The 288358-nt window shown below is 32.5% G+C and overlaps 1 protein-coding gene across 3 annotated transcripts; it reads left to right on the top strand.

Annotated features, from left to right (window-relative positions):
* The first annotated feature begins 57822 nt into the window (after positions 1–57822).
* On the top strand, positions 57823–236343 carry SAMSN1 (SAM domain, SH3 domain and nuclear localization signals 1). 3 transcript variants are annotated; one of them, XM_074300439.1, is made up of 11 exons: positions 57823–57883; positions 65005–65121; positions 115135–115261; positions 118830–119179; positions 212699–212770; positions 216038–216193; positions 217769–217898; positions 219887–220038; positions 223372–223578; positions 227422–227572; positions 234646–236343. In XM_074300439.1, the coding sequence occupies exons 1-11, from the start codon at positions 57860–57862 to the stop codon at positions 234843–234845; spliced, it is 1686 nt and encodes a 561-aa protein (XP_074156540.1). In that variant the 5' UTR covers positions 57823–57859; the 3' UTR covers positions 234846–236343. The 3 variants fall into 3 exon arrangements, with proteins under 3 accessions (XP_074156540.1, XP_074156539.1, XP_074156538.1); XM_074300438.1 differs by lacking the exons at positions 57823–57883; positions 65005–65121; positions 115135–115261; positions 118830–119179 and adding an exon at positions 167946–168066; XM_074300437.1 differs by lacking the exons at positions 57823–57883; positions 65005–65121; positions 115135–115261; positions 118830–119179 and adding an exon at positions 178279–178437.
* The last annotated feature ends 52015 nt before the right edge of the window (positions 236344–288358 follow it).

Raw genomic sequence — 288358 nt, 5'->3', positions numbered from 1 at the left:
ATATGGTCAAAACCATGAAACAACTCTCCCCTCTTTTATAATCTTCTTATCTGGAAAGAGGAAAATGGGAATAAAGAGAGAAAAAAAAAAACTGTAAAAAAAGTGGAAGAAGGGCAGAACACAATTAGCTATCAAAACTGCAGTTATTAATGGGGTGAACTCACACATAAACTGGAAAAGGACAGCAGAGTGAATTAGAAAGCATAATCTGCCGAGAAATGCAAAATTAAGACAACTCAGATACCACTACACACCTGTCAGATTGGCTAAGATGACAGGAACAAATAATGATGAATGTTGGAGGGGCTGTGGGAAAACTGGGATACTGATACATTGTTGGTGGAGTTGTGAAAGAATCCAACCATTCTGGAGAGCAATTTGGAATTATACCCCAAAAGTTATGAAACTGTGCATACCCTTTGATCCAGCAGTGCTACTACTGGGCTTATATCCCAAAGAAATATTAAAGAAGGGAAAGGGACCTGTATGTGCCAAAATATTTGTGGCAGCCCTTTTTGTAGTGGCTAGAAACTGGAAAGTGAATGGATACCCATCAATTGGAGAATGGTTGGGTAAATTATGGTATATGAACGTTATGGAATATTATTACTCTGTAAGAAATGAACAGCAGGATGAATACAGAGAGGCTTGGAGAAACTTACATGAACTGATGCTGAGTGAAATGAGCAGAACTAGGAGATCATTATACACTTCAACAACGATACTGTATGAGGATGTATTCTGATGGAAGTGGAAATCTTCAACATAGAGAAAATCTAATTTAGTTCCAGTTGATCAATGATGGACAGAATCAGCTACACCCAGAGAAGGAACACTGGGAAATGAGTGTAAACTGTTTGCACTATTGTCTTTCTTCCCAGGTTACTTTTACCTTCTGAATCCAATTCTTCCTGTGCAACAAGAAATTCGGTTCTGTACACATATATTGTATCTAGGATCTACTATAATACATTTAACATGTATGGGAGGGGATATGGGAAGGAGGGGAAAATTCAGAAAAGAAGTGAGTACAAGGGATAGTGTAAAAAACATTTCCCATTCATATGTACTGTCAAAAAATTATAATTATAAAATTAATAAAAAAATTTAAAAAAGAAAAAGAAAAAAAGCATAATCTGTGAGCATTATTTATAAGAAATATGTTTAGAAACAATTATTTATACAGAGTTCTAATGAGAGGATGGAGCAAAACATATTATGGTTTCAGTTAAACTAAAAATAAATGGTAGCAATCATTATTTCATGGTTGTGGTAATATATATTGTGGTAATATAGTAATGGTTGTGGAAGTAGTAGTAGTAGTAGTAGTAGTAGTAGTAGTAGTAGTAGTAGTAGTAGTAGTAGTAGTAGTGGCAATAGTAGTAATAGTAGTAGTAATAATTATGGTGGTACTAGTAGTAGTGGTAATAGCAGTAGTAGCAGTTGACATTTAATAGTGCCACATTTATATATATATATATGTAAGTTCCTTTCTTTTTAAAAATTTTCTTTGGGATACAGACCTAATAATGATATTGCTGGGTAAAAGGATATGTACATAGTTTTATTCCACATTGCTTTGGAGAATTATTGAATCAATTCACATCTCCCCTAACAGTACATCTATATTTCATCCATATCCCCTGTAATATTTATTATTTACCTTTCCTTTCATATGGCCCTAACTAGTAATTGTAGAATTATACTTCACAGTATGCTAAATGCTTCAAAATTATTATCTCCTTTGATCCTCACAACAACCCTGAGACATAATGCTAATATTTTCCCAATTTTATCGATCATAAAACTAAGATAGAGATTAAGTAACATAGCTAGCAAGTGGCAGAGGTGATATTTGAATGAAAGTAGTTCTGATTCCACTCCTGGCATTCTATCCACTATACCACCCAGAAAAGAAATAAGAAACAAAATTATATATACATATATATATATATATATATATATACATAGGTATCTAAGAGGATATATATATATATATATGTATATATACACATAGGTATCTAATAGGATATCAATTAATTTTCCCTTTCTGTAGAGTATGCTCTTAAAGGAAAAATTAATTGAATTGGAATATATACTAAAATTATAATGTAAGCTCTAACTATTCCCCTTTCAAACCTACATGAAACTAACCAAAAGATAAAAAAGAGAAAAATTAAGAAAATGAAAAGAACTTTAGAAAAACTATAGTGATAGACCTCTAGCAATTGCTGAAAAGAAATGGAAGGGAATCTAAATATTTCTGAGCATACATAATACACTTGCAAAAATTGAAACATTGAATATTGAAACAAAAAGACCTTACACAAATTTAGAAAAACAGAAATAATAATCATCACTCATTGATCATAATGGAACAAAGTTAAACACAAGAAATGCACCATTAAAAGGATTAAAAACAAATTCCAAATGGAATAACAAAGGTTTTAAAAATATGGGCTAAAGAACAAGTTATAGAAATAGTGAATAATTGCATCAGAGCAAATAATTCCAAACATGGAATAGCTGAAGCGGTTTTGAGGAAATTTTGAAGAATAGCACATATAATAAAAACAAAACTTGTCAACAAAACTGAAAGTATCCAACTAAATAACAAAGTAGAAAAATTGAAAATTAAAGAAGAGATTTATAATATTGAAAGAGAAAAAAGCACATTGAATTGATAAATAAAAATGGAAGCTTTTTTTAAAAAAAAGAAAATCTAAAATAAGAAAAAAGCTAATATAATGATTTAATAGTCAATCTGGCATTTTCTTTTTTTTTAATTAATATTTTATTTCCACAAATTATGTATAAAACACTTTTAAAATTCATTTAAAATTTTTGAGTTCCAAATTTTCTTTCTGTCCTTTATTCATCTTCTCCTTCAAAAGATATTGGTTATACATGTGCAGTCAAATAAAATATATTTCCACATCATTCATATTGTGAAAGAAAACAGACAAACCTGAAACAAAAGTAAAGAAGAAAAAAACAAAGTTTTAAAAAAGTATTTTTTCATCTGCATTCAGACTCTTTCATTAGAGATAGATAGCATTTTCATCGTAAGTCCTTAGGAATTATCTTGGATCATTTTGAGAATAGCTAAGTCATTCATAGTCATCATACAATATTTGCTATTAATGTGTACAATGTTCTCCTGATTCTGTTCATTTCACTTTGCATCACTTCACATAGATTTTTCCTGATTTTTCTGGGAGCATCCAGCTCATCATTTCTTATAGCATAAGATTACTCCATCACAATCATATGTGACAATCTGTTCAGCTGTTGTTTTAATGAGAATTTCCTCAATTTATAATTCTTTGTCACCACGAAAAGAACTTCTTTAAACATTTTTATACATATAAGTTCCTTTCCTTTTAAAAAAAATCTCTTTGGGATACAGACTTAATGTAAGGTTCTAGGCGGGTTTTCTGGAGGTCTCTGAGCAGCCTTCCTTTCAGCAGATTAATCACCATAACAGTAGTCAGGTGTTAAAGTCCAAATTCTTTATTGTCTCCTTGCCTGGGGCTGGGCAGCTTTCTAGAGACTTTCAGTCAAGCCTTGGTCTCAGTGCAGGAGGCCAGCTAGTTTTTTAAAGGCCTTCCAGAGTCTTGGTTTCAGTGGAGAAGCTAAATAGTACAGGCCTCCCACCAACGTGGTGTGAGATGAAGTGAATGAATCTGTCTCTCACTTCCCCAAGAGAGCCACCAGGAGCCTGACTGAAGATGGAATGAGTCTCTCTCTCTCTCTCTCTGAGAGTTTGAGCTACCTCCTCCAGTCCACTTGTCTGCTCTGGCTCTGAATCGCAGCTTATATGCTCTACACTGTATAAAGCAATCATTACATTACTAGGAAACCATGATTTGTTGTAAGATTGATTCAATCATACTGAATTTAGAGAACTATTAATCACCATGCTAAACTAAATAATCATTGTCTTCATCAATTCTAATGACTTAACACCTTGTAAAAATCCTTGTTTCAAGTTCAGAATTCTGGCCCATAATAACCTAATAATGATATTTCTGAGTAAAAGGATATGTACATAGTTTAATCTGAATTGCTATGGAGAATTATTGAATCAGTTCACAACTCCAGTACCAGTACATTAATATTTCATCCCTATCCCCTGTAATATTTATTATTTACCTTTCCTGTCATATGGTCCAAACTAATAGATGTAGAATTATACTTAACAATAATTTTAATTTGTATTTCTCTAAGCAATACTTCAGAACATTTTTCATATAACTATAAATCGCTGTCTGAAAATTGCCTGTTTATATCTTTGACTATTTATCAACTGGGAAATAGTTCTTTTTTTTTTTAAATTGATTTATTTTCTATATATTTGAGAAATTAGGCTTTTATCTGAAATTTTCTGTAAACTTTTTTTAGTTATAATTACTATGACTAACTATATTTACTATTATTCATCTTATTTTCTCCATGTTTATCCTATTTCCTTCTTTTACCTTGGACATTTCAAAAGTGTTTTGCTTCTGATTATTCCCTCCCTCAATCCTCTCTCTCTCTTTTATCAGTCCATGCCTTCTATTATCCTCTTCTCTTAACTTTCCTGGTAGAATTTTATATATACCCCACTGAGTCTGTTTGTTACTCCCTCTTTGAACCAATTCCAATGAGTGTAAGGTTCATATGTCCCTCCGCCCCACCTACTGTAAAGTCCCCTTCACTGTGAAAGCTTTTTTGTACTTTTTTTATGTAAGATAATTTACTCTACTCCTTTCTTTTCCTTTTTCTTTATGCATTCGTCTTTCTCATCCCTTAATTTTATTTTTATGTTGTCTAATCAAATTCAAATTACACCCATTATTTTTTTATGTGTACTACTTTTAGCTGCCCCAATAATGAGAATACTCTTAGCAGTTACATATATCATATTCTCCTATAGGAATATAAATAATTTAATCTTATTAAGTTCTTTATGGGTTCTCTTTAACTTTTTAAGTTTCTCTTGAATTTTGTATTTGAAACTCAAATTTTCTATCCAGTTCTGGTCTTTTCATCAAGAATGTGTAAAAGACCTCTATTTCATTGAATATTTGTTTTCTCCCTGAAGGATTATGCTTAGTTTTACTGTGTAGTGATATGCATTTTTGGAAGATCACTATGATAGTTAAATAGAAAATGCACTAGAATGGTTAGATATTTGAAGCAGGGGAGCCAACCGATGGTTATTGCAATATTCTGGGATAAGGTGATAAAAGCCTGCACCATATCACAGTTGTGCCAGAGGAGAGAAAGTTTTGCAATCACAGAACATATATAATGAATGAGGTGAGATAAAGTGATGCTTTTGGTGAATGGCCTCAATTTTGTTAATGAAATATGAGGCAAGGCTGCTGGCTGTGAACACTTGTAGAGGAGTGAAGCTTTTGATTTGGGGTTCCAGGTCAAAGAGAAGAGCTGAAGTGAAGTCAGAGGCATCATTCCTTATCCCACAATTAGAGATTCTTACACTAATAATTCTCATTTTAAAAAATGAACCAGCAAAGAAGGCAGAACTCAACTATAGATTGGATAAAAAAGAAAGACAGAAAAAGGAAAATTTCCTATATATATATTTTATAATTCCAGGACCTGCAGTCTTTTATTGTGGCTGCTGAAAAATCCTGTACAACTCTAATTATAACTCCAACATATTTGAATTGTCATTTTTTTATTGTTGTTTTTTTGTCTTTGATCTGGAGGTTTCGACATTTGGCAATAATGTTACTATGTATTTTCCAAAAAAAACACATCTCTTTAAGCTGGTGATCAGCGGATTTTTTTTTCTATTTCTACTTTCCCTTCATGTTCTATCACTTCAGGATAATTTTCTTGGATTATTTCTTGCATTATTGTGCCAAGGTTCATTTTTTGTCAAGGTTCACAGCTTTCAGGTAATCTAATTATTCTGATTTTTTTCAATGAAATAAATAAGTAAAAATAAAAAAAAACACAAAAAAATCCTAAACAAAAGCCTTATTAATTGGTTTAAAATATTGTACTTAAATAAAACCAATCCATAAGAATTGTATCTTTAGATATGGGGTTTAGCTAATTTTCCTAGTCCTGAAATTCAGTAGAAAGAACTAAAATGTTAGTAATAATACTATTGTTTTTAAATAATAGTTTTTATTTTTAAAATATATGCTAAGATAGTTTTCAACATTCACCTTTGCAAAACCTGTGTTCCAAATTTTTCTCCCTTTTTTCTCCCATTCCCTGTTATAGACAGCAAGTAATCCAATATGCTAAACATGAACAATTCTTCTATACATATTCCACATTTATCAAGCTGCACAAGAAAAAGTAGATAAAAAAAGAAAAAAAAAAACCCAGAAAGCAAGCAAACGGCAACAAAAAAGGTGAAAATACTATGTTGTGAACAACATTTAGTCTCCATAATCCTCTCTCTGGATGCATATGGCTCTCTCCATCACAAGTCTATTGAAATTGGCCTGAATCATCTCATTGTTGAAAGGAGTCACGTCTAGCAGAATAGAATATATCATCATATAATTTTGTTGTTGCTATGTATGATGTTCTCTTGGTTCTGCTCACTTAATTTAGTATAAGGCCTCTGAAGGCCTTTCTGAAATAATTGTTTCTTATAGAACAATAATATTCCACAAAATTCATATACCATAAATTCTTTAGTCATTCTCCAATTTATGGACATTTACTCAGTTTTCAGTTCCTAGCCATTACAAAAAAGATTGCTACATAGTCATCAAAACCATTTGGTACTGGCTAAGAAATAAAGTAGTTGATCAGGTTAGATTCACAGGACAAAATAGTCAATAACTTTAGCAATCTAGTATTTAACAAACCCAAAGACTCCAGCTTTTGGGATAAGAATTCACTATTTGACAAAAACTGCTGGGAAAACTGGAAACTAGCATGGCAGAAACTAGGCATTGACCCACACATAACACCACATACCAACATAAGGTCAAAGTGGTTTCATGATCTAGATAAAAAGAATGATGTTATAAACAAATTAGAAGAACATAGGATAGTTTACCTCTCAGATCTCTGGAAAAGGAAGAAATTTGTGAGCAAAGAAAACTAGAGATCATTATTAATCACAAAATAGATAATTTTGATTATATTAAGTTAAAAAGTTTTTGTACAAAGAAAACTAATGGAGATAAGATTAGAAGAGAAGCAATAAATTGGGAACACATTTTTACATTTAAAGGTTCTGATAAAAGCCTCATTTCTAAAATATATAATTGACTCAACTTTATAAGAATTCAAGCCATTCTCCAATTGATAAATGGTCAAAGGATATGAAGAGACAATTTTCAGATGAAGTTGAAATCATTTCTAGTCATATGACCAGATGCTCTAAATCACTATTGATCAGAGAAATGCAAATTAAGACAACTCTGAGATACCACTACACACCTGTCAGATTGTCTAACAAGAAAGGAAAAGGTAATGACGAATGCTGGAGGGGATACAAGAAAACTGGGACATGATGCATTGTTGGTAAAGTTGTGAAAGGATCCAGCAGTTCTGGAGGGCAATTTGGAATTATGCTCAAAAAGTTATCAAACTGTGCATATGCTTTGACCCAGCAGTGCTACTACTAGGCTTATATCCCAAGGAAATACTAAAGAAGGGAAAGGGACCCACATGTGCAAAAATGTTTGTAGCAACCCTTTTTGTAGTGGCTAGAAACTGGACATTGAATGGATGCCCATCATTTGAAGAACAGCTGGGTAAATTGTGGTATATGAATGTAAGAAATGACCAGCAGGATGATTTCAGAGAAGCCTGGAGAGACTTACATGAACTGATGCTAAGTGAAATGAGCAGAACCAGAAGATCATTATACACGGCAACAACAAGACAATTTGACAATCAATTCTGAAAGATGTCTCCCTTCAACAATGAAATGAATCAAACCAGTTCCAATTGTTCAGTGATGAAGAGAGTCATCTGCACCCAGAGAGAAGACTGTGGGAACTGAGTGTGGACCACAACATAGCATTCTCACTCTTTCTGTTGTTGTTTGTTTGCATTTTGTTTTCTTTTTCAGTTTTTTCTTCCTTCTTGATCCAATGTTTCTTGTGTGTCAAGATAATGGTATAAATATGTATACATATATTGGATTTAATATATATTTTAACATATTTAACATGTCTTGGACTACCTGCCATCTAGGGGAGAGAGTGGGGGGGAAGGAGGGGATAACTTGGAACAGAAATCTTTGCAAAGTCAATGTTGAAAAATTACTCATGCGTATATTTTGTAAATAAAAAGGTTTAATAAATAAAAAGAGAATACCATAATGTACCATTATCTATTTGTATTCATATTTGATACCTTCTGGGAGTTTAACAATTCCAAAATAATTCCAAAAAATGTGCAGTGCAATTAAAAAAAAAAAGAATTGCTACAAACGTTTTTACACAAGTGAGTTGTTTTCCTTTATAATGATCTTTTTGGGATACAGGCTCAAGTAAAGACACTGATAGATGAAAGGATATCCACAGTTTGATAACCTTTGTTGCCCTTACATTCTAATAGGGAAAGAAAACATATAAAAAGGAGCTGAAAAGCCAGGGACAAAGTGAAGGGGAAAAGACATTGTAATAGTGTTCAACAATTAAAAACAGAACCTGGATAGGTGGTTGAAAGAATTTTTCCAGAGTGAGAAGGTAAGAGGTAATGAAAGAACTTCCAGGGTAAGAAGATAGTTGATTAGCAGTGGCAAAGTCTGGAGATTAGAAAGCAGAGCCAAGAGAAGAATGAATTATGGATGGTTTGGAACTTTTCCTCAAAATGGAAATTGAAGTAAGGAGCTTCAGGATCTAGAAGAAACCTCAAGGATAAGAAGGCAGATGAAGAATGGTGGTCAGATTTGTGGAGGTAGAAGCAAACCTGGGAAAGAAACATGGAAAATTAACATCTTTATAAATGTCTTTTTGGGTAAATTAAATTTATTGATAATAAATAATGAAACAGAGAAAACAATGACCAAGAAAATTTTATACTCAAATAATCTTAAAATGTAAATACTTGCCTTCTATAATGTAATTTCCCTGAAAAATCTGCAACTCTGAGCAAATTATGTTGATAACAATTAGTAGACTTGATGGCTTTATTTAGTGCAAATTTGTTTGATTCAGCTGATATAGAGTTTCAATTATTTAAAATCCCAATGAGCTTGAATTAAATCAAAATATCTAGAGGACAAATCCATTTGCTGCCAACAGGTTGTTAACTTGAGCAATTGCCTGGCCTTTGTATTTCAGTAAATTGTTGTAATAATATATTCATCAGCTATAGAAATAAAAATTTTCCAGAAGTGCAATCAACTTTCTTGGAGCATTATCTATGCCAGTGGAACCAAATTAATTAATCTATTATCCTTATTCTATTCATTCCTTAAACCAGGTTTGGAAAATAGAGCAAATTAGCTGCTCACTTTTAGTCAAACAAATGAATCAATAAAAAATTATTGCATTCATGTTATACACAAAGCATGACTCCTTTATCAGTCAGTTGAAACATTTAATAAACATCTCCTAAGTACTGTGTACTGGGGGCACAAAGAAAGGCAGAAGTTAATGCTGGCCTTCAAAACCCTAAACTCATAATCTACAGGGAGAGACAGGCAAAGAGCTATATATAAACTAAATATAAGAGAAATAGGGGGGAAAGCAGAAGAAAGAAAAGAAAAGGAAGGAAGGAAGGAAGGAAGGAAGGAAGGAAGGAAGGAAGGAAGGAAGGAAGGAAGGAAGGAAGGAAGGAAGGAAGGAAGGAAGGAAGGAAGGAAGGAAGGAAGGAAGGAAGGAAGGAAGGAAGGAAGGAAGGAAGGAAGGAAGGAAGGAAGGAAGATTTAGGGAGAATTGGGAAAAGCTTTACGTAGAAAGCATCATTTTAATTGGGTCTTGAAGGACACCAGGGAAGTCAGGAGGATTAGGAAAGAACATTCCATGGAAAGGAGAAAGCCAGCAAAAATGTCCAAAGTCAGAAGATCTGGAGAGTACTGTTTGAGCTACAGCAAAGAAGTTGTTGTCACCGTTACAAGCAGCATGCAGGAAGGGGTGATATAAGAAGATTAGAAAGGTGAAAAGAGAGTAAATTATGAAAAGTTTAGAATGACAAATAGGATTTTATGTTGAACCTGAAGATAATAAGGAGTCACTGGATTTTATTAAATAGGGTAGTGACATGGTCAGTTCCAGCAGATAGGGGAAGAGGACAAAATTTAATGATGTATTAAATATCTTGTGAAAGGATTAGCTAATGCATTTGTGAAATGATGACTTCCTAACTTAGAAATTATTTTCATCTACCCTAGATTTCAGGATAGATTTTCTTTTAAACAAGTGTGTCAAATCACTTACATCAATATTGTCAAGGGCTACAAATGAGCAGGTGCAAAGTAACACGGCACGTGAGGCTAATTACCAATTGGACAATTCTCTATTGCCACATGTTTGGAGGATGACCCTCCCCAACTATTCTGTGCTGGCTCTATGACTGGGTGTGGACAAAGAAGGGGAAGTGAGATCAGTGGGTTGAGTAGGAGGAGATTGATGCATTCTTCTGGTGGTGGAGAGAGAAGAAGAAGGTGTGAGGATTGCTAGATCTAATCCCCTGACCAAGACCACAAAAGACCAAGAATAAAGGCTTTTGCTTATCCTGACTCCTGCTGATTCTAAGAGATCCAGGGTCACAATACAATATAATAGAAGTGCTCCCTTGTACAAATTATACTATCACAAATAATTTAGAACTAACTAAAGTAGCTTTGGTATATTTTTTGTAGTTTAAATTAAATACATTTCTTTGAAGAAACAGGTATAAGCAATATAACTTTTAAAAACATTACCATAAAAGAAATTGCTTAAGTATTATCAGATCAACATCCCAATCAAAGAATTTTATAAGTGGATTAGGTGATAGTTCATTTATTCCTATTTCTATAGATAAGGTAACAATAAAAGTTGAGTGATATGATAAAGCTTGTCCAACCTAATTAGTGTCAGAACTAGAAGTAGAAATCAGATTAAGGATTTCTGTCTCAGTATTTGTTAGGATTACCAGATGAGAACTTAGGTTGTCTGGACAGTGACAAGGTGAGAATTCAGGTTGTCTGGACAATTACGAGGTGATAACCCAGGTTGACTTGACAGTTCTCTGCCTCAGACCTTTGATTCGGGCCTTTAAAGGGAGTTTACACCTTAGGAATTCTAAGAGGAGCAAGTTCATTGGTGGAAGTATTTCCCCACGCCCGATTGAGTTCTCACCTGCCTATTCTCTGGGAGGATAAAAGAAGAGCAGCATTGGGTCTGAGAGAATTGACTCTGGGATAGAGTTTTGATGCCAGGCAGGCTGAAAGGAGACCAGTCTGATTTGAGAAAGGACAAGAGCTGGAGGAGATTCAGAGCTCCCAAGAAACCTTCGTACAGAGGAAAAGATTTTACAGATCTCTTCCCAGAGAAGGATTATAATTGAGCAGACAGACGCTCACAATTCAAGAACATTACAAATATTCCTGCTACTGGGTGGCAGGGATCATGTTTTTTCTTTAGAGTCCCCTTGGCTCATAGCTTTTACTCTTTGTTCTTTATTTCTCTAGTAGCAAGGAATGAAACAAAACTTATAAGAAAAGCAAAACCAGTTCTTGGATTGCTTCTACATCTGTGATGAATTTTTTTTTCTTCTATTTAGGATTTTAGTAAAATCACACTCTTCAACTACCACTACTATTCTGCTCTTCTCTCCATGTATTTAAAATTCAGGAAACTGAGGCATTATAGAGGCTCACTTTACTGCAGATCACACAACACATACATTCATGCAAAAATTTCAGGATTAAGGGACACATAAAATTTAGAATCCTTGGCAAGTTAAATGAATAGGTCAACTAGGCCATTGCAAATATACCCACACTTTGTTTCTATCTAGGTTGCTTTGACTCTTAACTTGAGCCAACACATTGCTCCTACTGATTTGATTTTCCTGACACTTTAGTTTATTGCCAACATTCCTGCTTAACCAGCCTAATCTTTCCTACTAATGTCCCATGATGTTAGGAGATGGTAGATAGATATCTCTTTTGCGCTTCTTCAGAGGGAATTTCTCTTTAATGCTTCCCTTTCTTTTCTGGAATAGGGTTCCCAAATAGTTTAATCCTATATTGAGTAGGTACATAGTAAATACACAAATATGTTAAATCAAAGCCCTCATACACTAGAACACTCTGTCACCAAATATTTGTGATTTCAGTTTTAAAGATATTAGGTTCTGTTTCTCTCGGGATAGAATACATTGAAAAGGAAGATAAAATTGCAATTACTTTCCAACTTGAAAAATCTGAACAAAAGTCTTTCAGCTAAAAAAGGGGGAGAGGGAAAACTTCCTAGATAGATAGATAAATAGATAATAACTGTAATGTTTTATGGATATTGAATAATTTGGGAAAGGTATCAAGAATAAAATTCAGAAGACACATTGAGAATTCTAATCAAGAGGAAAGGAGGGAGGTTTTTTTTAATTAATTTTATAATTATACATTTTTGACAGTATATATGCATGAGTAATTTTTTTATAACATTATCCCTTGTATTCATTTTTTCCAGATTTTCCCCTCCCTCCCTCTACTCCCTCCCCTAGATGACAGGCAAGCTCACACATTTTACATGTGTTACAGTATAACCTAGATATAATATATGTGTGTAAATCCAATTTTCTTGTTGCACGTTAAGTATTGGATTCCAAAGGTATAAGTAACCTGGGTAGATAGACAGTAGTGCTAATATTTTACATTCAATTCCCAGTGTTTCTTCTCTAGGTGTAGTTGTTTCTGTCCATCATTGATCAGCTGGAAGTGAGTTGGATCTTCTTTATATTGAAGATATCCACTTCCATCAGAATACATCTTCATACAGCATTGAAGTGTACAGAGATCTTCTGGTTCTATTCATTTCACTCAGCATCAGTTGATGTAAGTCTCTCCAAGCCTCTCTGTATTCCTCCTGCTGGTCATTTCTTACAGAGCAATAATATTCCATAACCTTCATATACCATAATTTACCCAACCATTCTCCAATTGATGAGCATCCATTCATTTTCCAGTTTCTAGCCACTATGAAAAGGGCTGCCACAAACATTTTGGCACATACAGGTCCCTTTCCCCTCTTTAGTATTTCTTTGGGATATAAGCCCAGTAGTAGCACTGCTGGATCAAAGGGTATGCACAACTGGATAACTTTTTGGGCATAGTTCCAGATTGCTCTCCAAAATGGCCGGATTCTTTCACAACTCCACCAACAATGTATTAGTGTCCCAGTTTAAGGAGGGAGTTTTCAAAAAGAATTGGGGAGCAAAGCCAACATGAAGTATGTGTGTGTGTGTGTGTGTGTGTGTGTGTGTGTGTGTGTGTATGTTAAAGAAAGAGAGAGAGGGGGGTGGGGAAGAGGGAAAGAGATAGGAAGAGGGACAGGGAAAAGAAGAGGGAAAGGGAGAATCAAAGTTCAACACTAAATGAACATATTTGAAGAGGTAAATTGACTTGAGATTTAAATTGTGGAAAATCAGAAAAGAATTCATGATTATAACTTCTCTACACATAGAATAAACTTATTAGAGTTGAAGAAATGTGATGTAAAAAAAGGACATCTTACTAGCCACCAGAAAAAGCATATTCTAGTTCTAGATCTATATAACTTATTATATGACAAGGAGCAGGTTGAGTACCTGGAAGTTATTTCCTAATTTATTATAAGAAAGCAACATGAAACTTAGAAAATATTTTTTTTTAAAAAATTGACAAAACATCCCTCCAAGTCCTCAAATATTAGAAAAATAAACCTTTGAAACAAGTATGTATTTTCTAGCAAATTCTCACATTGACTATTTCTAAGAAATGCTATGCTATGTCTCATTCTGCACCCTGAGCATATCACTCTCTATCAGAAGATGCTTTATCATTAGTCTTCTTGATTCATTGTTGGCCATTATAATATAAAAGAATTGTTATAACTTTCTTTTAAAATATATTTTTCACATGTAAGGGCTATTTCTAACATTAATTTTTTTTAAAAAATTTGAGTTCCAAATTTGTTTTCATTCTCCCTCTCCTGGCCTCTACTTGAGAAGGGAAGAAATTTAAAATAGGATATATATATGCAATCATGTAAAACACATTTTCATATACAAACTAAAAAAAAAAAAGAAAAAGAAAAATAAAGTAAAAAAGGCATAGTTGATTTGCATTTATAGGCTATTACTTCTTTCTCTAGAGGTTAGTAACATTTTTCATCAGAAGACTTTGAAATTGTTTTAGATTATAGTCATTCTGAGAATAGCTAAGTCATTCACAATTGATCATACAATATTGTTACTATTGTATGCAGTTCTCCTGAGTATGCTAGTTTCACTTTGAATTGGCTTTCCACAAGATTTTTCAAATCCTTCCAGGTTTTTCTGAAAAGCATCCTGAATATCATTTTTTATAGTATTGTGTGCAAAGAAGCTAGGATTATAACCAAGAATAACCCACTCAGTAAAAGGGGATTCTTCAAGATGGGGAAATATGGATTTTTAATAAAACAGAAGATATTCAAGTATTTTTGATGAAAAAAAAAGATGAATAAAAAATTGACTTTCAAATAAAAGAACTCAAAAGAAGCATAAAAAGGTAAGCAAAAAACAGAAATCATAAGGGATCCAATAAGGTTAAATGGTTTATGTTCTTACAGCAGAAAATGATTCTTGTAAATTTTAAATATTTTCTCATTACTAGGGAAGTTAGAAAAAGCATATGTAGTCATAGGACACAAGTGTGAGTTGACTATGATGGAATGATATACAATAAATAAAATATAAAATTATGATATGTGTATGATACTATCTTCGAGTTGTTTTTATTTTCATTTCTCTAATCAATTAGTAATTAAGAGTATTTTTTCTTATGACTATAGATAGATTTGATTTCTTGATGTGAAAATTGCCTATTCATATCCTTTGACCATTTATCAGTTGGGGAATGACTTGTATTCTTATAAATTTAAGTCAGTTCTTTAGATATTTGAGAAATGAGATCAGGAAACTTGCTGTAAAATATCACCTCTTCCCGGTTTCTATCTTCTGTCAGATCTTGGATATATTGATTTTGTTTGTGAAAAATCTTTTCAATATAATGTGGATACTATACTATTTGATAAATATATATATTTAATATTGCTATTATTTCATTGTCTATGATATATTTTAGAAAAATGCAATTTTCCCTCCTTTGCTCTTTTAATTAGGTCTATGTTTGCTTTTGTTTTGTCTGAGATCATGATTGCTAATCCTGTTTTTTTTTTTTAATTTTATCTGGGACATAATAGATTTTCCTTCAGCCTCTTAATTTTATGCTATCTTGGGCATGTATATTAAATATGATATCAATTAATTATTGGGCCTTTAAGCATGATATAATTTTCCTGGTTATCTCTTCTCATGTATATATTTCTTGTACTCTTATTTTAAATCATGATTGCTTTGATTGTTGATGCATAATATATTTTGTTCCAACCTCTCATTTTAGCTTTATGTGAATTTTTTTCATTTATGTTTGTTATTAAAAAAACAAGAAAATATCAATAATACATTACTGAATTCTGTTTTGTAATCCTTTCTTTTGTCTTCTGTAATTTTATAGTTGAGTATATACTATTTACAATTCTGCTTTTTAATTTTGCATTTTTTTCTATTCTAACCTCTTTCACTTTCTCCTTGCTTCTACTTTATTTTTTTTACCAATCAGAAACAAGTTATAAAGGAGAATACATATACATAACACTTATTATTTACAAATGAAATGGCTTTTTCTGCTCTGATATAACTCCCAATCTTTAGTCATTTTTTTTTTTTTTGGTGTGCATTATTGTGTGTATGTGTGTGTACATATAAAGACATATATTCACATATATACACAAGATAAATGAAGGCACATAAAGTAGCGATTGGGGGAAATCTTAAGTCTCTCGTAGGAGGTATCATTCCATTGTCAGAAATGCATGCTTCTATTTAATCAATTAATCAGGAAGCATTTATTAATTCCTTCTGTGTTCTAGGTGCTGCTAGGTGTTAGGGACACAAAGACAGAAAAATCCCCATCTCACCCCTCAAAGAGCTTATGTTTTTTGGTTTTTCTGCACTGATGTGACATTTATCAAGTTTTTCATGTGTACTTGCTCCCATGTCTTCCCATCCCATATATGTAGTTAGTAAAATAGTGGCCGTTAAAATTATTTTCAGGTAGTTCAATATCTTTTATTAAAACAAACAAAAAAACAAGATAATCAATGACTTATCCAGAATAACACAGGTAGTAAGAGTTAAGCATCTGAGGCTGTATTTGAATTCAAGTCCTCCTGACTCCAGAGTCTGTCTACTGTGCAATCTTGATGCCTTAATAACTTTTAAATAACCTGTTCTTGATCTTTTTAAAAGTTAATTTTATTTTGTAATTTCTCATGTGTTTTTCTCCTGCTCTTCCTTTTCCTGTTCTTCCTCCTCCTTCTTCTTTTCCTTCTTTTCCTTCTCCTCCTCCTCTTCCATCTCCCCTTTCTCCACCTCCTCCACCTCCTTTTTTACACTCTTTCTGTCTCCACTTCCTCCACCTCCTCCACCTCCAGGATCACTTTGGCATATTCTAAATTTGAGTACTGAGCCCTCCAAGACCAGAATCAATAAGAGGTAGAATAGATGTTTCCTTTAAAAGTCTCCCATAGAATGGAAGTCACTTTTACTCCACTGTCTAGGACAGCAATAAAATAAAAATTTCCAGTAAGATCATTGTCAGTGTCAGATTCAAGTTTTCTTTATTCTACCAATTATTTTTGCCATGTAGGCCATAACTTCTTTCATAATTCTGATTTATCTTTTAAACTACTCAGAAAGAGCATGTTATAGTTCTACATTGGCTTTGAATTTCACAGAATCCTATGTCTCATCAAATGTTGGATTTTTTCCCTTTGTTTTGAAGTGTTTATTCATAAATGCTTGAACTCATAAATCTGGAAGTTATATTTCCTTCTGCTGTTAATGTTTTCCCTATTGATTTATCTGCATATGTTCAAATTCTTTGAGTTTTTTTTTAATTCCTGAGATCTTTGATAATTTCCATTCCCCTTCAACCCCTTTATTCCCCTTGATTGCTTACTTTCTGATTTTCTTTCCTTTGATGATTGTTTCCTTAGGGGGATGAAGCTCAAATATTCTCATATTCCTGCAGTACTGGGCAAGTCAGTTTAACATCTGAAGTCTCTGTCACAAGTGACTTTTGGGCATATAGAATTGGCCCAAACTGGATGCTGATCACTTTCTTTCAGCCAATGAAATACCATACAATCTCACACAATCATTTTTTTGCAGTCCCCTCAGTTGCTCAGTTGCCTAACCTATCAATCCAAAATGTTAGTACTATTATAGCCGTTGGATGATTTCTGTTTTTTGAAGTTTGTGCCTCCGAGACTTTGTATTTTTGGCTTAAGTTTTGGCATATGCTCCTGGATGATTTGTAAAATGGGTTTCTCAGTAAAAATCTTATTGGGCATTCTTGTGCCAATTTATCATGTCATTTGTTGTATCTAATATCTCTTCAAGATTAGGAGGGTTCCATTTAAAATTCCTTCTTTCTGACTTTAACAAATTCATTACCTTAAAAGCATAGATATACTCTTTTCAATCATTTGTTATCCTCTATCTTAGAATTTATTAGCCCTAGTTCTACCAGATTTTAAGATTTGGCATCCATACAGAGGACAAAGTCATATAGCTTTTCATCTCTGTTCTAATACATAGATGTAACAAATATGGGATGTCTCAGCATTTCGCCATCCCCAAAGCATTTTTCCAGTTTTTGTAAAAAAAAAATTACTACAACATACATGGATTCCTGGCCATCAGAACTTCCAACTGGATAAAGACTTTTTTGCTGAAGCTCCTCATCAACTATTCCCTTTTCAGTAGCAAATGCCTGTTAGCCAGGAAGTAATACTAATATCTATTTAATAAAGGTTTCTCATGTGTTTTCCCTGTGTGACAAACCCCTCCTGAGAAAATATTCAAATTGAATCAGTAACATTTCTTTCCCATAACATACCTAATCTTATATTTGCTATCAGGTGAAGCTTTTCTCCAACTTCCTTTTCACATTCAGAAGAGATTTCATTGTATGATACAAAGGAATTCCAACTAGACTTGTTATTAGACTGTCCCCACAATGCCAAACTGACATCAATCACAGGAATTATCTTGCCTTATACCTCAAGAGATAAGAAGAGGCAAACCCATTGCCTGATGAATTATAATTTCATCATTATGATAGAATCAATGTTATCATGATTCCTTTCAACCTCAGATTCACTGATGATCCCAGCTTCCCTAATAGCCCAAGGTTCCTTCTTCTATGTAATCTGATAGGTTCCAGCTTCACTGATACAGCTTTTTGCTTAAGAGGCATAAAAAGTCTGAAAAAAACATGTGTAGTCTGAGCCTTTCAGACTTGGTGGGTAGCTGAGTTCTTCTGAATTATCTTCTTCTATTGATAAGGATCTAGATAGAGATAGGAAAGCAACATCCAGAGAAATTAAGTGCCACTCTATCTTGTTTCACATCATTACATATTCTTGCAATGTTAGAGTAAATTAAACTATGTTCATTGAATGCTCAGTGACTTGAAAATACTTCATTTTGTCCCCAAATGAACTAAGAGGGTGTTAAAATTTTGCCTACAGCCCAGTCAAAAGCCTTAGCAAGTTGTGACAAGATAAGATGGTTCTGTGATTCAAGTCATGTTAAATTAGGGGAAGAACTCTACAAATAGAAAACAGGTGAACTGAATTGATTGTGAAACACCATCTGACTCAAATTTTTCTCAACCCTTTTCTTTCTTCCCTTCCCCTCAGACCCAGTTGTCCTCTTTATGGGGTGTTATTCCATTCTGGCAGGTGGATTACTTCAGTGTGCACTGGCAAAGACTGTCTGGGGTGGTCAAAAAAACTACTAAGACCAGCATTCCTTGGTTGTTCTTCACTGTGATGCACAAATGAGGCTTCTGTAATAGTCAAAATTAAACTAAAATGAGTTAGTACATTCAGCAGCTAGAGACAGATTTATTACTATTAAGGGAAAATGTAATGAACACCAAGGTCAGCTCATGACACTAGTAACTAATTGCACAACTAAAGAGATCTTTCCTGATGTGGATGGGCCCTGAGGGGCTCTATATAGTAGGAATCCACTAGGTTCAGAGATAGGAGAGAGAGAAACTGAGACAGGGACTGTGAGACTATATACAGCAACAACAAGATTATGCAATGATCAATTCTAATGGACTTGGATCTTTTCAATAATGAGGTTATTCAAATCAGTTTCAATGGTCTTGTGATGGAGAGAGCCATCTATACTCAGAGAGGGGACTGTGGGAACTGAGTGTCTATCACACCATAGTATTTTCATATTTTTCTTGTTTGCTTGCATTTTGTTTTCTTTCTCATTTTGTTTCCTTTTTGATCCGAATTTTTCTTGTACAGTATGATAATTGGGGGAAATATATATATATATATATATATATATATAAAGAATTGCCGATGTTTAACATATATTGGATTACTTGCCATTTAGAGGAAGGTATGGGGGAAAAATTGAAACACAAGGTTTTGCAAGGGTGATTGTTGAAAACTATGCATATGTTTTGAAAATAAAAAGCTTTATAAAAATAATGAACCAATATAGTCATTATCTAACAGAAATACAAAAGAAACATAGGAACAGGCTCTCTAAATTCAGGGGTAAGTATCGGCTTTAACTAACATAAAATATTCTCAGTTTTTATTTAACTAACATAAAATATTCTCAGTTTCCATGATCAGACATCACCCTGCAATACATTTTTTCCTTTTTTTTTTCCAGGTAGGAAACATTGGAAATAGCAGGTGGATCATGGATAGAGCACTGGATCTAGAGTCAGGAAGACCTGAGTTTAAATCCAGCTTTTGACTATTTCTAGCTGTGTGACATGGCAAAATTACTTACCCTCTGGTTTCCTGACAGAAATGAATTCACATGATTCACTGGAGAAAGAAGTGGCAAACCCTCTAGCACTTTTGCCAAGAAAATATCATGTGGGGTTATGCAGGGTCGATCATGACTGAAACAACTAAACAACAAAAATAACCATTAGTCTTTTCAGTTATATGTTGCTATATATTAATAGTAATGAATTTTTTTCATTTTTTTCATCGAATTAACTTTAACAAAAGATAAAGACAAGGACAAAATCATATTCTTTTTCAAAATATCAGAGATATATTATTAATCATTTAGGTTTAAATAGCTTAGTTTTGATTATACCTTCACACTATCCTTCCTTCGTTCTGTATTTCTCATTTGCAAAGGGTCACAAGAATTTTTTTTTTATCTGCGAGGGAGCTTGGGATATGTAAGATGATATAAGATAATTGGAAATGCAAAGTATTTCCTGAATTCTGATGGTATTTGATGTTTGATTGATGAGCATTTCATTCCTCTTGCAATTTCATATTCTGCATATAGACAGAACTGTATATGTGAACTTGAAAAAGGTTGATCCTCATGATGGAAACCTTATGTTAACCTTCTGGAAATTGCCTGTCCTTTTAAAATAGAAAAATAACACACCCTAATATTCTAATGTGTTGAAAGGTTCTAAGGGTTTTAACTATGTGCCAATTATCCATTATATATTGTTTTACTATACATCAATTGGTCATGAAATGTTTACTGACAGATTCAAGGAATTTTTCTTCCAGTACTTTTGAACAAATCAGAAAACAAAAACAATTAAAAATTCAACTACCAGTTTTGTTTTTGATCAATAGGATTAACTTCCAAAAGAGAAGAATTTTTGTTTTCTTTTTCTCTGATTTTCAAACAGTATATGCTGTTTGATATGTGAGTGTATTCAGATAAAATGATTTCATATAGCATTCCACAAAACCCAGAGGGTCCATGTTGTAATGTAGAATCATGGTTCTGTCCCTTGTTTTAGTAGTTTAGGAAAATGAGGCCTCATGAGATTTAAATCCCTTCCCATCTAGACCTTTTTAGCATAGTAAAATAGAAGGAGGTATTTGTTATTAAAATGTTATAAAATTCAAGATATATAAATAATTACTCATCATATTTACATAATGAACATATGAGTTCAATTTTCAGGCTGCCTCCACCACACTTATTTTAATGTATTGTCATATCAAGGCATAGTAAGATTTTCTTGAAGGATATAAAAATAAGATACTACATGAGAAGTAACAATTTTATTATTTAAATTTAATATTTTGTTTTCCACAATCATATGTAAAAATAATTCTCTACATTTGTTTTTAAAAATGAATTCCAAATTCTCTCCTTTTCCCTTATTAAGAAATTAAACAATTTAATATATAGGTTATATATGTACAGTCCTAGAAAACATATTTCCATATTAGTGATGTTGTGAAAGAAAATACAGATCAACATGAAAAACAAAAAAATAAGATTTTTTTTTTTTTTTTACAAAAGTATACCTCAATTTATATTTAGACTCCATCAGTTCTTTCCCTGAGTATGGATAGCATTTTTCATCCATAAGTCCTTCAGAGTTGTTTTGGATCATTTTATTTCTGAGAATCACTAAGTCATTCACAGTTGAACATCTTATAATATTGCTGTCATTGTGTACAAATTTCTCCTGAAATTCTCCTGAAATTCTCATTTCACTTGAATCAGTTCAAGTAAATTTTTATAGGTTTTTCTGAAAGCTTAGCTCATCATTTCTTATAGCACAATAGTATCACATTACAATCATAAAACCTCTCCAACCATTCCCAGATTGATGTTTATCCCTTTAATGTCCACTTCTTTGTCACTAAAAAGGAGTTAGTATAAATATTTTTGTTTATGTATAGATTCTTTTAATTTTCTTCTTTTGAAATTTCTTTTGGGACCTAGAAGTGTTATTGTTAGGTCAAAATGTATGCAGGGTTTTATAGACCTTTGGGCATAATTTCCAATTATTTTCCAGAATGGTTGAATCGTTTCACAACTCTGTCAACAATGCATTAGTATGTCAATTTTCTGATATTCCTTCCAACATTTGTCATTTTTACTTTCTATCCTACTACTCTGTCCAATAGATGTGAGCTAGTAACTCAGAATTAACTTGCTTTTCTCTAATCAGCAGTGATTTAAAACATTTTGTCATATAACTATAGACAACTTTGATTACTTCATCTGAAAATTTACTGTTCATATTTTTTGATTATTTATCATTTGGGGAATGGCTCTTATTCTGATAAATTTGACCCATTTCTCTGTATATTTGAGAGATGAGACCTTTCTTTTCTTTTTTTTTTTCACTGTTATGACTGCTAACTGTATTTTCTTCCCCTCCCCCCTCCACTGTTGTATTCTTTCTCTCCTTTCCTAACTGCCCTCATAATGAGAAAGCTCATATGATTTACCAATATCATCTTCCCATGGAGCAATATAAATAGTTTAAACTTATGAAGTCCCTTGTGATTTCCCTTTCTGGTTTACCTTTTTATGATACTCTTGAACTTTGTGTTTGAAAGTCAAATTTTCTTTTAACCTATAATCTTTTCCTCAGGAATGCTTGAAAATCCTTACTTTCATTGAATATCCATTTTTCACTCTAAATGATCATATTCAGTTTTTCCAGTTATGTAACTTTTGGTTGTAATACTGGCTCCTTTGCCCTCCAGCATCTCAACTTCTAAGTCTTCTGTAGATGGCCAGAAGATAAGAATCCATTCCAGCTCTTGAATCTTACAGTAACTTAGCTCACCAAAACTCCCTTTTCTTATTGAAATAGTGGAGACTGCTTGTGATTATAATAAATTAAGAGACTGAAGCAAAATGCAAATACTAGTTTTTGGATTAAATACAAATCTTTGAACTTAGTAAAGGAAAACCAGTCCATAATAGAGTCTGAAGACATTTGGGAGAAAGGTACTTGAGACAATGGTATGATAACTTTACCCTGATGTGTATCTCAACTATTTGCATCTCTGTCTAATTAACCAAGAACCTGGCCTTAATCATTTACAACTCAGTAAATCTTGTTTGTTAGAGAAAACTGTAGGAACTTCAAAGAGTGTACTTTGTGTCAAGTCTATGAGCATTTGAGGTGTATATATATATATATATATGTATATGTATATATATATATATATATATATATATATATATATATATATATATATATATATATATATATATATATATATATATATATATATATATATATGTTTGTCTCTCTGATCAATAAACTTCAAAGATTTCATATGTGAGACTCTCTCTGCTGGTCCCAGTAAATTCCCACCCTTAATTCACTATAGGAGCTGGATTTCAACAGTCCTCTGTTTTTTTGTTTTTATTTTTATTTTATTTTTTTTTTTAACATAGAAGCTGCTAAATATTGTTTTATCCTATTATATTCCTGGGAGTTTTTGTTTTGGGATCTCTTTCAAGAGGTATTTAGAGGATTCTTTCAATTTCAATTTCTTTCAATTTCAAATGCAAGAGAGTCTTGTACATAGTGTCAGCAAATTTCAGACAAAGCAAAAACAAAAACAGATCCAATTTAAAGAGATAAGGAAGAAAAATACATCTTCTTATAATGATACCCTAGACAATGATGTCAAATCTGTATTAAACATATATATGCCAACTGGTATAACATGCAAATATTTTAAAAAGTTAAGTGAGTTATAAGTTTGTGACCAAACAAGATCATTTTGATTAGCTAAATTAAAGGTTTTCACAAACAAAACCAATGCAGCCATATTAGAAGGAAAGCTGAAAGCTGGAAAATAATTGTTAAAACAGGGAGGTCTGGTAGAAACCTCATTTCTCAAATATATAGAAAAATGATTCAGATTTATAAGAATGCAAGTCATTCTCCAATTGCTAGATTGTCAAAGGATATGAACAGGCAGTTTTCAGATAAAGAAATCAAAGATATCTATAGGCCTATGAAAAAGTACTCTAGATCACTTTTGATTAGAGTGAGGTACCAAACAACTATGAGGTATCACCTTATAAATATCAGATTGGTTAATATTACAAAAAAGGAAAATGAGAAATTTTGGAGAAGATGTACATTGTCAGTGGAATTATGATCTGATCCAGCCATTCTGGAGAGCAATTTAATGTCCAAAGGCAACCAAACAGTGTATACCCTTTGATCTAGTAATACCACTATTAGTTCTGTATTCCAGAAAAGGAGCTATATATGCAAAAATATTTATAGCAATTCTTTTGCGTGGTGACAAAATATTGGAAATTGAGGAGGTGCCCATCAATTGGGGAATGGCTAAACAAGTTGTGGTATTTTGTAATAATATTGTGCAATAAGAAATTATGAACAGTCAGGAAAAACCTGCAAACACTTGTAGAAATTGATGCAAAGTGAAATGTGTAGAACCATGAAAATGTTGTATGTAGTATCAGCAACTTTGTGTGATAATCAACTATAATTGATTCAGCTCTTCTCAGTAGCAAAACGATCCAAGATAAATACAAAGGACTTATGAAGGAAAGTGCAATCTACAGCCATTTACTGATGGACTCAATGCAAATTAAAACATACATTTTTTAAACTTTCTTTACTTTTGATGTTTTTTTTCTTTTAATATGTTTCTTCTTTCACAACTGTGATTAAAATGGAAATATTTTACATAATAGCACATGTTTAACCTATATCAAATTGCCTACTATTTTAGGAAGAGGAATGGGAAAGGAATGAGAAAGAAAAAATTGGAACTCAAAATCCTGTAAAATTGGAAACTAAAAAAAAATGTCTTGACCTATAGTTAGAGAAAAACAAAATATTATTAAAAAATAAAATGTCAGAAAAAAAAATATTTCAATATTTGCTATAACTACACTACAGTGATTTCCCAACTTAGAAAATCAGATGATTCAATAGATTGCATGAACATAGTGAAGCTGAACAACAAATCAAAACATTTCTTTTTTTTTAAATTAAAGCTTTATATTTATGTTTATTCAAAACATATGCATGGATAATTTTTCAACATTAACCCTTGCAAAACTTTGTTTCCAATACCTCCCTCTTCCCTCACCACTTCTCCTAGGTGGTAAATAACCCAATATATTGGGTTAAGCATGGTAGAAATAGATGTTAAATCCAATATATGCATGCACATTTATACAATGATCTTGCTGCACAAGAAAACTCAAATTAAAAAGGAAAAAAATGAGAAAGAAAATAAAATGCAAGCAAACAAAAACAAAAAGAGTGAAAATGCTATGTTGTGAACCACATTCAGTTCCCACAGTCCTCTGCTTGAGTGTGGATGGCTCTCTTCATCAAAAGATCATTGGAACTGGTCTGAATCATCTCATTGTTGAAGAGATTATCATATAATCTTGTTGTTGATGTATACAATGATCTGGTTCAGCTCATTTCATTTAGCATAAGTTTATGTAAGTTCTCTCCAGGCCTCTCTGAAATCATTCTGCTCATCATTTCTTAAAGAACAATAATATTCCATAACATTTATATACCATAACTTATTCAGACATTCTTCAACTGATGGGCAACCATTCAGTTTCCAGTTTCTTGACTCTACATAAAAGGCTGCCACAAACAATTTTGCACATGTGGGTCCCTTTCCCTCCTTTAAGAGCTCTTTAGGATATTAGTCCAGTAGAAACATTGCTGGATCAAAAGTTATGCAGAGTTTGATAACTTTTTGAGCATAATTCCAAAGTGCTTTCCAAAATGGCTGAATCCATTGATAATTCTACTAACATTGCATTAGTGTTCCAGTTTTCCTATATCCCCTCCAATATTTGTCATTTTCTTTTCCTGTTATCTTAGCCAATTTGAGAGGTGTGTAGTGGTATCTTAGAGTTGTCTTAATTTGCTTTTCTCTGATCAATAGTGATTTAGAGCACCTTTTCATATGTCTAGACATGGTTTTAATTTCTTCATCTGAAAATTGTCTGTCAATATCTTTTGACCATTTATCAATTAAAAAATGGCTTGAATTCTTATAAAGTTGAATCAATTCTCTATATATTTCAGAAATCAGGCCATTATCAGAACTCTTGAATGTAAAAATGTTTTCCCAGTTTATTGCTTCCCTTCTAATCTTGTCTGCATTAGTTTTGTTTGTACAAAAAGTTTTTTTTTAACTTAATATAATCAAAATTATCTATTTTGTGATCAATAATGATTTCCAGTTCTTCTGTGGTCATACATTTCTTCCTCCTCCACAAATCTGAGAGGTAATCTATTCTATGTCATTTTAATTTGCTTATAATATCACTCTTTACTTTTAAATCATGAACTTATTTCTACATTATCTTAGTATACAGTGTTAAGTGTGGGTCATTGCCTAGTTTCTGCCATACTAGGTTTCAATTTTCCCAGAAATTTTTTGTTAAATATTGAATTCTTATCCCAAAAGCTTGGATCTTTGGGTTTGTCAAACAGTAGATTATTTTAGTCATTGACTTTTTTGTCCTGTAAGCCTAATTTATTCCACTGATTGATTACTCTTTCTTAACCAGTACCAAATGGTTTTGATGACTATTGCGTTATAATATAGTTTTAGATCTGGCACAGCTAGGTTCCATTTGCTTTTTTTTTTTTTTTCATTAATTCCCTTGAAATTCTTGATCTTTGGTCTTCCAGATGAACATTGTTATTATTTTTTCTGGATCTGTAAAATAATTTCTTGGGAGTTTGATTGGTATGGCACTAAATAAATAGAATAATGTAGGTAGAATTGTCATTTTATCATATTTGCTCATCCTACCTAAGAGCATTTGATATTTTTCCAGTTGTTTAGATCTGATTTTATTTGTGTGTAAAGTCTTATGTATATGTGTTCATATAGTTCCTGACTTAGCTTTGTCAGGTGGACTCCCAAATATTTGATCAAATCACAACATTTCTAGGCACAGTATGATCTGGACATGGACAAATCTGGTGAAACAACATGGAAAATAGTATATGAGGCACCGAAAAAGGAAGAATACAATTGTTCCAAAATGCTACAACTAGAACTAGAAAAAAAACAAGAGAAAAAATTATAATATCACATGTTTGGCTAAGAATACTTCAAAGGGATAATTTCTCTCCTAGTTTTGTTAAAAGAAGGGGAACCAATAATCCAGGGGCCAAAGAATGCATATGGGGTAACTCTAAATTTAAAAATGCACATAATTAGACTCTTTCTTACTCTTGTACTTAGAACACGTTATTTATTTTTTGTTTTTTCATTTGTGATTGTATTAGAGCAGTAGGAAAAAGGAAATTATTACTCAAGTCAGGGATTAGAATGGAAAAAAGAAGTGAGAAGAGGAAATAAACATGGTTAATTTTTTGTCTTGCTGTTTTATTTTTTAAAGCAAATTAAAATTGAATTCAAATTACCAACAATTTTTTTAAGCAAAAGAAAGATATATTACATATGTGATCAAGATGCAGTGTTACAAAATTAACTTATATGCAAAAAAATGATATAAAATACATTATTGAGCATATGTATGACCAGAAAGGAGCTGGGCAATTATGTAGTGAGAATGAGTGACAACAGATGGATTATTTGAGTGGTAGATAAGGAAGCTATGTGGTATAGTGAATAGCACAAAGATTTGGACTTAAGAAGATCTGAATTGAAATCTTGATTTGACCACTTAACTAGCTGTTTGGCCCTGAATAAATCATCTAAACTCTCTATGATTTGGATTCTTCATATGTAAAATAGCAATAATAATAAAATATCCTATCTCATGGGATGTTTTGAGGATCACATAAGATATAATATAAAGAACTTAGTAAATTTTAAAGCACTTTATAATGCCAGGTATTGTTATTCATCATCATCACAGACACACCTAAGATATCAAAATAAAAGAGAGTAAAAGTGAGTTAATTTCTTAGTAAAAATTTTATGAGAAAATTTGGACCAACATTTAAAAGGTCTTACATAGTTTGTATAAGTACATGTAGTATCCCATCTTATGAAATTAACTAAACTCAATTTGAAAATTTTTAAAGAGGAGCAGCTAGGTGGTGCAGTGGATAGAGCACCAGCCTTGAATTCAGGAGGACCCAAGTTCAAATCTGGTCTCAGACACTTAACACTTCCTTGCTGTGTGACCCTGGGCAAGTCACTTAACCCCAACCTCAGGGGGGGAAAAAAAAATTAAAGCACCTTCCACATGCAAAATAATGTTTTTTCCTTCAAGTTATCACAGTTAAATGAAAGGAACAGGATGAGTACATTTTTGGGGTGGAAAAATTACAATTCTTCTTCACATTTAGAGCAACTTCAATGATGTAGTCTGCAGACCTTTTCATTTTTCTAAGTCTGAGGAAGTTTGAGTATATTTTCCTTTCATTTATTTCCATCATGGCTTTGAATTCCTTTCTGCTCTCACTCATCAAGGATTCTTTTTATGCTTATCCTTAACTGCATGTGGTTGCCTGTAAGAAAATGTATATAACATAAGATCATAGCTTGAGATAATTTGGAGGGAGCTTTAGAGAGTATCAGGAATAAGCCTTTCATTTTGCAGATAAATAGGGCTTTCTTCAAATCTGTGACACCCACAACTCTTTTCTTGTGTCTCTTAAAAAACTTTTCACCTACTTGTTTTGTGTATCTACATCTGTGTCTCCTCTGTCTCCCTTCTACCTCCTGTTGGGTCAATATTTCTTTTTTTAAAGCCTAGTCTAAGGCCTATTCTTTCTTTTTCATTCCTCAAGAATCTGTTGGATATTTTTTTCTAACTGCTATGCAAGTTTGAAGCTAGCATCTTGAGTAACTTGATTGAATTGGGAACAAAAAAATCCCATTATTGGATTCTGGTATGGGAAATTCATTCCTTATAGAATATCTTGGTGGGGGGGAGTTTGTCAAACACATGCATGCATATGTCTCTATATAATATATGGGTATTATAATACATGGGTATTGTCTCTTAAGAGACAATGCTAAAATACAGATTAATTGAAAATTTCCAAAATTATTATTTTAGGTCATTGGACTTATATAAGAAGACAAAGTTTCTTTGAGGTCATGTCCTTCCCTGAAAAAAAAAAGCTATCACAATTTGATGGATATTTAATTTATTATCTTTAAATAAAATTCTTATCCTCTAAAGTGTAATTGGTGAATATTTTCTAGAATGTTTCCTTAATTTGTTTCAGAAATATCTGGAAAACACTCACTACAATTTCATTTATGACTGGTAATAAGCAGTTCATTTGACAGAACATTGCAAAAATACTGCTGAAAGATGTAATTTGACTAGTAAATTAATGGTTTCTGGTGGCTTTAATGTTAACATAATATTTGGAGGGATGACTCACCAGGGGTGCAATATTGTGGTTCACAAGATACATGAGAGAAAGACACTTAATGAGTTTTGGCTTCACTGGACATATTGTGTATAATTCTGTTCAAACTGTTACAGGCTGCTTGCCAAGTGATGTAAAAGAAATTGCTTAAAACATTAGGAGTAAAGGTGGTTCAGTTGCCTGCTGCGTACCCTTGTGATTAGTTTGTCAACAGTAAGAAAAGTTTTGTGTAAAGACAGTAAATAATTATTTTATGTCAGTTCATTGCAATAGCGTACTCATGATGAAAGAAATTATTAGTGAATAATTTTTGATCATTGTAAATAGTTTTTAGTAGGTAAAGATTATTCTTGATATTCATTATTTATGCTCTTTCATATTTTGATAAAGCTGATCAAGGAACACAAATTAATATAATCTGAAAAATGAGATAAATAAAGGTTTTTTATGCAGCTCTTTTGAGAGGTGGTTCTGGGAGTTTGTAATCTTTCAATTTGTCTAAAATGATATGATCTAAAAAGAAGTGTGTTAACTATTCTCCTGGCCTGTGTTCTGGTCTGTGAGTGATCACAAACACTCATTTCTGGAGCTCTGACTAGGGTCCCAATTCTGCTGTTCTGGTAGGCATATGGAATTCTAATTTCCTTTTGGCCAGTTATCCAATCTCTTAACTGTCTATGAGCTGAAAGCACTGGAAGCCACTGCTGCTATAGATGATTCATTAACTCCCAACACTTGTTACAGGTTTGCAGATGCATGGTTTGTGCTGGTCTGTTCTACTCTGAACCCAAGACAGACCTTTCCTGAACCTTCTAAATTGTCTTGGGCTGGAAAATTGTTTCATCCTCTTATTTTGTGGGTTCTGCTTCTGTAGAATTTGTTGTTTAAGGTTATTCAAAAGGAAATTTGGGAAAGCTCAAGCAAATTGGTACATTTGCTCCATCATCTTTGCTTTCTGCTCACTGCCTTGTGCTCTTAAAAATATGTTATTATTTTCGTCTTTTCTTATATTTATAATTATTTTGCCCTATTACATGATTCAGTTTTGATAAAGGTACAATGAGGTGCTAAGAAATGTTCTTCATTGTTACTGTTTATTCATTCAATAAGCACTTATTAAGAGTCTATTATGTGCCAAGCACTCTGCTAAGTACTGGGAATATAAAAACAGCCTTCAAGAAGGTCACACTCTAACAGGGAAGACCACAAACAAATTGTGGAACAGAAGTTGGGAAATATTTTCTGTAAAAGATGGGATTTTAATTGGGACTTAAAGGAATCCAAGAAAGTCAATAGGTTGAGATAAGAAGAATTGCATTCTAGGCCTGTAGGATAGTAAAAAAAAAAAAATGCCTAGAATTAAGAGATAGAGTACCTTGATAACAGAATAATATTGAGACTGGGGTCATTAAGACAGTATAGCATGATATGAATTGGTAGGAAGGAGCTAGGTTTTGAAAGGCTTTGAATATCAAACAGAGGATTTTTTTTTTTTTATCCTAGAGGCTACAAATAGCCAATGACAGCATTTGTAAAGATAGGAGTAACATTGTTAGACCTGCATTTTAGGAAAATCACTTTTACTGGTGAGGGGAGGATGGTTTGGAATAGAGAAAGACTTGAGTCAGGTAGGTCCACCAGCCTGTTTTTGTAACAGTTCAGAATTAAAGTAATAAGGACCTGTACCAGAGTGGTGGCAATGTCAGGGAAAAGAAGGCATATTTAAGAGATATTGCAAAAATGAAATCAATAGGCTCTGATAACAGATTGAATATGTGGGGTAGGAGAATAATGAAAAAAATGTGCATAATACATAAATTGTAGACCAGAGGTACTGGAAGCATGGCATTGCCTTTTATAAGTAATAAGGGAGTCAAGAGAGGGAGAAAGATAATGAGTTTCATTTTGAAAATATTAAGTATCTGAAAAGTAATCATAGATCTGAGATTGGTCAGCAGAGAGGTAGGGAAAAGGTAAGTATATTTGAAAATCATTAGCATAGACATGGTATTACATCCATTAGAGCTGATGAGGTCAATAAGTAAAGTGTAAAGAAGGAGAAGAGCATCCAGGAGAACCTGTAGGACACTTTATATTAGAGTAAATGGTCTGGGAGAGGATCCAGCAGAGCAGATGGAGAAAGATCAGTCACCTAGAGAGGAAGAGAACCAAGAGAAAGTGGGATTTTAAAAAGTTAAAGAGAAGGGAGGAGCAAGGAAGGGAAGATGATTAATAGTGTCAACAGCTGATGAAACATTAAAATGCTATTTGAGAAAAGGCTTTTGGATTTGACAAGGGATCACTGATGACTTTGGAGTTGTTTCAGCAGAATGATAATGTTGACCTCTGGATTATGAACCCTTTAAGAAGAGAATGAGAAAAAAGAAGAAGCACTTATTGTAGATGGCCTTTTCAAGGAGTTTAGCCATAAAGAGTAGAAGAGATATGGGGCAGATATGTTTGTAGACAATAAATAATGAGTCAGTACTTAGAGTTTTAAACATAAGTGATTGAGTGGGGATTACATAGATGGCAATCTGTTGGAGGAGACAAGCTGTAATGGGATCATTTTGACTGAGTAGAAAAGTTAATCTTGATAAGGTGTAAGATCATTTCCTTATGTGGGACGGGAGGAGATAATGGTAGAAGACATATGAATAACTTACATTATGAGAAAGAAGGAAAAAGAAGAAACTCATGAAAAATGGCCTCAATTTTTTTTTTGTAAAATTATGAGGCAAGGTTTTCAGATGAGACAGTGAGGGAAGGGGAAGCACTATTTCATACATGAGGTCTTTCCTTGAACCTAACAATTCTTAATTCTCTCTCACATACATATACACACAAACTTTTGTATTTATCTATTTTTTTTGTACTTATGAATATTACCTCCCCTTGTAAATATTACTTCCTTTAGTGCTTGGCAAACAATACATATTTAATAAATATTTCTTTATTGAGTAAGGAGAAAGAACTTATGTGATCTGAAGTAATAATATTATAAAGATAAACAGTTTTGGATGCTTTTATCAAATGATTAAAGAATGAAATAAGCAGAACAATTTATACTGTTACAACACTGAAAAAATAAACAATTTTGAAAGTAAAAAAGAACTAATACCAATGAAATTATCCTTCATGATTCCAGAGGATTAGTCATGAAACATAGTATTCATTGCAAAGAAATGATAGACTTAGAATGTAATGTTCTGGTTAGCTTTTTGGAGATCTTTGGACCAGCCGTCCTTTCAGCAGAGTAATCGCCATAAGAATAGCCAGGGATAAACTCCAAATTACTTATTATCTCTTTTACAATCTGTTTCCTTTACTTGGGGCCTGGCTAGCTTTCTGAAGGCTCTTCAGACAGGCCTTGATCATGTCTCTCTCTCTCTCCTCTCTCTCTCTCCTTGGCTTCTTATATACTCTATTATAATTACATCATGGTAGGTGTTAATCTTGTAGCATAGGTATCAATCTTGTTGAACTAAGTACATGTAAAAGTAAATAATCATTGTCTTATCAATTCCTCCAAGTTAACACCTTGTTTCAAGTATGCCTCTCCAGAGTTCTGGCTCTCAACAATAGAATACAGAATAAAGCATTTGTATATGTGTAGGTTCCAAGCCAAGCTTTTAATAAAATGCAAGCATTTTATTAAACATTATATGTTATTTAGCCCATGTGTTAGGCAAAGTACTAATGATACAAAGTGAAAACAAAACAATCCCTATATGGTGGTGTGACTTTAGTTTGGCCCAACTCTGTTACAAAAAAAAGATGTATACAAAGAAAATTACAGTATCTTTTTTTCCTAGTGGGCATTAGAGTGGTAGACTAAACTGATACTCTGGTCTGCTTTGGTTCTAGCTTATTCCTTTAGAACTCTTCAAAGAAAAGAGAATCTTAATCAAGGGTCATTACAATTATTTAAAATATTTTGATAATGATATTTCAATATTATTGATTTTCTTTGTAGTTCAAGATATTTCATTTTGGGTATTTAAAAATATTCTGAGAAGGGCTGTATAATTAGATGCTGAAAGAATTAAAAAATGTTAAGAACCTCTAACCAAAGAATTCCAACATTACTCTCACCAAAAGAAATACAAGCTAGAAGTAGCTAGTGATTTTTGTGAGTTTTGATCATAAAGCAACAACAGGATCAAAATTTATCTGATGATAAGCTAGTAGACTAAAACCAAGGGTTTACATACCCCTAAAACTAATTTATTGCAGTCTACTTATAAATAAATTAATGTAGTTCAGAAGACTACTATGTGATTTTCTCTACATGGTAAGTATATTTTAACATGTCCTAAATCAAAGACTTGAGAAGATCACAAATCATATCTGACCATAAACTTTAAGTTGGGCTAAAGTCTTTCAGTGATCAAATCATAACATCCTTAAAAACAAGAAATAACATTCTATCTGTGCCTTATTCTAACTTTGAACTTTTCTTTTCAAAGATAAAAGAAAGATTAGTATACTGACTTGCTCAAACTTCCAGGAACTTCAGAAAATATGTTATTCATTTGTGAATATAGAATTATAACAGGAATCTGGTGATTCTTAATGGAAATTACTTGGACAATCCTTTATACTTATTGAAATTTTATGTTACTGTTAAACATATACTGGATTATTTGCCATTTAGGGGAGGGGATAGGAGGAAGGAGGGAAGATTTGAAACACAACCTTTTGCAAGGATCAGAGTTGAAAAATTATCCATGCATATTTTTAAAAGTAAAAAGATTTAATAAAAAAAAACTTTTATGTCATAATATTAACTTTTGGCATATTTGTTTTCTGCAAATAGTATATACTTAAATCTTTATAAAAAAAAAACCCCTGGCAAAGAATAGAAATTGTATAGAAAGGAATTAATTTTTATTAGCCTCTGATATTATAGATCATAAAATACAACTTACCCAAAGAAAAAGATCAAGGATTAAAAGAAAGCATAGTATTAATTTTCTTTGCTTCTGGAAACAAGGGCATTTTGCATTTTCCTTCTTAAAAGGAACCCCAAAATGTGTTTTAAAATAATAGCAATGTTTTTCAAAGAATGCATTCTTTTATTAGGGAGAACCATTGATCATAGATTTGCGTTACAGTTGGCTCAATACATTTTTTAAATTGGCATGCATTGGAGCACTTAAAATTTATATCTTCATCTGCTCCCTTCATTTAGTAGGTCAAATCATCATTACATTTCATTGATATGGTGGGTTTTAATTTATTTAACATTTTAATCTTTCATCACTTTTTCATGTAAGAGGATTTAGAGTATATTCAGGATTTGTATAAATCTTTGTGCAATAAATTTATTCTTTTAACAGTTTTATTCTTTAATCAGAAATTCATTTAAATGGATTCCACTATATATTACATCCACTTCCCATGCAGCTTTAGGTCAGGCTATAATTGATGCAAAAGAAATGAGTTATTAAAAGTGATAAGAAATATCTGAAATTGGAAAGAATTCAAAAAGTGTGCCATTGTGAGGTAATTATACTCCTCATATAAGGTAGGGAAGATAAAATAATTAAACTTGTTGATCCAAATCCTTGAACACTTTAATTCTTGACAAAATTAAATGCATCTGGCCACATATTTGTCTTTAAAACAAAATTAATTATTCAGGGCCCCAACACAGTCCCTATCATGGTTCTGCAGAGATACATGCCCTCTAAAGAAGTCTACAATCCTCAAACAACTTCATTAAATGACACCAAGTGGCAAACATTAAAATGATAAATATAGTAGTTAGTAGAAAAAACACAGAACATGGTATGTCATGTCATGTTTCATGGAGCAAATAAAAATCCATAGGAATTGGTGATATAAAGGAGTAAGGAGAATTTCCTTATTCAGTAAAAAGGGGCAAAGATACTTGTTTCTTTGTGTACATTTTTGAAGTAGTATATAACTCTGAGAAAATTCCCTTTCTGTGAAAAAGAACTGATGCTTTTTCAATCTCAGTCATGCAAGAGAAGTGAAGAACTCCATAAATATTCCTAAGGTGTTTCTAGGTTTGGGATTAAAAAGTTTTTTTTTTTTTAAGAAACACAAAGTGGAAAATGTAGAGGCTAATAACATCTAATCTAAGAAATTTTAATTGAATAAGATGACAATTTTAACATACTAATTGCATTCTATTATTTCAAGAGGCAAAGAAATGAAGATATTTATTCTCCAATTCTACAAAAAGAGACAATAGCTGAATTAAGAAGTGATTTTTTTCATGCTATTGTGTTCATATAATCTTAAGCAATCCTTTCCCTTTCCACATATGATTAGGGAGAAAATTGACTCATAGACTCAATCATACTTTTTTTTTAAATATAGAAAAGATAAGACAGCCTAGGTAATTATTCCACTCTCCCTAAAATAAATAAATTTATCAAGTGAAGACACATCTCAATTGTTCACTGGATACGGACAGAACCAGAACAGCTCCCTAGTTGTAAAAAAAAATCTATTTAGACTTGTCAAAAGCCTTGGCTGTGACTTTTGGTGCCCATGTGGAGCCACTGAGTAAGCTGGAATCAGAGATGTAAATCTCTGGTGATGAAGAGGAGAGAGAAAGTCACTTCTGAGAAGGACTCTTTGGGAGAAGAGGTGAGTACTTTGACTTTGGCAAAGATTTCCTCCCATATCCCTCAATAAGAGAAGACTATTGAGCTTCAATGGATCAGGATTGAATGGATCTCAAAGGAGAGATTACCAAAAAAAAATGGCTATAGAATAAATATCTGGGAACAAGGAGTATTCTAATTTCCTTACCATAATAAGTGAGTCTGAGGATATGAGTTAAAGTCCGAGCAGCGTTTCCAAATCACAAAATGGTGATCAAGAAAATTTTGTCATTAGGAGAGAGCTAGGTCTCATTGAAGGAAAAGATGAAAGGAGTGAGATAAAAAGTTTTAAGATCAAAGCAAACTTTTAACTATGAAGAAAGACCTTCCAGAAAGTACAGTGAGTAGGTTTTGATTTAAGTGTTGTGAGAGTAGTGGTTTAGGGGATGGGAGCAAGGGAGAAGGCAGTGAGTAATAGAGAACAGAGTTTATATGTAAATCAGGAATACAGAATCACTAGGATGGGAAATATGCTAATCATTAAAGAATAAATTGAGATATATCACCATTATTTCTTGGTGGCTTAAGTAGTAAAGATATTTTAACCATGACCAGGTCTGAGACCTTCCTTGAAACCCCCACTTTGGACAGTAGCATCCAGGTATAATCATACCAGGGAACCTCCAATAGATCCACTAAAATTCTTCAGTTACTATTTGGTGTGTGTGAGAGTAGATTACTGAGAGAGTAAGCATCTTGAGCTTTGGTATCTGTGTAGGACTTAGGATAACCCTCAATAATAGTGAGTAGGGACAAAAAGAAACTTAGAGTTTCTCAAGACAACTTAGAAAGTTAGCATTAAACAAAAATTAGTCCTGGAAAGATTAAAGCTATTTTCTTTCCAGAGGTATAGATCACTATATTAGCTCCCTGTATAATAACCCTGTATAGCTGGTATAAAGATAGATGAACATGGTTGCATATAGGACATCAAGGGAGCTAAATAAAGTTGTACTGCTAAATTTCTGAGGTTTTTCCTGATCTCATCACTCAGGTGAATGATATGGAACTTTCATCATCAATAATGTCCCAATTTTAATTCCTATGGCTGAGTCTAGACAAGAGCAGTTAATTCTTTTGAAGAAGTCCAGCATACCTTTATCCTTTCCCCAGAATTACCAGATCTCTTCTTCATACTGCTATAGATTAGTAGTCAGATATCTCAAAGAAGCAACATTTTCTGAGTGCCTTGATGAGAAATGTTGACATCAGTAGACAAGGCCATGGGGGCAGAGTTCCTAGATTTTATAATGACATAGATAAAGGTAGGAAGTCAACCTTTAAAAATATAGTAATTTTCTTTGGGGGAGAAGTGAAACCAAGAGGGCAGAGTGATAGAAAAAAAATTCAAAGAACTCTTAAGGAACCTTTTCTAACAGATCTAGTAATTGTACTGGATTGAATCTAGGAGTGAATGATCCTACATGGCACAACTCATAGTTTCACTGAGCTATTCTGTCACTGTGAGTTTTCTGTCATAAAATATGCCCAGTTTAGCATAGACAAACAGAAAGAGACAGAGCTGCATGCAGCTATGATATATATTTAGATCACGATGTTTTAGACCTATTTCTTCACCATCGGTTCTATTTAGCTTCTGCTTTCTTGTCTCTCATGTGCATTTATAAAGAAATATTTTAATGGTCTGTGGTTATTTTGGAGTTGTTATATTTAGTTGCTGCATTTGAATACTTTTTAAAAATTTCTATTGAGGATGATGTCTGAGAAGCATATAATCTCTTTAGCTTTGGTTTTCTTTCTATGATCGTTTTGAACACGTCCTTATTGAATGTCCATCTTTTTTGACTTATATTTGGATTAATATTTGCTTTCTAGGTCACCTTGAATTGCATCTTGAGTCTTGTTGGTTTTTATAACACATTATTTTGTTACCTCCTGTGCTTTTCTGTGGATAGAAAAAGTTATATGTTATTCAGATTTCCTTCTTCTGGATCATAATGGAGGAGTTTGAATAGTTCAGTGAAACTATGAGTTGTGCCATGTAGGATCATTCAAGATGGGTAAGTCATAGTGAGGAATTCTGACAATAGATGATCCATTGGGGAAAGAAATAGATAACCACTCTAAAAAGCTATAACACCAGAAGATGATTATTCTTCTCAAGTCAATAGGTATCCAACATACTATTGGGGCAGAGTTAAGGGCAACTCTAAGAAGGTTCAATACTAATACAGTGATAAGTCAAAGGCAAAAGGAAGTTTGGTTGTGAATGTCTGGCAATGGAAGGAAATTCCACTGTAGTAAAAGATCAATATTACATAGGAACCTGTAATATAAGATCCATGAACCAAGGTAAGTTTGAAATGGTCAAACAAGAGATGTTTGAGTAAACATTTGGATGTAAGTACATTTAAATAGGTGAATTTAATCCAGGTGAACATTACATTTACTACTGTGGTTAAGAATACTTGAGAAGAAATAGATTATCCACAATCATTAACAAAAGAGTGAAAAAAGCAGTACTGGGCTATAATAATAAAAACAATAAAATGATATTTGTTTGAAACCCAGGCAAACCAGTCAAATCAAAGTAATACAACTCTATGCTCCAACCACTTATACAAAAGAGGCCAAAGTTAATCAATTCTATGAAAACTTACAACATCTTATAGAAATAGCAGTCTCCAAAAATGTTACATTCATCATTTGGGACTAGAATGCTAAAGTAAGACATTAAAAGATAACTGGATAACAATTTGGCCTTGGGTATAAGAATAAGTCATTCTCCAATTGATAAATGGTCAAATGAGAAGAGCAATTTTCAGATGAAGAAATTAGAGCCATATATGAAAAAATGCTCTAAATTGCTATTGATTAGAGAAATGCAAATTAAAACAACTCTGAGGTGCCACCTCACACCTCTCAGATTGACTAAGATGACAGGAAAAAGTAATCATAAATGTTGGAGGGGATGTAGGAAAACTGGTACATTATTGGTAGAGTTGTGAACTGATATAACCATTCTGGAGAGCTATTTGGAACTATGCCCAAAGGGTTATAAAACTGCATACCCAGTGTCACTATTGAGTCTGTATCTTAAGGAAATTATAAAGAGATTTCCATGAGGGAAAAGGACTCAAATGTGCAAGAAAATTTGTAGCAGTTCTTTTTGTGATAGCAAAGAATTGGAAAATGAGTAGATGCTCATCAACTGGGGAATGTCTCAATAAGTTGTGGTATATGAAGAGAATGGAATATTATTGTTCTATAAAAAAGACTATCATATCAGACTTTTGGAGAATGAAATCAAGGAGGCCTTAGAAAGCATTACTAATAATAAGGCTATTGGAGGTGAAAGAATTCCAGTTGAACTATTTAAAATCCTAAAAGATGATGTTTTGGAAGTGCTGCATATGTCAGCAAATTTGGAAAACTCAAAAATAACTAATGTATTTGAAAAGATCAATTTATAAGCCAATCCTAAAAAAAAGGGCAATGTCAAAGAATTTTCAGATTATCAATCGTCTTCATTTCATTTACCCACAAGGTTATTCTTAAGATTTTTAAAGCTAAACTTCAGTATCTGAACAGAAAATTATCAGAAGAGCTAGAGACTAAATTGCCAACATTAACTGGATTATGGAAAATTCAAGGGAGTTAAAACAAACAAACATTTACTTCTGCTTCATTGGGTATTCTAAAGTCTTTGGCTGTGTGGATCCCAATATATGTGGCAAGTCCTCAAAAAGATAGGAGGACCAGATTATTTTACTTGTCTCCTAAGGAACCTGTATATTGATTAAGAAACAATACTTAGGACTAACATGAAACAACTGATTAGTTTAGTTTGGAAAAGGAAAGTGACAAGGCTATATATTGTCATTATTTATTTAACTAATTTGCATATAATATAGTGGGAAATGTGAGGCTAGATGAATCAAAAGTCAGAATTAAGGTTGCTGGTAGAAATATCAACAATCTCAGATGTGCAGATAATTGCATTCTACTAGCAGAAAATAAATAATTAAGAAGCCTTTTGATTATTTTTTAACAGGAAAGTGTAAAAGCTGGCTTGAAGCTTAATAAAAAAAATAAACCAAACCAAAATAAAGTCCTAAGATCTTGACAACTCTTCCAATCACTTCTGGTAAATAGAGGGGGAAGAAGTGGAAGCAATGTCTAATTTTATATTCTTGGGCTCAAAGTTCAAAGTAGATGGCAACTTCAGTCATCAAATTAAGACAATTGCTCCTTGGAAGGAAAATTTTGGCAAATCTGAATAGCATACTGAAAAACAAAGAGGTTATGTAGCTGACAAAGGATTGTGTAGTTAAAGCTATGGTTTTTCTAGTAACAATGTATAATTATGAGAGTTGGACTATAAGGAAAGCTGAGCAGTGATAAAGAAGACATTTGAGAAAAATTTGGCCAGCATATCAGTCAATACAAGAAATTGATTCAAATTGTTCATTGAAAAGTCAAAAACTGAATGGGAAGACAGATCTCCCTGATGCTCCCTGAAGATTGAAGACAAAAGGAAAAGGAGATGGCAGAAGATAAAATGGATAGGTAGTGTTATGGAAGCAATGAACATGATTATAGACAAGAGACAGAGAAAGTTAGAAGATAGAAAGACCTGGTGTGGCTATGGTCTATCAATCATGAAGAATTTAGAAATTCCAGAAGGCAAAGAGGGTGAGTTTACAACAAAGAATAACATACTCACCAAAAACTGAGTCATTTTTGCTAATTATACCTATCTGTGGAAAAAATGAATTTTTAATGAAATAGCTTCCAAGAATCCTGATGAAAAAATCAGAGCTCTGTGATGATACAGATATTTATTTAGAATCTATATTTGCATCTAGGGCTATGAGGTATGATTAGTATACTGGTTTTTCTATGTTTTTTTAATTATTAAAGATTAAAAGGAAGGATTCTGGGAAGATGGCCAGAAAATTCCAAGTTCTCCAGATTTCCCCCACAAATAGAACAAAATTGCTCTTCAGGGGAAACATAGCAGTGAGAAACAAGTAAGACTAGGACAGAACAGAGTGAAAAAGAACTCCAGGATGATGACCTGTGTTTAGTTGGCGTGAAATGCAAACACTCTCAGGCTAGCTCCATAGAAACAGCAAGCAGGGAACTCTTGGAGGAAGCATTAGCCCCAACCTTTCATGTCCTGAACAGCCTGAAGAGTCAGAGGGGTCTGAATTCCAAAAGACTGAGGGAAGTTTGGCTGATAAGGAATGCCTGGCTCAGCTATGCTGCTGAGACTCTGCCTTAGGAGTGAAGAAAATAGCACACACTGTTAGTGCAAAAGCAGTTGGGCAGTGAAGCTGTTGGCTGCTGGTACTTCTAGGAGACTGAAGTTCTTGGTTTGGAGTTCTAAGTCAGAGGGGAGAACTGAAGGGAAGCTATAGGCACTATCTCACAAACCTAGAATTAAAGGTGGGAATATTAATAAGGTCTCATTTTTTAAAAATGAGCAGGCAAAGGAGAAAGAATCCAATAATGGGATATTACTATGGGAGTAGGGAAGGCTAAGGTTCATCTTCAAAGGAGGACATAGAAATTAAAAAAAAAACACCTCTCTTATTCCAAAGAGTAATATTAAATGTCTACCTGCCCAGAAAAAAAATTTATAGAACTCAAAAAAGACTTTAAAAACAAAATTAGATTGAGAAAAAAAAAACTAACTAAATAAGAACCATCCAAAGAAAACAAAAAGATTATTAAAAGAAAGCCAACCAACTAGAACAGAAGATCCAGAGTCTTAAGGAAGAAAATAAATCCTTGAAAATGAGAATTGGGCAAGGGGATGTTAGTAAAGCTTGAGTGACCAAGAAATGACAAAATAAAATATAAAGAATGATGAAATAAAAGATAATGTGAATCATTTTATTATAAAAACAACAGATACAGAGAACAGACCAATAAGAGAAAACATAAGAATAATTGGACTACTAAAAACTGTGACAAAGAAAGAAGCTTGATAGAATAATACAAGAAATAATTTTTTAAAATTGTCTTAAAGTAATAGAACAAAAGAAGAAAGTGGAAATAGTAAAAAAATAAAATAAAAAACATCACTTGCCACCTCAAAGAGACTGTAAGGAAAACACATGGGAACATCATTACTAAAATTTTGAGCCCCCAGATCAAAGAGAAAATTTTATAAAAAACAAACAAAAAAAAATCAAATATGCTGAAGTTACATCAGGAATTGTATACAATTTATCAACAACTATAACAGAAGACATATGTCCTGGAATATTACATATTAATGACAAAAAGTCTTGGCCTGTGGGCAAAATATTATATTCAGGAAAATTAAACATAATATTTAATGAAAAAATGGATATTCAATGAACTCTTAGATTTTAAGAATTTTGTCTCAACCAAAACTGAACTTAATAGAAAATTTAACATAGAAGAGCCAACATCAAAACTAATATCAAGAGATCCAATAAGAACAAACTGTTTATGTTTTATATGTGGAAATGTAAACCATTTGCCTAAGATTGATATCAGTAATTGGGTAGCACAAAAGAAATAGTGGGGCACAGTTGAATATGATCTGATCTAACTTTAAAAAGCAAAATCCTCTAGAAAAAGGTAAAAATAATAATTATGCTTTATGAATGAGGTGCAGAGGAAGAACTGACACCAAGGCAATAGATGGAAAAGGAGGGCTGGTAATTCTGAAAACTTATTCACATTGGGAATGGGTTAAATAGGGAACAATACCTGTATAGTTCCCTACACACACACACACACACACACACACACACACACACACACACACACACACACACATAAACACACACACTATATACACACACATATAGCATAAAGGATATATCACCCTCCAAAATGTATAAAGAAATAAGGGAGGGGAACAGGATAAAGTGGTATATAGAAGGGTGTGTAGATATACAGTGGGACATAATAAATTAACGGGAAAGTGATAAAGAGGAAAGGAAATGGCATGAGGAGAAGATGATGAAGGGATCTGTAGGAAGGAAGGGGTTAAATAATATCAAGCTAAGTTAAAGAGTAGCACTAAAGAATCAACAGGCATAGGGAATGAGGCATAAACAATAACAATAATCAGGAGTTGAATTTATTAAAAATGCAAAAGTAGGGCTAGTAATCATTGATCTCAAAGTCAAACTCAAGATTCATTCAAGAGAGAAATCTACATTATATGTCAATTATAATAATATTGTTTTAAATGGATGTCTTTGTATGTATAAATGCATATGTATGTGTATATGTGTGTGTTTACATGTGCAAGTATGCATGTAGATGTATGTATGTGTGGATATATGTGTATATATTTACATGTATGTGAATGTATGTATACACATATACATATGTACTTGCTTAACTTGGGGAAGGTGGGAGTTTTGAAAAGAGAAAACAAGAATAAAGGAAAAAGTGCACAGCAGAGAACATAAGAATAATTTACAAAGAAGCAAAGAAAAGATGGACTCTCATAAATATGATATCTTCTGTAATTATATGTGCTTTTTTGAAGTGGAAATTTGCTGTTATATATTTTGAATCCTCACTGATGTTCACTTGGACATCTGATAATGTTTTGTATTGTTTTGCTTTTCCTTTAACTGTATTTCTTTTTCTATTTTTTAAATTGTATATTTAGTTTTAAATAATTTTTAAATGAAGAGAATAAGACAATAAGGAAGGGAAAAATTACTTAAATAAAGATTTAAGGTTCTTTTTTTTAAGTGAGTACTTCCTCAAATCCACTTAACTTCTCTTTACTATGTCTAGAATGTAGTCATTTCTCTCAAGATTTAACCTAAATATATCTTTAGCTGACCATGACTTCTCTCATTTAAATTCAGCAACTTTCAATCTATTTCAGAATTTGTGGGGTTTTTATTTCCTGGAGTCACCTAGACAATTCTCTGCAGACCGTGAAAGACTATAAATTTGAACATACAAATATTAAGAAAATAATTTCCTAAAATTAACAGCTTCCTTTTGTAGTTTTGAGAACTTCCTTATTTTTGCTTTTCTGTATCACATTAGAAAGTAGAATATAAGGGTTTTGAATCCAGAGATGTACTAAGCCAAAGGCTGTGTCACAGGACAGATTTTTTTTCTTTTTTCCTTGAAATCAGAAACTGTGATATTTATTCACCTTTGTAAATAGAGATAAATCATTAGATAATGTACACTTACACCTACATATTTATACAAACAATTCTCTTGAATCACAAATGGAACTTTTTTTTTGTATTGGAAAAATAAAATAGTAGAAAACTTTTCAATATTCAATTTTATTTAGGTGCCCACTTATTACCAAAGAAGTAGGTAAACCTTTCTTACTTCATCATGTTTGAGAGTATAAAGAACATATTAGTGCTCAAAACATAGCAGCATAGGATGTTTAATTAATTGTACTTCCTAGTGAACAAACATATTTTGTCATTACAATTCTGGTAGCTTTCCTTTAAGTAAAATCATTCTATTTTCATATCCTTCTGGAAAACAAATATATGAAGACAAAATAAATGGAGAAAAATGTTTTGAAATAATTTTTTAAAATTTTAGAAAAGTTTCAATTTTATACTTGGATAAATAATTCTGACTTTATACATGTTTTTCTGTTTCCAGATATGATAAAACTATCTTTTCTTGAAAGTTTACTAAATTTTCTCTTGAACTTGATTGGCTCAGGGGGTTACAACTTCCTGGTGGCCTGTATTCTGCTGATCTAAAGGCATTAAAGACCCACTCTCATAAAGTTCTTTAAATTTGGTTGATATTCCAGGATCCAGCATCACTATATTCTACCCTGCTGATCAGATACATTTTCTTATATAGACAAGGGAATTTGCAACTGTCTAAACCAAGTGAATCCATATTCTTGTTGAATATTTTTTGTTAATGTTTTGCCTAAATAAAGTCCATTTGTTCATTGTTAAATGACCTATGAGTGGCTTAATTCTTTCTAACAGTATGCCAAAGTATATAAGATCCAGATTGAATTAGGCCTATCTGTAATACAGATGTATTTGTTGTTTTGTGCATGCAGTGCTTTTTTATGTCTTATATGTGGAATATTTCCTTTCCTTGCCTGAACAATTTGGAATTTATGGCTCCATTCAAAAATCAATTCTGGCATTATCTCCCACTCTAAGCCATTTCTATTTATTCTAACATAAGCGTCTTCAAGACAGAGACTATTTGGTTTTTATCTTTCAATCACAAGTGTTTGGCAGTCTTGTATATAATAGGGTAGCAATAAATACTTGTATAATTTAATTAAATTAAATATTATTAAATTAGAGCATATTAATTTCCCAAACTTTTAAACAAGATTATTCTTTGCTCCCTTAAATTTGGTTCTGTTAAAGTTAGACTTCTTATACCTAATTGAAATAAAAGATGGAATGATTAAGTTTTCCTTGATAATCATTCATAAGACAAAATCCATTGTAACATTTGTGCATAAGAATAAAATAAACTACTAGCATATTGTAAATTGCCTAATACCAAGATCTAAATTGTCAATACTTTGATATCTTGTAGCTCTTAGCTGTTTCATTCAAAAGAAAGGGAAAGAAAGAAAAGGGAGGAAGGAAGGAAGAAAAAATAAAAGGATAAAAGCAAGGAAAGAAAGAAAAAAGAAAAGAGAAAGGAAATGATACTTTGCAAGTTTAGAAACTTCTATCCCTTCTCATAGATGATTTATATGACCTTTATTTGAAGTAATTGGAATAGTGATTTACAAGGCCTTTGGGAATTAATTGTTTACCTTTGATGTCACAACATCTTCCCTCCAACATCTAAAAGCCATGGATAATATATTTATTTCAAAATATGAATTGATTTTAGTCCTAGAATTTAATTTCTTTTTTTTTAAATTTTTTTTATTATATATATATATATATATTTTATAATATTATCCCTTGTATTCATTTTTCCAAATTACCCCCCCTCCCTCTATTCCCTCCCCCCGACGACAGGCAATACCATACATTTTACATGTGTTACAATATAGTCTAGGTACAATACATGTGTGTGAATATCATTTTCTTGTTGCACAATAAACATTAGAATCCGAAGGTACATGCAACCTGGGCAGACAGATATTAGTGCTAACAATTTACATTCCCCTCCCAGTGTTTCTTCTCTGGGTGTAGCTACCTCTGTCCATCATTGATCAACTGGAAGTGAGTTGGATCTTCTTTATGTTGAAGATTTCCACTTCCATCAGAATACATCCTCATACAGTATTGTTGTTGAAGTGTACAGTGATCTTCTGGTTCTGCTCATTTCACTCAGCATCAGTTGATTTAAGTCTCTCCAGGCCTCTCTATATTCCTCCTGCTGGTCATTTCTTACCGAGCAATAATATTCCATAACCTTCATATACCACAATTTACCCAACCATTCTCCAACTGATGGACATCCATTCATCTTCCAGTTTCTAGCTACAACAAATAGAGCTGCCACAAACATTTTGGCACATATATGTTTCTTTCCGCTCTTTAGTATTTCTTTGGGATATAATCCCAGTAGTAGCACTGCTGGGTCAAAGGGTATGCACAGTTTGATAACTTTTTGGGCATAATTCCAGATTGCTCTCCAGAATGGCTGGATTCTTTCGCAACTCCACCAGCAATGTATTAGTTAGTGTCCCAATTTCCCCACATCCCCTCCAACATTTGTCATTATTTGTTCCTGTCATCTTAGCCAATCTGACAGGTGTGTAGTGGTATCTCAGAGTGGTCTTAATTTGCATTTCTCTGATCAGTAGTGATTTGGAACACTCTTTCATGTGAGTGGATATAGTTTCAATTTCTTCCTCTGAGAATTGTCTGTTCATATCCTTTGACCATTTATCAATTGGAGAATGGTTCGGTTTCTTATAAATTATGGTCAGTTCTCTATATATTTTGGAAATGAGACCTTTGTCAGAACCTTTGTTTTTAAAAATATTTTCCCAATTTGTTACTTCCCTTCTAATCTTGTTTGCATTAGTATTATTTGTACAGAAACTTTTTAGTTTGATGTAATCAAAATCTTCTATTTTGTGATCAATAATGATCTCTAGTTCTCCTCTGGTCATAAATTCCTTCCTCCTCCACAAGTCTGAGAGGTAGATTATCCTCTGTTCCTCTAATCTATTTATTATCTCCCTCTTTATGCCTAAATCATGGACCCATTTTGATCTTATCTTGGTATATGGTGTTAAGTGTGGATCCATATCTAATTTCTGCCATACTAATTTCCAGTTTTCCCAACAGTTTTTTCCGAATAATGAATTTTTATCCCTAATGTTGGAATCTTTGGGTTTGTCAAAGATTAGATTGCTATAGATGTACCCTTTTTTGTCCTTTGTATCTAATCTGTTCCACTGATCTACTGGTCTATTTCTTAGCCAATACCAAATGGTTTTGGTGACTGCTGCTATATAATATAGCTTTAGATCAGGTACACTTAGACCACCTTCCTCTGAGTTTTTTTTCATTAGTTCCCTTGCAAAGAATTTAATTTCTTGATAAACTTGAGTTGAGGAGAATCAGACTTTACTGAAGGTTTTTGGTTTTTCATTATAATTTTTTGTAGTACTACAAGACTATTTTTCTAGGAGTAGGCTTTTTCAAAGTCATAGAAAACTACTATGTTTCTTCAGTAAAAAGTGATTCATGTTATTTTTGAGAGGTAGTCTAAACAAGGACATCATACACGAACCTTTGTTAATACACCAAAGACACTTGTATCTAAGATTGATGGTGTAATAGTAATTGTCATATTTTCATATAATATTCTTTACAGTCCCCTTTTTTCAAAGACTATTGTCTTTGGGGCAGACTTTTCAATACAACTCTTTGATGCTTTATAGTCTATTATCTTTGTGTGTCTCACTCTGTCTCTCTTTCTGCCTCACTTTGTCTCTGTCTCTCTCTCTAAGTTTCACCCCCTCCCTCTCTCTCTGTCTCTCTCTGGATATAAATAAATAAACACACACACATATACCCTAATACACATACCCACCCATGTATATATGTATATACACATATGTATACACACATATGCATATATATAGACATATATGTGTGGGTGGATGTGTATGTGTATTAAGGTAACCACATATATATGTATAAATATGTGGATGAGTGCATATGCATAAGTATAATATATGTTTATGTACATACATATTATACTTAAATGGTCTATTTTAATAATTTTAATTTTTTCCTAATTAAAATACCCTTCGAACACTTTCATTTATATGAAAGTTTTTTGGACATTTCAATAAGCTTTCTAAAGGTTGTTATATGCTGAATAACTACAGGCAAGGGATTTAATTTTTTTTTCACTTACATAGCCTTTCCAGTTTCTTTTTTTTAATTGCTTCTGTAATCTTAGCTTACCTCTCCTGTTTTTTGTTTGTTTGTTTGTTTGTTTGTTTGTTTTTTGTTTTTTTTCTGAACCACCACTGTATCCAGCATGTTTTGCCCCAACCTCAATTCTTTATTCCAATTACTTGGCAAGCTTATTCTTCTTGAATGTTTTCCAACATTCACTTTTGCTTGTGTGTATATATGCAGTTATAACAGTGTAGTTCTTTCCATTGTATATATTGTTTTCTTGGCTCTCCTTACATCTTGATATATTAGCTTAAGTACTTTGTATTCTTTTGCATTGTTCTCTGTATTCCTCACACAGGTTATTCTTAAAGCTTAGAGATATTTCATAACTTTGATTTGCCACCATTTGTTCAGTGATTTCCCAATCAAGGGTCATGCACTTTATTTCTAATTCTTTGCTATCATAAAAATAATGTTGCTATAAATATTTTTCTATAAATAAGGGATTTTTCTTATCAAGGAGTTCCTTAGAGGCAATGGAATTGTTGAAACAAAGTGTATTGACGTTTTAGACATTTTGTATAATTCCAAGTTCTACAAAGTAGTTATAATGATTCATAGTTCTATCAACAATGCATAAGTGTGCTTATTTTTTCACAACCATTGCAAAATGCATTCCATCTATTGCTCTCTTCACTACTTTTTTAATGCATATGGTAAAACCACAGGGTTGTTTTAACTTGAATTTGTTTTATTATTAGTGGTTTGGAAATTCTTTCATTTAGTTGTTAATAGTTTGCAATTCCTCTTTTGAAAATTATTTATTCATATCCTCTGACCACTTATTATGTGTTTGTAGGGATATAATTTCCCCCTGAGGAATCTTTTAAACTATCTCAAAATTTTAATATGCTTTTGTCATTATAATTATTATTTTTTTCTATGATTTTTCTTTGATACACTTATTATTTGGGATTTAATTTTAAAATTAATATTTTTTCCTACATCTTTTAAATATGTTACTGAACTGATTACTATCTTTACCGTGTTATAATTTGTAAGGGATGTGGTTACCATTACTGCCTTTGTAATGTGGTCAGTTTTTGTAATAGGTGAAATACTACAGAGTCCAAGGAATGTTCTCCTTCCTATCTAGATGAACAAACATATTTCTTTGATTTAGTGAGAGAAGCCATAATTAAACAATTATTAATTTATTTGTTCCCTATAACTAATAATGTGCATTTCCCCAATTCTTTTTTTTTGATTCACCCAAATAATGAATAATGTTTAACTTATGAATGCTGCCCTAAATTTTTTTATTTGAGTAACTTCTTATGACAGCTAGGTGGCATGGAGGAAGGCTCATCTTGAATTCAAAACTGGCTTCATTCTTGCTTGGGCAAATCACTTAACCCCCTTTCCTCCAGTTTCCTTATCTGTAAAGTGAGCTGAGGAAAGAAATGGCAGACCACTCCGGTATCTTTGCCAAGAAAATCTCAGAATCAGTCACAACCAGACATGATTGAAATGGTTGAACAACAGCAAATTATGTCAGCCCAGCTCTTTGTAGATAGCTTCCATCTTGGTATCTACCCTGATGTTTGGCAGTAATTGTTTCTTGCTTCACTCTTAATTGATTTCTCACTGCAATTATGTGATTCCAACTTCAAGAACTCTAAGTAGTGAATACTGACCTGTTAGGATTACTAGGTGAGAACTCAGGTTGTCTGGACAATTACAAGGTGAGAACTCAGGTTGACTTGATAGTTCTCTGGCTCAGACCTGTAAAGGGAGTTTACACCTTAGGAATCCTAGAAGGAGCAAGCTCATTGGTTAAAGTGGTTCTTCCCAGAAGCCCTTGCATTATCCCACACCCATTCTCTGGGAGGATAAAAGAGGACACCACTCCAGAGATAAGAGAAGTCTCTGCATTACATCAGGCCTGACGGGGCTCTCTGCAGGAAGGGAAGTCACTTCTCTGGACAAGAGTTAACGGCAGCTGCCTGGAGACAACGGTTCCCTACAGGAAGAAGAATCTGTCTGAGAGATTTGAGTAGACACAGCAGATCTCTTCCCAGAGAGTGATCCAGCAGCTTCTGGAGATGACAGCTCGTTACACTGACCCTTTTGGATTCCCCCAAATTCTACTACAGTGTAGAACAGTGTATTGATTTAGTTTTTCATATTTTATTTTATTTCTTCTGGTTTTGTTGTAATTTCATTTTGCTATTTTGTTGATTTGTCATTCTATCTTCTATTTTTATGTCAAGTTTATAAAGGTGTGCTAGGATAAACCTTTCACTGATTCTTCTTTCCTCCCCTTCACAACATGGTGAGACTTTTCCTGAAAGGCAAGGCTGTCTGGAGTGCTTATACTCAGCTTCCCTCCACAGGTTTCTGTTCATCTAGGAGCTTTAAAAAGTCCCAGACATAGGTGCTCTGGGCCTCTGAAATTTGGTGTGTGCCTGAATCCATGCAAGTTGTCATTCCTTACTGGTGAGTTGGAGGAGGGGCAGTCTCCAGAGTAGCTAAGTAACCATGTAACCTTGCTGCATATTTTTACTGTTAGAGCAAAGTTAATGAACTCCATTATTAAATATTCACCAATTTAAGACTCCCTCAATTTACCCCAATATCAAACCTGACCTAAAAGGATGCTGGAATTAGAGCTTTACCTACAACATTTGACATAGTATTGGCAATTAAGCATGAGATGAAATGCCATTTTGGCTCACATCATGGTTGAGTTGAGGGACTAACTGCACATAAAAAGGAAAGTGACTTAATCAGATGGCAGCACTTTGCCTGGCTCCCTGTCATCAGAACCTTCCTGATGACATAAGCTGAGTCCTCTTTGTGGTGTCTGCAGCAGTTTCCCATTCAGACAGATAGATTAGTTTGATGAGTGCTAGAGTTGGTAAAGTTGTTTTAAAAACAAAAGAGCCAAGACTAACATTTCCTGTTTTGCAGAAGTTGGACAGATAACATAAAAATAAAAAATACAAAAAGCAAACCAAAAAACCCTTCTAGGCAGGAATATTCAGTAATACAAACAGATAGATCAATTTTCAGAGACTGAGCAATAAAAGCAAAGAAGGAAACTTAACAAAGTTGGTCTCTGCAGAAATGAAAAGATCTTTCCTAATGGGAAAGGAAATCAAAAGGCTCCAACTAGGGGCCCATTCAATGGCTTTAACTCAGACATTCTGGTTCCTGCTAGGATAGGATCCATGAAACTGGAGAAGGAGGATAGATATGGGTTAGATACTGGGGAACTCCTAAGAGGTAAGAAAATTCCCATGGTTAAAGGAGCAGATTACTGACAACTCCACGAAGGGTAGCATAATTATAAGAGAAGTTCAGAGAGAAACCTGAGTTTCTCTGAGGAAGGGATTTTGAATGTGGCATGGAACATAGGATTAAGAAAGTAATTGATGGCTGGGTCTTTGGAGTACTAGTAAAACTATGTAGGGAAATGAACAACCTATACATCAAGACTTTTTTAGCTTTACCCCAGCCTGCAGTATATCCCAAAGACTCTTTTCCTTTCAAATCATTCAGAGGAGGTTACAGAGGATGGTTCATAGAGGGAAGGGAAACTGTATTCTCAGGATCTGTACAGTTCCTTTCAACAACTTGTAGACATGTTATTGTGAACAGAGTTGAATAGAAATTTGTTGAGTTATCTAAACTATTCTGTGTAGTTAACAGCATCCAATATTGGATCACCAATGGGTAAAAGATACATTTTTTTCTGGTGATAGAAGTGAAAGAAGTTGGAATACTTTATTATACACAATTCTGTTTCAACTATCTTGTGCTACCAATGAGGAAGTCAGAAGAAGTAAATGTAGCTACATTTACTTGTAGAACTTGTAGTGGACTACAAAGAGGTAAAAAAAAAAAAAGTCATCATTATTACCTATGTGGCTATTTCTATTTTGTTGATGTTGCAGACCATGCAGAACAGGTTCAGAGTGAGTGGTATGGTATTAGCAACTTTGCAAATGTTTCCCCCCCCCTTTTTTTCCTTATTTCTGTGTCTGAGTAATGAGGAACAGTTTGCATTCACATGTGAGGGAGTCCAGAATGTCTTCACTGTCCTTCCGTAGGACTATCTAAACTTTATATTGCTGCATTATGGTGGTCAGATAATTGAAAGAGATCTTCTTTCCTGGTGGCATGGATGTCCACTACTATTTGATGACATAATGTTGAATGGATTTGATGAGGCCATTGTAATAGAGTTCCTAGATTAGGTGTTAATAGACTCAAAAGAGTAGGGAGGGAGGATCAACTATAAAAAATATCTAGGATCCAGCCTTTTCAACCAATTAAGGAATTCAATTGGCTAGAAAAATCCAGGTACAGTCCAGAATAAAATACTAACACTTGCAATCCAAAGAGTTCCCTAAGAAGGAAGCCCAAACTCTTCAGATTTTAGAGAACACACATTTCTTACCTGGGAATTCTGGTAATCTCTTTTGCTGAATCACTAACAATCTGTCTTTTAAGTGGAACCCCAAACAGAATACAGTCCTAAAAAATGTAAAGTAGGTTATCTATCAGTATCTCCCTTTGGGCCCCATGAAGACTATTTTTGGAGGTTTCTGTTCATAAAGAGCAAATTGAATTGGGTCTTTGGCAGGCTCCAAGAAGTGACCAGAAAAAGTCATTGCTGACCATCTAAAGCTCTAAGTACCACAGAGTAGTAGTAACTTATACAACTTTTGAAAAGGAGTTGCTTACTTAGAGGGAGTCATTTGCTACTGAACTGATGACACAGGGTCCTACAATCAACCTTTGTCCAAAGCTGCTATTATCGCGTAGAGGCTACAAAATGGTATCTCTGAATAGAATACAGAAAGCTTCTATGGCTAAATTCAAATGATACATTAGATTCATGCTTGTAAACAACTGTTAGATTCTTTTTTCTGTTGTTTACAACATAAACATGTACAAAACATATGAACAAGAAACTTTAAAAATGACATTTACAAAGGGTAAATATGAAAGTTTGGAGTGGAATTTATTAATCTTCAGCTGGTGCAAAAAAGACAGAAGGGGGCAATTACGATCTCAGAAAAAGTCATGGCTTAAATAGATTTAGTTAAAAGAAATCATGTTTTGATAAAAGGTACCATAGACAATGAAGCAATATTAATACTTAGCCTATATGCACCAAATACTAAATTTTAAAAAAATTAAGTAAATTACAAGGGATAAAGAGATTATAATATAATATAATATTATAATAATATAATAAAGTATTATAATAAGAGACTTTAATTTTCCCCATTTGAAACTAGAAAAGTGTAACTAGCAACAAGAAAGAAGTTAAGAAAGTAAATAGAATTTTAAATAAACTATACATGATACATATCTGAATGGAAATAGCAAGCAATACACCTTTTTCTCAGCAGTTAATGGTACCTTTGCAAAAGCTGACCATATATTAATATGAACAATTTTTATAGTTAAAGGCAGAAAAATTACAAGTATATTTTTCAGATCATAATGCAATGAAACATTTAATAAAAACCAAGGAAACAGAGATTAAAAAATAAATGGAGATTAAGCAATCTAATCTTAAAGAATGAATAATTGAAACATTAATTATTTAATTAAAGAGAATATTGAAACAACATATCAAAACATATGGGATGCAGCAAAAGCAATGATTAGAGGAAAATTTATATCTCTAAAAGCTTATGTTGACAAAATGAAGAAAGAACATACTAATGAATTTGGTATGAAATTAAAAAATTAGAAAAAAACTACTAAAACACTAAACTGGGGAAGAGGAAGGTAAGAAAAATATAGAAAATCCTAAAACTTAAATTTGAGATTAATAGAATTGAGAGTAAAAATAATTAACAAATAAAACTAGGAATTTTTTTTATGAAAAAAGAGATAAACAATTGGTTGACATGATTTTTAAAATAGTATTAAAATCCACTAGCATTAGAAATGAAAATCATGAATATATCACCAATGATGATGAAATTAAAACAATGATTAGGAGTTAGTTTGCCTAATTATATGGAAGCATATTTACCAATTGAAGTGAAATGAAAAAAATTTATAAAAATATGAATTGCCGGGGCAGCTAGGTGGCGCAGTGGATAGAGCACCAGCCTTGAATTCAGGAGGACGCGAGTTCAAATCTGGTCTCAGACACTTAACACTTCCTAGCTGTGTGACCCTGGGCAAGACACTTAACCCCAGCCTAAAAATTTAAAAAAAAAAAAAAAATTAAAAAAAAAATATGAATTGCCTAGATTAGTAGAAGAAGAAATAGTCGCCTTATTTTAGAAAAATAAATTGAACAGGCCCTATATGAACTTCCAAAAAAAAAAAAGAAACACCAAGGCCAGATGGTTTTACAAGTGAATTCTATCAAACATTTAAAAATCACCAAATTCCAGTATTAAATAAATTATTTGGAATAATAGTTAAAGAAATTGCAAGCAAATATGATACAGATACCTAAATCAAAAAGAATAAAAATAAAAATGTTAATGAACATGGATGCAAAAATCCTAAATAAAATACTAGCTAAAAGTGTATAAAAATTTATTACCACGATTATACATTATGATCAAGTAGGACTTGTGTCAGTAATGCAGGAATAGTTCAACATAAGAAAAACTATTAACATAAGTGATTAACTCAATAATAAAAGTTTTTGAAAATATAATTATACCAATAGATGCAGAAAAAGATTTTTAATAAAGTTAAACACTCATTTCTGTCAAAAACACTTGAAATATATTGGCATAAATGGGTGCTTCCTTAAATTGATAATAAAAAGCATTTATTAAACACATTAGCAAACATTATTTGTGATGGTGGTGCACTAGAAGTCTTCTCAGAAAGATTAGATATACAATAAGAGTGCTCATTATCAAAAATATTATTCAATATCATAATGGAAATTTTATCATTCAAATAAAAAGAAAAAAATTGAAGGAATCAAAATGATATGATAAAACTATTTCTTTTTGCAGTATGATTATATTGTTGGGAAATCTCAAAGACACAATTAAAATGTTAGTTGAAACAATAATTTTAATAAAATATCAGATTATGAAGTAAATTTATCTAAATCATCAACATCCCTATATGTCACAAGAAACAAAAAACAAACAAAAAAAAAAACGCTGCAAGAAGAGATAGTAAAAAAAATACTCCACTTAAAATAGTTCTAGACAATATAAAACATCTGGTAATATAGATGTCAAAAAATAAACCCAGGGAATATATAATTAAAATTGCTAAAACAACTTCTTATACAACTAGCATTAGATTTAAATAATTGGAGAAATACTAATTGTGCAGGCCAAGTATAATAAAAGTGACAATTTTACCATGTATATATCCAATGCCATTCCAATTAATTCACCAAAAATTTCTTTTACTGAATTAGAAAAACAACAATAAAATTTATTTGGAAAAAAATAAAAAATTCAAAGGAAGTAGTGTAAGTGCAAAATGTACCAAACTTTAAAATGTATTATAAGGTAGTGTTTGTCAAAACTAACTATTAACTATGAATTCTAAAGACAGATCAGTGGAGTAGAATAGACATTCAATTTACAGTAGCAAATAAACATAATAATTTTATATTTGACAAACATAAAACATAAGTTTTTATGATAAGAATTCATTATTTAGCAAAAAATTGCTGGGAAAATTGGAAAGCAGTATGATTGAATTTGGGCATGGCCAATAAATCATACTGTTTACCAAGATAAGGGATATGAACATATGATTTAGATATTAAAAAGAGGTTTTACAAGAAAATTAGGAGAATATGAAATAATTACTTATTAGACTAATGAAAAGGTGAATAATGTAAGAATAAAATAGAGATGGAGAGCAAAGTTGGGTGTAAAATGAATACTTTCAAGTACATTAAATTTAAAAGATTTTATATAAGGAAAACAAATGTAGCCAAGATCAGAAGGAAAGCAGAAAATTTGGGAAAGAGAAATTTATATATTGTTTGTCAGATAAAGATCTTAAATCTTTAATTAAATTAAATCTTAAATTAAAATATAGAAAGAACTTCGTCAAATCTATAAGAATATGAACCATTACCCAGTTGTTAAATCGTTAAAGAATAACAGGCAGTACTTCAGTGAAGAAATCAAAACAGTTTATAATGATATTAAATGCTTTAAATTATTATTGATTAGAGAAATTAAAACAACCTTGAAATATCATTTTACACCTTCCAAATTGGTCAAAATGATAGAAGGGGACCATGACAAATGTTGGAGAGGATATAGAAAAACTGGGACACTAATTTATTGTTCAACCATTTTGGAGAGCAATCTGGAATTATATCCTAAGAGTTTTAAAACTACATTTAATTAAACTAAACTAAAACTAAATTATATCCTTTGATCCAGAAATAACACTACTTGATCTATTTCCAAAGGAAAGGGGATAAAGGGAAAATACCTATGTATTCTAAAATGTTTACAATAATTCTTTGTGATGGCAAAGAACTGGAAACTGCAAGGATGTACATCTATTGGGGAATGACTGAAGAAGTCGTGGTATATAATTGTGATGGAATACTATTATGCTATAAGAAATAATGATCTCAATGGTTTTAGAAAAACATGGAAAGACTTGTACAAAATAATAAAGAGAACAATGAGCAGAAATAAGAGGACATTGAATACAGTAACATCATTATTATTATAAGAATGACTTTAAACAAATAAGTTATTTTATTACGAATACCTAAATTAAGTGTTAAGGACATATGAAGAAAGATGCTATTTGCATCCAGAGGAAAAAAATTGATAAATAGAAATATGTTTAGAATAATTTTACATATGTCTGGGTTCACTGTTAATCAAGGGATTTGGATATATAACATGCCGTTCTAGGACAAGACCATTTGATGCCCCTCATTAAGAACAAGATATCTATTACTGACCAAGAAGTCTCTCAACCTACATATGACAACTGTAACATAAAGGAAGAAAATCTGATCAAAACATTCTCCAAATTATTTGGGGATTTGTTCCTAAAGTTCACTCATAAGTTAGTTGGTTATAAATTATAATATGATTGAGCTTCAAGGTCAGCCTACACAACCCTATTCAATCATAGTACTATACAAACTAATCACCATTTTTAAGTGGTTGGAGGTGGAGTGTAGGATTTTAGTTTGCAGTGTTAGTACCAGAAAAACATCTTCTTCCTTCTATGCCCATCCTGCATCAGCAGCTGTGGACAGAGGCTTCATCAGGGTGAGGAAAGGGATAATCCTGAGCTTGTGCTATAAAAGCTCTTTCTCATTTGATAATGAGCTCTGAATCCTTTGGATTATTACAAGGATTTTATTTTACAGTAATCTCTTAAGAAAAGTCAACAAATAACTGGGAGGCTAAGAGGAAGCCACACTGAGCAAATTGTATTCTTTAGAGAACAAGTTTGAGAGAATCCAGTATCTTGAAATGAATCTCTTTTGTTTTTCACTGGTAAGTTTTCTCACTTATACTATTCATGTTTGTTTATTTTTTTTTCCAGTTTCAATTATGGGAAAGGTCTAGTTTCTCATTAGTGAAATTATACATATTAAAGATACCTCAGGAAATTATCTATCAAAAAGATATTTTTAGTATAGGGCTTAAACAAAAATCTATTTACATATAAATAATAGCATATGTATGTACACTCAATGGCAATATTTACTGAATTGTTACAGTGGAAATATTTCGGGATGCAGTGTGCTACTCTTTAAAGAAGGCTCAATTTGGAGTCATGCTGGCTCCGGTATTTGCCATATCATGACCTTTAAACAACAGTTTAACCTTTTGTGGCTTCAATCTCTTCATTTATAAAGTGAGGGGTTAAATTAATAATTTCTAAAAGTACCTTTGAACTCTAGATAAATAATTTATATTTTCTGTGAGAACATGATAATATCCCTTGTTTATTTTAAATATATTAATGTTTTATATATTATATTATTCTATTTTATATTTAATATATCTATGTACACATATATTTATTATATTTATATAAATATATATATATATATTTTATTATTAAAATTATAAACAGTTTGCTTGTTTCATGTAAAATTTAGAGAGGAAATTACTTTAAAAATGTTATGGCTTATTTTTTTGACCATTCCAGTATCTTTGCCAAGAAAACCCCAAATGGATTTAATTATTGAGATTGTCCTATCATACCATGCTGTCACTTGCTTTCAGTCTCACCCTACCAAATGGCTGAATCTCTACTGCTTACAAATATAATCATGTCTCTCCCTTTCTCAAAATCCTCACTTGATCTATTCCGTACTCATCAGTTTCTGACACATATCTCTTCTTCTCTTTCTTGTCAAACTCTTTGAGAAAATTGTCCATAATCACTCTTTTTTATTTAGTCCTTTTTCTTTTTCTTCCATTCTCTTATTTTTATAAAAACAATCAAATTAATTTTATTTTCAGATCTGCATTCTCTTCCTCTATCTCTCCTCAGTTTATCCCATTTAAAAAAGCAAAACCAAAAGAAAATAACCCCCCCATTACAAGTAGTATAATAAAACAAAATAAATCCCTGCCTTTCCCTTGTCCAAAATGTATCAGTCTTTTCTCTGAGATTATCACTTTTCTGTCAGTCATGTCATCATGTTTTCACATATTAGTCCTTTAGGATTGTAGTGCCCATTGTGCTGATCAGAATTATTCATTCAGAATTATATGTCTTGATGATATTGTTTTCAATTGTTCTCTAAGTTCCATTCAATTATCTCTGTATCAATTCATACAAAATTTCTTAGGTTTCTTTGAATGCATTCCCTTTAGTATTCCTTATGACATATAGTACTCCATCATTTTCATATCCAATAACTTGTTTTACCATTCCCCAGTTGGCACCCTTTCAGTTTCCAACTCTTTGCAACTACAAACAGAGATGATATATAGATCTCTCTCTCTCTCTCTCTCTCTCTCTCTCTCTCTCTCTCTCTCTCTCTCTCTGTATATATATATATATATATATATATGTATATATATATTTATATGTACATGTGTTTGTGTATAAATATGTATCATATCATATGAACCCTTTCCTTTTTCTTTTATCTTTGGTGGCAATAGTGGTATCATTGGTATTCACAGTTTGACTATTTCTTGAGCAGAGTTCTAAATTGCTTTCCAGAATGGTTAGATCAATTCACAATTCCAATAATAGTGCAATATCTCTTTTCCCACAGCCCCTCCAGCATTTGTCATTTTCCATTTTTTGTCAACTTTGCCAATCTGATAAGTGTAAAGTAGAACTTTAGAATTACTTTAATTAGAATTTCTCTAATTATTACTCATTCTCTTAACTCTATCGTCTGGCTACAAACTTTATCATTCAGCTGAAACTGCTGTCTTCAAAATTATCAATGATTTCTTATTCACTAAATCTAATGGCCTTTTAATAATCTTCATCCTTCTTGATCTCTCTATACACTACATCTAGGCTCTCTAAGTTTTTGAAAAACTTCTCCTTTCTGGTCTTCTACCTGTTTGATCATTTTTCAGTTTTCATTACTGGATCTTCATTTAAATTGTTTCCTCCTCCCACAAGACTCTCCTGACTTCTCTTTCCCTCTATACTATTTCCTGTGGTGATTTCATAAATTCCCATGGATTCAATTATCCTTTCTGTATTGATTATTATATATACTTATGTATACATCTTATCTAGCTTTAACCTAACCTAACCTAGCTACTAATATTTAGTTTCTCATCTGTAATCATGTACTATAGTAGACTCCTTGCTATTCTTCTCACAAAACATTCCATACAATTTCACTAATTATTTCCTATCCCTAAAATAATTTTATTTCTCATCTCTACTTCCTGGCTTCTCTGGTTTCCTTTAAGTGCCAACTAAAATCCCACCTTTTACAAGAAGAATTCCTTGATCTACTTCAATTCTTGTGTCTTTTCTTTAATGATTATCTCTTTTTTATTAGTTTAATAGTTTTTATTTACTAGATATATGCATGAGTAATTTTACAACATTGACAATTGCCAAACTTTTTGTTCTAATTTTTTCCCTCCTTTCCCCCCAGATGGCAGGTTGCCCAATACATGTTAAATATGTTAAAGTATAAATTAAATACAATATATGTATACATGTCCAAACAGTTGTTTTGATGTACAAAAAGAATCAGACTTTGAAATAGTGCACAATTATCCTGTGAAGGAAATCCAAAATGTAGGCGGACAAAAATAGAGGGATTGGGAATTCTATGTAGTGGTTCAGAATTCTTTCACTGGGTGTAGCTGGTTCAATTCATTATTGTTCTATTGGAACTGATTTGGTTCATCTCATTGTTGAAAATGTCCACATCAATCAGAATTGATCTTGATGATTATCTCTTACTTCTCCTAAATATATCTTGTTTCTATATATTTCTTTGCATGTCTCCTCCATTAAACTGCAAGTTCTTTGAGATAGGGCCTGTCTTTTCCTGTCTTTGTATTTCAAGTGCTTGGTGTAGTGTCTTTAACTTAGTAAAGGTTAATAAAAGTTTAATTGAATAAGTAGCATTGATTTGAAAATTCATAACCTCTTCTTGTATTTGACAATCTTTTTTTTTCTAACTCTGCCATGCCCCTTCTATTTTATAGTCTTCCTTACTTATTCATAAATGGTTAAAATTTGATTATAGCCACCTTTTGCAATATTTTCTCATTCTAAATCTATGGTTCCCAATTGGATCTTATTTGAGGGTTATGGCAAGGTATTGTCAAAAGTCATTACATTTTTTCAGTGTAAGAAAAATTGTAAATAATAAGTGAATATTTCTGCAGAGAATCATTAAAATAGAATTCCTTCCCTCCACTGTAACAGTTCTTTCATCCTTGTGTCTTTTCAAGAGATCATTTACTCTATGCTTTCCTGCTCAATATAATTTCTAAAAATATCATCCAATCATAATCAACTTGACCCCAAGCCTTCTTTCTGTGTTTCATCTTAGTTTGTAACTATTTTGGTAATGTTAACCCTAAGAATTACAAATAATATTTTTTCCATATGAGAAGCAATTATTTTATCCTTATTAATTTTTTCTTATATTTCTTCTGATTCTCTAGATCAAAATTTTCTGTTCAGTTTTTGTCTTTTCCTCAAAAATACCTGAATGTTCTTTAATCCATTTTCCCCTTGCAGCATTACACTCAGCTTTGTTGAGTAGGTTACTTTTGGTTTCAAACTCTTCTTCTTTGTTTTTTTGGAATCTCATAACCCATGATCTTTGATCTTTTAATATAAAAGCCATAAAATATTGTGTTAAGATGTTTTTATTTCCACAATATCTCTGCTTGCTTGCAATATTTTCTCCTTGACCTGAGTATTTTAAAGCTTAGCCATCGTACTCCTGTGAGTATTTATTTTAGGATCTCTTTTTAAAAAATGGATGGATTTTTTTTTCAATTTTCAATTTTATCTTTTGGTTTTAAAAATCAGGGCAATTTTCCGTAATTATTTCTTTCTAGACTCTTTTAAAAATCATAACTTTCAAGTAGTTGTCTCTTTTTGGTTTGTTTTCCAGGTCAGTTGTTTTGCAATGAGTATTTCACTTGCTCTTCTTTTTTTTAATATTCAATATTATTTTATTATTTGTTGATATCTTATATAGCTAGCTACTAGCTTCCTCTTGTCTAAATTTTAAGGATTTACTTCTTCTATAAGATCTTTTGGATCTTTTTTTCCTAATTGATTAACTTAAAAGTTGTTTTTTATGATTTTCTTTTGTTACTTTTATTTTTTCCTAATTTTTTTTTTTATCAACCGCTCTTATTTGCTTTTAAAAATATTTTAAAAAACTATTCCAAGAATTCTTTGGGGGCTTGTAATCATTTTACATTTCTTTCTGTGAATTTTTGCAAGCAGTTGTTTTGATTTCATTGTTTTCTGAATTTGAATCCTGACCACTGTATCATTGTAGTTACTATCTCTGGTTAGGTTCTTTCTTTGTTAGGTCTATTTTTTGATTATTAATTTTATGTTAGGGTTGTACTCTCCAAAGTGTAGGGGATAATATCTCAGGTTTCAGGTTTTTCATGCTATTGCTTTCTAAGCTTTATCATGGGAATCATATGTTTGGATTTTTCAGAATGTTCTGTAATCTAAGGCAAGGTGTGCCTACTTTTTCTTTGGCTCATACATTGGCCAATAGGTATACTCAGGTATTCCATTCTGTCCCTAAACCACAATCAAGGACCCCCGATCTGCTGCCACTTCAAACATTCTTGCCCCATCCAGTCCCTACAAACTTCAGCTTATCCTTCTGTCCTGAATTTGAAATCAATGATTTCTCCCTTCTATGAGTCACAATAACCAGGTCCCTATTTCTGTCATTGCACTCAATGGTGTGTGCTAACTCTCCTTGCCCACAGCCACAGTCTGAGATTTTGTTTGGTCAACATGATTGACCTCTGGTCTAGTACCAGCAGAGGGCCATTCCATTCCCTCTTCAGTCTTCCTTGATTAGACAGCCTACCCTCATATTGCCTGTGAGGCAAAAGTTCCCAAAGGTCCTTAAGGGGCTTGTGGCTTATCTGCCTCAGAAAGACAATCACCCGAGAAACCCAGTGCTTTCCTAATATCTTCCCAAGTTTTCTTAGGATGGATGATTGCTTTACCCAACTTTTAATTTTGCTATTGCCCTATAATTTAAGAAGTTACTTTAAGTCATGTATGTATATCTGAGTCTGAGGGGAAGAGAAAAGAGTAATGGGGAACACATCATTTCCTATCTTATTCTGCTTTCTTTTTTTATTAATCATTTCTCATTAGGACTTTAAATTGTTTTTATTGCCTCCTCACTCTGATGCATCCTTCACACAGCTGGCAGGATGATTTTCCTAAAGCTTCAGACTGACCATGTCACTTTCCCTATTCAATAAATTCCAGTAACTATTAGTTTTAAGGTAAAATATTAAGACCTCAGTTTGCTATGTGACTTCCTCTACAACCTGTCTTCAATCTATCTTTACAGTCTTATTTCCTATTACTTCCTTTCTCTCTCCTTATAGTTCAGTTAAACTAGTCTTTGAACTATTGTTTATACAAGGCAATATATTTCCTATCTTTCTACTTTTAAATTATTTGTCCCGTGTCTGAAATAAAATCCCTATTCTCTTTTAATGAAGTTGCTTCCATAGAAGTTTAATGTAACCTGAGATGATATCTAAGGGAATTTATGCTCAGCCCTTTTAAGGACAACTAGATGGTAGAGTAGATAGAACTCTAGGCCGGGAATTAGGAAGATTTACTTTCTTAAGTTTAAATCTGGCCTCAAATCCTTGCTGGGCATGTAATGCTGGCCAAGTCACTTAACTGTTTGCCTTAGTTTTCTCACTTGTAAAATGAGCTGGAGAAAGAAATGCCAAACTACTCCATCAAATGAGGTCATGAAGAGTTGGACACAATTGAAAAATGACTCAACAAGATTTTTAAAAGTTATCTGAACCTACTAGAATCCCTATTTAGTTTCAAGAAGAAGCTAGGTGGTGTGATGGATAATGCATTGCATATGAAATCAGGAAGAACTGAGATCAAATAAAGCTTCAGACACTAACAAGTTGTTTGACTCTGGGCATGTCACTTAATCTCTATCAGAGTTTTTTCATCTGTAAAATGGGGTTAATGAAAGCACTTCCCTCCCAAAGTAGTTGTGAGGTCCAAATGAGGTAATAATTATAAAGCACAGTGCCTGGCTTTAGGATTATATAAATGTTATCAATAAATTAATTCAAGACTCAATTTGAATTCTCCTTTCTACATAAGGTTTTTTCATCTCCATATAGTTGTTGGTACTTCTTTCTCAAAAATCACTATATATCTTATTGTATATACTATAGACACATATCTATTGTATAAAATGAAAGAATAAAAATTTCTTTGAGAGTAGGAAGAATTAACTTTTATCCTTGTATCTCTAGAATACAATGTACATAGTGGGTGCTTAATTAATACTTGAGATTGATTGATGTCTATCAATGCATAGACATGCATAGAATTTGGTTTGGATGGCAGGGCAACCTATAAACACTAACACTACTGACATCTTCTCTACAGAAAAGGGGAAAATTGACTTCTCTACAGTCAATGGTAATACTTGTCTCACGGTGTGACAATAAACTCAGGCATGGGAAGCTTAAATTCTGTAAACCATATGCTGTAATATTATGCATCATTCTCTGGCAATAATGTGGATAGGTTTATTCCGATGATTTTATGTTATACTAACTTGATGTAATATATAATTTTTCAGGAGACATTAATTTTGCTCTGTTGAACTCATATGAATATTGAATTTAATATGACTCTTTAATCAAATAAAGTTTTCCTTCAGAGCACTGGAATTTACACTTTTGATGGGGCTCATTCTTCCATGAAAATGAAAAATTCACTCATATTATATCTTAGAATAGGTAAGGAAAGTAGTTCATAGGATTGTGCTGATTGTAACTTGGAATTTAGAAAGTATACATCATGTCTGTGAACAATATAAATGTAATATGATCTATAAGTAGGATGATGAATTAATAAAATCCTTTATTCTTTGTGAATATTTTTGTTTTAGGAAGGCTCTATGGACAGTTTGTATGAACCAGTGCCAGAGCAACAAAATAATAAAGAAAATGACTACTCACTTACTAATACTTATATAAAAAGCAGAGAGCCAAAAAGATCTTCACTGGTAAGTCAAGCCATGACCTTATTTGCCCACTGTTCATTAAGTACCCACATTAATTTATTTTTCTGAAAGTTAAGATTTGACTTTGGAATGAAAGACCTTCCTTCTGTTTTTGATATTTAGAGATTTAGAACAGGAAAAACAAACAAATAAACAACAACAACAACAAAAATTTTGTGATAATTTAGTCTAGTTTTTTTTTTTTTCTGGTGAGTAAATTGAATCTCAGATAGGTAAAGAACTTTCCCAAAGTAAGTGACAGAATATTATTTCATTCCAAATTGATCCCTCCTTCCACTATGCCACAATTCCTCTAATAATGGTGCATTGTGCTTTAATTCTCAAATTAGTTGAGGCTGAAAAGGAAAGATAAGGACTTAAGTAACAGGGTTACTCACTCTTCCTCCACTCCTCTTTTGAACTTCCACTTGAAAATTTTTTCTTGTCTCTTTTGTGGGAGATACTTTATGTTGTCCCATCTCTCCTTTTCCCTTTCACCCAGTACATTCTTCCCTTATCCTTTAATTTTATTTTTTAGATATTATCCCTTCATATTCAGCTCACAAATGTGTCTCTCAACATAGATACATTCCTCAAGATATATTCTTAGTTATTTTCTGTTACTTGCTCTTTCTAGATTGGCTTAGAAATTCCCTTATTTACCCCATATTGGTTTGTTTCTTAAAATAATTCTTATTTTTCCTTCTCTTTGGAATGCTCTACTTTTGTGTCTTCAGAAATTTATCCTTGAAAGTTTCCCAAAAGATAATGATAAATGTTGGAGGTGTTGTGGGAAAACTGGAACACTAATACATTGCTGGTGGAGTTGTGAACTTATCCAACTATTCTGGAGACTAATTTAGAATTATTCCTAAAGAGCTATCCAACTGTACATGTACCAGTGTCTCCACTGGACCTTTATCCTAAAAAAGAGAAAAGGACCACATGTGAAAAATGTTTGTAGCAGCCCTTTTTGTATTGGGAAGGAACTGGAAACTGATTATGGGCATAATGGGAATGGCTGAATAAGCTATGGTATATGTTCTATATTATTCTATAAGCAAGGATCAGCAGGATGATTTCAGAAAACCTGGAGAGATTTGCATGGACTGATGCTTAGTGAAGTGAGTAGAACCAAAAGAACATTGTACACAGCAACAAGATTATGTGATGATCAATTCTGATGGATTTGGCTCTTTTCAGTAATGATGTGCTTCAGGCTATTTCTAATAGACATGATGGAGAAAGCCATATGCATCTAGAAAGAGGACTATCAGGAGTGAATGTGGATCACAACATAGTATTTTCACCTTTTTTATTGTGATTTGTTTGCTTTATGTTTTCTTTCTCATTTTTTATTTTTTGATCTAATTTATCTTGGGCAGCATGATAATTGTGGAAATATGTATAGAAGAATTACACTTTAACATATATTGCATTATTTGCTGTCTAGGAGAAGGGGTAGGATGAAGGAAGGAAGAAAAAATTTGGAATACAAGGTTTTGCAAGGGTGAATGCTTTAAAACTATCTTTGCATATATTTTGAAAATAAAAAGCTAATTTTTTTAAAGAAAGCTTCCTCTCCCTCCTGGGTTAACTTATCTTGTAGAATATTAGTTCTTATTATCATACCAATGATTTCATTTGAATCTCTGAGATTTCCTTATCAAAATTTCAGGTTTGTGCAACACATTTTCCTGTACTTTTGTAAGAAACTAAGAGGGAACTATTGGCCTGTGATAGAAAAAAATATCCTAATACTTGTCCTCCCTGTGCAAGTTAAATTCCTTCCCACTCTGCATCCTCCCCCCTTTAAAAAGTATTGAAACTGTCCTTGTGCTTTGATTAGCTCGGGTGACTAAGTCGAGGGCATTAGCATTTTTTTAGTGATTTGAATCTTAAACAATATAACCTGAGTTTTTAGACCACAAACATTAGTTTGAATAGTATGAAAAAGACTAATTATGCTCAACATCTGTTTTCCTACTTTCCTACTAAATAGCCTTCTTTTGTGTTACCTATTAAAAAAAGATTAAACATATCTCATCTCATCTCATTCCAGTTTAAACTAAAATTACCAGCAGACTGGCCAGAATCATGTCCAGCCCTTTACATACTCCAAGAACAAATTACTGCCTACGGAAGAAACCAGATCATAGGATCATACACTGAAAGATGAAAGACACCTTTAAGTTCCAGTATGATAACTTTCTTTTTGGTCATGCTACCTTTTAAAATATGATAATATCAATAATAAAAGACAAGAAGTTGTTAGCCATTCTTTTTTGGCAGAGAAAAAGAGAGAGGATTTCTGGTGAATAGGTAGACAATTGAATTCTACAACTACTCTTCCATCATTTCTCTGTTCCAGTTCTGAACTACTATATCCTGAATGATTCTTCTATAGTATTCTCTCTGTCTAGTCATATGATGATAAAATTCCTTTCGGTTCTCCCCCAATTAATCTTTGTTGAAATGCTTTACACCATGTTTTTCCTCTTTGATTTCTGAATTTCTATGAATGAATGTGTTTCCTTTATATACAATGGTAACTGACCCCACACTTCTTTTATTTATCTTGGGTTTTTTTTTTTAATAAAGAATACCAATTCAGTATCATATTCAATATGTAGTTTAATCCAACCATGTCTCAGTGCTAACCATGAAATCAAATTTGTCTGGTTTTTTTTTTTTGTTTGTTTGTTTTTTTGTTTTGTTTTGTTTTTTGACTTTTTCTCCTGTGTACCTTTGGGTAACTTAAGTACTATTCTTAATGACATTAGAGGTACTCCCCATGATATCTAATACTGTGGCTATATATAGATTAGTATTTTTCTCCCACCTCAATGCTCTTAGTAAAACCCCATTGGCTTCATTTTCAAGAAACTAAAGACATTCTTATTTAGTTTTATTGGGTTAAGACAAAGAATTTGTTACCCTTTTTTTTTGTAAGCCATGACCCAGATATACAAATCCTATTTGTCAGATAACATTTTACATAGTGCTCAAATGAATTGTTTAAAATAGATACATCATGAATATTGAATGATTAAATGAATAAATTTCATACTACAAGTGATCTAAAAAATCATCTCTTCTTACCTGGCTTTCATCATGGAATGGGTGATTGTTTCAGTCAAACTGAGACCTGTTTAAAAAAAACCTTAGCTTAAAAAAGTCAAAGTTTCTCACTACAGCCAGAGTCCTCTCTAGTCATCCTGATCAATATCTGGTCACAGGACCTAGTTGACTCCAGAGGAGAAAGTGAGACTGATTTTGCACTGCCCACCCTCACTCAAAATCATGATTTAATTTCAATTTTCTTGATTATTTTTCTTTGTTATATTTTCATCTTTATGTACATTTTTGAAAATCTAGTCAAAAGTTATTTGTCACCACCATTTTTTATCTAAAATCACTGATTTTATTAAGCTAAATAGGAAAGTAGACAGAATTTCTTTTTGACATACATTTCAAGATTTTAATCTATATAAATTGCATTTTATATTAATTAATGTTTAGTGCATCACATGTAAATAATAATGAATAAGTAAATCTATAATGGTCATTCTTGTACATTTTCATGTATAGTATCCTTTTTATTTAATAGTTTAAACATATAAGCTAATATTTTATTCACAATTCAAAACTCCCTATTTATGAAAAGCATTATTAAAATCAATTAAATTTTTAAAAGATACCATCCATTAATGAAATACGATAGCAAATTAAAATATATTTTCAAAGAAAAGTAATACTTTCTTTTCTAATAGATATAGCCCTCTACTAATGAGATCAAGGTCACAGGTTCAATGTCCTTAAGAGCTGATGTCAGCTTGATTTGTTTTCGTGAACCCAGGCTACAGCCTTAATATGAAGCATTCATACTAAAATGCAAAAATAACTGATCATTAGCACTGAGGAAGAGAATGTGGATGAATCAATAAATATTTATAAAACCTACTAGAGAAAGAAAATATCTCAAAATATTCCTGATTCAGAGGGTTTCTTCATATACAGATATTTTCTAAGCACCTGCTAAGTCTCCTTGGAAGATTACAGACTTTCTCTTAAATCTGTAGTCAGGTATCAAACAGCTAAGGAAGAATAGATAACAGAATGTCATGGAGCACCATTTCTAAAGAATAGATTATAAGTACTCTAGGAATTCTAAGAGAAGTTTTTATAGGGACCATAAAAACAAATATGTAATAACCATATTGATTTGTGATATTTGAAAAGTAGAGGAGTATTCTAAGGTTGGCATAGCAAACACTCTGTTAAACTTTATCTTCATGTCAGTGAAATTGTGTTCTGGCTTTGTTAGGGCATCAGTGATGAAGGTATTAGTAAAATAGTTATTGAAGGAAGAAAATTAGGTTAACAATAATACTTGATCATCTACATCTTCATCAAGATACAAGCTTTTTAGTTAAATTATTTAATCAATACTTCACACTTAATATCTTAAAATTATTAATCTGATCAAATACTTTGTTAAATTAACAACTGTAGTTTCTTTCTCCTCATGAGGTCTGCATGGTTTCATGTTCAAGATAATTGAAACCTGAAATTTATTTTTGCCAAAATGAAGTGACAGGTCAAATTTTACACACACACACACACACACACACACACACACACACACACACACACACCCCATATATATGTATACACACATTACATATATACACACATACTACATTCACACATACATCACATATATTTGAGGAATAGGCAGTAGTTACTCTCATATTCTCACATGCATAACTTTCACCATTGTACATAACTCAGTTGGGATCTCCCTAGAGTGAATAATTTCAGCTGTAGAAGAAATGTTTGGCAGTGGGAAATTGAGGGTGGTGGATAAGGACTTCCTCAATGGTACACATGATCCATGTGTTTCTTTCTACAGCTATAGCCATTGCTCCACCTTAAAGGGTTTAAAAAAATACACCATAATCCGCAAAGGTTGAATCAATGATTTAAAGGTAACTCCTAATTATCAAATAATATCACAATTTTTGACACATCTTATAGTTGCTCTAATAGTACTATAACCAATAGTACCCACTGGTAAAATCTCTCAGCAAGGTTAGTTCTGAATTTTGTGGCTAAGAAGCCATTTTGATTGGTGCAAAATAACTACCAAGTGATGAAATGAGTATCCTGTGCTTAGCAGTTTAGTCAATTTATTCAGTTCTTTATGTACACATTCCTATTTGATCTTCATGATAAAAAAAAAAAACAAAACATTTTTTTTCCTTCTGGTATTTACCCCCAACAAATTTAAGCAGAGTAAGATTATCTTTATATCTTTCTATACACACACACACACACACACACACACACACACACACACACACACACACACACAGAGGAATATTGCAGCTAGAGAAAACAAGGTGTAGGGGCAACTCACTCAAACTAGTCAGGGGACCTGAATTCATATCCTGTATCTGAAAAATACAAGCTATTTGATTTTTGAAAAATCAACTAACCTTTCAGTTGCTTAAGTTTTTTTTTGCTGCTGCAAAATACAAAGATTTATTACTGTTCTTTTTGGGTCTGTAATGTCCTTATGTAATCCAAAAAACAAAACTACCAAAGAACTGTGGGCAAGGTCAGATCATTTAGAGAGGAACAACTAGTATAAGATGGCTTCTGACGATTTTTTAATCAAGACTGTACTTTGTTAGGTTTGAAATGTTGGTATCAAATTCTTTACTGAAAAAAAATTACGTTAAAATGCCACCTTTGACTTTTATGGCATTTGTGAGACAGAGTAAGGATGGTAGGTGTCAAAGGATTTCCCTGGGGATGACTGACTGCCAAATGTTGACATTTTCTCCTTAACTTCCTTATTCCTGTAATGAGAATGATCATCTTATCCATGCTCAAAAACTCAGATCCCATCATTGCATTGCCTCTAATGTACCTAATTATTTTCAAATACCCTCTCTCATCTTCATGCTTGAAGTAGGTTGCCTCCCTTATCCTACTTCTCTACTATCCCATCTCTATCTATACAAAACTCAGTTCAGCAGACACTTTCCTATGGAACCTCATTTCATTCCCACAGATAGAAACCTTGACTCTATCCTGTCATTGTTTAACTCTTCTATAAACTCCATCATTTTAAACTTGAATCGCTCTATATTTCTTTATATACATTTTGCTTTCTGCTAAATTGTAAGATCATTCAGCATAGAAACTGGTTTCACCTGAGCAATTTCAATCAATTACCAAGCATTTCAGTGCCTACTATGATCTGAATGCTATGTAAACACTATATAATATTATATACATATATGTATATTATATAAAATATATATTTGTACATATGAATTAATGTAATTTGATTATTGGAGATTGCTTTTTATTCTATTCTAATCATATGTGGTTCTCTTAGTAGCAAGTTCTTATAATCTCAAAAATATAACTGGGTTTAAAAGTATTGCCATCCTATTACCATGAGGAAAGCAAGCCTTTGTACCAGTTATGTTCACTTTCTGTTTCAGAATAAAAACTCTATAGAGTTCCATAAGCAATACAAATCATGTGACATAAAAGTGCATGAAAATCATTGCATAATGGGTCATAAAATCCAAAAATTAAGGCACTATTTCTGATTATCACATAATAGAGATTCAAAATATCTGTTGGGTGGATGAAGGAATAGAGGAATGAATAATACAGTAATGAATAGATTTAGGCAGCATGTTAAATGAAAAGAACATTGGCTTGGAAGACAGAAGATTTGGGTTCAGGACCTAAGTCTACTACTAACTAGCTATATTACTATGGCCATCATTTTCCTTTTAAAACTATAATTTTTCTCATCTGTAAAATAAAGATTGAAATAGATAATCACTAATGTTACTTCCAGCTATATGATTCTGTTAAATAATGGGTGAGAATTTCTTAATTTATTTCTTTTTAAACATTTTTTCCTAATTTATTTCATATATCATTATAATCACATTAATCACTTATAAATTATAATCACTAATCACTAATACAATAGTTTATTGTATGGTCAGTCCAGGAATATTTTTGTAATATTTTATTGGATAAAATAAATATGTATTCTCTCAAAAAGGTTATAGGAAACAAAATACTATTTTCAAACAAAAAAAATTAAAAAGAAATTCAAGCTATTTTAAGATATCTTACCTTCCACCACATTTTCTCTTTATTAATGATTATTTGTCTTATTCTCTGATTGATTTCACTTCACTAACCCTACTCTTCATATTTGAAGTCTCCCTATCTTATTTGTTTATACTCAGGATGCAGAATTAAGGCTTCTCATGAATCATTTCGAAGTCTGAAACTTTTCAACAGCAAGATTATTTACTGAAACTGTTTCACTAAATATGGCTATTAACAAAAAAGTAAGGGTTGAAGGAGCAGGATGCATCTCCTTTATCAATCTCTCCTAAGATTCCAAATTGAGTTGGGATGCTTAGATGAAGAAATAATACCTATAGGAACATAATTACCAATCTTCTAATAATTAGCATTATTCCAAATTGGAAGGAATTATTTCCCCTTTACTAGAAGTGTTTAAACAGAGATTGAACCCTATCTTCATTATTTTTTAGATAAGGAACATGATTTGGAATTGAATGAGACCATCTCTGAGTTTCCTTCCAACATTAGATTCCAACATTTCCATTAGTCAGACTAGATAAACTCCAAATAACATACTATATACCACCTGCTTTGATTTTTTAATTTAAAAGAAAATCCTCTTTAGTTTAGTAATGTGAAAAGCTTGTGGATTTAGACTTTTAATATTATAATCTTAATGAAAACTCATCCACATGATAGAATGAAGTAACAGACAACATCTGGCATCTAGAATTTTTTCCTTTGTGAAATAGGTTTTTCTTTCTTAAATTTCTATTTATCATAGTCTTTTACAGTACTCTATTTAAAGTCTTATGTAAATACTGGTTTCTTCAAATTACCCTTATTCACTTTTTTCAATATCATAGGGTTTATACTTTATTATTATTTATCACAATATAACAATTTTTAAACATCCTTAAAGCTCTTTCAAAATAATCTTTAGGAAAAAATAAAGCAAAATATGTAATAGCCATAATGTCTGGTTAGTGTTAAATGTTGTTTCATTGCTATGTGGTTTTAACAATAATCAACATAACTGGGACCCATTTGGCATATCAGAACAAATTCACCCTAGAGGTTCCAGTTCATAATAATACCTATGGTTCTTTTTTTTTTTCTTTCTATTTTTCAATTTTTTTCTGAGATCAATTATTACTAGCACTACTTTTTTTTCTAATAAATTCATTCCTGATCCTTACTTTTGTGAATGTATATATCTCTTATTTCATATTCTTGCTAACTTTTCTACTTTAGTTCAATTCCTTAACTTGTCTTGCTATTACTTAATTACTCCCTCCACTCATGAACCCCTCCTTTATCTTTTTCCCCTCCCCATCTTTTTCCTTCCTCTTTATTTCTTAATCTACGCACATTGCCCATGGCTTCTACTCCCTCATCCTATTCTCTCCCCACTTAACTCTTTATAAATTTTGGCGGGTGCTACACCCTTTACCAATAAATTCTTTCTGGTCAGACAGCCAGGTAGAAGAGGCTTTTATTAACATCAATGCTTTCTGAAGATAAATTCCAGTCTTCTCTACTCCTATAGTAAGTTGTTATGCTTTGGTTCTTTCTCCTTTTTACTTTTTAAAAAATTAGAATTTATTAGTGTAACCCACCTTAATCTTGTGATGTAGGGGATGATACTTCTAGCTTCATTTCAGTTCTCCCCTCTGGCAGGGAAGCCAAAAGCAAGAACTTCATCATCCTGCAAGTGCTTGCAGCCAGCAGCTTCCCTGCTCCACTGCTTCTGCACTCACAAGCTTTTCTACTTTCTTCTCCTCCAGGACCCCACCTTAGTAACACCTGGGCCTGCCATTCCTTAATAGTCCACTGACTCCCTAGGCTGTCCAGGAGGTGAAAGTTCCTGTGATTGGGACTGAGGCTACCTTTGAATCCAACTACCCCAGAAATCCACATTTGCTGTGTCTATGGAGTTAGCTTGGAGGTGGTTATATATCACACCCAATTAAATCTTGGTCTTGGGGGCTTCAGGTTTTCTTGGCTTATACCAAGAGGACCCCCATTCTGTCCCAATCTTATTTGTTTGTCACCAGTCTAATGTTTTCCCAGATGTTTAATTTTGTTTTGTTTGTGGGAGAAATCTATAAAACTTGGAATTTTCTGATTTATTCTTCCATCTTCCCAGAATCCTCCCTCCCATATGGTTCATTTTTGACCCCAAGCAGGTGTCTTCTAGCAAGTCCAGAAATTGACTGAATGGTGCCTGAAAGGAGTATACTTTCTTCTCAACAGTGCATTGAGCCTATACAAAAATTGACCATATAATAGGACATAAAGACCTCAAAATTAAATGCAAGACGGCAGAAATAGTACATGCTTTCTTTTCAGATCATGATACAATAAAGACTACATTCAACAAAAAGTTAGAGGTAAATAGACCAAAAAGTAATTGGAAACTAAATAATCTCATCTTAAAGAATGATTGGGTGAAACAGCAAATTATAGACACAATTAATAATTTCACCCAAGATAATGACAATGATGAAACATAATATCAAAATTTGTGGAATGCAGCCAAAGTAGTAATAAGGGGAAATTTTATATCTTTAGAGGCTTACTTGAATAAAATAGAGAAAGAGAAGATTAATAAATTATTATTGCAACTTAAAAAGCTAGAAAGAGACCAAATTAAAAACCCCCAATTAAACACTAAACTTGAAATTCTAAAATTAAAAGGAGAAATTAATAATAGTGAAAGTTAAAAAGCTAAATAAAACTAAGAGTTGGTTTTATGAAAAAACCAATGAAATAGATAAAATCTATCTGGTAGATATGATTAGAAAAAAGAAAGAAGAAAATCAAATTATTAGTCTTAAAAATGAAAAAGGGAGAACTTTCCACCAATAAAGAGGAAATTAGAGCAATAATAAGGAATTACTTTGCCCAACTTTATGCCAATAAATTTGATAACCTAAGTGAAATGGATGACTAGCTCCAAAAATATAGGCTTGCCAGATTAACAGAGGAGGAAGTAAATTGCTTAAATAGTCCCATACAATATATGTATATGTGTGTATATATATATATATATATATATATATATATATATATATATATATATATATATATATATATATATATATATATATAACAAGCTATTAATCAATTCCCTAAAAAAAAAAATCCCCAGGACCATATGGATTTACATGTGATTTCTACCAAAATTTTAAAGAACAATTAATCCCAATGCTATATAAACTATTTGAAAAAATAGGAAATGAAGGAGTCCTACCAAATTCCTTTTATGACACAGACAACCTAAACCAGGTAGGTTGAAAGCAGAGAAGTAAAATTACAGACCAACCTCCCTAATGAATATTAATGCTAAAATTTCAAATAAAATATTAGCAAAAAGACTACAGAAAATAATCCCCAGGATAATACATCATGACCAAGTAGGATTTATACCAGGAATGCAGGACTGGTTCAATAGTAGGAAAACTATTAGTATAATTGACCATATCAATAACCAAATTAACAAAAACCATATGATAATCTCAATAGATGCAGAAAAAGCATTTGATAAAATCCAACATCCATTCCTATTAAAAAACACTTGAGAGTATAGGAATAAATGGACTTTTCTGTAAAATAATCAGTAGCATCTATTTAAAATCATCAATAAGCATCATATGTAATGGGGATAAACTGGAACCATTTTCAATAAGATCAGGAATGAAGCAAGGTTGCCTACTATCTCATTACTATTCAATATTATATTAGAAATGCTAGCTTTGGCAATAAGAATTGAGAAAGAGATTAAAGGATTTAGAGTAGGTAATGAGGAAACCAAATTATCACTCTTTGCTGATGATATGATGGTATACTTAGAGAACCCCAGATATTCTACTAAAAAAGCTATTAGAAGTAATTTCAGAAGTTGTTCAATCTCTTTCTCCATTAAAAGCCTCAACTCCCCTGCAAATTTTCATGCTAAAAAGATACCAAATATTGGATAAATTTTATTTAAAACCAATAACAAAATTTGCAGAATGGATTTATATCTAATCCATTTCAATGTTAACAAAATTATCATCATTTAAGAGAGTATCATGCCACTCTTTAATATGATGCTGTTTTACCTATAAGATCCCCATGACTTATAAAACCAGCTAAAAGATAAGTCAAATTTGCTTCTTAGTTTAAATGATATCCTTCAGCATAGATCTTTTGAAAATATAAGATGTGTAACTAGAGTTTTCTCTTGTGACAAGATAGATGTACTGTCTCTTTTCCTACAAGGAATGAGTATAATTTTCTTCTTTTGTCTGTATGCTAGTTTTCTAATCTTGATATCATTTTAAAGGGTAGGGTTGGTGTAGAAATATTGCTGGAACTCTGGGTATTACTGCTCCCTCCAATTTTAATGACCAGTACAATATTCTAAAAAGAGGATATGTGAGCAATAAGTAATTGCTGCCTTTTTGGTATTTTCAGACAAAGAAATATTTGTATCCTTTCCCTTTCTAGATTAGAGGGCAAATTTTAATTCACAATTTTTTTTATTCTTTAAGGATTATTTATGTTTTACATTTGATTAATTATTATTTTAATATCTTAGATGATATAATATTGATTGGTGTTGCTTTTTAAAAAATTGACGAGTGGAGAATTTGAGGAGGTATAGGCTACTGGAAAACTAATTCCAATGCTCTGATTTGAAAATTTCTTGCTTTAACAGAAAGCACTTGTTTAAAACAAGAGTTAACTGATTCAGAAATGCCACATTTGTTATGCCAAATTCATATTTAAGTTCTTTGTATATGATTATGAAGTAGAGAGAGTAGAAACTTTCTTTTTTGGAGGACAGAGACAAAGTTGATGATGAATGCCCTTTGTCCCTTTTCAAGAGAAGGTATCATTACTGGGAAGTGATGAGATTATTCAAAGAAGACTTTAACTCCAAGTCTTTGGCTCTTATCAATAGCTTCAGCATGAAGCAATGGAAAGAAAGTGAATTTAGAATCAGACGACCTATATTTATATTTCACTTATGGTATTTCCTCCTTTTGTAACTTTAGGCAAATTCCTTTACCTCTCTGGTTCTTCATTTTCTTATGGATACAATGAGAGAGTTAAATTCTATGAATATTAATGTACCTTCTAGTTCTATATCTATAATCATAAAGAAGCAAGATAGTTTTAGGGAATGATAGAATGATGGAGAGTAATTTGTCATTCCTATGTACATTTCTCTATAAAAAGAATCTGCAAAGGTCCTGTCATCTCTTCAATTATAATCCTTCTCTGGGAGGAGGTTTCTTTTCTGTACAATGTTTTTCTCAGTGTGCATGTTTCTTGGGAGGTTTCTAGAGCCTCCAGCCAGCCTCTTCTTCTTCCTGAACCCTGGCTCTGAATCTCCTCCAGCTTCTTGTCCTTCCTCAGTCCAGGCTCTCTCCTTCCAGACTGCCGTCTAAACTCAATCTTCCAGTCTAGACTGCTTCCTTGGCCAACTACATTCCTCTTTTATGCTCCCAGAGAATGGGCCTGTGAGAACTCAAGGGCTTGTGGAAAAATACTTCAACCAATAAACTTGCTCCTCTTAAAGGTGCAAACTCCTTTAAACATGTAAACACCCCCTCTCCCCCTCAAGTCCAAAGGTGCAAACTCCTTTCAAAGGCCTAACCAAAGGTGTGAATTCTGAGCTAGAGAATTGTTTAGACAACCTGAGTAATCACCTTATAATCCTAACAAGAATCCCCATACATAGTACTAAGAAGTAGTCAATTCTCATATTTTTTTTCTTGAGACAATTGAGGTTAATTGAATTGCCCAGGGTCACACAACTAGAAAGTATTATGTGTCTGAGGTCAGATTTGAACTCAGGTCCTCCTGACTTCAGAGCTGATGCTCTATCCATTGTGCCATTTAGCTGCCCCTAAAAATATTTCTTAAACAATATTTTTGAGTTTTACTTATCACCTACCATTTTACTAATAGCTGATAGAAAAGAAGAGCATATATTCAAAAGCATTATCACTACAGCATCACACTTATGAAATATATATTGAACCTTAACATGATTTTTGGAATGGAGGGTTAAGCCAGTAATTGTAGTGCTCATACAAAGTATATAGTGTAACATGGCACTTCTCAAGGCATCTAAAGAGGAGGGAGAGATTAAGGAATGTCAAGAGTGGGTATAGGGATGATAGAGGTGAGAGGAAATAAAATGCTTTCCCTGAAATTCACTTTGCTCCATAAAGATTCTGAAGACTTGATATAACATTAACATCTTCACAAAAAGAAAAAAAAAGTTTATAGTGAATGTGCTGACAGTAACAATTTGAAACTGAGTAGTATGACTAGTACTGCCATCATTATAGTCTAACATAAAGACTATCTTATGGAAACTTTATTCTCAGCATTTATTTTTGTATCCTGTTTTTGTTTGTTCTTCTTTGGCAGCATTCAGTTGATGGCTCAAACCATTTGTAGCATATTGAAAAGGATATAAAATATGCAGTAATACAGACTCTGGGCTAATATATTTTCAAAAATGTTTCATGCCTCATTTCTCACATAAATTCTTAGGTTGCATTTAGCCTTCAAAGAGTCATTCATATTCATGATACAAAAGAGAGATAACATTTATTACTTTCAGTGTGGATGATATTAAGTACTGTCAAGCTTTCCCACTAGAGATTGCATCAAGCTCCAATTCCAGCCCCTTTCAGGAAATTGTGACTAGAGGAGTTCATTTAAACAAAAACCAGAAGTATTTTTTGTTTAATTAATGAATCTTTGAAGTACCCTTATCTTTCCTTTTACTCTTCTCTCTTTTTTCACATAAGGAGTCATAGTTTTATAAGTGGATACTTTGTCCAAAAGAACATGGATTTCATCATTTATACTTCCCAATATACTTTGGGATTTGGAGGCTAGATTTTTTTTTCTTTTCCACTAATTGGTCTTTAATTTTTTTTTAATTTACAAAACATATGCATGGGTAATTTTTCAACACTGACTCTTGCAAAACCTTCTGTTCCAATTTTTCTCCTTTTCCCCCTCACCCCCTCCCCTAGATGGCAGGTAGTTCAACACATGTTAAATATATTAAAGTATATGTTAAATACAATGTATGTGTACATATTTATACAATTATCTTGCTGCATGAGAAAAATCAGATCTAGAAAGAAAAAAACCTGAGAAGGAAAACAAAAAATGCAATAAAACAATAACAGAAATACTGGAACTGTTATGTTGTAGTCTACACTCATTTCCCATAGTTCTCTCTCTGGGTATAGCTGATTCTCTTCATTACTGAACAATTGGAACTAGTTTAAATCATCTCATTGTTGAAGAGGGCCCTATCCTACAGAGTTGATCATCTTATAATACTGTTGTTGTCATGTACAATGATCTCTTGGTTCTGCTCATTTCACTTAGCATGGGTTCATGTAAGTCTCTCCAAGCTTCTCTAAACTAATCCTGCTGCTCATTTCTTACAGAACAATAATATTCCATAACATTCATATACCATAATTTATTCAGCCATTCTCCAATTGATGGTCATTCATTCAATTTTCAGTTTCTAGCCACTACAAAAAGGGCTGCCATAAACATTTTTGCACATACAGGTCCCTTTCCCTTCTTTAATATATCTTTGGGATATAAGCCTGGTAGAAACACTGCTGGATCAAAGAGTATGCACAATTTGATAATTTTTTGAGCATAGTTTCAAGTTGCTCTCCAGAATGGTTGGATTCATTCACAATTCCAGCAATAATGTATCAGTGTCACAGTTTTGCCATATCCCCTCCAATATTCATCATTATCTTTTCCTGTCATTTTAGCCAATCTGACAGGTGTGTAGTGGTATCTCAGAGTTGTCTTAATTTGCATTTATCTGATCAATAATGATTTGGAACATCTTTTCATATGACTAGAAATAGTTTCAATTTCTTCATGTGAGAATTGTCTATTCATATCCTTTGACCATTTATTAGTTGGAGAATGGCTTGATTTCTTATAAATTGAATCAATTCTCTATATATTTTGGAAACAAGGCCTTATCTTTGCATGTAAAAATGTTTTCCCATTTATTGCTTCCCTTCTAATCTTTTTTGCATTGGTTTTGTTTGTACAAAAACTTTTAAACTTAATATAAGCAAAATTTTCTATTTTATGATCGATAATGATTTATAGTTCTTCTTTGGTTATAAATTCCTTCCTCTTTCACAGGTCTGAGAGGTAAACTATCTTATATTCTTCTAATTTATTTATAATCTTATTCTTTGTGTCTAGATCATGAACTCATTTTGATCTTATCTTGGTATATGGTGTTAAGTGTGGGTCAATGCCTACTTTCTGCCATACTAGTTTCCAATTTTCCCAGCAGTTTTTGTCAAACAATGAATTCTTATCCCAAAAGCTGGGGTCTTTGGGTTTGTCACACACTTGATTATTAAAGTTGTTGACTATTTTGTCCTGTGAACTTAACCTATTCCAGTGATCAACTAGTCTATTTCTTAGCCAGTATCAAATGGTTTTAATAACCACTGCTTTATAATATAGTTTTAGATCTGGTACAGCTAGGTCTCCTTCATTTGATTTTTTTTTTCATTAGTTCCCTTGAAATTCTTGATCTTTTGTTCTTCCAGATGGATTTTGTTTTTTTCTCAGTCAATAAAATGGTTTCTTGGGAGTTTAATTGGTATAGCATTAAATAAATAGATTAGTTTAGATAATATTGTCATCATTATTATGTTTCATCTATCCAAGAGCAAAATATTTTTCCAATTGTTTAGATCTGACTTTATTTGTGTGGAAAGTGTTTTGTAGTTTTGCTCATATAGTTCCTGACTTTCCCTTGTCAGATAGATTCCCAAATATTTTATACTATCGACAATTATTTTAAATGGAATTTCTCATTGTATATCTTGATGTTGGATTTTTGTTAGTGATGTATAAGAATGCTGATGATTTATGTGGATTTATTTTGTATCCTACAACTTTGCTAAAGTTGTGAATTATTTCTAATAACTTTATAGTAGATTCTCTGGTGTTCTCTTAAGTATATATAGCATCATATCATCCTCAAAGAGTGATAATTTGGTTTTCTCATTACCTATTCTAATTCCTTTAATCTCTTTTTCATCTCTTATTGCCAAAGCTAGCATTTCTAATACAATTTGAATGGTAATGATGATAGTGGCAACCTTGTTTCACTCCTAATCTTATTGGGAATGGTTCCAATTTATGCCCATTACATATGATGCTTACTGATGGTTTTAAATAGATGCTAGTGACTATTTTAAGGAAAACTCCATTTATTCCTATACTCTCTATTATTTTTAATAGGACTTTTCCATTAATTTATTCTATCATTTTAAAAACTGGGACAAGTAATTGTTTTTCTCATGTAAATTTCATTTATGATTTCTTGAAGTATAGCTCTGGTAAATCAGGCTTTGATTAAAAAAAAACTCTTTGACTGTACTTTTAAACTCAAGGTTTAAAGTGTGCTCCAGTGCTCAGTGACTAGCCTGGTCCCAGTCCCAGTCCCAGTCCAAGCCTTACTTGCTCAGTGTTTTTGCTTTGTTTGTGTTATACTCTTTCAGAGTGAGTATAAATGCCAATTGTTTCTGTTCTGGACAGAAACTCTGAGGGACTTCTACCTTACTGCACACCCTATATATCCAAACCAGGTGATATTTTTGTGATGTCAAACCAGGGTATCTTTTGCCTCAATTTTTACCTAGCCTTTGATCACTTAATGTGTGTTGTCTTGGATAAATTGAGAGCTGGGAAAGATCTTAAATTTAAAAGATCAGGGTCTCACACTATATCTGAGGCTATCTTCTGTCATTCTAAACCTGTATCTTGCTACTGGACTCCAATGACATTGGAGGAGAAAGTGAGGTTGAAGACTTTGCACAGCTCACTTAAATCCAATTCACTTGCAAATCAAGACATCACCCTCTTGAAGTCATTGGTACTCTTCAAGAACAATGAATGAAAATAGCAACAATTTCTCCCTTCCTTTTCTCTAAGAATAATTTTGAACTGCTCTACCTTATCCTAGACCAAACTGAGTCTATGGAAATTTTACTTTTATCTCATTGTGAATATGGGACCTGTGACACCCATTTCATAAACACTGTCATTAACAGCATCTATTAGCTAGACAGTCACAAAATGGCCAGATTAGATTGTCAGTAGTAAAGTCCTAAAATACCTTCAGTGCATCAACCTTGAAGCATATCCTGGAAAGGATATGGGTGGCAAGAGCAATCAAAGCATCATGATCCAAGTAATGAGAATTTGATGATGCAAAGTGAGTTTATTTCACCTGATAGAGATCGGAGTGGAGAGAGGGAATAGCAGAAACATTTTCAAAATACACTGAACAAAAGTAGAATAAATTTTTCAAAGACTAGCCAACAATAGTGGCAGACAGAACAATTTAGCAGGTGGTAATCATAAAGTGACCTGTCATTTCTGAAAAAAATAGATAAATAGACATTGAATATATTTTTAAAAAGCACAATCAGGAGTTCTGGCTTCAACAAATGATAGCTGCACTCACAAAATATGTGGTTGTTTTATTGTATGCTATAAAAAATATCAAGAACACTTTGCCCTGGTATTTGGCTTCCAACTTTTCAAAGCACTTTCACATATAGTGTCTCATTGTCTCTCTCTATAATAAACATGTAAAATGAGTCAGGTACAATGTGATTTCCATTTTATAGTTAAGGTAACTGAGATTTTGAAAAAATGAATTATGATCTTGAGTTCTTATAACTAATTTGTGGTAATAGGAACAGAATTGATTTTTAACTAATGTTTTGTGTTTATTTTTGTGCTTGTTTGTTTTTTACTTATTTTATTCATTTTGAATATCTACAGTGGTATAAGAACTGGTATATAGGAAGATGTATTTGTTCTTGGTAAGTGAAGCCATCACTATCCTACTACCACCTTAACCAACCTCTCTTTGCTGACAGCTCAAGACCTAGCCTATGAAATTTGGTAATAACAGTGCTTCTAACATCAAACCCCAATGATCTTATCATCCAGATAAGTAACACTTATTAAGATGCAACCTGATAACTGCTCCTTCGGGTCCTATTGGCACATGAATATCCAGAAAAGAAAATTCTTGTACCAAAGTTCTTACCTTTGTCAAATGACACAACATTAATAAGTGATATGATTTATCAGTGTAAATTACCTTAAAAAGGTATTGCCATTTGATTTTTCCATGCATTTTTAAGATAATGGGACATTTCCATATGAATCACAAATAAAACCTAAGAGTGTTATCTCTTCCTGCCATTAGAATGTGTTTTATGAGAGCAAAGCCTATCTTACTTTTCTACTTGTATTTTTAACATTTTGCATAGAATGAGCACATAGTAAACACTTTATGATTTTTTTCATTCATATATTCTTGTTTTTTTGTTAATACTTATGCATTTGGTATTCTCTTCGTTGCCTGTTGCACTATCTTTGAGTGCATTTTTTGGGGGGGAAGGGGAATAAAGACTAGTATATTTTCCATAGTTTAGTGAAGGATTTCAAATCACTTTATAATATTATAAGAATATTTTCCATTTCAAAATGTAAGTAGGCATACTGAAAGATCTGGGAAAAGATGAGTTGAGTATTATCTTGAATATGTATCCCCTGATTAGTTTGGCAGAAAGGTTACTAAACTTAGTGTAGTTAGTTGTATAACTAGGCAAATAACTTAATTTTTCTGAGTCTCAGATTACACTGTAAAATGTAAATCCAACATACCTCAGTTTGGTTCATTAACCTATCTCTTACTTACTCTTTCATAACCTAATTTAACCTTTCCACTCTGTTCTTTCCTCTTTTGTCACTTTCATTGTCATCTACTTGTATAGGCTGTGTTGACTCTGAACCTATATCACCAAATATCATTGTCAGATATAGGACAGCTATTTATTTTCTCTACTAAATAATCTTGGAAATGGATAAAAAGTAACTCTTGAATAAATATGAGAACCTCAAAATATTCCATTACCTTCATTTCTGGAAGGTTAAAAATTATGTTATATTATAGAAAAAATATTTCAGTGACCTCTGATATTTACTATATTAGTAAATTATAAGATCTAGAGCTTCTAATCCTACCTCCAAGCCTCCTGTTTCCCTCCTATGGTTTTAGTAGTTTTCTTTTGTCAGGGAAAAGTGTTGTCATGAAAACATCCTTTTTTTATTCAGCTAGTGCTCAGATCCCAAACTCAATAGTTATTGACCCAGGAGATCACCACTGAGGTTGGAAATGACCATTGTTCAAATCTCTTAGTACCTAACATATTCTGAGAAAAGGAAATGAAAAGGAAGACATATGTGCAAGAAACTATAATACCTAAGTACTTTCCATCTTAAACTGTGTGTGAATCCATGCTTCCCATAGCCATGTGTTTCTTTTTATTTTCTTTTTAATTTATGGAATAAAACAAGAATTTCCATAATGTAGTGTATTTAAAAAATGATTGTGAGGAAGTTTCTGGGAAAATAGCAGAGTATGTCAGTAAATTTCAAGTTCTCTAAATATCTCCCACTAACAGAACAGATTTGTGCCTCTGGGCAAACATAGATAGGTTAAAAATCAAGAAGACAAGGCAGAACAGGGGTTCTCCTAGGACAACCCAAGAAAATCCAAAGACCCTAAGCCAGATAATTAACCAATGTGAGGTGCAAACACCTCCATAGAACATAGCTCCAGAGAAACAACAAGTGGGGATGCTTGGGGCTACCTTTTTGGCTGGAACCTCAGCAGGAACCACAGAAACTTTCACCTTCTGGACTGCATGAGGAGCTGGGGGTCTGAGTCCAGGAAGATGGAGGGACCCTTGGCTGATTAGAAACACCAGGCCCAGTTGTGCTGTAGAGATATAGCCCTAGGTGAGAAAGAACCAGGACATCCAGTGAGTGCAGAAACAATGGATCAGGGACACTGCTGGTTATGGGCATGTGCAGGAGGGGGGAGCTTTTGGTTTAGGGTTCCAGACCACAGGGGATAATTGAAGTGAAGCTATAGGCCCATCCCCCAATCCCATAATTTGATATGATTACTTACAGCATGGTTTCTTGAAGCCAAACCTTATCAATTCATTCAGGAGCTAGAACATTGTATTTAGTAGTCAGGAAGCCATGTAGCATAGTGGATAAAGTCATGGGTCTGAAATTAGAAAGACAGTTTAATGTGGCCTCAGTCACTTACTGCTGGCATAACCTCTATTTGTGAACCAGCAAAGAAGAAAGAACCCAACCACAGAAAGTTACTATGGGAATAGAGAAGGGGGGGCGGTTCATCTTCAAAGGAGGAAAATGAAATGTTAAAAAAAAAAAAAAAAAAAAAAGCTTCTTCTATCCCAAAGAGTAACATTAAACAGCTACCTTCCCAGAGAGAATGTATAGAAGAACTCAAAAAGGAATTTAAAAATCAAATGAAGAACATTGAAGAGAAACTGGGAAAAACCCATCCAAGAAAAAGAAGAAGATTATGGGGAAAAAAAGCTATTCAACTGGAAAAGGAGATAAAGTCTTTTTTTTTTTTTTTTTTTTTTTATATTTTTTATTATTATTATTATTTTTATATATATATATATATATATATTTTATAATATTATCCCTTGTATTCATTTTTCCAATTTACCCCCCCTCCCTCTATTCCCTCCCCCCGACGACAGGCAATACCATACATTTTACATGTGTTACAATATAGTCTAGGTACAATACATGTGTGCGAATATCACTTTCTTGTTGCACAATAAACATTAGAATCCGAAGGTACATGCAACCTGGGCAGACAGATATTAGTGCTAACAATTTTCATTCCCCTCCCAGTGTTTCTTCTCTGGGTGCAGCTACCTCTGTCCATCATTGATCAACTGGAAGTGAGTTGGATCTTCTTTATGTTGAAGATTTCCACTTCCATCAGAATACATCCTCATACAGTATTGTTGTTGAAGTGTACAGTGATCTTCTGGTTCTGCTCATTTCACTCAGCATCAGTTGATTTAAGTCTCTCCAGGCCTCTCTATATTCCTCCTGCTGGTCATTTCTTACCGAGCAATAATATTCCATAACCTTCATATACCACAATTTACCCAACCATTCTCCAACTGATGGACATCCATTCATCCTCCAGTTTCTAGCTACAACAAAAAGAGCTGCCACAAACATTTTGGCACATATATGTCTCTTTCCGCTCTTTAGTATTTCTTTGGGATATAATCCCAGTAGTAGCGCTGCTGGGTCAAAGGGTATGCACAGTTTGATAACTTTTTGGGCATAATTCCAAATTGCTCTCCAGAATGGCTGGATTCTTTCACAACTCCACCAGCAATGTATTAGTGTCCCAGTTTCCCCACATCCCCTCCAACATTTGTCATTATTTGTTCCTGTCATCTTAGCCAATCTGACAGGTGTGTAGTGGTATCTCAGAGTGGTCTTAATTTGCATTTCTCTGATCAGTAGTGATTTGGAACACTCTTTCATGTGAGTGGATATAGTTTCAATTTCTTCCTCTGAGAATTGTCTGTTCATATCCTTTGACCATTTATCAATTGGAGAATGGTTCGGTTTCTTATAAATTATGGTCAGTTCTCTATATATTTTGGAAATGAGACCTTTGTCAGAACCTTTGTTTTTAAAAATATTTTCCCAATTTGTTACTTCCCTTCTAATCTTGTTTGCATTAGTATTATTTGTACAGAAACTTTTTAGTTTGATGTAATCAAAATCTTCTATTTTGTGATCAATAATGATCTCTAGTTCTCCTCTGGTCATAAATTCCTTCCTCCTCCACAAGTCTGAGAGGTAGATTATCCTCTGTTCCTCTAATCTATTTATTATCTCCCTCTTTATGCCTAAATCATGTACCCATTTTGATCTTATCTTGGTATATGGTGTTAAGTGTGGATCCATATCTAATTTCTGCCATACTAATTTCCAGTTTTCCCAACAGTTTTTTCCGAATAATGAATTTTTATCCCTAATGTTGGAATCTTTGGGTTTGTCAAAGATTAGATTGCTATAGATGTACCCTTTTTTGTCCTTTGTATCTAATCTGTTCCACTGATCTACCGGTCTATTTCGTAGCCAATACCAAATGGTTTTGGTGACTGCTGCTATATAATATAGCTTTAGATCAGGTACACTTAGACCACCTTCCTCTGAGTTTTTTTTCATTAGTTCCCTTGCAATTCTTGACCTTTTATTCTTCCATATGAATTTTGTTGTTATTTTTTCTAGGTCATTAAAATAGTTTCTTGGGAGTCTGATTGGTATAGCACTAAATAAATAGATTAGTTTGGGGAGTATTGTCATCTTTATTATATTCGCTCGGCCTATCCAAGAGCACTGAATGTCTTTCCAATTATTTAAATCTGATTTTATTTTTGTGGCAAGTGTTTTGTAATTTTTCTCATATAATTCCTGACTTTTCTTTGGTAGATGGATTCCCAAATATTTTATACTATCAACATTTGTTTGGAATGGAATTTCTCTTTGTATCTCTTGCTGTTGCATTTTGTTAGTGATATATAAAAATGCCGAGGATTTATGTGGATTTATTTTGTATCCTGCCACTTTGCTGAAATTTTGAATTATTTCTAGTAGTTTTTTAGCAGAGTCTTTGGGGTTCTCTAAGTATACCATCATGTCATCTGCAAAAAGTGATAGTTTAATTTCCTCATTTCCTACTCTAATTCCTTGAATCTCTTTCTCGGCTCTTATTGCCGAGGCTAGCGTTTCTAGTACTATATTGAATAGTAATGGTGATAGTGGGCAACCTTGTTTCACTCCTGATCTTACTGGGAAAGGTTGCAGTTTATTTCTATTGCATATTATGCTTACTGACGGTCTTAAATATATACTCCTGATTATTCTAAGGAATAATCCATTTATTCCTATACTCTCAAGAGTTTTTAGTAGGAATGGATGTTGGATTTTGTCAAATGCTTTTTCTGCATCTATTGAGATGATCATATGGTTCTTATTAATTTGATTATTAATATGGTCAATTATATTAATAGTTTTCCTAATATTAAACCAGCCCTGCATTCCTGGAATAAATCCTACTTGATCATAGTGTATTATCTTGGAGATGATTTTCTGAAGTCTTTTTGCTAATATCTTATTTAAGATTTTAGCATCAATATTCATTAAGGAGATTGGTCTATAATTTTCTTTCTCAGTTTTCGATCTACCAGGTTTAGGTATCAGTACCATGTCTGTGTCATAAAAGGAGTTTGGTAGGACTCCTTCATCCCCTATTTTTTCAAATAATTTATATAACATTGGGGCTAATTGTTCTTTAAATGTTTGGTAGAATTCACATGTGAATCCATCTGGCCCTGGGGATTTTTTCCTGGGGAGTTGATTAATAGCTTGTTCTATTTCTTTTTCTGAAATGGGACTATTTAAGCAATTTATCTCCTCCTCTGTTAATCTAGGGAGCCTATATTTTTGGAGAAAGTCATCCATTTCACTTAAGTTATCAAATTTATTGGCATAAAGTTGGGCAAAGTAACTCCTTATTATTTCTCTAATTTCCTCTTCATTGGTGGAAAGATCCCCCTTTTCATTTGTAAGACTATCAATTTGATTTTCCTCTTTCTTTTTTTTGATCAAATTTACCAAAGGTTTATCTATTTTATTGGCTTTTTCATAAAACCAACTCTTGGTTTTATTTATTAATTCAATAGTTTTTTTACTTTCAATTTTATTGATTTCTCCTTTTAATTTTTGTATTTCGAGTTTAATTTTTGGTTGGGGGTTTATAATTTGGTCTTTTTCTAGCCTTTTAAGTTGTAAGCCCAATTCGTTAATCTTCTCTTTCTCAATTTTCTTCAAATAAGCCTCTAAAGATATAAAATTTCCCCTTATTACTGCTTTAGCTGCATCCCAAAGATTTTGATATGATGTCTCATCATTATCATTATCTTGGGTGAAATTGTTAATTGTTTCTATAATTTGCTCTTTCACCCAGTCATTCTTTAAGATGAGATTATTCAGTTTCCAATTACTTTTTGGTCTATTTACCCCTAACTTTTTACTGAATGTAGCTTTTATTGCATTGTGATCTGAGAAGAAGGCATTTATTATTTCTGCCTTCCTACATTTAATTTTGAGATCTTTATGTCCTAATATATGGTCAATTTTTGTATAGGATCCATGAACTGCTGAGAAGAAAGTATATTCCTTCCTATTGCCATTCAGTTTTCTCCAAAGGTCTATCATACCTAGTTTTTCTAATGTTCTATTTACTTTTTTAATTTCTTTCTTGTTTGTTTTGTGGTTTGATTTGTCTAAATCTGAGAGTGCTAGGTTGAGATCTCCCACTATTATAGTTTTACTGTCTATTTCTTCTTGCAGTTCTCTTAACTTTTCCTTTAGAAAGTTAGATGCTATACCACTTGGTGCATATATGTTTAGTATTGATATGGCTTCATTATTTATGCTACCTTTCAGCAGGATATAGTTTCCTTCCTTATCTTTTTTAACGAGATCTACTTCTGCTTTTGCTTGATCTGAGATAAGGATAGCTACCCCTGCTTTTTTGGCTTTACCTGAAGCATAATAAGCTCTGTTCCAACCTTTTACCTTTACTCTGTATGTATCTCCCTGCTTTAAGTGTGTTTCCTGTAGACAACATATTGTAGGGTTCTGCTTTTTGATCCAATCTGCTATCCGTCTCCGTTTGATGGGATCGTTCATCCCATTTACATTTACAGTTAAAATTACTAATTCTGTATTTCCTGCCATCGTATTATCCCCAGATTATACTTTTTTCCCTTGACCCCCCTGATCCCCCTCCCCGATATTTAATTTACAAACCCCCCTTGTGACGCGCAACCCTCCCTCTTTTTTTTTTTTTTTTTTTTTAGGATCCCTCCCCCCTCCCTCCAAGTCCCTTCACTTATTCTCCTTTTCCTTTCCCCTTTTCCTCTCCCCCCTTTTAATGAGGTGAGAGAAAATTCTCTGAAAAACAAATATGTTAATTATTTACTCTTTGAGCCTCTTCTGATGAGAGTAAGATTCACACAATGATTCTCCCCCTCACTAAGTTCCCTCAGATATGGTGTATTTTCTATGTCTCTTCCTGGGATGTAGTTTCCCTCTTTTTATCACTCCTTCCCCTTTTTCTGAACCGACCTCCTTCCCTTTACCACACCCCCCTTTTTTTCTTTTATATCAGTAAAATCAAATTATCCTTGAGTATTTTTTATATACCCACAACAAAGTTACAGTTCTCAAGGGTTCTGTGTACCTTTTTCTGTTTCTCTTCAGTCTTGTGGATGTAGATCAAATTTTTTGTTTAAGTCTGGTTTTTTTCTTAGAAACATATAGAATTCCTCTGTTTCATTGAATGACCATCTTCTTCCATGGAAAAAGATGCTAAACTTAGCTGGGTAGTTCATTCTTGGTTGCAGTCCTTGATCTTTTGCCTTACGGAATATCAGGTTCCAGGCCCTTCTATCTTTTAATGTGGAGGCAAGGAGATAAAGTCTTAAAAACAAAAAATAACTTTTTGAAAATTAGAATTGGGCAAAGGGAAACCAGGGAAGCTTTAAGAGACCAAGAAATAACATAACAGAATGTAAAAATTAAAAAAAAAAAAAAAAGAACAGAAGGTGAAACATCTTATCAGAAAAATAATAGACCTGGAGAGCAAACCAAAAAGAGAAAATATAAGAATAACTGGACTTTCAGAAAGCTATGACCAAAAACAGAACCTTGACACAATAATACAAAAAATAATCCAAGAAAATTGTCCTGGAATGATAAAACAGGAGGGTAAAGAAGAAATAGAAAAAGGCCACAGATCACCATCTCAAAGAGATCCTTTGTGGAAAACACATAGGAATATTATTGCCAAATTTTCAAACTCCCAGATCAAAGAGAAAAATTTGCAAAAAACAGGAAAATTGTAACTGGAGTTACAGTTAGAATTGTACCGGACTTATCAGCAGTCACAATAAAAGATCAAAGTTCCTGAAATCATATCTACCAGCAATCAAAAGAACTAGGCATAAGGCCAAAACTATCATATCCAGCAAAATTATCCATAATATTGACTATAAAAAGGGCATTCAAGAAACTTGCAAATTTTCAGAACTTTCTTTCAACCAAACCCAAATTCAATAGGAAATTAAACATATAAAAGCCAATATTGCCCATCAATTGGAGAATGGTTGGGTAAATTATGGTATATGAATGTTATGGAATATTATTGTTCTGTAAGAAATGACCAGCAAGAAGAATACAGAGAGATTTTGAGAGACTTATATGAACTGATGCTGAGTGAAATGGGCAGAAGCAGAAGATCATTATACACTTCAACAACAATACTGTATGAGGATGTATTCTGATGGAAGTGAATATCTTCAACAAAGAGAAGATCTAATTCAGATCCAATTGATCAATGATGGACAGAATCAGCTACTCCCAGAGAAGGAACACTGGGAAATGAGTGTAAACTGTTTGCACTTTTGTTTTTCTTCCCAGATTATTTTTACCTTCTGAATCCAATTCTTCCTGTGCAACAAAAAATTCAGTTCTGCACACATATATTGTATCTGGGATATACTATAACATATTTAACATGTATGGGAATGCCTGCCATCTAGGGAAGGGGGTGGAGGAAAGGAGGGGAAAATTCGGAACAGAAGGCAGTGCAAGGGATAATGTTGTAAAAAATTACCCATGCATATGTATTGTCAAAAAAAGTTATAATTATAAAATTAATTTTAAAAAAGAAAAAAAAAAGCCAATATCAAAGATCAAGTTCAAGGAATTAATTGTTTATGTTTTTATATGCAAATGTATACCATATGTTTAATATTGACATCAGTGATTGGGTAGCTCAAAAGAAAGATTTATACAAATGAGGTGCAGAAGAAGAATAGATAGAGAGGCATAAGAAGGGGGAGGAGGGCTTGTAGTTCTGAAAATCTACTCACATCAGGAATGGGTTAAATAGGCAACACTAGATATATACTTTGAAGAGTATGGCACTTTCCAAAATCTATAAAGAAATAAGGGGGAAAGTTTAGGGAGAAGGAGAAACAAAGAGTGGGGGGGGGGGAAAGACAAAGCAGGGATCCATGGGTAGGGGGAGATTAAGTAAGGGAAATTAAGGAACAGAATTAAAGTAGAAGAATTAGCAGGAATAAGAAAGAAAAAATTATATATATATATATATGTGTGTGTGTGTGTGTGTGTGTGTGTGTGTGTGTGTGTGCATGTGTGTAATTATTACAAGGATCAAAAATTGAATTTATTAGAAAAAAGTACAGTTAGTAATCACTGATCTTAGACAGTTATATTTAAAGATTCAATCGAGAGAAATTTACATTATATGTCAGCTTTACTAATATTATGTTAGATGCATGATTACATATGGGTAAATATGCATATATATATATATATATATATATATATGTGTGTGTCTGTGTGTGTGTGTGTCTGAGCCTATGGGATATGTGTATGTCGCTCTATGTTTGTGTGTGTATATATAGGGATTTGTGGATTGATATGAATGTACATATATGTGTGCGTGTATATGTGTATGCATATACATGTGTGTATGTATATACATGTGTGTATGTATTTATCTATTAAATATATCTGTGCTTAACTATAACCTGCTTGAGGGAAGTGAAAGTGAAGATGAAAGGGAAAAAAAAAAGAATAAAATTTTAAAAGTACACAGCAGAGAACAAAAGACCAACAAGGAAGGAAAGAAAAGATGGACACTCATGAATATAATTTCCTTTACTATTATATGTCCTTTCTTAAACTGGAAATTTATTGTTATACATTTTGAAACCTCCCTGATGTTCTGCTTGGTGAATGACAATGTTTTATTTTGTTTTATATTATTTTATTTTCCTTTTCAAACTTTTTTTTCTATCCTGTTTTTTTTAAAATAAGCATAAAATTAAATATATATGCATATATATATATATATATATATATATATATATATATATATATATATATATATACTTGCTATTCCTTTCAAATATATAACAAGATTATGTAGGGCAGGTGGGAAAGGAGGGAAAAAAAAAGAAATTTACATGACAATCTTTAACCTTTAGGCACAAATAGGTATACATATGTAAAATTACATTACATATATTTCTATTTTTCAATTCTTTCTCTAGTTAAAAATAATGTTTTTTCTTCATATGCCATTTATAGTTTTTTGGAGCATTTATGATAGATATAAATAGTTTATTCACTCAAAGTCATTCTTTAAACAATATTGGTGTACAATCCACAGTGTTCTTTTGGTTCTGTTCATTTTGCTCTTCATTATTTCATGCATTTACTCATGTTTTTCTAAATTCATTGAAGTCATCATTTGTTATGATATAGTAGTATTCCATCACAATCATATACTACAATTTATTCAGCCATTCTTCAATTGATTGGTATCACTGTAATTTCCAGTTATTTGTCACCACAAAGAGAACTGTTGGAAACATTTTAGAGTATATAGGCTTTTTTTCATTTTTTGGTAAATATTTTTGGAAATAGACCTAGTGATGATATTGCTGAGTTAAAAGTACATTGTTTAATAACTCTTCAGGCTTAATTGCATATTACTCTCTCAAATGTTTGGATCTGTTCACAATTCTATCAATTTTTCCATATCCCCTCTAACATTTGTCATTTTCATTTTCTATCATTTTAGTCAGTCTAATAGGTGTAAGATGATATCTCAAGGTTACTTTAATTTGCATTTTTCTAATCAATAATGACAGTGCATTTTTATGTGACTGTAAATTGTTTTGATTTCTTAATTGGAAAACTGTTCATATTCCTTGACCGTTTATGGAGAATGACTCATATTCTTATAGATTTGATAAGATTCTTTATCTATTTTAGATATGAGACCTTTTTCTTGTAAACTGCTTATAAAATTTCCCCCCTCCTATTTTCTGCTTTCCTTCTGATTTTAGCTACATTTGTTTTACTTATACAAAAGCTTTATAATTTAATGTAATTGAAGATATACATTTTATAACTAACTTTGCTCTTTTCCTCCCTTAAGTCACATTTAGGTGACTTAACCACATTATCCCAAAAATATTTTAGTTCCCTATGGTGCCACACTCACTGGGTATGTCCTCACTTCTCCCCACAGCCTCAGCTCAAAATCACATCTGGTGCTAATCACCAGCCTTGGATTCTTGAAACAGCATGTGTCCTTTTTCCCTCATTCAGCTGCCTACTGTTCTATAGATAGAAATTTCTGAGGTGAAAGTTTGTGAGGTGAAAGTTCTTGAGGCCATTAATGTTGTGGAACTTGAGGTGAACGCCTAAACCTCAGTCCTTGGAGTGTCTCCAAGATCTTCTCAAATTGTCCAATGAACATATCTGCTTTTATTTTTGCTGCTATATATTCATTTCATTTTTTTCATTTTGAATTTTTTTATTTTAATAGTTTTTATTTACCAGATATATGCATTGTTAATTTTACAACATTGACAATTGCCAAACCTTTTGTTCTAATTTTTATATTCATTTCATAGCAATTTTCTCTCTATAGAAGAAATCTGTAGAGTCTCAAAATTTCTGACCTACTCAACCATCTTCTCAGACTGCCTTCAATCCAATATTTCTTTCCATGTGCCTTTCTGCCTAAAAATGGGGAAAAGTCTCTTCCCCTTTTTCTTGATAGAAGTGTAATAAAAAAAGAAAAGGCCTGTGACAATGGGGGAATGGCACAAAGAGAAAAGAACTGAAGACCATGGAGAGAAGTTCATTCCACAAGAGCCCATCCTCCCTCACTCTCAGTTGCCAATGAGAGGAATTTATTGCATCTTCTTAATAAGACTAGTATTGACTTCCCTTCGCAAGAAATCAAGGTTCCTGGGAGGTACACCACTCTAATCAAATTCTGTACACTTTATTCTCTGTAAATGGATTGGAGGACCCAACAAATCATTCTGGGGCTTTCCCAATCACACCTGCTTCAGCTGAAAACTGAAGGATTGAGGAATTAAGTTACTTGTTCAAAGACTATTGTATATCTATGTATGTAGGCCTCTTGACATAAAATAAAAGCCAAGGGAGGACATTGCTAAAAATATTTTTATTTTATTTAATATTTTTCAATGTAGAACATTTATTATGATTTATAAAATGTTCACCATCATAGCAACTGTGAAAAGCTTATTTCATACATTAAAATTTTTAAAATAGTATTTAGTCATTTTAAACATTGAAAAATTGAGATTTACATAAGCATTTTTGTACATTACTAACAAAGTTCAGCAGCAATAGATACAAAGAGAAATTCCATTTAAAATAGCCGAGTGAATATAATAAAAATGGCAGTACTACCTAAATTAATCTACTTATTGCCATACCAATCAAATGCCCAAGAAATTATATTATAGATCTAGAAAAAATAATAACAAAGTTCATCTAGAGGAACAAAAAATTTCAAGGGAATTAATGAAAAAATGAAAATGAAGGTAGCCTAGTTGTGCCAAACCTAAAACTATATTATAAAACAGTGGTCGTCAAAATCATTTAGTACTGATGAAGAAATAGACTAGTTGATCAGTGGAATAGGTTAAGTTCAAAGAACAAAATAGTCAATAACTATAGAAAAATCTAGTGTTTGACAAACCCAAAAGACCCTAGCTTTTGGGATAAGAACACATTATTTGACAAAAAATGCTGGGAAAATTGGAAACTAGAGTGACAGAAACTAGGCATTGACCCACACCTAACACCATATACCAAGATAATGTCGAAATGGGTTCATGATCTAGACATAAAGAATGATATTATTAAAAAAAATAGAGCATAGGATAGTTTACCTCTCATATCTGTAGAGGAGGAAAAGATTTGGGACCACAGAAGAAATGGAGATCATTATTGATCACAAAATAGATAATTCTGATTATATTAAATTAAACATTTGTACATTTATGGTTTTGAGAAAGTCCTCATTTCTATAATATGTGGAGAATTGACTCAAATTTATAAGAATTCAAGCCACTCTCTAATTAATAAATGGTCAAAGGATATGAACAGACAATTTTCAGATGAAGAAATTGAAACCAATTCCAGTCATATGAAATGGTGCTCTAAATCACTATTGATCAAAGAAATGCAAAGTAAGACAACTCTGAGATACCACTACATACCTCTCAGATTGGCTAAGATGACAGGAAAAGATAATGACAAATTTGGGAGGGGATGTGAGAAAACTGAGATACTTGTTGGTGCAATTGTGAATGGATCCAACCATTCTGGAGAACAATTTGGAATTATTCCCAAGGAGGTATCAAACTGTGCATACACTTTGTTCCAGCAGTGTTTCTACTAGGCTTATATCCCAAAGAGATCTTAAAGAAGGGAAAGGGACCCACATGTGCAAAAATGTTTCTGGCAGCCTTTTTTACAGTCACAAGAGGAAACAGAATGGTTGCCCATCAGTTGGAGAATGGCTGAATAAGTTATGGTAAATGAATGTTACAGAATATTATTGTTCTATAAGAAACAATCAGCAGGATGATTTTAGAGAAGCCTGGAGAAACTTATATGAACCAGTGTTAAATGAAATGAGCAGAACCAGGAGATTATTGTATATGGCAACAGCAGGTATATACAATGACCAATTCTGATGCACAGGGCTCTTTTCACCAATGAGATGATTTAGACCCATTCCAATGATCTTGTGATGAAGAGAATCATCTACACCCACAGAGAGGACTGTAGTTTGATTTGATTTTTGTTGTACAGTAAGATAATTGTATAAATATGTATGCATATATTGGATTTAACATATATTTCTATCATGTTTAACATAAAAAAAGAAAACTTGAGATCTAACTGACCAAAATCAGTAGTAACAAATATAAGTAGTAAATATCAGTTCAGTTAAAAAAAAGTATTCTAACTCCAAATTCTGCTCTCTTTTCACTAAATCATACATTGCTTTTTGCCAGAAGGGAGGATCATTATGTTTCTTTTCCCTATCTCTGTGTACCAGTCATTCAATGAAGGTCATATAGTGAAGTTCTGATAATCTAAAGGGGATGTATGATAAAAAAAAAAAACTTATCGTTTATTCATATAGCAAACAAAATAACCACTTTTTAGTTGGAAAAGAATTCGTCCTATTTGGTAGTAGTAATAATAGCAATATCAAATCCTTTAATTTTATGGATTAAAAAATCCAAAGAGTTAAGAGATCAATAAAGGAATTAGAGATTTTAATACATGGAAGTAAGTTTGACCTCAAGGCCCAATAACTATTCAAAATAAGGTTCATATGCCTAGAATATGTCAATGGAAATACATAATATTTTATTCAAAAAACACATACATTTAAATTAATGGTTAATTAGTGGTATTTGTTAATCTTGAACATATTTTCAATAAATGTAGGAAACTAGCTTTCCCAATCACATTTTTTATTTCCTCTCTTTATAAAATTTATTTATAACAATATAGTTTGCCACAAGGAAGGAGTTTCTTTTGATATCCTCCATCTCTGTAGTTTTCCTAATTTTTTTAGTGTTTCATGGAGCATAGATAAAGAATATACACCTTTTTCCCTTACTCCATGGAGAAATATGTCTTAGATCTGGCTACTTTTTCAATTGATAACATAAATTCCTTTCCTCAACATTCCTTTTGAGTTTTCTTACCTGCCTCTTAAAACTCCAGGAAGAGTATTTCTGCTTTTGTGAAAGACATATTCAAAATGGAAGTTATACTTTTAAACATTGAATCCTACCTAAAGGGCATAACCAACTTGGGTATATTTCTAGCAAAATGATAATAATTAATAAATTATCTAACCATTATACAGGAAAAAAATGACCCAAAGACTATCAGATCAGAAAAGGAGATAGGCCTATCAAGAATGAGAGATGAAACAAATGGACAAATTATATGCTCTCCTGGTATCTCCAGGTCTATAAAATGATGTCAAATTTAAATTAAAAACAGATCTCTGTAGGATACATGCTGATTTAGAAATCCACAAATTTTAGCACTATTTATAGTGTATTTTATGTTTATTTATTTTGTTAAACATTTCTTAATTACATTTTAATGTGGTTTGCCAGCATTCAAGAGTGTGATGGGCCTTGAGTTTAATATCTTTGTTCTAGACAAATCTTCCTCCTGTGGAATATTTATGGGAGGACAGAAAAGAATCTCACAAAGTGAAGGGCTCTGAATTAGCTGCAAACTGTACTTTTAAAGGGCATACCTAGATCATTGTGTTCATAGGAATTTTAAAATAGTAGAGAAGTTTTGAGTGTTATAGTTTTATAGCAATATAAAGCATTTTATCTTAAATTAAGAATTTTCTTCAACAGGTTATTTCTAATGTGTTCAATTTCAGAAATATAATTTTTTAAAAAGAGGATTTTCATAGCTTCTTTCCACCCCTCGTCAAAACATTGTGGAATAAAAGTTTGTAATCTTCCTCTAATTTAAGGAAGCCTTTTTAATTATTTTGAATATGAATAAAACCTTTGTACTAGAATTCATTTCACTTCTTTTCTTCTTGATCACCTACCTAGATAGATAGGGGTGTTTCCTATCTAGGATGTTTCCTCAGGATGTTTCCTCACTTCTGGTGGAAAGTTTATGTATTGCCAGGCAGGATAAAAATTTGACACAAACTTATTGAATAATAATATGTATAGTAGTCCAGCCAACAGGCAAAAATTGAATGTCCTAGTTTTTATTGCTGTACTGGAGAATGATCTCTGGAATAATATGAACTTAGTTATATCACTTCATTATATGTTTCTTTCTCTGAACTGTTATTCAAATCTTTAGACTCTGTGATATTATTTACTTTGGATAATGTCCTTTATTTGAATTAAAGTTGTCCAAAGTCATCTAGAAATGATTAATATGATATCAACATAGAGGATCCTGTGATAGTTTTCTTTTCTAAACCAACTTTTGTCTGAGAATGTTGTCTATTTCACATTGTTCCTCTGCTTGTTGAAAAATCACTGTTATTTATAATCTTTTGGCTTTTTATTTTCCCTCAGCTTTCAGTAACTAAGCAACTCTTACCTGTGGTGCCAAGAAAATGTAGCATATGCAGAGGCCACATACTGATAAATTATTTTTGATGTGTTAAACCAGGTTAAGAGCAACCAACAAGTTTTGAACCAATTGGTGAGTTAGGGTGATTGTGTACCCCAAACATGTGAAGAGTTCCACCAAAAATGAGTTAATGAGAATAATTTGTTCCAAAGATATGAAGGTGGCTGAAACAGACACTGCAGGGCACTTAGATCTTGGTCAGACATCAAAGACACCAAAATCTTTCAGTGTGTCCCTGGCTCATCACCAGTCATTTTAATTTTTTTTTCTGCTATTGGACTTCCATGACTCAGGAAGAAAGAATGAGACTGATGACTTTGTGTAATCTGCCTCCCTTAAATACAATTCAGGCATGAATCAAGATGTTACCATGGTGTTACTGATCATAAAAGATAGATGAACAACACTATGGGAGAATCCCAACAAATAAAGAAATATAATCTATCAACGGAATTCACATATTTTCATGACTATTACTGCCACCAATTCCTCATCTTTTACACTTCCCCACCCTTCCCTCACCAATACAAATATTCATTTTAAAAAATATGGAGTTTGACAAAATGAATCAGCATATTAGTCTACTACTCTGTTTCAAGCATTAGAAGGTATATTTCATCTTCAAATTTTTTTGAATTAACAATTGGTTGCTGCTTTGATAAAATTTTGCTGTTCTTTTGGGGTGGAGTGAAAGGAATACTATTTTTATTGCGGTTATTGTTTAAATTGTTCAGCTTCTAATTGAATTGTGAATCAGCTGATAAATGTTTCCATATTTATCTAAACCCTAGAAAGCACTCATTTCGTAAATAGGAATTTAAATGCAGGAATCTGGATTTCTATTATGTAGAATTTGATTTTCTTTTAAAGTACATATTGCATTTAATATGTAACTCACACAGCTGTCCTGTTGTCTGTTTTTTTTTTTCTTCTTATCCTTCAATCTGTTTTTTTTCCCTCTATTTTTAAAATTTCAGAATCTTGTCCCTAACCACCCTCATTGTTTTTCCCATTGGAAAGAAAAGAAAAGCAATACATTTATAATAAATATTCTTGGTCAAAGAATATGTCCAAAATATGTTTCATTATGAATCTTGAGTATGCCATTTCACTATTAGTAGTATAATAGCTTTCTTCTTCATTGGTTCTATGTTCATTGGTCCTTATGGTGCTTGCATAGATAAGAGTTCTCAAGTCTTTCAAAGCTGTTTTATTTTAGGTTGTTTTATTGTATAATTTGTTCACTTTACTATGCTTAATTCATGCTATTATATATTAATATATCAATTCATATATTTTCCATGGTTCTTCAAAAATATGTTTCATCACTTCTTAAAGCACAATAATAATTCATATTCATATACTATAATCTATTATATTTGCTCATCAATGGTTACTTTCTTAATTTCTAGTTCTTTGTCACTATAAAAATAAATACTATTTTTTTAATGTTAGTTTTTTCTTGTTGAGTTTTTTGGGGTGTGTGTGATTTTTGTGGTTATAGTTTCAAACCTTAGAAAATTGCTAAATCAATTCATACTTACAGCAACATTGCATTTATGTGTCTTTTTCCCTGGGATGGCTACAATGATTGTTGTATGTCTTTGTGCCATCTTTACCTTTCCAGCAGGTATGAGATGAAAACTTAGAGGTTCTTTAATTTTCAAGGCTTTAATTACACCCCCTCCATGGATCTTTTCCTTATTCTCTGTCCTCACCTTTTACTCCCATCTTTCCCCTCCCCTCCCTCTTTATCTCATATCCATCAATCTACAAACCTTATCCCATTCCCATTGATTTACATTCCCTTCTATACTCCCCTTTACTATATATCTACTACCTCTTAAAGACTTATTTTAGGAGACATTTATTTTATATATATATATATATATATATATATATATACATATATATATATATGTATATATATATATGTGTGTGTGTGTGTGTGTGTGTGTGTGTGTGTGTGTGTGTGTGTGTGTATCCCTCTCTTTATCCCATTCCCAATGTGAGTAGGATTCTGGAGTTATCAGTCCTCCTTTTCTAACTCCTCTTGTGCCAGTTCTTGCTCTTACATTTCATTCATATAATTTAATTACTCCTTTTTGCCTTTTCCTACAATTTTGCTTTTTAGAATCACATCATATTCAGCTCTGTTCCCACTTATTAATGACAACTTTAGACATATAGTTTACATTTCCAGACGTAAAGCATAAGCAATTTGTCCTTTAAAATTAATTTTTGATGTTTATTTTATGTTTCTCTTGGATCTTGTATGTCAAATTTTCTATTAAGTTCAAATATTTTTGCAACAAAATTGTGCAAGTCTGACAATACATTGAATATCATTTTCCCCCATTCTGGTCTGGAAAAGCAGACCAAGAATTCTATCCTCCTGTAAGTGCTTGCAGCCAGAAGCATCCTTGCCCCATTGCTGCTGCACTCACTGGTAGTATGCAGACTTTCCCCCTCCCCCAACAAGATCACATCAATACAGTTGAGCCTGGCATTTTTTTATCAGCAGAGGTTTCTTCAATCTTTCTCATTCCTCACACTGTCCATGAGGTTAAAGTAGTTGTGTCTGGGACCAAGGCTACTTTCCCAACCAGCCAGGCCCAAGGCGTGGCTCTTGTCAAGTGGGACTAGTCTGGAGCCCTTAGCATGGGCCAATCTCCATCCTGGAATCTTTCTTCAGATCTTCTCCAATTGTCCTAGGAGGACCACTGTATTTGTTTTAACCATTCAACATTCACTATGAGGTACAATTTTATTTTGTTGGGCGGGGGGAAATCTAAAGAGCTTGGGATTTTCTGATTTACTCTGCCATCTTCCCAGAATCCTCTACCGACCTCTCTATTTATTAACAAGTACTAAATAATTATGGTGTCTAATTCTTTGTAGTATAATTTGTGATCTGGAACTATGAAGTATCCTCTTCCCTAATTTTTCCCATTATTTCCCTCAAAAATCTTGACTTTTTTGTTCTTCCATATAAATTTCCTTGTTATTTTTTATTTTAGTAATTTGATTTGTCTTTCACCAAATAAGTAATGTATTATCATTTTATCATATTGATTTGACTTTCTCAATATTTTCCCATTTATTTAGATTGGTATTTTTTGAGTAGTTTATAACTTTATTCTTGTAGATGATTTGAAAGAGAAACTCTCAAATATTTTATATTCCGTAGATATTTTTAATGAAATTTATCTTTATATCTTTTTTTCTGGATTTTTTTCATATACATATATGCATACATACACACAAACATATAAATATACATATATAGAAATGTTAAGGGATCATTTGGATTTATTTTATATACTATAACTCTATTGAAGTTACTCTTTCAATTAATTTTTAGTTGACTCCTAGGGTTTACTAATTGCATAATCATATCATAAATATGTAATTGTAAAAAGTGAAAAGTTTGTTTCCTTTTTGGCATATGCTTATTTCCTCAAATTTTTGTTGCTATAGCTATCATTTCTAGCAATATACTAATTCTTTGGTTTGATTGTTATGACATCACTATATTAGAGTCAAAGTACAGTGTGTCTGAATCTGACTGCTCAGACCAATATCAGCTCAGAAGCTTTTACCATAGGCTGCTCAGTCCACATGAACATTTAGAGTTATGTCTTTAAATATTTGCATCTCAAATCTCTTTTAAACTACTGAACTTCTTCTTCATTTATAGAGCACAGTTCCTTCTTTGATGTGAGTAGGCCCTGACAGGCAGTTCTTTGCCAGGATTTCCCATATCACATAATCAATTTCAAAGTTTATCAGAGAGATCTTGAGATTATCATCTTCTGAAGATGAACCCCAGTCTTCCCTATTCCCTTAGTGAGTTTCTATGGTTGGATTCTTTCTTCTTTGGTGGTTCATTTTTTTTTTTTTTTTTTTTTTTTTTTGTTAAATGAGATGTATTAATGTAAGCACCTCTAATCATGGGGGGAGTGGGCCTCTAGCTTCACTTCAGCTCTGCCTCTGACTTGCAATCTCAAATCAAAAAGTTCCATCCTCCTGAAAGTACCCACAGCCAGCAGGTCCCTATCTCACTATTTCTACTCTTACTTACCAGGTGTGCTGGTTTCTTCTCTCCCAGGACTGTATATCTGCAGCATAGCTAGGATTCCTAATCAGTTGAAGTTCCCTCATTTTCCCAGACCCAAACCCCCAACTGCATACACAATCTGGGAAGCAAAAGTATCTGTGGTTCCTGCTGAAGCTCTAGACAAACCCAGCTAGTCTTAATGAGGTGTTTGCACTTCATACTATTTAATCCGTGGCTTGGGGTCTTTCTTTGGATCTTCTGGGGTTGTTTCAGTAGAAACTTTGTAATGCCTCAGGTCTTTCTGATTTTTCATCAATCTTTGTTCACTCTGAAGCACACATTTGTTCTGTTTGTGAAGGAAATCTGGAGGACTTGAAATTTAATTACCTATTATTACACCATCTTCCCAGAATTCTCCCCAAATAATTATTAATTAAGAATTGGAAGGAAATCTAGCCCAATCTCTTCATTTGACAGATTAAAAAAATAGAGAACTTTGCAAAAGAGATTAATAGGATTAACCAAGTCTACCTAAGTAGTATGTACCAGAGCTGGGATCTGATTTTTTTCTCATTTAAAAAATCTTTTCCCTCACGTAATAGAGCACTGGTTCCAATTAGAAAAAAAATAAATGGGAAATAATTCTTCATCATCCAGATCAACTATTGTCATCTTTAAAAAAATATGTTTTTTTTCACAATATTGGAATAGCTAGAGATAAAAAATTTTCTTTGAAGCCAGGAAACTCTAGTTCAAGAACTTAACCTCTTGATGGACTAGATAAATCTCTAAATCTCTAAGTTAGAGAGAAGATGTGAAACTTGTGCTGGTAGGGGGAATTTTCCCATCTGGGGGATTCCATATAGAATAATATATCATAGTTTATTTATTTGATACTATCAGCATTATCATCCCCCCCTCCAAATATCCAAAGGATATTTGAAACTCTTGTATGCATTGACATAAAAACTAAAAAACTTGTGCTGGACTACTTTTACTTTGTTGTTGATGTTATTTTGTTTTATGTTTCCTAGGTAGAAATAGTATGTATGTAGTGAGGGTGAGACATGATAGACTGAACATTTTTATAGTTACTACTATATGACCCAGAGATATAACTAAGACAAGACAACTGGAGAATTACCCTACAGTCAAAATTTAGAGAGTATTTATAACACTTGTATTTTTTTTTTACTTGTGAAACAACTGAATTCAATAGAATTGCCTAATTTAAAATAGGTAAATTTGGAGATTACCAAATGACTTGCTTCACCTATAGACTGTTACATTTTTACAGGGCATCTTCCTCTTCCACTTATAATATTGTGCTTTAATATGGCCTGAAGTCTCTGCCTACTCTTTTCCCTCCACACATGACTTAGTTTTAGTATTTTAATTTTACAGAGTTTTTTTTGCCACTTGCCTTGGGTACATTTTATAAACTTTTCCCTGGGCATGAAAAATATAAGTTGAGGCTTTTTTCCCCAGGGATTCTTTATGCTTTAGTTGAAAGTCTTTATATATTTCCTAATAGGACCTGCTTTTCTGATATAACTTTTGAGACATCTCCATAACACAAGGAAAAAATCAGAATAGCACTTCAATGAAGAAACATTTTTATACTTAGACTAAAATTTCATTTTTCTCTAGCATAATTATTTATTGGGTCTACCATTTTCCCAAAATGAAAGAGAATGATCAAGATTATGTTAATTTGCCACCTCCCTCATACTAGTATTATAGTTCTTTACAATCTATTCCATTATTCATAAAGGCAGCCTCTTTATCTTATTCAATTAATAGTCATTAACTTCTTGTGAAATAATTAACATTTCAAAGTGCCCTAAAATTTTTGGTGCAATTTTAAGTAGCTAGAGATTAAAACTACTTAGAAGTAAACCTTTAAAATTTTAGCATCAAAAGTATTAAAACTAACATTAAGATATTTGGTGAGGGTAAAGCCAAGATAGCAGAGTAAAGACTGGGATTAGCCTGAGCTATCCCAAATTTTCCTCTAAACAGCTTTAAAACAACACCTCAAAAATGAATTCTGGATCATCAGATAACAAAAGGATAGATTGAAATAATTTTCCAGCCCAAGATAATTTTAAAGTTTGATAGGAAATGTCTGTCAAACTACAATGAGAGGGGACCATGAGTCAGTTCAGACCATACCCTGGCAAACCTTGGTGGTAACTGAATTTGTAATAGTAGCTTCTGGAGTTCTCAACACCCAGATGATAAGCAGGTTGGGCAACTGGTCTTTAGGAGATTATAGGGCCCTTTGCTGGCATGGGTTGCAGTTATTTTTTGCATTGCAGATGGCAGCCACATGAGAAAAAGGAACAATAATACTCTAGAGTATATAACTGCAAGGGAGCAAGGATTCTGGTCATAGCTTCTGGGCAGAAAAGAATGCTTGTTATCACTCTTAGACCAGAGAATACTCATTGCAGCCTATCTATGTAATAAATACACCTTTCCTTAGATCAGACCACATTGGAAGAACTAAAAACTTATATAATCCTAGACCTTGTTCACCACAAAAAAAACAAAAACAAAACAAAACAAAAAAACAAACAAACAAACAACAACAACAAAAAAAACCCCTGAATCTTGGGACAGTTCTCCCTTCATTCTGGGAGTAGAGCCCAACAAGGTTGGCAAAATGAGAAAATAACAAGAAGAATCTGACCATAAAAAGATACTGTGGTAACAGGGAAGATCAAAACACAAACTCTAAATAAGATGGGAAAGTCAAAGCAACTACATACAAAGCATCAAAGAAAATCTGAATTGGTCTCAGGTCCCCAAAATATTTCTTAAAGAGCTTAAAAAGGAGTTAAAATCAAATCACAAAGGCAGAGGGGAAAATGGGAAAAAACGAGAGTAATTTATGGAGGTTATAAAAAAACAATGACATTGTAAAAGAGGCACAAAGATATTGGAGAAAAATAACACCTTAAAAAAAGAATAGACTAAATGGTAAAAGGAGATACAAAAATTCATCAAAGAGAAGAATGCATTAAAAAGCAAAATAGGTCAAATGGAATAAGAGGTAGAAAAGTCAACTGAAGAAAATAATTCCTTAAAAATGAGAATTGGGTGTAATGTTCAGGCTAGCTTTCTGGAGATTCTTCACATGGGCCTTGGTCTCAGCAGGATAGACATCACGAGAATGATCAAGAATAGAGTTTAGATTCTTTATTCTGGGCCAGCCTTGATCTTAGTGCAGGAGGCATGAGGGCCACCAAGAGGCTGGTCAAAGATATGATGTCTATTTTTCAGTCCTTCTTAGCCATTATATATCTTATTGTAATTACATTATAGTATACTGAATATGTGTGAACTAGAGGACCATTACAACACCATGTTAAGTACAAATATATATGTGAACTAGAGAACAATTTTTTCATCAACTCCACTGAGTTAACACTTTGTTTCAAGTATACTTGTCCAGAGTTTTCTGGCTCTACAATTGGGTAAATGGAAGCTAATACTCCATGGGACAATAAAAAATGATAAAATTAAAAGACAAAAAAAGAAGACATGTGATATATCTCATTGGAAAAATAAGTAACCTGGAAAGTAGATTAAGGAAAGATATTTTTAAAGTATTTGACTACTTGAAAGCCATAGTTAAAAAAAAGATCCTAGACATCATATTTCAAAAATTATAAGGAATATAAATATAAAGGAAAACTGCTCCAATAACCTCCTGAAAGAGACCCTAAGATTAAAACTCTCAAGAATATTCTCCCAGATCAAAGAGAAAATATTGTGAACAATCAAAAAGAAATAATTCAAATATGGAGCCAAAGCAGGATAACACAAAATTTAGCAACTACTATATTAAAGAGCTGGAAAGCTTGGGATATAATATTCTCGAGGGCAAAAAAAACTAGGATTATAAGAAAGAATCATTTATCTGCAAAACTGAGCAAATCTTCCATGGAAAAAATGGACAATAAGTGAAAAGAGGACTTTCAAGTATACCTGATGAAAAGACCTGAGCTGAACAGAATATATTTTTTTCAAATACAAGACTCAAAAGAAGCATCAAGAAGTAAACAGGAAAGAGAAATAATAAGAGATTCAATATGGTTAAACTATTTGCATTCCTACATGAGGAAAATGATACTTATAACTCCTAAGAAAATTATAATTTCTAGAGAAGTTAGATGGAGTATACATAGATAGACTACAGTGGATATGAGTTTACTCTGATGAAATAATTAAATTAAATGGTGAGAAAAAAAGGATGCATTAAGAAAAGTGGGAAGGGAGAAGTAGAATGGAGTAAATTATCTCACATAAAAGCAGTACAAAAGAACTTTTATAGTGTAGGTGAGGGTGGACACTTGAACCTTAATCTGATCAGAACTGGCTCAAAGAGGGAGTAACATATACTTTTTCTTGGTTATAAATCTATCTTAACCTATAGGAAAGTTGGTGTGGAAGAAGATAAGATAATGGGGGTTAAGGTGAATTGAATGTGGAACCAGATAAATCTGAATTTATGACCTGTTTCTGTCATAATCGTTGTGTGACCATAGGAAAATCACTCAACCTCTCAGGCAGTTAAGTCTATAAGTTTCAGATGAGGTTTCAATCTGCATTGGAAGAGTTTTTCATCTATGAATTATTTAATGGAATCACAGACTATTTATCTCTTTATCCTTTCCCAGAATAATCTATCCCATTCATTTTTGCAGCATTATTAAAAATGTAAACATTGTCTTCTATTGATATGACTAGGTAACTATACCATCTTTCTCTTTTCTTAACATTAACTGAATAATGTTTTGTAAATCAAACTTCAAAATTGTATTTGTCATCATTTGGCCATTTTAAAGTCACACTGGGAAAATTCATAGATACATTCTTTTTTTTTTTATTATTATTATATATATATTTTATAATATTATCCCTTGTATTCATTTTTCCAAATTGCCCCCCCTCCCTCTATTCCCTCCCCCCGACGACAGGCAATACCATACATTTTACATGTGTTACAATATAGTCTAAGTACAATACATGTGTGTGAATATCATTTTCTTGTTGCACAATAAACATTAGAATCCGAAGGTACATGCAACCTGGGCAGACAGATATTAGTGCTAACAATTTACATTCGCTTCCCAGTGTTCCTTCTCTGGGTATAGTTATTTCTGTCCATCATTGATCAACTGGAAGTGAGTTGGATCTTCTTTATGTTGAAGATTTCCACTTCCATCAGAATACATCCTCATACAGTATTGTTGTTGAAGAGTACAGCGATCTTCTGGTTCTGCTCATTTCACTCAGCATCAGTTGACCTAAGTCTCTCCAGGCCTCTCTGTATTCCTCCTGCTGGTCATTTCTTACAGAGCAATAATATTCCATAACCTTCATATACCACAATTTACCCAACCATTCTCCAACTGATGGACATCCATTCATCTTCCAGTTTCTAGCTACAACAAAAAGAGCTGCCACAAACATTTTGGCAAATATATGTCTCTTTCCGCTCTTTAGTATTTCTTTGGGATATAATCCCAGTAGTAGCGCTGCTGGGTCAAAGGGTATGCACAGTTTGATAACTTTTTGGGCATAATTCCAGATTGCTCTCCAGAATGGCTGGATTCTTTCACAACTCCACCAGCAATGTATCAGTGTCCCAATTTCCCCACATCCCCTCCAACATTTGTCATTATTTGTTCCTGTCATCTTAGTCAATCTGACAGGTGTGTAGTGGTATCTCAGAGTGGTCTTAATTTGCATTTCTCTGATCAGTAGTGATTTGGAACACTCTTTCATGTGAGTGGATATAGTTTCAATTTCTTCCTCTGAGAATTGTCTGTTCATATCCTTTGACCATTTATCAATTGGAGAATGGTTCGGTTTCTTATAAATTATGGTCAGTTCTCTATATATTTTGGAAATGAGACCTTTGTCAGAACCTTTGTTTTTAAAAATATTTTCCCAATTTGTTACTTCCCTTCTAATCTTGTTTGCATTAGTATTATTTGTACAGAAACTTTTTAGTTTGATGTAATCAAAATCTTCTATTTTGTGATCAATAATGATCTCTAGTTCTCCTCTGGTCATAAATTCCTTCCTCCTCCACAAGTCTGAGAGGTAGATTATCCTCTGTTCTTCTAATCTATTTATTATCTCCCTCTTTATGCCTAAATCATGGACCCATTTTGATCTTATCTTGGTATATGGTGTTAAGTGTGGATCCATATCTAATTTCTGCCATACTAATTTCCAGTTTTCCCAACAGTTTTTTCCGAATAATGAATTTTTATCCCTAATGTTGGAATCTTTGGGTTTGTCAAAGATTAGATTGCTATAGATGTACCCTTTTTTGTCCTTTGTATCTAATCTGTTCCACTGATCTACCGGTCTATTTCTTAGCCAATACCAAATGGTTTTGGTGACTGCTGCTATATAATATAGCTTTAGATCAGGTACACTTAGACCACCTTCCTCTGAGTTTTTTTTCATTAGTTCCCTTGCAATTCTTGACCTTTTATTCTTCCATATGAATTTTGTTGTTATTTTTTCTAGGTCATTAAAATAGTTTCTTGGGAGTCTGATTGGTATAGCACTAAATAAATAGATTAGTTTGGGGAGTATTGTCATCTTTATTATATTCGCTCGGCCTATCCAAGAGCACTGAATGTCTTTCCAATTATTTAAATCTGATTTTATTTTTGTGGCAAGTGTTTTGTAATTTTTCTCATATAATTCCTGACTTTTCTTTGGTAGATGGATTCCCAAATATTTTATACTATCAACATTTGTTTGGAATGGAATTTCTCTTTGTATCTCTTGCTGTTGCATTTTGTTAGTGATATATAAAAATGCCGAGGATTTATGTGGATTTATTTTGTATCCTGCCACTTTGCTGAAATTTTGAATTATTTCTAGTAGCTTTTTAGCAGAGTCTTTGGGGTTCTCTAAGTATACCATCATGTCATCTGCAAAAAGTGATAGTTTAATTTCCTCATTTCCTACTCCAATTCCTTGAATCTCTTTCTCGGCTCTTATTGCCGAGGCTAGCGTTTCTAGTACTATATTGAATAGTAATGGTGATAGTGGGCAACCTTGTTTCACTCCTGATCTTACTGGGAAAGGTTGCAGTTTATTTCTATTGCATATTATGCTTACTGACGGTCTTAAATATATACTCCTGATTATTCTAAGGAATAATCCATTTATTCCTATACTCTCAAGAGTTTTTAGTAGGAATGGATGTTGGATTTTGTCAAATGCTTTTTCTGCATCTATTGAGATGATCATATGGTTCTTATTAATTTGATTATTAATATGGTCAATTATATTAATAGTTTTCCTAATATTAAACCAGCCCTGCATTTCTGGAATAAATCCTACTTGATCATAGTGTATTATCTTGGAGATGATTTTCTGAAGTCTTTTTGCTAATATCTTATTTAAGATTTTAGCATCAATATTCATTAAGGAGATTGGTCTATAATTTTCTTTCTCAGTTTTCGATCTACCAGGTTTAGGTATCAGTACCATGTCTGTGTCATAAAAGGAGTTTGGTAGGACTCCTTCATCCCCTATTTTTTCAAATAATTTATATAACATTGGGGCTAATTGTTCTTTAAATGTTTGGTAGAATTCACATGTGAATCCATCTGGCCCTGGGGATTTTTTCCTGGGGAGTTGATTAATAGCTTGTTCTATTTCTTTTTCTGAAATGGGACTATTTAAGCAATTTATCTCCTCCTCTGTTAATCTAGGGAGCCTATATTTTTGGAGAAAGTCATCCATTTCACTTAAGTTATCAAATTTATTGGCATAAAGTTGGGCAAAGTAACTCCTTATTATTTCTCTAATTTCCTCTTCATTGGTGGAAAGATCCCCCTTTTCATTTGTAAGACTATCAATTTGATTTTCCTCTTTCTTTTTTTTGATCAAATTTACCAAAGGTTTATCTATTTTATTGGCTTTTTCATAAAACCAACTCTTGGTTTTATTTATTAATTCAATAGTTTTTTTACTTTCAATTTTATTGATTTCTCCTTTTAATTTTTGTATTTCGAGTTTAATTTTTGGTTGGGGGTTTATAATTTGGTCTTTTTCTAGCCTTTTAAGTTGTAAGCCCAATTCGTTAATCTTCTCTTTCTCAATTTTCTTCAAATAAGCCTCTAAAGATATAAAATTTCCCCTTATTACCGCTTTAGCTGCATCCCAAAGATTTTGATATGATGTCTCATCATTATCATTATCTTGGGTGAAATTGTTAATTGTTTCTATAATTTGCTCTTTCACCCAGTCATTCTTTAAGATGAGATTATTCAGTTTCCAATTACTTTTTGGTCTATTTACCCCTAACTTTTTACTGAATGTAGCTTTTATTGCATTGTGATCTGAGAAGAAGGCATTTATTATTTCTGCCTTCCTACATTTAATTTTGAGATCTTTATGTCCTAGTATATGGTCAATTTTTGTATAGGATCCATGAACTGCTGAGAAGAAAGTATATTCCTTCCTATTGCCATTCAGTTTTCTCCAAAGGTCTATCATACCTAGTTTTTCTAATGTTCTATTTACTTTTTTAATTTCTTTCTTGTTTGTTTTGTGGTTTGATTTGTCTAAATCTGAGAGTGCAAGGTTGAGATCTCCCACTATTATAGTTTTACTGTCTATTTCTTCTTGCAGTTCTCCTAACTTTTCCTTTAGAAAGTTAGATGCTATACCACTTGGTGCATATATGTTTAGTATTGATATGGCTTCATTATTTATGCTACCTTTCAGCAGGATATAGTTTCCTTCCTTATCTTTTTTAACAAGATCTACTTCTGCTTTTGCTTGATCTGAGATAAGGATAGCTACCCCTGCTTTTTTGGCTTTACCTGAAGCATAATAGGCTCTGTTCCAACCTTTTACCTTTACTCTGTATGTATCTCCCTGCTTTAAGTGTGTTTCCTGTAGGCAACATATTGTAGGGTTCTGCTTTTTGATCCAATCTACTATCCGTCTCCGTTTGATGGGATCGTTCATCCCATTTACATTTACAGTTAAAATTACTAATTCTGTATTTCCTGCCATCGTATTATCCCCAGCTTATGCTTTTTTCCCTTGACCCCCCTGATCCCCCTCCCCGATATTTAATTTACAGACCCCCCTTGTGCCGCACAACCCTCCCTCTTTTTTTTTGGATCCCTCCCCCCTCCCTCCAAGTCCCTTCACTTATTCTCCTTTTCCTTTTCCCTTTTCCTCTCCCCCCTTTTAATGAGGTGAGAGAAAATTCTCTGAAAAACAAATATGTTAATTATTTACTCTTTGAGCCTCTTCTGATGAGAGTAAGATTCACACAATGATTCTCCCCCTCACTAAGTTCCCTCAGATATGGTGTATTTTCTATGTCTCTTCCTGGGATGTAGTTTCCCTCTTTTTATCACTCCTTCCCCTTTTTCTGAACCGACCTCCTTCCCTTTACTACACCCCCCTTTTTTTCTTTTATATCAGTAAAATCAAATTATCCTTGAGTATTTTTTATATACCAACAACAGAGTTACAGTTCTCAAGGGTTCTGTGTACCTTTTTCTGTTTCTCTTCAGTCTTGTGGATGTAGATCAAATTTTTTGTTTAAGTCTGGTTTTTTTCTTAGAAACATATAGAATTCCTCTGTTTCATTGAATGACCATCTTCTTCCATGGAAAAAGATGCTAAACTTAGCTGGGTAGTTCATTCTTGGTTGCAGTCCTTGATCTTTTGCCTTTCGGAATATCAGGTTCCAGGCCCTTCTATCTTTTAATGTGGAGGCAGCCAGATCTTGGGTGACCCTTATTGTGGCACCTTGGTATTTAAATTGTTTTTTTCTAGCTGCTTGCAGGATTTTCTCCTTTGTGTGGTAATTCTGCAGCTTAGCCACAATATTCCGTGGTGTTCTTTTTTTAGGGTCTATTTCAGAAGGAGTTCGATGAATTCTTTCCACATCTACTTTCCCTTCTGTTTCTATTATCTCTGGACAGTTCTCTTTGATAATTTCCTGTAAAATAGAATCTAGGCTCTTTTTTTGGTCATAGTTTTCGGGAAGTCCAATAATCCGCAGATTATCTCTCCTAGATCTATTTTCCAGGTCTATAGATTTTCCCAGTAAGTATTTGACGTTGTTCTCCAGCTTCTCATTTTTTTTGTTTTGTTTGACTGATTCTTGGGTTCTCTGTGAATCATTCATTTCTATTTGTTCCATCCTGACTTTTAAGGAGTTATTTTCTTCTTTCACAGTTTTTAGTTCTTTTTGTAAATGCCCAATTTCGTTATTAAATGAGTTATTTTGCTCTATTGAATTTTTTTCCATTTCCCTAATTTTTTTTTTGAGAATTATTTTCTTTTTCCAATTCAGAAATTCTATTTTCTTGAGACTTTTTTATCTTTTGCAATTCAGAAATCCTACTTTCCTGTGTTTTTTTAACCTTTTCTAATTCACTAATTTTGTTTCCCTGCATCTCCTGTGAATTCTTTATTTTTTCCAACTCCAATTTCAGGACATTGTTATTCTCTATCATAACTTCTCTTTCCTTTCCCCATTTTTCTTCGATCTCCCTCAATTTTTTAAGAGCTTCTTCTAGGAGAGAGTTATGTGATGGGGGGCAGGAATCGTTCCCCTTTAGGTTGTTATCTTCTGAATCTTTGCTGTTAACTTCCTCGGGGTTGGATACCCGCTCTTTCTCTGTATAGAAGGAATCTATAGTTTTTCTAGCTTTTTTGCTCATACTTAAAAAAATCTTTTGGGGTCTGTCCCTGGGGTAGGAAATTATTTACTTCTTTACCAGCTTCCTCCCAGACGGGATGGATGCAGCGGCTCCTGAGCCCGAGCTAAGATAGAGCTCTGGGAGAGAGTTCCCCACCCTCTCCCTGGAAGTGCCCCAGAGGTGATTAGCACTGCTGTGCTTCGAGGGCGTAGAATAGTGAAGACAGCAGGAAGCCCAGTCTATGTGTCCGGGTGGGGAGTGGATGTCTGCAGCAGGTGACGTGAGAAGCCCCTGCGCTCAAAACGGAAGTGTCTGCCAGAAACCGCGGTCCCTAGTTCAAAGGTTCCGCTTCTCTGGGACTTCCTGGAGCTGAGTTCCACTCCCTCCAGCTAAGCTAGGCAGTGTGTGTTGCCTTGGGCCGTATCCACCCACTTGTCAGTCTCTTAACTATTCTCAGGAGGGAGCTGAGGCCACACCCCCTGGTGCCGATTCTCTGCTGAGTCACCCCCAGGGTGGGGGGGGGGGGGAATCTAATCTGAGTTTTAAAATATTTTGGCTTTCTCTTCTGAACTGCTAAATAATTAGCAGAGAAGAGCTAACAGCCTGTGCCAGATTCCTTTACCTCAGTGGCTTCTCTGATCCCAGAGCCCCTTCTAGCGCAATGGGCGCAGTGTGCCCCTACCCCACCGTCTGTGCTGGTCTTTCTTATTCCTCCCCTGAGAACTGACCTTTCCTGTTGAAACTCCAGATTCTCTTCAGCTGGTAAGTCGTGCTTCCAGTCCTTGTGGTATCTATCAGTCCTGAGCTAATTTTGAGACTTAATTTATCTAATTGGTTGTGAGGGAGTGAGGACGTTCACTGAGTCGTGTGTTTCTTCTCCGCCATCTTCCATAGATACATTCTTAACAAACTTTATATGTGATTTTTTGTGAAGAAAATATTGTGTATTTCCTTAAAACTGTGGTTTTTTCACCTTAGGTCACAGAATTAGATGATGACCATGTGGAATCAATGGGCACATTACAAAGACTATGGAAGCTGGTTGGAACCAAGAAGGCCAGTGTGCATAGCTTGGATGAATTCAATCAAACATTGACACCTCTTAGTAAGAGCAAGATTTTAAATTTTTTTTTACTTAAATAAACAATTTATTTATTTATTTTGCAATGATTATAATAAATTTATTGTAATTCTAAAACAAAGTAGAAATTAAATACATTTAAATATAAATTAGAGAATCTGAAAATTCCTATTTGGCAGAAATTATTTTAATGGAGGGAGATTAGGGAAGGCAACAATGGAGGATATGTCTTTTAAAATGCATCTTTTTATTTTTAAAGGTAACTTTTTAAAAAATAAAGTTTACTTATTTATTTTATTAAAGCTTTTTATTTTCAAAATGTATGCATGGATAATTTTTCAACATTGAACAATTTTCAACATTTCAACATTCTGTCTGTGTGATCCTGGGCACATTAACCTCTAGGTACTTTACAGAATTCTATAAGAGTATAAAGTGCATTGATAAAGCATTGCAATACTTTATATGTGTATGATATCATAATGGACTGAACCAGCCTCAATTTATTTTTAGCATCTATCGTTTTTGTAGTAAAGACTTGTATTCAAGGCCTACTTCTGATATTTAGTGTTCATTAGATCCTGAACAAAATAACTATTTATGGAGAAACTATTCTGTATTTTCTGTATTTTATTCGCTCCCCCCCCCAAACAATATTATAATCAAAAGGAATCAATGGACACATTATCTAAATGCTTCAAATAATTCTTTCAAATTATAAATTGTCATATTGCATAGGTGGAGAGAATTTTCTCAAATGGGAACAAATAAATTATGAACAAATAAATCCCAGGCTTAGAAAAAATATGCATATTCATATATATATATATATATATATATATATATATGCATATATCACACACATATACACTCATACTTTTATGTGTATTTAATCACTGAGAACTATATAAAATTTAAGAATGGTACCAAACCAATATTCTACTCACAAGACAATTAATTGTACTATTTAATATGGTGGTGGTGGTGGTAGATTTATAATTCCATTATTTTGGGATTGTATAATTGCTTCAAGTTTCTTTTAATTAATTATCCGGTATTTGGGTAACATTCGGTTCATTATTATCTAGTTTTATGCAAATATAAACCTAAAATATGGAAAGGCATTTTTTTTTGTAAAATAAATCATGATATCTAAAGTTATATATATTATTCATAGTATGCTCTCAAACTTTTTGTGACTTTGGCAAGGGCCTCTTTAATATATACATGGTCTAATACAGCTACCTTTTCAATATTTGATTTATGAATAATTCTTCATGAGATTTATTGAGTATTGTGATGTTAGAGTCTAAACATGATGGCCCTATTTTCATTGTTTTTTCACAATCTTTACAGATCTTCTTTCTTATTTTTCATCTATTCATTCTTTCCTTCCTGTTTTATTTTTAAATGTCTTTGAAATGACTTCACCTAGTTAGATCTCTCATTAAACTTTTGTAGGATTGGTTTTTTTCCCTTGACTGTACACCAATTTTCTCTGTTTAATGGAAGTGATGCTACTTTTAAAAATTCAAAAATTTACTTTTGAATATTTTTTTTTTACTTAACTGACTTTATTTGTCTGATAGATTCATTTATAGCAAGAATGTCAAGAATGATATTCACATATTGGTCACTTGAAAAAATTAATTATTTAGAAAATGTATAGCTAAGCCTTTGTATACATATGTCTAGAAACTAAATGCACTTTGCCACCTTTTCTATCACTCTCTTCCCATCATATAGACATGGAAGAGTCTTAGAGGACCAACGGCCACTTTATATCTCTATTTTGTATATTGTTTTAGTCAAATACTTTGTCACAAAGTGACAAATCTAGTTATAATGATGATTTTCATCACCAGCCATAGGCCTACTGTTTCCATTATTGTACTTAATGTATTTCTGGCATGAAGAACCTTATACCATATATACTTTGCTGATACAGCCTTCAAAAACCTAGCATAACCTCTATAATTATAATGAGGCACTTGAGAAGAACTACGAGAAAGGTATGCTATAGCATCCAGAAAAGCTTGTGTGATCTCAAACTTTATTGAAAGATATATTGTTGAAGACTGAAATAGTGATGTTATCTAGTTAGACCATACCCAAAACAATGTTTCAAATCCAATGATACAAAGTATCCAAAATAAGATTAAAATTAAAGTAAAAAGATGATGAAGGACATGAAAAGCATGCTATAGGAAGATGGGTTGAAAACATTGGGAATAATTAGCCTGGTGTGTAAAAGACTTGACCAGGAGGGGAAGAGTATGATAATTGTCTTCAATTATGTCAAAACATAAAGAAGAATCATTACAATCTTGAGGTGGGACAGAATGTGGATCAACGCATGGAAGCATTGTATGAGCACAAGTAGTGCCAACAAAGAAACACATTTATATGCATTGAATAAAAATCACTAGTATTAGAGCACCAGCCCTGAAGTCAGGAAGACCTGAGTTCAAGTCTGGTCTTGCTTTCTAGCTGTGTGACTTTGGGCAAGTCACTTAACCCCAAATGCCTCAGCAAAAAAAGCAAAAAAAAAAAAAAATCACTAATATTTAAAAATAATCAACTGATGATCATTTCCTTCTCAAAAGTCTTCAAACAAAAATGCTATGATCATTTGCTGTAGAGTTTAGTCAACTACAGTTTGGACTCTATGGCTTCTTGAGATCTCTTCTACCTCTGAGACTGCATGATTTCATTTCACAAAAATTCTACCACCTCTATGTTTTGACAAAAATAATTCTTCATCTGGAATGTACTCCCTTCTCATGTCTATCTTATAAAATCTCTTGCTTGTTTTAAAACAGCCACTACAAGCTACATGAGACTTCTCCTCTAATTTATGTAGCATCTACTATCATGACACGCCCCCAAGTAATAAACTCTTTAAGGAGAAAAAAATTGTTTGATTTTTGTCCTTGCATTCTCAAAGCCTAGCCCAGTGACTTGCATCTAGTAGATGCTTAAGATGTATATTGGACTGAATCAAATTCTTTCCTAGGAATTAAGCATATAAGGTCTTTCTTGAGACTTTCTTTCCATGTGACTACTGATAAAAATATAGAATCCTAAAATGATCAATTCCAACAACATCTAACCTGTACTCAAAGGAAAATTTAACACATTTTTGGTGGGAAAGGAATATTTTCTTTCTATTTTGAGACTATGTTTCCTTCAAATCACTTCAAGTTTATTCCAATTTACTATCCTAAATTTGGCCAGTATTCAGGGGAGGCAAATCTAATTAGATGCAATAGATATTGTCTAAAAAGATGAAAAATTTGTTTTTATTTTTAAAAATTATTTTAAATTTTAAATAATTTTAAAATGATCTTTTGTGAGGAGCAAATATAACATATAAAGTATTTTGTAAACTTTAAAGTTCTATGTAAATGCTAGATTTTTTTTATTATTATCCTTTTGACATATTAGGTTTTTACTCAAAATAGTATTCACTTTTTAATACACCTTTATAAATCTGTAAATATGAATATGGTGGAAATAAATTGGTCAATTTGGTTCATTTTCAAAGAAATATTTTGTTATTTAGATTCGCCCCAAGATAATAATCACTCAGAAGAGGAAGATGACACATTGATTTCATGCATGAAACTAATGAAATCCCAAGAAAAGAAAATTTGTAAAGATAACACAATGAAAAATGAAGAAACTGAAAGTAGAATGGATTTCATTTCTCCATCACTGAGAACATCTTATACATCTAAAACAATCTATTTAGAAGATATTTCACCGCACTCAGGAAATGAATTTCCTGCATGGAATGACTGGAAGACATTTACTGACAATCAGCTCTGGCCACATGATTTTCAGATTTCTCAAACTGGAAGATGGGGAAGCTATACTTGCTCTGCTCACCACTCAATACTCACTTCTTCCCTCATAGATATGGATTTGCCACATTCATGGGTAAGTGTATTTTTCTTTTCAAAAATATAATAGAACTGAAACAAATGTGCATCATCCAATTTTGATATTTATAATAACTAAAAAAAAAAGTAAGTTCTTAAATTTTCATTTATTTTCTACCAAATGTTGTTATGCTAAATAAACACTATAGTTCTAGCAGAAGCAAAATAAAACAAAACAAAAACAGAAAAAAAATAATAACTATATTTGGCAATTTTGCAAGTGTGGACATATTTACTATTTATGAACAAGAAAACTCCACGATGTTTTCAAAAATATTCATGATTATTTTAGGACATCTTAACATATGGAACTTTGGACATATGTGATGTTAAATATATTTAGTAGAAAATGAAATTCTCCTGAATCAGTGTAGGCAATATGCTGGCTGTGATAAAAAGAATGCTAATCTTATAGCTAGGATGTGAGGCCCCAAGTCCACTATTTTATAGTTGTATGACCAAAGGCAAGTTACTATTAAGCCTCGATTTCTTCATGCATGAAATAGAATCTATAATATCTAGCCTGTCTGTTTAAATCAATTCAATGAATATTTACTATATTAATAAACTGGCAAGTTTAATGTTCTCTGCTAGTCAGTAGGAGAAATTTTAAGTCAAAGTTTTTTACTTTTAAGGAATATAGAATTAGAACAAATAACGATAATACAAAATAAAAGTACTTAAGAGATGTACTGATATTGTAAAAATCCTCAAAAAGAGCAAAAAAAAAAATCCAACTATGTGGGTAGGGTGGATCAAAAAAGACTTTCTATATAATAGAGTGATTTTTTTTTAATGTTTTGAAGGCAAAAAGTACCTTACAAATATTGTATCATTTTGTCTTCACAAAACCTTAAGAGGTAGATGTTATCATCCCCTCCACCCATTTTATAAATAAGGGAACAATAAGAATCTGAGTTGAGGTTATATCCCAAATTATCCTGATTCCTAGGACTACCACCCTTTCTCCCTTACCACAAAAGGGTAAGAATTGAAATGGATTTATAAAGAATGAAGAAAATTTTAAAAGTTTACGCTTGGAAGGGTCAAGGAAGAATATAGACAAAGATAATGTGTGGGAAAAAACTTGGAATATAGGGAGAAAAGAATAAACATTTGTGTTGGACTCTATCCTAAACACTTTATAAATATTAACTTAATTGATCCTCATAACAAAGTAATGTAGTAAGTATTGCTACTATCTCTATTTTATAGTTGAGGAAATTGAGACAGATTAACTTGCTTGCCAAGAGCCTACCACTAGTAATTGTTTAAGATTGTGTTTGAACTTGTTACAATGCTGTCCATGTGTGCATTTTTCTCCAAGTTCTACTGAATTCACTCTGCACTATTTTATGCTATGCAGGATTTTCTGAAATCATCTATTTCATAATTTCTAATAATGGAATAATATTCTATTATGCTCATACATCACAATTTGTTCAACATTTCTAAATTGTCTAAAAGGCAATTCTTCTTAGCTTCTAGTTGTTATTTTTTTCTTGCCCTTCCCCTTCTTCAATCATCACTTCAGTTCACCAAATTTGTTTTAATTGTGAGTATATTCTACTCAGGACTCTACTCCTTTTTAACTGCAATTAGCCATTCCTCTTTCCCTGTTGAATTCTTTGTATTTTTACAGCAAGTTGTTTAGTTTATATTTGTCCTTTCACAAATATAAACTAAACCTTTATTCATTCATTTCATATGAATGAGAGTAACCTAAGGCACACTTCTCTCTATTCTTATATCATTTCATATTTACTTTGTGTCATCTAGCTGCTTCTGGACAAGAAAGAGTATATTTTGGCTAGAAGACAGAATACATAGGGGAAGCATGAGATGATGTTGGAAAGATAAATAGATATATATATAATTATATCTAATATCACATTTTATCCTTAGCATTTAGTATAATACACACTACAAAGTAGAAGTTTAATAAGTGTTGCTAAATAAGGGAATCAAAACAACTATGTATTTAGTAATTTTATGGGAAAAGAATCAGAGATAACACTGAGGTTTTCAGTTTTAGTGACAATGTAAGTTTTGGTACTATTCATGAAAACAGGAAAGTCATGAAAAAATTTTAGAGTAAAATTTTGATTTGGGCCATGTTGAATTTGAAGTATCACAAGAACATATAGATGAAGATTTATAATAGGAAATGGAGAGATTTTAGTTTCTATTATGAATTTGGTAGTTGTCTGCATGGAACTAATGATTTTAACCTTAAGTGTTGATGTGCTTGCTAAGAGAAAAATTTTAAAGAAAGAATACAAGAAGGCTCATAATATCCTCTCAGAAATATCTATATTAAGAGTGAAGGCAAAATAAAAACCAGGGAGAAATCCAGGGAAGAACATAGAAAAGTAAATTGAATACATATTAATTATTATTATTAAAAATTATTTTTATGAAATATGAGACCACTCAGTGGATTGTATTTTGGAAGGGGGAAAGTTTTAGGAAGAATGAAAAGATTTGGAACAGCTGCTGTGTTGAGTGGAATAAAGAATGAATTAGACTGAAATGAAGACTCAGATGTTTATATAGCTTAAATTTGTAGTAGACATATTCAGCATAATTTCATGATTTTTGCTAGCTCTGCTGATCAATAAAAGTGAAGAAGGAAGATGGTGAAAGACATCCAAAGCTAAAAGATGGTAAGCACATAAAAGACATGAAGGTAAATGCAGAACAGAACAGGCATTAATTAGCAGGATATAGGTAGGTAGTGCAGAATTTTGATCATGGGCTATTTCTCATATTTCAGCTCAAAAGCACTATAAAGGATGGATTAGAGAGAAGACAATAGAGACAAAAGAAAATATTAGTAGGTTACAACAATAGTCCAAATGGCTATACATTAAATCTATAACAATGGAAATAGAGAAGGGACAGATTGAGAAATATTGTGGAAGCAGACAGAATGCTTATAAATATAGGTGAGAACATTTTACAATTATACTTTGTTAAGTGAATGGAATAATAATACCTTGAATTCATATATGATATGAATTGATATTTTACATCCATTATCTAATTTGAATCTCACAGTAAATTTCTGAAGTATCAGTATTGTTATCTGACTTTAAGATGAAGACACTAAAACTCAAACAGTTTAAATGATCTTACTAATAATATGCTGAATGAATAAAGGTGCAAGAAATAATTTTTTATTGTTAGTTTTAAAATAGAATAATGGTAGACACATTTGTACATACATCCAAAGATTATATACATCTATCTACATACCAAGTGTGTGTATCACTCTTCCTTTAATAAAAAGCCTCACTGAGAGGAAGAATTTTAAGTTATGTTATTTGTTGTAAATACATTTTTGCTATTAGCAAGATTATAACAAATTTTGATTTATCTGGATCAATGAGAATATATTTTATGTGTATATAGATTACATACCTTAATGCTGATTTATACATTTCTTTTTATTTAGGCACAACCCTATTATTACCATATAATTAAATAGCTATATAAACAGTTCTATAACCAAAGAAGGTCAAGATATCACTTATATTTTTAAACAATAATATTCATCATTTAAAAAAATAAAATCTCAGTGGATTTGATGGGGAGATTCAGCAATGTATGAAGAGTTAGATTGGTTTGGTAAACTTAATGAGATCACTTGCTCTTGAGATTTGAGATGCTCATCCAAGAAGTTGGATGAGTGCAAAACATTTTTTTTATATCCTATCCATATATTCTGTATTAATGACATAAGGGAAAAGATCAACTTTCATTTTAGCGGAGCTGGTATTTTCTTCTTTAGCAATTGTAGGACTATATTTTAGGTTATAACTTTTTTTGCACATAAAGTACAGGAGGAAGAGATTACTTTATGAGAAAAGATATGTTTCTGCAGTTGATATTTCCTATTGGTAATGACAAGTAATTGAGATAATACTTAGGTATGTACCTCAATGGGTCAGAAATTCCTGAAGAAGTCCTAGAACTTTTTTCTTTTAAATCTGTAATGGATCAGAATTTTAGCGCAACAAGGAAATCATCAGCTGCTGAAATAGATCTAGTCTATATGGGTATGGTCCCTCGTTAGATTAACTGGTGTCCTTATCAGCTAAGGATTTCATAGCACATTATGATATAACTTGGAGAAATTCAGTGCCATCAGGGGTATGTTCAACTCTTGTTGAGCCTGGGTGGTAAAGATTTTCATATTAATAGTCAATGAAAAGAAAACAATCAGAATTATTACAATTTATGTTAAGAAAAAATGGAGACAATAGCTACAGGGATCATAGAACATAGATTATGATATTCCTAAAAAGGAAAAAATATATAGTTGTACAAACATAAATAACTTAACAAAACAGTATAATCCTGTTCTTTATCAATCCTGGATCTTTAGTGAAATAAAGGACTTCTAAACATATCTAAAACATCTAAACATATCTTAAAACTACTTCTAATTGCTCATTTGTATACATCTTTTTAAAGAAAAATAGATAGCAGTATATGCTGTCTTAAGGTATGCAAAGTATAAAATATTGTCTCATTTTATCCTCACAATAACGTAGATACTTGTTATTTCATTTTAATGATGAAGAAATTAAGGTAGACAGAAGTTTTAAGTGCCTTGCCCAGGATCACAGTCTAGTGAGTATAAGAGACTGTATTTAAACTCAGTTCTTTTTAACTCTAGGTGCAATTCTCTGTCCACTTCACTGACTAGTTGCTTCTCATTTATCTCATGATTTGTTTGCATTTCAAAATTTCTCCTCATTTCTCAACATGACACATTTATGAAATGGACCATGGATTAGGGCACGTAAACTTCATAAACAAATGCAGCAATGACACATTGTGAAACATATTCTATTCTGACCACAATGAAATAAAAATTGCATGAAATTGAGCTCCATAAGAGAAAAGATTAAAAGTCAATTGAAAACCAAATAACAATCCTAAAGAATTAGTAAGTCAAAGTCATAGCATCATATCACAAATCATAGAAATGAGTCATAATTTAATTAAAGAAGAAACAATGAAACAACATAGTAAAATTTGGGGACTGCAGGCTAATCAGTCCTTGGGAAAAAACTTGTATTTTTACATACCTTCATGAAAGAAGGCAAAAAGAACACAAGAAATTGGTCATGAAATTGAGAAAAAGCAACAATGAACCCCACCTCCCCAATTGAAAATTTAAAAACCCAAACTAAACACTAACATAGAAATCCTGAAGAGATGAATGGCAGAAAAAAAAATGAATTAATAGACAAACTGAAGGCTATTAAAAAAAAAAAAGATAAAATAAACTATTGGCTAATTTTTATTAAAAAATAGAAAGAAGGGGTAGCTAGGTGGCACAGTGAATAGAGCACCAGCCCTGAATTCAGGAGGACCCGAGTTCAAATGTGACCTCAGACACTTAACACTTCCTAGCTGTGTGACCCTGGGCAAGTCACTTAACCCCAGCCTCAGGGGGAAAAAATAGAAAGAAGAAAATTGAATTACTAGTATTAAAATGATAAAAAATATTAATAATAAATGAAGAAGAAATTTTAAAACATTGTTATAATAAATTCTAATATGTTATTGCCCAAATATATGCAAAATAACTCAAATGAAATGATGAATATTTACAAAAATATAAATCACACATTAACTGAAGTAGAAGCAAAACTTTGAAAAAACTCAATCTCAGAAAAAAAGGAGATTAAACAAGTTATCAATGGGCTCTCAAAAATTAAAAAAAAATTCAAAACCAGATGTATTCAAAATGGATTATATCAATAATTTAAAGAACAATTAATTCTAATATTACACAAACTGTTTACAAAAATAACTAAAAATTGTGTGGGAGAAGGAGGGAATGCTACCAAGTTCCTTCTATAATGCAAATATTATTTTGATGCTGAAACTAAGAGAAAACCAAAGAAATAAAATTAAAGACCAATTTTCCTAATGATTACTGATGAAAAAATGTTCTTAAAAATTATTAGCTACTAAGAAATAGACCGGTAGATCAGTGGAACAGATTAGATACAAAGGACAAAAAAGGGTACATCTATAGCAATCTAATCTCTGACAAATCAAAAGATATCAACATTAGGGATAAAAATTCATTATTTGGAAAAAACTGTTGGGAAAACTGGAAATTAGTATGGCAGAAATTAGATATGGATCCACACTTAACACCATATACCAAGATAAGATCAAAATGGGTCCATGATTTAGGCATAAAGAATGAGATAATAAATAGATTAGAGGAACAGAGGATAATCTACCTCTCAGACTTGTGGAGGAGGAAGGAATATGTGACCAGAGGAGAACTAGAGATCATTATTGATCACAAAATAGAAGATTTTGATTACATCAAACTAAAAAGTTTCTGTACAAACAATATTAATTCAAACAAGATTAGAAGGGAAGTAACAAATTGGGAAAATATTTTTAAAAGTAAAGGTTCTGACAAAGGTCTCATTTCCAAAATATATAGCGAACTGACCCTAATTTATAAGAAATCAAACTATTCTCCAATTGATAAATGGTCAAAAGATATGAACAGACAATTCTCAGATGATGAAATTGAAACTATATCCACTCATATGTAAGAGTGTTCCAAATCACTACTGATCAAGAGAAATGCAAATTAAGACAACTCTGAGATACCACTACCCACCTGTCAGATTGGCTAAGATGACAGGAACAAATGATGATGAATGTTGGAGGAGATGTGGGAAAACTGGGACACTGATACATTGTTGGTGGAGTTGTGAAAGAATCCAGCCATTCTAGAGAGCAATTTGGAACTATGCCCAAAAAGTTATCAAACTGTGCATACCCTTTGACCCAGCATTGCTGCTATTGGGATTATATCCCAAAGAAATACTAAAGAGTGGAAAGGGACCTGTATGTGCCAAAATGTTTGTGGCAGCTCTTTTTGTTGTAGCTGAAAATTGGAAATTGAATGGATGCCCATCAATTGGAGAATGGTTGGGTAAATTATGGTATATAAAGACTATGGAATATTATGGCTCTGTAAGAAATGACCAGCAGGAGGAATACAGAGAGGCCTGGAGAGACTTACATGAACTGATGCTGAGTGAAATGAATAGAACCAGAAGATCGCTGTACACTTCAATGCTGTATGAAGAGGTATTCTGATGGAAGTGGATATCTTCAACATAAAGATCCAACTCACTTCCAGTTGATCAATGATGGACAGAAGTAACTACACCCAGAGAAGGAACACTGGGAAGTGAATGTAAATTGTTAGCCCTACTGTCTATCTACCCAGGTTACTTATACCTTCGGAATCTAATACTTAATGTGCAACAAGAAAATGGTATTTACACACATATATTGTATCTAGGTTATATTGTAACACATGTAAAATGTATGGGATTGTCTGTCATGGGGGGGGGAGGGAGTAAAAGGAGGGGGAGATAATTTGGAAAAATGAATACAAGGGATAATATTATAAAAAAATTACTCATGCATATATACTGTGGGAAAAAAATTCTAAAAAAAAAAAGTAATATGTTACACACACACACACACACACACACACACACACACACACACACACACACACAAATTATTAGCTACTGACCTGAAGTCAGAAGAACCAGAGTTCAAATCTGGCCTCAGATACTTAATACTTCCTAGCTGTATGACCCTAGGCAAATCACTTAACCCCAATTGCCTCAGCCAAAGAAAATTATTAGCTACAACAAAATAGCACAAAGACTAGATATTATGATAAAGTTGGATTTACATCAGGAATCTAGAGTTGGTTGAATCATAAGAAAATTATCAATATAAATGACCACATTAATAAATAAAAGTGTGATTGTATCTGTAGATGTAAAAAGATAGTTTTTGATAAAATGCAATATCCATTACTTAAATAGACAACATGATCTAAATGTATGAAAATATGAAAATAGCGATTGTATTTCTTTTTAAGGTAGTAAAGAGTAAGCATTACTTTGTGGTAGTAGAGAAACTAAGATTTTCTTTATTTCAGGAAATGGCTAAACAAATTTTAGTGTATAAATTACTTTTTTGGTACAAGGAATGAAGAAAAAGATAGTTTTAAAGAAAAAATTTGTATATGAGTCAAATGACCAAAAGAACAATTTGTGTTATACTATAACTACTTTGCAAATGATCAATTCAGAACGACTTAAGATTTTAATCAACTATGAGACTTGTTTTTGCTTGACTATACTTATATAATCCAGACACAATGGCTCTTTCTTCCTCCTTTCCTTCCTTCTTTCCTTCCTTCTTTCCCTCCCTCTTACCTTTCCTCCTTCCCTCCCTCCCTTCCTTCTTCCTCTTTTCCTTCTTTCTTCCCTCCCCTCCTTCTTCCTCCCTCTTCTCTTCTTTTTCCTTTCTCCTTTCCTCCTTCCTTTGTTTCCTCCCTCCTTTCCTCCCTCTCTCCCTTACTTCCTTTATTCCTTCCTCCCTCAATCCTTTTCTCCCTTGCTCTTTTCCTCCCTTCTTCCCTGTCTTCCTCTCTCCCTCATTCCCTTCCTTCCTTCCTTTTTTCCTTCTTTCCTTCCCTACTTTTTTCTTTCTTGTAGATGGGAGAAGGTGATTAATAAAAATCAATATTTTTATATTTCGTAGTGGAAAAATATTATAGGAAAGTCAGAAAGAACCACAATTAAATAGGATAGCTGTGAGAATAGCATGTTGGACTTATTGTATATATAATTCTGACTACCCAGACCCTCACTGTCTGAATACCAGGTATGTTATATATCGTCTCTTCTTCATGGTTGCCTAAAATCTTCAAAGTGATGGAAGTTTCTAGGCACTTTGTCATTGAATTCATTCTTCAGTAATAGTGTTCCCAAATTTAGAGTGTGGTTCTCCTCCACTCCACATTTATTTAACAGTCAAATTAGATTTTGCAAAGAAACATTTAATTAAAAAATACAATAAATATATAGTTCACTTCACTTCCTAGTAGAACACACCCATAGTTCCAATTCCAAATCCTCTCAGAGTTGAGTCCTAGGAATCCTGGTTTCTTAGGTCTTCCCCATCAGGTTAACTTTCTTAACCATCACACTTGGAATTCTCACTTCAACATCTCTATGGATTCCAAGATGGGAATCAAGATCAAGGAAAACTTCAGGGCCAAAGGGTAAGAAAAAATAGAGGAAGGAAAGTCTTTCTCTTACCAGTTCAGCTCATGGTGTCCACACCGTAGTTAACTTGTGATCTTCATCTTGTTAATGCTGCAGAGAAAGAGAGCATGGAAAAGAAAGGGAGTCAGAAAGAGTGAGGATAAGTTTTGTTTTTGGAAATTTACAGTCTCTTCTGGCTACAAAATCAATCAAAAGAGGCTATACTCACCCACATGATGTGGAGAGCCTGAGTGCCTCATTTTGGGTGATCTGAACACATTCCAAAAAACAATCTCATCTGAAATCCTGTGTCCAAAGTCACTATGAATTGATTCCAGTGAAGATCACTATACTCACTTGAAACTGAAAAGAATTCAACATGTAATTCTCATAGTTATCTTCTTTGACTGTGATACTTTCTTTTCTTTCTTCTGTTGTCTTCTATTTACTCTAATTTAAAAATATTTTTATATACACACAGTTAGACAAATTGTATATAATAGAGATCTGTAACATCATATTTTTTCTTTTATAAACTAAATATATATGGAAATTCCCAGTTCATCGTCATGTCTAGCTTTTAATATGGTAGTAGAAATGGTAGCTATAACATTAAGAGAAGAAAAAATAGCTTAGGGAATAATATAGTAATAGAAGAAATACAAAGATAAGTTTTTGGAGATAATACTATGAGAACTCTAGTGAGCTAACTAAAAGTAATTGAAACAACACTAATGAAATTGTAGGATATAAAATAAGTTTTTAAAAATCATCAGAATTTTTTTTTATTGCCAGTAGGAATAGATAGAAAGATTAATTCAATTTAAAACAACTACAGAAGAGGATTCTGGGAAGATGACAGAGTAGATTGGTAAATTTCAAGCTCCCTAGATCCTCCACAAATTGAACAAATTTGTTCCTCAGGGCATATTTACAATGGTGAAAAATCAGGAAGACTTGGGAGCTTCCTAATACCACTTGAGAAGATGTAGAGGAAGCCCCAGGGTTGAGGGATTAACCTGTCTGACGTGCAAATACCTCCAGGTTAGTTCCACAAAAACATCAAGTAGGGACCCCTCAGTTTAGATGGATGTGGTTGTAGCCTCAGCAACAGAGACTTCTACCTCCCTGACTGTAAAGTTGCAGTTTGAGTCCTGGAAGACCAAGTGAACCATGGCTGATTGGGAACACCAATTGGGCTTCTGAGATGCTGCTTTGCACAAGATGCACTGGGTGAGTGCAGCAGCAGCAGGGCAGGGATGCTGCTGGATGTGGGCACTTGCAGGAGGATGGAGCTCTTGGTTTGGGGTTCCTGGTCAAAATAATACCTCTTATTTTAAAAAAAAATGAACCAACAAAGAAGAAAGATTGAAATTGTTATGTTTGGTTCATCTTTCAGATTCTGTATCTCCTTTTCTAGTTGGTTAACTTTTTTTTTTCATAGTCTTCTTGTTTTTCTTGCAAGGTTTTTATTTTATTTTAAATTTTAGTTTTTCCTCAAGATTTCTCATTTTTGAATTTTTGAAACATATTATGAGAATAAGAAAGACAGATGCTCATCTTCAGAGGAGGATACTTTAGTTAAAAAAAAAAAAAAACATTTACTTCAAAGAGTAATGTGAAATGGTTCCCTGCCCAGAAGGAATTTATAGAACTCAAAAAAGAATTTAAAAATCAAATGAAAAACATTGAGGAAAAAATATTTAAAAATCCAAGAAAAACAAAAAGATTATTAAAAAAAATAACCAATTAAAAAAAGGAGGCACAAAATCTGAAAGATAAAAAATAACTCTTTGAAAATGAAAATTGAGCAAGGAGAAGACAGTGAAGCTATGAGAGATCAAGAAATTACAAAACAGATTATAAAGAATGAGAAAATAAGACAATGTGAAACATAAGAAAAATGATATCTCTCTAGAACAGGTCAAGAAGAGAAAACATAAGAATAATTGGACTGCAAATTTTTGCATGACCGAAAAAGAGAATCTTTACCCAATAATGCAGGAAATAGTCCAAGAAAATTATCCTGGAATGATAGAACATAAGGGGAAAGTTGAAATAGAAAAAATACACTTATCACCACCTCAAAGAGATACTTTGTGGAAAACACTTAGTAATATTATTGCCAAATTTTGAAGCCTCCAGATCAAAGATAACATTTTCCAAGAAACAAAAATAAAACAAGTCAAATGCACTGGAGCTAAGATTAGAATTGTACAAATCTTAGCAGCAGCTACAATAAAAGACCACAGATCCTAAAATCATATCTACTGACAATCAAAAGAACTAGATTTGTGGCCAAAAATATCATATTCAGAAAAATTATCTATGATGTGAAGAGAAAAAAATGGGGATTTCTATCAATGAAACCTAAATTTAACAGAAAATTTAACATATAAAAGCCAATATCAAAGAACAATTTTAAGGAACTCAGCATGAGCAAATTCTTTAAACACAGACATTGTTTGTTTTTTTTTAAATATGGGAAATCTATACTATATGATGAAGATCACATAACATAGGGTAGCTCCAAAGAAAAACTTGCAGAGTTAAGGTAAAAAATAGTAATCATGTTATGCAAATGAGGTGCAGAAGGAGAATAGTCACAGAGGAACTGGGATGAGAAGGACTAGTAGTTCTGAAAAACTACTCATATTGGGAATGGGTTCAATAGAAAACACTACCATATGTACCATAAAGGATATAGCACACTTTAAAATCTATAAAGAAATAAGTGGGGAGGGATAGGGAGAGTGGAAGCAAAGGGTGAGGGAAGAAGACAAAGGAGGGATCCTTTTGTGAGGGGAAGTTAAGTAATATAAGAAAAGTTATATAGCACAATTTAATTAAAGAATTAGTGGGGATAGGAAAAATGTGCATGTGTGAGTGTGTGTATGTATGTATATATCTGCATACATATATATAAACATATCTTTTCTTAACTGTAGCTCACTTGGAGGTGGTGGAGAGGATGAACAGGGGAAAAAGAATAAAATGTGTAATAGTGAATCAAAGAACAATTTAATAAGAAGTAAAGAAAAAATGGACAGTCAGGGATATAGTTTCTTCTACATATATATGTATATATACATACATATATATATATATATATATATATATATATATATATATATATATATATATATATATATACATTTTTGATCTCATAATTTGTTGTTATACATTTTGAATAGTCCCTGATGTTCTGCTGGGCTTATGACAATGTGCTCTTTTGTTTTAATTTATTTTGTTTTGTGTTTCTTTTCTGTTTTTCAAATAAAAAATACTAGAAAACAAAGCAACTACAGAATGCACAAAATACTTGGAAATCTATCTAACAAGATTTAAAAATATTTTTTATTAAAGCTTTTTATTTACAAAGCATATGCATGGGTAATTTTTCCAACTTTGACCCTTGCAAAACTTTTTGTTCCAAATTTTCCCCTCCTTCCCACCCACCCCTTCCTTAGCTGGTAGGTAGTCCAATATATGTTAAATATTTAAAATACATGTTAAATCCAAAATATGTACATATTTATACATATGTATTACATATTTATACAGTTATCTTTCTATATAAGAAAAATCAAATCAAGAAGGAAGAAAAAGAAAAACTGAAAAAGAAAACAAAATGCAAGCAAATAACAATAGAGAGAGTGAGAATGCTATGTTGTGTTCCATACTCATTTCCCACGTTCTCTCTCTGGGTGTAGATAGTTCTCTTCATCACTGAACAAATGAAAATGATTGTTGAAAAAAGCCATGTCCATCAGAATTGATCCTTGTATAGTCTTGCTGTTGCCATGTATAATGATCTCCTGGTGATGCTTATTTCATATAGCATTAGTTCATGTAGGTCTCTCCAAGCCTCTCTGAAATCATCCTGCTAGTTGTTTCTTACAGAACAATAGTATTCCATAACATTCATATACCATAATTTATTCAGCCATTCTCCAATTGATGGGCATCTACTCAGTTTCTTGTTTCTTGCCATTACAAAGAGGGCTGCCACAAACATTTTTGCACATGTGGGACCCTTTCCCTCCTTTAAGAACTCTTTGGGATATAGTCCCAATAGAAACACTGCTGGATCAAAGGGTATGCACATTTTGATAACTTTTTGGGCATAGTTCCAAACCGCTCTCCAGAATGGTTGGATCCATTCACAATTCCACCAACAAGGTATCGGTGTCCCAGTTTTCCCACAACCCTTCCAATATTTGTCCTGTCATCTTAGCCAATCTGACAGTTGTGTAGTGGTATAGAGTTGTTTTAATTTGCATTTCTCTGATCATTAGTGATTTGGAGCACCTTTTCATGTGGCTACAAATAGTTTCAATTTCTTCATCTGAAAATTGTTCATATCCTTTCATATCCATATCCAATATCAATTGGAGGATGGCTTGAACTATTAAAAATTTTAGTCAGTTCTCTATATATTTTAGAAATGAGGCCTTTATCAAATCCTTTGGATGAAAAAAAATGTTTCTCCAGTTTATTGCTTACCTTCTAATCTTTTTTGCATTAGTTTTGTTTGTGCAAAAACTTTTAAACTTAATATAACCAAAATTTTCTCAGACTTTTTTTCTTTTTCTTTTTTTTTTTTTGCTGAGGCAATTGAGGTTAAGTGATTTGCCCAGGGTCACACAGCTAGGAAGTGTTAAGTGTCGGAGGCCAGACTTGAACTCAGGTCCTCCTGACTTCAAGGCTGGCGCTCTAACCACTGCACCACCTAGCTGCCCCTCAAAATTTTCTATTTTGTGATCAATAATGATCTCTAGTTCTTCTTTGCTCACAAATTCCTTCCTCCTCCACAGGTCTGAGAGATAAACTATCCTATGTTTTTCTAATTTGCTTATAATATCATTCTTTATGTCTAGATCATGAACCAATTTAGACCTTATTTTGACATATGATATTAGGTGTGGGTCTATGCCTACTTTCTGCCATACTAGTTTCCAATTTTCCCAGCAATTTTTGTCAAATAGTGAATTCTTATCCCAAAATCTGGGTCCTTTTGGTTTGTCAAATTGTTATAGTCATTGAAGATTTTGTTTTGTGAACTTAACCTATTCCACTGATCAACTTGTCTTTTTCTTAGCCATTACCAAATGGTTTTGATGACTGCTACTTTATATTATAGTTTTAAATCTGGTACAGCTAGGCCACCTTGATTTGCTTTTCTCTTCATTAATTCCTTTGAAATTCTTGACCTTTTGTTCTTCCAGATGAATTTTGTTGTTGTTATTTCTAGGTCAGTAAAGTAGTCTCTTGGGAGTTTGATTGGTATAGCACTCAATAGATAGATTAGTTTAGAGAGTATTGTCATATTTATTATATTCACTTGGACCTATCCTCAAACACTTGATATTTATCCAATTGCTTAGATCTGACTTTATTTGTGTGGAAAGTATTTTGTAGTTTTGCTTATATAGTTCTTGACTTTCCCTTGGCAGATAGATTACCAAATATTTTACACTATTGACAGTTATTTTAAATGGAATTTCTCTTTGTATTTCTTGCTGTTGGATTTTATTAATTATGTATAAGAATGCTGATGATTTATGTGGATTTATTTTTCATCCTGCAACTTTGCTGAAGTTGTGGATTGCTTCTAATAGTTTTTTTTTAATTTTCTGGGGTTCACTAAGGAGACCATCATATCATCTGCAAAGAATGATAATTTGGTTTCCTCATTACCTATTTTAATTACTTTAATCTCCTTTTTCTTCTCTTTATTGCCAAAGCCAGCATTTCTAATACAATATTGATTAGTAATGGTGATAGTTGGCAACCTTGTTTTGCTCCTGATCTTATTGGGAATGGTTCTACTTTGTCACCATTACATATGATGCTTGTTGATGGTTTTACATAGATTCTACTGATTGTTTTAAGGAAAAGTCCATTTATTCCTATACTCTCTAGTATTTTTATTAGGAATGGGTGTTGGATTTTATCAAATATTTTTTCTGCATCTATTGAGATAATTATATGGTTTTTGTTAATTTGATTATTAATATAGTCAATTATGCTAATAGTTTTCCTAATATTGAAGCAGCCCTGAATTCCTGGTATAAATCCTACTTGCTCATTGTGTATTATCCTGAGGATGACTTTCTGTAATCTCTTTGCTAATATTTTATTTAAGATTTTTGCATCAATATTCATTATAGAGATTGGTCTATAATTTTCTTTCTCTGTTTTTGTCCTACCTCGTTTAGGTATCAGTACCATGTCTATGTCATAAAAGGAATTTGGTAGTATTCCTTCATTCCCCATTTTTTTCAAATAGTTTATATAGTAGTGCAGTTAATTGTTCTTTAAATGTTTGATAAAATTCACATGTAAATCCATCTGGTCCTGGGGATTTTTTCTTAGGGAGTTGTTTAATAGTTTGTTCTATTTATTTTTCTAAAATGGGACTTTTAAAGTAAATTTATTTACTCTTCTATTAATCTGGGCAATCTATATTTTTGTAGGTATTTCTCCATTTCATTTAGGTTATTAAATTTATTGGAATAAAGGTGGGCAAAGTAACTCCTGATAATTGCTCTAGTTTCCACTTCATTGGTGAACAGTTTTCCCTTTCCATTTTTGAGACTAACAATATGATTTTCCTCTTTCCTTTTTCTAATCAAATTAACTAAAAGTTTATCTACTTTGTTGGTTTTTCCATAAAAATAACTCTTAGTTTTATTTATTAATTAAGTAGGGTTTTTTTTGTTTCAATTTTATTGATCTCTCCCTTTATTTTTAGAATTTCAAGGCTGGTATTTGATTGGGGTTTTTTAATTTGTTCCTTTTCTAGCTTTTTTAGTTGCAAGCCCAATTTATTGATCTTCTCTTTCTCTATTTTATGCAAGTAAGCATCTAGAGATATAAAATTTCCCCTTATTACTGCTTTGGCTGCATCCCACAAATTTTGTCTCATTATTGCCATTCTCTTGGATGAAATTATTGATTGTGTCTATGATTTGCTGTTTCACCCATTCATTCTTTAGGATGAGATTATTTAGTTTCCAAATACTTTTTTTTGTCTATTTTCCCCCTGGATTTTTATTGAATGTAGTTTTGACTGCACTATGATCTGAAAAGAATGTATTTACTATTTCTGCCTTTCTGCATTTGATTTTGAGGTCTTTATGTCCTAATATATGGTCAATTTTTGTATAGGCTCCATGAACTTCAGAGAAGAAAGTGTACTCCTTTCTATATCCATTCAATTTTCTCCAAAGATCTATCATATCTAGTTTTTCTAGTATTCTATTTACCTCTTTAGTTTCTTTCTTATTTATTTTGTAATTTGATTTATCTAGTTCTGAGAGAGCAAGGTTGAGATCTCCTATTATAGTTTTACTGTTTATCTCTTCTTACAACTCTCTTAACTTCTCCTTTATGAATTTAATTCTGCACTACTTGGTGCATATTATGTTTAATATTGATATTGCTTCATTATCTATGATACCCTTTACAAGATAGTTTCCTTCCTTATCTCTTTTAATTAAATCAATTTTTGTTTTTGCTTGATCTGAGATCAGGATGGCTACCCCTGCTTTTTTTTTACTTCACCTGAAGCATAATAGATTCTGCTCCAGCCTTTTACCTTTATTCTGTATGTATCTTATCTAACAAGATTTAAACAAGAATTGTATGAATGCTACTCCAAAATACCATTTGCATAAATGCAGATAGACCTAACTAATTGGAGAGATAATCATACCTAATATCATGGTAAATTATGAATGTATGACTAAAAATGATAATATTATTAATTGTTACTTATTCAGTGATATACCAATTAAAGAACCAAAGATTATTTAATAGAGCCAAATAAATAGTTTTCATCTACAAAAACAAAAAGCCAAAATTCTGAAGAGAAATAATGAATAAAAAGTTAGAGGGAAGGAGAATTTATAGTACCAGATTACAAATTACATTACAAAAATACTGATCATCAAACCATTTATTCTTTGTTAAAAAAATAAAGAGTTCAATCAATGAAACAAATTAGTTACATAACATAGCAAAGGAATTGAACATAGTAGCCTAGTGCTCTATGAACCCAAAGACTACAGCTACAATGATAAGGAGTCATTATTTGACAAAAATTGCTAGGAAAACTAGCAAGTAACCTAATAGAAGTTAGGTTTCTCCCCATATATCATTGTTAACTCCAAATCAATACTTAGCCATAAAAGATCATATTGCAAACAAATTATATGACAGAGAAATTACCTCTTAGATCTATGTATAGGAAAAAATTCACACTCTAACAAGGATAATAAGTGTCACATGACAAAATGGATAGGTTACATAAAGTTGAAACATTTTGTACAAATAAATCTAGTGCAGCTAAGATAAGAAAGGAAAAAAGATACTTGGAATAATATTTCTGTAGCAGGTTTCACTGACAAAATTCTTCTTTCAAAGTTATGTAACAAATGGATTCAAATGTATGATAATGAGGGCAATTCTCTATTTGATAAATGGTTAACTATATGAATAGGCAGTTCTTGAACAAAGAAATTTATGTTATCTAAGGAAGAAATCTAATTTATCTATAGCAATGAAAAAATCCTCCAAATCTCTAATAAATGGAGTTTCAAATTCAGACAATTTTGAGGTTTTATCCTATATCTATTAGATTGGCAAAGATGATAAAAAATGGAAAATGACAATTTCAGAGGATATGTGTGAAAACAGGCATTTTAATGTGCTGTTGGAGGAGTTGTGAATTGGTATAGTCAATCTGGAAAGTAATTTGAAACTGTGATGTATAAGAAGTTCCAGACACATAGGTTCCAGGTAATTAATCACTTTATTAATTATTGCTAGCAGATAATTAATAAATTGGGTTAGTGGCACTCTTGAATGCCAAAGATAGATCATGGAGGATTTTTGATGTTGATATGCCCTTGGAAGAGTGGATGTTCCTGACAGGTTAACAATTAATGAGAAGAATGAATAATATAATGAGAGGTGGACCTATTCTAATGAGGGGCTGAGATGCATGACTGATTATGTCTCTCTTACTCTTACTACTTTCATTCCCAGCCTTGATCAATCTAGACAGAGGATCTAGCCCTCCCCCTCCCTAAGCTTGACTAAAACACTATGGGCCAAAATTCACCTAGAATAGATATCCTTGAAAACATTTTTCTAGTTGGGTGGAGCAGTTCCACCTAGATAACACGGTCTAGGTGGAGTAATTTTTAGCCTAGGTCTGAGAAGTCTTTCAAAGATTAAACTTTGAATGAAGAAATAATAAAAAGGGACAAAAAACTCCAGCATCTCCTCAGTGCTTGGTTATTTAATAATTATTATTCTCAGAACTTTAGCCTAAAAGTACCTGAATTGCACCTTTTGATTCCACTACCACTTCTATATCATGAAGAGATAAAAGAAAAATAGGTCCTTTATATACCTTTCCTTCCCTCCTATCTCCCTGAAAATAGAGTATCTTTTCTTTTTGAGGTGAAGAGTGGGAATACTGTTTTGCTGTAAAAAATTAGGATATGGTTTCAGAGAAACCTATGAACTGATTCATCATGAAATGAGCAGGATCAGGAGACAAAATTATACTAATATGCATTAATAGTAATCAATCAATTAACTAATTATATACATTAATATTATCAAAACATCTGACTTTGAAAGGCAATAATTTAAGAAACAGAAGAGAGAACAAAGGTACTACCTTAGCCACAGATATCAGAGTTGATAAATGATGATTCTGATCAAACTCAAAGAAGGGAAGTACTTTTAGATCCATTAATAAGAGAAGATCTATAAAACTTCTGAGAATGACCTGATGTTTTTAATGGAACATGGCACAAAACTAAAATGAGCAACACAAAGATGCAAACAGTATTTTTAGTACAAGCTTTAAAAGGAAAGTGAGATTTTAAACTAGAAGCCACACATACTAAATATTCTAATATATATTAAATTAGAGGTTATACATAGTACACACTATACATATTATGCATACTATGCATTGATTTTTTTTCTTTTTTCTTTCTTTTTTTTTTTAATTTTTTTGTTTCTGAGGCTGGGGTTAAATGACTTGCCCAGGGTCACACAGCTAGGAAGTGTTAAGTGTCTGAGACCAGATTTGAACTCCGGACCTCCTGAATTCAAGGCTGCTGCTCTATCCACTGCACCACCTAGCTGCCCCTATACATTGGTTTTAAGGTGGATTTCTGCCCCTTCCCAGGAATCCTGCTATAAAGCTTAGTTAGAATAACAGAAGACATTATATGTGTCCCATAAAGGGTTCAAAAGTAGATGTCTGGTGAATTTAAGCAAAAATATTGAAAACATCAAATGAAAGGCAGGCTGTTTATAATGTTTGATTTTTTTTTTTAATTAAAGTGCATCTGGTTGTATTTTTATAATCAAATTAGGACCAGAGATTCCAGCTAAGCTGTAGAAATACGGAAAGACATTATAAGTAACTATCATCAAACATGTAATTTGGTGAAAAAAGAAATTAAAATTATTAAGAGAGTGGTAAGGTTTCCAAGTTGCTCCTAACTGTCTCTCTCATAAGGAAATATATTATATTGAGAAGAGGGAAATGTAATTGTAAAAATTGCAGGTAGTTTGCAGATAATGCCACTGTAGAAGAAGGGGGGAGTAGAATATATGTAAAAAGAGTATGCAATCTGCATTACCTGAGGTGACAATTTATGGATTTTGAGGGAACAGAAATGAAAAGCATGTTAGCTCCTAAGAATGTTTGGTGGAGCCAAAAGTTAGGGAAAGACTAATGTCTTCATACTTCTTGCCTTTGACTCTCTTTTGCATATCTTCCTGTTTTGCACCAGAAGTCTACTTTAGTTTAAACATCTGTCAATGTTGTTTTCTTCTTAAGTAAGAATTTTCATCTGTGGCTCAGTATTTCAACAGGTTTTTAGCCATTAACCCTTTAGGACTCGTATAGAGATATTTTTGTTACTCCCCTCTAACATCCTGAGATTGACTAAAGTCTTGAAGTAAATTGTTTCCATCATCCTGTTAACTGAGGTTGAGTCATAGTTTGCTATGTTTAAAATCTCTGTCATCATTGAATCTTTTTTTTCATTCTGCACATACAATAATTTGCCAAGTCTTGTTGATTACATCTCCACAATGCCTTCTTTCTTTTTCTTTTTCTCTTTCTTCCTTCCTTCCTTCCTTTCTTTCTTTCTTTCTTTCTTATTCAAATTTTTATATTTATATCTTTCACTATTTCTTATAATTTTTCACCTAGATTGCTCAAAAACTCTCCTAATTGGTCTCCATCACCAGTCTTTTCTATATCCAATCCATCCTACATACAATTGCCAAAATCACATTTCTGACCAGATACCTTTAGTGGATAAACTACTCCCTTTAGCATAAACTACAAACTCTACATTTTGATATTTAGTACTTTGTACAATTTCAACACTACTTATTTTTTTTTACCCTTACTCTATGAATGTTCAGTACAACACCTTTCTCTGTCCTACCTTTATCATACAAGCAACATTATTTCTATCTTACAGATGAAAAAACTAGGCCTCATATAAACTCATACAGTTTTCAAGTGATTTAATCTCAACTCAATCTCAGATCTTTTGCTTCTAAGCACATTTTAGAAAGGGAATGGAACTGAAAAGGGTAAACTAGAAACAAGTAGGTGTGAAGAGGATAGATCCCTGCAGAGGATAGAATCAGGAAGATCTAATTCAAATCTAGCCTCCACATTTCTTAACTGTGTGGTCTAGATTACTCATTTAATCTCTGACTGTTTCAGTGTCTTCATCTGTAAAATGTGGAAAATAATAGCATGTCTTCCAGGGTTGTATGAAGTTAAAACGAGATAAAAATTTTTCAAGTACTTTAAAATGCTAGCTATTGTAATACTATTTTCAGAAGTAGGAAAATTGTAAACTTTTGGCTATTGAACACATTTTGCGTATTTTTAATGGCAAGGGAATAGTAAAAATATTATAGTGTTAATAGAAAAAATTCAGGAAAAGGAAGAACAAATGCAAATCAAGCTAATTATTAAATGACACATGTCTTTATCTGTTTACATTTATTTCAGCCCTCTTTGAAGGGGATGATAAGAATTTATGTCTTAGCATTCATGAAAGAAATATGGAAAATGGATTGTTCTTTTTCTGTTCCCCTCCATTCATAGAATAATTAAACTGAAAGAAACCTAAAGGCTAAATCTTAGATTGAAAAATTTAAAATGTTTTCAACATAAAAAGTTATTAATAATTAAATATTGTAAAGTTATATGGTAAAGTGATAAAAAGCTGTCATTGAAATCAGTCAGATTGGGTTGAAGTCTGTCCTGTGGCACATAATACTTGTGCTCCTACAGGCAAGTTTCTTTAACTTCTTAGTACTAGATTTATTAATGGCAAATCATTTTTGTTCCACATTAGTAGAGCAACTTTGCCCCTCAGGAGTTCTCTGAATCACTGGAAATAGAGGTCTGAAACAGCAACATGTATTCTATAAAAAAAAGTTGGATCCTCTTTGATCCAACAGTGTCTCTACTAATTCTATCCCAAAGAGATCATAAGAGAGGAAAAAGTACCTATATGTGCAAAAATGTTTGGAGTAACCCTTTTTGTAGTGTCATGGAACTGGAAATTGATTGAATGTCCTTCAGTAGGGGAATGGCTGACTGAGTTATGGTATATGAATGTAATGGTATATAATTGTTCTATAAGAAATGATGAGCAGCCTGGAAAGACTTACATGAAATGATGCTGAGTGAAGTAAGCAGAACCAAGAGAACATTGCACATAGTAACAACCATATATGATTAACTGTAGTGAACTTGGCTTTTCTCAACAATGTGGTGATTCAAGGAAATTCCAATAGACTTGGGAAGGAAAATGCCATTTGCAACCAGAAAGAGAACTATGGAGACTGAATGTAGATTGAAGCATAATGTTTTCACCTTTTTGCTTGTTTATTATTTGTTTCATGAATGCTAAGGCATAAATTCTTGTCATCCCCTTCAAAGATGGCTGAAGTAAATGTAAACAGATAAAGACATGTATCATCTAATAATTGGCTTGATTTGCATTTGTTCTTCTTTTCCTGAATTTGTTTCTATTAATAAAAGCCTAATTTTGAGATGAGAACTCTATTTATTTCCCCCCCCAAAAAATGTTGGATGATTATTGCTTTTATTTACATGATATTTTATGCTTTTTCAAAGCACACATAAATTATTTCATTTCGTTATCACATATTAGTATAAAATATATATTTATAAATAACTGAAAGGGACTTGGCTCTTCTCAACAATGCAGTGATTCAAGGAAATTCCAATAGACTTGGGATGGAAAATGCCATCTGCAACCAGAAAGAGAACTATGGAGACTGAGTGTGGATTGAAGCATAACGTTTTCACCTTTTTGTTTGTTTGTTGTTTTTTCTTTCTTGTGTTTTTTTTTTCTTTTTATCTGATTTTTTTATACATGATAAATATGGAATTATGTTTAAAAGGATTGTACATATTTAATTTCTATCAGATTACTTGCTGTCTGAGAGAGGAGGAAGGTAAGAGAGGGAGGAAAAAAGATTTACAAAATAAAATTTTACAAAAATGAAGGTTGAAAACTATCTTTGCATGTAAATAAAATACTATTTAATGACTGGTAGCCAAGAAGTAGATGCTCACTCATTTCCTTCCTTACTTCAAGATCATAGAATATAATGCCTTCATTTTATAGTTAAGTGACTTGACCAAAGTCACACACATAGCAGAGCAGGGATATAAGATTGGTTCCTCTGACTCCAAATGAAATCTACCATGTATCATATTTCTTTTTCAATAAGATAAAGTTGAGGATTGGGATTGTCTCTAGCCATTCATACTTTATAGAGATGTGGTAGTGCTTTGTTCATGCTTATAGAAAGTTACATGTCTACACATATTTGTTTTCCATCCCTTCAAAGCACAGTCTGTTAAATGTGCTTTAAAAAGCAGTGCTCCCACTCTATTGCTCTTAATTTTTTTTTCATGAACTAAAATTTCAATATATACTTGTTTCTCACCAACAACACTTCCTCTCTCTTTGCCACTTCCTCTCTCTCTCTCTTTCTCTCTCACCTTATCAGGATGCAAAAAAAAAAAAAAAACCTGTGACTCAAACTCTGTAAGACAAAAACCAGAAATTATATATTTTTATTTTAGAACAGACTATCCTCTTATGATACATTCAAAACTTCCTACTTTGATACAGAATCTGCTCTTCCTAGACCGCAATGGCTGCATTTCTGCTTCTATGATCAGGTGAAAGGCTGTAGTACAGAGGGGATATCAGAAGGGATTAATGAGGAAAGGTCTTCCTATTCCAAGAAAGGGTTTGGAGAGTTCTTGAATACTTCTTTGTTTATTTTTCTCTTATCAATACAGAAAGAATTATTTTGAATTAATTTGTAAATTCTCTTTTTGACTTTATTTGTAAATTCTTTCTTATCTCAATTTTAATTACTCTTCTCCCAGAAATCTTTCAACTAAATCAATAGTTAAATATTCACAGGAATTTGCTACAGTGAGAGATACAAGATTAATGTTCTTATTCTTTGGCTGCTTTTTAAAATGACTCTTTTAGCCTTTGAACTAAGTAAAGATTTAGTAAAACAAGTTACTTAATTTCTTTGGGCCTCCATTTTCTCATTTATAAAACAAGTTTAAATAAGATGATATCTAAAGTCTGCATTTCAAAATGCAGAAATGATAATATAAGTTGCAGAATTGTTAACCTATCATCTTCTCCAGGATCAAATGCAAAATCTTTTGTTTGGTATTTTAAGTTTTTTATAATCTGTTTCTCCCCACCCCCCACCTTTCCATTCTTTCTTCTTACTCCCATCCCTATGCACTCTTTAAGTACACTGGCTTTCTTTCTGTCCTCAAACAAAACACTCCATCTGTCAACTCTAGTCATTTTCACTTCTGTTCCCCATGCCTACATTCTTATCCCTTCATAGTTCTGCCTCCTACCTTCTCTGACTTCTGTCAAATCCTAACAAATAATCCTGCTGTCTTCAGGAAGTCTTTCCTAACCCTCTTAGTGCCAGTGCCTTCCTTCCCTTGATTATCACCAATTTTTCCTGTCTATATCTTATTTGTTCATAGTTATGTACATATTGTGAACTATTTGAGAGCTTGGATTGTCCTTTGCCTTTCTTTGTATCTTCAGCACTCAGTGTATTGCCTGGCACAAGCTAAGAAGATGTTTAATAATTTAGTTGTATTAGTAATTGATTGACTATAAATAAAGAATAAATATTTGTTAAGTTGAACTGAGTTGAATAAAATGCAAATGTTTGAATCTGCCTTGGATCCTTAGTGAAGTAGGCATGTTTAGTATATTTTGAAAAATGTAGCTCTTTCTCTCTACACATTATCTTATTTATGTTCTTTAAAAAGCCGCATAAACAATTGTGGTTGCTTTGGAAAATAGGACATTCTGATGATTGAAGTTATAGTTAATATTCTGGAATCAATCTTATTTACTAGACAAAGATGTCTAAGAAAAAGCAAATTGGAAGATATCTGTAACATAACTATTTTCCACTTGTTTTTTGAGGACTTTCCCCTTTAATATCTCTTTTCTCATCTCAGGAAAGGAGAATTAAATGTGGCAAGCTTTATGCCAGAGAAGAGAAAGCTAGAATATTTTCTAGAATATTACTTCATTATGTAAACATAATGAGTTTGTGTAGTCTTGAGGGGTTGTTGTCCAAGAAACAAGCATGACTGAAGGTAAAATTAAGCACACTTATCTAATATTTCTTCATTTTTTCCCCCAAATTCCCTATGTTCTAAATATAATGCCATGATATATCAAAGACCTGTGATTTTTTGTCTACTGTATCTTCTAAGAGATAAGGGTATTTTAGTAGTAGTAATGATGTAAATTGTGTCCTCTTTGGGGGGAATTCCTGACTCTCAAACCTTGGGAGGGGTACATCTTTCCCAGACAACTCCCATTGAACTGGAAATCTCAGTCTGGGGCATAGTCGACATCCTTTTGAGTGACTCAAACTGCTCCCCAACCCCAGGCCAAGATTTACTCAATATAATCATGGGTTTGTAACTGATCTTTTCCAAATTCCTAAAACATGCTATTTGCCCTTCTGGATTTAGCCCACTGATGAAGATATTTTCTTCTCAATGTCAATCCATCTTTACAATAGTTCTAACAGAACCCTGCCTTATAAGAAAGATATCTTCTTAGCAAGCTGTCTTCTTAGTGCAAATAAATCCCCTTTTGTCACTAACTTCAGGTTTGTGAATTCTTTCGCAATGAATCTGGGGCATTGACCAGAGAGGATATCTTACCTTCAATTCTTGTACCTCATCAGTAATAAGTGTCCCAGGTGGGATCCTGCCCAAGATTCTTTCCCTTTCTCCCTATCCATCTGTCTCTTATCTCTCCCTGTCTGTCTCTCTCTTTCTTCTTTGCTTCTGATGGGGGTTGAGGTCCCTTTAAGATTCCTTTCTGATTCCCCCATGGCTGAAGAAGCTAGGATCTTTATATTCACAAATCCTGGTCAAAAAGCACCCTTTTTGAATTCCAATGATATCCGGGCTTTCCCAGCCCAACACAGGATCTGAGCTAATTTGGGCTTTCCCAGTCCCCCACTCTCTGCTCAGGTTTCCCCAACCCACACAAATAGCTTCTTCCTTATCTAAAAACCCATTGAATTCTATTCAATGCTAACCCTGGCCAAAACCAGCCTGGAGCCTGGGACTCCACCCACCTTCAAGATCATAAAAAGGGAATCCTGGAAGTCCACTCTTTGCAGGAGCTCCCCAAACATAGTATCCTTCTGGCCATATAAGGGTTTCTGTCCACCCGGCAACAACCTCTGGCCCTGGCATCTTTCTTTATCCCTACTTCCAAACTCCTATAATAAACCTTTTTTTTTTTACCAATCTAGGTTTTGGGGTCTGTAAATTCCTTCCCAGGGGACTGTGCGTTCACTAGACTATCCTTGCACCGAACCAAAAGAGGTTCCCCCTTTCCTAACTCTCATCACTTCTTTCCCTACTCATCACTTTTCTAGGTCCTCAAAATTGCAGTCGAAGAAAGGCAATTAATTCAAAAGTTAATTAATTTTTTTCTGCATCAGAAAGAAAGAAGTCAAGGAACACAAAATTTAGTAGCCATAAATGTGAAAGATCACAGAGCTTGGAATATAATATTCCAGAATACAAAGGATCAATATCCAAGAATAATGTATTCAACAAAGCTGAGTGTACTACAGGAAGGAAAATGTGTTTTTAACAAAATTGAGGATTTTTAAGCATTCCTGATGAAAATTGCAGAGCTGAGTAGAAAATAACATAGAGACAAAGGATTCCAGAGAAACAGAAAGTTACACATGAGTGAACAATCAATCATAAGGCCCTAAACAAGGTCAAAAAAAAAAAATATATATATATATATATATATATATATATATATATATATTTTGGGGGGTGGGGTGGGAAGGGGAGAACACCCTGCCCTAGAAATCGGGTTTAGGAGTAATTTTGCCATGCTGTGTTTTTTCAATGGAAGAATGGTTTTAATCTTGAGCCATAGGTAGTTTCCCTAAACCTCAGGTCTTCTTAACTATTGTTTTCTAAATCTGTCTAGGGGCTCAACTTCAGGGACTCTTGCCTTCCTCCACTAAGTCCCAGCCATGCTATCCTGAAAATGTTCTTGCTCCCTATGGTACTGTACTCATGGGGCTTATGTGCACTCCTCCTTACCCACACCTGCGGATCATTCTGGTCAGTGATGCTAAATTTGACTTCCAGAAACAGAAAGGGGTCCTTCAAATTTCCTTCTCTCAGCCAGTGAAATTTTGGGAGGAGTAGAATTATGTGAAAAAACAAAGTTTCTTGAGACCTAGTCAGTTTTCCTCAGGGCCACTGTTTGTGGAGTCAGTGGAGTTGCCCTATAAATACTTACAAGTTACTTAACCCAAACCTCAGAATGTGGAATCTTACCTAAGATCTTCTAAAGATGTCTTAGAAGAACAACTGTTTTACCCCTTTATTTTTGCTGCTGTATGTTCATTCTGTGGTGATTTTTCTCTCAATGAAGGAACTCTGGAGATCCTGGAAATTTTCAGTCTACTCCAAATTATTAAACTATGAGAAATACTGCTATTTGGTCTATTTCCAAAAAAAAAAAAAGTAGGAAAAGGAAGAAAACCTATATGTTCTAAAAATGTTTTCAGCAGCTCTCTTTGTGTTGACAAAGAACTGGAAATTTCAGGGATGTCCATCAATTGGAAATGGCTGAACAAGTTGTGGTATGTATTTGTGATAAAATAAATATGGTATTAGAAATGATGAGCTCAATAATTTTAGAAAAATTATGGAAAGACTTGCATGAAATAATGAAGAGTGAAATGGGTAGAAGCAAAAGAACCATTGTATATAGTAACAGAAAAGTTGTTTTAAGAATGACTGAGCAGATAAGTTATTTTGACTTTTACAAATATCTAAATTAACTATAAAGGACATATGAAGAAAGATGCTCTCTGCATGCAAATAAAGAACTGATGAATAAAAATATGTGTAGAATAATTTAACATATTAGTAGAATAATTTTGCCTATTAATATTTTATATCTAGATTTATATAGCATATGTGATATACATATATACATTTTCCCATTATAGGAATAATTGGGGGCCTTATGTACTTTAAATTGTCATAGATATTTTGACTGGACTCAGGATTTCATTGATATAGAGACCTATTTGTAAAGAACTTCCAATGACAATGCAAATTAGAAACTCAGCAATTTGTAGTCTTAGAGAGTTAATTATTAATAGAATTACATATTATTAAGCTAAGAATTTCCCTGATGGTCCATTAACCATATGCTATTCAAATTATACTTGGTTGGTATATTCATCACTGAGATAAAATTTCTTCTACTATCTATAATCTTGTGGATGTATATATTAAATACTTTCTCTAGAGTAAACTATATTTACTTTGGGGGTCCAGCTTTGCTAGTACTCTCAAACTAAAGCTGTTACTGGAATAGATTTTGGGATATAGGAGACTCAACAAGTCGTAGAAGTTGAAATAAAATACCCTACTCTAGAAGGCTAATTAGCCACTAGATTAAATATAGTTCATATGAGTCCAGGTGCATGGTGAGTGGGGGGTAAGATAATAATAAAGATAATAAAGCTCTAGACATTAAACCCACTCTCCTGGAGAGAAATATATATTTTCCAAATCACTTCCCCCTTCTATTGTATAGCAGATAGCAAGGATATTTCTTTCTGTAGATGAGTCTTAGAAAGTTTCCTTAAGATTTCTTTTAATTGGCCAGGGACCCTGCTATGACCCGAATATAAAAGATAAAAAAAAAATCAAGAAAATGGATAGATAAAGATATAATCAACAATATGCAATAATTTGTAAAGAAAGAGGCAAAGAAAGGAGTCTTGAGGTCTATTCCAATCTCTTAACTTCCAAGAATTAAAAATTATCCTTTTATGATACCATTGTTTGATTTCCACAACTTACTTTTTAAGACTCTTATTCAGTTTTACAATAATGATTCAATAGTGGCCTGATGTATAAGTAATTGATATCAGCTAACTAAAGGTCTTTTTTGCCTCTCTGGATTCCATGCATACCTTACTATTTTACTATTTTCACAAACACTAACTTTAAGCCATGCAAAGATATGGGTAATTGGTATTGATTTTTGAAAAGTTAATGGATGGATATGGATAGTTTATATATATTATCACCCAATAAAAAATGAGAGCACATTTCATTCATGGTGATTGAAATAGATTCGTAAATTTTCTACTTAGGATATAATATTCTTTTCTCCATACATAGACAGCTAGAATGTACAAAGATATTCTGATGAATTTTTCAAAACATAAGAGGCTCTTTCAAAGTCACCCACAAAAAAAGCTTCTAGAATATGATACTTCTTATTGTAAAATGTATTCAGTAGAAATATGGAATTATTGATGAAAACCACTGTAGACTATAGCAAAGGAGCAACTGAAAAACTGGAATTCTTTTTGTTTTTAAAGATGCTACTATTTAAAAAAATATTTGATTTTCATAGGTGAGTTACATCCTTTAAAAAAAGAGCTAACACCTATAATTATTTGTGGCATGATCATAATATTTTGAGGGTACTAAAGTCTCCTCCTGAGATCTGGGTGTAGTAGATTAAATTATTCTCACACATTGATAAATAGATCTCTAAGTGCCATAACAGGAATTCAGTAGCTGTATCAATTAATGGTATAATTTCCAGTTAAAACAATATTCTTTGGGTTTTGTTGGCATGTTCCCCATAGTATGTGTACTCTTTTTGAAAAGCTAATGTATAACATTTACAGAGTCAACATCATTCCAGGATCAATGGATTGAACAGGGGAATTGGAAACTAGGAACTTGGATCATTCCCTGGTTGTATGGATTTAGATAAACTGGCCAGGATTTCTCAAATAGATCTGCCATTCTATAACTGTGTTTCTATACTTTAACAATGTCCACAGATAGTTAACAAAGATGGTAATTGAGAATTAATTAATGTTCAATCCCTGAAGTATGAGAAAATGTTAAGGGAATTCATTATTGGTAACATGTAGCTACTAGAGGAGTGAATCCTACTGCATTATTTTATTTGATGAGAAGCTTTTGATGAATTTTTGATTTGGTGGGTACTATAGTACCTAAAATCTTATGTACCACTTCTTTGTTATTTTGGTGGCTAAGAATGAAGAAATATTCTAATAGACCTGTTAACAGGCTAAATTTCTCTTAGGAAACAGATGGAGGATTTTCAAATTTCTAAAAACTGTTGGAAAACTGTTGTTTATGGAATTTACTTTGGTGGATAATATGTGAATGTGGGTGTATAGTCATTTTTCTCTCTCCTTTTCCAGTTCAAAGTTATTTGATTAGTTTTGCAAGACTCTAGGAAATAAAGTCTTACCAGTCCTTATTAGGTTCACTTTGTCTTGGCCAATAGTCTCTCATTCCTTTATTTTAAGAAATGCAGATTCTTTCTCTGAAACCATTTTCTTTCTTTAAAAAAAAAAAATCATTTTATTCTGAACTTAATAAACATTCCCAATAATAAGGATTTCTTTAGAAGTAAATTATGGCATATGAAATCATGAATCTTCTTCCATACCTTGCTTTATAAATATGTACTTATAAATAAAATACACTATTTTCTAAACTATCCTTTTTATGTGTTTTCTTTTTTGGATAAAGGCTTTTTATTTTCAAAACATACGCATAGATAATTTTCAACATTAACCTTTGCAAAATCGTGTCTTCCAAATTTTGTTTTCCTTCCCTTCCTCCTTTTATAGAAGGCAAGTAATCCCATATGTTAAACATGTACAATTCTTCTATACATATTTCCACAATCATGTTGCACAAGAAAAATCAGATCAAAAAGAGGAAAAATGAGAAAGAAAACAAAATGCAAGCAAACAACAAGTAATTTTGATCCACACTCAGTCCCCACAGTCCTCTCTCTGGGTGCAGATAGTGCTCTTCATCACAAGGCCATTGGAATTGCCCTGAATTGTCTAGCAATGGAAAAGAGCCATATCCATCAGAACTGAACATCTGATAATCTTGCTGTTGCTGTGTACAATGTTCTCCTGGTTCTACTCACTTCACTTAGCATCAGTTCATGCATGTCTCTCCTAGCCTCTCTGAAATGCTTTTGCTGATCCTTTCTTATAGAACAATAATATTCCACAACATTCATATACTATAACTTATTCAGCCATTCTCCAACTGGATGGGCAGCCACTCAGTTTCCAATGAAACTATTTTCTTAACCCCCTATTTATTTTTCTTTTGCTTTTTTTAATCCCTCATACTTAACACAGTACCTAGCACATAGTTGGCATTTAATAAGTGCTGACTGATTGATCCTGGAGGTAATGATATGGTCAGATATGTACTTGGGAAAGATCACTGTGCTAGTTAAATAGGGAATTCAATTAAATGGGAAGACACTTGAGGCAAGGGGACCAGTCAACGATTATTGCAATAGTCCAAAAAAGCTTGTACCATGTGGCAGCTATGTCAGGAGAGAAATATTTACAATCATGAAATGTGTTTAATGAGTGAAATGAGATAAAGAGAGAGCTCTTGGTGAATGGCATCAATTTTGTTAGCAAAATATGAGACATGTTTCTTATCTGAGATAGTGAGAAAAGGGGTGTTTCGGGAGGCTTACGGAGAGCTTAATGCTCTTTCTCCTCCACTTTGTCTCTTGATTCCCTTTCTAGAGTTACAAACTTGGAAGTGGAATGGCTGTAAGTAAGACATCAGATAATTCAATAGACATAGTGTTTACTAAGTTCCAGACAACATGCTAAGCACTGGAGTTACAAAGAAGAGCAAAACAAAAGATAGCTCTTGCCCTTACATTCTAACAGGGAAAGATTACATATACAAAAGGGAGTTGAAAAGTAGGCGAGAAGACATTTACTGTTCAATGAGAAGCAAATCCTGGAGAGAAGGTTGGAAGGATTTTCCAGAGTGAGAAAGTCAGAGGTAATCCAAGAATTTACAGGGTGAGAAGGCAGTTGAGTAATAGTGGCAAAGTCTGGAGACTAGGAAGCAGAGCCAGGAGAAGAATGAATTACAGATGATTTGGAACTTTCCTCAAAACAGAAATTCTGGGAAAGATCCACAGGAGAAGGGAGCTTCAGGATCTAAGAGCTTTCAGGATGAGAAGACAGATGAAATGTGTTTGTCAAATATGTGAAGTCAGAAATAAAATTAGTAAAGAAAACATAGAAAATTAACATCCTTATAGATGTCTTATAAGTAAATTAAATTCACTGATGTTCTGTTTCTGGCGAAACAGAAAACAATGACCGAGAAATTTTTATACTCCAATGATGTGAACACTTGGCTTCTATAATGTAGTTTCCCTTAAAAATCTGCAATTAGTAGATTTGATGGCTTTATTTACTGTAAATTAATTTGGTTCATCTGAGATAGAAGAGTCTTTATTACTTAAAACCCAAATGAGTTAGAATTAAATCGAAATATCTGCAGTACAAATTCATTCGCTGCCAATAGGTTGTCGACTTGAGCAATTGCTTGGCCTTTGTATCACAATAAATTGTTACAATGGTATATTCTTCATATATAGAAATAAAATTTTGCCAAAAGTGTAGTCAACTTTCTTATACTATTACCTATGCCATAACAAGCAAATTAATTAAACTGTCATTCTCACTCTATTCATTTGCTCACCTAGCCTTGGAAGATAAAGCAAATTGATTGTATTTTTTATATGATTATAAGTAGTAATATAAAAAGTTTCATATGAAACTTGTCTATTCACATAACTCCTAACTATCAATTGGGGAATGATTTGTATTATAATAACTTTGAATCAGTTCTCAATATATTTGAGAAATGATGCATTTATCAAAGAAGTTTGCTGTAACTTACTCATACCTAAGTTTTCTGTTTCTTCTGATTTTGTTTGCATGTGTTTTGTTTGTGTAAAACTTTAAATTTAATGTAATTTGGATACTACACCATTTGGTGCATATGTATTTAATACTGATATTGCTTCATTGTCTATAGTTTCTTTTAACAAAATGTAGTTTTCTTGATTTACTCTTTTAATTAGATATTTTTTTATTTTTTGCTTTTTCTGAGGTCATGATTGCTAGTTATGCTAGAAATATAAACATAGGAATATAAAAAGTTTAACCTTATTGAATCCCTTATCATTTATCTTTCATGTTTACCTTTTTTATGCATCTTATGAGTCTTGTATTTGAAAGTAAAATGTTCTTTTCAATTTTGGCTTTTTCATCAGGAATGACTGAAAATCTTTTGTCCATAAATATCCATTTTCCCTCTTATAGGAATAAATTCACTTTTGCTGGTCAGTTATTCTTTATTTTAAACCTAGCTATTTTGCACTCATGATTATCATATTCTAAGCTCTCCAATTTTGTGTTATCCTGACTGTGGCTTTACAATACCTGAATTGTTTTGCTTTGCTTTTTTTTTTTTTTTTTTTTTCCGGGAGGCTTGCAATATTTTCACCTTGGCTTGGGACCTCTGGAATTTGGCTATAATATTTTTGGTTGTTTTCATTTGGGGATCTCTTTCAGGAAGTTGGCAATTCCTTCAAGTTTTTTTTTTTTTTTGTTTTGTTTTGTTTTTTTTGTTTGTTTGTTTGTTTGTTTTTTACTCTGTGCTTTTAGAATATCAGAGCAGTTTTCCTTAATAATTTCTTGAGCAATTATATCTAGAATCTTTTTTGGATCATGGCTTTCAAGTATTGTAATAGTTCTTAAGTTAATTCTCCTGGATCTGTTTTCCAGGTTAATTGTTTTTTCAATGAGATATTTTACATTTTCTTCCATTTTTGTAATTTTGTGTTTTTATATCTTGATGTCTCATAAAGTCATTATGATTTGCCTGATTCTGGTTTTTAAGGAGTTATTTTCTTCAATAAGATTTTAAAGAAACCTCTTTCATTTAGTCATTCTTTTTAATGTTTACTTTTTTCAGTCAATTTTTGCACATTTTTTACCATTTGACCAATTCTATTTGTCAAAGAGTTCTTCTCTTCTGTGAATTTTGATACATCTTTTTCCTCATTTAGGCAATTCTGTTTTTTAAGGAGTTCTCTTCTGTGATGTGTGTGTGTGTGTGTGTGTGTCTTTTAATATTTGGCGTATTCTATTTTTTAAGATGTCATTTCCTTCAGTATTTTTGTGCTTCCATTTTGAAGTTGTTCACATATGGAATATTAGAAAAAAAACAGAATTTAAAAATTTCTTGACTTGATATTGGGTTCATTTTATTCTGTTAAAGTGAATTTTTATGTGGATAAATGATAATCTAATTCATTATCTTTTCAAGTAGAAGAAGGAAGAACTATAAATAAAGACTGAAAAAAAATTTATAGTATAATGACAATATAGAATGAATAGTGTGATATGGCAAACAAGAAAAGCTAATGCAATTTTTAAGCTGCATTGGTTTAAATTTGAAATATCACATTCTGTTCCGGAAATCGCATTGATAAGCTGGACGTGCTCTAGAAAATGGTTAATATGATGGGGAAAGGCCTTGAGTTCCTGGCATATGGGTAATAATTGAAAGAACTTAATACTTTTGATTTGGAGAAGAGATGAGTTGGGGCACAAATGAAAGCTGTGGTCCAGTATTGGAAGAGCTATCATGTGGAAAGAGGAGATAGAATTATTCTGCTTTGCCCACTAAGGAGTAATGGGTTGAAATGGCAGAGGCAGATTTCAGCATGATTAAAGGAAAAACTTTCCTCAAAAAGAGTTATTCAAGAGGGAAATGAGTTCCATCTTCACACATAAGCTCTATGGCCTCATGTTGGGCAATCTGTAAAAGGAATTCTCATTCAGGAAAAAATTAGAGGCTGAGATACAATTAGGTAATTTTCAGATTTTATGATAATCCAGGCTTCAGACCACTTGGTAAATATAGGGGATGGAAAGAATCCATATGATTCAAAACACAGTTTCCCACACAGTGGGATCCCAAATGGAATCCCAAATACTTAGTGGGTTTTGGAGTTCTGTAGAAATCATAATCTGCACATAGTTATTGTGATGGTGCCCATTTACCAGCAAATCTGCCTGTTTTAAGTGAGCCTTGAATAGACTACAGTTTAAAAGAACTAAGGAAGATGATCCTCCCCTGGATCTTTATGAACCAGTGAGACTCATGGTTTTAGTGTTTTCTGTCTTCAGAGGTAAGGCTGAATGGAACCTTTGGCAGGTAAAGGGGGTAACCAGACTAAGCAACCATTAGGGAACCTATGGCTTCCTGGATTATCTACCCTTTATCTATTATTGTTTGGTTTTCAATTGTGTCTTAACTCTTCATGACCCATGGAGAGTTTTCTTGGCAAAAATACTAAAGTGGTTTACCATTTCCTTCAATAGTGGATTAAGGAAAATAGAGATTAAATCATTTGCCTGAGATCACACAATTATTGAATATCTGAGACTAGAGTTAAATTCATATTTTCCTGAGTCTACTATATTCTGGCATATTCAAGATGTTAAAGACATTCATGAACAGGTTTCAACTTTATTAGTGATAGAAGCTTATAGTACAAGCCAAAACATCTTGATTCTGGGCCAAAGAGCCTCTACTGATGAAGCCTTGGCTCTCAAGGAATGTCATTTTGTCTGGCTCTGCCTATTATGAGAAAATTATATGAAACTTTAACAGCCATTTTTCTGTAGCATATTTTCTAAGGGATGGAAATGAATTAAGGGATGAATGGTTGGCATGTAAGAATTTTGAAGGAAAGGATGACAAGATCTTTATTTACAATTTTTGTTGAATATTGACCATGAGTCTGAAGGAATGGTCTAGAGTCTGGATAGAATAGGGAGTCTGTTTTGGAACAGGACAGACAGAATTCTGCTACTGCCTCCCACCACATAGGAATTATAGGAATTTTCAGTATCTATCAGTGACATTCTGGCCTGGCCAAAGTAAATATGTGCATTCATGATTTTATGAAAACTTCCCACCATTTCATGACGAGATTTACCTTTGCTTCATTGGTTTCAGAGAAAGGAACATCTGAGCCCAAATTCAACTTCATACCCTTACTAGTTTCATGATTTGGGAAAGTCACTTAATCCCTATTTAGTTTTCTCATCTACAAAATTGGGATAATAATAACACCTACCTTCAAAGACTATCGTGAGGATTTATTAGGATAATAATCTTAAAATGTAAAGCACAGTGCCTCACTATGTATAGTTTAATAAGTACTACATAAATGCTAATTGTTGCTTTGTTAATATCATTATTAAGTAGTATTATTTATTAATATCTATTTCAGTTTCTATCATTGAAATTTAAAAACAAATATGTGTCCATAGTAACAGTCATTAAAGCTATAAAAAAGCTATTTCTTATGCAATTATTTGCACAATGACACCTGATAAAGGGAATTATTTCACTTCAAAGAAAGTCTGAAATAGGGGCTGTTAAAAAATCTACTGAGTTTTCCACCTCTATTTTAGACAGTTGGCATTATTAAACTTTGGGAAGGGTTTTTGAAATATCAGCTTTGTCTTTCTGCTCCTAACTAACTTGATTAAGTGCCCTACCTCCTAAAGGCTATGTCTTTTAAGAAATCAACAGTATCCTGAAGAATGACTTCAGAGCTTTCCATTCCAGCAGTTTCTTAAGGTTAGTCTTTAGAAGACCTGTCTGGTAAATATAGATATAGTTCCAATTGACCTTTTCAAGTTTTACTTTATTTTATTTATTTTACTTATTTTACTTATTTTATTTCACTCATACCATAGAGTCATATGTACCTCAAGGTCCCCATACTCTCAGAGGGCTCCTTGTTCTCTAGAGAAATGGCTCAGGTCTCTTTTTGACCCTAGGAGGGTGCAGACAACTCAATCATATAGAGTGTTTGGGGAATCATAAAGTGAGATTGGTGTGGTGAGGTGGCAGGTGGATGCCCTGCTTTCTCATGACCTAAGGGAGGTGAAACTGCACAATATGTAACGTGGAATTTATACTGAAGAAAAGAGGTCCTTTTGCCCTCTTGGTAGTAATTCTTTCTGAATAAAGGTGAGGAACAGTTTTTATCAAGTCTTTAGGAAAGAAGGAAGTAGAACTTCAGCAGAAACTTCTAATAAGGCAACAATTTGATGCCATCCTGCAATGGAATCCCAGGAAAGGGAAGATTTTGATAACTAAGAATTATTGAATAATTTTAGAGACCCAACGTTAACTTGGCTCCTAAGACAAGTTGTATGTAAGAAAGAGTCTTATAGCCTCTTAGCTTCTTTACTATATATAGTCTGATGTATAATGAATCATTTACTGTGATCATTCTATGTCCTTGATGTTCCTAAAACTACTCTTGCTCAGTGATTCCATATCACTTTAGAAAAATAAAACTATAACTAGAGGTATTGTGATCTGTGCAATAACTCTGACATTGCTAGGTCTGCTCTGGGTCATTACTACCACCTTACATTTGGAGACCCACTATAAACTTCAAATACCTGACATTCTCTATCACATGGACAAAATGTCTTCCCAAATAGTGGAGGAAAATAGAAAGCCTAGGAGCTCTAATTTTTGTTCTCTTCCACATATTTCTAGAGGTAATCTAGTTGGCTTAATGGATAGAGTGCCAGACCTGAAGTCAGGAATACCTGAGTTCAATTTTTAACTCAAACATTTATTAGCTCTATGACCCTTAGCAAGTAAAAATTTATATCTATTTGTCTCTGTTTCCTCATCTGTAAAATGAGCAGGAGAAAGAAATGGAAAATCATCCAGTATCTTTGCCAAAAAAAAAAAAAGTTATGGGGTCTTAAGAGCAGGACATGACAGAACATTAGTTTTATTATGATGGCTTTTTCAGAAAGGAGAAGGGACTGTAATGTATTATTGTTGGGGTTTTTTCTAATGTTTTCCCCTAACTAATTAGGTGGGAAGATTTATTCTCTTCTTTATTTAACATGGTCAAAAGCAGCAAATATATATATGCAAGCATTATTCTCAAGAGCAAAACACTAGAAGCCTTTCCAATATAAATAGAGGGAAAACAAGGATGGTTTCTCTTCCCACTATTATTTTCAGTGTTTTAGTTTTAGAAATTTTTGTCATTGAAATAAGACCAAATATTAAATTCTTAAACATGGGTAAAGAATCGTTATTTGCAGAAAGTATTACAGCATATTTGGAAAAAACAGAGAATCATTAAAGAAACTAATTGAGATGATTAACAGCTCTAGCAAAATATTAGGAAACATACATATACATATATGTGTTGTGTTGCGTGTGTATGTGTATAAATAACATGATGATAAGAGAAATTTCACTTCAAATAATTATGATTGCACAAAATATTTGGAAATTATCTCACAGATGAAAGTAATATTTACACAAATACCATTCTAAAACACCTGATAAAAATTAAGAAAATATTTAAATAACTGAGAAAACTTCACTGCTAATTTTGGACCATTTCTTTACATTACTTTTGAAGTATATCAATGAAACTAGTTTATGTATTTACGTATTCATTTAAAAGTGATCAAATTTTGAAGAGGATACTTTATAGGATTTGAGAAAGAATGAATAAAAAATAAAGTTATAGGAACAAAAGTTTAGAATATAAAGGAAATAATAAGAAAAAAAGCAATTATAAAGGAAGGTTCTTCAGGAAATATCTAATGAATGAATTTTCCCCAGTTTATTTGGTAATATTGAATATGAAGAGAAGGTAACAGACATGAAGCTTTAAAGTTTTTACTTAGTTATAATTGAAGTTGTTCCTTTTGAAAATAGTTAGGGTTCAGAACTGAGAGTAGCCCATTGGTGGTTTTAATTTTTTAAAAGTATAAATTAGGGTTTGCTATTCTTTTAAGTAAAAAATAGTCCTTTCTGACTTGAGCTCCTTCCAAATGGAAAAAGAGGTACAAAAGCTCACTGAAAAAAATAATTCCTTAAAAATTAAAAATGAGCAAATGGGAGCTAATGACTTTATAAAATTTTAAGAGATAATAAAACAAAGCCAAAAAAATGAAAAAATAATAGAAGACAATGTGAAATCTCTCATTGAAAAAAATATGTAACCTGGAAATTAGATTCAGAAGAAATAATTTAATCACTGGACTACCTCAAAGCCACAATCAAAAAAAAAAGAGCCTGTACATCTTTCAAGAAATTATCAAGGAAAATGCTTCTGATGTCCCAGACCCAGAGTAAAATGTTGTTGAAAGAATACACTGATCATTTCCTGAAACATATTCCAAAATAAAAATTCCCAGGAATATTTAGCCAAATTCCAGAGCTCCCAGATCAAGAAGAAAATATTATAAGCAGCCAGAAAGCCAGAAAGAGAGGAGGAGATGAGGAAGAGTTCAATGCAATTGGCTCAAAGAGAAAATAAAATATACACTCAATTGGACATATAAATCTATTTTATCCTAAAGCAAAATGGGAGGAAAAGGGAATTAGAGAAGGTGGAGAGTGATAGAAGGGAGAGCAAAATGGGGAGGGGGAGGATATAGTCTGAAAGAAAGTGTTTTTGAGAAAGGACTGAATGAAAACAGAGAGACAATAGAATAAGTAAAATAAAAGTTAGCCAGAATAATTGTGAAAAAAATAAATTGAAGCAAATTTCTCTGATAAAGATCTCATTTCTCAAACAAATTGGGAACTGAGTCAAATTTATAAAACTAAAAAACCTTTCTCTAATTGATCAATAATCAAAAGATATGAAACAATTTGGAACTATGCCCAAAGGGCAATAAAACCACATATTCTCTTTGACCTAGCAGCTAGATCTGCATCCCAAGAGACAAAAAAAAAAAACCAAACAAATAAACTTTTATTTATATAATAATACTATTTATTTATATAATTATTTAATTTAATTTATATATAACTATATAATTTATATATAATTTTTTATTATTATATGTATATAATTCATTATATACATACACATATATATATGTATATATAATAACCATATATACACAAAAATATCTATAGCAGCTCTTTTCTGATGGCAAAGAATGGGAAATGAGGCAGCTAAGTGGCACAGTGGATAGAGCACCAGTTATGAAGTCAGGAGGACCTGAATTCAAATCTGACCTCAGACACTTAACATTTCCTAGCTGTGTGACCCTGGGCAAGTCACTTAACCTCAATTGCCTCAGAAAAAAATGAATGGGAAATTCAGGGGAAACTCATCAATTGGGGAACAGCTGAACAAATTGTGCTATGGGATTATTATGTAATACTATTATACTATAAGAAATGACTAGTGGGATGCTCTCAGAAAAATCTTGAAAGACTTCCATGAATGATGTAAATTGCAATGTACTGTATAGAAAGTAACATAAATATTGTAAGCTATTCTGGGCAAAACAATGAGGGTGTCTGAATGCTGATTGACACATCATTTTTTTTTTTCACTTTATTTTGAGGGGTTTTGAAGGCTTTATGTTTTCTTAGACGATATCACTAACATGGAAATGTTTTGCATGATTATACATGAATAACTTGTATGGAACAATGAGAGGTCCTGATTAGAGAGGAAGGGAGAGAATTTGGCACTCAAATGAAAAATGTTAAAAATTGTTTTTCCAAGTAACTGGGGGAAAATACTAAATTTTTTAAAAGGAGGTAGATTGGAGATAGATATGAATAAACAAAACAAACATATTGAAGAAATAACATAGACTGAGAAAAAAAGCCCAAGAGTTAAACCCAGAATAAAGAAGAAACTCCATAACTTTAAGTAGAACCTAAGAGAAAATAATGACTTGATCAGATGATTATATAAGAAAGAAGAAATGAAACAGAAATTTTTTTTAAAAAAATTAAATTACCAATATAGGTGGAGAGAGGAGTTAAAAAAGAAGGCCAATAAGATTCTTAAAATGGAGAGTGGAAAACCTTACTCAAATAATGGATGCTCTGAAAAACAGAATGAGGCATTAGAACTTAATTATTTTATGGAACAAGAAATATTACACCAAAATAAAAATATTTTTAGAAGCAAAAAAAAACCTATATTGAAATACCTATTATCAGGAGTTCTCAAACTACGGCTTGTGGGTCAGACGCAGCCCGCTGAATACATTTATGCAGCCCGCCAGGTATTGGCAAATGGGCTGAGGGGCAGAGACAGAGTATGAGCTTTTGTTTTTACTATGTCCGGCCCTCCAACAGTCTGAGGGACAGTGAACTGGCCCCCTACTTAACAAGTTTGAGGACCACTGAGGAAATCAGAAATTTAGAGGCAATATTTCAAGAATCATAAAAAAGAAAATTGCCTATATCTATTATAACCAATGGCCTAATCCAAATATAAGCACCTACCATCACTTCCTGTAAGATAATACAAGTGTAAAATATCCAGAATGTCATAGTAATAATCTAAAGATTTCTGTTTAAAAAAAAAATTTCAAAAAGTCATGGGGAAAGATGGCTGGGGAAAAGAAGCCCTAATATCAAGAAACCAAAGTTCATTTGATGGGGGTGAACTCTGAAACTGTCCTCCTAGACTTTTGGGGTGAACTATCGGTCTTGCACTCTAGGCTACTTAAGTTCCCCTTTCAATGTATGCAATGCTAGCACCTCAAATATAACCCCCACCCCTTCAAGGAGAAAAAAATGGGAATTTTGAGGAAATGTTCTTTGGTTCTTAAAGAAAGGCACAGCAATGCTAGTCCCCTGGATGAGGTACTTAGAACATCTTTCCAACCTTACTGCCACAATCAACTAGCTGGCCAATGAAACTGCTTTGGGTTTTATTAACACTTTTACTAAGAATGAGAACTTTTTTGCTCCTGGCTTTTTCTCTCCTTCTTTCTTGATTAGCATTCTATGCTCCTGCCTGCAATGAACTCCTTAGCTTTCTAGAGAGAAGGAGCCTGTAGTTAACTTCTCAGCCTTTTAGCTAGGGAGCTCTGTGGGCAGTGGAGGTGTTCAGCATTTTGGGTGGGCTATCAGCATTCTTAAGGTAGCCCACAGATGAGACCTGATGCATTTTTTGCAAAAGGCCCTGTTCCCAAGCTTCACCATCTCAACTCTGGATGATACCCCACTTTTAATCTGCTCCTGAGATCTATTTTCTCTAGGCTTCAAGCTATGATTTTTCAACTGCTCCTCCAGCCTGGAGATCATGGGATGACTGATTGGAACACACAGCATCCCTTAGATGTCTTGCTGCCGTTTTCAGATCTCACACCTCCTCTCTTGGCATGAACCCCCAGTGAATTCAGGGACTTCTCTATAACTGTTGCCAGCTTGAAGCAATTACAGAAGAAGAGACCTTTGCCTCTTTACCCCAAATTAATTTCCCTCCTTACTGCTTAAAGGAGGGAAATAATGGGGGTGAACCCTGAAATTGTCCTCCTTGACTTTTGAAGCAAACTCTGAAACTCTCCACTGACAGAGACCTGTCCTTCATAGTGGTTAAGTAGTTTCATTAAGATTAGACCAGGACGCTTATATCCCAAAGAGATCTTAAAGAAGGGAAAGGGACCTGTATGTGCAAGAATGTTTGTGACAGCTCTCTTTGTGGTGGCCAGAAACTGGAAACTGAGTGGACACCCACCAATTGGAGAATGACTGAATAAATTGTGGTATATGAATATTATAGAATATTATTGTTCTGTAAGAAATGGCCAACAGGATGATTTCAGAAAGTCCTGGAGAGACTTATATGAACTGATGCTGAGTGAAATGAGCAGGACCAGGAGATCATTATATATACAACAACAATACTATATGATAATCAATTCTGATGGATGAGGCCCTCTCCAACAATGAGATGAGACAAATCAGTTCCAAGAGAGCAGTAATGAACTGAACCAGCTACACCCAGTGAAAGAATTCCCAATCCCTATATTTTTGTCTGCCTACATTTTTTATTTCCTTCACAGGCTAATTGTTTCAAAGTCTGATTCTTTTTGTACAGCAAAACAACTGTTTGGACATGTATACATATATTGTATTTAACTTATACTTTAACACATTTAACAAGTATTGGTCTACCTGCCATCTGGGGGAAGGGAAGGAGGGGAAAAGTTGAAACAAAAGGTTTTGCAAATGCTGGAAAATTACCTATGCATAAAATTTTTGTAAAAAAATAAAAAGATTAGCCCAGGACCACTCCTTACTTAGCTCCAACTTAAGTGATCTCATTCAGCTAGAGATCTGGACCTGATATAAATTAAGTGGTTTCTTTCAACTGGAAATTTAGCCCTGGGGGCAGTGATAACATTGAAGGAATCTCTTTTCTTTTCTTTTTTTTCCCTTGAGGCAATTGAGGTTAAGTGACTTACTCAGGGTCACACAGATAGGAAGTGTTAAGTGTCTGAGTTCAAATTTGAACTCAGGTCCTTCTGACTTCAGGACTGGTGCTCTATCCACTGTGCCACCTAGCTGCCCCAACATTGAAGGAATCTCATTCAATTGAAATGTCTCAGATTTCTTATAAAAAGACAATTTTAACTCATCTTTGCAGACGTTTGAAGTAGTATGCTTTGCCAAGGGATCTCTCTTCTTGGCACAGTTGCCTACTAGGACTCCTGCCCACTGTTAAAATACCTTCTTCTCAGTGATAACCTCTTGTTATTTTTCTGTCAGGACCTCTTTAACTGAGGAGTCAGTCTTCTTAACAAAGTTATCTTCTCAGTGCCAATAAACTTTCCTTTTGCCAGTCAGACTTTTCGGGTTTGTGAATTCTTTCACATTGGACTTGAGTCTCCAACCAAAGAAGGCATTCCTACAACTCTCTGCACTACCACTAACCACATCACATCTACTTTCAGGAACAACAACAAAAATTCTATAAAATAAAATAAAAAATTACAAAAGATAAAGGATGTAGGCCAAAAACCAAGAGTAATGTGTCCTACAAAGAAGGGCATAATACTAGAGGGTAGAAAAATGAAACATTAACATAAAAACAATTTTTAAATATTTTGGATAAATGACAATCTTACAGTGCAAAGACAGACAAAAGTTAGCTAAGAAGAGAATACAGCATAACATCCCACCAAAAGAATTAGGATAAGTTGGCTTGCATTCTGATTTTAAATTTGTGTATCAAATAAGATATCAAATAAAAATGTAAGTTATTTTTATAAACATTGAGATGAATACTGTATTTAGAATATCTGAATTCCAGTCCCAGGACTACCATTTTTTTATTAGTATGTTTGGGGAATTAATTTCAATTAACATATGTCAAAATATTTTTTTAAAGGGTTCAATTTAAAGTATTATTTTTATTACTAGTTAAACATAAATTAAAATAATATGAGAGAAACAAAGAAATTCTTACAATAGATTGTAGAATATGGGCTGGCTAGTATTCTATACCAATGAAATCAGAGGCCCAGAAACCACTCCACCACCATAACCTTACCCCTCTAAAAAATTAGAACAGGAACAAATAGTTCCCCATTTCAAAAGCTATTCCTTTTATTTGGAAGCTATTTTGCCTTTCAAAGATAAAGTCTTATAAAATAACTAAATCTTGGTAAGTCCACAGGTATCCCTGATTATCTGAGTGAAAATAACAGAGATTCAAAATTTTAAATGGTGCAATTCTTATTTGTATCTGGTGGAAGGATACAGTATTTTATTTTCTAACAAATCTAGAGTCTCATTGCTTAATTGATTCAATGATAGCATTCCTCCATAATTAATTTGATTAAATCCAATTGTTTTTGATTCATCTTCCAATAGTCTACAGAATGGGATGATGCGGTTAGTGGCAGTGCAGAGCTGTGGGAATCCTCTGCTCCATACAGGTCCAATGTGAAAGAATTTACAAACCTAAAAAGTTTGAATGGCAAAAGGGAAGTTATTCTGTTGGCACATTGAGAAGCCAGCTTTGCTAGGAAGGCAGACTTCTTAGTGATAAAGTCCTGGCAGAGAAATAACAAAAGGTTATCACTGAGAAGAAGGTCTCTTCACAGCAGGCAGGAGTGCTGGTAGCCAGCTGTGCCAAGAAAAGTCCCTTGACATACATATTCCTACTTTGGAATTTTGCAAAGATATGAGTTTAAAATTGTCCTTTTATAAGGAATCTGAGATTGGGGTTTCAATTGAATGAGATTTCTTCAATGTTGTCACTATCCCCAGGCCTAGATTTCCAGCTAAATGAGACCACTTAAGTTCCAGCTAAGTAGGAATGGTCCTGGACAAATTTTCAACTCAATAGAGGGTGTAGCTAGTCACCACAAAGATAACCTAGACAACAGCTATTTATCTTTATTCCCTGAGGTGGGTCTCTCCCAGAGGAGAGTTTTTTAGAGTTCACCCCCCAAGGCTTCCCCACCAAAATCTGCCAATATGTGGCTTTAAGCAAGTTTTTTTTTTTGTTTTTGTTTTTGTTTTTGTTTTTTGTCTTCCATTCAGAAAATGGGGACAAATACTGAAATGCTTTGAGAATAACATTAAATGTTAAAAGTTTGAGGAAAAAATTGTTCTAAGAATTAATGCTATATTATTAAGCAAGAATTTTTTGTTCAGACACATTTTTCCATTCTTTTAGCAAGAATATTAGATTTCAATTTAAATATATTTAGTATAGTATAAATATGTACTGTTAGTAACACAAATTCTTCCATTTAACAACATGAGCCCCATTTAACAATATGTTTCCAAACTATCTGTCTAAAATGATTTGACAATGTTTTCCAATACTTTATATTTTAATCAGTCTCTCCTGATTGCTTTCTTTATGCATGGTAATTCACCTCCCATCTCCATTTTATTACCTATGCTTGAAATGTTTTTCCTCTTTTCCTTGGACACCTCAATTCAATAAGAATTAATCAATTACCTACCAAGATGAGCATTAGTGATTCATGTATTCTTCTAAGTACAAAAACAAAGATATATCAGCTTGATTTTAGGGAGCTTACATTTGTAGAGGGTGGGGATGTTCAGGTCAATCCCTCAAAAATCATCTCATCCCACTAAAAGAAGCAACAAGATATAAACTCATCCCTTTTTCAGGTGAGAATACTTTCCCTGAACCAATCAATCTGAGGTATAAAAAAAATGTAATCAAAGCTTAACTATCTCTATTGAATCATGAATCAATCAATGGCTTTATATTTGGAGAAAGAAGCCCATGGTCAATATCAGAGTCTTTGAAAACCATTGGATAAAATGCAGTCAAAATACATAGAAAGCATATTTGTAATGTTCCGGCTAGCTTTCTGGAGGTCCTCCAGAAGGGCCTTGGTCTCAACAGGATAGACACCATGAGAATGGATAAGAATAGAGTCCAAAGTCTTTATTGTCCCCTTCACAATCTGTGTCTATCATAGTCTGACCCAGTCTGCTAATCTGTATGTGTAATGCACATGTAAAAGTAGGCTGGAGTTTAGGCAATGGAATTTGAATTTTATTCTAGAGGCAATAGATGTAGAAATTTTTTGGAGAGATAGGAGATAAAGTCATAATTCTGCTTTGGGAATATCAATTTGGAAGTAGTGTGGAGGAGTGGGGGGAGAGGAAAACAAAACAATAGATAAGATGTAAAGGTGATAAAAAAAATAGTTGATCAGTGGAATAGATTAAGTTCACAAGATGCAATAGTCCATATAGACTGTAGTAATAGACTATAGTAATCTAGTGTTTGATAAACCCCAAAACACCAGCTTTTGCAATAAGAACTCACTATTTGACAAAAATAGCTGGGGAAATTGGAAATTAATATGGCAGAAGCTAGGCATTAACCCATACCTAACACCCTATGCCAAAGTAAAGTAGAAATGGGTTCATGATTTAGACATAAAGAGTAATACACAGAGTTAGAAGAACAAAGGACTCAGATCTGTGGAGAAGGAAGGAATTTGTGGCCAAAGAACTAGAATACATTATGGAATCAAAATGGATAATCTTGATTATATTAAGTTAAAAAGTTTTTGTACAAACAAAACCAATGCAGACAAGATAAGAATGGAAGCAGTAAACTAGGAAAATAAACATTTCACATCCATGGGTTCTGATAAAGACCTCATTTCTAAAATATAGAGAGAATTTACTCCAATTTATATGAATATAAACCATTCTCTAACTGATAAATGGTTAAAGTATATGAACAGACAATTTGCAGATGAAGAAATTAAAATCATTTCTTGTCATATGAAAAATTCTCTAAATCACTATTGATCAGAGAAATGCAAATTGCTATTATATATCTCTCAGATTGACTAAGGTGACAAGAAAAGATAATGATGAATGTTGAAGGGGATGTGGGGAAAACGGGAATACTAACACATTGCTGGTGAAGTTTTGAACTGATTCAATCATTCTGTAGAGCAATATGGAACTATGCTCAAAGGGCTATCAAATTGTGCATACCTTTTGAGGCAGCAGTGTCTCTAGATTATAGAGATTATCAAAAAAAAAAAAAAAAAAAAGAAAGAAAGAAAGAAAAAAGAAAAGGACCCAAATGTTCAAAAAATATTTGTAGCAGCCCTTTTTGTAATGGCAAGGAATTGGAAACTGAATGGATGCCCATCAATTAGAAAATGACTGAATAAGTTATGGTATATGAATATTATGGAATACTATTGTTCTGAAAGAAACAATCAGCAGAATGATTTTTAAAAGGCCTGGAGAGACTTACATAAACTGATACTAAGTGGAGTAGGTACAAGAGAACATTGTACACAGTAACAATAAGATTTTATAATGATCAATTCTGATGGACATTGTTCTTTTCAACAACAAGGTAATTCAGACCAGTTTCAATGATTTTGTAATGAAGAGAGCCATCTGCACCTATAGAGAGGTCTGTGGGGATTGAGTGTGGATCACAGGATAGTATTTTCACTTTCTTGTTGTTATTTGCTTATATTTTGTTTTCTTTCTCATTTTTCTTTTCCTTTTTGATCAGATTTTTCTTGTGCAGTATGATAATTGTGGAAATATGTATAGAAGGACTGCACATATTTAACATATAGGGTTACTTTCTATCTAGGGGGTGGGAGGAAGGGAGAGAGAAAAAAATTTGGAACACAAGGTTTTGCAAGGATGAATGTTGAAAACTATGCATATGTTTTGAAAACAAAAAACTTTGAAAATACTTAAAACAAAATGTTGCTTCTGTTCACAAAAATGAAAAGGTGATAAGACTTGAATTATGACAATTTCATTGTGTAAAAAGAGAAAAGAACATAGAGATGTTAGGGAGACAGAATCTATATGACTTTACAATTGGTTATGGATAGAGCTAAGTGAGAGAGAAGGATAAAGAATGGCCTTGGGTTATAGATCTTAATAAGTGGAAGAATGGTATTATCTTCAACAGAAATAGAAAAGTTTTAGATATGTTCATTTGAGATGCTTATGAGACATGCAGAGAAAGATGTATGTGAGGTAGATGGAGATGTAGAAATGAAGCTGGATTCAGAGAAAAGAATTAGAATGTCTTCCAGGGTTAGTGCTAATGCTACTTCTTGCATCAGTCTTTTATTTGGATCCTTCCAATTGTTTGTGATCTTCTCATCCTATCACTAATCTGTTCAAAATGACTCTTTAATGTATTTTGCATACACTGTATCAAAAAAGAAATGACATGTTCAAATCTTAATTTATAAAACAGATTATCTATGTTATATTGAGCAAATAATTCAATCTCTGAATATCCCAGAAAACTCTCAAGATTGAGAAAGAGTTTAGTACTGGTAATTTTCCACACCAATTAAATCAAAAGAAACTAACATATATGCAAAGAAGCAAAGGCACATTCTACTGAGAGAAAACATGTACATAGATAAGTAAATACATACATAGCCATAGACACATATATAATTATAACTGTATAGATCTATACACATACATACATATTATATTCTAAGAGGTCTAAGTGTAGTGTCATTTTCATATCTTAGTGTTTATATATATCCTACCTATTTATCTAGATATCTATTTAGCAGATAGGTGGCAGAATAAAAAGAGCATTTGTCTTGCAGACAGGAAGACCTAAGTTTAAATATACTCTTGTATACTTATAGCTGTGTGATGCTGGGTAAGTCACATAACTTCTCTTTTGCCTTTCTTCATCTGAAAAATGGATTTAATAATAACAGCTACCTCCCAGCGTTGTTGTGAAGATCAAATGAAATAATAAATGCTTTACACAGTGCCTGGAACATAGTGAGTACTACACAAATTTTAGCTTTTTCTTGTTATTATCTATTGACCTATTTTTCTATATGCTATTCCCTTCCCTCCCCTGCTTCAGTTTAGGTTTCATTTTTGTCTTTATGTGCCCCGACTAGCACAAGTTCCTGGCACAAAGCAGAGGCTTAACAAATTATTATAGAATGGAATTGAGATCTCTATATAATGCAGCAAAATACAGTACAGAGGACAAAAGCTATTAAACTAATCATAATGTTTAAACATAATTCAGTGAAGTTTTTAAAATATTTAGATGTATATAACTACATTTAAATAAAGACAGAATGGTATTTCCCTAGTAATTTAACTTCCCCTTGCTATTGACTGAAAGTAGACAAGGTATTCAAATGTAACTGCAGCATATGACAAAGATCAACGATAGCTAAAACCACTGATGGCATAAATACTTTCTTTGGTAATCAGAGGCTGAACTTAGTACTGGGAAGTTTTGTCACACAGTGACCACATCCTTGAGCAAGGGTTATGTGTGTGTGTGTGTGTGTGTGTGTGTGTGTGTGTGTGTGTGTGTGTAGAAGTAGATAATATGTTTTCTTCATGATACTGTATATTTAAAGTTGTCAGGTAAAACAATTAGAAAAAAATTAAATATTTTGAGCTAGGAATTCCAAGGTGTCATATACTACTGTCATAATACTTCTCAAAGTATAACTGTGTCTAAGGAACATTTCAGTTCCCTATTTCTTATTGATATAGAGAACTTACTGAATGATCCTTATGTACAATGAGAACTTTAATATCAATTATTAACTTTAATCCCAGTATGTATGTGTTTATTCAGTTATATATAATGTGAATTTTATATATTTATATGTGTGTATATATATATAAGTATATATATATAATGTGAATTATACATACAATATTACATATTATAACTATATAGTAAAATTATATTCAGTTATATATTAGGGAAGGCAGTTTTTCCTTTTGCTCCTTATTAATGCAAATTGCACACCAGAGATAAAGCTATTATTAAAGAGGCTAAAAAGATTGAATGACAGATAGCTCAAATATTCTATTACTTCCTTCTCCTAAATTGGTTTTATATGCTTTAGAAATTTAAGGCATTTTAGAAATGTATATGCTTTAGAAATTTTTGTCAAGTTTCTAGAAAGCTGGCATGTGGGCATTCTGGCATACTCCATGTGGTATAGTATTTCATGTATTAGGTAAGGTGAAAGTACTTCTAGGTTTACATGTTTGTATCTAGAAAAAATACTCTCTTTTTCCATTTTTTTTTCCCTAAAATTTGAAAGCCTGTATAATGAATTCTTTTCTAAGAAGTACAGTCAGGCAACTGAAATTTTCTTATAAGACATTAATATTTAGATGATAAAAAAAAATGTAACATACATTTTTGCCATATAGAAGATATTATACTAATCTTCTATCCTGCTCCACTGAATTTTCTCAATTACTTCTTGCATTTTTTTCACATGAAGAACTCAAAATGTGATTCAAGAAAATTATTTATGCTGCTTCTTTAGGTATGAAAATTTCCAGTTATGACCTTTGTTTTTCTAAAGGAATGTCATATATTGGAATTTTCTGTTAATGTTTATTTTATCTACTCCTTTTTGAGTTAATTGTAAAACGGTATACATGGCTAATATGTTAAATTACAACAATCTCATGGCACTAGATTTGGAGGGATAAAAATTATGTATAATATATGTAATAATATTACATTATTTCATATTAATGTCATGATATATATATATATAATATTATAGAATTATAACATTTTTATTGTTAATTTTTGTCCCTCCAAACCCAACCACATGTAGACACATACAACACATACACATAGACACATACACACCCCAATATCTATTTTTATGGTAGCTTGTTTCCCCTCATCTTTTCAATTAGTAAAGTCTTTGTATAATCTTTCAACTTAAATGTAGTCTAAAAGTTTTACAGCCTAATGGTCATCCTTAAATAAGAAAATCAAAAAGACTCCATGTCTAAGAAAAACTCTTCTTGGAAAAGGAAATATCCATAATTTGTTGGCAGTTTTATATTCATTATTGCCCCCACCCACACCTTTTTTTTAAAGTCAATAAAAATAGGGAATCTTGTTTATAGATCAGGATATTTTGATTTCTTCCAGTGTTTATGTAAAAAGGAGAAAGCAGGTAATGCTAATAGCATATTCATAATTGAGTGAGAATACATTTTAAAGAGTTATTATGAAGAAATATTCTATTTAAAGCTTTAAAATTTATAAAGTATTCTAGCAATGGGCAATTATGGCCCAAATTCTTATTCATTCAGGATAGATAGATTTTAGAAAGAGACCTCAGGGTGTACCTAATCTCACTTCCTATTTTTTATATATGAGGAAAATCAGGGATATAAAGCCACACAGTTAGTAAGTCTCATATTTGATATTCAGATTCCACTTTGGCCCTACATCTGATGAACAAATTATTTCTGAAGGAACCAGATTGCTGAAAAAAAAAAGCTCAGGGTGTTATCCTTGAATTCCTTGATTCTTAACAACTCCCATCTAGGAACAACAGAGAAAATTAGTTAATGCTTAGAATCTTTCTAACATATTGATTCTCCCTCAAAAAAGGAAATAGGATGTCCCATGTAGATGATGACACTCTGTGACACTCTTTAAGGTGACAAAGCAATCTCAAGTGTCACAGAGTGTCAGTGATGGGCCACAAGTGTCCCTGACAGTTGCCTGGGAAGTTCAGGTACATGGATTAGAATAAAGAAAATTTATGATCAAATCTCATTCCTGTAACCCTATTACTGTTTGGGTACCTTAGGAAAGTCAGCTAATCTTTTTGTGAACAAGTCTTCTTATCTATAAAAGAGAGGGATGGACTAAACAATAGCTCAAACTCAAATTAGCAACATGGCAGCCACATATTGACTTAGAAAAATCACATAGGAATACTGTCTGTTTTATTAGATTTTTATTTTTATTTTTATTTATTTTGTTAATATTTCCCAATTAAATTTTACCCTGAGTCAGAGTAGTGCTGCACTGTAGGTAACATATTTAACATCTCTTATCTAAAAGATTTTTTTTTATTAGTTGAGTGACCGTGGTCTACTAACTGTTCTATATACAATGATCTGGTTATATTTACTTCATTTTACATCAGTTGAAATGTCTTCCCACCAAATGGTTGGACCAATTTACAACTCTAACAATAGTGCTTTAGTGTCACAATTTTTTTCGCCTCCAACATTTGTCATTTCTCTTTCTTTCATGTTAACCAATTTGATATTTATGAAATGATATCTCAGAATTGTTTTTAATTTGCATGTATATAATCAATAGTGATTTGTAGCATTTTCATATGACTAAAGATAGCTTCTATTTCTTCTTCCAAGAAGTATCTGTTCATACCTTTTTTGACCATTTATTCTTTGAGAAATGATTCTTAATTTTAGAAATTTGAATCAGTTCCCTAGTTATTTGAGAGATGAAATCTTTGTCATTGAAACTTACTTAAGATTTCCCCCTCCCAATTTCTTGTTTTTCTTCTAATTTTGACTTCATTGGTTTTGTTTGTTCCATTAAAAATGCTAATGAGCTGCCATGTGTTGTATATATGTTTAGTACTCATTGTCTAGGTACTTAACTTCTTCTGACTATATAAATTAAAAATTCAACTGAACAACTGAAGTAATTCTAAACTTATAATAGTGAGGGGAAATATATTTCATATCCTTCCTTTAACCATCACAAAGAAATATTACAAAAGCTAAAAAATAAACTTGTTTTGGACTATACCTTAAGAAATTGATCCAAAAGTCATTTATTTTAACCTAGTTGAGGAAGAATCTAAAAACTAAACTATTTGAAAGACTGAGAGTACCTAAAACATATAATTAAATGACAAAGGACAAAATAGTCAGAAATAATCATTAAAAAAAATAAAACATAACAAGAATTTGGTGGTCTTAGTGGGCAGCTCGGTGATACAGCAGATAAGAGTTAAAGGCTGGAGTCAGGAAAACTCATCTTCCTCCATTCAAATATGCCCTCAGATATTTGATGACCTTAAAAAATTAAAGAACTGGAGGCAGCTAGGTGGCGCAGTGGATAGAGTACTAGGTCTGAATTCAGGAGGACTGGAGTTCAAGTCTGGTCTCAGATACTTAACACTTCCTAGCTGTGTGACTCTGGGCAAGTCACTTAACCCCAACTTCAGGTTAAAAAAAAAAAAAAAATTAAAGAACTCCTCAGTAGTACCCATAGAATTATAACAGAGTTCTATAGCATTGTTCAGGGATGCATTTATAGGAAGGGGAGTTGGAATAAAGACTCTCTGAGTCTTTTTATATATGCATTGGAAGTGAACTCAGTCTTTGAATAATTTAACATAACTTATTAACACAATTTATCTCACAATTTATTAACTAGATTTTATTGTTCAGCTCTTTTTGGTCATGCCTGACCCTTCATGACCTCACTTGAGGTTTTTGTGACAAAGACAGTTGAGTAGTTTGCCTTTCCTTTCTCCAGCTCATTTTACAAATGAAGAAACTATGGCAAATAGGTTAAATAATTTGCCCAGGGTCACACAGTTGGCAAATATCTGAGGCCAGATTTGAGCTTAGGAAGATGAATCTTCCTGACTCTAACTTCTGAATGTGTCTGTTGTGTTACCTAGTTGCTTACTAAGACCACAAGATTCTAGATTCTTTTGTGATTGTTTCTATTTTGCCCATTATCATTAAATTATATGTTTTAGGTACTCCTAGTCTTTCAAATAGCTTGTTTTTTAGCTTCTTCCTCAACTAGAATAATGTAAATAACTTATAGATCAATTTCTTTAGGAGTGGTCTAAAACAATTTATTTTTAGTTTTTCTAATAGTTCCTTGTGATGGCTGAAGGAAGAATATGAAAAATTGTGACTATCTTCTAATGTGAAAGAGTTGAAAAGAGTATGAAAATAGGGCAAGTTGAGAATTTGATCCAATATCCTATTTTCAAGAACATTTGATCTAAAAATCTTGCCATCCATAAGACAGACAGAAGCGAATACTTTGAAATCAAGTAAAAACAATATGGACATAACTAAAATGCCAATTTCTATTCTTCATATTAATGTGTCATTTAAAAGAAAGCAACTGGTTAACATAAAGAGCTAGTCAGGGATTCAAGAGACCTGCTTTCAGTTCTAGCTCTACTATCTGCCACTCTTTGTATAACTGTGGAAAAGTCATTGGACCTTTCTAGGACTCGTGTATAAAACAGCGTACAAGATTAGATGATGCCTCTCAAAACTTAAAACTCATCAGAATTATTAAATTTTGAATATTTTTTCATTTTCCACAGCTTTGTTATTTACACTTTTCTAAATGTACAACAATCATATTTCAATATATTAATTATCTTAGATTCATTTTGATTTTCTTTTCTACTTCACAAAGTAATATTAGACTACCTTAAATTAAGCACATTTTTGTTAAAATGTGATAATGTTGAAATATTAATTGATGTGAATTGCCTTGATTCTATTTGTATTATAGAATAATATGAAAGTCATGTTAAAAAACAAAACATAGAGCTTAATACAATCATTTCACAATTTTCCTGTTTTGAAAAATATCTTAAGCAACTATACATATCTGTGGTTTAAGCATGATAAAGAGTCAGAAACTTTCAAAGTATTTACCTAATTTCATTCATTTTACTAACTCACTTTGATTTTTGTAGATTAATTTTTGGCAAGTCATTCAATATCTACAGTAATATTTCCTATCTAATTATCTCAGATTTTTTTTAATAGCAAAGAATTTAAACTTGTTAGGATATAATGCATCTTCAGATCTGTATTTTGGTTTTCAGAAAGTAGTTTTATTAAGGGAAAGTACTAGGAAAAAACCCCTCAAATCTTATTTTCAGCCTTATTTAGAATGTTTAATGCTTTCTTAATGCTAGTAAAAGGCCCCAAATCATTGACTGGAAGATGAAAATTGTATATATGTGGTATGGTGTGTGTGTGTGTGTGCATGTGTGTGTATGTGTGTGTGTGGGGGGGTGTACACATATACAATATGGGTTATCAATTACTTAAATATGGTATGTTCTTGGATTATAGGAATAGAGAGAAGGGCCTGGATCTAACCTCCTCATTTCACATGTAATTAAATGAGATTGATGATATGCATACCTACTATCTTAACCAATATTTGAACTTATTTCTTCTAAACTGTGTGTTCCCTTCCCTCTTTCTCTCTCTGTCTCTGTCTCTTTCTCTGTGGCTCTGTCTCTGTCTCTGTTTCTGTCTCTCTCTCTGTCTCTCTCACTTTCTGTCTCTCTCTCTCTATTTTTCTCTGACTGTTTCTATCTCTGGAACACCTCATCATAGCTGCCTGTAAGCATTACTTGTGATGATTAAAATAAGGCAGAGAAACTATATAAAACAACAAAAACATTTTTATTATATGCCTGTTATTAAAAAAATCTTCATGAAAGATACTATCTTTAACAACACATAATGCAGAAATCACAATTTTATTAAGACTTAATAAAAAAAAAACTTTAAAAAGAATTAGAAATTCATTGTCAAAATTTATAATGCCTAAGGAAGACAAAATGAAAGTTATTGTTGGCCATATTCCAATCTTAGATATTCTACAAAGTATAAACACAAAATTTTGAAGTGGTATGTTTTTAGTAAAGAGGAAATTGCCCAACTTCAGATTTTACTGTTAGCCTTCAATTTTTAAAAAATGATAGCTAAAAAATATTCCAATCATTCAAATAAGCCTATTAATTAATTCATTATTTGGTTTGGAAGGTAATTTATCAAGTTTTATGCAAAGTGAATTCCTCTGAATTCACAGATTTTAATGCCTTTTGTCTTAATTCCGTCAGATATCATAGTTAACCAAGGGACCAAAGAATATGGAAAATATATTCAAGCTGTTGTTTGTTAGGAATGGTAATCTCCAAAGTGGTGATCATGTACTCTTAGGAGACTTTATGTACAGACCAAGACGAGTATACGTCAACTCAAGAGAAAAATGAAAAAATGTGTCATAACAGCCTACCCTTTCCAACAAAGCATATCTACCTTATTCTCCATTGTTCCTCCATTCTGCTCCCTTCCTCCATTATGTCTCAAGTCTTCTTAGCTATTAGGAAAAAAATACCTTCTTAGAGATTTTCAGGGCCGTTAATCTTATTTCTATCTGGGAAAGCCTAGTTAGAAAGGGAGCTAAAAGGTTCATTTCGGAGAGACCTGGAGAGACTTATATGAACTGATGCTAAGTGAAGTGAGTAGAACCAGGAGAATATTGTACACAGCAACAGCACAATTATATGATGATCAATTTTGATGGATGTGGCTCTTTTCAACAGTGAGGTGATTCAGGCCAGTTTCCATGGTCTTGTGAAAAATAGAGTCATCTGCACCCAGAGAGAAGACTATGGGGACTGAGTAGATCACAACATAGTATTTTCAATTTTTTGTGTTATTGTTAGCTTAGATTCTCTTTTCTTTCTCATTTGTTTCCTTTTTGATCTGATTTTTCTTGTACAGCATGATAATTGTGGTAAAATGTTTAGAAGAATCGCACATGTTTAACATATATTGGATCACTTGCCATTTAAGGGAGAGAATGGGGGAAAAGGAGGGAAAAATCTGGAACACAAGATTTTACAAGAGTGAACTTTGAAAATTATGTATGTATATGTTTTGAAAATAAAAAAAAAAACTTTAATTAAAAAAAGGGGGGGAGCTGTACAGGACTACCTCCCTCCTGGCACATACACAAGTCCAACATACCCACTCTTATACCCAAACGCTTTTGTGTAACAACTCTCAATAAACTGTCTCTCTAAGGCAGTGATATGTGCATATATGACTAGGAGGCTACACCTCTTTTTCATTTGGGGAGAGTCAGAATGAATTGCAAAGAATGAAAGGTCATGGTTTGATTGTGACAACCTTGCTGATCTTGTTAAATTATCTCTTCCATCTTCCCCCTTTCTAAGCCCTCCAAATTGCTCTTTCCTTTCAAACTTGCTTATTTCTACTGAAGAGAGTACCATTTCCCCATCATCTAAGTTCATCATCTTAGTTTCACTCTTAATTCCTCACTGTCCCTCAACCCATCTAATCTAATTGGTGTTTTTCTACTTTCATGGCATCTCCTGCAGTCATTCCCTTTTATTTATTCATACAAGCACCACTCATCACCTCACTCCTCTTTTAGATAATTGCAATAGTAATAGCCAGTATCATATAACATTTTAAAATTTATAATAGTTTTACTTGTTACTACATCTGATCCTCATAACTTTTTGAGTTTATTATCATCATTATTATCCCCAAGTCACAGATGAAGAAACCAAGACTAAGTGAAGTTAGGTGATTTGCTTGGTGTCATGTTGTTGTCTGTCATTTGTTCTTCAAGAGGACCATGAAATCAAGATGGAGACTCTATGACATGTCAGTCAATTGGATTTAAGTGATAGAAGGCTGTGCAATGTCACCTGCCTCATTTTCTCTTCCAGATCCATATGGGTACAGTAGCAAGATACAGATTAGGATAACAGGAGATGTCTGTGGATGCAATAAGAGATCTTGATCTTTTTAAGTCAAGGTCTTTAACAGGTCTCAGTTTTCCTGAAACAAATCCCTCCTTTACCTAGTCAAAAAAAAAAAAAAATGAATCTAAGAGGGGAAAACTCTTAAGGTTTCTGATCAACACAGAAATCATTGCTATTTACGTCACTCTGAGTCAATCAGAGACTAAACAATGACCAACTGACTCATGGCCTAGAACCTGTTGTTGACAATTGATAAGAGTCAAAATGATTTGGGTGTGGTGCCCCATGATATCTTGGGAGATTTTGGTAAGAATCTGAGGAAGAATTTGAACTGAGGTCTTCCCAACTTTAAGTCCAGTATTCTACTCACTGTGCCACAATAACATCTCATTTAGTTTCTGTCTCAAGTCACTATCCTTTACAATTCATCTTCTAAACAGCTGCCTATGTACCTTTCCTACTCCAACTCCAGTTGCTCCTTATTGATTCTGGAATTAAATATTATCATTATCTTATTGGGTTTTTTTAAATTTTTATTCTTGTGTAACCATATAATGTACATTATTATTAGTATAGCATATATATCCATATATAGTATTAGTATAGTAGATATCCATATATAATTTACAAATAAGTAAGTAAACATATTTGCAATACATGATCAAAAAGTTTTTGTTGCTAAGGTTGCACAATAAAATACACTTGGAGATCATTGGTCTAAAATAGTGATAGCTGGGGCAGCTAGGTGGTATAGTGGACAGAGCACCAGCCCTGAAGTCAGGAGGACCTGAATTCAAATCTGGTCTCAGATACTTAATACTTCCTAGTTGTGTGACCCTGGGCAAGTCACTTAACCCCAGCCTCAGGAAAAAAAAAAAAAAAAAAAAAAAAAAAAAAGTTGTAGCCAGGATAACAGGGTTCTTGACCTTGAAAATGTTGAGAGCTTCCCAATAAGCTATTGAACCTTTCCTAAGAATTCATTATTAACATAACCAGAGAATGTTTGATCTTTTGAAATCTTCCTTTGGAGAAGCATGTAAAATTCGATTTATTCAGAATACCAGGAACAAATACTATGAAATATTGTGTGCCAACTCTAACATTGGACATTTTTTGCATAAAATGTAATGAAATATTTAAATAATGATTTCACTTACTTTGTTTTAGTCAATGAAGGTTTTGTTGTCTTGGTTATAATAATTAAAATGATTTATTTCTGTGGCTTAGTTTTAACTTTAATTTGAATTTCATTAGGACACAATTCTTTTTAGCTGTTTCAAATAATGTATCTCTTGTTTTTCATATGAAATAAGATTAAAATTCAATTTATAATTGAATATAAAATATAAAATGTAAAGATTACTATCTTTTAAGATTGGTTTCACAACAAGTATTTGTGGCAGAACCTCTCTCATTAACCCCCCAAATAACTTTAAATATAAATGAGAGTTGATTTTGTCTTAAGGATTTCACTATTTCCTCTAATGCAAATATCAGGATTAGTTAGAAAACTTTAGGGATAGGAAAATAAAGTTACCAAAGATATGCTGTAAGAAAAAAAAAAAATCTTAAAGCAGGTGATGAAGTCATATCCTGACTCAAAAGAGGAACTAGCATCTAACTGGGGCTTTGCTAATGCTACGTACCATACATGCTGTACTATTACATGGGATACTTGCTTCTCTAATATTTCAAAACTCACACAATTAGGAATAAGTCTGAATTTAAAATGTTGAAGAGAAAACCTTCAAATGTTTCAGAAAAGGAAAAACCCCAGAGACCAAAGGTAAGTTAATAATTCATAACTAAAAGTAAAGAAAACTACTGAGATTAGCGAAGGTGGTTTCTTTTAAAATTTTCTTTCTTTTTGTTAATAATAAAAAATAAGTAAGGCATACAGTTAAATAAATTGTATTAGTAAATAGCAAATTTGTCATGACAAATATAGAAAAATAGAATTGCAAGGTCTGAAAACTAATATAATCAGGCAACTGCTGTTTACTCTCCACCCATTTTTCCTACTTAAGATGAGTTGGTCAATAGGACTGATACTTGAGTCCAAATACCCAACATTAAAGAAATTCTTTAGCTGTTCTTCATTCAAGATGTTAATAATAGGAAATTACTATGCATATTTTTCATGACAATGAGTCTCATAATGCTTCTTTGGGAGAAGAGAAAATTCTTCTCACTTCTAAGCAGCATATCCTTTTATAATTAATTTAATAATGACAGAAACATTAAATATTAAAAGTTATTTTTGCCATTTCCAGGGGGGAAGCATTGTTATTTATTATAGGGAGTAGAGTGTAGAGCAAACATTTTGCATATTTTTTAAACTAAGTGACATTATTAAGACCTCAAACTATTCAGTGTCATTCTTGTTTTTGGCATAACAAAATGTTTTATATCAATCCATTCAAGTAGAAATATTAGCTTTTTATCTTAGTAATAAGTGATTTTAGATATAACTTAAAAATTATGATTTTACATAGGAAAGCACAATTATATTTGTAAATATGGGCATGAAGTAAGCAATTTGTAGTATGTTTGAAGCAAAAATAAGAATAAATTCTACTATTACTGAAAATCTTATTGTGTTATTGATATATTATTATTGATAATTATTGATATAATTATTGATAATAATACTGAGATGAGATCTGTTTCAAACAAATGTTACAATGGATGTTGAAATTGTTTAACAGCTCTTCTGAAAGAAAATTTATAAGACTTTTCAAGGATTTAATAGACAAGTACAATATACTATTTAATATCTGACAAATCAGTAGTTGTAGTCCTTAGTAGAAGTTCTTCGAAGGCATTTGTATAAGTATTTTCTAGGACTACTTATTCTTCCAAATAAGAAAATCTTGTAGAACAAAAGCAGGTATGCTAACATTGGTATAACTAACATCATTGATGGAATGATAACAAGATCATAGTTTTCTCTTCAAATGTTTAGTGCAAGCAAGATGTTTCCTTTCTTGTGAATTTACCAGCAAATAACAAAAGACTTGCTTGTGGTGTGAAATATGCCTACAATGCACAATTGCAAAGAGAATAACAACAACAAAATAAATTTCATTTGAAATACTGGTTAAAGTAAAAATTTTATCTTTTTTTTTTTCAAGTTTCATCATCTTATTTTAGATTAATAATTTATTTCATATGTTGTTATTTGATGTCTAGTTTGAGTGTACAGAAAATTGGGCTAATTGCAAAATGATGTTCTTGTTACTTGGTGAATTAATTTATGAGTATTATTTTTCTCATGTAGTTTCTTCCTTCCATATAAAGGAATATGACATTAAAAAACTAATTTACATATAAAAACATTTACCATATGTAAAAATTCACCTGGAAATATATAGAATTTTGCATTGGGGTTCCTGAAAATTTTCTTTATAGAAGATAACTCTGACTTCTATCCATATCCACATATAGATAATTATCATGTATCTGTTTATGTATATCTGCATAAACATATGGGGAGATATTTTGATGTCATGCTTTCTAATGCATTCACTCTTTTAAAATTTTATTTAAAAGTGTATTTAATTTTGACTGAATTTTTTTGAGTTAAATTTTTGGTTTGTTTCTTAAATAATTTTCTCTTTAATGTGTTTTTATTGGTGCCCTCTTTTTATATCACATAATAGGGAGAGTATGAATGTTCTTTCCATTTAATCTTCTTGTAGCCATTGTATACATTGTTCTCTTGGTCTTGCTTATGTTATTTTGCTCCAATTTCTTTCTTTCTATGTTTATCTGTATCTATCATATTCATAATTTTTAAGAGCACAGTAGTGCTTCATTACATTCATGTGCTGTGCTGCTTAGCCATCCCCCAATCTACTTTGTTTACAATTCATAACTATCACAAAAGTGCTATTACTATATTTTGTGTACGTTCTTTAGAAAAAACACAGTTGTACTAAATCACACCTTAGTGGAGTGTATCTTACTCCTCCAGTGTTGATTGCTTCCATCTTTTTGTTATCTGTGCCAATTTGTAAGGCAAAACATCAGAATTATTTTTGGTTTGTTTTTCTCTTATTAGTAGTAATTTGGACTATTCTTTCATGTGGTTTCATATTTCAATCCACACAATGAGGATTCAATGATATCACAGAAACATATGGAGAAGAGAATATCAAAGAAAAGAGGGTGATTGACAAAACTTACATTAGTAACTTTTAAGGGAGCAATTTTAGTGGAATAATGAAATAGGAGGCCAGACAATAGTATAAGATTATAATTAGAGGAAATAAAGTAGAGGCATTTATTGTAGATGATGTATTGAGAAAGTTAGCTACAAAAGGAAAGACAAGTGGAGGATGATAACTAGTGAGGATAAATGAAGCAAAAAAGATTAATTTTTGAGGGTAGGAGAAACAGGGAAAAGTCTGTAGTGATTAGGGAAATAGACTATATATAGGGAGAAATTAAAAGTAAGTGAAAAAGTAAAGATGACAAAGGGAGCAGTCTCCTGAAGAAGACTGGATGGTGTGAGAACACTTGTACACAAAGAGGAATTTGTCATGACAAGAAGAAAGGTCATTTCATTATATGAAAAAGGAATAGAGAGTGAAATAATTGTAAAAGACATGTGGGTCTTCTGAGATGAAGAACAAGAACGAAGAGGGAGCTTTCAACAAATGGTCTCATTTTTATTCTTGGTAAAATAAGAAGCAAGTTTCTCAACTGAAAAGATTGGAGAGGGGAAACATGAAAGGCTGGAGAGGATATGAATGGATTTGGAAGAGCTGCTGTGGTGAATAGGACAGTGAGTTAATTTGTTCCATTGTTTTAGTCATATCTGACTCATCATGACAACTTTTGAGGCTTTCTTGACAAAGATACTAGAGTACTTTTCCATTTTCTTCTTCAGATCATTTAATAAATAAGAAATTGAGGCAAACAAGGTTAAGTGACTTGCCCAGGGTCACCCAGCTAGTAAGAGTCTGAAGACAGATTTGAACTCAGGAAGTTGAATTTTCTTGACTTCAAGCCTAGCACTGTATTCATTGCTCCACCTAACTGCCCAATGAATTAACAATAATGAGGGTTCAATTGAGATTATGCAACATCAATTTGTAGTGGACCAAGTTGACATGATTTCATGATTTTTCTGTTTTTATTCAGCATTATATGTATAAGAAGAGTAAAGGCAGAACATGGGACATGTGATCCTATTTGTTTTGCATAGCTATACATTTTATAAAATCTTTGTTGTTCTTTCCTTCTCACTTGGTAGAGAAGAATAAGAAGAGAATTTGGAGCTGAAAATAAAGTAAAATTTATTTTTTTTAAGGAAAAAATACTCTTCCTTTAACACACCGAAAAAGAAATCTATTTCTTTTTCATAACTGAGGAAATTATTTGATATATATCTCTTCTAATATATTTCAGCGTAATCTTTAATATTAAAATTCATTTATAATAACTATGGAATGTGGAATAATTATTGATCCAAGTCTGTTCAAATTATTTTGTGATTCTTTAGGCAATTTTTGACAAATAATTAATACTTATGCTTTGTGGTTGATTCAACAAAGAATTTTTTATTTACATTGCTTGTGATTCTCCATTGCTAATCTGTCCATTGTTCTACCTTTCTATTTCTTTTTTAACCACTTCCAGATAATTTTGGTAGGTGCTATATTAATTCAATGCCACTGAAGGTATTATTTCAATTAATATTTTTGCTTATTCTCTAAGGTTAAGGTTTTCTAAGCAAATTATTTTATCATTTAAAAAAATGATGTCTTTATCTCCTCTTTTCCTATTTTGGTGGATTAAATTCTTTGTCTTATCTTTTTGGGGAGAGTGGGTGTCCCAGCTGTACTATGCTTATTGGGAAATATAGGAAAATAGGGCTAGTATTGTTGGGGGAACGCTGATACTATTTTGACTTGGGGGGGGAACCATGAGATAAATACTTGAGAATCTCCTTGAAGGGGAGCAATTCTTCTTGAACTTTCAGAGAAGCTCTCCCCTGAGAAAGACCCGCCCCAGGGAATCAAGATAAGTAGTTTCATTCTATTATCCTGGAGGAGAACAGCACATTACCCCCACACACATTGATAACACTCACTATTGATTACACCCTCTATTGAGTTGAAGATTAGTCGAGGCCTACTCATTTCATTAGAAAACTTCTATTCATTTTGAAGATGTCTGCCTGATTTCAACTCAAACCGCCCCCAACTCCTAGCCAAGACAAAATAAGTTTCTGCTTCCTCATTTCTTTGTAGAGTCCCAAAACAGGAGCATGCCAAGCTAAGGGACCTCTCCTTGGCATAGTTGCCTGTGAGGATCTTCTGCCTGCTGAGAAGACACACTTTTCTCAGTGTTAACCTCTCTTTATCTCTCTGCCATGATTTCTTTGCTAAAGTTTTACTTTTCTGTCAGGACCTTGCCATTGAGGAAGTTAGCCTTCTAGCAAAACTTTTCAGTGCCAATAAACTTCTTTTTGCCAGTCTAACTCTTGGGATTTGTAAATTATTTTATGAAGGACTTGCACTAACCAGAAGGAGTTCCCACAACTCTCTGTCCTGCACCAAATTTCACCAAGTCTATTGGAATTTGCCTGAATTACCTCACTGTTGAAAAGTCATGTTCATCAGAACTGATCTTCATATAATCTTGTTATTTTTTTTCTTGGTTCTCTACTCACTTCACTTAGCATCAATTCATGTAACTCTCTCCAGGCCTTTCTAAAATCAGCCTGCTGATTATTTCTTATAGAACAATAATATTCCTTATTACCATAACTTTTTCATCTACTCTCCAATTGATGGGCATCCACTCAGTTTTCAGTTTCTTGCCACTACAAAAAAGGCATTTTGTACATGTGAAGTCTTTTCTTTCTCAAAGCAAATAGATTTCTTTTTTGGTGTACTAGAGGAAGAGTATTTTTTCCTTTAAAAAAATAAATTTTACTTTATTTTCAGCTCCAAATTCTCTTCTTATTCTTCTCTACCAAGTGAGAAGGAAAGAACAACAAAGATTTTATAAAAGAATCTAGCAAAGTCCCTGAAACATTTTAGGCAATATAATAAAAGTTAATTCCAGTATCCTTTCCCCTCTACATGCATAACTGATTCTATCTTCCTTTCTATCTTCTCCACTAGTATTCCCCCTTCCATCATATGAGGTATGTTACTATCTTCAGTATCTCCTGGCCTACAATCTGCTTCTCTACTGCCTACAAACATTTTTCTTATACAACAATAATATTCCTTCACAATCACATAGCACAATTTGTCCTGCTATTACCCAATTGATGAGCATCTCCTGAATTTCCATTTAGTAGAAAAGAATTGCTATGAATATTTGTTTTTATGTATAGTTTCTTTTCTTTTTGTTTTTTATATTTTTCAGGAGACAGATCTGGTAGTATTATTGCTATGATAAAGGGTATGCATTGCTTTAAAGCTCTTTGGGCAAAATTCTAAATAGTTCTATAGAATGGCTGAATCAGTTCACAGCTGTAGCCACAATGCATTATTATCTCATTTTCCCCACATCCCTTTCAACACTTCTCATTTTCTTTTTCTGTCCTATTAGCCAATCCAATTTATTGAAAAATGATATCTAAGCTCTTTTTTTGATCATGGATTTCAGGAAATCCAATAATTTAAAAATTCTCTCTTCTGGATTTATTTTTTCAGCTCAGTTGTTTTTCCAATGAGATATTTCACATTGACTTTTTTTATTATTATTATTCTTTTGGTTTTGTTTTATTGTTTCTTGATGTTACATAAAGTCATTAGCTGCCATTTAGTCAATTCTAATTTTTAAAGAATTTTCTTTAGTAAGCTTTGGTACCTTCTTATTCCATTTTGTCCAATTCAGTTTTTAAAAGAGCATTTTTTCTTCAGTGAATCTTTGTGTCACTTATGCTTTTTAAGGCATTATTTTCCTCATTGGCTTTTTATATCTTTTATTTTTATCATTTGGCCTATTCTATTTTGTAAGAGTTTTCTTTTCTTTCTTTTTTCTTTTGCTTTATTTTGTTTTTGACATTTTTTGCCTTCCTAATCAAATTTTTGACTCATTTTTCATTATTTTTTTTTATATCACTCTCATTTCTCTTCCCACTTTTTTCTCTACCTCTCTTATTTGGTTTTCAAAATCCTTTTTCAGTTGCTCCATGAAACCAATTCATATTTTTTCTTTGAATTTGGATACAGAAGCTTTGCCTTTGTTATCTTCTTCTGAGTGTATGTTTTGATCATCCTTGACTATAATAACTTCCAGAAAATTTTTTTCTGCTATCTTCTCCTTTTCCTAGACTATTTATTAACTTTTTAACTCTTTGTTAAAGAAGGGCTCTGCTTCCAGAGTAGAGAGTGCTTCAAGGATTTTATGCAAATGTTTTCAGAGATATTCCTAGGATCCTGTGAGTTTTCAGTTCATCTAAGGTGGTATGATCTGCTAGCTTACTAATCTGGCTTGTGCTCTGATTTGAGTGACTATAAGCACTCTTTTCTTCCCTGAAACTTAAGGAAACTTCAGTGACAAACTATTGTGCTAGTACTCCTCACCCTAGGACTATCATCCAGATCCAAGTAGAAATAAAGCAATGAAGAACTGCCTCAGTGCTAGCAGAAACCCCTCTGAATTTCTTCTTATCAAACAACTGATAAGTTGTTTGACCCCCTTACTGTTTATGGGATGAGAGCTTTGGAAGTAATTGTTGATTCACTTTTTCCCAAGGCTTACTCCTGGTTTTCTGGGATTGGGTCTGTATTGGATTAGCCTGCACTGGATTGTGGTCCACTCTCACCCATGTTCAACATACCTTTCTTGATGATGTTTTAAATTGTCTTTGACTGGAAAATTATTTCACCTTGTCCTTTTATGGGTTCTGCCACTCCAGGAATTGTTTTATGGCATTATTTAAAGAGGTTTGGAGGGGTTTGGAGGAGAGAGGCAAGTCACTGTCTTTTCTTTGAATCTTGGTTCTAGCCCAATCAGTCCAATAATCACTTAACCACTAAAATTTGTTGCCTTTTTCTCAATCCTCGTGCTTCTCAACACCTCTGAAGTTTTTAATATTATTAATCTCTTCTTTTTGATGCTCTCTTCTCTTTAGCTTTTTGTGACCTCTCCTTGTTCTTCTACCTATCATATTTTCTCCCAACTTCTTCTGACTCTCATTTAGTATACTAGCCATGCTAACTATGGGTGTCCAAATGATGAGAGTTAGGAAAGGGGGAACCCCTTTTGGTCGGCGCAAAGATAGTCCCATAACAGCGCAGTGTCCCCTGTAAATTAATTTACAGACCCAAAAAAATAGATTGAAAAAAAAAGAAAAGGTTTATTGTAGGGATTTGGAAGTAAAGTTAAAGGTAGAAAGACGCCAGGGCCAAAGGTGGTCACTGGGCTGGCAGGAACCCTTACATGGCCGGAAGGATACCATGTTTGGGAAGGAAGGGCTCTTGCAAAGAGACTGGGCCCCAGAGCTCCCTTTTTATAATCTTAAAGGTAGGTGGAGTCCCAGGCTCCTGGAGGGGTTTCAGATAAGGAAGAAACGATTTGTGGGGGTTGGGGAAACTTGAGCAGATAGTGGGGGGTTGGGAAAACCCAAGCCAGCTCAGATCTGATGGGGACTGGGCTTGGATATCATTGGAATTCAAAAAAGGTGCTTTTTGACCAGGGTTTGTGAATCAAAAGTCAGCCATGGGGGCTGGAAAATCAGAAAGGAATCTTAAAAGGATCTCAACCCCCATCACAACAAGGCTGTGTCCTCAGCTCTTCTCTTCTCCCACTATAGGATTTCACTTGGTGATATCATCAGCTCTCCTAGTTTCAATTATTATCTCTCTCTACTGATGATTCTCAAATTTACTTATCCTCCTTAACTTTTTTACTGACCTCCTGTCTTGCATTTCCAGGTGCCTATTAGGCATCTTAAACTGAATATCTGGTAGATATATTAAATTCAACATGTTCAAAACTGAACTCAAAATGCTACCCAGCTGTCAAACCATTTTTCCTAAAGCAGAAATCTGATTTAATCCCCTACTTAATAAAATCATCTACCAGAACCAAATGTAAATGCCTTTCAAAACCTGGCCCTTATTCTGCCATTATAACTTCCTTATAATTTACTCTAACCCATGAATTTTGTGAAATAATGACACTGGCCTCCTTTCTCTTCTTAGAAGATATTACCACTTCTAATTCTACATACTTTCACTAGTTTTCCCTCATTTTGGGTATGCTTCCTCTTAGTTCCTTTCTCTGATTTCTTTGGTTTCCTTCAAATTCCAGACAAAACCCTACCTTCTAAAAGAAGCCTTTCTTAGTTCCTTTTAATGTTAGTGTTTTCCCTCTGTTGATTATCTCCAATTTATTCATCAAGTTTCTTGTTTGTACATGATTGTTTACATGTTGGCTCTTCCATAATGCTGTAAGCTCTTTGAGAACTGGGATATATATATATAAAGCTATGAGGAATGTCTTCATTTTCTTCAATACTAAAGATTGTTTTTGCCATATGGTCAGTGCTTAGGAAATGCTTATGTATATGGGTGTGTTTGTCTTTATGATTATATGAAACTATAAAATGAGGAAAAATATTTTTAACATTTACTTGGCAGATTTTGGGGGAATGTTACCCAAGATTATTGGATGAAAAAAAGGGCTATTATTAGTTAACCTTCTAGGACCTCTAATCTTCAGAAGAACTATCACAATCCATCTAGTAGCTTTTAAAACCCACTCCCTTATATTTCTTAAGCTTGCTTCAGTTTTATTGTTGCTAATTTTCAATACTCTTTTATTTATTTTTATGATTGTTTTTATCTGTAATTTTGAATTGCATATGCATTTGTATATTGGGACATTTATCGGGAAGTTTCAGATAGCTTTTTTGTTTTGCAATGATAATAACCAACCTGTTCCCTAACCAATTAATTGATTTAAATAAGAGAAATGTGTGAGAAGATCTGTGTCTTTTTTAAAGCATTTAGAACTCACTGTAATTATTTATGCCTCGCTGTCCCCTAATAAATTATTGGGAGAAAAGTTTTTTGTTTTTGTTTTTGGTTTTTTTTTTGCAGTAGAATTATTGATACAGATTTGTAAAGTATCTTAAAATTCACGTAATCTTACTAATATGAGAATTCTTTCTATAATCCCTTGACACTTCAGCATTCAGCTCCAAAACATATCCACGGACACTGATTTCATTATTTCTTATAGCAACTTCTCATTACTAGGCAGTTTTAGTAGATAGAAAAGTCCTTGTTGTGAGTCATATAAACATTTTTGTTTTCACTCTGGAACCTTATACAATAAAATTTATGATTTATTAAATTCTGTAATAAATGAACCAATAAGAGGGATGACTTTAAAAAAATTAACTGGTAGGGACCATTACTTACAAATAAGAAACATGAGGTCTCAGTGAAGTTAAGTGATTTCCCAGAAGTCACATAGCAGGAATGTGTGGCAGAGCAAGACTAGAAATCAAGATTTTTGAATGTTAGGTGTTTTATTTCAAAACTTAGATTTATTTAAGTCAAAATATGTAATATTATAGCATTTTTCTTCATGACTTTTGTAATAAGTCTCTAACATTTTAAACTTTTAATTAATCTGAAATAATTCAGGTATAATTTTATATTTTAATATTAACTCCAATTATGAACTAAAATTTTACACTAATTCAAGGTTATATAGTTATTTGAAAATGGACATTTTCCAGAAAAAGATATATGGTAGGAAATTTTAAAACAGAAACTGTAATGAGAATACAGCTGATCTATGCTCTCTTGTAAAGAATATTCTGTGTCAATAAAATTTAATTTAGCTTTTTATTTGGTTACTAGAAATTCAGCAAGTGTTTTCTTTTTTTTTTTTTTTAATTCTTCTAAGGCAACTTTAGAAATAGTTAATTTTTACCTTTATTTTAAGTTGAACTATATAGAATAATTAATGAAATACAATTAGTATCTGATTTCCTCTAGAGATGACTAAAGTGACATTGGTTTTCATTTGCATTTGATCTCAGCAATGAGAGGTGATGAATTGGTGAGGAGTTGTTTTCATTGCACTACCTGTTGTGCAAATTTATGCCGATAGATCAGGATGACACATACTAGCAGCATTAACATTTTTATCTGTATTTACCAACATGTAATTTAACTCACAAATCACTAAGAAGCCACATTTTGTTTGGTCTTTATTTTTCTATGAAGTTAGGTATACTTTAAAGTATAGAATTATAAAGACTATTTAGATTACTATTATTATTCTACTGATACTTGATAGTAACTCCTGTCCCCAAATAATTTTTTCCTTAGCTTGTTCCTTCCTTTCTTTTTTTTTCTTCATTCTTTCCCATTCTTCTCATTTCTGCCTACTCGTTTTCAATGTAAGACACTTTACAAATTCAATGTATTATACAATAAGGTATATATAAAACGTGACAGAAGATATGCCACAGGAACAGAGAAAATAAATACTATCATGTTACTGAGATAAAATTATTACCAAAACTGGGCTTTGAATTTGGCTCTTGAGTTTTTGACAGCTAAGGCAAAAAGAAAATCATGTTAGGTTACATAGTTTTCATAATTTTGTAAAGATTTAGCTGAAAGTGGCAACCTCCACTATGAATTCATTTTTAAAAAATTTTAAAGTCTAGCCCCTTTGAGTTAATTTTCCATTTAAGAACAATGTCTTCTATTTTTTTTTTCTTTGAGGAAGGGAAAGCAATTGGAATTAAATGACTTGCCTAGGGTCACACAGTTAGGAAGTATAAAATGTCAGGCTGGATTTGAATTCAGGTCCTCATGATTCCAGGTCAGTGCTCTATCCACTAACCCCTAAGAACATTTTCTTTTACAAAATCCATTTGAACATGATATACAAAAGGACTATTAAAAATCATGAGATCAAGGTTCCAGTTCCATCTCCGTGATTACTGCAAACCAGTCACTTAACAAAAAAGAGACCACAAAGATGAAGATGTGATGTTAGAGTTCTATGATTTTATTTGATTTGGTGGAAGCAAAGAAAGGTATTTGCTACTTTCCTCCTTTGTGCAAAGAGGTGAGAGATCATAGGTGTAAAAAGTCTAATCTGATCTTTATTCATCAGTTTTAGTTAACTGTAAGGGGGGGAAATCAATAAGCCATTTTAAAAGAAAAGTATGTGTTACAAATAAATACACATATAAAGACATTTTTATTTCTAGATCATTTAATCCCTTTGTGTGATACTTCATATTAAACTTCTGCTGGTTTTTAAAAGCCTTTTCTTTCCCAATGATAGATTTGTTGTTATTTAGTTGTTTCAGTCATATCCAACTCTTTATGACTCCATTTAGGCTACCCTTGCAAAAGATATATCATATGTAATGGTTTGCCATTTCCTTCTCCAATGCATTATAAGATGAGAAAATGAGAATTAAATGAATTGTTCAGGATTAAAGCTAATAATTGTCTGAGACCACATTTGAATTCTGGTCTTCTTGACTCTAGTCCCAGCATTCCATCTACAGTATTATCTACTTGCCCCCTGAGTGACAAATATTTTCTTTCATATGAATTCATATGATGACAAATTCATAGTAACTATCATGTTAGAAGATTTTCATACTAACATAGCTTGTGGAAGGCCAGTGGAACTAAATATTAATTATGACCCGAAGTTGATAGATGCTTTTTCTCTTCTATATTTCTTATAATTTTAATTACCAAAAATTAAAATACATGGGAAATTGTAAAAATTTAATTCCCATTTCCAGCTACAACGAGAAAAGCCATTGTTTCTATTATGACATTAAAGATTCCTGGATTTTAATTATCATTTCATCATTGTCTTGGATAGATATAAAATAATTTTAGGTTTAAACAACAGTTCAGGGAGGGGTGAAAAGTTTTAAGCTTTAAGAATGATACTTTTTACTAATTATCTCATCAATTAAATTATTTTGAAATTTCCTCCATGCAAAGCTTTAGCTTTGATATTTTCCAGAATAGTCTTCTGTAGATAGTTTATGCCAATTATGCGCTGAAAAGACTGATCACATTAAGGTTTTGACACATTGTTGAAATGATATATGAAAAGTTTAGAAGCTATTATGGCAGAATTCCATCTGTTGCGTTATAATTTGGACAATATGAACTTCTTATATAGGAACATAAGCTATGTAAAAAATAAAGTCTCTCCATAGTCTACTAATATATTAGATCTATTCAAATCAATTAATATAGATTTATCTTTTTAAAATCTTTTTTTCTTTCCTTATCTTGTAGGCAAGCATTTTCATTATACCTGGTTTTTTTTTTTTCTGTTGTTGTTGTTTTTTTTTTTTTTTTAAACAATGTGATCAAGTCCTTTCTCCACATATTAATGTTTCCCCAAATCACAGTTATCAAGGATATTTAGTTTTGTTCTTTTCAGAATATTAAAGACTTGGATAGACTGACCTTAAGAAAAATACATTTCCATTTTGCCTTATAACTTAAAACACCAATATACACTAGTAAAAAATAACTAGAGGAGATAGAGACCACATGATAGGGTAGCAGGAAGCAATACAGTAAGCTCTGAATCCTCCCCTTTCCCACAAAAACAGCCTTTTCTTTTAATACCCCAGACTGAATTTTGATGGGAAAATCAAAGAAACAAATCATGACAAGCCATTTTTTCCAGTTTAAGTCAGCACAGAGAAACAAAGAAAGAAGTATGGTGATAGGAGTGCCTAGCCTTGGAGCAATCTAGTTGTCAACGAGAGACTATGTATCACAGCCAAAAGTAAGTTTCAAACTTATGACAGTACAATCTGAGAAATAGACCAGAAACATTATTGTCCAAATACAGAGAATGCAGGTCAAAGAAAAAGGTCTTTTAAGCAGCCAGAAACAATCCAAGAACCAAGGAGCCACAGTCAGACTCACACATGATTTAGCAGCTACCATAACAAAGGAGTGGAAATGTTAGAATTATTGTTGTTCTTAATTTTCAAAGAAGACTAATAATGGCCTGAGGTGATGTGTGATATCTTGACTTGAACACAAATCAGATTTAAGAGACAGAGTTGTGCAAAGCTGTCAGATTCACTCTCTCTTCTAGAATCATCAAACTACAGTGGCAGGACAAAAGCCAACATGATTGGTGATGGTCTGAGATGAAATGGATGATTTTGTGTTTTCAATGTTTAGCCAAACTCTAAACACTCCTTCAACTATCTTCATGTCCTTTAAAACAAATTGTTCTCATCTGCCCATTCCACTGAGAGAAATCTTGTCATTCTTTGGTAGACATGTTCCTAATTCATTGATGGGTTTGAAGCCTTTTGGCGTAGCTAATTTAGCTATCTGCCAACACAGTGTTACTAAGTTGTAGCCGCTGCACATTGCCACAGTTTCTTGGAGTCACAAGTAAGCACTGAGTGAAAAGTGAATTGCAGAAGTGCTAGTCCTCTCTGAATATCTCATACATCTTGAAAAGTTTGGAGTATGACAACCCAGAAAGCAAAGGACATAGTCTTATAGCCTTAGTAACTTACCAAGAAAAATATAATGTAATTCTATGTGAGGGGAAAATGGATCTTCAATGAAATAGGATATTAAGTAAGTATTCAGGATGAAACAACAGAACTTCATAGAAATTTTGAAATTCTTTTAACTCAAAAGAGTTAAAAAAGGAAAAATGAAAACAAATGAAAAATCATCTGGCCCTAGACAAGAACAAAGTGCTTGCCTTAAGAAATGACACATGGCTTTCCCTTAAAATAATCAGTAGCATCTATTTAAAACCATCAATAAGCTTCATATGTAATGGGAATAAACTGGAACCATTCCCAATAAGACCAGGAGTGAAACAAGGTTACCTACTATCACCATTACTATTCAATATTGTATTAGAAATGCTAGCTTTGGCAATAAGAGTTGAGAAAGAGATTAAAGGAATTAGAGTAGATAAGGAGTTATCACTCTTTGCAGATGATATGATGGCATACTTAGAGAATCCCAGAGAATCTACTAAAAAGCTATTAGAAATAATCCACACCTTTAGGAAAGTTGCAGGATACAAAATAAATCCATATAAGTCATCAGCATTTTTATATATCACAAGCAAAATCCAACAGTTAGAGTTACTCAGAGAAATTCCATTTAAAATAACTGCCAATAGTATAAAATATTTGGAAATCTATCTGACAAGGGATAGTCAGGAACTATTTGCTCCACACAAATAAAGTCAGATCTAACCAAATGGAAAAATATTAAGTGCTCTTGGGTAGGTTGAGCAAATAAAGATGATAATACTACCTAAACTGATCTATTTATTTAGTGCTATATAACTCAAACTCCCAAAAACTATTTTAATGACCTAGAAAAAAATAACAAAAAAATTCATCTGGAAGAACAAAAGGTCAAGGCTTTCAAGAGAACTAATGAAAAAAAAAATCAAATGAAGGTGGCTTAGCTGTACCAGATTTAAACTGTATTATAAAGCAGTGGTTACCAAGTTGATCAGTGGAATAGGTTAGGTTCACAGGACAAAATAGTCAATAATTTTAATAATCAAGTGTTTGACGAACCCAAAGACCACAACTTTTGAGATAAAAATTTGCTGTTTGACAAAACTGTAGAAATTGGAAATTAGTATGGCAGAAATTAGGCACCGATCCACACTTAACACCGTACACCAAGAAAAGGTCAAAATGGGTTCATGATCTAGGCATAAAGAATGAGATTATAAATAAATTAGAAGAACATAGGAGAGTTTATCTCTCAGATGTGTGGAGGAGGAAGGAATTTATGACCAAAGAAGAACTAGAGATAATTATTGATCACAAAATAGAAAATTTTGATTATATTAAATTGAAAATCTTTTTTACAAACAAAACTAATGCAGACAAGACTAAACATTTTTATAGTCAAAGGTTCTGATAAAGGGCACATTTCCAAAATATATAGAGAATTGACTCTAATCTATAAGAAATCAAGCCATTCTCCAGCTGATAAATATTTGGTCAAAGGATATAGACAATTTTCAGATGAAGAAATTGAAACTAAATCTAGCCATATAAAAAGATGCTCTAAGTCATTATAATCAGAGAAATGCAAATTAAGATAACTCTCAGATACCACTACATACTTGTCAGATTGGCTAGGATTACAGGAAAAGATAATACTGAATGTTGGAGGGGATTTGGGAAAATTGGGATACTGATACATTGTTGGTGGAATTGTGAACAGATCCAACCATTCTGGAGAGCAATTTGGAACTATATTCAAAAAGTTATCAAACAGTGCATACTCTTTGATCCAGCAGTGTTATTACTGGGCTTATATCCCAAAGAGATCTTAAAGAAGGGAAAGGGACCTGTATGTGCCAAAATGTTTGTGGCAGCCCTCTTTGTAACGGCCAGAAACTGAAAACTGAGTGGATGCCCAACAATTGGAGAATGGCTAAATAAATTGTGGTATATAAATGTTATGGAATATTATTATTCTGTAAGAAATGACCAGCAGGATGATTTCAGAAAGGCCTGGAGAGAGTTACATGAACTGATGCTGAATGATATGAGCATGACCAAGAGATCATTATATACTTCAATAACAATACTATATGATGATCAATTCTGATATACGTGACTCTCTTCAACAATGAGATGAACCAAACCAGTTCAATTTATTCAATAATGAATAGAACCAGCTACACCCATCAAAAGAACTATGGGAATTGAGTGTGAACCACTACATAGCATTTCCAATCCCTCTGTTTTTGTCTGCTTGCATTTTGGATTTCCTTCACAGGTTAATTGTACATTATTTCAAGGTCCAGTTCTTCTTGTGCTGCAAAATTACTGTATGAATATGTATACCTATATTGTATTTAACATATACTTTAATATATTTAACATGTATTGGTTTACCTGATATCTGGGGGAGGGGGTGGGAGAAGAAAGGGAAAAATTGGAACAAAAGGTTTTGCAATTGTCAATGCTGAAAAATTACCCATATATATATCTTGTAAATAAAAAGCTATATTAAAAAAATAAAAAAATATATTAAAAAAGAAATGATATATGGACTGCCTCTGAACTGTATCATCCTGAAGGGCCATAGAGGGAATCTAATTAGACAAAAATCTAGGAGTAGTTCTGTTATATACTAATGGTTTCAAAGAAGAATTTGATATATAAAAATATAAAAAAGTCTAAGATCTTTATTAGATGGCAAAATATGGAAATCTAAAGGAATGCTCATAAATTAGGGAATAGCCAAAATAATTATGGTTTTAAAATATGACAGAATACTGTTGTGTTTTAAGAGATGATGGAGATAGTTTTAGAGCAATCTGGGCAGACTTTTATGAACTGATACGGAGTGGATTCAATAGAACCAAGAGAACATTTTAGACAACAATAACAGCATAATGAAGACAAATGGCTTTAAAAGAATTGAGAACTCTCTAATGACCAAACAAGCTTCCAAAGTACTAATGATACTACACAACTTCTAATAGAGAAATAAATGATTAGGTGCATAATAAGACATAATTTTAGATGTAAACATTTGTCTCAACAGGTTACATATGTGAAGGTTGGAGCGTTCCAGGGGGGAAAGGTTAGGGTGGAAGGGAGAGAAGGTAAATTTTATTGACTGAAAAATACATAATTTAAAAAGAATTAATATGATTAAAGAAGTTTTTTAAGCTGATCAATATAATAGATGATATTTCTGTAAGTAGGTCCATCAATTTCTGCATCTTGCAAAGTACTATCTCTTCCACTATTCAAACTGTTCTTGCAAAAAAAAAAAAAATGTACCTCCTCCATTAAGATCTGCTAATTGGAAGAAAGGTGATGAAAGTTCCTAAGCTATCACCTAATGTAACACTTGTTTCACTGCTAAAATAATCCAAGCACCATGTCACCCTTGATCTCAGAAATCATCAGTGATTTCCTGTTTCCACTAAGATAAAATAAGGACTCCATACTAGCATTTAAAGTCCATTAGAATAACATATGGTTTCAATACATTTCCAATCTTATAATATTTCCCTTCATTATCTTTGTTATAACCAAACTGGATTGCTAGCTTTTCTCTTAATTCCATTTACTATTTCCTCCCTGAATCCTGCTCCTTTAGAGGGCTAAGTAGCATTATGGATAGAAATTTGGACTTAGTAATAAGAAGTGACTTCAAATTTATCCTCAAATCTATTTCACCTATGTGACTGTGGGCAAGTTAATTAATCTTTGCCTCAGTTTTTTTCAGTTAATAAAATGGAAATTTTGAGTTTCCAATAATATAACATTTATAAAGTTCTTAGCATAGTGCCCAGAGCATACCAGGCACTTAACAAATGTCTGTTCCCTTCCTTTCTGTATTCACAAAAACTATCCACAATCATTAATGGAATGATTTCCTTTCTTATCTCCACTCAGCATTCTTCTCTCCTTTCCAGGATCAGCTCAATTGACAAATTGAGGCCTTTCTTGATCCATTCAATTCCTAATGCTCTATCTCTTGTCAAATTACTTTGTATTTATTTATTTATATTAAAATGCAAGCCCTGAAGTTAATCAGTTTCATGATTGTCTTCATATCCCCACCTCTGAGTATAATGTGTTGACATAGTGGATGTTTAATAAACGTTGCTCATGAATTGGACAAAGTAGCATTTTTTCATTTAGTCCTGAATTACTTTCTTATATATTCCTCTTGATTCATTTCATTGTTTCATTGTTTCCACTTGGGGCCTTTTCCCATGGCTCTTCATGATTCTTCATGTAATAATACCATGTGCCATAAAGTTAGATCTTGAATGAAGAATTCAGATGGTCTCATCAAGAAAGGGTTCTTGATAATATCTATTGTGTCACCAGTTCTGTGAAAAACCTAAGACACTGCATTTGATTCACTCTTTAAAGGGTAGCATATTCTCAACCCCTTATAAACTGCAATTCAAGTGATTCTGAATCTACAGCCACTGATTTATAAACCTTAAAAATTCTATCTTCTTGTGCTCAACTTCTAACTTCATACTAGAGGTCTTTGGTACAGAAATATCAATGTTCCCTCATGTAAAGGGCTGAAACTCTTGAATTAAATGCACTGAGGTCGGACAACCAAGCACTTGGGGCTGATTGCCGATTGGACGATACTTTATGGGAATGTGCTTGGAAAATGGCCCTTCCCACTCTCCTGTGCTGGCCCAATCATTTGGTGTATACAGAGAATTGTAGGAGGGACTAGGGGGTGGAGTAAGACTAGCCAGAGTCATTTCTGGGCAGGAGATGAAGAGGTGAGGTTGTGAAGATTCTGTGCATCCATTCCCTTCACTTTTACCACTAAAGACCAAGAATAAATACCAAGGACTTTTGCTTATCCTGACTCTGGCTGATTCTAAGGTATCCAGGGAGCTAATGCAGTCATCACACCCTCAAACGCACTAGGCAGCTATGTGGCACAGTAGATTAAAGCAACAATCACTGGGTCTGAAATCAGGAAGATTCATCTTCCTGACTTCAAATCTGGCCTCAGATACTTACTAGTTGTGTGACCTGGGCCAGTCATTTAATCCTGCTTGCCTCTGTAAAATGAGCTAGATAAGGAAGATGTGAAGGAAGAAATCTTCAGAAGGAAGTTAGGTCACAGAGAGTACCAGATGATGGAAAGTATAAGAAAAAGTTTAAGATACAAGGAAATTTGTTCATTATAAAGTAGACATTGCAGAAAGCACAGTGAAGAGGGTGAATGAAAATGTAGTGAGACATTGGATTGAGGAGGATGGGAATAAGAAAGCAAACAGCTGCTAAGAACTAGCATGTGAACATCTCTGTTCATAGCTAAAGTAGAGTAGAGAGATAGATCATCAGAACTGAATAGATTGAGAAGCAGGGAATGTAATGCATTTACTTCAGCTTTCAATGGTTTTTCAGTCATGTTGGACTTTCCATGACTCCATTTGGGATTTTCTTGGCAAAGATATTAGAGTGGTTTGTCATTTCCTATACCAGCTCATTTTACAGATGAGGAAATTAAAGTAAATAGGATTAAATGATTTGTTCAGAGTTATAACTAATAAGTAAGAGGCAAATTTGAACTCAGGTTTTTGTGACACCAGGCCTAGAATGCTGTTCATTATACTACTTACAGTACTTAGAATTATACATATATTTATTTTAATTTTTGTGTTTTCCAACAAAAACATAGCTTTGCAATTTTGGTTTGTCTCATTAAAAAGTTATAATATCAAGTGTGTAGCCAGTTCTGTGAAAAACCTATGATACTATAACATATTGACATTTATACTTTGATGTATATTGACAATGCAAGTAAGTTTGCCACATGGGCAGAAATACAGTGTTATTGAATGAAATAGCTTTAGTTATTGATTGCCCAAATAGTATTCCTCACTAAATACTATTCAAAATAAAAATCTCCATAAAAATAGAGAATACCTACTGCTATTTAAGAATCCTTTTTGACTTGTGCACAGTGAATTCAACCAGAGGCATATACATACATACAACATACATACATACATACATATATATGTACATATACATATATATATACTTATATATGTAAATTGATGAGTATATATATATATGTATATAAAGAGAGAGACAAAGACAGAGACAGACAGAGAGACAGAAACAGAGAAGTAGATATCATATGTCAAATATGCTAATTTAGATCTTGCAAATTAGCCAAATATAACACCTTATTAGATAACACCTTATTAGAAATGTAGTTAACATCTTTATCTTACTCTGTACTTCTTTTCATTTTGAGAATGACATGGTCCTCAAGATTATACTCAAACTCTTAGAACAATTAAGAGAATGACAAGAGATGCCTGCATCTCCACCAAAAATCTACTATCAAATCTTTGTGCCTTCCTTATAAGATAGAGGAAGTGAACTTAATTCTGCTGGTTGTAGTGGTGGATATGACAAAGTTTTCATGGATCAGTGGATCTGGATTGTCTTTCTCAACACTTCTTCAGTGATATATTTAATTTAATATATAGACATGTATTTGTTACATATAATAGTTCAAATCTGGCTTCAGACACTTAAAATTTCCTATCTTTATGACTCTGGGCAAGTCATTTAACCCCAATTGCCTCAGGAAAAAAAAAAAGTCTTCTTTTTCTCATGTAGATCACAGTCTAATAGGGGAGAACAAATGCAATTGTACACAAACAAGAGAGATTTAGTAAATAAAGATAGATAAAGTAGATAAAAAGATAAATGACCTAAAAGGCCTTCAGTGTGTTTATTGTATGTTCTTTTGAGGGAGAACATTGAAAATTATCAAAGAATAAGAAAAGTCTTTGATAGGTTTTACTGTGCCAGTATAGTAAAAACTTCATTTACATAGCAAATATTGAAAGAATTTCCCAATGAAACGTTTTTCATTTTTATTTTTAGCATTCTAGAAGTAATATAGCACAATTTATTATTATCTCATTGTGAGGAATCAATAGATCCACTGAAGCAAGACGATTCTAATGCTCTGACCACACACTCCTAAACTGAAATATCCATGGATTTGACTCCAAATAAAATAATATGTGCAAAGAAAACTTACAGTATTCATAATTTTTAAAGAAAGTGGTGTCTTAAATTTCTCCTCCAAATAACCTAACAAAAGATTTATTTTTATTATTCTTACTCATTCTTTCCTTGTTTAGGATTACAAATTGTATATTTGCCCCATAAACATGTCTAAGTTAGAAGGAAAAAAAAAAAAAGGTTAAATCCCTAAGTCTAGTAGTTCTGGAGGATGCTTGAGATGGGAATGTTTATAAGCTCTATGATATTAACTGCAGTACTCAACCTCTGGTGACATAAAGCATGCAAAAAGGGACTTTCTGTCAGTTTTATTATTTCTAAAAAGGTTCCCCTTGAAGCAGAAGAGTGACCTTGCTTTGCTGAGCTGACATGTGCCATTGAATTAATAGCTGAGCTTTGCTGGAAGGAAGCTTCCAGAAACATTACAACTCCAGAGCCTGAGCTTTCAGTGACTATTAATCAGGGACACCAAAATCATGCATCAAGCAGACTCATTTAAAAGTAATAAAAACTACTTTTTAAAAAACTTTTTAAAAAAAGAATTATCTTATTGTTTGTCATTATTTGTGTTCAAGGGTATCACTGTATGGCTAAAACGTACCTTCAGGAGAACTTTAAAGGGGTTTTTGTGTTTTTAGAGTCTAAGCAAGCATGGAGGACAAATGCTTTTGCCATACTAATTGCCAGGAAATTTTATTAGATAGAACTCATTTGGTGGAAGATTTCATTTTCTTCCCTTTTATTTAATATCCTTTCAAGCAATGGTTTGTAATGAGCTATCACATCTTCTTTGAGATATTTTTAGTTATTTCATTAATAGTTTAACTGGTCATGAGGCAAAAAAGTTTTCAGTTTTTTGCATGATATTCAATGAATTGAGAGTCTATGATTCCCCAGGAAGCCCTTGTTTGGATCCCTACATTGCATGATGAATCAATATATGGAAAGTATTATAGCATCATGGAAAGTACATTCAATTTGAATTAAGAATATGGAAATTGGAATTCTAGTAATATATATGCTGTGAACTAAGTATGTGATTATGCACAAGTTTCTTATTCTTTTAGTGTCAGTTTCTCCAGTTGTGAAATTTGGATAAAGTGAGTAGTGTGCTAGAAAGAGATGCATTTGGAGTCAGAGGTCCAAATCACACTTATTAAAATATCTGTGTGACCTGAAGTCACCTGAACCTGTATGAGCAGCAAATTTCTCATCTTTAGAGCGAGGGTGTCATATTAAATACTTTTAATGATTCTTCTAAATCTATAAGCTAAGAACTAAATCTCTAAGCTAAAGTTCTAAATTCTATAAACTACCTAATAAGCTTTTTAGAAGTCAAATTTGAAAATACATGCAGAATTCTTTAGCTTAGCATGATTGGCACATAGTTGCCATTTAATAAATATTGGTTGACTTTATAGATGTAAAGTGCTGTATAAATATGAGCTACTACTAATATTTTAGTAATCTTGCCTCTTTGACTCTTGAAATTGCATTAATCAGTTAATTATTTAAAAAGTATTAACATCTACATTAGCCATTTCCATGTTTTTTTCTTTCTGTTTCCAGTGAGAAGAAAAAACAAGAGACTGTATTTGAAATATTTGATGTATCTCAATTCATGTTTTAAGAATCATTTCATATTATTTTTACCATATTTTTTCTCTTTGTAGTATATGTATGTGTGCACACATGCTAATTAAATTGTTTATAGTTAATTCTGCTGTATCTCCCAAAAATGATATAAATCTTAATATAAGGGCATGAAGGGTGGTACAAAGGAAAGAACATTATAGCACATATGAGAACACATGCTAAGCTAAAAAGTTTAATCAGAGGGGCCGGACATTTAATATTCAATTCAGTGTTCATTAAGGTCTTTTGATGAGCAAAACACTGCTAGGCTTTCAGAATACGCAGGCAAAAAAATCCTCAAAATGATTCCTACCTTCATAGAGCTTATATTTTTCTTGAATATATTATCAAGATACATTTATATGCTCTTGAATTATGTTGTTATTTAGAATAATAATGTTGCTATAATAATTATTATTATTAATTTTGACACTGGGTCTCCCCATGAGTATTTTCAAAACATATATGTGTAAATTGTTCTATACATACTAAAATTTATCAGTTATTACTCTGGATGTATATAGCTTCTTTATATGTCCTTTATAATTCATTTGGATATTTATAATAGACAAAATAATTTATTTACTCAGTTGTTCTTAAAACAACTTTTGCTACTGTATATAATGTTCTCTTGGTTCTGCAGTTGGTTTTGCTTTTCATTATTTTGTGCAATTTTTTTCCTTGTTTTTTCTAAAATCTTTGAGCTCATCATTTCTTAATAGCACAATAATTGCCATCACAATTTTGTATCACAACTTATTAAACTGTTGCCCAGTTGATGGGTATCCCTGCAATTTCCAGTTCTTTTCCATCACAAAGAGAGCTGTTATAAACATTTTAGGACATATAGATTCTTATTTTCCTTTTCCCCTGATCATCTTTGATAATAAACTAAGTAGTGGTATTGCTGGGTCAAAAGATATAGGTAATTTAATAACTCTTTGGGCATAATTCCAGATTGCCCTTCAAAATGGTTGGATTATTTAATAATTCCACCAACAATGAATTAGTATCCCAATTTTTTTTTTTTTTACATCATTTCCAACATTTGTCATGTCCTTTCATTTTAGCCGAACTGGTTGGTGTAAAATGATATTTCAAGGTTGTTTTAATATGCATTTCTCTAATCAATAATGACTTAGAGCATTTTTATATGACTATTAATTACTTCTATTTGTTGATTGAATGTCAAAATAAGATGAAATCTAATGAAGTTAAGTAACAATTCAAGGTACTTTAATAGGAAGTATTATTGAATTTGATAGCCATCTTTAGCACCTGCAAAACATCAGGAACTGGTATAGAGAATACTTGTTGTATGGGGCCACATAGGAGGGATACAACATGTACCCAGATACAGTATAGGATGTGACAAGAGAAAAACAAAGATACATGCAGTGTATCAAGTACAGTAATACTTGAGATGAGAGTTCACTTTTAGCTGAGATATTTGTAAAAAGCTGATGAGGTAGATTCTATGAGTCAGAAAGAGATAAGGAGAAAATCCATTTCAATAATAGGAGATTTAAATACATAGTGATTTACATATAGATAAGAGATCTATATCAAATCCAGGGAATAACCACCAATCCAGTTTGGCTGCAATGTATTGTACATAAATAGATATAACATGAAATAGGCTTGTGAAGGGAATCTAGCTGCTAGACTAAGGAGTTTATATTTAATCTTCGACATGCTTTTGAAACAAAGAATGACAAAAATATGTATTTGGGGAAGATTATTTTGGCAGATACATGAGGAATAGAGAAGTGAGACACTGGACACATTAAGAGGATGATTAGATTTTTAGGAGATTTGAAGATATGCAAGAAAAGTGTTCAAAAAGAAGTGTTCAACCAAGTTTTTTTTTTTTTAAATCTCTTTTCTCCACCACTTAGTAGCAAAAGTTCTCTAAATGAGTCATTTTCTGGTAAGTCAGAGGCCATATAAGTAGAATAAAGGACATTCCACACTCAGAATGTACATAAGCTAGCAAAATTAATTGAAGGATATTTTTATAGCAATTTGAGATCCCTGATAAATTATTGATGAATGAAAACACGAGTACAGTGTGTTTCTTTTAAGCACTTCAAAGTAGAGTGTATTTTATTTTGGTTCAGTAGATCAGATCTTAACTTCATCGGACACAACACAAATGATTTTTCAGTTTCCTTTTTATATACAAGAACTATTCCATCTCTGACTGTATCAATGATGTTTCAACAATTTTCTTCACTTCCCACAAATTCTACAACAGTGATTACTAGGGAAAGAATGTTCATCTGTTTTATTTGATTGAAAATTTTTGCTTTGGGAAATTTAAACATTATAAATGGTAGGAAAATAAAGGAGGGAGAAAAGGAAAGAAGATGAGGAGGATCTGGCTCGCCTCATGGTTCATTATTAGACTTGATCTTATAGTGTTTGCTGGGGTCTTTTAAAGTTTGGGAGGTTTTACTATGTCTCATTCTTTGAGATGCTAATTGTCTGCAAAGACAGTTATAATTTGTACAATCATAACTCATTAGATGTTTCGCTAAGGAACCTCAAAGATCATGAAACAAACAAAAAAAAATCAGCAAATGGGAAAAAATGACAAATTTTATTTTGGGCTGAATTTGAGCCAATCCTTAACTCTTCCAAGCCACTCTTGAGAGCTACATAAGTAAATTCAAAGGGATAAACCACTAGTTGTGGAAACATCAAATAAGAATAGAAGAAAGGGTATATACACAACAGAAACTAGTTAACAGGGAAAATGGGAAGCTGGCTCTGTTTTGGAATATGATGAATCTGAGTACTAGCAGGAGATAGAAAATTAGGTAGAGATGAAAATTCAGAACTCAGAACTAGGGATATCTTTGCAGTTTTGCTTTCTAAGTGAAATACCTTCATATGCAGCACAGGAAGATTAAAGCTAGTGACAATCAGGTTAGTCCTGAAGCATCAGAGATTCCTTCAATTTACTTTGTAGATGGGGAAGATAATCTTGTTAAAAAAATTAATAACACTTGAGCTGATTCTTGAAGATTGGGTAGGATTTAAATAAGTGGACAAGAGTGAGAAGAAAAGGGTATCCCTAGTAGAGAGAATAACATGAATGCCATATTAGAATGAGTAAAGTGACCTAATTAGGAGATATAAAGGATATTGTCCTGGTTGGAGTAAAGGGTAAAATGTTGAAAAGCAATGAAGCAAAATCCCTCAATGGTAAACTAAGAAATTTAAACTTCTTTCTGCATGCAATTTTTAAAGGGGAGTTACATGATAAAATTAACATACATATCATAATTTACATGCATATACCACATATATATATATATATATATATGTACATATAATTAAAACATAATCATTAGCTTTCTGGAGGTAGTATGCAAAATGAATTAGAGAAGAGACAAAAATGGAAGAAGCCAATATGGCTATTGAAGTCATCTTGAAAAAACTAAAGAACACATGATATTTTCACTAATGCTGAAACAAAAGACAAAGACTTTAAAAGAGAAAAAAAAGATAAAGATAATTGTATCATACTTTGGATTTTATTAAAATAATTTGATATATTGAATTATATTATTTTTCTAACCACAATAATTTTTAGTTTGCAAGTATGATCTTCAATATTACAATATTGGAGTGAAAATTCCATGCATTATTTCAAATGAAAAAATTGCACATGTACCACAGACATATCTTCAATGTTTTGGAATATACTTACAAAATAAGGCCTTAGTTAAGCATCCTAACCCAAATTCTTCTTCCTTTTATAAATAATACACAGAAAGCTTTTTAAGTTAAAACTTTTGCTTCAGAATAGTAATACTGCACCATTGGATAATATTCAAATCTTAAAACCTTAATATACAAGACAACCTTTATTAAAAAAATATCCTAGAATTTAATTCTTCTAATTTAAGAAGAGATATCTTTTAAACAGTGTGAACAAATTCAGCAAACTATTAAAAATGTGTTAGGATTGCCTCAGTGTTAAATGATTACACCATTTTGTGGTATGGATGGAGGAAGGTAAGCAGAATTTACTATTTCTGGAGAAAAGACAGCCTGTGAGACTAATTTTTTTCTAAAGCAAGGTTTACCATGGCAACAAATTCAATATAATTCACAACTAAGAAGTCCTGCATTAATTAATTAATTAATTAGCCCTTTGACTCATACTAGGCTAAGCAATGCAAAATTAAAATCTCCAAAGGAGGTCCTAATTTTGTTCTTGTTATGATTCAGACAGTGGAACAATATGATGCAATAATGATACTTGCCCTAGTTAAAACTGTGTCAGAGCTTCCATTCTAAAACCCTACTTTTCAAAAGTTTGTGTTTTGTAGATGTTGAAAGTAGAGTAACAGAAGAACCTTACCTAACAGAAAATAAAGTAAGAGTTCAGACAATGTTTGCTGGTTTTCCTGTTAGTTTATATGATTAATAAAATAGATTACTATTAAATTTATATCTCCAACCCTAACTTCTCTCCCAAACACCAATCTCATATTCTATATTTTGTACATTTTGAAATAGATGTGCTGTACATACTGCAAACTTAACACATATTAAATTGAACTCATTATTTTTCCCTTCATCCCTCTCCTATTCCTGATTTCTAGTCCTGCAGGCTTGCAACCCTAAGTGTCATCCTCCCCTCCTCACTTTCTCTCACCTTCCTTATCCAATTTGTTGTCAAGGGCTGTTGATTTCACTTTTGTGAAATCTCTCACATATGCCCCTGTCTGTCCTGTGACACTGACGCCCTCCTTGAACAGGCTTACATCATTTTTCTCCTAAGACTATTTTAATAGCCTGATTGGTGGTCTTTCTGCCACAATGATTTCTGTACTCTAGTCCATCCTTCACTCAACTGTAAAAAAGATTGATTATGTCACTCTCTAATTCATTAAGGCCTTCTCCATCTTGTTAGCTCTACTAAATATGAAAACTCCTTACCAACAGTTAAGTGAAATTTAGTTTTTTTTCTTGACACTCAAGACCCTCCACATTATGATGCCATCTTACTCTTCTAAGCTCAGTCTACTTCCCTTCATATACAGTTTGTTACAGAGAACGATAGGGTCTCATTATAAAAAATAAGCATTTAATGAGTTTTGGTTGAATTTGCATTAATTTATTGGTATATTGCAGTTAAAGATTGAATATACTGTGATATTTCAACTGAAAGATACATAAACAAATTCATGAATTTTGCTTTGGCAGATTTTCTTTAAAAAAGCTAAAATTATGCTTAACAAAGCTTTGGTTTTGAGTATAATTATTAGCACACATTTTGCTAAACCGAATATCTATAAATAAAATGCAAGATTTCTGGTACCAAAATATGTTTTCATTTATTCTGGACTGTAATCCCAGAAACAGACTTTACTTAACTATAATTTTATTTTAAATATGAAGCTCAACAGGCACACAATTCTAAAAATGTATCCATTGTTCTTAGTCCATTTATAGACAAAGTCAAAAGATATGCAAATAAAACTTACATTATTAAAGGAGTGAATAAATTGTAACTTTTTGGCTATAAGCCATTATTTTAAAATAATCAATATCTTTCAATAATAGAGATATAGTTTAATTGGTTTTCTTAAACTAGAAATATTTTTGATATTAGAATCCTACATTAGCAAGTTGGGTGTCCAACAATTTATAATATGATGATTGACAAAAACCAAAAGTAATAGCCCTTTTCTTTCATAGCCCATGGCTCCTAAATTTGCTTTTCTTTATAGATATAATGAGGTTGAATGCATTTTAAAGGGTGGTAACTATTGATTATTTAATGGAAGATGTTAGTATGAGAAATGCTGAAGTAGCTCTATTTAGTGCTCTCCTGTGCATTATGTAAGATGGTAGAAAAAATGCACTAACCCCTATTAATATTTGATAGATGTGAGGCAGTATATTACAAAACTATCCTTGGTATCTGATCCAACCAGAAGGAAGGATTTTTCAAGCATCTGGATTAGGAATAACTGATCTTCCCACTCACATTATTTGTAAATACAGCAAATAAGACCTGCCCCAAAATGCTTTCAGAATTGACAATACAAAGAAAGCCTTTAAATACCATCATTCCTACTACTCAATTTAAAATGATTAAATGGTATAGAAAATCATTTTTAGATTAACAAGCACCACATGAGAATATTTAATATTTTCCACATTTTTATTTTTTTAATTTTTTAATATTTTAGCCCTTTCTTTTTCTCTCATTTTAAGCCCAAAGGAATTATTCAGGAGGAATATAAAGTGAGTGTAAGGTGCTGTTGAGACATTTACATCATGTCTGACTCTTTGTGACAGCATTTGGGATTTTCTTGCAAAGTCTGATGGTCTTTTCTTAGTTCTAATTCTTCTTGACCTAATGACCTATCTTACATTTGATCTTACTAACTATTGTTAGCCCCTAAATACTTTTTTTTTCTCCTGGGGAGAGAAGCCTTGGGCAAACAAGTACAGTTAAGAAAAAGGTGAATCTCTATTTAAATTCTCATCTATTCTGCTGACTCATCCTATAAAGCCTAGTTCCTAATTATGCTTATTCCCCTAAAACTCTTTTCTGTCTTCTCTTATTTATGTATATTTTATGGGTGACTTTTATCTACCAGTTTTCTGCCTTATGGGGACAGGAAGAAACACCAGATAAGGGGAAAGCACTACTTCATCCTATAAAGGTAAACTTTCCTGGTCTTTTCCTCCCAAGAAAATAACAGAGAAAAACCATTCCATCCAACTCTCTCTGCTTGTCTATGGTCTGGACTGTTGCTATGTACCTGGAAAGGAGGAATAAATGATTCTAGTGTGCTCTCTTTGTTGGTCTCCTGACCTAAATTGGCCTTCCTATAGAGAAAGGAGAGAATTGTTGTGCCATAAGATCCTCATGTTGATCCCCTCACCTGAGCTCCATAATACTATGGGAAGCTTCTAACTTGAGGAAAACTATATAGAGATATTGTTAACCTATTTGAATTCATTCATTATTGATTGGCAAACTCCAACCCAGTTACACTATCCCACCTCAATGATTCTGAACTCCAGTCTATCTTTATTCAATCAACCATTCTGTCTCCTGCTTCTCAATGTTTTAATTACATCTATATCAGTGTAATTCTCCTTTTCCTCATGTCCAAGTCTAAAACTATTTATCCCTTCTGTTGTGCTCTCTGGAATGCTCAACCCATTTCATTTAAAATATTTCTTTTTCCCACTTTTATATTCTGCCTCTCACTGAAACTTAGTTTCTTCCTAATGATATAGCTTCCCTGGCTACACATTCCATTATTAGTTCTTTTCATTTATTTTCTCTAATTTACTGATCAAAATGAGGTAATACCTCATTTTACTACTAATACAACTTGCAACTTTCTCCATGACCATCATTTATTAACCACTCCTTTTCTGAGGTTCATTCTATATTTACTATCCAATCAAAATTCTGATAGCTATTGTTAAAAGATGTCTAGGATATTCCTCTTTTTTCCTCAATGAATACAATAACTGGCTCATGAGTTTTCTCTCCTCCTAATCCCTTGCCACCATACAGTCAGAATTTTGCTCTCTCAAACATACTAATTTCCATACTCCTTAATTATTTCATTTCACCTTGCTTTGTTAGTGTTGATCATCATCCAGACATATACCATTTCTGTGTTCATGAACTCCGAAATTTCCTTATCTAATTACACTATGTTGTTATTTCACTTCTTTCTCTACCTTTCAACCATAAACCCTATTCCCTATCCATAAAATGACTTCTGATTCCCTGAATTTTCAATTATTCTGCAGGTGATCATCATCGCACTGATTACACTTTTCACCCATCACCATCTTGATGATATAATTCAATTCTATACTGCTGATTAAAGGTGGAGAAAATCACAAAATCATGTTGACTGGGTCTATTACAAATGGAGATTACATATTTTGAATTCAGTACTTATTATAACAACAATAATTTTGTACCTTCCTAGTTGACTCACTAATCCACTAACCACATTCCCTTTTCTTCCATCCTTGAACTGCCAGTGGATCCTCCTCCCCATCATTTCCACTAAGAAACTTGCTTCATATTTCATCAAAAGAAATGAAGTTAATTGCTGAACACTCATACTCTCTTGTTCCCTTCTACCTATCTGACCAATCATTCCTATTTTCCTTTGATGGATTTTCATCAGGTTCATGCCCGCAAAAAAAAGCATGTGTTTCCAAGGGTTCTGTCCTGGGTCCTCTTTTCTTAATAAATTATTTCAGTTGATTATCTCAACAACTTCCATTGATTCGACTGAATTATCACCTTTATACTGATGATTCTCAGATTTACTTATCCAAAGTTTCTACTAACCTCCAAATTTTCACTTCCAAATATTTATTAGAAATCTTGAACTAGATGTCCCATAGACATCTTAAACTCATCCCATCCAAAAATGAACTCTACATTTCCCTGCTAAGTTTTCATCCTTCCTAACTTTTTATCTCTGTTAAGAGTACCACCCTCTTCTCAATAATTTAAGCTCAAAACATAGGTTTCATTTTTATTTCCTTAACACTTTCATCATGACTTTCATGGAGTCCAATAATCCTTAGATGATCTCTCCTAGATCTGTTTTCCAGGTCTGTTGTTTTTCCAAGTAGGTATTTAACATTTTTTTTTCTATTTTTTTTTTTTTTTTTTTTTTTTTTTTTTGTTTTGCTTGACTGATTGTTGGTGTCTCCTCGAGTCATTCATTTCCATTTGTACAATTCTGATTTTTAATGAATTATTTTCTTCATTCTTTTTTTTATTTCTTTTTGTAATTGTCCAATTGAGTTTTTAAATGAGATGTTTTGTTCTATGGAATTTTTCTCCCATTTTGCCAATTTTATTTTTTAAGGAGCTATTATTACCAGAATCAAAAAACAAAACAAAACAAAAAAAAAACAAAACAAAACAACCCCCCCCAAAAAAAACAACCCTTATTTGATATTAAACCCCTTCATTGTATGGCATCCATCTATCTTTTTCAGTGATCTTACTCTTTACTTACCCCTTGTATGTTTTGATCCAGTCACACTGGCCTCTTTCCTGTGCTTCACATATGACACTTTATTTCTAGATTCCAGACATTTTCATTGACGTTTCTCCATGTCTGATTTCCTTAGCTCTATTTTCTGGATATTGTGACTTCCTTCAATTCTCAACTGAAATCCCACCTTCCACAGTAAGACTTGCCTAATACCCTTAAATGCTAGTGCTTATTCTTTTATCTCCATCTCTATTCTGTGTACATAGGTTGTTTGCATATATTTGTCTTCATGTTTTCTCCTCCTTTAGATAGAGAGCAGTCACTTAAATGCTTGTTAGATGATGTCTAAGTTTTTCTAGGTTTAACTATCTTCATTATGCAAATGACTCACAAATCTATATGCAGCTACTTTCTCCCCTGAGCTCTAGTACTCCATCATCAATTGCCTATTGGACATCTCAAACTGAATGTCCCAAAGCCATGTCAAACTCAACATGTTTCAAACAGAACTCTTTATCATTCTATACAAACTACCCTCTCTTACAAACTTCCCCATTTTTTTCAAAGATACTTCTATTCTTTGAATCTCTCAAACTTGTAATTTTAGCATTATCATCAATTCTTTCCTCTCTTCCACCTCTCATGTCTAATCTGTTGCCAAATTTTGATATCTCTACTGTCATGGGATCTCGTATAATGTTTGGGCTAGCTTTCTGCCATAGTCTGACTCAGTTTCCTCCTTAGTGCAGGACGAAGGAGAGCCACCACTAGGCTGGTCAAAGATAGAATGTCTATCTTCTGGTCCTTCTTACCCCTTTTATACCTCATTGTAATTACATCATTACAGCTTATTGAATATGGATGAACTAGAGAACCATTACATCACTATGCTAAGTACTAAGTATATATGTGAACTAGGAAACAATCATCTCATCAATTCCACTGAGTTAACACCTTGTTTCAAATATACTTGTCCAGAGCTCTGGCCCTTTACAATCTCTCATTTGATGTTTCAACATAGCCACCACTTGAATTATCACCCTTCTTCTACATTACTATAACAGTTTTGTAACTAGTTATTTTCACTTGTGTCTCCTCACTTCAACCCATTTTGCATGCTGCTATAAAAGTTATTTTCCTTCACACAGATATGACAATTTTCATAAACTTATTACTTAATAAAGTCCAATAATCTTCTGTTGCCATTAGGATAAAATTATCTCTGGTTTTTAATGTCCTTCATTAAATGATCTTCACCTTTTTTCCCCCAGCCTAATTATATATGACTCTCCCAACAATACTCTTTGAAACAGCTAAACTGGTCTTTCAGTTCCTTGGGCACAGCACAGCATCTCCCACTTCTGTTCCTCTGTACTGGTCATCAGTGGCATCTACAATGGATGCCACTCTTTTCACATCTACCTCAACTAATCCTTTCTCCCTTCAAGATATAGTTCATGTATCACCTTATACCTGGAGCCTTTCCTAACCTAACCCCTTTCCCCTCCCTCTCTATTTTGTATTTTACTACTTTGCATTTATTTGTATTTATCTTCTTCATATATATGTAAATATACATATATATCTTTATTTGTTAATATACATATTCACATACATAGCTATTTGTGTTTATTTTCTTCATATATACATTATATATAGTATATATATAATACATACATATATCTTTATTTGTATATATACTTTTATGTGTGTATATATATATATATATATACATGTTATATAGTGATGGTGTTTTTTTTTTGTTTTTTTTTTTTTTGCTTTTGGTCCTCTTTGAGAAAAAGGATAGCAACCATATAATATTTACATACACACATATAAACACATAACTCATGTGTGTGTATGTGTGTGTGTGTGTGTGTGTGTGTGTGTGTGTGTGTGTGTGTGTGTGTGAGGGATAGTCTCTCAAGTTTTCTTCCAGATCTAAATCTATTATCTATATCCTAATTCTAAGATCTTATGATAATGAGTTGGAAATATTTATATATTAATCCCTGTAGTAGGAAGTAAAACAAAAGACCTCCAATGTTTAATGCAAAATAAGATAAATGCATATGGGTTAAGTCTTTAAAGTAAAGTGAGTTTATTTTTTTGATCATAGACAATTGCCATATTTTGCTCTAATTCACTCTGCGCACATCTGATTCACAGCTTTGTATTAGGAACTTTGTATTAGGCAATAGCATTCACGAGCTATATTCACAAATTACTGAAACACATGTGGATAACAACCATACTTTGGTTTCTGTAATGGTATAGTTGGTTATTAATCTTCAAACTACATAAGAGATTAGGCTAATTATAAGGCATGGACTCTTGAGAATTAAGCAGTCTTTAAAAATCTATTCTTAGATTACCAAAATATCTTCATATTAAAAACATCCTTTCTGTTGAATGTGAGCAAAATTAACAAAAGTTCTTATTGAAATCTGAATCCTTGAACTCTGAAAAAAAATATGGAGGGGTGGTGTTTGAGGTATTTACACATTGAATGTGAAATATATTTGTTTATTAATTCTCTCACAAAGAATTAACTATTGGGCAGTTAGAATAAATTACTTGATTTTTAATAACTAGAGGCTTTAATATTAAACTCAAAAATAAATTTTGCTCATTTTATTTATTATGTGATAGTAATTCTTATAATTTGAAAATATTACAATTCATGAGAAGGGGAAAATCATCTTGATATTTGCAAAAGATAAACTTCCTAATTATAATCCATCTCCTATATAATATTTTACATTAAAAAATTTATAGCTGATAAATTTATTTCTGTTTTCTTTTCTCATTTATAGCGCAGCAGCAGCTTTGGAAATTTTGATCGTTTTAGGAACAATTCCATATCCAAACCAGAAGATTCAAATGAGGTAAGTATAATTCAGTATTTCAGTTAATTCATAATCTTAATACACATCACAAGTGCATTTTACAACTTTTTTGCACTGTCTCATTGCATGTTTGTTTGCTTTTCATTTTGCTTATGCTGTTTTGTAAATCCTTCTCAGAGGACCTACCAAATATATTAAACAGTCTAATTCTAGGAATATTTTGTGGAAATCAATGCAGATATTAGGCTGTTATTATCTTTCCTTTTCAATTCAACAGCTTGCTTATTTTTTTTTTTCAATCATATATGTTTCTACATGGTGAACATGCTTGCCAAAAATAACTTCTTCAATTTATTGAGATTGTTATATAGACACATAATCAAAAATTAAAAAGCCTAAAATGTAAGCTGGCAGCTTTTGTAAAACACTATAATTTCAATTACCTAAATAAGTATTGGTTGACTATGCATAGTACAAGGCAATTTGCCAGATGATAGCATATAAATACCACAAAAGAAAACTAGGAAACTTTGGAACTGGAGCAAAGAACACAAATTACACCTAGAATAAGCAGCCTAAAAAATGCACTCAGGAGTAGGATGGCAGGGGAGAGAAAGGTCAGACATGATGGGAAACAGAGCTACCAGAACACTAGTTCCCATTGATGAAAGGAATGAGTACCACTTGAACTGCTCTTGACTAGGCCAACTCAGGAAAAGAATTGTGCTGACTTCTCAGTATTCTAAATAATCATTCTTGAAAATTCAAATTAAGTTTAATTATTTCTTCATACTTATATGGGTATCCAATAGCAGATCCTTTGGGTGAAGACTGAGTGTTTCAAGCAAATCCTCATAAAACTCAGAAATCATGAAAGAATATCCAATCTGTTAAAACTGGAAAGAACCTTAGAGACTACCTTCTTCAAATTCCTTATTTCATATAGAGACCTAGAGTCTTTTAGAATACACATTATAATCTGGGGTTCCTGATTCTTTGTCTACTTATCATTTAGTCACATTGTTTGAAATTTGATCTTCTGAGATTTTGCTACTTATTTGGCTTCCAAATGAAGACCTTTCTGAATAGTGATATGGTGACTCAAACAATGTGAATTGATAGGAAGGGTGGCCTCTTTGTCTTTGGGACACTCTGACCCCAAATTTATCCTTCCCAGGGAAGATAACCCAATAGAATTCTGGGGAAAAGGAGATTGTACCAATCCCAAGCTTGGGTAGATGGAGTACAACAAGTGTGAAAGATATATTCTCTCTCTCTCTCTCTCTCTCTCTCTCTCTCTCTCTCTCTCTCTCTCTCTCTCTCTCTCTCTCTCTTTCTCTCTCACACATACACACACACACACACACACACACACACACACAGGAAATTCTTCTCTCCCTTAGACTGTGCTGGAGTCAGATACTACCAGGCCTCTATTCTTTCCCTACCTTGACCCAAAGGAGGAAGCTACAATTGATCAGCAATTTTGGTAATTTTCTGGGTGATTTTTCACTATATTATATAAAACTCCAAATCTCTAACAGTTCTGCTATGCTATTAGCCTTCACTTTGCCTTTTTCTTTTAGAGGAATACAATTACCATCAATGTCTTTTAATTTCCCAATATGAAATAAAATCATCCCAACCTATTTCCAGCTCTAAGAGATAGCCTCTGCCCTCAAAAGAACTCATGATACATTTTTGGAGATAGGACATGAATGTAAAAATGTAATTTACAAATTGGTATATAAAAGTCAGATAAGTGGTTCAGAAAATAAAGGCAAGTGGAATTCAGAGGAGGAGAAACAACTGATAAAAACATAATTAGTGAATAAGAATAGCATTATTAAGTAAGTGCAGTGGGTCTAAAATTTCATAAGTCCATAATCATATTTGAAATACAAATCTCTGATATAACATACCAGGAAATGCTTTTAAAGACTAAACTGTGAAAATTAGAAGTAGGAACACCTTGGAGTTTTAATATAGTTACTTTATAATATTTTTATTGTTAAATATGTTCAATAGTTTTCTTATGAGGAAACATAACACTGAAGAATTAAAAAACAGAATTCTCAAACATGAAATTGTCTAAGAGGCACAGTCAGGAAAATCTGAATTCAAATCTGTCTTTTGAATTTCCCAGATTTGTGATTCTGGTTAAGTCACAACTTTCTCTGCCTCAGTTTTCTGATCTGCAAAATGAAATAACAATAGTACTCACTCCTCAGGGTTGTTGTAAATATTGAATGAGATACAATTTTAAACTTTAACTGCTCTATGTAAATGGTAGTTTATTATTATTATTATTATTATTATTATTATTGTTTTTATTCATTCAGGACTTTTGGAAGAATCTGAATATTTTTATTAGAATAACTTCAGAGTATAATCAAGAATATAAGAATTAGCAAGATAAGTATTATTTGAGCTTATTGGAGTTTGTTGAATCTTCTGTAACATTCAGCATAGTCAATTTAGGGTAAATCTTAAAAACTTGAGTTCCTTTCAATTATGCTGTTAATTATGTCTTTGAAACTTCCTCTTGTCATTCTTTAGATAGCTCTTGAAAGATAAGATCCCTGTCACTGTAGGTATTCAAATAAGAACAAATGGCCATCTGTCAGGGTACAATTAATTTTTAAAGTGGGAGGGATGATAAACTCTAATCTCTAACATCCTTTCCACTTGTAAAATTCATTTTCATGGAACCACATCTGCCATTACACATTTGTTGAGTCACTCTCTCTTAGTGTAACAGGAAAATGGCAATGATTTGTGAGATGTTTTTAGCTGACTCTCACTTTTTAAACAATGAATGCCAAGACTAACTTGAGCTATGTAAGAAAGAGCCATATATCTTTACTATCCTTTCATAATGAACATCAGTTTTTCTCTCTCATTCTAGAAATATCTTCTACTCTTCACACATATATACATGCTTACTTTGTAAACTGCCTAGAATTTAACTTATCCATCTAAATAATTTAAAAGACTGAAATGACCAGTTCAAAAATTAGATAACCACATACTATATACTACAACTATAACTATCTATGATTATAAGGTAATTTCAAGGTATATTCAAACCTTTAAGTTAAAAACTCTAATTTTTGAGACTGTTATGTTGATAACTATGGTTGGGACACTTAAAGATGTGTAGATTGAAATATAATTCCATTTCTTGGAATTTTAGAAACTATCCACAAAAATGTATACACAAATATTCACAAACTAAAATTTCTAAGTATTGCTTTAAGATGAGGATTCTTTATCCTGTAATTGTGGTATTTAACATTTCTTTAGAAATGTGAAGAAGAAGGGATAAATGAAGGTGGAGAAGAAGAATCAGCTAAAACTCCAAATAATGGCAAAAGTCTAGGCAAAAAAATGAGGGCTATTTCCTGGACCATGAAGAAAAAAATTAGTAAGAAGTACATCAAAGCCCTTTCTGAGGACAAGGTAAGTTTAGTCTATAAAACAGTAGTTTGGTTATGGAAATATTCAATGGACTTTTTTTTTTATTTTTACAGTTGATAAAATATTTTTCTTATTATAATCTCTAGAAAGATAAGAAAACTAATGTACTATTCAAGGTAATTGAGGTTGAAGAAAATCAAGTGGCTTGTATGTAATGTACCTATGTTTGCAAAGAACTTTACTCACAATAATCATGCAGTATAAGTATTATTTATCCATTTCATATATTTTAAAAACTGAGGCTTGGAGAAGTGATATATCTTGCCTTTGACTACACTGCTAATAAGTTTCAAAGACATATTTTAATTTCCAGTGTTCTGATTCCAAATCCAGCATTCAGATTTTACTCTTTATCCTTCCATTTTTCTGGAAGAATGGATGTTACTGTCTTTTGTGAGATGGATTAATTGCCTTGCTTATCATTATACCAAAAAGCTCTGGACCTATCCCATACAAGTGGAGGTACAAAAAGAGAATAGGTCAATAGAGGAATTAGCATTCTCTTAATATTATTATAGTATGTCCCCAAAGCCTTAGTACTGCTTAAGCTTTAATATCTTAATAGCGTCAAGCTTTAATAGCTTAAAACTGTACCTATGCTTTTGGGACACACTATAGTCTCTGTGATACATTTTTCAGGTTCCTTGAGTATAATTTTTTATGTGCACTAAGAACTGGGAGCTATTTTGCTGACTAGGAACTTAATAGTGTCTTTCAGTCAGATAAGTATATAGCTGCAATCAATCCACATAAAAGGGAAAAAAAAGGCACTTAAGAACTTCCTTCATCCAGCCTCTGCTCAAAAAATATATTCAAATGGTCTATATAAAATATATGTGTGTATTCTATAAGATGAAATTATATCTAGATAGACATCACAAAGTTAACATATTATGCAAGTTACATAAACCTAAAAAGTACTTGAGATAATTTCAATAAAAAGGAAACATAATTTGAAATAGTTCACGTCTCCTAATTTTAATTATATAAGATTTTATTTTCCCTGGCATAGGTCAAAGATTCAAAATTTGGGATAGAAATTTTGAAGAGTTCTAGATAAATAGGGTTTCTTAACTGTAAAAAACAAAAAAAAAACCCACAAAATTGAGATGAAATAATTAGGAAAAAAATTAAAACTTTTTTGAATTCCTGAACTATAGATTGTGTTGGTAAATAAATTAAATAGTAAAAATGAGGCAATATAAGCAGTTTAATTAAATGTGGTTTCATCAGAGATATGGCTGTCAATCCATTTTACTTTTCTATTTAAATATATTTGACAATATTTCAGTGCTGAATTGCAACTGCACCATTGTTATTTAAGTAGGAATTTCATATTAGTACTTCAAACTCTTCTTCTATGAAAAGAAATTGAGAAATTAATGATAAAGTCATGTTCTATGCTGCTAATATTATATTCTTAAAAGTATTAATTTTAATATGTGACTTCTTTGATGCATATGTGGTGTGTATGTGAAAGAGGGAAAGAGAAGAAAGTTTTTATATTCTATAGTAATATTTTTCTCTATACCTACACTGTGATATTTGAAAACAAAGGATGAAGAGGATGAAGAAGATACCTACTCATATAGAAACAGTGACCCAGGAGTTGCAGCCTACACTGAGAAATTTCCTCTCAAAGGCAGTGACTCCATGGACAGTATCTACAGTGCTCAAAGTTCATCCAGTGAGTTCAAAGGAACAAATAAGAAATACTGAATTTGTTAAACCTGAGAAGTTAATTTTTAATGGCCTTATATATGTGAAGAATTAATTTATTTATCAAATTAATTATGAAAATAACAGATATTTGGTAATAAAATAGAAAAAATTAAAATGTGTTGACTCTACATCGAGTTTCTATTGTTAAAATTATGCCTGATAGATTATTAAAGACACATTTATTTCAAAAGCTTATAATTCTATGAGAACAATTTTGTCTTGAAAATTTGTATTTATAGCCTAAAGCATACTTATGCATCGAAACTTCTTTGCATATTAATTTTCAAATTTCTGTTTTGTATTTAGAATAGAAACAATTATCTTGAACTATGCATTTCTCTTCATTATTCATATATAGTACTCCAATGCAGCATCTTTTAATTGTTTATCCCCTGCCTGAAATGCATTCTTTTCTCATGTATTCCTCACAGCATCCTCTCTTCCTTTAAAAATTCAACTCAGGCATAACCAATCTATCACCATGTCCTGTCATTTCTACTTTCACACCATCTCTCTATATGTCCATTTCTTTCCACTTACACAATTTTCACCTTAAGATAGACTTTCATTACCTCACATTTGGACTATTGTCTTCTCCTTGGTCTCCCTCCCTCAAGACTGTTATGCACTTAATTGCCAAAATGATTTTTCCTAAAGTACAGGTTTGCTTTGACGATGTCACCCAAATATTCCAAAAAAACCAAAAAAACAAAAACCTGTAAAATCAAATATAAAACACTTTCTGTGGCTTTTAAAGATTTTCACAATCTGGGCTTCTCTTACCTTTCCAATTCTGATATACTTTGCTTCTCTCTAAGATCCAACAATACTGACTTTGCTATTTTTTGAACAGGATACTTCATTTATACCTGCCTTTTCCTTGGTTGTGCCCTTGCCCAGAATTCATGCTCTCCTTCCAAATGATTCTTATCTTCTCTGTTTTTATTAACATTCAGTTTAAATCCTCTTTTAGATAAGGTTTTTTCTTCTTCCTCACCTTCATTTTACACTAAACCACTACATAGTTGTACACATATAGTTTGAGGTTTTTTGGAACAGGGACAATGTTTTTGCCCTTCTTTTTATCCTCAGTGCTTAGTATAGTACCTTCAACATTTGTTTAACAAATGTTTGTTGATGTTCTGCTCGAGCTTGGTTCATTCCTCCCTCATCCCCATCTCCAACTTCTACTGACTTTCATTCCTAATTGCCTTATATTTAACTACTTTGTATGTATTCCCTTTATATTTATTTGCTATATACTTACATATAAACACAGACAAAAATATGGAAGGTTGTGATCAGTAAATATACCTTATTTATTTAAAGGATAATAGGATAATAAGTCTTTGCATAGAACTTTGAAGTGATTGGCTTGGACTCTTGTATCCTTTGAGGATTAACTAATAAACTTTCTTGAATCAAAATAATCCTTTTGTGTTCAATCTATAAAAGGAACTGTATATCTCAGTCTGAGTCTTTGCTGAAAGAAGAAAAAAAATGAGCACCCAACTCAAAAACTAGAGAGTAAATCTTTTTCCTTATGTGCCTGTTCCAATAGACAACATATATCCATAGTTGATCCATGCCATCCCAATCCAATTTGTTTTATCCCCATTAGATATAATAGAATAAAAGTATCTACAAAGGCTGACAATTATGTAAATGCATCAAATTAATGAAGGAAATCTCTGAATAATAATCCTTCAAACATAAGTGAGTAAATCTTTGGGCTAGTTATTGCAAGAAAAAACAAAAGATAAGGAATAAGTAGAAGAAATTTAAATTGTTAACAGTTGATCTGCCAATTCATAATTAATAGATAAATTGATATTTCTACCACAAGAAGTTTGTGACTGATTTCGTTGGCTTGAGCCTTTTAAATTTGTTCCCAGATGATGGTTAAGAATATTTATAGCACTACATATAATATATTATCTCTGATTTTATCAGGTGGAATCACAAGCTGTTCAGATGGTACAAGTAATAGAGACAGCCTTAGATTAGATGATGAAGTCCCATACACAGGGCCATTCTGTGGCCGAGCCAGAGTGCACACAGATTTCACACCAAGTCCCTATGATACTGACTCACTAAAAATTAAGGTAAGTAAAATGTTAAAATTTTTGTTTTTGTAAAATGTTATGGTAATGTCTGCACAATCTGGTTTGATATAGTAATTTCAGGTTCTTTGGGTGTAGGATGATCTGAATCAAAAAGTTGAACAACATATGCTATGAAAAACATGTATTCAAGCCCAGAAAGTAGTCTTCTAGATAATATTCTTTGAGAGATGTTATTATTAACAAGCCTTTAATATTATTTGTTGATAAATTTTGTAAGTAATACAGTGATATAAAGGTTCTTGAGGAAGAGGGAAATTACCTTACCCTTTGGTTATTAAAAGCCCCTTCTAACTGTTTGGGAATATCCAATTCCCTACTGCTAATTCCAAACTTGTAAAAAGGTTAAAAAATTAAGTAAGGAAATATCTAGCACAGTTACTGCAAAATTTAATAAATGGACGACTTTAGATGAAAATTTCAAACAGGAATGGAAACTGAAATCGGCTCTGGAAGACTCAGCATGAAAGAATGCCAGGAAAATTGGGGAAGGTGTCACTAAGCAAAATTAGAGTTGTTCCTCCTGTTTGTTTTCAATTGATTACTAAGCAGGAAATAGAGGTCCCACCTAAGAAACACCTTTTGTTTTCCAGTAATTATCCTGAAGTGTTCCTTCTGCTCATTTTAGACTAAATATTAAATCACATAGGTAGATCAGCACACTTGCTTTCATATGTTGTGTACTTCCTCATTTCATTTTGCTTCTTTCTATTTAAGTATAAGGTTGTAACAGAACTATTAAAATATTCTTATAGATTCTAACAGATATTGTCCTCCCCACCCATGGGCACTGCCCTCAATAACAAACAGACATATGACTCTAGTTGCTGGGGCATATTGATTGAAATGGGTTTTGGGGAAGAAAAAGATGAGTTGAATAGAGGCACCAAACACTGAACCATTCACATTGTCATGGATCTTAAGTGGGAGAAATGTATACAGTTAGTTCTGTTATCCAGTTTAGAACATATGTTATCTTAAAAAATCACTATGCTATGCTAAATTACACAATAAAATCTACAGGGCTTATGAGAAAAATGGAGCTAGAGGCACAGCCCTGAAAAATTTTATCAGTGAAACATAAAAAAAAAGAGAGAAACACTAATAAAATGGTAGAATAGTTTTTCCATGTTAAATGGTTAAGAAATGTACAAATTCTATAATGAATAATGGTTGTATCCACAGCCTTGGATTGTTGTTTGGCATGTACCCCCATTCACATGACTGGGGCTGGCAAAGTTGAAATCCACAGGCAAGAAGACAACTTCAGTGGAACACAGAAAAGACAATGGTAGAAGATGAGAAAATAAATCAACCCTTCTCTCTTCACATTTTCTATCGAACCTGAGGATAGACAATAAATATAGTAGTTTACCCTGAAAAATGTGTAAGTTTGTGGAAGGGGGAATCAGAAGGATGCAGATTTTACTTAATACTTAAGGCTTTCCTTTTGCATGAACTATTTGATGTTTTTGAACCAGGATGTTGGGATGTTGTATGAGTGTATTTTTTAATAGAAAATTTCACAAATGTGAAAGAATAGCAAAACACAATCTTATAAGATAGCACACAGTGAACTAAGTCATCTGGTAGTTGTCAGGTGCATGCATGTACATTTTGTATATTTGCATTCTTATTATTTCTCACAGATGAAATCTAACATAAACAAATGCTACTTAGTTTTCATTATACTCAAATGGTTCCCTAATATATCAATCACATTGGAACAAATTCTTATTTTCAAAACAAGTGTTTTAGTAGAACTCATTATACATAAGGGACACCTTCTTCCAAACCAGGAAGCTCTGGATTCAAGGCCCACCTCTGATGTGTAAAAGCTGAATTAAGTTTTTTGTTGTTTTTTTTTTAACTTTTCAATGCTCTAAGCAAATTACACGAAGTTGTAGTGGAATCACTGACCTACATTGGTAAAGGGAGTTTCTTCACTTAGGATTTTCCTATAACGATGAAATTGCAAATCTGACCCCTACTCTTCTACTTTAAAATGTCTCTTATAGGTCACTTAGTAACTTCTATGGGAGGGCAGTCTTACCTCTATTACCTTACCTATTCCCTTAACAGTTAAAAACAAATCTATTTCAGTGAAGTGTACCCTGCATATTAATCAGCTTTAAGTATGAGTAGATTAAATTCCTAGCTGGGAGTTTTATAAGGTTTTTTCCCCCCTTGTATTCAGATTGGGACAGTTGGATACATTTCATCATTTAATATTTATCACCCCAACTTGATCTTGACTGAAATGCTTCTAAGGCCATATGTACTAAATTAAGCATTGAGCAATATGGCTGATACTTAATGCTCATAATTTTATTTTTATAATTTTTTTTATTCCATGCAACCATATGGTGAATTGAAATTGTTTAGATGGTTTAAATTTTTCTTTTCCAGTTGGGAAAGATTGAAGTAAGTGAACTCAAAACACTGGCATAACAACATATGCTCATCTCACCACCAAAACCACATATGGTTGGGAGCAATTTGGAGGGAAGAAGGTGAAATTTTTCTTTGAGGGGAAAACCAGTGCTACCATGTGAGGAGTCTTATATAAAATATTGGTAGTGCTGCTACATATGCAAGGAGACAAACATCTGGCATCAATCAGAAGGTTATCAATAATAATAATAATGCCTTTAAAGTTTACAAACCACTTTAATACATTATCTTATTTGAACTTCACAATAACAGTATGAGATAAGTTATTAGAGATATTATACTTATATTACATATGGAAAAACAGAGTCAGAGATTCAGTAACTGGCCAAGATCAAAGAAAGATATATGAGAACCACTTTTATTTTCTGTAGTGCTACTACTAACTCACATTATAAGTTATAAATGGGGCATAAACCCTTCTGTATCATAAGACATGTTTTTTTTTTAAGAGGAATCTGATTTTGAAATTTAAAAAATCAAAAAATTATCTCCAGTTATCTTATAAAAGAAAAAGCCATTCATATTATTTTATCTTACTATATTCAGTGTCTCCATTTCCTACATATACACACACATTTAAATTCAAGATAGGTCTTTGTTAGTTGTTATCATAAACATTCTTATAATAATGTCTTAACATAGGTCTTGTGGGGAAAAGAACCAAAACAACAAAAATCTGTGTTTATTGGATGATACAACCATGACTATCATTACCTCCCACAAATTCCCACCTGGTTCTCTTCCTTCACTCTTGGGTCCTTTCAGATTTCATTGTTACTGTCTCAACTTCTACAATGAAACAAATTCTGATCTACAGTTTCAGAGTTGTTTAATCTGATTTGAAAATATCTTTACTTCCAGAAAGGAGACATTATAGACATTATCTGCAAAACACCAATGGGTATGTGGACAGGAATGCTGAATAAAAAAGTGGGCAATTTCAAATTCATTTATGTGGATATTATCTTGGAAGAGGAAGCCACACCAAAGAAGATAAAAACATACCCAAAGAGTAAGAAGGCCAAACCACAAACTGTGCAGGAATTCTTAGAAAGGATTTTGCTTCAGGTCAGTGAATATATTTTCATTTGATTATTTTTTGGCTTATGGATAATGTAGGGATTCCATATTTATGAACAACTGCTAAATTTAAACTAAATTGAGTGATTCAGGTCCCAGTTTATTACTCTCAGTCTATAATATTGATAATCTACCAAAATATTATCTTCATTTTTTGTTTCCTAGTGATAATATTGCCATGAAGACTCTATTCTTGACATTCAGATCCTTATTTGCATAAGAATTATAAATTCAAATTGAAAATACTGACTCATTTTGGCAGCTATATCTATCTTACTTGAGAAATATGGCAAAATAAACATTTGTTTCCCTTAAGTGACCCTTTGCTGTGATATTTCTGGGATAAATACTGATGGAAGACTGAGTGACTAGAGAAACTCCTGAACATCATAAATATTGAGAAGCTGAGAGAATATATAAAAGCAAATGTTATTAAGAGTAACTGATATTTCTAGGTCATGTTAAGATTTACAAAACTATGTGTATGTGCATGTGCATATTTGTATGTATGCATATATATTATATATGTGTATACATACTTGATTTCAATTTATATATTTTATGAGGTATTTATTTCTTTGATAGATTTATGATTCCAATAATATGAGAATTTTTTTTTCCAATGGTGTGTTTCAATTCATCCACTTCTTATCTTTTGCATCTTTTATCTATCTATGTCTTCCCCTAAATTCTCCAGAGAGTGATGTTACTTAGGTCTCTTGAAACTATATGTCATCAGTTTTCAACTTTTCATATCTACTGAATTTATACAATTTATTAACATTAATCAAGTAAATTTTATCTGTTGAGTAAAAAGTTACTAAAATTAGAGTAAATATTTGAAAAAAATGCCTCTCTTAGAATATTAAAGCTGGCTAAGACTTTAAAAGCCTTCTAGTCTAATCATTTCATCTTTCAAATGAAGATTCTCTGAGGAAACACTTTGCTTTAGTCTACACAGCTAGTTAATAATGCTCCCTAGATTCTGATTTAGGTTTAGGTTTATCTCTTAGCCCTCTCTTTCATTATAATAAACTGCCTAAAAGGGTCTTTACTGACCTTTGAAATTATGGTGACAAAGTTTTCTCTTAAAAACTAACTTTTTCTTACTATTTTAATTCTACTACTTTTCTAAATTTGATTCAACTATTCTCTTTTTTTTTCTTTTTGAAACCTTAAAGTATTGCTTGTTTTTACATTTTTATATGCATGTGTATATGTATATATATATGTATGTATACATATATGTACATATAAATATATATTTAAGCTTCCATTATTTTAAGAAAATATAATAACTGATACAGTTAAGTTGTTAATCTATATCTATTGCTGTTGAGATAAGTGCCACTTTAAAGGACTTTTAAATAAATTGGCTCTAGCTTATGAGGCCTCCTTAATAATGAAAATTATTATTAAATAAACTACTAGAAAAATCATCCTGATATAAGCAAGTATAAATCTGATTAGATTCACTTCTTTTAATGTTTGTTTTTGTTTTCGTGAGACAAATGGTGTTAAGAGATTCACCAAAATCACACAACTAGTAAATGTGAAGTGTCAGAGATGAGATTAGAAGTAAGATTCTCCTGACTCCAGAGCTGGTGATCTATCCATTGCAACATTTAGGTTCCTTAGGTTCACTATTTTAGTTAACTTCCCATAAGAGAAATGAATATTTCTCTCTTATATTTAATAACTAACATATTGGGACCAAGATTTTCCCCCTTTTCTACTTTCTCCTGCAAAAATCAATCTGTATCAAAAATTTCTTTAAAAAGATTTGCTCTTGCATTTGCTGAGAAAGGTCTGGGAAAATGTTGATTCTCCCTGTTATCAAGAAAGGTGATATGGAAATTGATGTCTCTTTGACCAGGATTTGAGTGACTTAAGTCAAGTACCTCAAGACCCTTATTTTAATAAAGTCCACCTCCCATTGTGTTAAGAAATCAGAAGTAATTGGCACCTCTTAGGAACATCTAATCTTTGAAATGTATATAAATTGTGAGCCCATTTCCATCAGGGGACTTTAGTCCAAATGACCACCCTTTTATTAATAACATACTGGCTTTATTAATAAAATCATTACATTAAACAGAAATGTTGTCTCAAACTTTTTTTAATCGCCACATATAAGAAGACCTAGTTTTATGCTACATGAAAGCAGTATATTTATTATTTGAAATTTATCTCTTTTATTGCTCTTATACGTTTCTTGCCTAGAAGGGAAGGACACAGGCTTATTGTAACCATAAAATAGGTTATAATAAAAAATGTATCAAAACCTAATTTTTGTCTAGTCAATAAGCCAGTCAAAGCACAAGTAATTATTAAGTGCCTATCATATCAGGCACTGTGCTATTTATAATTCTCCAAGTCTAAATTGAATAATATTTTCAGCCTGTTTAAATTCAAATAGAAATGAAATGGAGAAATTAAATTTTAGCTAGTTCTCTAAACCAAGAAAAATTCTTCAAAAGGACAAATTCAAATTAATGCACATAAGCAAAAATCTTCCATGATTAGTCTTATGCTGGAATTATCCCTCTATGTTGATCAAACAGAATAATTAATTAAAATTTTCTATTATTAGATTGTATAAGTGTTTACTGTTTGAATTAAAATATCAGACAGTTACAAGCAGGTTTAACAATGCCTCATAAAACTTTAAAACATATATCATCTTTTCACTCTTTTTCTAATCTCTTTAATTTTTAGCTCTTTTAAAATAAACAAGTCTGTGTATCATAACTTGTAATCATCATTCTCATTTCTAGATTTTTAGATGTCATTAAGTTTCTTAAAATAAAGTTCAGTTAATCTGATAAAGAACTCTTAAATTCTCTAATTTCATTCACATCCAAGTTGAGAGCTTATAAGTCATTATTAAAAGTAGCCAACCACATCCCAAATCTCTATAGTATTTGCTATAGGTATACAGAATTTATATATTTCATATATGTTCCATATTCTCTCCTCTATATAATTGTTTCTTTATCTACTTGAAATATATCATCTCTACCATTTCCCTTGTGGCCATAATATACTCCTTGTGTAACAGAAGTACAAAGGGCAGTTATAAAATTCTCACTTGTTACAATAATAGATCTGAATTCTTTAATCTAGGATTCATATTATTGGCTTTATACAATCCTTGCCCCCAAAAGAGCTGCATCCAAAATAAGGTAATTGAATCTATCCCTTGGGATCCTTCACAGGTAATAAAATAAATTGTTTTCACCTCCAATCTCTTACAAATGGAACATTCACAAAAAAAAGGAAGAAAGAAAAATAGCTTCTTTCTTACTGACATATTTGGGTCTTAATCTGGTTTTGGAAATGAAATTGAGTGAAATCACAAGCAGAATTATAACCAGTAATCCCAGAATTTGGTACAGTCTTTGACACATAGTAGTAGATGTTTAATATTTATGGAATTGAACTGAAAAGTCAATTTCATGGATAGCTTGGTGGAGAACATTACCTAGGAAGACTTCAGAAACAGCCATCTAGCTCACTTCCTTTTCTACTTCTATATTCCATTGCACCTTTATTCTACTTATCTCTCTCCTGGAATTGGCCTTCTTCCACTGTCCCTGTAGGGGTAGGGACTGGCAGAACACTTTGAGGATTTTGAATGATTCGGGGAAGAAAAAAATTCCTTTGAATGTCAACTCTATGACTCCTACCAAAACCCAATTTTTATACTGTTTATAATCATTGTCTGCACGTTCTAGGGATGCTAAGAAATGTATACATAAAATTGCAACTGAGATATGGACATAGATATACAAAAACATACATGCTTATTTAAATTATTTTTTCATCTAGGATTATACTTCAACACTTTTGCTAAATGGTTATGAGACTCTGGAAGATTTAAAAGATCTAAAGGAAAGTCATTTGATTGAATTGAACATTGAAAACCCAGAAGACAGGATGAGGTTGCTATCAGCAGCTGAAAGTCTGTTTGATGATGAAAGTAAGTTACCATGGTTTTATTTAGCTGAAGAAGATAATCATTTCAATGTAAGGAGGGACATCACTGCACATAAAGTCATAACTGTCTTCATAAGAGTCTTGTTCATTAATCTTCCCTCTAAAATCCAAACACACAGAAACATTTCATAGTAAGAATAGACAACTATATTTCTATGCTAATGGTGTTTATATATCACTAATTCATTATAATCCAAAACGTATCAATGACCATTATTCTTTCAACTGCTCCTAAAATAAGAAGTCACTATTTTCATGATTCAATATATAAATGGTACTATAAATGTCTTTTCTTTCCTTTTCACCTTTCCCTTGTAGTTTTCTACCTGTTTGAATCATTTCAACTATGTGGGTCACAGTTTTCTTTATGTAAAAAACGAAGGATTTTGGACTACATAAAAAATAAAATACAGTAGAAAACAATGAATAATTTTATTCAATTGATGTCAAAATTCATTCTTCATATTTGCTTGAGGATCTATGAATCTAATTATGTTATTGTTTTCAAAGTGCTCTTATTATAGAACACAGAAAACATCAACAGAATGAAAGGAAATTTTGACAACACTTTGTCCAAGCAAAAGACCTGGGGTTGCAGCCTAAATAACTTGCCTAGCAAAGTTTAGTGTAATCCTGAATGAAAAAAAATATTTAACAAACTGAAAGACTTTCATATATTTGTAACAAAAAGGTAAAAACTAAATGGAAAATTCAATATAAAAGATCCAGAAAAAATAAAAGGAACATTAAAATGAATTAAAAGTACAATTCAAAATCAACATTATCAGTATTCTTAAAACTGTTATAATTATTATGATAACTTGAAAGAAATGTTGAGGCTGAGTTTTATGTGATGGGATGATCTAAAAAACAAAATTGTGCAGGAAAAGGTAAAGGGCATAATTGTAAAAATGAGGCATGAAAGTAAGATCTAACAGAGAGGAAACAAGTGGGGATGGAGAACTGATAATTTTGGAACATTCCTCATTCAGGATGAAGGGGAAACAAGGTCTTATGATCATGGAACGAGATGAGAAAAATGGGGAATAGGAATTTTAGAGGAATTTGTAGATTAGTATTTAGAAAGGGGAGAGTCTTACCCATGTAAGAGACTTTTGGAGGCCTGTGTGGATTAAGATAGGAACAGGGAGGAGGGAAAACTCTTTAAGGGTTAATGGAATAGAAAGTGGTAGAATGAGAAGAGAAGATAAGGAAACAGGGATAGGATAAAAGGAAAAACTGATCAAGAAAATAATGAGGAATAATAAGATGGAGGAAATTTCACAAATAACTTTGAATATAAGTGGAATGTGGTAGCAAATTTTGTGGTGGCAAAAAAAAAATTTGAAGGGATTTCCATCATTTGGAAAATGACAAGTTATGGTGTATGGTTGTGATGGAATGCTACTACACTATAGAGAATGATGAGTTCAATGAACTTAGAAAAGCATGGAAAAATCTGCACAAAATGGTGAAGATCTAAGTTAACAGATTTAAGAGAATGTTTTATACAGTAACATTGTGAATATATATATGCATATATATGCATATATATACTTTTAAGATATGATATTTATTTTAAGAATGACTTTGAGCAATTATCATTTTGATTATTATAAATATACAAATTTTAAATAGAGGGCATATGAAGAAAGATGCTATCTTCATCCAGAGAAAGTATGCATTGAATAATTTTACCTATATGTACACACATATATATTCTATGTATATGTATATGTATGAACAAATATGTTTGTGTCTAATGAGAAACTATTAAGGTATGGTGAGGGAAGAAGGAAGGAAAAATTTACATGATAATTTTATTTTATATTTAGAAGGAAGAGTAAGTTGTACATAATAAATTTGCAGTTTCATGCACAATTACTTTTTTTTAATAGTATGGAAATGCTTTTTTACTCCATAAATTAAAAATAGAATTAGCAATACTTTTTGAGGGGGAAAAAGAAAACATAATTTCCTTCTAATTAGGAATGTTTTTCAAGTATTGATCTGTCATTTTACACCTAGGGAATATATAGATCAGAAACAAAATTTTGCTATAACTTGATTTACAGTGGTATAGAAATGAGTATATATGGGGAACTTTTTAATTTGTCCAACACTGTCTCAAAAACATGTCCTCTACTTATACCACCTCTATATTTTTGTTTGTTTTTTCCCTGAACTTTTTTTCTTTCCTTCTTAATCTGCTAAATTTCTATCCATCCTTTAAAGTTTAATTCAAAAACCACTTTCTCCACAAAACTCTCCCTTATAATTTTAGTTGCTAATAGACTTCTACCTTCCACCTTATATGTTTTAGGTTGAACTTCTCTAACACGAATTCTAAGTGTATTTTATAAATTTCAATGTTGATATTTAATTCTCCTAAATTCCTTTATGGCAGGGACTATTATCTAAACTTTGTGTCTCCCTCAGAAATATACTATGTGTTTTGCACACAGTAGGAGCTTAATAATTTCACCTTCAATTGAATTAATTACTACAACAGTTTTCATTTAAATTCATTATAATTGCATGTATCACTTGAAGCTCTTTAATGCTCCTGTGCAAAGCAACATATTCTATATAGTCATGTTTTCTCTTTCCACTACTACTTTCCTTCCACATCTAGTTTCTATCTTGACTCTTGAACAAGGATTCTGTTTCTTGTAAACAACATGTTTCCTTCCAAAATATAGTGGCTTTCTACATTTGAAAATGAGAAATTCCAATTTAGTTGATTTCATAAAGCCCTAAACATTTGCGCTAAAAAACCAGTAAGGAAATGTCTAATATTCTGTATTAAAATATATCATATATATAAATTTGTATATGAATTATACAAATATACATATAGTCAAGCTGAAATAATGCAAAAAAAGCAAAATGCAAATTTAAAAAATCAGATGTAACTACTGTTTGTTGTCAAAAATTTAGCCAAAGAATTGGTATTTCATTGATGTTTAGTATAGCATATAATCTGAAACTGTTAGAATATATATGTCAAAAGATGTACATTATATATTAGACTATTCTTACTAAATATCATTTGTCTTATATTAAATTACACTTTCCTTAAGAATAAACAATGGCTTTCATTTGCTGATAAGATGCTGAGTTCTGATAATTCTGCTCTATGCAATGGTAGGTTATTTTTATCTGTTACTTAACTCTATGCATACCTTATACTACCATGCTAAAGATTAAATATACACCTTTAGTATGTCTTTAGGGATAAAGACATTGAATATATGGCTACATAAAACTGAGAAGCTGTTTTTAAAGCTAAAGTCAAAAGTTAAAAATAAAGAATTCTAGGAGGTATAGCTCAAGATTTTGCCCATCTATTTTATCTACAGTTGATTAATACTATTGTTTAGTGAAATTCCTTCTTTTCTTGCTTGTTGATTATAAGAATGTATTTGCTTCATTGAAAACACAGTTGAACAGTTTTTTTGGCCTTGATAATACTACTTGAAGCTTCAGGAAAAAATAGAAAAATATTTAATTAATAATTAATTCACTTAAGATGACTAGCAAGAACTATGGAGTATTAGGGTAGGAGATTGTTTGTATGTGTGTGTGTGTGTGTGTGTGTGTGTGTGTGTGTGTGTGTGTGTGTGTAAGAAAAAGAAACAATTGAGAACTCAAAATAATTTATTTTTATTCTTCCACTCCTACCAAAATATATGATATTTGCCCTTACTGTAATCTTGAGGATATAAACAGGATACCTATCCCTGCCCTGTGTTCACACTTTAGGAGGCAAGGCGAGTCATTGCTTGACAAATCATACTGATGATCACATATTAGTTCATAAGAACATTTAACATGGTGTTAGTGCTAATTGCAGGATTTAGGTGGAAGAAAGGAATAATTCTGTCAACCTCCTTTGGGAAAGGAATAATAGTGTGAAATTCTGAATTTTGCATTTATATTGAATGAATATTAATGAATTTTATTTATTGGCTTATCAAGGAGACTATTTAAATTTAAGAGAATTTGGGTATTAAATGATACCTAAAGTTTAGTGCAAAATAGACAGTGTCTGGTTTATTTTATATTGCAAATTAATACCAGTTTTTTTTCCCTTTTAAACTGGTGAATAATTCTCTTGCTTTGATAACACTAAAATCATCTCATAAATATTCCTGTTATATTACAGTTAGGGCTATTTTCAGGCAATGTAGCATAACCGAAAAAAAGCTATACTTGGAATCAAAGGATCTAGGTTTAAGTCCTAGCTTTGCTACTTATTTAAATAAGCCAGTCATTCAATTAACATTTGTTTAGCATTAGGTGACTCAGTGGATAGAGTGTCATCTGCAGAATTAATTGTAGTGTGTGTGGTGGGAAGACCACTCATTTTCCTGAGTTCAAATCTAGCTTCAGACACTAATTTTTTTTTTTTTTTTTGACTCTGGACAAGTTATTTACCCTGTTTGCATCAATTCCTAATCTGTAAAATGAACTGAAGAAGAAAATGACAAACCATTCCAAAAAATAGAAAGGGAATGGCATTCCTATCTCTCTTCCAAGAAAATCCTAAATGGGGTCATGAGAAGTCCTTCATGACTGAATAAAAACAATACTTGCCAAGCATTATGCTAAATATTAGGGATACAAAGAAAATTCAAAATTATACCTTGATGAGACCATTCCAGGGAAATGATAGAGTAGGTCAGAAAATTCTAACTGCTCCAGATCTCCTCCACAAATGAGACAACATAATACCTGGGCAATATAGAACAGTAAAAATAAACAGGAGTTGAGATAGAACAGTGATCCTCCTGGGATAATCAAAGAAAATGTGAAGATCCCAGACAGAGTTTGGCCATGTGAAGTATAAACACCTTTAGGCTAATTCCATTGAAACAGCAAGAGGTAGCGCTCAGGACTAGCTGGGTTGGGAGGTAACCTCAGCCCCAATCATAGAAATGTTTACCTTTTAGACAGTGTGGGGAGTCAGGCATCTGAACAGGAAAAGATTGAGGGAAGGAATTTCTGCTGATGAGACCATTGGTGAGAAGAAATTAGTACCCTGTGAGTGTAGAAATAGTAGGGTAAGTATGCTGCTGGCTATGAACACTTAGAGGAGGGTGGAGTTCTTGATTTCTATTATAGGCCAGAAGGAAGAATGGAAGGAGAACCAGAGGACAGAGGTATCATCCTGTAGCCCCCAGGATTACAATCACAAGCTTTTCTAAATAAAAACAAAACAAAACAAAAAAAAAAAAAAAAAAAAAAAGAGCAGGAAAAGAAGAAAAAAATCAAACCACAAAAAGTCATAGAAAAGACCAAGAGTTTATCTTCAAAGGAGGATACTAAAGCAAAAAAAAAAAAAAAAAAAAAAAAGACTCTTCTCTCCCAAAGAGCAATGTCAAATGATCCTCTGCTAAAAAACAATTCATAGAAGAATTCAAAAAAGATGTTAAAAGATCAAAGGATAGAAACTGAGGAAAATTTTTAAATAAGAACAATCCAAGATAAACTACATTATGAGTCTTAAAAAAGAAAATAATTTTAAAAAAATTAAAATTGGGCAAGGGGAAGCCAGTGAAGTTATAAGAAATCAAGAAATAAGAAAACAAAATATAAAGAATGAAAAATGGAAGAAAATGTGAGACATCTCATAAGAAAAACCACTGCTCTACAGATCAAAAAGAGAAAGCATAAGACTAATTGGATTTTTTTGAAAGCTACAATTTAAAAAATCTTGAGACAATAATACAAGAAATAATTAAAGAAAATTGTCTTGTGTTAGAACAAAAAGGGAACGTAGACATAGGAAAAAAATATCCACCACTCATTATCTGAAAGAGATCTAATTAGGAAAATGTACAGATACTCATAGACAAATTCTGAAACTTCCAGGTCAATGAGAAAATATGAGTAACAAGAAAACAAACCCCCAAAAATTAAAATATGGCAATTCAAATTAGAATCATACATGCCTAACAACAGCTACACTAAAAAAGACTGCGGATCTTGGAATAGCATATACTGAAGAACAAAAGTTGAAATTTTTTACAGCTGAAAATATCATACCCAGCAAAGTTAAGCATAATCTTGAACAATAAAAGGGATATTCAATGAATTGCCAGATTATCAGGATTTTGTCACAAGAGCTGAATTTAATAGAAAATATGATATACAAGATCAAAGAGAAATATAAGGTAAACATAAAAGACTAATTACAAGGAACTCAATAAGGACAAACTGTTCATTTTCTATTTGTGAAAATGAAAAGCAGATTAAGAGTAATTATACAAATAAGGTATGAGAGGAAAAACTGACACAGAAGAATTACATGGGGGAGGAAGATTTATAGTTCTGAAACTACTATCCACAGACATGGGTTAAAGAGTTTATAATATACATATGTAGAAGAGTGTAAAAGTCTTCTAAATTAAGAAAGAAATAAGAAGAGAATAGATGAGTGAGGAAAGAATAAGATAAGTGATTTTAGAGAGAACCCTACTAACATCCAATCAGGGTTAAAAAGAAAAAAAAAAAAAAACAAACCTATGCTTAGAAGGTGAAGGAACAGCATAAAGGAGTTATTGAAAGGTGTTTAGATTAAAAGGAATGACATGTGAAGATTAAAGAGAATGGGATAAATAGAGAACAACATATTTATTTGGAAAGTTATAAAAATTCTTCTAAATTCAAATAGAAACAAGAGGCCAAGAGAAAGGGTTAGAGGAGAAGATAAAGGAGATTTTTTTTTTTTTGTGGAAGTAGGTTAAGAAATAGGAGGATTAGAGTAATAGAAGTAAAGCAGAGGAGTCAAGTTGGATAGGAAACAAGATTCATACAAACATAAAATAAAAAGGAGTAGAATTTATTAGATTAAAAATAAAAAAACCAAGTCAAAATATCTTGATTATCTGATCTCCAACATATTTTTGTGTTAATTAAATGCATTGTTTGCTTACTGCAATTTCCCTTTTTTGATAGCAATTAAGTAATAATAATTCAAAATAATGATTAGCTCAATCTTGACTCACCAAAGGTTCAACTTTGTCTAATTCTTGTCTTTTTTATTTACAGCTTTAGAAGAAGAAAGTGATCCTGCATCCCTATCTTTAAAGCCAGACATCACTTTTAACAAGGCACAGTTCAATGATTGTCCAAGAGATTCTGGTTGTTATATCTCATCAGAAAGTTCGGATAATAGCAAAGAAGATCTGGAGTCTGAAAAGTTGTCTAACATGGTAGAGAAAATTACTATCACAGAATCAAATGATTGAGCTTATATTTTTCAACATTATAAGTAGATCCAAAGATAAAAGTAATAGTTAGTTAGCAAAGATATTGGAAATTGTGACAGTTTTTATATTCAATAATCTTTGATGATACACAGCAGATTTTATTATCTCGATGTTTCAAAATTCTGGTTTAACAAAAGAACCTTCATTGTTAAATGATTTGTAGACTATAGCTGGGAAAAATAACAGGAAAATATGTTTTTTTAAACTTTCTACATCAAAAAAATATTATCCTTTATGCATTCCCAATTGTTGTAAATAGCAGCATATGTATTTATTATTTTAAATGCTAGATGTTAATAGCTTATTGTTCCTTACTCTTCATGTTCCTGATGTACATGAAACTTACTTTTAGTAGCATTTTACAAGTTCATCATCTTAATATTTGACCCTTAAGAAAAAGCAGTACAACCCTCCATGCCTACCAGTTACAAATTGATATGTGCAGTTATAGTAATGAATAGTTTATAACACAGACAACTGCTCATAAGCTTACCTATAAATCTCTTGTCAATATTCCTTCTTTCCCTACCCCTACCTCAAGCAAGTTGTCAAAGCATTTTACCAGACATGGTTTATATTTTTAAATGATTTTAATGATCTTTTTCATTGTTAAATATTTACCAATTTAAAAAAAATTAAAAGATATTTTACAAGCATAACCTTTAATAAAATTACATTTACTGTAAATACCATTGATCTTGTCCTAAAATATTCACACCGCATATCTTTTATCTCAAAATTGTCTCAATATTGATAATAAATGGAACTATGTGATGATTATATTTTCCAGGCTGTGTTCTTTACAAAAGGTTCAGTAATGTTTTGAGATATGTAGAGATATTTTTATAGTAATATCATTATTAAATCAATTTACTGGTTTTTCTATCATTCATCCTAGATTTCACTTTTGTATCTAAGATATTGTGTTTATCCTTTAAAAATATTGCATGATAGCTCTAGAACATTTAATAGAAAGTAAATATTAAATAGAAATAGGTAAGATTTTTTTAAAAGGTCCATTGCTGCATCTCTACTGAAAGCGAAGGAGAGAAATGCATCTATGTTATAAGTGAAGGAGAGAAAAGAGGTCCTCAGAGATTCTGGAAATATTATTTCACTAGTATTCATTGGTAACTTATTTAAAACAAAATAGGACAAACCTATCATGAAACCTTTTGTTGTGTGGTGAGGTATGTATGAAACCCATAGCATCTTTTGTTTCCCCATATCTTTTTCAAACAGGAACTGATATGCTCATCTTTAATGGACAAATGGGGTGGCAGGAAATAACTACAATCAGTACTATATTTTCCTCCAACAATGTTGGAGGAAAGTAACTTCCTGTTACTTCTACTTTTAATCCACTCTTTATATCAACTAAACAGTCAGGATTAAATTAAACAAACATTTATCATATATCTACTGTGTTCAAGGATCTGGAGAATGAAAACAATTAATAAACTAATTCTTTCCCTGTTGGAGATTATACTTTCACATTTTTACAGTGAATACAACAAAAAACAAATTTAAAAAGTTTGCATGTACAAAATAAAACATGAAACTACAAATTTGTTATATGTAAATTTATTTTCTTTTAAAACGTGTATAATTTTCTTTAAAAATATGAAGTAAAGAAATATTCAACAAAACTCTACTAATATTTCTCTCCAAAAAAAAACTTTAAAATAACACTTTAACTGAAAATACAGAGTAGCAGAGCTAACAAAGTCTCACAATGAGATAATGTTTTCCCACACAAGACCTCAAAGGAAGTCAGCAAAAGAAATCTGTGATATGGGGGAATGGGATGTTCTGGAGCCTATATGGGTGGATCTATATTCACTTCTGAGTCATAATTCAAGGACAAGATGAAGCATTTTCAGTCAAGAATGGGTAGAACTCCTGCAGGGCAGTATCACTTCTGTTTCCAAGAAAGAAGGGGACATAAAGACTTGTATAGATTGAAATCTCAAGGGATTGGGGGAACTTTCTGGTAGAAGAGTAGAGTGCAGACCAAGAGAGCAGTGAGCACACCTCTCCCCATATTATACCATAGTGGAAGAATCAAAAACTTAAAAACAAAAAAGCAAACAAACAAACAAAACAAAAACAAAAACAAAAACCAGAAATAGCTCTGAAGATAATAGTGTGAAAAAGCCTGAAGCTTGAAAAAGAAGTCCCTTTTCCATCATCCCCCGCCCAACCAGGAACAGAGCCCAATATTAACATAATGTTCCAAATTAAGTAATAGAGAACGAAAAATGAGCCATCAACAATAACAACAACAACAAACCTAACTATAAAAAGCAATTGTGATGAACTAAAGAACTATTAATCACCATGCTAAACTAGATAATCATTGTACTACCAATTCCACTGAGTTACCACCTTGTAAGAATCCTTGTTTCAAGTACAGAGTTCTGGCCCATAACAAATGTGAGAAAAGGAGATTCCTTGAGAGAAATGAGAAATAAGAGGAAGAATGAGGAAAATTATCTCACATAAAAGAGACATGCAAAGGAAGATCTTTTACAGTGGAGAGAATATGGTAGCAGGAGAGCAGGCAATGCTTGAACCTCAATTATATCTAAATTGGTTAAAAATGGAAAAATATAAACATACATACATCATATACTTGTGTTTATGCATCTATATATATACACACACACCTGTTGAATTGATAATGGAAATCTATCTTATGAAATGGGAACTAGGAAAAGAAGAAGATTGGAAAGGGGGGGAGATATAATAAAAAGGAGGATAGACAAAACAAGGCAGTGATCAGGAGAAATAAAATAATATAATCTTAAAGATTATGAGTAGGTCCAAGGATAATCATAGAAACAATAATTTCTTTAAAGATAATGACAACAATGAAACAACATGAGATGCAGCCAAAACAGTATATAAGGGAAATATATATCTCCAAAAGCTTATGTCAATAAAATAGAAAAAAGGATAAATCACTACTTTGAGTGTGTAACAATAACAACAATAATTCCATTAAAAAAAGAACAAATTAAAAATCCCCAATTAAACACTAAATTGAAAATCCTGAAAATTAAAGAGATAAATAAATTTGAAAGCAAGAAAACTATTAAACTATTAAATAAAACTGTTTAAAAAATAAAAAGATAAACTTTTTGTTAATTTGATTTTTAAAAATAAAAAAACCCAAATTATCAGAATCAAAAATTTCAAGGTAAAGTTGCAGGATACAAAATAATTCCACATAAATCATCAGCATTCATATATGTTATCAATAAAATCCAGCATCCAGGGATACAAAGAGAAATTCCATTTAAAATAATTGTAATCAATATATAATATTTAGGAGTCTACCTGCCAAGACAAAACCAGGAACTATATGAACACAATTACAAAACACTTTTTACACAAATAAAGTGTATATAAATAATTAGATATAAATATAATATATAAATAATTAGAAAAATATCAAGTGCTCATGGGTAAGGCAAGCTAATAAAAATATGACAATTCTATCTATATTAATGTATTTATTCAGTGCCATACCAATCAAACTGCCAAGAAATTACTTTACAGAGCTAGAAAAAAATAATAACAAAGTTCATCTGGAAGAACAAAAGGTCAAAGAAGAACAAGAGTACATTATGAAATGCAAAATGGATAATTTTGATTACATTAAGTTAAAAAGTTTTTATGTAAACAAAACCAATATAGACAAGATTAGAAGGTATGCAGAAAACTGGGGAAATTTTTTTCACATCCAAAGATTCTGATAAAGGCTTCATTTCTAAAATATATAGAGAATTGATTGAAGTTTATAAGAATACAAACAATTCCCCAATCAAGACATGAACAAAGGATATGACAATTTTCAGATGAAGAAATTAAAATCATTTACAGTCATATGAAAAAAGTGTTCTAAATCACTATTGATCAGAGAAATGCAAATTAAGACAACTCTAAGGTACCACTACACACCTCTCAGATTAGTTAAGATAAGAGGAAAAAATAATGAAAACTATTAGAGGGGATGTAGGAAAACTGGGACATTAATACATTGTTGATGGAGTTGTGAACTGATCCAACCATTCTAGAGAGCAATATGAAAATACACCCAAAGATATATCAAACTATGCATACCCTTTGGTGCAGCAGTATCTCTACTAGGTCTGTATCCTAAAGAGATGGTTAAACAAGGAAAAAGAACTACAAGTATAAACATGTTTGTAGCATTTTTGTAGTGGCAAAGAACTGGAAGCTGAGTGGATGGCCATCAGTTGGAGAATGGTTGAATAAGTTATGGTATATGAATGTTATGGAAAATTGCTATTCTATAAGAAATGATCAGCAGGATGATTTCAGAAAGACCTGAAGAAACTTATATGCATTGATGCTAAGTGAAATAAATAGAACCAAGAGAACACTGTATATAGCAACAAGAAGATTATATGATGACCAATTTTGATGGGCATGGCTCTTTTCAACAATGTGGTGATTCAGATCAATTCTAAAAGATGTGACGGAGAGAGCCAACAGCATCCAGAAAGAGGACTGTGGGAACTGAATGTGGATCACAACATAATATTTTCACCTTTTTTGTTGTTGTTTGACTGTTTTTTATTTTTTCAGTCTGATTTTTCTTATGCAGCATGATTGTGGAAATATGTATAGAAGAATTGTACATGTATAATGTACATATTGGAAGGAGAAAAAATTTGGAACATAAAATTTTGCAGAGGTGAATGTTGAAAACTATTTTTGCATGTATTTTGAAAATAAAAAGCTATTATTTAAAAAAATGAACAGGGTGAATTCAACACCAATGCATATGAAATTATAGCATGTATTTGGAACTATTTTCCCCAATTTTGTGCCAATAAATATAACAATTTAACTAAAAAAGATGAAAACTTATTTAAAAATAAATTATTCACATTAACAGAAGAGAAAAATAGGATACTTAAATAACCCAATCTTAGAAAAAGAAATTGAATAAGATATCAATGAGTTTCCCAAGGGAAAAAAATTACCAGGGCTAGATAGATTCAAAAATGAATTCTACCAACACTTAAAGAATAATTGATAAATTATTCAGAAAAATAGGTAAGAAAGGAGTCCTTCCAAATTCCTTTTATGGCACAAATATTATTCTGATACCTAAAACAGGAAGAGTAAAAAGGGAGAAAGAAATCTTTAGATCAATTTCTCTAATGAATATTAATGCAAAAAGTTTTTAAAAAATACTAGCAAGGTGATTAAAGCAACATATCATAAAGATCATGCATTATGACAAGGTGGGATTTGGACCAAGAATGCAGGCCTGCTTGTTGTGATTAAAGTCATGATAGAGTAAGGCAATAGTGTTCCAAAAGTGATACATTTATTAGCAAGACTAGGGGTTGCCAATAATAGGGCTTAGAGGGCCCCTTAGGAATCATGGACATCCAGGACAGTCAAGGCAGTTCTTTTAAAGTCACAAAACAGAAATATCAAAAAGGACAAGCAAAATCCTAAGGGTTCATTAGAGTCACATGTCAACAGGTCAGAGTCACATCTATAGCAATTTGAATATGATCAGATTATAAAAGCCATGATTGAAGCACCAAATTTGTAGCAATATGAGCATTATTGAGTTATAATTTGAAGAATCATGTTGTTTGCACAATTTGGAAAATACCAACTTGAATTTCATGGAGCAACATGACATGAGCATTTCATCAAATACACTTGACTTTTCTTTAGATCATGTTTCCTTAAAAAATGAGTGGTAGCTGAATTTACAGCAATAGAATATGGCGACTGAAGGGCAATGAAAACTACCTGAGTAAGGAATTTAAATTCACACTGAAGGGAAATTAATAATATATAATTACTTGATCAACCCTTAGCAAAAATAGAGATTATCAATTTTCAGTTTTATGATTATCCCTTTGATCCTTTGAGGAAATGTGGTACTTCAGTGGATCAACTATAAAAATTATATAGCCTTTCTTAAATGAAGGTTGTCATGATGATTCAAAATCATCAGGACAGAGGCACCTAGGTGGCACAATGGATAGAACAAAAACCTGAGAATTCAAATCTGACCCCAGACACTTAACACTTCCTATCTATGTGACCCTGGGCAAGTCATTTAACCCCTATTGCCTCAGCAAGAAAAAAAAAAAAAAGCTTAAAGTCTCTAATATGAAAAGAATCCATTTTGTATTTTGTATTTTAATCATAGAAGTAGAAAAGTTAGGTAAAACATAACTTTGGGAAAAAACCTAGCACAATTGATTAATTTCCATAATCACCAGGAACTAACTTAGAAAAAACCTCAGTGCTACAAATAATAAAACAGTTAACCTAAGCAGAAGATGATTTTGAGATTTGGAATAAGGAGAGCATATTTAACCAAAGACATTAATATCCCATTTCTCACCTTTAAATCAAGAGAACATCAAAGAAAATCAAGATAAAGAGTCCTTCTAGTTATTATTTCTTGATATGACATGTGTTTCATTAGCTATTTGTTGAGTGTCATATAATACATTGGAACTGATAAAAATTTGTAACACTTCCTACAAACAGATTGATATAAAAATAGGATTAATTAATAATAGCACAGATTCCAGCTTAGGCAATAGTGAGAACATGTAACACTAAGTTTACTTGGAGAACTATTTCTGCCAGAACTTTAATCTCTATTTGGAATGAGATAATATTACTGGAAGTTTCTGAAAAGGCCTGCAAGAATTAGATTTTTTACTCCTGAAGAAATATTTCTAAAAGTTTTCATTCAGTGTATCTTGCTAGAATCTGCCAATGCCAAGACTCAGAACAAGTTAATACAAGTTTTGAGGGCCTGACTTGACCAATAAATCTTTCTGTCTTAAAATTATCAGAGACCTAACAGGAAAATAATTTCAATTCAATGTTTCATGTAAAATCCTTAATCTAAATTTTAGAATTTCTTGCTAAAACAAGGCCTATAAATCTTATAAACCAATCTCAAACCTACCATCCCCCACGCATACACCTCTCTCTCACACACACCTAGGTTTTAGAAAAAAAAAAACAGTAAGATCTTGTCACTCGTTCAAAATTTACTACTCAATCTAATTAATAAACTTGAAAATCTCTTAGGACATATTCAGATCTTTGCAACTTTTCTGATATTCCTTGTTTAATTTCTCTCTTAGGAATATACTGTTCTTATGTCATTTTGAAATAAATAGATGCTTCAGGAATTTAATCTTAGAATCAACTTAATCTTAAATTAATAAGTGAGGGGTTGGTAAAACTAGGAGCTCATTAAACTCATATTGAAAAAAAGATCTTCCATATTTGTGCCCTGCTAGACTAGCTCAGATATTTTAATAGTATCCTATTAATAATAGTAGATATAGTGGGGTTTTTTTTCCGTTTTTTTTTTTTGTTGTTGTTGTTGTTGTTTTTGTTTGTTTGTTTTTTCCCTGAAGCTGGGGTTAAGTGACTTGCCCAGGGTCACACAGCTTGGCAGTGTTAAGTGTCTGAGGCCAGATTTGAACTCAAGTCCTTCTGAATTCAGGGCTGGTGCTCTATCCACTGCGCCACCTAGCTGCCACCTAGCTGCCCCCTAGATATAGTGTTACAAAAACTTTCACCTACCTTGATAATAGAAATCAGAAAAAAAGTGAATGAAAGCAAAAAAGAGGGACAAACGTTATAACAATTTCAACACTGTCCCCTTAAGTATACAGACTGTCCTGACACAGGTCATAATAAGGGAAAAAATGAAAGCATCCCTTTTAATTATGTTTGATTTCAGGCACAAGTTATACGTGAGATTCAGTCAGATAGTAATATTCCATAATATTTGTAGGATGTAATCCAGACTCACAATTAACCAGGTGAGAAATTTTCCTATTCATAAAGGAAATAACATAATCAAGAAACTGAGTCAAGAGAATCTTTCCTTTGCTTATGCTTGGTTGTATCTCAACTTTTCCCTCATGCTAGACATTTACCTGTTGCAGTTCAGTGTACTACTGCACTCCCTTTGGGCAATACATGGCATTGATTTTGAATGTTGGGCATTTGGCTTTCTGACAATTTAGAGAACCATATTTGAAATCAAAACTCAGAACAATATTGAAATTACAATGCCATAAGATTTTACCTCCTATAACAAAGTTTTACTAATTACAATTTAGAGCTAGGTTATTATTCTGCTTTTCATGTGTTACAAATAAGGACACCATTATAAACTAAGAATAATCACTATCTGGAGTTGTATACATATAGCAAACACTGATTCACACATATGGGGAATAATTGTTCAGGAACTTAGCTTCAGTACAAATTAACTATTAACAGATACAATTGCATGATTTTTTAAATTATTAAAAGTGCAACTCACTCTTTATTCAAAGTTAACTATAAATTTTTTCCTTTTGACCAAAGTATGGAACTTCTGGAGTTTTATAATATGCTGTCAGCAGAGCTGATAAGTACTATGACCCATCTTAAATAGGAAGTCCAAAAGAACTTTACAGAAAAAAATTCTTTTAAGAGGATTTTGCTAATCTTTTCTTCCAACAATGAGTCATCATTATTATTTTATTTAAAACAAAATACACTCCATTAAATATTTAACAACTTTAAAAATTTTACCATATATACTTGTCAAATTTACAATCTAAAAAGTATGTAATATTTAACATATATTGGATTACTTGCTGTCTAGGGGAAAGGATGGGAGGAAGGGAGGAAGAAAAAAATTAGAACACAAGGTTTTGCAAGGATGAATGTTGAAAACTATGTATATATTTTGAAAATAAAAAGCTTAAAAAAATAAAAAGTATGTGAATTAATAAGGGGAGTTATTCTTGTGTGTTTCACAATAGAAGAAAAATTTCACATATCAAATGTGATATATTGAAAATATGAAATCTCATTATGATTTAGGTGACATTAATTCACTGGAATGCATTTCCAAATTATAGAAAATCACTTTTGGTGACCTATATTGATTGCATTCAAGAATAATATTCTTAGGATTTCTTGGCATTTTTATTATACAATTTTTGCCACATGCCATGTTGTTTCTGAGACTTTTTCCAGCTTTTAAAACTTAAAGAGTTTTAGAGCACTAATTCTGTAGTATTTTTAAATGTTTAGTATTTTTAAATTTATTAATAATACATTTCTCAAAAGCTTCAGCCCAGATATTTATTAACATATCACAGAGCAGTTATAAGTAATAAAACTGAAGTTTATAAAGATAGAATGAAATGTGGACCATCATTGTAAAAGATCAAATGATAATAGAGTCAATACCAATTTAGAAAAAGCACTCTTTAAGCAGCAGAAGATTATTAAATAAATATTTGTCCAATTGTATTCCTATGAAATCTAGATATTGCATTGTTCATCCTGTGCACAAGCAAGGTACTATATCAAGCACTTCACAATCATAATTCCTAACAATTAGGTATTCTCCCAACAACTCTAGGAGATAGATGTTATCATGTATCTCATTTAAATAAAACCATATTATATTTCAGTTTCAGAACAAAAACTGTAATAAATTCAATTTTGGATTTATTTAAATCTCATCTTCCTCTCCCCCAAGAATCTGCTCATTTTAGTTAGCTCATATTCAAAATATTGATGGTGGCAGTCCTAGCTCCTAGTTGATGCAAAGGATAATTTTTCAAGATATGATTCCTGCTTGTTCTTGTCTTATATCAGGACTTTGTGTTTGACATTTCTCAGTCCTTTATCTTTCTAAGGATGACTACTTTGGTCACTGTTCCATCTCTTATCAGATCTTCTGTAGACTTCTTCCTTTGAAACTGCATTTTTTGCTATGTGGCTAGCTTACTTTCTCCACATGTGAAAAAAATATTTCTGGATCAATTGAAGTTAATTTTTTTCTGAATTGGACCCCTCTTTGCAAAAATATTACTATCCTCTGTTACCATTCATATTTTCTTTGTCTCTACCAACTGATGGTGAAAGCCATGAGTCAATATTATTGACTGACTGACAGGTATATATCACTTTGAATTTCTATATTATTGCTATCTGACTTCAACTGGTTTTAAAGATCTTAGACTGTAATTAGACATCTATATATAGAGTCAGACTGCTTTTCTCTTTTATATTGAGTCAAGTTTCTACTGGCTTGACTTTACTAAATATTTCTTTTCAATTTCAAAAGAGTATTTTAATGTCAATTTCTACTTCTAATATCAAGAGATTTCTATACTTTGGCTCCTATAACACTTCAATACATTTCAATGAATACAGTATCTGTCTAATCAAAAAATTATTTCAGGCTTAAAACATTCAGCAAACCAGTAATTCTGGTTTAAGTATCAAACTTGAGAAATTAAACCATAGTACTACTGGAAAGTAAAGAAATTGTTATTTTATGCAAATTGCTATAAAAGCAACAGAAAAAAATTTCCAGATCACATAACAGCATTTAGAACTTTTCATACACCAACAAGGAGCAAGTATGCAATAAATCAAACACTCACTCATGCTCATGATTTCACCAATATAAGAATCAAATGAATTGTAGCAGAAACAACTGCCTGTGAAAATAAGAACAAGACCAAAGCAAAATTGAAAATGAAATTTTTTATTTAAAAAAGGCCATTTCTGGAATAAAATCTATAAAATATTATAATGTATCATGAGAAAGAGTAAAAATTATTTGTATATAAATTAAGAAAGCAAAAATGTAAAATGTATTAAAATGCTAGAATAATAACCTATTCAATGTATATTAAACACACACACGAAATGAATATCAAAAGGGAAAAGAGAAATATATTAATAGATAAAGCAAAGTATAATATAAAACAGTACAAAAACTAAAGTACTAAAGTACATAAAGTCATTGGATAAACATAGTCATTGAAATGTGAAAGAAAAAAGTATAAGAAAATGGAGTAAGACAAAATTTCTTTTGGCTAACATTAATAAAAATTGGACTAGGACTTAGTTTAAAACTGAAAAACATTTGTATAAAATATCTATATGTAGAAACATAAATCTAGATATTTTTTCTATACACACAAACACACGCAATAGCAATAATTCCTACAAGAGGAAAAATATAGATTTTTAAAAAATATATAGTCTTTCAAAAATTAATTCCCAAGGACAAAGTCCACATCTTTGCTTGCTAAAATTCTCAACTAAAGACCCAGTGCACTAATCTGCATCTGAAGTGCCTCTTTTTTATCAGCAGCAGAAACACTGATGCTTCAAGTCAAAACAGCATCAGAAATTCCTAGAATCTAAGGCAAGGTTAAAAGTGAATTCCAATCTCAGCTGCTCCAATGATTAAACTCCTAGAATTTGCCCTAAGATTGTTTACTATGTAGGTTGATAATTGCCTTAATGGCTTTCCTAACTACTATAGGATATGATTGTATACATTTGTATGCTATATCTCTCTTGAAGGGATATAGGAGTTTTAAAGAAAAGAAGCAGTACTTGACTTTTTCAAAGCAAAATAGATTTTCTCTCCCAACCGCGGTGCTATATGCTGCAAAGGCAGAACCTACTTCTGCTTTAATTACTCCATATCTATGGGAGGGAGGAGAGATAGAAATTGGTAAGATGAATAGTAAACAAAAGGGAAAAATTGGAAATTAAGAAAGATAAAAGGTCATGGAAATAGTGTTTATGTGTTTGTCCCACCATCCCACAGAATGTCTCAAAAACTCTCAGGATTTTTAAAAATGATTACATTGAGAAAACAATTAGACAGAACAACCAGAAATAAATAAAAAAGTACCTACAATTTCTGTATTTCTATGCATAGACAGGGTCTACCTAAAGTCTTAGTGTGGATTTGATCTCTTAAGCTACTAATACTTAAAACTACACTAAGATTTTGGGGGACATTCTGTATGAATAAATATAAACATATATATGCATATATGTATATATATATTTACATATACTTATAAACTGAATATGCATGTATGTACATCTGTGTACTTCTAGTCCCATCTCCTTTATCCCATTTTAGAGATGAGTTAACAAAGACTCAAAGAGTTTAAATGATATGCCTATTGCCATACAAGTAAGTTAGGCAAAAATTTCAATAAATTCAATAAAACAAACATTTATTAAGTACCTACTTCGTGCCATGCAACAATATAAGCTCTGAAAACATGAAAAGAGGCAAGACAGTCCCTGCCCTGGAGAAACTTAAAATCTAACAGGGGAGACAACTTTGAATATATATAAAATAAGCTCTACACAAGGTAAATAGTAAATAGCACTGGAAGAAACTAGAATTAAGAGGGTCTGAGATGGTTTCTGTATGTGGTGGGATTTCAATTGGAACTTAAAAGAAATCAGAGAGTTTACTAATCAAGCAGAGGAGAGGCTTCCAGATATGGGGGCCAGCCAGAAAAAATGCCCAGAATGAAAAGATAGAGAACTTTGTTAACTAAGTCAATCTTATAATGTCAGATTCACTGATGTCATATTCAAGTCTTATGCAACATCTTGTGAAAGGTCAAACAGATATCTTTTTAAAAATTATATAAGATCTCCTAATTTTGTCCTGGGGTGTTGGATTATAAAATGAGACATTCAGACAAACTCCATTTTAGCCAATTGCTTTTTGCTAGGGCCTAATATAAAATAAAATAAAATAAAAAGCTATATTTCATTTCTCTATACTTCTATCTTCTCCTTTAGTAATTTTTGCTGATTCCTAAACAAAAACTGCTAACAATAAATATGCATTCAGGATATAGAATAAACACTGTTTATCTGAATTTCAGTTCACTATAATCCAATTTGACACTCTTTCCAGAAACAAATGTTTCTTAAAAGCAAAAACCACCTTAATTATCCAAAACTCATGAGAATGAAGTCATATCTCCAGATGAAACTGGATTTTCAAAGTAAAAGGCTATGTGTTTCTGATATGATAAAACTGGTAAAACTGATAATAATCAAGGACAGTGTAGCCTATCATTCCTTGGGTCAACTATCACTGCAACACTGAATTAAAGTGACCAAATATATCATTATGGTCTAATCCTATCAAAATCAGAAGCAACTAAAAGATCTTCAAGTTAAATGTAGATTCTTACATCTTTAAAAGATTTATGCACAAAAATTTCTGAAGGACTACAGGGAAAATAAAGTGACTGATATTATTCACATAGAAATTCCTATTTTTCTTCTGCCATTGTACAACCCTTTATTTCATCTATACTACTTAATATGTCCATAATGTGTGCTGACATTTATATATTAAGAAGCTATGTGGTTAGAATCTGAATTTAGCATCTGTTTTAATGTAGTCAATGATTTCTTTGACCCTCAAAGACCCTTAGTTTGCTAGAGTGTAAGGCACAATTTCTGTGTGAGGAACAGGTGGAAACCTGGATCATAAAGCTAATAAGATAACTTCTCCCTTCAGTTCTTCGGCACTAATCCAAGTGAGTGGGCAGGAATCATTCCATTTGCAATGTAAAACAGAGTGGAAAGCACTTCTGGCACACTGTATCCATATAAATTATACTTGTTTGCAATTCATCAACTTCTTCCCTCTTTTATGTCCATATGCAATGTAAATTATCATCTTCTCTATAGCCCCATAATGATGCCCAGCTTCAAAATATGATAGAATCAGCTGAAAAGAGACAGGTTTTTCTCTCTCTCTCAATACCCATATTAAAAAAGAAAGAGATAGAGATAGAGAAGAAGAAAAGAACTCATCAAAAGGAGATGCAAAGTCTTCTATAGGCTGTGGGCATTATGGACTTATGTAGTTATGATTTTTGCAACTGTTATTCTTGGAATCTTGAATCATTTCTCCCACAACAGAGAGTGTAAATTGAGATAAATATTATATCTATTGTTTCTATCAACAAATATCTTTTTCTTTGCATTTTGTATTTTGAAAAACATGTTTCTAGAAATAAAACAAGTATACTTAAACAGGCATTATATTCAAAACAACATGAAAGTAAGGATTTCAAGCTGGTTTTGATAATATAAACTACAAACACTTTGAGGTATAATGTTCAATCGATACCAAAATGGAAAATCCAAGTGGTGGCAGTGTTTCATTAAGAGGAGGTATCTAGTAACTCCAGAAAGTCAAACTAGCTATCTAGGAGTTAACCATCAAGAATGCTACTGTGAAGTGTGTTTAGATCACAAATGGGGTGATGAAGATTTATTTGGTTAAAAAAACACAGTAGAAATAGAATACATATATATATATATATATATTTTTTTTTTTTCTTCCCTGAGGCAATTGGGGTTAAGGGAAGTGACTTGCCTAAAGTCCCACAACTAGGAAGCGTTAAGTGTCTGAGAGATTAGATTTGAACTCAGGTCCTCCTGACTTCAAGGCTAGTGCTCTATCCACCACCTAGCTGCCCCTAAATAGAGTATATGTTAAAGATAAACTTAGACATAATCATGAAAGCAGAGATATTCCAAAATCCAATTAGTCATTGTCAGAAAAATCTGACCTTTAAAAAAATCTTATCAATAGGAATTATGACTTCTTGTTCTATAACCTATACTCCATGTCCCTGCAACGTATGATGTCAACAGGTGTCATAGATTTTTTTTCTCCTTGGTTTCAAGATTGAATCCTTTTTCCATCTAGGACAAACTCCAGAGTCTATCATTTCATGTGACATTATAGTTATTTAATTCTGGTATTCTTCACTTTCCTAGCTCTCAATTACCAGTGTCCATGTCGTAAATCATCCCTATATTTTATTTACTTTATTTTTATGCTGAATACTCTAACGGGAAAACAAAAAAAATAAAAATCCTCCAAAACCTGAAAATCATAGCACAGCTCCACCTTACTTGATTGGGGGAGGAGGAAGGTGGGGAGAAGGCTTCATTGTTCTTCCTCTACTGACTTCCAAGTTTGTACACTTGTAACTTGGTATTCATTGCTATTTACATTGCAATAAAAACCAGGCCAATAAGAACAAATACTTCAACTGTTCTATTCCCTATCTATTTGGAAAAGTAAAGATAAACTGATTTTCCCCCTGGGTATATACCACTTTAAGCATATCAATCAGGAAACATGTCATTCTCATGTTTTGGTTTTGGTTTTTTTTTTTTTTTTGTTGTTGTTGTTGTTTTTCCCAGTTCCAAAATTCTTTGAATTTCTGATGCTCAATCTTTGTGCTCCAATCTCTGAAACGTGTCACAAAGTACTAACAGTGGTCCATGGTACTTAAATCTTAAACTCTTTGCTCTCCAAAGGAAAATGTATAAACAGATAATTTCCAAGATTTATGAAAATATGTTGTATAATATTAAACATATAAGATGTTAGCATTCAATAGGTTTCCTAACAGAAGTTTTAAAAACTGTTAGAATGACCAATGAATGTGCTACAGTACATCAGCACTCAGAGCATTGGCTGTACTGTTGGATATATATGTACCTTCTAAGTCTTACATTTAAAAAAAAAAAAACCTATAATTCCGACATTCTGGGTTACTTATAATTAACAAAGGTATAGGCCTAGAAAATGAATTCTAACTTTTTGTCATCTTTAAGCTAAACACAAACTTAATGGAAAATTTTTAATGGTTGCAACTGTTCCATGAGTCACCTGCTTTTGTGATCCAAATGTCTTTCTTTCAACAGATACAACTCTCCTAGTGAACCAAAACAGGAAATTTCTCCAAGAACAGTCATTTCTTCTTTTCTATATTAGTTTTATTTCTGTGACCTGGAGTGGAAGCAATTTTCTAGGTCATTCAGAAATGGAACTTCTTGTGAATCTTTACAAAGTGGGAAATGGAACGGCAGTAAGTAGAATCATTAAAGACTTCGGTTATGTCTATTGGGACAACATTTATCAATGAAATCTACCCAGGTGCCAATTTCTTCTCTTAATCACACTCAAGGATGGGAGAATCTAGAGATAACTGCCTGAAATGGGTTTCTTTTCTCTATGGATAAGCACAAGCAATATTAAAGCAATGAAGCACAGCCAGCCAGTACTATTTCCTGATGAGAATAATCAACAATATATGTTACATTTCAATAAGCATTTATGTGCTTTATCATAATGATGAGAACTAGGTTAGGAGTACCTAAATGAAATTAGGTTTAATTGAAGTCTAGTGGCAGGTTCGGGGTACAGGGAGTCAAATAGAGCTCCCCAGCAATCTCTTTGGATTCGGCACAAGGAGACAGAGTTAAATGAGGTCTAGTAGCGGTGCAAGAGTCCCCTATAAAGGAATTTACAGACCTGAAAACCTAGATTGATAAAAGAAGTTTATTGTGGGGTTTGGAAGTAAATATTGTTAGTAAAGCTGAGGGTAGAGATAAAAGGGCACCAGAACCACAGGTCCAGTGGGCAGAAACCCTTAACATGATCGGAGTAAGGATGTCATGTTTGGGATCTCTGCAAAATGCAAATACACACACAAACACACACACACACACACACACACACACACACACACACACACACACACACACACACAATAAATTTCTGGGGACCAGGGAAAGGTCATTGGCAACTGGATAGATCATAATAGGTTGTCTATGGGAGATGGCACTTGACTTGAATTTTGAAGGAAGTTAGGAATTCCACAACAAGTACACTTAAACAAATATTACCTAGAGTGATATGAGTGTATGGGCAAAGTAATGTAGTTGGAAGAATGTGTCTCCACCATCCTGGCTGTAACCTTTTAGACACTTTCTAGCTTATCAATATCTTTCTTAAAGGGTAGTGCCCAGAAATGAAAACAACATTCCTGTTGTGTTCTGTTTGTAGCAGAGCAGAGATCCTCCTTATTCTTGAAATCTATCCTTCTCTTTATGAAGCCCAAGATCTCACTAGCTTTTCTGGCTGCCAAATTACATTGCTAACTCATATGTATTTACAATTCACTAAAGTCTACACACACTCACAAACATACATACACACACATATAAAGGGCTGAAACTTTGAATAGGTGCACTTGAATCAGACAACCAAGTACTTAAGGCTAATTACCTATTGGACAATTCTCTATTAGCATATGTTTGGAATTGGTCTTTTCACAGTTAATGCTGGCTCAATGTTTCTGGTTAAGAGAATTGTAGGCAAGATTAGAGAGTGAAGTGAAACAAGCCAGATCTCACTTTTTGGCAGGACTAGGAGAAGGGAGGTTGGTGGCAAGCTTGTGGCAGTTTGTCTGCTTCCTTCGTTTCTCCCCCTAAAGACCAAGAACTTTTACTTATCCTGACTCCAGCTGTTCCTGAGGCCTCCAGGGAGCTTGCCCAGACCTCACACACATATCTTTTAAAATTTTTTATTATGAATTTGACAACATGCACATTTCAATTATATAGAATAGAAAAAAGATGAAACTATGAACTCCTATTATATACTGAATTTCATTTACTTTTTAATTTATTTTTTATTTTTAATAATATCATTTTATTTTCAAAATATATGCAAGATAGTTTTTAAATTTTACCCTTGCAAAACCATATGTTCCAAATTTTTCTTCCTCTGTTTTCCCCCACTTCCCTCCTTCTCTTACATAGCAAGTAATCCAATATAGATTGAACAATCCAATTCTTCTAAACATATTTTCACATTTATCATGCTGCACAAGAAAAATTAGTATATACTGACTTTTAAAGTGGTGTCAATTTAACACGGTAGCAACAAATCTTAGCTGCTTGTCAATACCATTTTGAACTTCTTTATGTTCTCTTCTGTTTATTTTTAATATCTTATGGATGCTTTGTATTTTGTCCTTTTTTTTAACAGCTCTATCACTATTTTTCAACTTCTTCTTAAAACTTTCCCTCCTTGGAAAAGGGACCCACATGTGCAAAAATGTTTGTGGCAGCCCTTTTTGACTGGCAAGAAACTGGAAACTGAATGCATGCCCATCAATTGAAGAATGGCTGAATAAATTGTGGTATATGAATTTTATGGAATGTTATTATTTTATAAGAAACAATCAGAAGGATGATTTTAGAAAGGCCTGGAGAGAGTTACAAGAAATGATGCTAAGTGAAATGAGCAGGACAGAATTTCATTATGCATGAAATGGCAAGATTATATGATGGTCAATTTTTATGAATGTGGCTCTTCTCAACAATAAGATGATTCAGGCCAGTTCCAATAATCTTGTGTTGATGAAAGTCATCAATACTTAGAGAGAGACTGTGAGAACTGAGTGTGGATCACAACATAGCATTTTTATTTCTTTTGATTTTGTTTGCTTGAATCTTATTTTCTTATTTTTTTCTTTTTGATCTGATTCTTCTTGGGCAGCAAGATAATTGTATAAATACATATGTCTATATTAGATTTACATATATTTGTACCATGTTTAACATATATTGGATTACTTGTCATCTAGAAGAGGGGGTGAGGACAAGGGGTGAAATTGGAAGACAAGATTTTGCAAGGGTCAATGTTTAAAAATTATCCTTGCATATGATTTGAAAATAAAAAGTTTCAATTAAAAAAAAGAAAACTTTCCCTCCTCCAAATAAAAGCCATCCTTCATAAAAATAAATAAATTTATTCAAGCAAAACAAATTTACACATTATTTATGTCTGACATTTACCTTATTCTGTACCTCTAATTCACTACCTCTTTGCTAGTAAGACTGATTCATTATCCGTTTCTTGTACCATAATTGGTCATTTTATTGATCAGAATTCTTAAGATCTTTGAAATTATTTTCCTTTACACTATTATAGTTATTACATAAATTGTCTTGCTTATTATGTTCATTCACTAGGCATTATTTCATAAAAATTTCCTAGGTTTCTACAAATTTACATCACTGAGTAAATATTATAGGAATTACCTGGAAAAATGGAAAAAATATTAGATGTTTTTCATAAAAGCCTTCATTAAGTATTGAATCATCTTTAGGTACTTCTTTTTCATTATATTGATATATCATAATTTTTTCAGCATTCCCAATGGATAGCTATTCCTTTTGTTTCCATTTATTTGCTTCTTCAACAACAAATGTTGCTATAAATATGATTATAAATATGGATGTTCCCCTTTTGCCTTTGACTTCTTTGATGTATGTAACTACTAGTAGTATCAGTAAATTAATGACTGTTGCAATAATATTTCAAATTGTTTTCCAGAATGGTTGGATAAGTAACATGTCAGAAAAAGAGTTCTAGAAGTAAAACCAAGATGGTAGAGAGAAGTCATGAAGTTGCCTGAGCATTCCCCATTTTCCATTGAAAACAACATTAAACCTCAAATATGGATTCTGGAGCAACAGAAATCAATCAAACAGCAAGCCCCAAAACAAAAAACAAAAATAGAATGAAACAATTTTTCAGCTTAAGATAATTTAGAAGGACTTCAGGAAAGATCTATCTCAAATGGGTAAAATGGGTAAAAGGGGAGCACAGCCTACAGATAGTGTCTGGAAAGCCAACAGGCTCTTAGCCACAGAAAAGATTAATATCTGAGGTCTCTTAGTCCCAGATCAGCAGGCTAATGGCACAGCAGGTCAGCTTAGAGACAATCCCATCACATAAGGCAAACTCTTACAACCCAAACCACAGCAATACAAGCATACCTACGCAGGGCAATTCAGTAGGCAAGCAATGGTTCAGGAGGCTCCATTGCAGAAAACCAGTGACTAAGCCCCTCTTTCCCAGTACAAGAAGCTTGAGACAGTGCTCTCTACGCCCCCAGGAACAGAGCTAAACTTTGAAAGTCATGAAATAGACTAAAAATTGAGCAAAAGAAAAGAGAAAAAAGTTCTGACCTTATAAAGCTACTATGGCAACTGGGAAGCTCAAAATACAAACCCAGAAGAGGACAATAGTGTCAAAATGACTACATGTGAAATCTCAACAGTGAATATGAATTAGTCTCAAGCCCAGACAACCTCCTTGAAAGAGGTCAGAAAGGATTTAAAAATAAAATAAAACAAATGCAGAAAAAATTAGGAAAAGAAATGAGAAGTATGCAAGATTGGAAGAAGGATAATTAATTGAAGAAAACAAGTCCTTAAAATATACAATTGGCCAAATGAGAAAATAAATTAACTGAAGAAAATAACTCCTTAAAATGTAGAACTGGCTAAATAGAAAAAAAAAGTGCAAAAGTTAACTGAAGAAAATAATTGTGGAAAAATTAGATTTGGGCAAGTGGAAACTAAGGATTCTATGATAAACACCAGGAATCAGAAAAACACAATCAAAGCAAATTTTAAAATAGAGGAAAATATAAAAGATCTCATTGGAAAAAACAAATGACCTGGAAAATATAGATCTAGAAGTGATAATTTATGAATTTCTGGGCTATCTAAAAGCCATGATCAGAAAAAGATCCTGCAATCTGTCAAGAAATTATCAAAGACAATATTTCCAATCTATTGTTTGATAAATTTAAAGACTATTGCTTCTGGTATAAGAGCTCACTATTTGACAAAAAAAATGCTAAGAAAACTGGAAAATTGTATGGCAGAACATAGGCATAGACCAATAACTTATACCATATACCTAAAAAGGATCAAAATGGGTACATGATTAAGATAAAAAGGGTGATATCATAAGCAACTTAAGAGAATAAGAAATAGTTTACCAAAATCACATTAGAGAAATTAAAATTAAACAAATCTGAGGCACCAGCTCACAGATGGCTTATATGACAGGAAAGAAAAATGATAAATGTTGGAGAAGATGTGGGAAAATGGGAACGCTGATGCATTGTTGTTGAAGTTGTAATAGATCCAACCTTCCTAGAAAGCAATTTGGAACTATACCCAAAGGCCTACACTACTACTACTAGATATACATCCCAAAGAGATCATAAAAAAGGAAAAAGGTTCTATATGTACAAAAATATTTATGGCAATTCTTTTTATGGTGACAAAGAATTGGAAATTGAGGGGATGCTCATCTATTAGGAAATGATTGAAAAAGTTGTGGTATGTGAATGTAATGTAATTATATTGTGCTAGAAGAAATTATGAGCAGGTGGATTTCAGAAAAATCTGGAGAACAAAGAATATTGTACACAGCAATGTTGTGTGATGATCAGCTGTGATAGATTTAGCTCTTTATATAGCAATACAATGAACCAAGACAATTCTAAAAATTCATAATGTAAAATGCTATCCACATCCAGAGAAAAGATTGTGGAGATCAAATGCAGATTAAACCATATTGTTTTCACTTTTTTATTTTCCATGCTTTTTGCCTATTTTTATTTTTCTTTCAGAACATGACTAATTTGGAAATATGTTTAACATGATTGTACATGTATAGCCTATATCGATTGCTTGTTGTCATGGGGAAAGGGGGCAGAAGGAAAGAAGAGAGAAAAAAATTTGGAACTTGAAATTTTATGTAAAATGAATTTAGAAAGCTATATTTACATGTAATTGGAAAATAAATTACTATTAAGTAGGGGGAAAGAATTGGAAATTGATTGTAATGAAATATTATTGAGCCATATGAAATGACAAGCAAGATATTTTTAGAAAAACCTGGAAAGACATGAACTGATACGCAGTGCAATGAGCAGAACCAGAAGAACATCTTAATCAGTAACAGTAATATTGAATTATAAACAACTATGAATGACAGCTATTCCCAGCAATACAATGATCCAAGATAATCTCAAAAGAGTCATGATTAAAAATGCTATCTGCTTCCAAAGAAAAAACTGATATCATTCAAATACAGATTAAAAAACATTATCTTTCACTTTCTCTTTTTTTTCTGTTTTGTCTAGTTTTTCCCCACAAAATGACTAATATGAGAATCTTTTACTTCAGAGGGATTTACAACAATCCCCTGAAATACTAGTTTAGCAACCCTATCCAAAAAAAAAAAAAAAAAAGAAAGAAAGCTAGTGAGACAGCCTGTTCTATGATCAGTTTTTTTTTTCTGTAGTATTCAACTAAATACAAAATTATTTCATGAACTATCCATTATGTAAAAGATTTTGTGTTTAGAATCTGAATCTAACTAGCTTATGTCTATAATGAGCTTGCATTCTGTTAGGGGATAATGTACATACTCAGATAAATTATTAGGATATGAACTGTTGAGCAGGGAGGAAAAATCAAAGGTTTTTCATAGAAAGTGGAAATCTGGGATAAGCTTCAAAGGTAGTTAAGGATTTTGAGAAACTGGGAAGAAATGAATTACATAGATGTGTGATAATTTGTGAAAGTTCATGGAGGTAGAAGGAAAAAAAAAAAAGTATAGGCCAAGGGAAAAACTATTGGCTGGCTGGTATACCTGAAGGGGAGTAAGTAACATGGAAAGGTAAATTGAAATTACTTGTACCAAAACTTCCATCTATCATCTTAGAAGCAATCAGGAGCCACTGAAGGTTTTTACAAGTCAAAGTCAGATTGTGTTTTAGTATTTTGTCAGGCAGAATTGAAAAGGAAGAGAATGGAAGCAGTATAATCACTTGGGAATTCAGGAAAATAACCTAGGTAAAAGATTATGTGAGGCAGAATTAAGATGGTAGCTGTGTAAGAAGCTGAGATGTCATGGAGGTAGAATCATCGAGACTTGACAACTTGAGTGAATATAGAGGATGATGGAGAAGGAAAAATCAATAATGATTCTTAATGTACAAACTTGAGTGACTGGATAAATAATAGCATTACTATTATGGACTTAGTACAAAAGATTGAACCATATTTTGAAAAGCCTCTAAAAAAAAACCTGAAAGCCTGAGTTCATAGAATTATCTTCTATTCTAGTAGGGAAACATAATTCCTGAATTTCTACAATAATGTGTATTTAATTAGTTTTTTTCCCCATTTTTTCAGACACCAAAAAATTAATGTGAAGTATCTGAAAGATGGAATGCCCTGATAACCAGGGCTCGGTACAGTTGAGTTTGAAAAGAACTTTGTTGTCAACTTGTACTTTGTAGTAGGAAGGTAATTTAATGTATTATAGAGGAGTTTCTTACTCCTGTAGAATACTAGGCAAAAAAATAAAATAAAAAAATTGATCATCTTTGCCAAGAGGATGTTCAAATTTACAGTAGATATAATTTAGCAACAATAGATTCCAGATAATAGGATTATAATTTACAGTACAGTTTCTCACAATTTTAGTAGCTACATTTACAGTAGAGCTCATTTAATTAAAACCTGTTCAACTGTAACTTCCATTTGTCTGATACAAATATTTATCCTATTTATACTATCAGTGAAATCTTCACAAGTAGCTAACAGTAAATTGTGGGAAAAGGCACAATGAATATCAATGAAAACATGTTACTCTCCATTCACTTTATGCTAAATATATATAGAGACACAATACAATTTTTTTGTGGTAACATCGACTTTAAAAGGTCAATTAACCTTAGTTTATGCACTGATATTACTATTTCTGAATTACCATTACTGAAATCACACTTCATCATAGAAGTAGAAATTTTAAATCATAGAAGTAGAAATGACAAAGCATTAATAACACAATATAGGCTTTAAAGTCATTTAAAAACTTTTTTCATATCCACAACTTAGGTTTCTTCCAGAACTTTGATTTCATTACCCTTCTGTCACGTAGATGAGTAGCATGTTCCATCATAGGTCCTTGGAGTTGTAGTCTCTCAAAGGTCCTAAGTCTCTCAAAATTTTTTTTCATTGTTGATGTATAAATTGTTCTCTTGATTCTGTTTACTTCACAACGTATTATATAATTCTTAATGGGTTTCTTGGAATCTGTCTCTTTCCTCATTTTTTACAGCACAATAATATTCCATTACATGGGTAGATCATATTTTATTTATCTATTTCCTCCAGATAGTTTCCCCAAAAGTAAGCCACCTTTTACTTTTCAGTTGTTTGGTTTTTTTAGCAAAAGATATACTATATATATATTTTATAAATTATGTGTATTTTATTTTATTAAATTTATTTTATACAATTATTTTATAATTATATTTTAAATTTATTTTATATATTATTATTTTATACTATACTTATTTTTGTAATTATACTATAAGTATTTTATAAACAAGCACTTTTTATTTTAGGACTTACACAAAGGTTATGTTTTATATGCATGAACTAAAGATGGCCATGTATATACTTCAAAAGAATTTGATGTTATTGATGTAGATATTATTTCTTTTGAAGCAGATCACAATTATTGTGTGGCTTCAAAATCTATTTATGATCAGCTATAGGGAAAACAAAAAAACAAAAACTCCCAATACCTTTTGGCCTATGTTTGACAAAACTAGATTTTGTTATGTTAGTCTTCATGTGACAGGCTGCTAGTTGGTACAGTAGATAGGGGACCAGAGTGAGAACAATTACTTTTTCTGAGTTTGAATATAGCCTTAGACAATTACTAGCTTTGTGACCCTAGGCAAGTCACTTTGCCTCAGTTTCTTCATCTATAAAATGAGCTGGAGAAGAAAATGGCAAACCTCTCCAGTATCTTTGCCAAGAAAACCCCAAATAGGATCACAAAGAGGTGAACACAATTGAAAAGCTCAAGTAACAACAAAAGTCTTCACATAATAGTAAAAAAGTCCCTCAGTGTATTATATAGGATTTCTTAAAACTTATACTTCAATGTCAAAGCCTTTAAGGATCCAGAATTACCTACCTCCACATAATAATTAGGCTTTGGACTGAGATGTTAATGAAAGAGTTAATGTTGCATTTGCCTTTTCCTATGTGTTGCTGAGGAAATTTTCATTTAAAAGAATTTTAGAATCAAAAATTGCCATATGTTGAGGGTTTTAAAAAAATCTTTTCCCCATCCAAATTACCAGCTATGCTTCAGATTTAATTTATTAGAAATATGAGACAAAGTATCAAAACACTAAACCTAACCAAGTGAAGAAGTGATATAATGAGGGCAGTTGGAAATCTTTCCTGGATTTAGAAATGGAGTTAAGTGTAGGATTAACACAAAATAATCCTACAATAATTGGCTTCAGGAACAGGATTTCCAAATCAACATGCCCTTCCTAAAGCAAAATGCAGAAAAGAAAGAGAAAAGGCTGGATACTGAGGGACAGGAAGACCTGCCCTACAGCAGTTTAGCAAAAAAATGGACTAAAAGAACCAGCTTCTATAAAGATTAGGGAAGCCCTTTTGGAAACAGCTGAGACCTCTTAAGTTACAGGATACATAGAAATCATCCCAATGAACAGTTAACACAATTTTCTATGAGACCTAACTGTTATTTTATTGTTTATTGAAACTAAAAGTGAAACAACTTTAACATTTGTCTATACTGTGTGTCCTGTGGCACAGACATGTTTCCTCACATGAAGAATTGCTAGCCAATATCCTCTTTATATCTCACACCTGTCCTAGTGAACTGGTCTTTCTATCTCAGATTACTCTAATCTCGATTTGTTAAATTTGTTTTTTATTCTAGATTTAGTCATTGACCAGCTTCAGGGACCTGAATCAATCCAAATCAGTTCAACCTTACCATATCCCCCCAAATGGGATCCCGTAGGGTGACCCAGCTCAATGCCTCAGCAGAAAGTAGTTTCAGAAGATGGGATTATTGCCCTATCCCCCCAAAGAATTTTGGGCCCCTTGGTTTGGGGAGGAACTGGAATTGGTTGGTGAACGGACTCCAAATTATCCACTGTCTGAGTGAGTCCCCTGTTACAATATATTTGGAACTTAGGATGGGAAATATTGATTTAAGATTTGAGTAAAAAAAAGTATATACCAGTGACAAGTCAGTTTGATGTTTGTCAAATTATAGACTGTGTATGGAGAAAGAGGATTTTGTAGAAATGTCTGTACAATGTGGAATAATGCCTGTTTTGTTACAAGGACCAGACATCTAGGAAATACAAAAGCAACTTAAAACTATGCTTAAAAACGCAATTTGTACTCCCAAAAGGTATGTCTTTTTGTATTATAGATATTTTTCACATATATTAGAATATGAAGCTCTTGACATCCAAAATAAGACTTTATTGAATATTGTCTCTACTGCAGTTTATTATTGCCTTAGTCCATATGTAAATTATGGGTATTGCAGATTTGGAACCTTGTTGATCAAGTCTATAATCATCCAATATCTTCAGAGTCCACTTCTAGATACATTTCCCATAGGAAACAGGGATCTTGGAATAATTTTCTATGATGGGTGCAAAAAGTAATTGCTTTTCTAATACTCTGGGTGGGATATATAGATCATAAAGTTGTTTTTAACTAATATAAATGCTGCTATTGAGCCGTGTTTGCAAATGAAACTGGCTAAGGCTTAAAAAACCTCCAGAAATCCCTACCTCCCTAGCTAATATTGTCCTGGACAAATGACTTGTCTTAGATTACTTATTAGCTACAGAAGGAGGCGTTTGCATAATCATAAATATGTTTACTTTAATAAATCAAGTGACATTGAAACTAATACACATAATATTAATGATATTGCACATTAGATGCATGAAATTGTTTCCCTCAATATCAGGATGGGATTCAATATGGAAATACTTCTCTTACCTATACTTTATCATTTTGATATGTTTATTTTAACTTTGTATTATGAATTGCCTTTTTAGACTTTTTTAAAACTATGTACAAGTGATCAGGTAATTTGAAGTCCTGTTGTTTTATTTGCTGTGTGTAAATGATTAGCAGTTCAAGCCTTGTTGTTTTGTTTGATCAAATTGGGGACATTCCCAAACCTGGGGCTAAATTCTAAGGAATCCTAGTGAGGAATCCCCATGAGTCTCAGGCATGCCTTTGTGTAAATTTGCTTGCTGAGAACTTTGGAACATGTTCACAGATATCTGATAGAATCTCAAGAAGCATTAGAAGGGTCAGCCATCCTTCTGGTACCTTTATTAAAGAGTATCTTTTATGGTAGGCTTGTGTTTAACCTGGAAACCTGGCTAGTTCCTAGAGTAAATATAATCCTCCTAAAGGTATGAACAAGTATTCTCCTTGGTTGGCCTCTTGTGATAGAGCATCTGTGCCTGAGGGAGCTGCTCTGTCTCAAGGGTCACATATCAAATGAGAATATTTAGCATAGTACCTTCTTTGTTCTCAGCCTATAAAAACCTCTTAAGGGAAAGGAACTTTGAGAATTCAGTTAGGAAGTCTTTTATAACTTGCCTAACAAAGCCTCCCACTTGAGACTCTGAACAAGGAATTCAAGATTGGTGCTTCCTCAGTGGTGATGATGTATGTTATATATTGTCTGTTTGTTTCTTGTATTGTCTTGGTGATCACCATGTTTGCTATTGCACATTACTTTATACTATAAATTTCATCTTTTCTTATATTTTGTTTAAATTAAGATTCTGAGCAGTAATAAACTTCTATATTTTCACCTTTTAAGTCTGTATCTATTGAGTGGGGAATCCTCTAAACTTAGTTAATCCTACAGCAAGAAGAGTTGGGAAGAAAAGGAATTATAAAAAGCGATTATATTTCCAAGCATTTCACTGGATCTTAAGAATATGTTTGTGAAAACAGGAGTATGAGAGCATTAAAGAGCAATGTTACTTAAAAACAGGATAAAACTGTTTAAAAAAAAAAAAAAAAAAGGAGAATGTTGTCTTTCTGACCTTCCTCATCACTAACTTTTCCCCAGGAGCCTATCATGAATTATATCCAGTTCAGCATTACCAAGAATTTCATTAAGGCTGAATTATTCGGAAGATATTGTGTAAGGCATTCCTACAGCATATTGTTTTAAGTGATAATATTTGCAAAGGTTTGTCCATCCTCAGAGGGACGTGTATCATTATAAGCTATTTCTACCTAGCAAAGCCTTAAAGATTCAAAGGAATGAAGTGATTATTTAGAGTGACAGAAAGAAAGGTTGATTTGCAGGGCAAGAATCCCCACCTGTGCTCTCTTCAAATTGCATCACAAAGGTAACTATCTACTCATAAGGTCAGCCCTTCCTGCCAAAAGCCAAATCATATAGTGAAGTGTTGAGCAGACATCCATTAAATCAAAACCATTCTAAACCTTATTCTTGAGAAACAAAAATTTTACATTATTGAAAGGTTAAATGGGAGAAGGCCAACGTGCTTAAAATAATGGCAGTAGTTCTCGCTTTGGCTGCAGAATGTCAGCATTTATGGGAAAAAGTCGATCAAGTGCTTACTGGATCTGCTTAATCAAGCATAATTGTCATCATGTTACAGCAGTTATTGGAAGCTCCTTTGTGAAAGAGTGCCAGAACCATTTTGCCAAAGAACTACCTATATTTTAAAAAGAAAAAGAAATAGAAAGTTTTCCTGTGTTGGAAAAGACATTGTGAAATACAAACAATATGTATTCACATTCACTTTAAACATCATAGTTTAAAAAAATAGAACAAAATCATTGAGAGATCTCTCATTTTTTTTCTTTATACAAGAATTATATTTATCTTGAAAATGCTTATTGATACCTTCTAATTTTATAGTATATTGTTTTCCAAAGATATCTCTATCCTTCCTTTTTTAAGAGAAGCCTTCTATTTTTAACAAAGATTTTTTTAATAGAAGGAAAAGAAGCAGCTCTGCAAAACCAACACATCAACTAAGTTCAATTAAGTTCATTTCTCCCACTTTTGAAAAGATGGAAGATGAACTTTATGTACTTTTCTTGAGATCCATTCTGTTGATCATCATAATTATAGTGTTCATTTAAAAAGAGATTTCATAACCATTTAAAAGATCTATCAACAATATCATGTCACCATTAATAATTATTACTGAGAATAATGCTTCAAAGAGGCACAGAATATTTTTCCTCTAAAAATTACATATCTTTGTTCAATCTAAATTTTATTGATACTAGGTGTTCAGTATTGTCCAAACTTTTTTCCAATAGAAACATATACCCCAACTGTCCAAATACCAATAACTCATAGGTAGGAAACAGTATTTTATTAAATTTCTATAAAATCTTGAATACTTTAATTTACATGAGGAGAGACTGGGAAAAGGATCAGTAATCAGATACCACATTCATAAGAATAACTATATTAAAATTCTGATTGCAACAAAACTTTACACTTTTAATGATGACCTCTGTCAGAATCTTTGCTTCTCAAGTAGATGAAAGAATGATTCAGTCAATTTATTTTTGACCTTACACAACCTAAAACAAAGCTATTCTGAATATATAGGATTTTAGTCATGCAATCATAGGATTATAAATGAATAGCTAGAAGAGACCTTAAAGGTCACCTAATTCAACCCACTTCATTTTACAAATAAGAGAGAGTACCGGACCTGCCCAAAATAACATAGTGGCAGAACTTGACTCCAGGATTCTTTCAACTTTATGATTTCATAAAGTCCAACTTTGATGCTTCGTTATGTTATATAGGTAACCTCAAGTTCTTCAGTATTATAACAGTGAAGAGAGATTAGGAGAAGAGAATGAGGCACCAGGGCCCTTGAAAACACTTGTATATCTAAAGACTTAGAGACAAGGAAGGAAATAAGTGAGCTGAAATCACTTATAAAACAGAAGCAAGATGAAAAGAATAAAATGCAGAATCTGACAAAAATATGCTTGAAAAAAACAAAGATTCACATTAAAATGAAAAACTGAAGCAAAATTTATAATACTTCAGTTAAACTCAAAAGGAGGCTTGGGAAATGATCATGATTTCAAATAAAGCTATTGTAAATGTACATTAAAAAGGCAGAGAAGATATATGGAAAAGATAATTTTCCTGCTAGGAAAATCCTTTAAGATTAAAGATACCCATAGTTAATAAATTAATATCAATACTAACTTTACATGTATTTGATAACAAAGCATGTAAAAAGTTTTCAGCTGCTTGCTTTCTTGTTTGATTCAATTTGGCTAGGTTGAAAAGTGATACAGTAAGATCAATCACTATTTATTGTTTCACTCTCCTTTTTTTTCCCCTATTCCATTAATTTTTAAAATTTAGATGTAATATGTCTCTAGTGATTACTGCATGAGAAGAGAAAGGAATCTTTATATTCTGCATCTGTATATGATATATTTACAAAAATAGGTCATATACTAGGACACAAAACTTGATAAGAATGTAGAAAAGAGGAATGCTAAACATATAATTTATTAATGATTGCTCAATAAAGGTTACTTGAAGAAAAAATTAAAAGGCAATCTAAGGGCAGCTAGATTGCACAGTGGATAGAGCACTCCTGAAGTCAGGAGGACCAGAGTTCAAATTTGACTTTAGACACTTAACACTTAACTAACTACATGACTGGGCAAGTCACTTAATCTCAATTGCCTTGCAAAAAAAAAAAAAAAAAAAAAAAAAGGAAATTGACACCTAAAAAATATAATACTAAAGAACACTTAAGTCAACAAGTTATAGAAACAATAGAAAGTTTTATTATTAAAAATTACAATAAATTGTTGTTCAGTCACATTAAACTCTTCATGACCCTATTTGGGATTGTCTTAGCAAAGATACTGGAATGGCTTGTCATTTCTTTTTCCAGTACATTTTCCAGACAAAGAAATTGAGTCAGACAGGGTTACTGACTTGCCCAGGGTTCCACAGATTTTAAATGTCTTAGGACAGATTTGAACTCAGATTTTTTTCTGACACCAGGTCAATATTCTATCCACTGCAAAACCCAGTTATACTAATAATGAGACAATGTAGCCAAACTCATGGCATAGAGCTAAAGCTATTCTGAAAGGTATATTATAATAAAAGTGTCAAAGAACAAATCAATGAAATGGGCATGGGTGAAATTTTAAGATTTAAACAGCAACATCAAAAAACCTTCAACTAAAGACTAAAGTAGACATTATAAAAATTAAAGGATTGAAAATATTGAAAGCAAAAACAAAGCAAAACAAAAACCTAGCAATTTTTAAAGAAGTTAACAAGCTAGCAATTAGATAGCTTGATTTGAAGAGGAGAGAAAGAGTTGTTTATATTTTTAAAAAGAAGGGTCTACAGAAATTGAAGAGGAAATAAAGAAAAAGGACAACTACAATTATTAAATATCCATAATTAACAAAGGATGAAATATACTGTTAAAGTAATGCAATATTAGAAAGCAAAATTGGACAAATGAAATTCTAAGAGAAGAATAAAAACTCCATGACCAGATGGGTTTACAAATGAATTCTAACATGCACAGTAATAATGGCATGATAGTTAAAAAAAAAAAAAAATTAAAGACAGAGGATGTCAAGAATCACAGTTTTTAGATCATTTATTTAATTTTTTTGTAATTTAAATGGAGGATCTTTGACTAACAACAAATAAACTTATATGCTAATAAAAGAGTTAAATCACAGCTATATTGCTATATTGCAATTTTTGCAATGTAAAACAAGAAGAAAATGAAATTGTATCAATGAAACAATACCACAGAAGTTCTTTAATAGAGAAAAGTGTTAGCAAGACTTGGTTTTCATTTTTGTTTGAAAGTAACAAGAAACATCATTTCAGAGAAACATGTTATAAGACTTATTAACAGTAATAGCTAACATATTTATAGCATAGTGCTTATTGCATGCCAGCACTGTCCTTAATGTTTTATAATTTTTTTTCATTTTGTCCTCACAATACCAGGCTGATAGCATTATTCTTCCCATTTTACAGAAAAAAGAAACTGAGGCAAACATATGTTAAGTTACTTGCCCAAGCCCATAAATCTGGTAAGTATCTAAGGTTGGATTTGAACTCATCTTCCTGATTCCAGGTCCAGAATTCTATCAACTATCTGCCCCACCTACCTACCCTAATTGAATATAAGAACAAAGGTTAAGGTAGACTTCCTTAATTTGAAAGCCTAGTTCTTTGACATAGATCCCAGCAAATATCTATAAAATATGGAAGGGCCTGCTGAACTTGTTTTCTTTAGTTACCCTATTTTCCAGAGATGAAACCCTTTTGAACTAACATAACAGTGATCCTTTGCAATTGAACTCTGCTAAACAATCGGTGTCCTTGAAGCCAAGTCAGGTGCAATCTTGGCTCCAGTCAGCCTAACCCAGACTGACAAACTCCTCATTTTTATAGCTACCATTCTGGTCCAAGATCTTATCACCTCATTTCTGGTCTATTGTAGTAGCCAACTACTTGATTTCTCTGTCTCCAGTCCCACTCCAGTCCATATTCTACTCAACTATTAGACAGATCTTCTTAAGACATAGATCTGATTATATTATCTCTGTATTCAACAAACTACAATGGCTGCTTATTGCCTTTAAGATCATATGTGAAATACTTTATTTAGTGTTCAAAGCCATTCTTGCCCTACCTCCTTTCTACCTTTATAACCTTACTCCTTACTCTCTCTTACACCTTATCTCCTTATCTTACACCTTACTGCTCTCTGGGCAATCTTGGATCCACTGACACTACTAGTCTCCTCACAGTTTCTCCCACATAGCACTTTATCTCTCCACTTTTAAGCATTTTTCACTGATTGTCCCCCACACTTTAAATGCTCATTTATATCTCTTGGCTTATTTCAAGTCTTGGCTAAAATCCTTCTTTTTTCCAGGAAGCCTTTCCTCTGAGATTACCCTCAATTTATCCTGCACATATCTTCTTTGTGCATAGTTTTTTGCTAGTTGCTAATTGATTGAATATCTCACTGAAATGCAGATTGCCAAATGATTGACACAAACAATAAGAGTTATGTATGCTTGGAGGAAGCAGAGACTATTGTTAGTTAAGATGCTTTGGGAAGTTCGATTTAAATTTATGCCCTTCTTACCCTCAAATAAATTCTTAGGATGCAATTCATATGTTTGAATATGAATAACTAGTCATTTTGAACACCATTATTCATGTTATTGAAACATCAGTTGCTGAAACAAATAATTGCTTAGCCTGTACCTCGTCAATTATGTGATGCAAACTTATTGTAGAATGCATGACTCAAAGAAAATGCATTTTGCAGAAAATATCTCCAATAAACTTCATTGTATTGTGGAAGACAAAACCTCCGAACACAGGTGAATTATCTCTATGTTCTTCAATAATTTTTGAAAAGTAGAAAATAAATGTTAATGAATAAAAATAACTTTTATTATAGATTTTTGAGAACTTCAAAAATAATAATTTAAATGACATTATTCTCAAAAAATATTAATTGAATGTCAGCTATATATGGTACCATGTATACTAAACTGCCTCCTAGATATTGTCACCAGAGTGTTCCACCAACATTGCAAACACAACATGTTCAAAATAGAATGTTTTATTTTTCCTCTAAATTCACTCAGCTCCTAAGTTTCCCATTTCTTTCAAGGATAATATCATCATTACAGTCACCCAGAAGCTAGTATTTTTTTAAATACATGGTCTTTGCCATGTACCCTTATCTATAAATTATCATGTTCTTGATGCATTGGGGAGGAAATGAGATGAAAGGCCCCAACTTCTTTTGCCAAAATGGACATATTTGAATTGTCTTACCAATAAAAACTATTCCCACCCTGATCTTCTATGATCAGCAGGTCAATGTCAATATGTTGCTGCTTTGATGTGTTAATAATAAAATCCTTTAATTCTTTTGTCCTTACTTTTGCCTTGGGGTGAAAATCCAAATAAAGAATTTTCCTTTCATCCCCCTTGTTAGAAGGTGAGCATCTTAAGAGCAGAAATTATCTTTCCTTTCTGATAACACAGAACACAACACCACACAATAACTTAGAACAGGTAAAGTTTAATAAATACTTTTTTTAAAAATTTAAGACAAAAATATATTGACAGTGGTATTCTGGAGTTGACTCTCAAGAGCCAATTGATAAATTTTCAGTATGAGCACTTACATCTCAGAATTCATTAAAAATGATACCTAGATTTATTGATTTTCTAAACTTAAGAAAATGATGGGGAGAATATTAATAATAACGCAGATTGCACTTAAAATGTGCATAATTTTTTCAGAGCAGAATTATAAGGCTTGTTTGAAGTTGTAAAGGGAAGAAATCAATCCTAATGAATTATATTTACAAATAGATATAATATAAGATGTGTAAAAATAATATGTGCAGTAGGAGCATTTGGTTCTAAATAATGCTTGATGAGATTTGGCATTCATTGAATGCCAGTTATGTACAAGCACTATGTATATTGAACTGTCTGCTGGACATAAAGTGCTGAACCTGGAATCAGGCCTGAGGTTGAATCAACCCCAGCCATTTCCTAAACATGTGATCCTGGGCAAATTACTTAACCACTATGTCTCAAGTCCTTCATCTTTATATGGGTATAGCAATATCACTTACTTCCCAGACATGTGATGAGAATTAAATGATAAAATATTTGAAAAGTGCTCTGCAAATCTTAAAAAAGCTAAATAATTGCTAGCTGGTATTATTATTATAGGGAATAATACTTTGCAGATCATGCCTATTACTTGCATTTTATTAGTCAACTAGGGAAAAGATACTACTTACTATAATATTTTGAACATAATTGGAGTCTTGTGAAACAACATTTTGATTGGAAAGTGAAAATGAATCATGAGTGTTGGCTCCAGGCTGTGCTAGTTTTATTCAAATCATGATTAATTGGTTAAAGAGAGATAAAAATAAAATAGAAAGATGCATTCTAGAAAAAAATCATTGTTTTATAATCATTTATGTAGATCCTCACATAGGGTCTGTGCCTCCTTTTTCTTCAGCTGCAGATGATAATTACAAATGGAAAGCTTTAAATAAAAGTAGATCTACTGTGTGTATGAGAACCACTTTACAGTAAACTGGCCAGGAAAGATTTGCTTGCCTATTAACTAGCACAATAGGTCTTATAATTGGCACAGTAATAATTTCTACTTTAAATCTTCCTATGATGTGCCTTGATAGAGTAATTCAGCTAATTGGAGATGCTGGTCATAGGAACAAGAATCTTTCATAACGTTAATACAATTCCTGACTTATGGTGAAAATGGTCCAGAACCAAACTGCTGAATGCTGCAAGTGGTGTTCCCAAGAGGACACAAACCAGGGACTCTTAAGAATCTGCCATTCTGACCAAAATTGCTAACAAATAATATATTTAAGTAGATTGCCTTCATGAGAAAGCAAAGTTTCCCAATAATGCAAATGGCAAACAGAGAGAGAGAGAGAGAGAGAGAGAGAGAGATGCTTCTCAACCCTTAATTTTCATTTTAACCACAAGATGGGTCTAAATAAAAATTTTAAAGTATTTTGAAAAATTTTAAAAAAGTAAATCATTCTTAAAAATGTATAACATAGGGTGCTTTTTTGGAGAAGGAAAAAAGATGTGAAAATCAAACAATGATTGACAAAGGAGGAGGAAGAAAAGAGAATATGAGAATTGAACAAGATCTTTTTTTTCTGCTTGGCCTTACAAAAAAATTCAATCAAAAGCAGAAGAAAAATATACCAAATATGATTTCTTTCATAGATTAATAAAATCATCTAAGATATGACTTCTTGAGAACAATGTGAGTAAAGATTGGAGGACCTAAGTTGTTTGCTATATCATACTTAATTTAGCTTAATATTTAAACCACAAATTTCTTAAACACTTTTTTTGGTGGTAAACAATGTACAATACTAGGCTTTAAATGGCAGAATGACTATAGGCTAAGACTCCATTAGCGCACTTAGTTTTTCTATAAGTTGAGATTTTTTTTTTTTGGTCAGAGGAGGGGAGAATTCTTTGGGTTGTTTACAGTCAGTAGCATAAATATAAGTAAATAATTACAAAATATAGAAAAATATCTTCTGAAACTATTAGACACTAAATTATTTTTTCTAAAATCATATTACTAATAAGTAATAGCACTAAAAACCATACATAATACAGTATATTTAATACTGTACCCCTTGAGCACCTGGGAGGATCAGGATGATGTTCATATGAAAGGTGTGAGTTAAGCTGAACTTGAAGGAAACTAGGGATTCTAGGAAGTAATGATGAGGAAGGAAGATATTCCAGGCATGGGATTTAGGTAATTTGTGTAGTTATAGAGATGGATAATAGCGTATCCTATATGAGGAATAAAAAATGTGCTGATTTATCTGGAAGGCAAAGTATAGGAAAGTAAATAATATGTAATAAGCTTGGAAAGGTAGGTTGGAGACATATGGTGAAAGGGTTTGGATTTTTTCCATCTTTTGTTTAAAAATTATTTTTAGTTAATGAAATAAAATAAGCATTTCCATAATATAGTATGATAAAAAAGATTGCACATGAAACTACAAATCTACTACTCCTAATTTGCTATTACTTTCAAATATACAGCAAAGTTATCATGTAAATTTTTTTTTAATTTTTTTTTCTTCTCTTCCCATCTGCCCTAGATATCACTACTATTATATATATATATATATATATATATATATATATATATATATATATATATATATATATATATATATATATATATATATATATAAACATATATGTGTATGCATGTGTGTATAAACTTATTTTATACATACTTCTATTCACCAGTTCTTTCTTTGGATGTAGATAACATCTTTCTCTGTATGTCCTTTACAGTTAATTTGGGTATTTATTATAGTCAAAATAATCTTTTCACTCAAAATTGTTCTTAAAACAATATTGCTATAACTATATAACAATGTTTTCTTATTCTGTTCATTTCATTCTTTTAGTTCATGCAATTTTTTCCATGTTGTTTTTTTTTCTAAAATCATCGAGTTCATCATTTCTTTTATTTCAGTGGTATTTCATCACAATCATATATCACAATTTCTTCATTCATTCTCCAATTGATGGGCATCCCTGCAGTTTCTAGTTCTTTCCCACAAAAAAGAGAGCTGTTATAAATGTTTTGGAGCATATGGATACTTCCCCCCCAACTATTTTCAGAAATAGATCAAGTAGTAGTATTTCAAACAATATAGGTTGTTTAATAAATCTTTGGGCATAATTCTATAAATTGGGCATAATACTCTCCAAAATGGTAGAGTCAGTTTACACTTCCATCAAAAATTAGTGTCCCAATTTTTGTATATCCTCTTCACCATTTGTCACTTTCCCCTTTTATCATTTTAGTTAATCTGTTGGGTAAAAAATAACATCTAAACATTGTTTTAATTTGCATTTATTTAATCAACAATAATTTCAAGTGTTTTCAAATGATCATAAATTATTTATATTTCTTCATTGGAAAACTTCCTGTTTATATATTTTGACCCTTTATCAATTGGGAAATGATTTGCATTCTTATAGATTCAACAGAATTCTTTATATCAGTTAGATATGAAATATTTACCTGATAAACTGCCTATAGAATTTTTTTCTCAATTTTCTGCTTTCATTTTAACATTAACTACATTTGTTTCATTCACACAACCCCCTTTTAATGTAATTTGATCAAAATTATACATTTTATATCTCTCTTTTGTTTATTCATAAGTTGTTTACCTGTTTATAAGTCTGATCAGTAATATATTCCATGTTCTTCTAATTTTCTTGTAAAAATCTCTCTTCACATCTAATTTATGTATCCAGTTTGACTTTATTTTGGTAAATGATGTAAGATATTGGTCTATATTCAATTTTTGATATATTGCTTTATAGTTTTTCCAGCAATTTTTTATCAAATAATGAATTCTTATCCCAAAATCTTAATTTTTTAAACATGTCAAATAAGACTATAAATTCTATGTCTATTCTGTTCCATCATTCTACCTTTCTATTTCTTAGCTAGTACCAGATAGGTTTGCTCCTACTGCCTTATTCTAATGTTTAAGATCTAGTATTACTAACCCTCCTTCATTTACACTTTTCCCCATACTTCCTCTGATATTCTTGACATTTTGTCTTTCCAAATGAATTTTTATTATTCTTTTAAAAATTCACATTCAACATTATAATTACTATTTGTGAATTTCCCTCCATCTTATTTTTACTATTTTCCTTCCCAGACTCTTTTTTCACCCTGTTACCTAATTTTCTCTTTTCTTATAACTTATTTTGTCACCCCATTAGAAGTCCCTCCTTTGTCTATTCACGACACCCTCCTAATCTTAATCAGAGGTACCCTTCTAAAAGTCTGGAGACAATTATTAGCCACTGAAAATTCTAGAGAAGAGAAATGACATGGTCATCTATACTTTAGGGATGTCAAATTGGAAACTAGGTCAATGTCAAGTTAGACTGGAGAAAATGAAGGGAAGATCATTTAGGAATCTATTATAATAGTTCCTTAAGAAGCATTTATTTGTTCTTTTGCAATAAATCTAGATCTATCTATAAACAAAATGTACAGATACCAACATGGTAGGCAATTGACTATTCTCATCTGCCAACAACAGATTTTGGTATGTGAAATTCTCATTTCTTTGGGTTAGGAAATTATTGCCAAAACCCCATGTCAAAATGAAAATATTTAACTAGTGGGAGCAGGATATTAACATATTTGGCCCCAGTAAAGTATTACAAAGATAAATTATTTGACAGAATGCAAATCTCTGACATAATGGCATATAGAAGAGTTAAATTTTGACAGAGTATATGAAAGATATTTGTCCAGCAGTACTGGCAGTAAAATGGTTATCATAGGATTATGAATTTAAAGCTACAAGGGGAATTAAAGGTTTTCAATTACAATCCCTTCATTTAACAGAATAGGAAAGAAAAGTTCAGAAGAGTTAAATTAAAGATAATATTATTCACCTATAGTCATAATGAATAGATAACAAAGGCAGGATAAATACTAGGTCCTCTGATTTTACATTTAGATTTTCAAGTCTTTACCAAGGAAGTGTAAAGAAGTGGGAAAAACATGACTCCAAATCTAGTGATTATCTAGTTCAATCACTTGTTAACTATATGATTTCTGCAAAGTCACATAATCTCTTAGACCCTAATTTTCCTCAAAATTCACAATATTCACTTTTTCAACCTTCCATAGTTTTTGTGAGGGTCAAATAAGCCATTGTGAAAAGAGTAAAATAATAGTACTGGGTCTGTATCCAAAAGAGATCATAATAAAGGGAAAACTTGGCAATGTGCAAATTTGTTTGTAGCAGCCTTTTGTGTAGTGGCAAGGAATTGGAAATTGAGTGGATCAGTTAGGGAGGCTAAATAAGTTATGATAAATGAATGTAATGAAATATTATTGTTCTATAAGAAATGATAGGTAGGCTGATTTCAGAAAATACTGGAAAGAGTTACATGAACTGATGCTTAGTGAAGTAAGCAGAACTAAGAGAACATTGTTCTCAGTAACAACAAGATTATGTTGTGATCAATTGTAATAGACTTGGATCTTCTCAACAATGAGTTGATTCAAAGCCATTCCAATAGACTTAGGGTGGAAAATGCAATTTGCATCCAGAGAGAGAATGAGAGAGAGCAAGCTATGGAGACTGAATGTGGATCAAAGTATAGTATTTTCACCTTTTGTTATTTGCTAGCTTTTTTTTCTTGCATTTTTTTCCTTTTGGTCTGATTTTTCTTGTACAACAAAAGAAATATGAAAATATGTTTTTAAAAATTGCACATATTTAACCTATATTGATTGCTTGCTATTTTGGGGAGTTATGGGCCAGAACTCTGTACTTAAAACAAGGATTCTTAAAAGGTGCTAATTCAGTGGAATTGATGAGACAATGGTTATCTAGTTTAGCGTGGTGATTAATCATTTTCTAATTCAGTATGATTGATTTAATCTTACCACAAATAATGATTTCCTAGTGACATAATGATTGTTTTACACTCAAAATATACTTAAAATAGAGCATATAAAGTTGTGACAAACTCAGCCAGAGTCAGAGCCAGAGACAGACTCAGAAGGGCTTCGAGAGGGACTCAGAAGGGCCAGACACAGACTCGTAAGGGACCCAGAGACAGATTCATTCTATCCTCTGCTTTTGTGGTGGCTAGAGGCTAAAGCACAAGCCCTAGGCTCAAAGAGATTCATTCACTCCATCTCACACCACCATGGTGGCAGGCCTGTCCTACTTAGCTTCCCCACTGAAACCAAGACTCTAAGGCCTTTAAGAAAGCTAGCCCAGGTCCCAGGCAAGGAAACTAGACTGTGAAAGAGATAATAAAGGATGTGGACCTGGCTATTCTTGTGGTGATTAATTTGCTGAAACAAAGGCTGGTCCAGAGACCTCCAAAAAAACATAAGAACATTACAGGGGAGGGTGGTGGCAAGTGAGGGAGGGAGAAAAATCTGGAACACAAAGTCTTAGAAAAATGAATGTTGAAAACTATCTTTACATGTATTTGGAAAAGTAAAATACTCTTAAAAATTAAGTTAAATACTAAATTGTTATTATATATCCACATTTAGACCTTGTTTTTTTATTATAGCTTTTTATTTACAAGGTATATACATAGGTAATTTTTCAGCATTGACAATTGCCAAACCTTTTGTTCTGATTTTTCCCCTCCTTCCCCCCATTCCCCCCAGATGTCAGGTAGACCAATACATGTTAAATATGTTAAAGTATAAGTTAAATATAATATATGTATACATGTCCAAACAGTTATTTTGCTGTACAAAAAGAATTGGACTTTGAAATAGTTAGACCTTATTATAAACCTAGTTAGTTTGACCTGGCAGATGTTACTCTGAATAAGGTCATTTTGAATGATCTTGGATGGAATTATAAGACTTACAATATAACCAGATAATATTATCTAATCCTATGACCAGCTTTTATAAGTCACAGGGATAAAATATTTGTTATAACACATTTTTGACTGTTCTGCAATGTCTAATGGAATCTGGTTTAGACTGTTTGATATTGAATGCCATGGTCTTATCTTTTTGGATCTTATACCCACAGATAGGTGGAATTAAGGGAATCAAAATACATCAGAATGATTGTTAGTTTGGTGCTGACTTTCTCCCTGGATGAGGTGAGAAGGAGATAGTGGTGATGACAAAACATCCCAAAATTGCTGAGTCATTAATATACTCACACAATACATCAGAAAGTTGTCAGTCTATAGGCTATCCATGACATTTAACTGGTAATTAAAATGTCTCGACTCTTCTCAATGCCTGTTTTACATTAAATTGGGGGTCCCCTTGATCAAATTCTTTTGTCCATAATATCTGCATTTAGGGGCAATTTCCTTCTAAATGTATGGTTTGTGATTAAAAAAAAAAGAAGAAGAAAACATTCAGAAGGGAATGAAACAGATAACCTACAAAATTTATTGAAACAATCTTTGTAATCAGTTGCATCTTGAGGCCTAAAGTTGAAATTAGACATTCTTCATGTTTTTATCTTTGAGTTAACTATCCAGGCAATGCAGAAGTGTGGTCTTCTATCAGCTGGGGAAAAAAGGGATAGGAAAGGTAATGTAACTGTTTAAATGACTAGGAGGAAATTGCAGCAAACTTGAATATGATTATCTATCACGTAACTGAACTGAGCTTCAGATCATCTTGTGGGGTGTGGCAACTCCCAAATTTCTCATTAGATCTTGTGGCACCAAAGATGTGATACAGGACCAACTAGGGCTGACTATGTTTTTTTCTTTTTTCTTTTTCTTTTTTTTTTTTTTTAATAAAAAAGTCCTATCTCTGACATTTATCATTATCTGACATTTGCTTCAGTTTTCTAGTTCCCAGAAAATTTAGAGCCTGGGTTAATAACAGTTCAAACTGGCATAGCAAACAGAAGATTAGAAGGTTCTTCTTTCTTATTTTTACTTAGGATGCAAAAATTCATTATATAAATCTACTACTAGCTAAGAAATAGAATGGTTGATCAGTGAAATAGATTAAATATAAATTACATTACAATAAATGACAATGGTGATCTAGTATATGATAAACCTAAGACCTAAGCTTTTGGAAGAAAAATTCATTATTTGACAAGAACTACTGGGAAAACTAGAAAATATTATGGCAGAAACTAGGTATAGACCAACATTTTGCACTGGATTCTAAGATAAGGTCAAAATGGGTACATGATTTACATATAAAGGGAAATACCATAAGCAAATTAAGAGAGCATGGAATAATAGTTTATTTGTCAGATTTATAAATAAGGGAAGAATTTGGACCAAAAAAGGTATACAGAGCATTACAAAATTTACAACAGAAATTTCAACTACATAAAATTTAAAAGTTTTTTGCATAAACAAAGCCAATGCAACAAAAATTATAAGGAAATCAGAAGACTGAGGAGAAAAAGTTTACAAGTATCTTGAATAAAGGCCTCATTTCTCAAATATATAGAGAACTAGGAATTTATAAAAATATAAGTCATTACCCAATTAATAAATAGTCAAAGATATGAACAGGCAGTTTTCAGGCAAGGAAATGAAAGCTACCTATAATAACATGAAAAAATGTTCAGATTAGCACCAGATACAGTAATGGTCAGAAATCTAAGGAAAAATCACAATGGGTTATCTTCCAATGACAAGAATATAATTTTGCCCCACAGTTAAGTGATTAACATAGGAACTGTGGGATGAGGGTTGAACTGGTCAAAATTATGGACCCACATCTCAGTAGTGAAAAAAGACTTGCTGTTCTAAACAAGAAAGTATCAAGGAGCCATGCCCCAGAAGCAGAATATGGCTTGTTCTCTAAATCAAAGAGAAATGATCTCTGATTTTTGAGTATCAAAGAATCTTTGTTACTATGGGCAAGCCATTCAACTTCCCTATTCTTCAGTTTCCTTAGCTGTAAAATAAAAATAATTCTATTTCTTTTACAGAATTATCTTGAAACTTAAATTAGACAATTTATGTAAAGTACTTTATTAATCTTAAAGCTATGTGCCAGCTAGCCTTACTAATTTTCCCTTGTCTATCTTGCCAAGCTTTCACACCTACCAGCTGTATGAAGTTTAACAATTTGTTTACAATTTGTAAACAATTATTTAACAAAAATTAAAAAAAAAAACTCTGTTAATTGCTACAAACCTGAAGAACCTGAAGTCTAAAAGGGGGACCTGAAACGAACCAGAGTCCAATAACATTTTATAAAGATTATAACTGCATTTATTGTGTGAGAAGAAGCTTATAAAGTGGAATAAAGAGACAATGTTCTCATAAAGAAACAATATTTTCATCTGCTCAGAGCAGAGTGAGTAAGAAAGGGCGAGGCATTTATACATATTTGAGGTGTTTGGATCTTTTTGAGATATTTATGGCTAAGTTAAGGAGGAAGCACAATAAAATGGGAAATCAGGTAGGAAGTGGGGTTTTAGGGAGAAAATAGCTGGAAAAACAATAAATCAGAAAATGAGATGTTTGCCACTGTACCTAAATCAGGAACTAAGATATTTGCTTTTCTCTCTAAGCTAATCTAGACTAGTTTTAGAATGGCAGGAATCTCTGAGTTCAGCTAAAGATTACTTTGAAAAGGATCGTTGATATGTCAGGCAGTACTAAAGCATCAGAAATTCTCCTAATTGGCTAGTTGTTGTGCTACTTCATTGTCTGGTTCGCTTGTGAAAAAAAGAAGCTCTATTTAATCAGTTAGAACAAGCATTACAGAGCCTGTGTTCACAGGCTTTTGTTCCTTTTTCTTTTGTTTTTGTGACATTTGTATAAAGTTTTCCACTTTTGTACTTTCTTATCATTTTGGTCCCTTATCTTCTTTTTAAAGTCATCCAAAATTTTCCTTATGCTCTTGAACTTCTCATCTATCATTTACCCTAGTTCTTTCATCTTTCTTGGTTAATCTTCCTTTTTTCAAGATCTTTTATACTGTCAAAATTATGTTGTAGTTATTTCTTCTGCAGGAAGTGTCTCCTCAGTTTCCTCATTTTCTTAATGCCTTTTTTCCTACTACATTTTTCAGCGCGGTCCCTCTCTTATCTATTTATCTCTGTTGACTATATAAGTTACCTCCTTCGTTACAATGTGAGATTTTTTAGGACAAGGACTGCATTTTTTTCATTTTTTCTATCCCTAGCACTTAGCACTATGCCTGGAACATTACTGTTGTTCAGCTATAACTCTGGAATGAGATTTTCTTGGCAAAGGTACTGGAATTGTTTGCCATCTCTTTCTCCAGTAAATTAATGAAAATGTAAGTTAAATGGCTTGCTCAGGGCCACACAGTTAGTATGGGGATCTGTAGCTGCTTTTGAACTCAGGTCTTCTTGACTCCAGGCCCAAAACTCAATCCACCAAGTCATCTATTTAGCTGATTCACTTGGTTTTGTAAATGCTAGTTTTCCTGCAGTGTTTTCTTGTAAGTGTTTTGTAAATGCTTGTTAATTAACTACTGCAGAATCTGCATACTTTAGCAAAGGTTTTCAAAAGAAGCAGGAAACAAGATCCTAACCCACAAATAGTCTACAATCTGATAAGATAAAGTTGAAATACATGCAACAACTTTAAAACTACCAGAAGGAACTTTGGTTCAAATGCAATGGTGTGGTACAGAACACAAGTGACAGAAATTTATCATTAGAGTTGAAATTAGGAAGTTTCAGTTCAAGATCCCTAGAAAAGTCACACAGTCTGTCTGTTTTTCAGTTTTCATATCTGCAAAACGAGGATAATAATAGAATTTACCTCCCAGAGTTGTTGAGAGGATAAGATGAGATAATATTTGTAAAGTTCTTTGTAAGCCTTTGTAAGCCATATAAATGTCAGGATGATTGATGATGATGTCAGGCTCTTAGAGGGCACCCTGTTTTTTAAACCTAAGGTCCAGCGGACAAGCTGTGCCCTGAGATTGGCATAACAGCAATCCTTAAGGGGCAGCTAGGTGGTGCAGTGGATAAAGCACCAGCCTTGAATTCAGGAGAACCTGAGTTCAAATCTGGTCTCAGACACTTAACATTTCCTAGCTGTGTGACCCTGGACAAGTCACTTAACCCCAGCCTCAGAAAAACAAAACAAAACAAAAAACAATCCTTAGCGCTCACCTTCTGGATGATCTCACCTTCTGAAAAAATCACATAATTATTGTATTGTTTTGTCCACCATCTCTGAACTTGGATGAACACCAGACAAGTACTCATATTTGGATCATGAAGGTCTCTTATGACTCAAATTTGTCTCATTGTTGCTGATACCTCTCATTGCCAAGGCTCCAGATTATTGTATAGTCACTGCTGTAAGTATTGCAGTTTCCCCACCCTGCTTCAGGTCTCCCTCCTAAGGGATGGGGCCCTGACATATGTGTCTATATCCCCTATTTGCTTGTAAACTATTTTATTGAGGAAGAAGACGAAAAGAAGGAGGAGGAGGAGGAGGAGGAGGAGGAGGAGGAGGAGGAGGAGGAGGAGGAGGAGTGGAAGAGGAGGAAAAAGAGAAGAGACTCTTTTCTCTGATGTCTGCTTTCCCACAAAGAAATAGAATCAGCTTGCTTCACTCCTTTATACCTCTGAATCTTGGTTCCTTTATTATTGGAGAAAAAACAATCTTCTTTCATCCAAACAAGAGATTATCCCTTTTGCCTAGATTTATGAAAAGGATATTCAAATGATATTATTTGCAACTCTATATGTACAGTGACTTTCGGGTTCTCTCTTTAAAGAATATAGGACTCCAGTGGAGTATGAGAGTGGTGGAAGAAGGGAGAAGGAAAGAGTATGGAGGCAACAGCCTACTTTATTTTTTAAATAACTTTTTCTTTTTAAAAATACATGCAAAGATAGTTTTCACCCTTGCAAAATCTTGTTCTATATTTTCTCCCCTCTCCCCATAGCAAATAATTCAGTATAGATTAAACATGTGCAATTCTTCTAAACCTATTCTATTTCACATCTCTAAACTTTCAGTCTTGTGTATTTCACACAATGACATGCTTCAGACAAATCTAGTTATTCCTGTTATAATGTCAGAAATGATATCATTCCTTTTTAAAATTTATTTTTAATAAAAAGGTTTTTATTTTCAAAACCTATGCACAGATAATTTGACCACATTGACCCTTGCATAGCCTTGTGTTTCAGATTTTTCTCATCTTCCCCCAACCCTCTGCCCTAAATGGCAAGTAATTCAACATATGTTAAAATATATATTAAATCCACTATGTATAAACATAGTTATACAATTCTCTTGCTGCACAATAGAAATCAGATAAAAAAAAAGAAAGTAAATGAGTAAGAATACAAAATGCAAGCAAACAACAACAAAAAGAGTGAGAATCTTATGTTGTGATCCACATTCAGTTCCACAGTTCTCTTGGGTGGGGATGGCTCTCTTCATCACAAGGTCATTGGAACTGGCCTCAATCATCTCATTGTTACATCAGTAATGTGAAAGAGTCACATTCATCAGAATTGATCGTCATATGATATTGATGTTGTCGTGTACAATGATCTCTTGGTTCTGCTCATTTCACTCAGCATCAGTTCATGTAAGTTTCTCCAGGACTCTCTGAAATCATCCTCCTGATCATTTCTTATAGAACAATAATATTCCATAACATTCATATACCACAACTTATTCAGCCATTCTCAAACTGATGGACATCCATTCAGTTTTTTTGTCACTATGAAAAGGGCTGCCACAAACATTTTTGTTGGACCTTCCTTCCTTTTGGGTCCTTTTCCTTCCTTTAAGATGTTTGGGATGTAGGCTGAATAGAAACACTGGTGGGTCAAAGGGTATGCACAGTTTGATAACTTTTTGGGCATAGTTCCAAATTGCTCTTCAGAATGGCTGGATCTGTTCACAACTCCACTAACAATGTATCACATTTTCCCACATCCCCTCCAACATTCGTCCTTGTCTTTTCCTGTTATTTTAGCCAATCTGAGAGGTGTGTAGTGGTATCTCGAAGTTGTCTTAATTTGCATTTCTCTGATCAATAGTGGTTTAGAGCACCTTCTCATATGATTAGAAATAGTTTTAATTTTTTCATCTGAAAATTGTTCATATTCTTTGACTATTTATCAATTGGAGAATGATTTGGATTCTTATAAATTTGAGTCTCTATATATTTTAGAAATGAGGTTCTATATTTTAGAACCCTTAAATGTAAAAATGATTTGCCTCTGATCTTGTCTGCACTAGTTTTGCTTGTACAAAACCTTTTTAACTTAATATAATCTAAATTATCAATCTAGTGTGCAATTATTAGTTCCAGTTCTTCTTTGGACACAAATTCCTTCCTTCTCCACAGATCTGAGAGGTAAACTATCCTATGTTCCTCTAATTTGCTTATGATATCATTCTTTATGTCTAAATCATAAATCCATTTAGATCTTGTCTTGGGATATGGGTCAAGTCCTAATTTCTTCTATACTAGTTTCCAATTTTCCCAGCAGTTTTTGTCAAATAGTGAGTTCTTATCTCCAAAGCTGGGGTCTTTGGGTTTGTCAAACACTAGATTGCTATAGTTATTTCCTATTTTGTCTTGTGATCCTAACCTATTCTACTGATTGATTACTCTGTTTTAGCCAGTACCAAATGGTTTCGGATATCACTCCTGATATCAGTTGTGTTCTCCAAAAAAAAGTCCAAAAAACCTCTCTCCTAAAAATAATTTTCTTTTCCAGGGTAGGAAGCACCTGGAAAAGGGTTTTTTTTAATGTATAGTGGTTGAATCCTTTATACTTTTATCAGGGAAGGATACATATCATTAGATTCATTCAATCACTGTTATGAAACTACATATGAACAAAGACTTTATACCTCCATTGAATCCATCCAACAATCAATCAAGGACATTACTAAGTATCACTAGAAATCTGCTTCTAATTTGTTGAAGGGTTTGGTCTCTCATTGCTTTGTTGGATTGCTAAAGTTGAGAATAGAAAATTTGAATTTCTGGCAGTATGATGGTAGAAGTCTCCTAGCTAAGACACTCAGAGGAATTACTTATAATGAAAGAAGTTCCCCAGACGGGTCTTCATCTTCCCATTGATCAGAGAAGGACTTTGTGTACTTTGGAGAATAGAAGGATTTTGTATGTTCCATAGGCAACCAAAATAAACATGAAGGGGTTGCTAACAGCCAACAATTATGGGTATCTTTTACCACTTATGCTCTTAACTTCAAACCAATTTTCTCCTAGACTTACTGTGGGAAAGCCCATCACAGGCTTTTGGAGAGAAGAATACCAAATACTAATCATTTGGCTGACTGGACTCTTCTCCTGTTCTAAGAGAGTCTTTAATTTCTTCCAGGAGGAGAAGCAGGAGTTTAGGACTAGAAACTTAGCCACTCAACTCTCTTCAAAGAGATGAGGTACAAGACTAGAATTACATCTATTTGACCTTTAACAATTATTTATCTAGGGGATATGCTTAATCAGGTTCAAGCTAAATTCTGATTATTGTTTACTGATGTAGGGAAGCAGAAACCCAAACATTCAAAGCTTGACATCCTATCAATTCTATAATGAATACATATACTAATTAGCATAGAAACCCATTTATCCAAGTCAATAGCAAAACAGAAAACAGAGAAAGTATAAATGTGTCAACATAAAACAGAATATCCAGAGGGAAGGAGTTCTCCCACTGGGAAGCAAGGTAACTTAGTTCAACTGAGAATCCTAGTCTCACCTAATGCAAAGTTTCTAAAATTTTCTAACATTCTTTCTTCTCAGAGTCTTATTTTCCCTTCAGCAACTTGTCCATCTTTTCTCTAAAGTTGGACAACAGAAGCACCATAAAATACCACAAAGACTGAATATTCTGAAGAGAGTTCAAGCAATCCTAAAAGAAACCATAGCTCTCCTTTCCTGACCTCTCCAATTCTGTCCTGACTCTTATGCAGGCATGAAGTATTGATCTCTACCATTGAAGAGAAAGTTTCATACCAATGGGCTTTGGAATTCACATTATATAAGTAGAATTTAAAAGCCCCATTTAAAAATAAAAATAATAAGTAATAATAATAATAGGATTAGTCCTATGGAGATAGCTAAAACTTTTCTCCTCAAAATATTCTTATGCTGTAACTACATAATCAATAGTATTCCCTTTGTAGGTATCCATTTACTGTTCTTACAATCCATCTCGTTTCTATCATGCTCTTGGATTTTATTTTTATATAGGCAAGTCTTAAAGGCTGCAGCAGAGTAAAAGAAACATATGATCTAGTAACAAATGTTTATAAATCCAGGGGCTTGCTTTTAAATTGAACTTGAGCATGATAGACTAAAAGAAGTCCTTGAATAGCTCAAAATAGTATTAAACTTTCTGAAAAAAAGTGAGGAGGCAGAACAATTAAGTCACATAAGTGTACATTTAGACAGCTGAAAAAATAGAAAAGAACATAGTGCTCATGCTGGGGTTCTGTCCTATGAGGGGTACAAGTAGTTCCAGGAAAGTCCAATTAGATTAATATCACAAATTAGTGTTTTATAAGAAATTGAAAACCAAAATAAAATCGCCACAAATAATGAGAACTCTTCCTACTCATGTTTCACATTTATGTGGCATTTGTTCCTACTTGAATTTGGAATTTTTTTTTACCTGAATCATTTTATTATATTTATGCATGTATATTTATTAATGATTCTGAGATTATCCCCTACAACTTTCCCTTTTGTTGTGATCCATTATATTAACTCAAAATGTTGATATTCTGATGGGAAAATTTTGCTAAGTTTGGATGGTCAACAGCCTGCAATGATAGTTTTTATTTTTCCTTTGTCTAGAGATAGATTCAGATAGAGATACAGAAACAGAAAGACAGAACAGAAAAAAAGAGACAAAAACCTAGAGACAGTAACAGACACAGATCAACAGATAAGATAGACCCAGAAACAGAGAGACAATGACTCCTTTTCAGGTTACTCAATGACTCAATGAGGAGTCAGAACTGAAAAAAAAAAAAGATATTTATATTTTTATGAAGACAGTGTGGATCTGGCCTAACTTTTGGTGAAAGGGAAGCTTAGAGTTTGTGTTATAGATAGTGGTCTCAAGTACTTTATCTTTCCTTTTTTTTTTTCATCATGGAAGATTTGAAAGGAAAATCATACTAATCTTCTAGGGACAGAGCTTAGATTATCAACAAAAGAGAAAGTTGCAGGAAGGGGGGAGCTGAGCTATCCAAATGAAAGTATATGCCAGTAAGAGGAAATAATTTGCCTTCCTCTTACCTGACTAATATAGCTATATACACAGCTAGGTTCTAAATTTGTAAAATTACTTGCTATACAGAAAATAAGTATTATAAGATTACTTTGTGTAAGAAGATTTAGAGAAGGGAGTGGGACTTGAATTAGGTCTATAAAGATGAGTAGGGTTTGAATAGCATGGGTGAAGTCAGCGGGCTCCCCAGGCAGGAGAGATAAAATGAGCAAAAGTGTATGATCAATATTGAGCAAGGACAACAAGGGACTTTGCAGGGTCATTTAGCATAAAATGAAGGGATCAGTTCCAAAATAATATGAGGAACATTTAAGTACCCTTTTATGTCCTTCCCCTGAAATCTTCATCCTTCCTGCAATGTCTATGAGCAGAGAGAATTAGGCTAATAAATAATAAAAATTATAATAGCCAATAAAAAGTTATATGATTTCAGATACTTGTATCTTTCTAGAAGTCATATTTTCACAATCCTATTTTCCATCTGCACATTATCAAAAATACATACAATGTCAGCACTACATGTTGCTATTTGACATATGCTTTTGCTAGTGTGCATTGCCTTAGACTTCAACCTTTTTTAGAATGGGGAAACTTAATTTTACTAACTTTTAAGTCTGCATGGGATTGGGGGTGGTGGTGATTGGTGATAGAAAATGGTGTTGATATGGGGTGGAGTAGAAAGAAAAGCAGAAGGATGGTATTATTGACATATATTTTGAATGTTAGGAAAGTAGGTGGTTTCTGAGGGCAGCTAACTGGTACAGTGGATAGAGCACTGCTCCTTGAGTCAGGAGAAGATGTTGGGACTGTTAAAATTATCAGGAGAAAGGAGCAGGCAGAGAGACTATTGATAGTCCCTCACTGGTCATGTATGATTATTGTCTAGTTGGAAAGTTGTATTAGAGTTTATAACTTTTATTACTTTACATACAAGAAAAATCAGTAAAAATAAATTATGAATCAATGTGTAATCAAAATGAATGATTACCTGCCATATGCCTTGTACATACATATAATTTTAAATTAGAAGTCATTTTCTTTTAATGAATCTATTATTTTCTTTGTATATAGAAGAGTTCAGGTAGAGAAAGTAGCTCAAAATCAAATCACTAAAATGCCATAGAGGCAATTTTTGTACTTAGAAAATATACAAAAGAGAATTTTTCTTTTTTAGTCATTCCAACAGCAGCTGTGCTGGATAATAGATCATTTCACGATTGGGACTTGACTACAACATAAGGCACATCCAATTTTCATATTTGGCATGGAAATAATCATTGTTATTATGACCAGTAATGAAAAATAGAAAGATTATCTTTAAAGATCCCTGGCTTAGTGATCAATATATATTAATCACAGAAATGGTAGAAAGAAAGGTGATTACTTCAAGGTGCAAAATTTTAGCAGCTACCAAAACCCTAGCAAACTTACTCTGATATATACCACCTTAGGACAAAGGTCCTTACTGTGAATCTTTTATTTAAAATGGGGGAGCTGGTAACAAAGCTCTTGCCCTATTGATATCAGTCTCTCTGATGGAGTCTCACTGCCCATGGAATTCTATCTGAAAAGACTGCTAGTGTTGTAATGCTCTGAGTGTTGTAAACCTCGAGCCTGAAGCCAGAAAGACCCGAGTTCAAATCTAGCTTCAGTCACTTCTTATGACATAGGAGACACTGGCACAGAACCATCCAGCTTGGTGTGCCCTCATCAGAGAAGGTGCCCAGAAGAAACAGGGGATGTGCAAAATTAGAGAAGCCACCTCAAAAGTTCATAGACACTATTTGTGTTCTACCTGTGGCAGAGCATTCCAAGGTCATTTTGGTCAGACCACCCACAATCGGACACACCGTAACTTGACTTTAACACAGTAATGTCATTTTGGTCCTCTTTGAAAACGAAGGACAACTAACCAATCCATTATGTGACCCTGGACAGCTTACTTAAACTCTTTTTCTGTTTCTTTATCTTCTAACTGAGGATAATAACAACACTTATTTGATAGAGTTGTTAAATAAGAATTAAAGTAAATATTTGTAAATCAAAACCTCTCCATTATATCTGCTTTTCTCCCCCAATACTGCTACCACCTTGATATGGGTCCTGATCTCCTCAAGCTTGGTCTACAGAAATAGATGAGATTGTCTGTTATGTCTACCTCAGTCCATCTCCCATTCAGTCACCCAGGTGATTTTCCTAACGTTCAGGTATAACTATACTCCTACTCAATTAACTCCAGTTGTGTAGTTTCACCTCCAGAATCAAAAATAAAAGACCATCTGTTTGGTGTTCAAAGCCTAACCCATAACAACTACCTTTCCAGTTTTCTTAAATGTTATACGCCTTTTATGTGGATAGTCAATGCAAAAGCATAAGCAAATATTCTGTTCACACACTATGCTAAATGTAGAAGATGCAAGTAGGGAAAAAGAAAAAAAAGACAGCCTCTGATTTCAAGGACCTTATAATCTAATGAGTCAGGATAACACACATGTGAAGAAGCTGAAAGAGAGGTTCCTGTCAAGGAAGTGAGTGGTAAAAGTCCAAGGAGTTCGGTGGAGTGGGAAGAGATAGTTCCTCTAGGCACCCTGCCTCCAAACAGAGCTTTTGGGAGGAGTTCCAGCTCCAACATCCAAACCAGTTGAAGAGAGTTTTAATGAGGTATAATAATATGCCAAAATAATGTAGATTAATGAGTTTCTCAATGATGAGTTTCCTGAGGGTCATCCTGGAGAAGTCCAAAGGATTACAACTAGATGGGAAATGAAGAGATGGCAGCACTACCCATAAGGTGTCTCTGATCTAGTGACATGGTCTTTTTTGCTGTTCCCCAAACAATACTTCTTAGCTCTGGGCATTTTCATCAATTGTCCCTCATGCCTGGAAAGTTCTCCTTCCTCATCTCTTCCTCCTGCCTTCTGTAGTTTCTTTTAAGTCTCTTAAAATTCCATCTTCTTTGGGAAGCCTTTCCTTATCCTTCTAAATTCTAGTCTTCTTTCTTCTGCTGAGGAAGAAATTATTTATTTATTTGTACTATTAGTCCTCTATATAAATTGTTTGTCTAAAAGTTTGCATGTGTTTCCTCCTTAAAGGCAGGTTCTTTCATTCGCCATTCTTTGTATACCCATTGCTTAGCCCAGTTCTGACTCACTGATTACAATACCCTAAGAGATCCTGGAGTCCAATATGTGACAAACAGCTTAGTACAGTGGAAAGAGTAATAGGCTTATTAAAATATACTTGTTGAATTTTGATTCAACATCATTATATACTAAGCAGTGTGCAAGGCCTTAGAAAATACAAAGATAAAAGTGAACCAGTCCCTGCCTTCAAGAAACTTTTATTCTATCTGGGAAGAGAACAAGTACATAGTTACCTACATGCAAGAAATACAAGGCAATTGAAGTGAGGAAATGGCAAAGTCAGGGGTCATTAAAAGAAAATGGTATTTCGCCAGAATTCTAAGGAATATTCGATATTTTCAGTGGGCAAATTACTTAACCTCTGGATCTGTGAAGCTTCTTTATCTGATCCTATGATACAATGATCTAATGAGAGTCATTAAAAAACCCCAACCTCATATACAATTGAACTATTTGAAT

This window comes from Sminthopsis crassicaudata, chromosome 3 (assembly GCF_048593235.1).
Source record: "Sminthopsis crassicaudata isolate SCR6 chromosome 3, ASM4859323v1, whole genome shotgun sequence".
Classification (NCBI taxonomy): Eukaryota; Metazoa; Chordata; class Mammalia; order Dasyuromorphia; family Dasyuridae; genus Sminthopsis; species Sminthopsis crassicaudata.
The sequence above is the reverse complement of the archived record's forward strand: the minus strand, read 5'-3'. Positions and strand labels throughout refer to the sequence as shown.

Bases quoted from the DNA above. Each gene is read 5' to 3' on its own strand.
- SAMSN1 (XM_074300439.1), top strand. From the start codon at position 57,860: ATGAATCTCTTTTGTTTTTCACTG. The intron at 57,884-65,004 runs GTAAGTTTTCTC...TTTTTGTTTTAG, and splicing joins ATCTCTTTTGTTTTTCACTG to GAAGGCTCTATGGACAGTTT. The intron at 220,039-223,371 runs GTAAGTAAAATG...CTTTACTTCCAG, and splicing joins CTGACTCACTAAAAATTAAG to AAAGGAGACATTATAGACAT.